Below are 288,358 nucleotides of genomic sequence, written 5' to 3' on the forward strand. Positions count from 1 at the left end.
CGCTTGCCCCCGCTCGCCCGAGCACTCGAGCGGCTGCATCCGGCCGAATCGGCCGGATCCACCCATCTGGCATCTAAGGGGGAATATTCCCCTCTGGGCCGCCCTATCCCACCTCTGCCCAGGAACCAAACACCCACAAAAAATAGGCCGCCATGTCCTATCCATCTAAATCCCTCCATCCAAAATACACCCATGTTAGCCCATAGATAAAAAATTTGATCCATTAATTCCGAATGGAAAAACGTAAATTAGAATTTTCATGCTCTATTCATATTTCTAAGTCTAATATTATGTGAGTGGTTCAGGAGCATAGATTGGGCTGCTAGACAAAGAAGAAACAGTGAAAATCGATTTTTTTTCTTCAGTAAGTTTTGTTTTCGATTTATGCATTTGAGGTTAATATTATAAAATAGACAATAAAATAATGAAATCAGAGCAGACAAAGAGAGAAAAAAAAGAAAAAAAAAGTAGAGCCATCATGAGATAAAAACGAAAGCAGAAGCGGTGAACATTTGTTCTTTTTTCTCTCACTCTGTGTGAGACTTGAGAGGGGGATAGGATAAGGGAGAGAAAAAAAAATAAAAGCAGCAGAGGGGATAATGCCTGTTTCGATCTCTCCATCTTCTCTCGTTTATTCCTCTCCACCAGTGCACTGGATCTGACCTCCTCTTCCAGTTTTCCCCTTTCCCCTTGCTGCTGCCCATGGAGGAGGTCAAGTTCTCCGCCTCCTCTATCCCCAATTCCCCATGGCTGTCAGGAAGATCCTTGTGCAAGCCGTGGAGGTTGGTCGTCTCCAGTGCTGGTGCTGCGTCGCAGTTCATCCTTTCGATGTGACTTTGCTTTGTTGAACATGCCGCACAGCTTCACTGCCTTCCTCCAACGCTGCTTAAGTTCTCAGCAGCGGTGTGGTGCGAGCCGTCGGCGGAGGACCCATGGCGATGCCGGGTTGGCCTCGGCCACGACGCATCTTGAGCTGTCGACGCTGTGCCTCTCCCCTCACCATCTTCCTCCACACCACCGCCCCTCCTTTCGTCGGACGACGAGCTCGATGGCAGCGACGCGAGAGCTCGCCGGGGTCCGTCCTCTCCTACTCCCCTGGCAGTGCCCACCACTCTCGCCAGACGATGAGCTCGATGGCGGTAGCACAAAACATGGCGAGAGTTCGCCGGGGCCCGTCGTGTCCTCCTTGGCCGGCGGCCCTCCTCTCCCAGCTGGCGATGAGGAGACGGATGTCGAGGTAGGGTGGCAGTTTGGCAGATCAGGGCGATGACATGGACGATGGCAACACGCTACGGTGGCGGCGCGGATCCGGAGTAGCCGAGGTATGTTCATCGTTGCCATCTTTCTCTTCCTTGCCAGCCGAAGCCCTCAATCATCCTGCCGTTTTCTGCTCTCTTCAGCCCTGGACCGCTGGTTCCCTATTCTTCTTCCTCCTCGCTGATCCAATGGAAGATTCTGCCGTCACAAGGAGCCACCACCGTCATGGCCTCATGGGCTCATGGGGGCAAGACGGAATCAAGGTTAGCCGCTACGTATTGTTTTGTGATTTGCTCGATTTTATTGGTTTCAAACTCTCAATCTTGTGGATCCCTCCCAGCTGATTTTATTGCGATTATTGCGTTTGATTCAGAGTCCTAACATGAAGAGCAACGGCAAATCCTGATCAGAATAGATGCGACGAAGCGGATAAGTGCGTGGACGGAAATTCTTTTACGGGCTTGTGGTTAATCGGAAATTGACGCACCAAATTGTGGTGACGATTGAAAAAATACCAATCATTTAATTAGTTAACATAAGATATCCTCACTACACATACAAATGCACTTATCCATAACCTTTTAATATACTACCTTCGTTTTTTAATATATAACGCTATTGTCGTTTTGATAAATATTTGATCATTTATATTATTCAAAAATTTTATGTAAATATAAAAATATTTAAGTCAGGCTTAAATAACATTCGATGATAAATTTATCCAAATGTTTTCAGCATAGTTGTAGAACCCGGTCCATATATTCTTGGGTGCATATAACTCCATCCATCATAATTCAAATCCTCACATCCAAAAAATATTACACACATGGAAGTGGGATTTCCACAAATATTACGCAAAAAATGTATCCCTGATTTGCGTCTGTTAAAGCGTATGTTATGGGACGCATTAGCGGGAGGTGTTAGCATGATATTTCGTGTTTAGTGATGTGTGCGTGTTTGCTGTATAATAAAAAATAAAAAATCTACGCAGTTAAAAAAAATCTTTGATAAGGAGCTACGGACATTTACTCCTCCATCCCAATAATAAGTTCTTTTTTGGCTCCTCACATTATCCCAACATAATTTTATTTTCAAGTAATCATTACATCGGAGTTTATGAAAAGTAGAGAATAGTTATATTGAGAGTAAACAAAGTTAAGAATAATTGCATTGTGATTTGATAAAATAAGGGTATTTTAATTTTTTTATTAGCATGTATGGGATGAGTGAAAATAAACTTATTTCGATATTCATGGAGCAATCCAGATTGCAGATCTCCCCGACTCACATTTACATTTTATATACCCACGCAGACTTGGTGTCAGCAGGATTTTACGAGGTGGTGTTGGGATAAGGAACTTAATCTCTGCATTTAGACACTAATTTAGAGTATTAAATATAGACTATTTATAAAACTAATTATAGAAATGAAAGCTAATTTGCGAGATAAATTTTTTAAGACTAATTAATCCATAATTAGAGATGTTTACTATAGCATCACATAGGCTAATCATGAATTAATTAGGCTCAATAGATTCGTCTCGTGAATTAGTCCAAGATTATGAATGGATTTTATTAATAGTCTACATTTAATATTTATAATTAGTGTCAAAACATCCGATGTGATAGGCACTTAAAAGTTTTAGTCACATCTAAACAGGGTCTGAATCTCACCAGTTTAGCTATCTGCATGTCTTTCACTAGCTCAAAGGGGCTAAGGCCTTGTTTACTTAGGGAAAATCTTTGGGTTTGGTTGTCACATTGGATATACGGACACATATTTGAAGTATTAAACGTAGTCTAATAACAAAAAATTACATATTTCGCTAGAAAACTGCGAGACGAATTTATTAAGCCTAATTAATCTGTCATTAGCAAATATTTACTGTAGCACCACATTGTCAAATTATGGCGCAATTTAGGCTTAAAAGATTCGTCTCGCAATTTACACGCAAACTGTGAATTGGGTTTTTTTGTCCACATTTAATACTCCATGCATATGTCCAAACATTGGATGGGATGGATGAAAGGTTTTTATTTTGAAAACTAAACAAGGCCCATGGAGAGAATGGTATACGTAGGGTCTGTTTGCATGAGCTTTAGAATTAAGAAACAACTACTCCCTTCGCTTCATATTATAATTAGTATAATTAGTTTGACTTTTTTCCTAATTGAATCTCTTTGAGTTTGACCAAATTTATAAAAAATATGGTAGTATCTTCAACACAAAACAAACATATTATAAAAATATATGTAATTTTTGATTTGACCAAACTAATTTGGTATTTTAGATGTTGCTAAATTTTTCTATAAATGTGGTAAAACTTAACGAGGTTTGACTAGCAAAAAAAAGTCAAACATCCAACCAAGTTGGTTTCTAGTTCAACTAAGTGGAAAAAAGTCAAACGTCCAACTAAATTCAGAAAATGTGTGTTTTCCAACTAAGTTGGTTTCTAGTTCATTTTCAGAATTACTACTATAGTTTCGCAAAATCTAAACGAAAAAATGAAAGCCTTCTAACTCTGAGAAAAGCGAGCAAAAGCTCTCCCAAACACACCTACGTCAATGGCATTTTAGGGATTTTCTCTTTTAATTTTATAAAATTTGAGTGGCACAACTACGAATTGACGAATTGTAATGGTCATTTATTTAAATAAATACATTTGCAATGGCATGGGTCAAATTAACCCTAAACTTTGACCATCAATAGAGATGGCCAAACGGGCCGCCCGGTCCAATCTACACTTCGGGTCGGGCCGGGCTCGCTCACTTGCTAAAACAATAGCCCAGGCACAACCCAATGTTGGCATTTCTTAACGACATTACTAGAACTATAATTTCCAGCTATGGCGCAGAAATACTCCTAGTATATTATGGTTACAGAGTTCATCCACAAGCGTACGGATATACCATTGTAGCATTTCACCCGAGAGTATTCTAAGGATATCATATTTATTTTATCCCGTGGAAAGATCATGTAGAGAGATATTGACTAATAATTTATATGTTACTTGTGATAATCATATCCTGAGTAGGGGTTAAGATAATCCAAGGGTAGAGTGATACACAAGCAGTAGCTACTCATTCTTATAATATATTATCTAAGCTAGGTGGAAAGAAAAGAGAAAGAAAATATATTCCTATACTTCTAGTATACATAGTATACATACATTCTAGTTATCTGATATCCTAGCTAATACCCTCTATCTGAAGCCCTCCTGGTACTTCGAGAAGCCACCCCTGATTGCCGAGTTCCTTACGACAGCCCGTCATGACCATACAACCAGGGCTAAATACGGAGGAGTACCCTCCCTAGGGAATTAACTTAGGATTATATACACGCGCGGAGGAATACCCGTACTGAGCTGTCACCATCAGTGGCCCACCTCTCATCCGCAGCATGCATATAACCCCAAATAATGATATCCCGTAATCTAGACACCACGTCTAAACTACCAGATACTACTCTAATATCATCGTCATGACATAGAGTAATTGCATAAGCAAACATTATACCCGCACCAAAGCATCTCCCAGATAAGTTAGCAGTATATTCAGTATAACATGAACATTGTTGTCGAAACGACAACCGCATACGTCGAAAGACGTGGTTACTCAACAGTGGTTGGGAAAAAAGTAAAGTGTATTGATTAGAGAATTTTTCTTGGATCCCCCTATTACATGGCCCTATGAGACTATTTATAGCCCCTATTACAGGTTCTTACTACTAGGGTTTTGGTTATACAGGGGAATTTACATGGTTACCCTTATGAAAGGGACATTTACATGGGTACATGGTGTAATTAAGGTTCATGGACCCCTGATGCCGTCCGACGATCGTCGGCCCAATAGCCCCTAGGCTTGATGGGCCGGAAAAGGTTTCCTCGGCCCTCGCGGGGACGAGCTTGCTTTGGCGAAGTCGTCTCCCTTCGACATATACTCTTCGCTATGCATCCTTCGCCCAAGAGGCCTCTGGCTTGGTAGAGTACCCGCGCGATCCCTCGCCTCTCGCCGTCCTTGTTACATAGTCTTCGCCATTGGGGGGGGGGGGGGGGACTTCGCCCCGACTAACCTTGACGTCTCGGGCTTGAATCCCCACTCTTCGCATAGCTTTCGGCAGATTCTGGTCGAAGGGCCTCATGCCATACCGCCAACAAACATAATGTAAAGTAGGCATTCGTATACTCGGAAACTATTTCAATACCATAAATGTATATATAATAGTATTCTAATAATATTACAAAGCTTACAAAAGAGGAAAGGAAAGCTACTAGAGCCCTACCCGAACACTTCCGAAGGCTTCCGGACTCCTGATTTCTACTCTATTCTTATTCCACTAGTTTGATACTACTAAACTAACTTGAGAGAATATGAGAGAGCTCTTACTTGAGGTGTGTGAGTGAAGTGAGAATGGCAACTCCTTTTATAGCCTCCCAATGACGGTTGTGACGGTTGGAATGGTCGGAAATACCCTCCAACCGTCATTGGGGGCTAATCCACACCGTCCAGGCGAAGCCCTGGATCGGATGGCGCTGAGGAGGGTTCGGCCGAACCTTGGGCCGGCCCAATCCAGCCCAATTTCGGCTGGCGGCCTCCTCCGTTGTTCTTCTCCGTAGACTTGTGAATTTTGGCCCAATTTGTTGTGTCAAATCTGAGTTCTTGGCCCATTCATACATAAGTCTGGTTCTTGACATCGTCCGATTGATTTACCGTCTGTGTTGATGTCGATTCTCCTCCACTTTATGGATATTCTCTGCAAAAGGTTAGTATACCTAATACTAGTGAAATATTATTATTCTAACATATATATGCATTGCAAGCATCACTAGTTTTCCTTTATTTCGGTAATATTGATGGTCAAAACTGATCGATAACGACCGTCAACACCCAATATGACTCTGGCCGTGCCAGACCGACCCGAAGGCAAGAAAGGTCATTGTGCTCCTCCTTGGACAACATCTATTTTGCCCCCCTCATCTCTTTGGGCCATCTCTTATATGACTGGAATAAGTCTATTTTGCGTCCCTCCTCTCTTTGGGTTGTTCCTTTATATGACTGGAAGGAAATAAGTCTTTTTGGTTCCCACACTTGGCCCAATGGTCGGGCCATGTCGTGCCTAGGCTGGGCCAAAACCTTGTGCCTTGGACTAGGCTACCGGGCTTCGGGCTTTTTGCCAACTATAACCATCAATATCTGCCCGAACGTTTTGGTTCATCTTTGGGAAATGAATATGACTAGTTATTTGTCTTCAAACATATCTTGAAAATAGTATGGCTTAGCTACATCTTCTTATAAATTTTATTATAGCAATTTATAATGTTGGTGACTATATCACTGTCATTACTGGAGAAGTGATCTTTGCTAGGTCGGCCAATTTCCACAATATTTTGTTCTTGACTAAAAACATTTTTAGTCCCGGTTCAAGAAGTTGTCGGGTCGAGGCAGACCCTAATTATTTTTAGTCCCGGTTGATATAAACAACCAGGACTAAAAATAGATCTTTAGTCCCGGGACCAAACTAAAAAAGGCACCCCGAGCCACACGCCATCTCGATCCTATCTAGTTATCCCTCCCCCTTCCTCTCTCTCCTCCCCTCTCATTAAACAGCCTCCATCCCTTCTCTCTCCCCTAGTCTCCAACTCTCCATCTCCCTTCTTCTCCATCCCTTCCCCTTTCTAGGTCGGCGGCGGCCGGCCGGGTGGGAGAGGCGGCGGCCGGGCGGGCGCGGCGGCCTACGTGCGCGGAGGCCGGGAGGCCGGCGGCGGCCCGCACACGCGGAGGCAGAGGCCGCCGGCGCCTCCCCTCTCTGGGTCGGCGCGCGGAGGCAGGAGCTAGTGGGCGGCGATGCCCTCCACTCTCTCAACAGCGATAGTGCTAGATTTGTTTTTTTTTTTTTGAATTTGTGATTCATTGGATCTGATATGTGATGTGATGTGTTTGATATTGGATTTGATCCATGATGTATTTGAGTTGTGATGTATTTCTTTTAGGATCAGTGATGTATTTTTTTTTTTGAGAATTTGTAATGTGAATATAAGATCTGTGATGCTATTTGATTTGTGGATCATTTGGGAATGTGATTGGGGATATGTAGGTTTGAGCAAAGGAACAATAATAAAAAAAAGTAGGGACCAATCGGGACTGCCCCCACCATTACACAACCGGGACTATATGGGTTACCAGCTGGGAGTGATGCCCCTTTCTCCAGCAGTGTGTTTAAAATGTCACTTTAATTAGTTTTGTGATTGGAGATAGTATATGAGCCAAAAGGCCGTTATTTAGGTTACCGGTGATTTGATAATGAACTTGTGATGAAACCTCCAAGATGTTGCATGCTAGACATATGTAATTAAAACTGAATTATCTTTTTTTTTCCAGCATTACACGGATGCTACTAAAATTAACATACGCATATCGTCCTTACATACCCGTCAATCTGCTCCGAACAAATAAACGCTTAAAAAAATTGGAGGTCAACAAAAAAAAATCTCTAGCTAGTCACTAAAATTCTATTGAAATTATGAAGGGAGCATAAACTCAACTAGTTAGGTTTTTTGTGGTGGAACTAACTCATCCGGGTTCAAATTCTAAATTTGACTAGTTAGGTTTCTTGTGGAACCAACTCATCCGGGTTCAAATTCTAAATCTGACACGGGTGCTTGTATTACCCGTTGACAATGATATACCGACCTAATCTTCTGGATGTCCTCATATGGGTAGGGTGTACGTGTGTGTTAATAGGGGGTGAGTTAATAGGGGGTGAGTGTGTACGTATTATGGGTGTCTATGTTCGCACTGTGTTTCTAAATAATATTCTATTGAAATTACACTTGTGCTTTAATTTTATACAGCAAATTTAATTACGTAGTTACCAGGTTTAAACTATTATGACAGGACACCTCATCAGTTATCCACTTTAATTGTGTTCTGTATATTTGGCTCTTTTTTTTTTATCTTAGCAACCAGTCCCTCCATTTTCAAATATATTAAACATTTGATTTATTTTATTAAGTTTTAACAACTATATTTATTCATATTCAATTACTTAGTTATTACTCTGTCATTGAAATACTTTACTTTAAACATACATAATATATTTAACTATTTACACGAATATTTGTAGAGAAAACGAGTAGTCAAACAAATTAAAAAAAATCAACTACGTTATAAATAAAAAAAAACTGGAGATAGTACGTAATTAACTCCCTGATTTGACACATATAAAACTTATATACTTGTGTATTATAAAAAAACACAGCTTCAGATCCCGATCCAAATGAAATTTTACTGTTAAATTGTTAAATTATAGTGGTTTAAAGTTTTATGTTTCCTCTAAAATAGTGACAAAGTTCCCTTTCAAAAAAAAGTTTGATAAAGTGTAGTGTTGCGTGTGTAGTGGTGTGTGTACGCACGCTTGTTTCGTATAATCATAAAAATTAATAACAAAATGATTTATCCAAATGTTCTCAACGTAATTGTAGACCCCTATCCACAGATTCGTAGGTGCATGACTCCATCTATCAGAATTCAAATTGTGGCATCCAAAAATATTACGCTCATGTAAATGAGATTTCCATAAGTAATAAGCAAAAATGTGCCCCTGATTTTCGTCTCTTAGAGCATAAATTATAAGTTATAGGACGTATTAGCGGGGATGTCAGAGCATGGTATTCCATCTGTAGTGATGTGCGTGCGTCTGCCGTGTAATAAAAAAAAAATCTTAGATCAGGAGCTATGGACATTTGTACTCCTCCATTCCAATAATAATTCATTTTTAGCTCCTCATATTTGTCCCAAAATAATTTTATTTTCAACTAATCATTGCATCGGAGTTTGTGAAAGTAGAGAATTATTATATTGGGAATAAATAAAATTAAGAATAATTTGATTTGATAAAATAAGGGTATTTTAGTTTTTTATTTTATTAGTATTTACGGGACAAGTGAAATTAAACTTATTTGATATGTAGTGAGCATCATCCAGATTCCAGATCTCACCGTTTCACATTTAGACCCCTTTGAATCAAAGAAAAAACCATAGGAACTCTAGAGGATTTTATCCTATGGGAAATAATTCTATAGAGTCCTTTGAAACAAAGGATTATTTCCTATCAATTCCTTTGAAATTCCTATGGAATGAAACTTACTAGAGCAATTTTGGAGGAAAATAAGCATGAGATCTCATCTCATGTTTTTCTCTTCGTGTGTCTAAGGTTCCTGCGTTTTTCCTGTGTGCTAATCAAACGATAGTTTGAAGATTTTCCTGTGTTTCAAAATCCCATAGGAATCCAATAAATATAGCATTCAATTCCTACGTTATTTATATTCCTCTGTTTTCTCAATCCTGCGATTCAAAGGGACCCTTACAGTTTATACCGCACGGACTTTATGAATCTCACCGGTTTACCTGTCTGCACGTCTTTCGCTAGTCCCAAAGGAGCTAAGGAGATGACGGTATGGTTGTCTGGATGAGGTTAAGATTAAACTATCTTCGTCCTAAAATATAAGTGTTTTTAGTTGAATGTGATACATCATAGTACAGCGAATTTGGACTGATTCTCCATTCAGATTCGTTGTCCTATGATGTATCTGGAAAGTCTCTCCGTTCAGATTCGTTATCCTATGATGTATCCGGAAAGTCCTTTAGGGCATGTTCAATGGTAGAGACAAGTATTAGTCTATTAAACAATAGTACAAGATTATTTAGAGACCGTGTCTTTACAATAGTTGGAACGACAAATAATACTCTAATCATTAACTCAGAAAATATTCCTTTTGTTAATATTCTTTCCAATTTTTTTACCCTCATGCAACCATATTTCTATATAATAGTGATTAAGAGTTAGCGATGTTTTATCGCTCCTCTTTCTCTTTCTTCCATGTTAACAAGTACTCCTAATTAGCAACGCTAAGAGACCACTATTAATAACCATTGTACATGCTCTTATATTTTGGGACAGAGGGAGTAGTTGATAAGCAGCTTGTGAGAACATGAAAAAAAACCCGAGTTTTTCAATTTTTAATTTCTAGTTTATTTTCTAAATTCTACCGCTATAGCTTCTTAGAATATGAACGAAAAAAACGTTCAAAAGAGCTTCTATCTAATTACGCGTGTTTAGTTCCAAAATAATTCTTCAAACTTTCAACTTTTTCATCACATCAAAACTTTTTTACACACAGACTTTCAACTTTTCCGTCACATCGTTTCAATTTAAACCAAACTTCCAATTTTGATATAAACTAAACACAGCCTTAGAAACAGAAGCTCTCCCAAAACAAAACGTGTAGTTCATCCATGGGGTGCGTGCCTATAGGCGCACTAGTACACGGCGTCACGCCGTCCCGCTTCCACCGTGGTACGTACCGCGCCTACTACGCTTGCATGCACGCGCACGCACGCACACGCATCGCGTCCGCATTCCACCATCTTCTTCTTCCCCCCCAACCCAACGGTTTTGGTGTTTCGCTCCGCCTTCCGCTTCCGCCGCTACGCGTTCGCCTCCCCTCCCCTCCCCTCCCCTGCTCATCCTCTCCACTCCACCACCACCGCCACCGCCGCCGCCGCCTCCGCAACGCGTTCTTGCTTTCCGATCTCGCGGTGCGGGCGCCCACATGAGGTTCAGGTTCCGCAACAAGGCGGCGGGAGACGGCAGCCGGCCGGCCTCTTCTCCTAACGCCGGCAAGTTCGCGGCGCCTGTTGCCGGCGGCGGAGGCGGGGCGGCGGACGTCGCCGACGAGAGCCCGGATCAGGACAGCACAAGGAATGGTGCGTCACGTAAAACACCCCCCCCCCCCCCCACCCCACCCTTCCATCTCTTCTCCCCTCTCCCCTCCCCCTGCACGATCTTGAGTTCTTGATGATTTCTTATGCTATTGTTGTTATTATCAATTAATTAATTAACCACGGCATCACGAAATTCACCGCGGAATTTCTTCTTTTTTAGTTATTGTTCTTGCAATCTCGCATCCCCGTGATAAAAGATAAACCCGGATTAGTTATTTTAGTTGAAAATTCTCATCTCATCCGCACCGACATGGCAAAACAATTCAGTTCCTTCACCACCACTAGTGGGGTTAGTTGAGTCGTCTCGAGGCAACGAATACTTTTATCCCCCCTCTTGCAATTTGATTAATCCCGTTTCGATTCATCATCAAATTGATTTTGTTTTGGTGCGATATCAATCAGGGGGCAGTGCTGTGCAGCTGCAAAATCTTCTTGCTAACTTTTCTTGTCAATTATTATCATCGTGGCATCCACCGCGTGCCTCTCTGCCTCTGTAGATTGGCAGCTTCGCCTCCGACACGACGAGCCGGGGGGGGGGGGGGGGGGGGGGGCGACCTGATTGCAAATGTGAAATGTCAATGTCCTTGTTGGGATTGTTCACCTTATTCCTTTGCTCCTTTTGGTCTTCATTGCTCTCTTGTTTTGGGATGAGGCAGTATGTATTAGTAGTAGTACTAGTCTTGATGTTAGTGTCAGGACAGTGATTTTCTAACCCCTTGGAATTGGATGTGCTTAATTTCTTGCGGATTTTAATGTGTCTTGTGTGGTGGGATTGGGTTTTCAAAGACGACGGCCTGGAAATTAGGACATGTGGAGTTAACAACAGGATCGTGTCATTTGGACATTATGGATTGTTGATACTAACAGGGGTGATTAAGAATGGATTTATTTTCTCTTTCGTACATGTTGGAAAACTTGTCTGTGTTCGTGGAATTTTGCATCACTCGTACAGATTCCTGACAAATAACTGGCAAGGACAGTATAGAAGAAAAGTGCTTTTTATCTGATTACATCTGATAGGCTCTGTTGTTCAATGTTTCTTCATTTTACTCTGTTTACGCGTTTCTTCTTCGAAGATTCTTTGCAATAAACTGAAGTCACAGTTCTTTGAAGACTATTAAAGTTAAGAGTTCAATTAATCTCTAGGGGAATGCAGGCAATATTTTGTGCCATATTCAATTGCAATGCTCTTTTGTTTGATAATGCATTTAGCTATGACATAAAACAAGACCATGCATTATGGTATTCTAATGCTGAAACATTTACCTCACTATTGAATTGATCGATTGTCCCAGGAAGCAAAGATGAATCGTTCTTCGAGGCAAGACCCTGGTTAGACTCCGACAGTGAAGATGATTTCCACAGTGTGAGAGGAGGTACCAAAAAAATTCCTCAAAAAAAAAGTGAACAAAATTATGCTGCTGTATCACTGGAGTTTGTTACCAAAGCATTAACATTACTGCCTTCTGTTTATCTGAACTCTACAGATTTCACTCCATCAAGAGGCACCACCCCAGATCATCAGAGACAGTCACCATTCGCGGGGCGAATATCGGTGGACAGATCGGAGCCTTCTCTGATCGAGAAGAAGCAGAGGCTCCTCGAACTTCTCCAGGAGAAGCAGCATTACGACGATGACAGCGTCGCTGATGTCGGTAGCGAGATCGAGAACGGCGCTGTCCATGCTGAAGAGTATCTGAAATCATCGAGGAAAGGCGCGAAGGCGAACAAGGCATCCAAGTCCAGGGGAGGCTGCTTCCCAAGCTCCTTTTGGAAGATCAAATTCAGGAGCTGCAGGAAGAAGAGAAAAGAGCAGAATGATTAGCTGAATTTAGCAGCATTGTGATGTTGATTTTTGTTTTTCTACTTCCTGTGAAAATTGCTTTTTACGAGAGCGAGGGGAATATATATACATTTTACCCCTGAAATGCTTCAGCTGGAAATGACGAAAAGAAGTTTTGAAGTGGCCACTTATTATGCTGTAAAAAAACAAGCAATGCAAATATAATGTAGGGTAAAAGTATATATGTTTACTTGTTAATTGTCATTGATGATTTTGTTGGCATGTGTTGATATATGACTATATTTGCTGGACCATCAACATATAACACTGTTGCCATGTCCAGTTGATTCTTTTTGTACAAGCAAGGAACCTTTCTTGGGCCCCTCTTTGCCTGTATTATTATTGTTGACAAGCCTAGTCACCTAAAGATAATCTGCTCAAGGTCCCAAATTTATTTACTTCTTGCAAATTTAGGATGGAATAAAAGTTGATATGAATGAGCTTCTGTAATGAGAAATTGGTGTATTTCCACCTTAAACAGCACAAAACATTCTTGAAATAGAAGTTCCATAATTACCACCAAATCCATACAGGATAGTCACTGAGATTTGACGGACATGTGAGTAAGAATATTCTTCATTCCGGCCAAACCACGAAGGAGTTGAAATTTCTTTTATCATAAAATAGAATGGAATGTTTTTTTTTTTAAAAAAAAATAGGTGTCCTTGCAACGTGCATTTGTTCATTCCCATTATTACATTACAATTCAGCACCAGAGTAGTACTCCTACTCCAGTAAGGTAGTTGATTATGCTCAATTAATTAAATCATTCTTAGAAGCCATGCATCATGGTCAATCTGGATGATGGTATACTAGTTTGTGGGGATCCATCACCAACTAGGCAAATTATTCTGCTCATGGCAGGCGTTGGCTGGCAATAATGCTGCTCCTATTGCTAATGCAGGAAACAGACAAATGCTGGAGCAGTATGTTAGTGCTGTACTTAGTACTAGCAGAGAAGCTCCATAATTATGCTCAGAAGTTTTGCTATTTGTTTCTTGGGTTTACTGTTTTTACATAAAAAAGGGAGCTGCTGTCAACTGTTCCACTCTTAAAAGCTCTTGATCAATTTGCAAAATAGCTGTTGTCAACTTTCAGTTAATGCGTCTATGGTCAATTTGATAATTGGTTATATTTGCTGTTTCTGAAGTCTGAACACAGCGTCCTTTTTTTTTTTTTTTTTTTTTTTGCGGGGGTCCTTTTAGGTTCTTAGATGTAGTATATTTTACTGTATCATTTACAGTAAAACTCAATGATAGCTAAGCTGGGGCTGGTAATTCCAAATCAAAACCCTTTTAGTTTGCTTCAAAGACATGCCTCTTTTACCTTTGAGAGCTTTGAAGCATTTGCCGGCAACTTTTTCCTGACAGCATTTGTTGATGTAGGCATTGTTTAGATCCCCTGGTAAAATTTTTCACACTATCACATTGAATGTTTGGACACATGCATGGAATATTAAATATAAACAAAAAAAAACTAATTACACAGATTGCGTGTAAATTGCGAGATGAATCTTTTTAGTCTAATTGCTCTATAATCTGACAATGCAGTGCTACAGTAAACATTTGCTAATGACGGATTAATTAGGTTTAATAAATTCGCCTCGCAGTTTACATGCAGATTCTGTAATTTGTAAATGTTAATGACAGATTAATTAGGCTTAATAAATTCGCCTCGCAGTTTACAGGTGGATTCTATAATTTGTTTTGTTAGTACTCTACGTTTAATACTTCATATGTGTGTCCGTATATCTGATGTGACACGCCAAAACTTACTTCCTCCGTCCCAAAAAAAGACGAACCCTGCATTTGAATCAGGGTTTGAATCTGGACATGCATCCATGTCCAGATTCAAACGCAGGGTTTGTCTTTTATTGGACGGAAGGAGTACACCCCTGCATCTAAACACAGCCGTAGGTCCTCTAGTGTAGAGTAGCACCGGGTAGCAGATGGAATCTTGTATCATCAGAACAGTTAGTGTGCAAGTACACCTACAAGTCAGTTCACTGCAAAGTGAAATAAAGGAGCAAGAGAAATCTGACATTATTCAGGAAGTGAAATGTCTGCATCTTTACACAATGTTTGGTCCAAACACACAAGCTAGCTGACGAATTGAGTGCATGCTTGTGGCTAGGAATAATCTGAACAGAGAATCACATATAAACAGAGTTCCAGAAGAACATATAGACACTAGAATGCAAGAAATATATACTCCCTCCGTCCCACAAAAAACAAACCTAAATTGGAGGTGACTATTCAGGTTCGTTGTACTAGAATATGTCACATCTAATCCTAGATTTGTTTTTTATGGGATGGAGGAAGCACAATCTATGCCTACTGATGACATCAACTTTCAATTGTCACACTGCATAAGCACAGCCCTGACGGCTTGAGCGTCGACGTGTGCCATTCATATCCCGCAGGCGCAGTCGGATCATACATCAGAGTCTGATACCCAGGCTCTTCCTCTTGGGAAAACAGCAGCAGCTTCCCATCAAGCACCCCGAGGCTGAACAGAGTGGTTGAGCTACCGGTAAGCGGCACCAGGATCTTCTGCCATGAACTGTCTGAAGGGTTGAAGATCGCGAGTGACCGCTGGTTCTTCCACTCGATGCAGAACAGCCTTTTGTCGATGACGGCATGAGAGGTGACCATGACACAACCCTTCTTGATCTCGGTCCAGGAATGGAGAATGGGATCATACACGTCGATGAAACGGGAATTGCCAATGGTGAAGCTTGACCGGCCATCCATGATGTAGAGCTTGCCATTGAAGCTGCAGGCGAAGGAGCCCCACCTTGGTCTGCGAAGGCTCTCTATTATTGTCCATTTGTTTCTTTGTGGATCATATACTTCAACACTTGACAAGCCATCGCCATCAGAACCAAATCCACCAGCAACATATACTGCACCATTGACCTCTGCACATGCGAAGTCACGACGGGCCACGTTCATCTTGGCCAGTGCAGCCCACCTGAGTATTTTAAGCAGAATGAATTAGTTTTGTTAATATTGTATTTTAACTTACAATGATCAAGTTCCTATTTAAATTTTTTTACTCTGTATTTAGAAAACTCATGGCACTAATGGATTACCTGTACAAGGTTTTTTGGGAAACTATTGCTACTATGAGAATTTGAAGTATTCATCTGATGTAAGAAAAGAAGACAAAGGAGCACTGTAATAAATGCCTGTAATGACTCGAGCATACCTGTTCAGACGAGCATCATACTGATAAACTTCATCAGAAACACATTCTTTTCCATAATCAACAACATAGCCAGCCATGACAAGCAGCTTTCCATCAAGAACAACCACACTAAATCCAGCTTTAGTCAGTCCAGGCATAGGAGGAAGCATCCTATTCTGCTGCTCCAGGCTCCCCAGCACCTCCCAATAGGGTCCCTTTCCTCCATCTCCAGTGATCAGGGCATAAATCCGCTCTTCAAGCCTCCCGACCTCCTTCCTAACAGCAATGAACTCCTTGCTCCCAATGAATGACATCCAACTCTTGGACACTGCACCCATGACAGGGAAGTAGCTCCGAGGGACAAGGGCAAGGCATACTTTCGCTAAGTCTTCTGGCAAACCAGGTATCAGTGCTCCGTATGAATCACCTTGGGTTCTAGTAGGAAACTTCAGCTGCATTGTAGCAGGGAGGTTGGTCTGTGCTTTAACAAATGGCTCTCTTGCTCCAACAAGTGTTAGCATTGCCATAAGCAGCAGCAGGGCACCTTTTAGGCTTTAGCACTTCGTTTTGTTAACACTAAACAGCTTAAATGATCCCTTTTATCACTTGCTTAGTTGCTATGTATCACGGCTGTCCTAGCAGGGGGATTCATGATATCCATCACCAACAGGGATCATCAGATAAAATGGTCTGAATGATGCGAAGATGAGGTTCTTCAGCTCAGATTTCTCTGTCTTAATCTTTTCTGTGTCAAATGCCATCCGATGGTGGAAGACCTTAAAATGGATTCTCCTGATCTCCTTATTAATGAAGTAAGAACATGTCCCTGTCTTGCACATTTGGCATTCAATATCTAAATAAAATAATGGATACAATTTATGCTGGATAGAAATAGGATGTTAGCATCCGTCATTTAGGTTATTATTAGTGTACCAATGGCTATACGATTTTGATAGCCATTAACCACCTGTGGTTTCCATTTTCATCACAGCCAGTTACCTACACGGACAAAATTAAAGAGATAATTTTTTAGAGTACGGTTTTTCTCAAATAAAATTATTAATTAAAAAAATCAAAATAACAGTACAAGTATTAAAAAACATCAGACAAATTGAAGATTAAATCATATATAAACCGGAGATCATACAAATATAGGGAGTCATCATACAATTACCACTGCTTTAAAATAAAAAAAATTGATCAGAGAATCAAAATTGACATATAGGAAACTAAAATACCGGAAATATTCAGGGGTTATATATGAAAGGTAAAAAAGGGTGAAACCAAGGTGTGTCCATCACCTTGATGATGCGCAATAAGGGAAAGTTTGACGTTTCTCCATGCTATATTTGCTTTAATGAATCACTAAGTCTAAAAGCTCATTTCAAAGAACTTAAACTAGATTTTACTTCCCCTACTCAACAAACAGGGTAAGTCCATAATAACCCTTATCCTCGCCAAAATAGATACTGCCCCTACTTAATAAACATGGATGAATCCATAATAATTCTTACCCTTGCCAAAATAGAGATATCGCATTCAAAGAAGTTCAATTGATAATAGTGTATGGGTTACAGGCCATGCTGCCAACTCTCACAAATGTAGCTGCTAGGCAGCAACATTGTGACTCTTCTAGACACCACCTTGTTATATGACACAAAGCATAATTGCCCCATACACGAACAAATGACTTGAAAAAATGGGTCGGGGATTTATTTTAGTATTATAAAATGGGTAGTTTAGAAAAAGTAAGCATAATATTGCTTACTTTTTCTATACTACCAGTTTTACAATAATATACAAAATAATCCCCAGAACATTTTTAACATACAACTTGTAGGTCATATTTTTTGTATCAGGACAACATGCTTCTCAACGTGTATCATGGTGGCGTCTAGCGGAATCACAATCTTGCTGAGAGTAGTGAGCAAAGCAACCCCATCATTTCAGATTGAACTTATTTGACCAAATATCTCTATTTGGTATGAGTTAAGGACTATTATAAATACACTCTGTTTATTACGTAGGGGCAGCAATAATTATTATAAGAGTCTAAATTAGATCTCAGAGCCGACAAGAGCTCACGTGTTGGATGTTCTATGCCAGGTGCTTTTAAATGAGCCTACAGATGCTTACAATTCATCAAGGCAAGAATGGAGAAACATTAATTTTCCTCTTATTGTGCATCATTAAGGCCGTAAAATACTCATTGATTTCGTCATATTTACCTTAACTTTCATATATAGCCTCCTGACACTTCAGATTGTTTAGCTTTCAGTATATCAATTCTGAGTCTGTGATCAAACTATGAATATGTATTAAAGCAAAGGTAAACAATACGATGACTCCTTATATTTGTATGCTGTCTAGTTGGTACATATATGAAATGTAAACCATCAATCTATCTGATGTTCAGTGATGCTTTTTTTGTTGACATGGACCTTTTTGAACATCTGACCACATTTCAGTAGTGAAATTCCTCGTGCACAAATATGTACGGTGTACTTCAAAGTTGAACCCGTCGCAGGCACTTGACTAGTTAAAAAAGAAAAAGCAGGGTTATACATCACAAAGTTTCATGCAATGAGCCATAAAGATTGTAACACCGATTGAGAAAAAAAGCAACAGTTCCAAGGACTAACAACACCGGATGGCACAACAACACACGAGACTGAAACCCAACAGAACCTTTCAAAAATTCCGAAGGCTGTGATCAAGATCAGTGCATGAATGGTAGGGATTACAATTTACAAGTACACTAAACTTGCTATACGAAGCGAAACCGTAGCTTCGTTGACTCAAGAAGCAACAACAAACGTAAGCAAGCGCGAAAGCACAACGCACCAAAGTTTACGTGAGCTACCGACATCGCGCAAGTCTTCGAACAGTGCCGGCACAGCTCTAAACAGAAGAACAGTCTTACATGGGATGGGTACCACCACACCACAGCAGCTTGCAGGCAAATCAATAATACTAACACACATTACTCAGAATAAGCTACTACTACATATACAATACAATTTATCATCAAGACACACAGAGTATGCCGCAGTTGGCACAGACAAAGTAGACAACATCTATCCAGTGTAGTTTCTTTGTAATTGGCAGCAAACTCTAGATCGAAAACCTAACAAACTTACCGTATGTGTGTGGTGGTGAGGGTGGGTTAGGGGTGTATGGCCCAGGGCTGCCCTCGAAAGGCAGCCTTGGGGGAGGGGGTCCGACGTCGCGAGGCGGACGCCGGCCGGGGACGGGCTTGGCCGGTGTGGTGGGCGGCATGGCGACGGCGCGAGGCGGCGGAAGTATGGTTTGCGGCGGCGGCGGGGGCGGATCGGAAGTAGGGTTTGCGGCAGTGGCGCCGGCGATTTCACGAGGCGTACGAGAGAAGTCCGGGCTCCGTAGGCCTTTTGGACTTGGGCCGTGCCAGGCTGGGACGGCACGGCCCATCTGCTTCGTGCCAAAACGGGCCTCGTGCAGGCCCAATGCACGTCGCAGCAGGGCTTTTTTTTTGGGTTGGGGGGGGGGGGGGGGGGGGGGAGGGGGGGGCAGACTAAAACATCTATCGGGCCACTTCTTCTATGATATTTAAACGATTTTGCTAAACATCGTGATTTCTTCTATGATATTTAACGTTTTGTTGGGCGTAGAATCGTGCGCCGAGATTAGTGGAGAAATAAGCACGGATGACGTTTTCTCGCTCTTGCTTTCTCCGCTTCCTTATCGCTCTCTCTCCCTTTCTTTTCTAAATAAAAATTATTTTCTTTAACGGTTGAAAAATTAAGATATTTGAAACTAAAAAAAAATATAAACTAAAATTACATTTGTAAATTCAGCTGATTTGACATGTAAGCGCATTGTAATTTTAATAAAAATGTTGTGTAAGTAAATATGTATTTGTTATTTTCTTTTATAGTCCGTTAAATGTAAATCTAAGAGTTGAAAAAATCTAGGTGATTTTTTATTAGAAATCACCCAACAAATAGATAGGTAGTTAAAGCTCATGAGCTGGAAGTTCTGGACATGATATACCGATATCATTTTCATAAAACTAATATAATAATGTTATTGTTTCAAAATTTCGTACTTTTAATTTTTTCAGCGTCACATTGAAGTTGACACTGGATAGTTAAATTAATAAATATATTTTTTTTACCATTTTTGATTGTTAGGATATCGTTAGCACAAACTCCCTTTGTTCCATAAAAAATCAACTTAGTATCGGATGTGACATATCTAGTACTATGAATCTAGGTATACATATGTCCAGATTCGTAGTATTAGAATGTCATATCTAGTTCTAGATTCGTTTTTTACGGGACGGAGGGAGTACGCTAGAAATTTCTTTGCTCACCATGATGCTTTACTGATTGTATATTCATGTCAAAGCCTTTAGGGACTAGGAGTAATTAACAATTTACACCATAAAACATACTACTAGAATGGTTTTCCTAGAATGCTAGTTCATGCTAATCTAATGAACATATTACGTTTTCTTCTAAGGATAACATTTCTCAAGCCATTCACTTAAAGAGGAGTAGAGAAAACACCACAGTTTGGTGGTTACATTACATAGATGTTAAATAATTTTGATACTTCAAAGCCTATACAATCAATCACAAATTAAAAAGGAAGCCTCGTAGCCTAAGACCTTGAGAATCAGATCGTCAGGGCATCTTCTCTCGCTGATAAAATCGAAAACATAACCAACAAAACCACAAATGTTTTTTGAACTAAACAAAATGATCAAAATTTAAGTTCCAGTTCGTTATGCCCTGCATCTCATATATGGTAAAAAACCATTCCCTCTTCCACATCCAAATAGCAGCGAAAACTAATAACTAATCGCCACAACGATTGACGAAACGAGAATTATTTTGCAGGGCTAAGAACCATCTGCAGAGAAGAGAAAAAGAAATGCATCTTTGGAAACCAAAAAACTCGATCCATTCAAAGGCTTCAAAATCAAACAAAATGGTGTGCTGAGCGAAACGATCAAACAAGAACTCACAGCAACAAGCCTGAAGAACACTAGAAAGCTTGTTTTTTTTTTCTCCTTATCCCCTAGGTCAGAGAACGGTCAATTCTACCCCGAAATTAGACAAGATTAAGCTAGCACGGGTATGGTAAACACAGGGATTAACATTTACCTGGAATAATATGGAAATTTTGGCTGGAGTCTGGAATGTTGAAAGCTTTGGAGCGTAACAAGCCAACGATAATGGAGAAACTCTTCAGAGTTTTGGAAGGTTAGGAAGAGCAAGTAGGGTGGTGAGCTCCTGGCTATCGTTTTTATAGCTCCAATTTGCTGGAGATATGTATTGAAATGAAATTTCGCCGTCTTTTCTCCTCTCCTAAATTGGTGGAACTGCGATGGTCATACGTTTGCCTGGTCCAGATTCAGTTTCAGTACAAAGCTGAAGGATATATATGACCAAAATGAGAAGTCACTGTTCCTCACTGACATTTTTTTTTCTTTTATAAATTGGATGTCCCTGTCAAACTCTTTGTGGTATGGATTCAAATGTTACGTACATGATATGCATTCAAATGCTTCAATGGAATTAAACTTATCACCAACCAAACCAAGCACACCAGGTTGGCTATGCTTGTGAATATATACAATATATATACATAGTTCAGTGAGTGCCAGGCTTGACCATCAGCAACTAGAGATATGTCATCACCTTCAGAGTTCAGTATTATGCATTTGATTGGTAGATATGCATTATGTAGCTAATGATAAATGGAAGGAATGGTTGGATTTACAAATTGGAGAACATATAGGAATGTTAGACATCAAGAAATAGAACCTTTGCACCCTCATATTGCTTAGCAACACATTTTGTCAGTTACCTTGCATGATCGGCATGTTTGTTTAAACACCTGAACCTCCCTGTACGTGGTTGGAGTGTTGCACGGCAGAGCAACTGCACTCAAATGATATGGTTCCGTAGTCAATGTATCAACCGATTTTTCTGGTTCTATATTTGGTTTTACTCAAATGTCATTGTCATGTCTTGTCTTGTGTCTCATGTTTCGAGTCTTACCTTGGGTACTATCGCAGCCTAAAAATCTACACAACCTCTGAATAAAGCCATGTTATGTTTGACATGAATAGTAGAGAAAAACAGGGGAAAACTACTTAAAAAGGTTAATTTTACCATCATTGAGAAAGTATCGGGATATACCACATTTTCTATTGTAAAATTTAGTATCTCTAGGTACTATGTATCTTGAGGTATCAAATTTTTTAGGTAAAATTTAGGTACCTCGAGATACTTTTTCAAGAACCGTAAAAATTATCACTGAAGAAAGGTTAATCTCAATATATGTCATGGAGGAAGGAAGAGACCTGGGGCACATATCTGATTTCTTCTTGGAAGAAGACCCTACATGAAACCAAAAGACAAAATTACAAAGGTCAACTTGATCTTTAGCTAATATTTGCCTTTTCCAAAAGGCAATCTAGTCCTTCCGGCCGGGAAGTGACAAGGCAGCATGTGCAAAGTCAAATACTACATGCTGTCATGCTGATCAGTGATAAGCATGATACGCAACTTATATTTTCAGATAATGGTCGGCTAGATATAGTCAGAGCCCCGTAGGATGATAACCATGGACTAGAATAATCTTATCTGGATGGAAGAGTACACTGCCAGTACGGCGTTTAATCCTTTTAGAAGTGAGCTGATAAGTATTGACAAATCACAAATATTCAAGTAGATGTTAATTAATTAGCAATTTGCAAACATATGGGAATTAATTTTTTTTGTCAAGTTGCAGTGTTTAAAATGAACAGAAGGTAGATGTCCTTCTAATCTAATACTTGAGATAGTAACAAATGCTACTCATTATGTGGATTTCGACAGCGACGAGGTGGGGTGGTGAGCTCTTGCCTCCTGTGGCTCATCTTTTTTGTAGCTCCAATTTGCTGGAGATATTGCGAGGAAAATTCATCGTCTCTTCTCCTATCCTCTCCTAAATTTGGTGGAACTGCGATGGTTGAAGCTGGTCCATATTCAGTTTCAGTTAAAAGTTAAAAGGATAAGACAAAATGAACAGTCACTGTCCTTCCATGTCATTTCTTTTAATGGATGTCTCTTTCAAACTCTGTGTGGTATGGATTTTCCATGAAACTCTGAAGAATTTCGTAGTGAACATAAATTATATATGTTATGGTGGTCAGTAGAAAATCATACAATTCCTGTTAGAGGCAAATGATGGTTGAAATAAAATTAGATGGCGTATTGAAAATGCAAACTCTTTTCTTTTAAGAATGAAGTTCATAAAAGTTCAGGTTTTGAGGTATCTATCTAACATTCTAACGTTAAACCCTTAAGTTTTGCATTTTCCGAGAAAAACATATGTTTTGAGAGAAAATGCTTAAAAAACACACCTTTATAACTAGATTGTCCATTTTGAATCAGAATCATGCAGGGTACTAGATATGGCTATCGAGTATATTTTCAAGTATGTGTGTAAGTACATACTACCTTCGTTTTCATATTATAAGTCGCTTTGACTTTTTTTTTCTAATTAAACTTTATTAGGTTTGACTAAGTTTATAAAAATTTTAGCAATATCTAAAACACCATGTTAGTTTTGTTAAATCTAACATTAAATATATTTTGCTAATATGTTTTTATGTTAAAAATGCTACTATGTTTTTTATAAATTTGATCAACTTAAAATAGTTTGACTAGAAAAAAAATTAAGGGAGCAGTTGGAAACGATGTTATCTCGGGCTTTCAGAACACTTTGCCTCAAAATGTGAGGCCTTGTTCAACAAAATTGGGAGATGGGATTTCACATTAATCTTATGCGCTAGGTCACTTGTGTTTTAACGAAATCTTACGTACATGACATATGTTTCAATGGAATTAATTAAAATCATCACTAACCAGTGCCTATCACCCTGTTTCTGTGTATATATAGTCCACTGAGCGTCAGTCTTGAGCAACACAGCTCGACAACTAGATATATCGCCGCCTTTGCTACTACTATGGATGCAAGCATTTTACAAAGCAACCAATAAAATGTAAGAAGATACCGAAACATGCATGCATTTTACTCCCTCCGTTTCACAATGTAAGTCATTCTAACATTTCCCACATTCATATTAATGTTAATGAATCTAGACATCCCACATTCATATTAATGTTAATGAATCTAGACATATCAATATGAATGTGGGAAATGCTAGAATGACTTACAGTGTGAAACGGAGGAAGTACAAAGCAACCAATAAAATGGAAGAAGATACCGTACATTTAGGAATATGAGGCATTAAGAAACAAACAATTTCGAAACAGAAACATGATGCATTTCCTTTCTAGCGATTGTTATCCGCATGTAAAAGGGTTAGCTCCAATGGACAGTAGAGGAACTCCGGGATCCATACTCAGTTTTACACTATCCTAATCTGTCTGTAATTGCTAGTCCAACAATTGGTAGCTTGTTAGTAATGATTTCTATCAATTCTGTACAAATTAATAAAAACATACTACTACTTTTACAATAGGATAATTTTGTTAGATACTATTGTCATATCTTACATGGTGAAAGCAACAAGCTTTTTTGCACAAGGATGCGCCACATTATCAAAAATATATTAGACGTTGGATAAAGAGTTTGAATAAAGAATGGCCATTGGATCGAAAGGGAGCATGCATTAAAAAAACCCACAAATAGGCTAAACATATGGAAATTTCCGATACAAAGAGAGAGGAACAAAAATAGGGAAGATGAGGCTTCTAGTGATTCCTTCTATAAATATATAGTACAACTTAGCTATATCTATAATTGGCTAAGGCAATCGATTGTAAACAAATTAATTTATGTCAAAACATTTAAAAGCTAAGCTAAACTAATAGATCATATACAAAAGTTCTTAAAGAGAATCAAAAGTCACGTAAAGCGTGACTATATGTGCTAGTTCTAATAGAAAAATAATGGTCAAAGTTGCACGACCGAATAAATCAATAGTGCCATATGTTCAAATATGGATGTAGTAGTACATATGCATTACACAGCTACTGATAAACAGAGGAAGATACATGGCTTGCAAATTGGAGAACGTTTAGGAATATGAGGCATTTGGAAAGAAATGTTTTCAGACTTGACTTAGCATACATTTCCTCTGAAATGCGTGATTATTATCCCCTAGTTTAAAGTTTAGCTCCAATGGACTGCAAAGGAAGTAAGTGTACCCGAATCATCTTAGTGGATCCATATTCACTTTTACTGAACTTCCTTCTCTCCTATTTAATCTCTTCAGCTGTGCAGGTCTTCAGAGGAGTTTGGAAGGTTAGGAATAGCCGGAGATATACTACCTCCGGTCAATTCTATTTGTCGTTTCGGAGAAAAGTTTTGGCTTATTTTCTTTGTAAATTGGTTTAAATTATGTCTGAGAGAGTTTTTTTTTTGACTGAACTGAGAGAGAGAGTATATTGTAATGAAAAATTCGTCATATTCTCTCTCCTAAACTGCCTTGTGAAGGTTCAGTTTCAGTAAAAGCTGAAAGATATGGCCAAATGAGAAGTTGCTGTTCTCCTCACTGACATTTTTTTTTCAAAACATGAATGTATCTTTCAATCACACCAATTGGAATTAAACTCATCACCAACCAATCACACCAGGTTGGCTACATTTGTGTATATATAGTTCAGTGAGTGCCAGATCTGAACAGCTTTTCAACACTTCAGCGACATGGATTAATGCACTCGAGTAGTACTTAGATATGCATTATGTAGCTAATGATAAATGGAGGGAGGGCTTGGGCTTGAAAATTGGAGATTATATAGGAATATGAGACATCAAGAAAGAAATTAAGAAAGTAATCAAGAGAGAAGTAGTTGTAGTCCTGCAGACTCGACTGAAGCATGAGCTTCGTTTTGGGCCAGTAGAGTCTTTTTCCCTATTGGTCTTGGGAGAATCTGATCTTTGATTTTCTTGCAATGCTACGACGCTCACGACAGACGGTGCCAATGTAGTTAACTTGGGTAACCAATAGAATGAAGTAGATATAAGATTTCCTCCCATCCTCTCTTGTGCGTGATCGATTTCTTATTGTCTAAAGATCATCACCTATATATGGATAGCAGAGGTGCTGAATTCAAATGATTTCTCTATTTCTATATTCAGTTTTACTTGAGGTGTCATGTCCTGTCTCATGTTTTAATTCTTATATTTTGTAAAAATTTATTGAAGTAGTTTCAGTAGAAAATTATATACTGTAACAACATAACAATTCACACATTCTGAATAAATCCATGTTACAGTTGGCATGAATAGTAGAGAAAACAGGGGAGAAACTAAAATGTAAGTTTCAATATATTTCATGGTGGAGGGAGAGACACATGAGGCAAATGTTTGATATCCTCTTAGAAGAAGACCCTAAATAAAATCAAAAGACAAAAAAAAAATGCAAAGGTCCAACTTGATCTTTAGCTAATATTTGTCATTTCCAAAAGGCAATCTAGTCCTTCAGGAAGTGACAGGGCAACATGTGCAAAGTCGAATACTACATGCTGATCATCAGCGATCAGAATGATATGCAACTTTTATTTTCAGATAACACGGCCAGCTCTTTTGTCAGAGCTCTGTAGGATGATATCCATGGGGCACAGAATAACCTTATACTCACGGAAGACGGGGAGAGTACACTGCTAGTACGGTGTTTACCCATTCAGAAGTGAGCTGATAAGTCATGACAAATATCCAAGTAGGAGTAGCTGTTAATTCACTGTATAGAGAGCATAAAAAACATCAAAGATCTAGACAATAACTAATAATACCAACACAAAATATAGAAACATTTATTCAAGTCTATTTGTAAATCTCCATTCGAAGTTGGCAAAAATTTGCATAATCATTGTCTCTAGCTTCTGATATGCAATATATATTAGTTTCTTGTTCTCATCACATGTTTGTAGTTGTCTCCAAAACCAGAGCCAGTATGTTGCCATGAATAGTACTTGCATATAAAATTTTATTAGTGATTTGTCAAAAACCATATCATTTCTATTAACCAAAGAGCCCAACATATATATAGCAGATTCTCCTACTAGGATATGTTTCTTTGTTTTTTAGTCACAACGTACAAGCTAGTTCCCAAAAATATGAGAAGTACTATTTGGAGGTCTCAAACCAAAAAGATATGTACCGATCTCCACATGAATCTAGCAAAATGGAACTAAAAAAATAGATAGTTTCATTCTTCATAAAAAACATCTCATAGTGTCATTCCAATTCCTTCTTGCTAAGTTGTCCTTAGTTAAAACTACTCCTTCGAACAGATACCACAAAAAAAATCTTTATTATAAGAGGCATTTTTATTTTCCATAAAACTTTGTTGCCAACAATATGACCGTTATTTATTAAAGCTAAATATATAGAACAAACTGGGAATTGACCATTTTGATGAAGATTCCATCTAAATGAGTCGCACTCATCATTCAACTGAATATTCACAATAGATGACACCAAATTATGCCAATTAGCTATGTTCTGACCTACCAAAGCTCTTCTAAAGCAAACATTGAGAAGAATAGAACTCATGACCACCGCTACCGAGACGTTTCTCTTACGAACAATATTATACAGAGATGGATACCTATCTATAAAGGAAATATTACCTACCCATTTGTCCTCCCAAAATCTTGTTTCTCATCATTTAGTATCCATGATCCCAAATTTAAAATGATGTTCTTGACCTACATAAGACTAGACCAAAAATGGGAATCCTCTTGTTTTCTCTCAATTTGAGTAATTGTACGGTTTCCCAAATACTTTATCTTTAGCAAATCCTGCCATACTCCTTGATTATTGATCAGTTTAAAGAGGCATTTACTTAATAAACATTAGTTCTGTATTTCTAAACTATGCACTCCCAGTCCAACTTGATATTTTGGTTGAGTAATAATATCCCCTTCCCAACAGAATCGTGATCTATAATAATCAATTTTTTGAAGAACCCCTTTTGGAATATCAACAAAGGAAATCATAAACATAGCTAGACTCGATAACTTTGAATTTATCAACACCAACCTCCCCACTACGGACATATGCTCACCTTTCCAACTACTCACCTTTTTTTCAATTCTTTCCTCAATTACTTTCTAATCTTTGTTATTTAGTTTTCTAAAATGTATAGGAATACCAAGATATCTAACCAGAAAAATTCCTATTCTACACCCAAAAATACGAGAATATTGTTCTTGATAGTCCTTTGCATGGCCAAAAGAGAAAATATCACTCTTATGGAAATTAATTTTTAGACCAGAAAGCATTTCAAACACAGATAATAATACTTTCATGTTCTTAGCAGTAGATGTTAATTACTCCCTACGTTCCAGTATAAGTGCAACGAGCGCAGAAAACGCTGCCACCTAGCTCGGCACCGGAGGGGAAGGCATTGGATGGAGGATTTGGCGTTGGATGGCGGTGGCTGAGATTACTATGCATGAGGCCTACTCCCTCTGTCTCATAAAAAACGAAGCTAGAACCGGATGTGACATATCATAGTATTACGAATCTGGACATATGTATATCCAGATTTATAGTATTTAGATGTGTCACATCCGATACTAGGTTGGTTTTTTATGGGACGGAGGGAGTAGAAGATAGCAGCGTCGACATGTGAGTAAATTGCGGCGTTGATAGTGCTCTCGCCCCTGCTCTGCTCACGTCGTTTCCAATCGTGCCTGTGGCAATTGAACGACTCGATTTCATTTGGTACCTCATATATAGTACCAGTGCCTACAGGCACCACCTGCTGGTCAGTAACAAACCTCTTTGCGGTATCTATCTTTGTTAATTTTACAATCATTTAGAATGTACCACATTTTTTATTGTAAAACTCGGTAATGTAAAATTTAGGTACCGTATTTTCTCAAAATCGTAAAATTTCTCATCTATTTAATTAACATTATTACCTTGAACACTTATTACTAGATTGTCCATATTTTGACTAAGAATAGTGTAAGATACTAGCTACCTCTATCGAGTATATTTTCAAGTAATGTGTGCAAGCACATAGATGGAAACAATGTCATCTGGAGCTCTTGAAATACTTCGCACTACTTATGCTCTCGATTACTTATAACTTTTAACGAATCTTCCGTACACAACATCTTTTAATGGTATTAAACTCATCACCAACCAGTGCCTTATCAGCTTGTGTCTGTGTATATATATTCCATTGAGCAACACAGCTTGGCAACTATGATATATATCACCGCCTTTGCTACTACCATGAATGCATGAATGCACTTGAGTAGTAGATATGCCTTACACAGCTGACAATAAAATGGAGGAAAATACCAAATGAACATATTCAGGAATATGAGGCATCCAGAAAGAAACAGTTTCCAAATCAAATATATGGTGCTTTTCTAAATCAAAAGACATCTTTATCTTTAGCGATTCCTGGGCAGCTCATCTCCAACATGTCCGCGCAGTCCTCAACGTCCTTCACTTGCACCGCCTCTTCGTCAAGCGATCCAAATGCGCGTTCGGAGTCTCCTCCATCGCCTACCTCAGCCACATCATCTCAGCCACCAGCGTGGCCATGGACCTGGCCAAGGTGCAGCCATCGTGGACTGGCCCTAACTGCGATTGGCGTGCGTGGTTCGCGGGTTCCTCGGCTTGGCTGGCTACTACCGTAAGTGTCAATTCTATTTGTCGTTTCAGACAAAGTTTTGGCTTATTTTCTTGGTATATTGGTTTTCTGAAACATCATCTAATTATGTCTGGAGAGAGTATATTGTAATGAAAAATTCGTCATATTCTCTCTCCTAAATTGGTGGAACTGGTATGGTCATGGATAGGATGCCTGGTCCAGGTTCAGTTTCAGTAAAAGCTGAAGGATATAGCCAAATGAGAAAAAGTTGCTGTTATCCTCCCTGACATTTTTTTTTTTCAAAACATGAATGTACATTCAATCAGTCTCAATGGAATTAAACTCACCAGCAAAAAATCACACCAGGTTGGATACATTTGTGTATATATAGTTCAGTGAGCGCCAGACCTGAACATCAGTTCAGCACTTCATCGACTAGATATGTCGCCGCCTTCGCTATTCTGGATTAATGCACTCGAGTGGTACTTAGATATGCATTATGTAGCTAATGATAAATGGAGGGATGGCCTGGGCTTGAGATTCTGTAGGAATATGAGACATCAAGAAAGAAATCAAGAAATAAGTCAAGAGAGAAGTAGTTGCAGTCCTGCAGACTCGACCGGGGCAGGAGTTTGGTTGATTCTGAAGGCGCTCAAGGCTTCAGCGTTTTGGGCCAGTAGAGTCTTTTTTCCTGTGGGTATCTGATCTTCGATTTCGTTTCGATGCTACAACACTCAACATGGATGGCACCGATGTAGTTAACTTGGGTAATAAACATAATGGAGTAGATATAACATTTCCTCTCATCCTCTCTCTATTTCTAGTTTTACTTGAGGTGTCATGTCATGTCTGATATTTTGATTCTTACATTTTGTAGAATTTGATTGAAGTAGTTTCAGTACAAAATTAATAAGTATATACTGTAACAGCATAACAATTCACACATTCTGAATAAATCCATGTTACAGTTGGCATGAATAGTAGAGAAAACAGGGGAGAAACTAAAAGATAAGTTTCAATGCATTTCATGGAGGGAGAGACACATGGGGCAAATGTTTGATATCCTTTAGCAAAGGATACTAATTGGCATGTTTGATATATTTGGATGATTTTTATAATAATTGGCTGTAACTCTTTGAGCAAAGGCTGGAATGTTATTCCATTATAAAAAAAAATGTTTGATATCCTCTTGAAAGAAGATCCTAAATAAAATTAAAAGAAAAAAAAGAAAAGGTCCAATTTGAACTTTAGCTAATATTTGTCATTTCCAAAAGGCAATCTAGTCTTTCCAGGAAGTGACAAGGCCACTTGTGCAAAGTCAAATACTACATGCTAATCATAAGTGATCAGAATGGTATTCAAGTTTTATTTTCAGATAACACGGTCAGCTAGCTTTTGTCAGAGCTCTGTAGGATGATAGCCATGGGGCACAGAATAACCTTATCCTCATGGAAGACGGGATAAGTACACCGCTAGTACGGCGTTTACCCTATCAGAAGTGAGCTGTTAAGTCATGACAAATATCCAAGTAGCTGTTAATTAATTACTATCTACATTTCAATATAAATGCAACTTAGTACAGGAAGTGATATATCCTCGGGGCTCGGGCTACGAATCTAGACACCAGATTCGTAATCCCAGGATATATCATATTATGTTCTACATGTACTTATATTGTGACGGAGAGCGTAGCAATTTGTAAACATATGGCGATTTGTTTTTTTTAATCAAGTTGTACTGTTTAATTGAACAGGAGATATAGATGTCCTTCTAATCCAATACTTGAGACAGCAAAAAATGCTATTCTCATTATACAGATTTCGAAGTGGGGTGCTGAGCTCTTGCCTCCTTGCTCATATTTTTTTTTCGCTACTATTTGCTGGAGAAATTGCGAGGACAATTTGTCGTATGTTACTCTGTGACTAAGCATAGTGCAGGATACTAGCTACCTCTATCGAGTATATTTTCAAGTATGTGCGCAAGTACATAGTTGCAAACAATGTCATCTGGAGCTCTTGAAAGTTGAAACACTTCGCACTGCTTATGCTCTCTTTTAACGAATCTTCCGTACACGACACCTTTCATTGTCATTAAACTCATCACCAACCAGGAGGATATATTCGTCAAAACGAGTTAACTGTTACAAACTTGTGAAAATCATACATAAAAATTTTATAAATTAATAAAAAAAATACTAGAGATAGATGTAGATATGAAATACATTCTCACTAAATCTCAACTTCGTTTAGGAGAAAAACAATTTCGGGTGAATAGTAACAAGACACTATTCACCGGTGCCTATATATATTCGACGGAATGTCAAACTTGAGCGACACATATTGGCAAATAGATATATCACCACCTTTGCTACTATTCCCTTCATCCCATAATAAAAGGGATTATTCCCTTTTGGGTAAGATTAAGAATAGCAAAAAATACTATAATACCCCTATTAAATGTTACTATTTGCTTGTGCGTGAGTGGGTAGTTGAGGGTTAAAGTAGGTAAAAATTTTTGAATTGGAGTCGATGGATGTGATAAGTAGTACACTAAAATCCCTTGCATTATGGGACAACTAGAAGGGACAAAATCCCTTATGTTATAGGACAACTAGAAGGAACAAGTAGTAACATAGATGCATGAATGAACTTGAGTAGTAGATATGGATTACACAGCTGCCAATAAAATGGAGGAAAATACCAAATGAATATTTAGGAATACGAGGCATCTTGAAAGAAACAGTTTCTAGTGCTTTTCCTTTCTAGTGCGCGATTGTTACCTCCTTGTAAAAAGATTAGCTCCAATGTCCAATAGAGGAAGTACTACTGTATCCATATTCAGTTTTACACATCCTCCTGATCCGACAATTTCTAGTTTTGTTAGCAATGCTTTTTACCATCTCTATCCTAAAATATTGCTATCTAGGACATGATATGATCTATCATAGAACAACGAATTTGGATAGATCTTCATATCACATCCTAAGTAGTGACATTTTAAAACGGAGAAAGTATTAATCTTGTACAAGTTAATAAAAACTAGGTAATGTCATACTTCGCATGAAAAGGGGGAAAAAGGAAATACTACTTGAGAAGTAGATCTGTCATGGAGTACGGAAAAGATGGGGAAAACGACTGATATCTTCTGGAAGGAAACCTAGAAGGCTAAAATGCATAAGTCAACCTCTTTTTGCTACTTTCTTTGTGACCTCCTTTGAATCGCAGGAATGGAAAAGTGAAGGAATAGAAAAAAAAACGCAGGTTCTAATAGGAATGCGCTAGAGCAAAACAGAGGATCGTAAAAATATATGAAGAATATAAGAATGACCGTTTGATTGGACCGTAGGAAAAATACAGGAAGAGTAAATTGCATCGTCGGTACATGAACTTGTTAGGTGGGTGCAATCTAGTGCACGAACTTGTAAAATACTCGTTTTGGTGCATGAACTTGTCTGGTGCGTGCGGAGGAAGGCGAAAAGGACCATACATAGCTAATCTTATTGATTTAGGGATTGATTATGATACTATGTAAACATATATATGAGAAGGTTGCTATTAGACATACACATCTTCAATATCAATAAAAAAAATAGAATAAGATATAGTGATGGTAGAAATTTTTTTTTAAAAAAGAGCAATGATATAAGGGTTAGAAATATACAAAATACATCTTTTCTTTGATGAATGATAAAGTAGAGACCAAATTATAAATATTGCATGTTTTATACATACTCACTACTGTGCACGTAATATCCTAATCAACATCAACTTCATAAATTAACATTGTCAAGTTATTTTTATCCTCGTTTGCACGAAATAGACAAGTTCGTGTACTGAAACGAGTATTTTACAAGTTTATGTACTAAATTGCACCCACCTAACAAGTTTACATACCACCTATGCAATTTACTTATACAGGAATTAGGTGAAAGAGTTAGACTTAAAGGAAAATTTTTAAGAGGTTGGAGCTCTTACTAAATTTCCTTCAAATCACTATAGGATTATCCATCCCATAAGAACTTCAAATGATAGGATAGGATTTAATCCTTTGTTTTAAGGGCCTTCGTATAAATTTTTCGGGTTGAAATCCTCTAAAGTTACTCTGTTTTTCCTTCAAACTATGGGGCCCTAAATTGATTTTGTTTTGCTACTATATACTCCACTCTCTAAAAGATGCCATTAAGCCTTAATTTTTTTTTGGAAATAATACTTTTTAATAGAGAATTGCAAAAATAGAGGTTAACAAAATTAGATTACAAGTTTAGCACCCCATCGAAAATGAAAGTTCAACATCGATACATATTAGGGATTAAAAAATAAAAAAAAAGAGAATAACTACTGTGCGATACTGTGCATGCGCTAAATCACTATGCATAAAGGACCTATCGAACTTCTAGAGTTCGATGTCCCCTTGCCATGCCCTTTCATGTACTTATTATTTTTTATGGACCAACAACCTTGTCAATCAACCGCAATTCGACATTCAACTTCTATTTTTGTAATTTTTTATTAAAATAATTTTATTTCTAAAGAAAATTCTTAAGCCTTCTAGGAAGTGAAAAGGCAGGGTGTGCAAAGTCAAATACTACATGCTGATCCAGAGATCCGTGATAAGTATGATAATTTAAAGATAATTGCTGGTCAGAGCTCCGTACGATGATAAGCTTGGCACATCATAAATTCAGAATCTTATCTGAATGGAATAGTACACTGCTACTACCAGCGTTTACCCATTCGAATGTGAGCGACAAAGTAATACTCCATCGGCGAAGTTTCTCACGGTGATAAAGAGAGGTAAAACTAAAGAACGGATAACTATGACTACACGGTTGGCATAAAAAATAGATGAATAAATTAAAATGAGTGGAAGAAATGAGTGAGTATGTGGAGAAGTAGCTGTATGTTAGGATAATATTCTATAGGTATAAATGTGGGGAATACTAGAAAGTCTTATAAGATAAAACGGATGAAATATCTTTCTAGATATGTCGCGATGAAATTTTGTTCTCCTCTCCTGAATTGGTGGAACTGCGATGCTTGGAGCTTGCTTACTCTATATTCAGTTTGAGTTAAAAGCTTGAAGGATATTGCCAAATGAGCCGTCCCTATTCTTCCATGTCATTTTATTTCATGGATGTCTCTACTGGAGATATAGCTCCAATTTGCTGGAGATATATATATTGCAATGAAAATTCGTTGCTTCTTCTCTCCTAAATTGGTGGAATTGCGAATGGTTATAGATTGCCTGGTCCATATTCAGTTTCATTAAAAGCTGAAGGATGTATATGACCAAGGAGAAGTCCTATATGTTCCTCGCTGACATTTTTTTTTTTCAGAAAAAGGGATAAGTTCATTTGACAATACTATTGCACTTGTCTAAATTCTAAAAATACACTCCTCAGCTAAATAACTGGGTATGCAACATCCCTCAACTCTTTAAACCATATAATTTAACCCCCTCACCCAAAGTCAAAACAAGAGTGTTTCGCCTATGTGGCGTCTACTTGGACCGGTATTCATCTACGTGGCACTCTAGTCAGCAAAACAAATAAAAAGAAAATATGGGTACACTTGTCAGCCCTCCTCCCTTCTTCCCTCTCCCTGTACTTTGGAGTTCTGATTCTTCTTTTTTGTGTAGGGATTCTAGACAAACGCAATAGTTGAGTGGTGTCAAATGAACTTATCCTTTTAAAAAATGGATATCTCTTTCATGCTCTGTGTAGTATGGATTGAAACTTCCGTGCATACATAATATTCATTTTAATATTTAAAAAGAATTGAACTCATCACCAACCACAGTCCAGGTTGGCTATGTCTGTGTATATATAGTTCAGTCAGTACCACACTTTGAACACCAATCAGTTCAGCACTTCAGCAACTAGATATGCATTATGTGCCTAATGATAAATGGAGGGAGGAATTGGGATTGGAAATTGGACAATATTGTAGGAATATGAGACATCAAGAAACAAATCAAGAAAGAAGTAGTTGCAATCATGTAGTCTCGACTAGACTAGGAGATTGGTTGATTCTCAGGGCGATCAAAGCTTCAGCGCATCGGGCCGGTTCAGTGTTATTTCTGTTTGAAGTTGGGGACATTTAGTCTTCGATTTTGTTAAAATGCAACAAAGATCATTAGGGGCAGCGCTCCCCACGGACGTCGCCAATGTCACTAGCTCCAGGAAAAAACAAAATTAATGGAGTAGACATAATTTTCCTTTCTGTAGTGTGTGGTTGATATCTTATTGTTTAAAAATCAGCACCTATATATGAACAGCAGAGGAACTTCACTCAAATAATTCTCACCTTTGGTAAAATTTTATTGATGTTTTAGTAGAAAATTAACAAAAAAGAAAAAGATATATATACTAGGATGAACAGAGCCATCTTGTGGTTGAGATGAATAGTATATGAAATATGAAGAAAAACTAATTCTTTAGCTAATTAAGATGCATAATTGTTATTTCCAAAAGGCAATCTAGTCCTTCCAGGAAACGGCGAGGCAACGTAGCAAGACCCTTATAAATCAGTGACTCATATCTTTCTCTATTTCTATATCTATAATTAATATAAATATTCATATTTTTCCTATCGTCACAAGTGGGACGAAAGGTGCCTTCGTCCCTCGCGGTGCACTTTCAAAACCCCCCTAATCCCTATTGCACTAAGAATCGAATACAGGGAAACATATCCCAAAATCGGCACAACCAAATCGGCTGAACAATTAATCGGAAAAAAAACAAAATTCAACCAATCTTTGCCCAAAAATCAACTACAATCATCACAAAATTACAAAAATAATCATCCAACATACATACATCACAAAACTTCACTCCCTACTGCCGGATCCACCCTCAGCTGTCGCTGCCGCCGCCGGATCTGGGGCGGGGGGGGGGGGGGGGGGGAGGCGAGAGGGGAGGAGGGAGCCGCCGCCGGCCTGCGGCCGCCGCCACCGCCGACGGACCCACCCGCCGACGCCGCCAACACCGCCATCACCGCCGGATCTAGGGCCGAAGGGAGGCGAGAGGGGAGGAGGGAGCCGCTGCCGCCACCACCGGCGGATCTGCCGCGGGAGGGAGGCTAGAGGGGGTGGAGGGAGCTGCCGACGCGCCACCGACGCCGCCCCCACCCTCAGATCCACCGTGGCTGCCGAGGCGAGAGGGAGAGGAGGAGGGGGGGCACCACCGCCGTCGCTTCGAGAGAGGGGATCAGGGGCGCCGCTCGCCGGTCGTTGCTCTGCACCGCCGCAGGCGCTCGGGGGAGGGGGGGGGGACGCCGCCACCATCGTTGCTCGGGGGAGATTGGGGGCGGGGTGGGGGGGGGGGGGAATGAACCCTAGGGTTAGGGTTAGGGTTAGGGTTTGGGTATATTTATTTAGGTTAGGATTAATCTGGACCGTCCATTCGATCGGACGGCTCCAGATGCTCCTGTGTCGGGCCGCCGGCCTATTGGGCCACCGAATGGAGGATGCAAAATGGACTTCAACGGAGAAAGGAAACAGGCCAGATACTTAGGATAGACCAAGAGAGGGAATATAAACATTTCTATATTCGGCCCAAACCTAGAAGGGAGGATTTTGATTCCTTTGTCCAATTAAATAATTATTAAATGATGGTTGTATTATTAAAAATTAGCAATTAAGCTTTGATAATTCTAATAAAATTCTAAAGAGCGTAACTAATCATGGAGAATTTAATAAAATTAAATTTAACCATGTCATTTTATTTCTCACAGTTGATTTACTTACAAATTGATTTAATTATACACCAACCTACATAAAAATACTAAATATTTCAGCAAATTTGTATTTTAATTAATTACATAATGTAAATTTTTCTTAACCACTTCCCGTTGCAACGCACGGGCACTTTTGTTAGTGTATGTGTGTGTGTGTGTATATATATATATGATAGGCTGTGTCATTTTGTAACATGTATATATCTGTAGCATGCTGACTTCATAATTCATCAGTAGTTTACCAGCAAGGTATACCATCACTATTTCACTTCCATGGCTTTATAAGAACAATCTCTCAAGAGCAGAAGAAAAACATTGAGACCGTGGATTACAGAAAGTTTATATAAGAATAGGAGATATCGAGAAAGATATGTTGCCTGTTTCTGACCACTTACCTTTTAGTGGACATGTAATTCCCTCCGTATGATATAATCATCCCTTCACACTCATGCCAGGTGCTGGGGTAGGATTAGGGCTCTCAACAAAACAAAACCAAGGGACTCACGAACTACTCGACCTTGGCCAGAAAGGGAATTGAACTGAGAGACTGTGGAAAAAGTTACGCGGGCGGGGTGCGAAGTGTGATGCGATTGAGGTTGCATGGTGCACGGCTCTGGTTGTGTGCTTGTGTAGACGGAGGGAGAAAGGATCAGAAAGATGGATGAAACGAGAGATGAATCAGATACTCAGATTGTTGTACGTTGGGGTGTCAATGATTAGTTAATTACGCTCTCCGTTCCATATTATAAATCGTTTTGACTTTTTGTCTAGTCAAATATTGTTAAGTTCGACCAAATTTATAAACATAGTTAGCAACATATAAAACACTAAATTAGTTTCATTAAATATAGCATTAAATATATTTTAATAATATTTTTATTTTGTGTTGAAAATACTACTATGTTTTTTATAAAGGTTAAACTAAAAAAAGTTTGACTAGTAAAAAACATTAAAACGACTTATAATATAAAACAGATGGAGTAGCAATCTTTCTTCCACAAATCAGTAAAATGTTGGGAGGTAATGGAAGAAACATGTTATGTTGGATATATATATATATATATATATATATATATATATATATATATATATATATCTTGATTTCTTGACGGATGGATTTGTATAGCGACACAGTACAATAGGGAGTTGAGAGATTTGTTATCTTACAATTCAGACCCTTTTTTCGTGTTTCTTCTTGTTTGCTCTGTCAGTTCAGAATCTGTAGTTGTCCAGGTAAATTTGTAGAGCATATGGTATTGCTTATGCTCGAATATATGATTATTTTTTTATGGCTGTGGTTCATATTACTTGGGCATAAAAGCTTAAAAGCTTGTTTATACGAAACCATCCAATACTCCCGAAACTTGCAATGTAAAACTATGATCACACACAAGCACTGAGACACTACTTAGAGTCCCTAATAGGGACACCTCTTTATGTGCTGGTTCAATATAAACCTTGCAATTTGAAACCATAATGCACATACAAGTACTGAGAAACACTACTATAGAATCCCTAATAGGGACACCTCTTCATGTGCTGGTTCACTATAAACCGGCACATATGGTCCTTTTCTCATGCCTCCAAGCTAACAAAGAACGCCAAATCCGAGAACTGCATATATGATAAGTGATACGTGATGATTTATAGACATAAACTGGCACCTATTAATCGAATAGCCGAGCCGAATAGGGTGGGACAAAAAAAGACTCTACTTCTCCCTATTTGCTCGCTTCTTCTCCTTGTCCTTAACCATTCGGCCTCCTCTCTCCCTCTCCTGTCTCCCCACTAAACCCTAGCCACCACCACTGCCGTCGCAGCCCCTCGTCCTCTCCGCCGAGGCGGCGTTGTGGACTCCGCCCTCTTGATGGTCCCTTGGCCTGCTCCCCATTGACGGCCCCTCGAGCTCGTCGTTGTACTGAATGGATCCACCAGTACGTGGAGGCAACAGGCAGATAGAGTGGCGGCAAGGCCTCTCGCGGGTGGCGGGTGCTCTCACGGGAGGATCCAGCAGCGATGGGGCCCTCCCTGGCAAGCTAGAGCAGCGGGCTGAATTCTCCACTGCTGTGCCAGCCAGGTGTTGTGATGATGATTGATTGCATGATTTGTTTTCTTAGACTGGTAGATTATAAGATGTTTGACGATCCTCGGATGTTTGTTTATGTGGTTGATTCTTTACTTGTTCTCCAGTTCATGGATGTTAAGTGATGAATGTTATATTTTGTGATGTTAATTTGTGACTCTTTTTAAGGATTTTTAGATTTATATTTGGTAGATTTGAAGTCGAGCCTGTTTTTTTCTTTTTTTTATGAACCGTACAACCTATAGCTGTTGGTTCTCCATCCTGCACCGATGAGTCTCCCTCATTAGTGCCACCTTTATGATGCCGATTGGAGAATCTACATACCTTTGCGTACAGGCAGACCGTCCGTCTGCCTGTAAAGATCTATTTTGATGGCCTAGGAAAATTCTTTTTCTAGTAATGCTGGCACCTATGTGGAATTTTCAACCAGCACCGAAGTGTGTTTCTATAGTAGTGAAATAGAAAAACTATGGTTTGATATGCCAGGAGAATTAATGGGCAAATTAATTGATCCAACTCAGAAACTGGTCTAGCTGCCCGATCAAATCACAGTGAAGGTCGATTAATTGTATGAACCATATATTTATTTCAATTGAATCCTCATACTGTTTCCATGCGTGATTGATTGATCGACAAGTTGCCACCAAGATATACCATCGCCTTTCTACAGTGTATATATTTCGTTCGGTCTGTAAGTAACTGAGCAATAGTCACAACCAATAAGAAACAGGAGGAAAAGATTAGTACTACTGTGAGTTGCAGAGCCCTTGCTTATATATGAATAGGAGACATCGAGGAAGAAATGGTGCCTTCTTTCGGAACACTGATATTTTAGCATACTCGATCATGTTCTTCCCTCCACAATGCTCGATGGTTCTTCTTTTGCACTGGATTGCATCCGATGAGGGGAATGATCACGTCGCAGTAGAGACACTTGACAACAGTTGATGTAGAGACTATATGGGATCGATCTCGGCCAAGCTTAGACCGGTCTTGTCTTGTCTGGGAATTGTAGATCGAATCACAATAACTAAGCCAACCAGAGGGGGGAGGGGTGAATGGTTGATGTACCCAAAAACCGAAAACTTTTAGCGGAAATAAAAGTTACCCTCGAAATCGACGGAAGTCGGTCTGACCGAGATTGATCTGCCGGTCTGACCGAGTGGATGCCGCCGGACTGACCGGTGTTGAATCTCCGGTCTGACCGCCGAGATCGCCTGCCGCGCCTGTCGTCGCCGCCGGTCTGACCGCCGTGCTCCCGCTGGTCTGACCGCCGCTTGCCGCCGGTCTGACCGCCGGTAGATCGCTGGTTAAACCGCTGAAACCCGGTAAAACAAAAATCGAAGAACTCTTAAAGTGGATGACGACTTTATTACTTCTCTCTGTGTTTACAAAGTGCACCAACAGCACTCCTTACAAAAATTTCGACTAAACTCGGAACTCTAACTCAAAACTCAACTCAATTGCTCTCTAAAGCGATACCGGGAAGCCTCACACTCCCCCTCTATTTATACATGAGGTAGGCAGTCTAAAGCCACGAACCAAACTCATACTAGGAGTCCTAAACACCTTAGAAAACTCTCTAGTACAAGAAAGAAACTTTACATAACCAATCGTACCAAATTTGGACTGCTTCCAAATTTGACTCCGCATCCCATACGCACACAATAACTCCATCGTATGCCATATAGAATCTTCATCAACCACGTGCATCAACTCTAGCCTAAGTATCCCGCATGATCTCTGACCACCACGGACGTCATCTTATCCCCAAGCCGACTCCCGGTCCATCACCACAAATACTCTCCCGAGACAACGAGTCACCTACACGTGGAACAAACAAAGAAACCATATTCCGAGACCAACCTATTTCCAACTTGACTCATTAGCAGCAAACAATAGTATTACATACGTATAGTATCCATCTAGAAGTCATAATCATGAAATAAACTCGGATATCCAAATAAACAACCCGAAACCGAAACCGACATAATGTCGGCCGGTCAGACCGCGGGCTAGCCGGTCCGACCGCTCGATCACTGCCGGTCTGACCGGCATACATAGCTCGGTCAAAACCACATCGTGAATAAATTCCAAATATCAAAACCAATAATCTCTAATACCCAATTGTTCATCACAGAATAATAATCAAAAACACCTTTGATTTTACAATCTCCCCCTTGATGAACACATTGGCAAACCCATCAAAAATGTTTTGGTGTTTGGAAAAATAAAAACAAAAGTAGTAAAAAGCACACTTCGTACAAAAGTACACATCATGCTCAAAAATCCAAACGAAAACTTCTCCCCCTTTTGAAAAGAAAGAAATTCCCAATTGAACCAAAAACATGCTAACATGCTCTTCTCAACAACTCACCAAAATTCACCTTGCTTCTCCCAAAAATCCAAAAATTTTCACATTCTTCTCCCCCTTTTGACAATGATTTCATCAAGCATAGAAATTATGTTCATGAATGTTCAAGAGCTTAGCATACATATAGCATATCAAGTCATGTGTTGCAATAAAAAGAAGATGAACTCATCTATAACAGAACAAGCATGCATTAAAGTATAACCATGAACCAAAGATTTTACAATTAAGCTTGAATCAACAATCAAAATTCATGATTTCAGACGATTTATAATGCAACATCTTAACAAGCACATAGGATGAAGAATAAACACTAAACACATATACCTATTGCATTTATCACTCTTTCTCAAATAACCTTTAGCACAAAATAACCAAGAGAATTGTTTGAACTTTTTCTTTTCTTGAGCCTTTTTGCTCATATTTTTCTCTTTTATTCTGGGTACGTCACTGTCGTCAAGACTGTTTCCAGGGATTCGACACCCATTATTTTGCTCACATCAAATACGTCCTTGTCGTCAAGACTGTTTCAAAGGATTCGGTATTCATTTTTTTCATATTTTTTTATTCTCTTTTTTACAATGAGCAATTAAAGCTATTTGAGGAATAACAAATCAATGAAGCATATATATAGAGCATTTAAAAATCAAACCATATGCTAGCATCAACATTGCATATTTACTTAATTCAAGTATAGAATTTAAATGTCATGCATCATCTCCCTTAAAAGCAAAATCTAAATCTCATGAAAAGACTAGAATACATACAAGCTATGCTAGAGACAAATAAACCTTCAAAGTATTGCTAGCATGCACAAGAAAATACCATATGTATAAACAAAGCTCTCTTTTCTCAATTTTTCTCATTGTCATATTATTGCTTGATAAAACCATGAGGTACAAACTCCTCCTCAAACCATGCCAAAAGGATGAATTATGCCCAATTCACCACGAAGAAAAGCAAAGCGATTAGAATCCAAAGGTTTAGTGAAAATATCAGCAATTTGCAACTTGGTGTCCAAAAACTGCAATTCAACATCTCCTTTCTCAACATGATCCCTCAAAAATTGAAAACGAATATCAATATGCTTTGTGCGTGAGTGTTGAACAAGATTCTTAGCAATGTTAATAGCACTAGTATTATCACAAAAGAGAGGTACTTTCTCAAAAGTAAGACCATAATCTTTCAAAGTAGATAAAAGCCAAATAATCTATGAACAACAACTAGCAGCAGCAACATATTCAGATTCAGCAGTTGATTGAGCAACACTAGATTGTTTCCTAGAAGACCATGCAATCAATGATGTACCAAGAAAATGACATGTTTCACTAGTACTTTTCCTATCAATTCTACAACAACCAAAATCAGCATCGGAATATCCACTTAAGCATATAGAAGATGAAGTAGAATACCAAATTCCAAACTCAAGTGTATGATTCAAATACCTCATTATTCGCTTGACCGCTTGACGATGTGAAGCACGTGGAGAAGCTTGAAAGCGTGCACACAAACACACAGCAAATTGTATGTCTGGCTTATAAGCAGTTAGATACAACAAAGATCCAATCATACTTCTATACTCTTTTTGATCAACAGCTTCACCATCTTCATCAGGAACCAACACAGCTGTAGAACCAATTGGTGTTGAAATTTGCTTGCAATTCTCCATTTTGAACCATCTCAAAAGATCCTTCGTATACTTCGTTTGATGCACAAAAGTACCTTGAGGTGTTTGCTTAATTTGCAATCCCAAAAAGTACGATAACTCACCCATCATGCTCATCTCAAATTCCCTGCGCATAGTCTCAGCAAAATCTACAACCAAAGCGTGAGTCGAACAACCAAAGATGATATCATCCACATAAATCTGAACGAACAATTGATTATCACCATGCTTAAGAACAAAAAGTGTTTTGTCAACCTTTCCCATTGTAAAACCTTTCGCAAGCAAAAAATTCTTAAGCCTATCATACCATGCCCTAGGAGCTTGTTTCAAACCATACAAAGCTTTAGACAATTTAAAAACATGGTTGGGAAAATCAGGATTTTCAAAACCTGGTGGTTGTTTGACATAAACTTCCTCCTGTATAAAACCATTTAGAAAAGCACTTTTCACATCCGTTTGATACAATTTAAAACCTTTTGAAGCAGCAAAAGCCAACAAAAGTCTAATTACCTCAATTCTAGCAACAGGAGCAAAAGTTTCATCAAAATCCAAACCCTCAACTTGAGTAAAACCTTGAGCAACAAGTCTAGCTTTATTTGTCACAATCAAACCATCCTCATTTTGTTTATATTTTAAAACTCACTTGGTTCTAATAATATTATGTCCAGAAGGTGGTTCAACTAAAGTCCAAACTTTGTTTCTCTCAAAATTTTCGAGTTCTTCATGCATGGCGTTAATCCACGATTCATCAGTTAATGCATGTGACACATCTTTGGGTTCAAAAGAAGCAACAAATGCAGAATTTGCACAAACATCATGAGTCGTTACCTTAGACCTTATAGTTCGCTCACCTATATTACCAATAATTTGTTCCGGTGGATGTCGTTGTTGAATATGCAAAGGAGCAGCAACTTCTAAAGTTGATCCACGTTCTGTATTAGTACTGGTTGAAGTAGTAATTTCCGGAGGACCATCTCGAACAGCATCAATAGAACCTTCAGCCGACGACCCTGGCCGGTCTGACCGCACCTCCTGTTCCGGTCTGACCGGAGGTGTGCCGGCGGTCTGACCAGCCTGGCGCCTGGTCTGACCGGCCAAGCCGACCTCGTCGTCGTCGTCGTCGTTGTCGCTCTCGTCCTCAAAAATACGACCATCCTCCCCCTGAACCTGTGACAGTGTACCTGCAATGTCGGGTCTAGTACCTGGACTAGCCTCATCAAAAGAAACTTCGCAAGTCTCCACTATTTTGTTAGTCCCCAAAATAAGTACACGATAGCCACGAGTATGTGCGGGGTAACCAAGAAACAATCCATCGGTAAAACGTGCCTCAAACTTATCCAAATTTCCAGATTTCAAGACAAAGCACTTGCAACCAAAAACACGAAAATGTGAAACTTTGGGTTGATGTCCAAATCGAAGTTCATAAGAAGTTTTTCCAAGTTTTGATCTCAAGAAAACTCGATTTGAAATATAATAAGCAGTGTTAATCGCCTCAGCCCAAAATTTTCTAGGAGTTTTATACTCATCCAACATCGTTCTAGCCATCTCAACCAAAACACGATTTTTTCTTTCAACAACACCGTTTTGTTGAGGAACACGAGGAGAAGAAAGTTCATGTTCAAGACCTCTTTCATTGCAAAACTGTTCAAATGAAGCATTTTTAAATTCACCACCATTATCACTTCCAATTCTTTTCAAAGAACCAGGAAATTCAAGCTCCAATCGAAGAAACAAACCACGAAAGTGTTGAAAAGCTTCGTCCTTAGTTGCCATAAAGAAAACCCAAGAATATCGAGAAAAATCGTCAACAATAACCAACACATACCACTTTCCTCCAACAGATTGCACTCTAGCCGGACCAACAGTGTCCATGTGTAATAGCTGTCCCGGTGCATCCGTCATAACAGGAACAATAGGAGCATGTGAAGTAGAAACCATCTTAGCATGACGACACGGTGTACAAACCAAATCAAGATCTTTCTTAAGTTTAGGCAAACCACGAACAAGATCCAAACCACTTAACCTAGTGAGATGATCAAAACCAACATGTCCAAGTCTACGATGCCAAAACATCACATATTTATCAAACTTAGCATCCAAACATGTTATCACAGGTGAAACAGGATTTTCAAAATCAGCTTTAAACACTCTTCCATAGCGAGAAATATTCAACACAGAATCACCACAAGAATCAAAAACTTTACTTCCAGTTTTCTTAAAGTGAACCTCAAAATTTTCATCAACAATTTGTGAAACTGAAAGCAAATTATACTTTAAGTCCTCAACCAAAGCTATATTCTTCAATTCAAATTTTTCATTTACCTTAACCATATCTGTAGCGAGAACGGCACTTGTAGCAGCATCACCAAAGATAATCGATTCAGTCTTAGATGCCTTCTTTAGAGAGGAGAACCAATTTTTATCACCGGTCATGTGCCGCGAACAACCGGAATCCACGATCCACACGTTGTCCTTCCTTGCCACCAAAGCCTACGCACAAGCAGAAGTCAAAGCCTCAGTACTGGGGTTAGATGATAATAAAAATTTAGGAATCCAGTACTGAGACACACGACCAGAAGATCCAATAGGCATATATCCACGTGCAAAATCAATTTTAGAATTTTCAGAAAAATTCCTCTGTGGCCGGTCTGACCGAGATAAAGTGGCCGGTTTGACCGGGGGCCGGTCTGACTGCTTCTGTACCACCGGTGTGACCGGTGCCCGGTCTGACCGACGCTCAGTAGCCGGTCTGACCGGTCGCCGGTCTGACCGTGGGACCCACTGCGGTCTGACTGGTTTCCTCGAGGGAAGACCAGATTTTTGCCACTTTGATTTTGCAAAAGGAATCTCTCTCTCCTTTTTCTGTTTATGAGCTAATCTGAAACAAAAACCAACAATATGTCCATCTTTGCCACAAAAAGAACAAGTATATTTCTCACGATGATTAGACACATTGGAAGCATTAGAAGATTTAGCAACACAAGCAACAACAGGAGATTTTGCATGCACAACATTGGATTTCGAAGAAGATGCATTCAAGGTAGAAATGATATCGGCAGATTTAAACACAGTTTTATTAGTATCAGGTTTAACCAAAATCTCACCACTTCTAGCACCAACACCTAACACAACAGGAAGATGTCTAGAATTATGAGCATAAGGATTAAAACCTAAACCACGGTTATGTGTGCTAACATTTGATTGATCCAAAATCATGTTGAGGTTCTTTTTACCATCAGAAAATCTTAGCAAAGAATTTTTCAAATAAGAAACCTCTTTTTCCAAATTAGCACAATTTTCACAATCTACCATGACACCTTTGCTTTTACGACATTTGGGGCAAGAAAGCACTTCATTGTTTTTCACAACATTTTCCATGTACTCAACACGACCTAAAGCATCTTTTAGTTTCATCTTATTCAAATTACATGTTGAGCAATCCAAAACATCATGAGGTTGTTTTAACTTTTTAGCAGAAATCATATTAAACATCAAACTAGCATGAAAAGCAATTTGATATTTTTGCAACAACTTTTTAGTTAAAAACAACTCATCCAAAGTGCGTGTGTGCAAAGCAAAACTACAAGCAAGAGAAAATCTATTTTTCAAATCATGTGCAGCATTAACATCTCTAATTTTTGAAATTTCATTTATTACAACCTCACAATTTGAACAACCATCATCATTAGGAATAAGAGATTTTAATCTATCAATTTCAGATTTAAGAGATTCAATGATAAATTCCTGTTTTCTATACATCTTCTCACACTTCTTATTTTTTGCACTCAAAATATTAATAGCTTCCTCAAAAGCACTCACCTCATTATCTTCATACTCTGTGTCAGATTCACCATGCGCCATGAAGCAAACATCGGAGATGTTCTTTCCCTTATCATCATCTCCACTTTCACCATCTACATCACTTAGTGGCTCGAAGGCGGCGCAAACTTGTTGAAAATCCTTCCTAAGATTCTCCATCTTCCTCCCTTGGTTTGAACCCTTCGACTTGTTGTTGTTGGGCTTGATGTTGTTGGTCTTCTCACCATCTTTGTCTTCTCTTTTGCCACTCCCAAACTTAGGACAATGCGAATGAAGATGATCAATTGAACCACATTCAAAGCAACGATTTAGACCACCTCTTTTCCTATTCCTGGCATTATTCATAGCTCGAGCAATTCTGTTAGCAACCAAAGCCAAATCCTCCTCCTTGATTTGTTCGAGTTGATCATCGGATGTGGCATTAAAAACAGCAAGAAAAGAAGGCTTAGATGAAGAAGCATCAACATCCGAAGAAGAAGAAGAAGAAACCAAAGCACTCGACTTAGAATCAACTTTTCGAGAAAGAACATTCATCTCATGTGTTTTCAATTTTGTATAAAGTGAATCCAAAGTCAAAGTTGCCATGTTAACAGACTCCTGAATAGATGTAACTTTCATCTCCCAAATAGACATGTCAAGACCATTCAAAAAGTGGCGAGAAATCTCAGATTGTAGATAATTAGCATCATAAGAAGAATCAACAGATCTAAGATCACTCAAAATCTTATTAAATCGAGAAAGATAGTCATCCAAAGCTTCTCCAGATTTCATCTCAAATTTAATATACTCCTTTTTGAAAAGATCACAATGAAGTTCTTTAATATTATTTGTTCCTTGATGAAAATTACTCAAAGCAGTCCAAATCTCATGAGCAGTTTGAAGATGAGCAACACGATCATAATCCAAACGAGAAATACCACTCAAAAGAATATTGCGAGCTTTGCAATTTTGTTCAAAAGCAGTTTTTTCAGCAGCGGTATTAATAGCTTCAGGAATCACATAAGGATGAGAAACTTTTCTCCAAATATCATAATCTTCAGCCATAATATAAGATTGCATCCTACTACACCAATGAGAAAAATCCGTTCCATCGAAAACATGAGGCTTAGTTGAAAACCTAGCGGGAGTAGCCATGGCAAAAACTCTAGATCGATAAAAATCCAAAGAAGAAAACAAGACTCTGATACCACTTGTAGGATCGAATCACAAGAACCAGAGGGGGGGGTGAATGGTTGATGCACCCAAAAACCGAAAACTTTTAGCGGAAATAAAAGTTACCCTCGAAATCGACGGAAGTCGGTCTGACCGAGATTGATCTGCGGTCTGACCGAGTGGATGCCGCCAGTCTGACCGGTGTTGAATCTCCGGTCTGACCGCCGAGATCGCCTGCCGCGCCTATCGCCGACGCCGGTCTGACCGCCGTGCTCCCGCCTGTCTGACCGCCGCTTGCCGCCGGTCTGACCGCCGGTAGATCGCCGGTTAAACCGCCGAAACCCGGTGGAACACAAATCGAAGAACTCTTAATAAAGTTGATGACGACTTTATTACTTCTCTCTGTGTTTACAAAGTGCACCAACAGCACTCCTTACAAAAATTTCGACTAAACTCGAAACCCTAACTCAAAACTCAACTCAATTGTTCTCTAAAGCGATACCGGGAAGTCTCACGCTCCTCCTCTATTTTGTACATGAGGTAGGCAGCCTAAAGCCATAAACCAAACTCATACTAGGAGTCCTAAACACCTTAGGAAACCCTCTAGTACAAGATAGAAACTTTAGATAACCAATCGTACCAAATTTGGACTGCTTCCAAATTTGACTCCGCATCCCATACGCACACAATAACTCCATCGTATGCCATATGGAATCTCCATCAACCACATGCATCAACTTTAGCCTAAGTATCCCGCATGATATCTGACCACCACGGATGTAGTCTTATCCCCAAGCCGACTCCCGGTCCATCACCGCAAATACTCTCCCGAAACATCGAGTCACCTACACATGGAACAAACAAAGAATCATATTCCGAGACCAAGCTATCTCCAACTTTCTAGCCCTAGCGACATCGAGGTTGTGCCACCATGTGACCACGCTAAAGGGGAGGGCGAGCACGTCGCCCAGGAGGATTTTCTCGGATGGTGCCTTCGGGAGCAGCACGGCGAAGGTGCCCTTACCTCTAAGGGCGTAAGCAATATTTCTGGAGTCAGAGGAGAAGGTGAGGGCCTCCAACGGCAAGGGAGAGCTTGGCAGCGCTGATGGAGGCGGCACGGAGCATGGGCAGCACGGATGGTAACCAATGGAAGTAGAAGCCTTTATCGCTGCTGTAGGACTTGGAGGGGCGCTTGTGACTCAGGTACATGATTGCCTCCGTCATCGTCGGATGAAGTAATGCGCACCATGATCGCTATTATATTGTCACTTTGTCTCTCTCCAATGTCTCACATAACAAAAACACAAAGTGAATGCGATTAATCACCACTCTCCACTAACTCTTGTGTACTCCACCATGTGGAGGAGTCTCACCTATATAAGGAGGTGATAGGGGATGCAACAGAATAAACTAATCTACTTAATTAAAATCATGAGCCATTCTTTCTTGTTCCTTTGATGTCATTCCATTTATGTGTCGTTGTGTCTAAACCAGCAACAGATACAGATGAAGAGATTGATGGTCATGTATGTATTATGCAATTTATTTATCTCCAAACAAACCAACCACTTATAGTCCCACATTGCGTGACATTGGATACCCACATAGAACACCCTATATATGAACGGTAATAATTTTTTTAGATAATGGAATGAACGGTAATAATTATAAGATTTCTCCTTACAGTTTAGAGCTTTTGTAAAAATAATAGGAGTTGATAAACAATTAGTTAGAACCATATATCCAAACAAACCTATGCTTCTAACTAAAGGTTCAAATAATGATCAAAACGTCTAGCACGACCATGAGTGTCAACTGATAAGCATTTACTTTTGTAACCGTACATGTTACATTATAATGTGTGTGCGGAGAATGATTTAAATCACGAAGTCACTGAAGCAACTATGATATTTATCAAACGGAAGATAAAGGGAGTAAACAACGGAAACTAAGTGAAACATGCTCATTCACTCTCCCATTGATTATCTATCTACGATTATATTATTAAGACAACTTTGAAGGAAAACACCACGTTCGCTGTGGGGGCTAGAAATTCCGACATTAATCAGAGAAAAAGAAAAATTAAGTCCAAGGAGAAATACAATTTAAAAATAACTGAAATTCAGAATTAGAAATAAACACTATTGAAAGAAGAATCCATATAAAAACCCAATATCAGATTAATTAATATTCAGAATGAAAATAAAATAAAATCCAAAATTAGCAAAACAAAAAGAAAATAAGAGTTCAAGTACAAACAAAATTAAAAACTAACTGAAACTCAAAATTAAAAATAAACTATATTGAAAGAAGAGTTCATATTATAAGAAACCAATACGAGATTAATTAATATTTTAAATTAAAAAAATAAAATCCAAAATTAGCAAAAAAAAATAATACAAGTAGGAATACAATTTAAAAATAATCTAAATTTGGAATAAAAAACAATATTGAAAGAACAGTCCATGTAAGAAACCAATACGAGATTAAATAAAATTCAGAATAAAAATAAAATAAAATCTAAAATTAAAAAAAATTAAAAAGAGAGCTCAAGTAGGAATACAATTTTGAAACAGCTGAAATTGAAAATAAAAAATAAATATCAAAAAACACAATACAATATTAATTAAAATTGAAATAAAAAATTAAAAATTAAAAAAAAAGAAAAATAAGATTTCAACGAGGAATATAATTTATAAATAACTAAAATTGGTGATAAAATATAAAGATATGAAAGAAAAGACCATCTAAAACACATGACGAGATTAATTAAATAACAAGCCTATAAAGAATTAGAGTGGTGGCAATTGATCGGAGATCTAAAAACTATTAATAAAACACCAAATAGAATCCTAATGATGATTAAAAGGAGGGACGACGGGCAGGCCGTGAAGTCATCGGTCAAGGCGGTCGGCGGGACTTCTAGAAAGTAAAAAAATAAACCCCAATGATAATCATATTCGATTTGTAAAATCTCAATGACTAAAAAGAATAGGCAGCGGGTGGATCATACAGAAGTACACTGACAAGCCACCAACGGTTGGACTTCTAGAAAGTAAAAAAAGAATTCCAACGATAGTTACGTTCAATTTTTAGAATCCTAATGAAAAAAAAAGGAGGCGGCGGACGGGGCATAAAGAAGTATAGTGGCAGCGTTTGACGGGACTTCTAAAAATTATAAAAAATGAAACCCAATGAGACAATAACCTCTAAAAACTACAAGTACCAAATTTTAAAGGTTCGGGATTTCTAAAAGTAAAAAAATAAACCCCAATGATAATTATGTTAGATTTTAAAATTTTAATGACAATAAAGTAGGGAGGCAGCGGGTGAGTCGTAGAGGAGTAAAGTGGCAAAGTCGCTGACGGTTTGGCGGGACTTCTAGAAAGTAAAAAAAATAAACCCAAACGATAATTATATTCGATTTTTAAAATCTGAATGACAATAAAGAGAAGAGGCAGTGGATGGGTCGTATAGGAGTACAATGGCAGTGTTTGGCGGGACTTTTAGAAATTATAAAAACGAAACCCAACGAATCAATAAACTCTAAAAACTATACAATCCAATTTGTAAAGGTTACAAGGAGAATGAATAGAAACAGTGGTAGATCGGGCAAGCAAAAAAAAAACGAGATGACAAAAGTAAGTGGTAGCAACTAGTGTGACTTTTAAAAACTATAAAATTGGAAAGACGGGGATGATAAAAGTATTAAGACAACGAGATAGTTATTTAATAAATTTTAAGTAAAAATAATATTAGTAATATATATAATTTTATTTGGGTGCTAGCCGCGCAATTGTACGGGCTACCCAGCTAGTTATATTATTAAAAATTTTTTTTTGAAAGGAAGCACCATGTTCGTTGTGGGGGGTAATACAGTCAATTTTAAAAACATTTAGCGGTCAACTCATGGTCAACTAATGGAATGGGCATAGAGCAGATCAAAATAAAAACTCAGAGGTATATAAGGGACGAGGCAAAATTTAGGGGTACACAAGGGATTAACCGAACTCTCTAAGGTACACGGGGGATTTTGCACACCAGGTAATAGGTGCGAGTATACATGCGGAAGCTAAAAAAAAAAAGAAGAAAACATCAGAGTTCAAGATAACAGCTCCTAGTCGTGAACGACGTAGCAAGAAGATTAAAGTTGATCCAATATCTCAATCGGAAGTACTGTTACATTGATGCTTGAGTGTGCACACATATGCAATTTAGTTCCAGCAAATGGTCATTAAAGTTGTGCAGAGCTTTCCTTTCTTCTATGTCATCCTATTTGTATACTCCAGAGTATATGTTTAAACCAATTTCACAGTCTACTGTCAATTCAAGTACGCTAGTTCTTGCTGTACTGGTTGTTTTGTGGGCTAGTAGCATTTCAGAATCAATAATGTAGCTTAAATTAATTTCGTACTGATTTCCATCATCAACTAGAGCTGCAGAACAAGTTTCATCCAACAGTAGAGGACAAGATACCACATTGATTTTTGCAGATGTACTACTAGTACAAGGAAATTTAGGAGTGTCGAATTCATAGCTTAGATTAGATTCTGGAAATTCTCACAAAGTTAAGATTTGAATTGAGAGTGTGTGTGCATTTCCCTTTCTCAACAACAATGAAAGCAGCGTGCATGATTAGATGAACAGCTCCTCCCTCTCCTTGTTCACATGATAGGATCAAAGTTGGGATCAAATTGGTGTGCCGCACCATGCGTGCATGGGTGGGATAAGTGTGGTGGATTCGTTCGCGGCGCCATATTCATGCATGCAGTTTAATTTGTTTGTTAGTTAGCACCTCGCGAGTCACAAGGCAACTGCATCGCGTTGATCGTGTGCGTGCATCTTGCTCACAATAACAACGACTTAACGCGCTAGCTGGTGACTTGAAAATATAGGACTCCCTCCGTATTTTAATTTTAATGTATGACGCCGTTAACTTTTTAACCAATGTTTGTCCATTCATTTTATTCAAAATTTTTGTCTAAATATAAAATATTTATGTCATGCTTAAAGAACATTTGATGATGAATCAAGTCACAATAAAATAAATGATAATTACATAAATTTTTTGAATAAGACGAATGGTCAAACGTCGAATAAAAAGTCAACGGCGTCATACATTAGAATATGGAGGTAGTACATGTGTGTGTCTATATATAAATGGGCACACACACAACACACTAACCGTTCTCACTTCCTTTTATTGTTTACCACACTTAGAATATCATCATTGTGTCAAAATTAGTAATGTGAAGGTGGATTTTATTTTTGAGGTCCATAAAATTAATGGACATCTTCATTACCTAGGGTGAAAAAACATGATTCATGAGGCATGAAGTCCAAACATTTAAATAGCAAGGATGAAGAAAAAAAAAGGTACAAAATTAGTTAGTCAAATCGTTTAATAATAATGACTAACCTTCCCAACCTACCCTCTATTGATCTATCGAGACATGTCAAATGATAACCGATGAACACATGATATTTGTATGTTAAGAGGTATAGCCAGGCTTAAGGTCTAAACTGCTAGGGCTTCACTCAAATGGTATTTATGCCCATATAAACTGAGTGATATTTAGCTGAATAACCTTTCAATTAATTGATATTTAACTACACAGGAATTAATATATGTGATGATGTTTCGGTAAAAAGTGATACTAAGCACATGTTGTCATCAATACCCACCCCACAAATTCATGTATACATAGAATATATGGAACACCAGACTCGTCTGTTTGTAGATGGAGTGTAGACAAATTTGACGACAATACCGAATCTGTGATATGTATTGTAGTAGTAGCTTGGCATCTTGGTATCCATTATCTTTCCACAAAAATGTACAAAGTGGACGTACATTAATTAGAAGCAAAGGAAATTAAAAAAAATGGCACCTTTTAGGGATAGGAGACATCAGGAAATAAATTACGATTTGCTCTCCTGCTTGATCGAAACTCTGAGGAGCATATCGGAGCAGCAGATTGAGCTCCCAGCCTGAGTTATATGCACATGAGATTTGTAACCCTTACAGGCAATGACAGTTTCTGACACTTGCATATCCTTAATATTGTGCAGAAGTACATGATTATACCTTCAAAGTACGCTTAATATCTTAGATGAGAAAAAACAAACAAGAGCAATGCTATCTTGCAAAATGGCCATTTATGTTGGATAAACAAGAAATGAAGGAAGATCCTACCACAGAAGACAAACTAACCAACCAATTGTTATCATGTCATGGTCTCGTAGATAATGGCATTATCAGTGGTCGATCTTTCTGTGTACCAGGGTACCAGCCCAGAAGACAGAGAAAATGATGCCCAATATTGTGGCAAATAATGGCGATAAATTTGCATTTTTGACCAATAGTAATACTCCTAAGAACAAGCTTGTAAGAGCTAGATATAAAGAAGCCAGAATTGTGGACAAAGATGTAAATTCATCATGTTCACAAAAATTCTATAGGTTCAATAGTTGCACTCCTGAAGTGCTCTCGTTGGCACTCTTATCCCTGAACTATTTTTCAGAGTATCAAGAGTCTTTGTGAAAAAACACAGAGGTTGGATGTGGCTTGCATGCAAGTTTTAACTGCTCACACGCGGTCACAGATACTGGACACTAGGCAAATCGCATGTGTCCTCAACGCTGCCCACACCCAGAAACCTCGCATCGCCGGTTTACCAAGCCCAACCTTAGGAGGCAGAAACGCATGCAATAGATGTGAAAAAAAAACACCTCAAGAGTAGGAGACATCAGGATACAAATGATGAGGCTTAATGATTTCAATCAAACCAAGGGCTTTCTCCAAGCCTTTTATCAGTAGATGACAACATTAGAATTCCTCAATCAATCATGAGATCATCCTACATACAGAAGTAGAGACAAGTCATCCTTATGGACATTGAACATGCACAGTGGGAAAGCACTGTTTCTAGATATGGAGATAGAATGTGTAAGTGAGATGAAGGAATTTTAGTTGCCATGCTGTTTTTGTGAGATTTTTACAAATAGTTCAAATTCATTCCGTCCACAATTCGTAGATAAAGTAAAAAAAAAAACTGTTATAAATGTTACTCAATTTGTGGAATAATAATGACTAACCTGCTCAATCTTTCGCTCTACTGATCTACCGAGACATGTCAAATACATATGAACAAATGATATTTGTACATTAAGAGGTTAAGCTGAACCCTAAATCTCTAAGGTTTTATTAGTTCATATTTATGCCCGTATAAAATGATTAATATTTTTCTGAATAACCTTTCAATTAATTGATACTCCATTTAACTACCCAGGAATTAATATATGTGATGATGTTTCCGTAAAACTGATAGTAAGCACATGTTTAGCATATTTAGTTTAGCGCAATCAATGTTATCTGACCGCATGTGTGTGGGCTGTCTGACCGGCGGGGCTTTGGCGGTCTGACCGGCAGTGAACAGGCGGTTCGACCGGCGGCAATAGTGCTTCATCATCTACTCCGTTGGTAAATCTTTTATTCCGTAAAAGATTTTGGGTTTTTGGTTTATCCTACCATTCACCCCCTCTCTAATAGGTTTGTTTGGTCTTGTGCGATCCTTCACCCTTTCCTTGGAGGACGTAGGCAACCATGGCGGAGTAGGAGTAGGAGTGGAGGGCGAGGCCTCCAGCGGCGAGGGAGAGCTTGGCCCAGATGACGATGCCGAGGGGAGGGCGAGCGCGTCGCCTTGGGAGGATCTTGTCGGATGGAGCCTCCGGGAATAGGATGGCGCAGGTGCCTTGCCTTGGAGGACGTAGGCAAACCTTGGCGGAGTCGGAGTAGAAGAAGAGGACAAGACCTCCTGCGGCGAAGGAGAGCTTGGCGTCGCCAATGGAGGCGGCGCGGAGCATGGGCAGCACAGATGGTAACTAGTCGAAGTAGAAGCGTCTGTCGCCGCCGTAAAACTTGGAGGGGCGCTTGCAACTCAGGTCCATGATTGCCTTCGTCGTCGTCGGATGAAGTAGAGCGCACCATGATCGGTACTATATTGTCACTTTGTCTCTCTCCAATATCACAAATAACAAAAACATAAAGTGAATGCTATTAATCACCACTCTCCACCAACTATGATGTATTCCATCATGTGGAAAGTCCCACCTATATATATATAGGTGATAGGGGTGCAACAAAATAAACTAATCTACTTAATTTATAAAAAGCATGCGCCATTCTTTCTTCTTCCTTCGATGTCATTCCATTTGTGTGTCGTTGTGTCTAAACCAGCAACAGATACAGATGAAGAGATTGATGGTCATGCATGTATTATGCACTTTATTTATCTCCAAACAAATTAACTAGCCACTTATAGTCATGCGTTGCGTGACTTTGGATGCCCATATAGAACACCCTATATATGAACTGTAATATATATTGTAAGATTTCTCCTTACAGTTTAGAGCTTTTGTAAAAATAATAGGAGTTGATAAACAATTAGTTAAACCATATATCCAAACAACCCAAGCACTTTCTCTAAGCTTTTTATCTTTTGTAAAAATAATAGGAGTTGATAAACAATTAGTTAGAACCAAATATCCAAACAACCCAAGCACTTTCTCCAACCTTTTTATCAGTAGATGACAACATTAGAATTCCTCAATCAATCATGAGATCATCCTACATAGAGAAGTACAGACAAGTTATCCTTATGGACGTTGAACATGCACTGTGGGAAAGCACTATTTCTAGATATAGAGATAGCATATGTAAGTGAGATGAAGGAATTTTAGTTGCCATGCAGTTTTTGTGAGATTTTTACAAATAAAATAAATGGCAGAAGTTCAAATTAATTCCATCCACAGTTCCTATATAAAGTAAAAAAAAACTGTTATAAATGTTACTCAATTTGTGGAGTAATAATGACTAACCAGCTCAATCTTTCGCTCTACTGATCTACCGAGACATGTCAAATACATATGAACAAATCATATTTGTACATTAAGTCTCTAGGGTTTTAATTAATTCATATTTATGCCCGTATAAAATGAATAATATTTTTTTGAATAACCTTTCAATTAATTGATACTCCATTTAACTACCCAGGAATTAATATATGTGATGATGTTTCCGTAAAAACTGATACTAAGCATGTGTTTAGCATAATTAGTTGCAACTATATAAACCATATAGAACATTAAACTCTATTTGTAGATGGAGTGTGGAACAATTTTGTCAAGGTTACGGATAAGGCATACCTTCTTTCCTACGATTCATGGAATATACCGATAAGGTATACCTTCGCGTACACGGATTGTTCCTGTATATATCGTTTGGAATCCGTCCCAAATTACGGAAAATATCTCTACGAATCAAGTGATTTCCAAAATCCTACTCGGAGGGGATAGAGTTTCTGTTATGCCATACCAGATCAAATATCCTTAGATCTTTCTTGGGGTCAAGATGATCCACGGCATAAAAGGACCCCCAGGGAAGGGTGAAGGACATCCAATTCAATCGCCAACACACCCACCATAGTTTACGAAGCCGGAGTACGCGGAGCCAAGTCGCCGGGAGATCTCGTCGAATCCCTCGACTACGATCTCGTCGGTATCATCTGTCTCGACTACTCTCTTTGTAATCTCTCCTCATCGTCATAAATCGCATATAAACTGGACTAGGGCTATTACCTGACAAGGGATCTGAACCAGTATAATCTTTGTCTTTTGTCTGTTTGATGTCGTACTACGTAGACCCTTATTCTAACGTACCTCAATACTCAACTCATCCGGTCCACGAGTATCACTCGTCGACAAATTTGACTACAATACCGAATGTACCATATATCCATTATAATAGTAGCTTGGTGCCTTGGTGTTTTTCATTCCACAAAAAACGAACGAAATGCACTGCAGAAGCAAAGGAAATATAAAAGCAATGGCACAAGATCCTTAACCTTTAGAGATAACAGACATCAGAAAATAAATTACGAGTTTGTCTCTGCAACCGCGACGTCCTTTGTAGAAATTTCGCGAAACCTGAGAAAGGAGCATATCAAACCCGCAGATTCAGCTTCCAGGCTGGGCGGCCACCAGCTTGTATCAACAATGCTGCTGCCCAGCCGCCTCCATGGCTCTCCTGCTCAGTAAATGTGTATTGTAAGAGAAATTTCTTTTACCGTATTTCTCACAAAACTGGAATTACACGTGTATGTAAATTATGCAGTAGATTTCTGTTATCTTAAAGAAGATGCGAAATTTCTGACATTCTTGCGTATTCTTAAAAATAAATTTAATAGCAAAAAGATATTATGCAAAAAAATATATGGCTACGGCTAATTCCTTACATGTGAAAAATGGTGGGACGAAAACAATGTGGAAATGCAAAATAACCTTTATGTTTGATAAAAAGAACAATTGAAGAAAGTCCCTAGCAGAAGATGGACTACTCAAACAATTGTTGTCATCATGTCATGTTCTCCTCGATAATGACGTTATTAGTGCTCGTTCTCCTTGTGTACTAGGTACCAGCCCAAAAAACAGAGAAAAAACCTCGATAGTTATTACTAGTAAGCACTCAGTTGTTCATCATGTTGACAAAAGTTCTATAGGCCCAATAGTTGTGCTCCTTAATTTAATGCTCTCATTGACAATCCTATCCCTCAACTATCTAATCAAAATGCAATGTAATCAAAGACCATATTAACTTTAATCCCTTCTCTCCACTTAGGAAAAAAATGATATATTAGCTTCTGAAACGGTCTCCAACGTTAAACTTTGACGACTACTTTTCTTTCACAACATATCATTAACAACTATGAAAATAACATATGAAACTGCCTTCTAGTACAGATCCAACAAAGTCTATTGTGTGGTACTAAATACAGATATATATGTTGTTAGCTTATTAGTAATAGCAACTCAACAAGTTTCAAAACAATGTTAACTTCTTAAAACATATGCTCGATTTATATTTTTTTCAAAGGAGAAGGAACACTGAGCACGAATTGTGTCAAGGCATATCAGCAGCAGGCCAAGCCGTGAGAAGAGATGCTACTGGAACAGGATAGCATGGAGAAGCTGGAGATGGTGCAGTGCTGTCCAGCAGGTGGGAGATCACCAACGTTCCGCTGCCCCGTCTAGTGGTGCCGGAAGCTGAAGAGTACCGGCAGGCACCAACAGTCCCCAAAAAGGTGACGGTTCTTATAATAAAATGGTACCTATGAATATCACATAGGTACCAATTATTATAATAAATTAGTGCATATGAATACAGCACAACAGGTGTTAGTTTTTATTGTGAGCTGGCACATATGAACACTACATATGTGCTGGTAGGTGCCTGTTGACAATAAAGACGGGAACCGATGATGACACCATTCATATGTTTGTATTAAGGTTTCATATAAAGTCAGATGAAGATAAATTTTATATTACGTTTGTAGAGCTCGACGAGATTGACAACTTTATAGTTAATGACCTTTTGATTTGACGTTGTTTGGATGTCAAAAAGGTATTATAAGTTCTCAGAACTATCTGGATAAGTAAATTTTTGAAATTTCTAAAGATCTCGGATTGAAACAAATTCTACAATTTTGTAGGTGACAAAATTTTTGTTTGAGCTCATCTATGGTGTTAAATATGGATTGTAAGTTTTAGATGAGAGTAGTCTAAAAAGAATAGTATTTGCTTCCAAGACAACAAATGTTTCTAGGTGAGATGGTTAGGATACAAATGTTCAAACCCTTCTAATAACCCCGTGCTCATGAAAATGGTGTGAAAATCTTGTAAGTTGTTGGAACCGAATTGTGATCATGTGTAGATGCTTAGTAAAATACAAAATATTTTTTTGGTCTTTTTCGTGCCCGCAAAAATAAAGAATAAAAAACGGGTGCACCTCTATAGGTGCCATTCTTAGAACCAGCACAAATAAGGTGTTATTAGTGCTAGATTTAGAACTGTCACTAACAAGGCGTCTCATCTATACTGTTGACGGGTGCCGGTTGCCAATCCAGCACCAAAGAATGGTTCCCAACCGACATCGATGTGTTGTTTTGTAGTAGTGGTTGGATGAACTCACTAGAGTATTAGAGAAGTTTAGTGTTAACTTTTCATGCATTCCAGTCCAATTCTAATGTTGAGGCATGGGATATCAGATATCAGATATACCAAGAATCGACATGAAGTGTGTAGTGTCACAGTACCTCCTTGAGTACAGCGTTTAATTTAGTCATAACTATTATATATGCTTCTAATGTACACAATCACAATTCACAAGTTATGCTGAAAGGACTGAGACTATAATGAAAGCTTTTTAAATATTGAACGATGCTCAAAGTGATGCATGGTGATCACATTGCATGTATACCTTTATAGCATATCAAATTTTGGATTATTTATATGTGCTCAAGGCCAGAAGTAAACCTACGTGCATCTCACCATATACACACCATCTGCTAGCAATTTGTATGCAGCTCTTTGCACACGGCATAATGATGGAATAAGAATGAAAATGGGAGGCCTATTAAAGATCTGAATAACCATATGGAATAGGAGACATGGGGATATCAATGGGGACCTGAGCCATGTTAAGAAGCACTGAACGCCTATGACAATGTTTTGGTTTACCACATTGTTCATTGCGCTGACAATGTTTCTCTATGAAAAAAAAAAATACTAACTTCGATCCCTATAAAAAATATATATACTAACTCTCCACCGCTATGGTAACAACTAACAAGGCTGATCATTTTGATCCTGCGTGGCTACGTTGTTCACATTGAAAAGCTCTACTCTACACTCAAGAGTTTCGAGGATTGTTGGTAATGACCTAATGTGCAGGACAGAATTGTGTTGCCTGTGTTGGAAACAACATGGATGAGCATATACTACCTCTGTTATTTTTAATAGATGATGTCGCTGACTTTTAAATGCATGTTTGAACATTCGTCTTATTCAATTCTTTTTTTATTGTTATTTATTTTGTTGTAAGTTGTTTTATCACTAAAAGTATTTGAATTATTATTTATATATTATGCATTTGCATAATTTTTTTAATAAAACAAATGGTTCAAATGCGTTTAAAATTCAACGGTATCATCTACTTAAAAACGGAAGGAGTATTAAGAACAACAACCATGCATGCGTGTCTAAGTTGTACCAAGTGTATAAAAGACTCATGGTTGAAGCTCCATGTTTCAGTGAGTCAAATGAACAAAGGAATTTGTTTGCACTAATTAAGTTATTTTTTCTCCGATTAAAGAACTGGTTGAATAGCTAGAGGATAAATGGTTAAATAGCTCCATGTTTCAGTGAGTCACATGAACAAAGGAATTTAAATGGTTGAAATTTCAGAGAGAAATCCTAGAAAACTCTGCCTTTTCTAGTGATTTCAATTATGTGTTACGTTGCATGCAAATTCTTGATTTCTCCATTTCGTTGTGCTGAATTTATAATATTTTCACCTTGTTAGAATAAATTTCCCACCAACCTTGGCCTATATATCTATTTCCTCCTGCATTGTTTCTTTTTAATTTGGTACAATGTGATATTGGTCTTCTTCAAAATTTAAGTAGCCATTTTTCCCACTACAATCCCCTGCTGGTGCCAATTCTCCATTCCAATTGGGTGAATTTCAACTAGTTTTGACAGGGAGTGAGCCGCTTCTGCTGCCCTTCTCGACACCTATCACTTAGGGTGGGAATATATTAACACAAATACAACACTTTGATGAAAAATGGAAACATTTTAAAGGTAAGTTTGCAGAACTAGATGCCACTTCTAGGATTAATACCACAAGTTTTTTTTTTAGAAAACATGTAACTTTTCTATTCCCGGCTTTTGGTCGAAAGCCAAAACAGAACAAAGTATTTTACAACTAAAACAGAAAAAACAAAACGAAACAGGTAAAGGTTGAGTTCTCTAGCTTACACAATTTAATCATATCCATGCAGAGAGATCAAAACATTCTCAGTACTTAAAACCCAACGTGACAAAAGCTTAGGCTGTGTTCGGTGGTGGGTGTTGGGAACCCATCACCCACGCACGGAAAACGGAGCGGTCCATTAGCGCTTGATTAATTAAGTATTAGCTTTTTTTTTCAAAAATGGATGAATATGAATTTTTTAAGCAACTTTCGTATATAAACTTTTTTGCAAAAAAACATACCGTTTAGTAGTTTGAAAAGCGTGCGCGCGAAAAACGAGAGGGGGAGTTGAGAACTCCTGGTATCAAACACAGCCTATATCCCCTACAGAACCATCTAACAAACATGACCCAAAAAAGGTAAACAAAAAAGAACAGCTAGCCAATGCCAGGTAAGCTATCCGCAATTGATCGTAGAAAAAGAAAAAAAATAGACGTGTGGTGCGTTCAAATCTCTATCAGTGAATGATGAATCTCAAAGCTCTACCCTATTGATTCACGTCAGCAAAAAATGTGTGCCATCTGATCATCAAAAAGCAGGGAGGATATCGTATGATCAGATCGGTGGAAAAAAAAAAAAGCAAAACTGGTTGGTCTGATCTTCTAGAGTTTTCTAGAGCCTCCCTAATGCCTAAATCTTGATTCCCTCATACGTGGGAGATAGCCAGAACATCTAAAGAAAAAGAACATGCAACGCTATGACCATCAACGATTTGATCCGGCCCACATTTAAATATTGCAAAACTGTGGGAAAAAAAAGTAACATCTCAAAACAGCTTATATTATAGCTATGATTATGATACCTAATTTTACTCAAACAAAAACCTATAATATTCATGAACAGATGATTAATAGTAGAATTCTATAACCATAATCAATGAAAACTACATGAAAATATTTATTTTTTCAGATCCATGATAAATTTATATGTGTATACTACCAAATGCATTTTGTGAACAAATATCCAAGTAAAAAAATTGCTAAAATGGGGAATGAATAGAATCGTATCTTACATAGTGAAAAGTGAATTCCAAAATGCTACTAGGATGAGCCACATCATCCGGTGAACTATAGCCATTAGATCAAGAAAAAAGACAAAATAGAGATAAAGGGAGTTGAGCCATTGGATTATAAGGAAAAAACAGGGATGATGAACTTCCATATCCTTCCAGCAATTCAGAGAGCATCCGAACAATTCAAAAATGAGAGAGAGGGAGATCTCTAGAGCAAAGAAAGAAAAGTAGCATTGAAAAGAGAGGGGGGGGGGGGGGGGGGCAGCGACGGCTGGCTTGTGGCATGTGATGCAATTTTGCACTACAGTAAAAATTGTTTTACAAATAAAACCTCATCTTTATTTACAAATGATCATCTGAAATTAAACGGATTCTCAGCTTATAGGCTTATATTTTATCTATAGATAATCCTTATAACCTACTATTCCAAAATTACTACTATAACTTTAATGTCAAAGAATTAGCCTAAGAACTAGAATTTGTTATGACATATGTAGGCATACTAAAATTTTCTATCACATAGGCATACTAATGAAATTTGCTATGATTTTAATGTTGTACTTTGGGTCACCTCTTAAGCATAAAAGCTAATAGCTTGGGCTTATAAGAATGAGTGTTTCATCTATCTATATGTTTTCAGGTCACAACTGATGAGCATATTTGACAAAGTTTAATTAATATTAAGAGATAAAGTGATCATAGGTAGCAAATATTTACTCATTTGATACAAAGTTAAGTTGACTGTGACTTATACTGGATGGTAGATACATGGCTAAATAAGAAATGAAGCTAATTTTGAAATTTGACCATTTAAAATTTGATTTGTAAAAACAATTAACTTTAGGTCATCCGAGCGAGCAAAGAAAAGAGAGACGGACAGAAAAGCCTAATACTTTTCCTACATTCAAATTTTAAAATGCAAGATCAACTACACTTTTCTTAAGACGATACTTAACATAATGAAATGTTCTTTACTGATGCCAATTTAAATTACATGCTAATATACACATATAACATAGCTGTTCAAGTCGCGCGAACGCGCGACATCATAGGCTAGTATAATTGGAAGATAAAGGGATCCTACAACAATGGACATAGCCATTAGTGATTTGGTGGAAAAGCGGCAGCTAAAGTGCAAACGAAAAATTAGAAGTTTTTTGTTGAGTGAATAAGTAGAGGGAAACTGTGACGGAAAAGATGAATACGAATCCTAACCATATCCGTTGCACTAACCATAACATTTTATTTACATATGAATCATTTGAAAATAATACAAATGAACCGTCAATATATGTTTAAAAACCCCAAATTATACAAACATTTAGTATAGAGGGAGGTTAAAGTTGCATGAATGCACGACTTTGTACGCTAGTTATAATGATCTAATTTAAAACAAATAGCTTGCCTCAAAATAGAGGTTAGTGTGGTGGCCCGGTGGGTCACACCCCCTCCCTTCCAACACACATACACACACTTTTTCCTGTGAATCTGCTGGCTCTATGAAAGTGGCAGAACAGTGTAGTAGTGGAAGTAAGAGGAGTGTGTCCAAGAAGAAATCATGGTTGCACAATGAGTTCGAGCTTGAGGAAAAGAGTAAAAGGGTGTCCATTGGGAAAGCTAGGGCTATAGTGCGTTTATTACGAAACTTTAGTAAATAAAAAGGGTTCAAACTGAAAGTCACTGTAATAGCTGTATATAAAGCAAAAAAATAAAAATACAATATCAAATATATAGACTAAATTTTACATGTAAAATACATTTCAAACGACAAATTGAATTTGTAATAAACTTTATCAAATATATAAAATAAAGTTTGATTTCTGCAGAAGAGTTGAGTTGTGTGTAATGAGTAATATTTAGAGTAAAAACTATAGTTTAGCCCCGTGCAATCTAGCAAGACATATTCAGCTAGTTTGCTCAAATATATCAAATAGTAGAAGTATGCATATAGTACATGCAAGTTAATGTATGCATCTCCGATAAAAAGAATAAAAGTACTGGTAATAGCCACTCATGCAATAAACTCGATATTACCCAACATAGTTGCAACCGACCAATGTGAAATTTGAACAGAAAAATGTAGCCAGAATATCAAGCTTAATGGTACAGAAATCAAGTCATAAGCAAACATCAAGGAAAAACAACGGATAATTGAGAAGCAATGTCAACTGTTTTGATGCAGTGTGCACTTATTAAGGTAACATGAACATGGTCTGTAGCCAAGTAATAGATTTATTTGTTGTTGCTTCCTCCCAATAATTCACATATGTAGTTCAAGAAGAAACTACACAAAACCGTGAGGCAGTGTGAGCTTCAAAGGTTCATTTCCAATACTCAAGGGCTTCTTTTTCTCAGTACTGGAATTAATCTTCTTTCGCTTGGTAGATTTACTTCCACCTGATTTCAAAATGTTGGATAAAATGAATACACTAGCTTCAGTACTCCATTGAAAACAAATATTCAAATGCAATTACACAAACAATAGAGAGTGACATAATGTTTTGTAAACCAAATTACAAACCATATAACAGCATAGATATAATTGTTAATTAGTTTGTGAAGTAAGCTTCCAAAATTATATATTTCAAATTCTTACCAGTACTGCCTTCAGCACAGGAATCCATTCTCCACTAAAAAGAAAAATAAAAGATATATCAAGATTAGAGTTTGTACAAATAAAGTTAGTACATAATGTATAAAAAGCAAAAAAAAAAAAGTGGGCTAGATTTTTTTTTTCAAATACCTAATTATACATCAATAAGTGGATGATTGGATTTGGTACTTACTTTTAAATTTAAGCACATCTTTTCTGGCAGCATGTAATTAAATAATACACTAAAATATGACACATGTATAATTAGAGTTAGCATAAAATAAATTCCCGCCTACCTTCTTCTGTAGTTTTCGTCCTTTGAATATATTCGTCCCGTTTTGTAGGGTTGTTTCCATAAATAGCTCAACTTCAGGCTTGGAGCGGATTGTTGCTTGGTATTCCCGATGATGGTAGGACTACAATAAAATATATCATGGAATCACAGTTCATATCTTATGAGGGAGACTTCAAGGTATAGTAAATTGACATGAAAATTAAAAAAAAAATGCATGAGACAATCTTGTACACGGTCAACATTCATCTACAGCTGTGAGAAGAGAGGCAGGCATAGAGAGAAAAGCAAAGACAGACAAACAAGTGCACATCCATCATGAAATTATGTGTAGCACACTGTACTTGTTTATAGTGGCTTCTAAAAAAATAGAAAAAGCATGTTTTCAAATTAGAACTCTTCTCATAATGTGGATACCATATGAACTACACTAGGATCATACAAATATCTGAAAAATAAACTATAAGCACTTGAATTGATACATCTGAAATTAGAAGAATGTGTGTTATCGAGTTTATACTCCATCTAGGTTTTTCAATACACATTACCACTCAGATGAGTTTATGTAAGTAAAGTGAGCAAATGGCCTGAATTCAAATAGGGCCAATAAAGATGCATAAAGCATATAAAGCGTTTAAAATTAAGATAGTTGATCCACCCAGTGAACAAGTATGCTCAATTTTTGGACGACTATATCATCGATCCAACTTCATATCTTAACTATAGATTCTTTCCCAATTTATCAAGTTTGAAGCTTCAAATCCCCTCAACTTCAACACTGCTTGGTTCGATCATATTCATGTTGGCTGTCAACAATCTGCAAGCATAAACGACCTATATGAATCTAGACTAAGCTCAACGCTAGTTCCTCCTTTTTTTTTTAATAAGTTGATTGCCCAACCTTGCAACTATGGGATAGGAAGGTTGCATTAGGACTTGCCTTTTAAGGAGTAGAACCAATGAACGGCCTGAGAGTGGACCATGTAAGTTCATTGCAATAGGTCAAGTGGTTGAGGAATTTTGGCACAAAAAAAATTGCATCTGGAAAAGAAAAGTTGGTATTCTTGCCAAAATAAACTGGTTGAAAACTACTCCCTCCGTTTCACAATGTAAGTCATTTTAGTATTTCCCATATTCATATTGATGCTAATGAATCTAGACATATATATCTATCTAGATTCATTAGCATCAATATGAATGTGAAAAATGCTAGAATGACTTACATTGTGAAACGGAGGAAGTAGCAAACACACCAAATATAGTTTTTATTGTGGTTTCCTTAACATAGCGGCCTTTTGAAAAATTGGATCCTAGTTGAAACAACTATCATATATCGGATTAACACCAAAGACCTAGGAAAGCTAGAGAGATTTCAAAGGTTTCTAAAATCCTCCAGAGGATTACAATATGAATTGATGTCTCACACATCACAACCTTGGCTTGTCAACACTAGAAAAGAAATGCTTCACAACACATAGTTTCCTTATGAGGCAAGTGTCTTTGCATTGTCATGCCAGTTGACATGCATTGGAGGATGTACGTAGGGTTAACCTTGCTTTTGATCTTGCTTGGGATCTTTACACGCTTGCTATCCTCAAGAAATAAAGCACTTAAGTTCCTCAAGAAATAAAGCACTTAAGTTTGTGTTCCTCACACTTGATGTTTGTGCAATTAAAGATGCAATTAGATGACAAGGCTTATAAATTGTGGATATTACGAGGAGGTCGCCTTCATTGCTAATGGAAACTTTGTAGTTCCACAATAGCTAGGATTGATGTCAACTTTATATGTAAAAAACATCAAAAGGGATTAACCTCTTCAAGAATTATAAGTTATATGTGTGTTTTTGTGTGTGTGTGTGTGTGTGTCTGTGTGTCTCTGTGTGTGTGTGTGTGTGTGTATTTTTTTCCAAAACCAAATAAACTAACCATAAGAAGAGGCTTTGTACCATGTACAAGGCTCCTAAACCCAAATATTTTGTAATACCTAGCTCCAAAATCATGGCCCAACCTTTCCCGCAAACAATATTATAGCCGTGGGCTATAAAGGACTTAACAATCCAATTGGCATCAGACTGAACAACTGCAATTGTCCATAAACGGCTCCGGACAATCCAAGCGATGATCAACCGTCTGGCAATGCGCATTAGCTTGTCTACCTTATTGTTTCAACCACCATTGTTATACCATGTCTAATTTGAGACCTCAGATATAAGACGTAATGACTAATTAATGGTGATAACAAGTTGTGAATTAACAAGATCTAGATTTCGGAACTCTGGTATAATTTGGACATGCTATTTATTGCTAGGGTTTATAACAATCTCTCTCTATCTATCTATCTTTGGGCAAGTGTTAATTACACTTATCTCTCTTTCTCCATACCTAGGACTCCTCTCAAAATATAGCAACGGCATGGATTAGACATACAATAAATCTAAATAAACCACATGTCCCAATTTGTAGTAGTAGGAAGAGTCTAATATTGGACCAAAATCGTTGATCTTATTTCTAAGAGGAGAATGGATTAGTCATTTCACCATGTCATTTGTGTATTTCTATTAACTCTTTCTTGAGTGCCATGAACATAAATGCACATATTAAAAACAATGTATTTATTATGCAATTATTATAATAGCATTGTTCTTATCAAGTACCTTGCAAATACTTTAAAATTTCAATAATCATGTATGAATGGAAGCTCCTAAATAGATTACAAGATTATATTAATAGTATAAACGATTACATTGTTAGAGGTGTAAATTTTTCTTGCAAAATTCAAATGATAATAAAAGTAGCTTTAATTTCCTCCAAGCCTGTTTTGTTTGATATTGCTAATGCAATAATATGACAAGATCAAATTAGATGCAGCACATATTCATTGGTAGAATGAAAAGGCAAAGGAAGTTATGTACAAGTCCATATAGAAAACTAAATAAAAAAGTATTTATTAATTGCTAGTACGTCTTAAATTCTGGTAGAAAATCAAGAAGCATAAACTCAAAAAACAAATCTGCTAGAGATCTTAGGATAAGTTGCAAACACTTTTTTTTCAAAAGTATATCAACACTTACTTTAGACAGGAAGTGAAGCCTGTGTAACAAATTTGATAAAGAAAAGTAAGATTGAATCACTTACCCAATCTTTTTGTCCAGTGGCCCTAACAGAGATTGAAACCTCCCAGTCTCCATCTTTGTAGAGCTTGTGTTCCTTCAACCATTGAGGAATCGAAACTACTTCTTTACTTGAAACCTCTTTCCGATTTGAACCTTGCACTTCACTAAATGGAATGGCATTCAAAGGTGCAACATACAATGGTTGTTTGCCAAGCGGGAAGGTCACAGCAGATGTATTTCCTTCATCCTTTGAATCTGCATCACTCCCTATGAAAGGGACGTCTGACAGAGTTTCATCATAGTCATATTCAGATCCACTCATGGGGGCTACGCCCTTCGGGGCCTCACTACTCATGGATCTACGAACGAATAGTACAATAGAATGGGATAGGATGAGACTATATGCTACTCTCAAACTGTTCTGCAGAGAAATATTATTCTGACATAAATAGTGTAAACATGATAAGCTTCAAAATAACTGTTGTGAAGACATCTCAGGTAGTCTAAACCTTGGCAGCTAACCTTGTCAGCTAGTGCCGTGCTATGATAATGATATATTAAAGTTTTTACATTTAATTGAGATATGCATATCATCCTCCACCCTCCATACAAGGAAACACCATTTAATGCCACATATTATATTCCTTACATCATCCTAGCATTTAATATGACACATAATTTCTTCCTTATAGAGATATGCTATTTAATGAGATAGTTATTATGTTCCTTGTATGGAGATATCATTTAATGTGATATACCTTTTCGAATAAAATTTGAAAATATACCTATTTTTTTCATAATTTGTATTTATATACATGTGTGGGGAAATTTGGCGAAAATATACCACCTCCGCACGTTGGGAACGCGGGAACGGGATGAAAGCATGGTGTGGCAGTGCGGGAACATGGTGCCACATACTGGATGTGCAGGACCGGCTCGGTCGCGCGGGCTGAAGGTGTGGAACCGAGTCGGTCCCGCGCGGTGGCTGTGCGCGTGCGCTATGCACCGCGGGACCGGGCCAGCGCACCCTCGATCGCGCAGAATAGAGGCGCCGCTTCGGTCCCGCATGCCCAAACTGCGGTACCGATTCAGTTCTGCGTAACAGTTCTGTGTGACCAAGGCCGGTGTCATGCGCCTACTTTCCAGGATCGGGCTGATGACGATCGGTCCAGCCAACCACCGCACTACCACAGACCCGTCCTGCGATACCGCCACGGTACCGCATTTCCAAGATGCATGATCGTTCCGACCATCGGTCCCGCGCATCCGGCATGCGCTTAATCCTCGTTCTCGCATTCCCAGCAAGCGGGTTAGGCATATTTTTGCAAATTAATTCACACCTTATAAACACAAATTATGGAAAAAGGATATTTTTAAAAAAAATCATACCTTTTCTTCCTTATATGGATGTATGTACCTTCAAGCAATACATGGTTGATTTTCATAGTTTGATGCAACACATTTTCTAACAAATGCTAGTATTTAGAGAGAAGATATAATAGATGGATCACCAGTCACCATTATATTTTTTTTCATCCATAATTTTTCCTTGCTTTGTATATATCAGTTAATACACTCAATGTTTAGCTTATACAGATGCCCAATATTATGCACTAAATAGCTTATTAGAAATAATTATGTTTAGACAAAATACATAAACAATATATGCCCATATATTATCTTATATTTATGCAGTGTTAAAATCTTATTGTATATTTATGTTGTGTATGGAACTAGTTGTAATACATCTTTAGAACCCAATAAATAGCTAGCCGCTAGGCATAACCTACAAAGCAATTTGTCCCAACAGCTAGAGCGAAATTTAGCATAACTCATTATGCATGTAGAATACACTTACATTAGGAAGTGTCCGTGCCATACATTTATTTCGTTATATTTTTCCAACCTTCTTTTTTTCTTGGTTTGAATGTACCTCTACATGGAGAAAGGATAGCATGAATAATCTATAGTAAGCTTCTAATGCTTTTTTTAGCCCTGTAGCACGCGCGTGGTACCTAGCGATGTGTTGCACAACGGAATAATTCTTGAATAAATGAACACTAGAGGCAATAGCAAAAACCAAAAAGTGAGACAACTGGCTTTTCTTATCTTTTTTCAAGAGGAGTAACTGACTTTTCTAAGATGGAACAAATAAAAGGTTTGCCCCCACTAAGCCTGGTCCACCTCATCACCCAGCTGGACGATGGCTACCGCAAGGCCCATAATGAGCCCATCCACAACAGAGACATCCATGTATATAGGCCTTGTAAATGGCACCCCATCTAGTAATCTACAGCCACCTGAAAAGTCTCAAAAGAATTGCTGAATTTGTGGAGCTAAACAACCTTATGAGCCTCTGGAAATACCTTAAAAAGAGCTAGCGAGAGTAATTGCATGTATAGTAAATTTCCAGAAAGGACTACAAAATTGCCAAGCTGAAGGGATTCTATTCATTGTAGGCAAACGATTCACTTAAAGGTTTTTGTAACCTTTCATAGTTTACATTGTTCATTTTGGTGTCTAATTTACAAGACTAGATCCTGATCTAGCAACGATATCCCAGGTTAACCCATTTACATAAAACAAAGACTTCGTATATGATGACACGCAGCGCCTGAACATAAAGGAAGACGAGCCATGGTGAATAAATATGAGCAATTAAATGCAAAGCTTCGCAAAAACTTTATTCATCCTCTCCTTCTGCAGGACATTGAAACCGAAGGTGTTGGAGACCTGCTCTTCCTATCCTCAGGTGCATACCAGAGAGCAGGATGGAATAGTCAATGTGCGAGACCACAGCACAATGGAAATGGCAAAACCCTAGATTGTTTGTCGCTTCTAACACGTCAAGATGATCTCTCGGTATTTATAGATATATCGGGATACATGACCAAGATGCCTACATGATATCCATAACTTGGAACCAAACCAGAAAGGTCACGCATAACCGATTCGGATTTTCTACCACTCTTTGCAACAGAACAAAACTAAAAAAAAAAGTCTATGCATGCAACTGAAGCCACATGGCCCTGGCCCGAGCTTTTTTTTTTCATTTTCTTTCAGATCTAGAGCTAAAAACTAGCCAAACACTTTTCAATAGGTCTCCAACTCCAACAGGAGCTAGCTCCCACTAGAGTAGGAGTTTGGAGCTAGGAATTGGGGTTTGGAGCCCTACCGAATGGGGCCGCACTCTTACAACTGTCAATGCAGGTGGAATTGAAAAGGAAAAAATTAAGCATTAACATACACCAAATAGAGCATCCACCATTCTTATCAAAAGATAAATAAATAAGCAAGCATTAATATCTCCTTACACCTTCATGCTATTGATGGTGAAATGTTACTGATCCACAACCAACACCAATGAATGCCATTATCAAATTTTCATTCAAAAATTCAACATATTTAATTGAGAAAATTCCTTAAATGGCATCCAAAGTTACTGACTTCCTTTTATTTGCCTGTCAAAATTGGCTATACCTTATTTGCCACTAGACGAATTTTTTCTAGTGTATTCCACAGTTGCTACCCCAGTCACATCCATTCATTATTACCTATTAAGATCATGCTAGTTTTCTTAGCAAATGCTGATGTTATACCCTTCATCTTCAATGATGATTCGAGCAAAAATGATGGCTCAAGTGGTTCAGTGCCCCTGTGGCAGCAGATTCCAATGGTGGCTCAAATGAGGCTTAAATTCCTATGGATAAACCATATGTGATCAAGCTGCTTAATTATAGGGGAAACCAGACAGAGAACACTTGCAACGGGATGGTATGGTTTTCACTGGTTGCCAACAAGATTAGCCATCGGTGGCTATGGATTTGGTAGCAATGTGGATAGAGAGATGATGACCTTCAGTCAGAGGAGGAAGAAGACTTTTTTTTTTTTTGCAAGCTTATCAGTAAAGAGGAATAAGACGATTGAAGTATTTTTTTTTTGCAACTTATCAATAAGATAGACACAAGCAATGCTTCTGCCCCATTTGAAACAGATCTATCACTGGATTATTGTCGCATATTATCCACTTCATCTTAGAGATTAATTAAATATTTTAAAAATAATCTTAAGATATAGATTTGAATAAATGATATAAGCTATGTAGCAGAAGAAAAATTTTCGGGAAAACATATTTTTGGATATGTGGAGCAAATAATCTAGTGAATTGGTGCTTTAAAAGTTTCCATGAATATAGCCAATCAGTGGCAGGGGCAATTTGGTCTTTTCTTGCACTGTTTTGCTATGAACTAACGAGTGGCTAACGAGACTGATCATGACAGGCAACACAAGGAAGCAAAATGGTGAAAAAGGAGGGCAGAGACGAAAATAGAGAAAATACAGGTTGAACACCCCTCTCCCTGCTGCCATGTTACCTTTGTGTTTCACTTTGGACCCCCTTTTCCCGCAAAGCTGACAGTAGTGAGAGTAAGAGGAGTATGTTTAAGAAAAGATCATGGTTGCCCCGTGAGTTTGATCTTGAGAAAAATGGTATAAAAAAGGGTTCAAAGTGAAAAAAAATATAAGGAAAGTGGTCCATAGTGAAAGTTGTATGGTGTATAGGGGGTTCAACATGAATCTTTTGTTTAAAAAAAAAGGAGAGGGGGGTTCGAATGGGAGTGCACGGTAACAACAGTATATAAAATGAGTCTATAAACTGAAGTGCACTCTAATAATAGTATATAGATAAAGGTTTCAAAATTTGGATGTATCAAATGTATAGAATGAGTCTATGTAAAAATACAATACATATGACTAATTGAATTTATAACAAATAAAACAAAAAAAAAAGTTTTCTTTCTACCAAAGAGTTGTTTGCAAGAAGTAAAATTTACTTTCAAATAAATTATAATTTAGCACCTTGCAATTAAACAACACATATCTAGCAAAGAAGTATGGATATAGTACATGCGACCACATGTATGCAAAGTGATGTATGCATCTCCAATAAAAAAACAGCATTATTGGTAATAGCTTCTCATGCATAAATACTAACCCACATGATTGCTACCAACAAATAAACTTGAACAGAACAATGTAGCCAATATATCAAGCTTAAAGGTACAGAACTGAAATCATAAGCAAACATCAAGTAAAAAACATCCAATAACTAGGCAGCATCATCAATAGTTTGATGCAATGTGCACTTATTCTTAAAGGCAACATGAAAATGGTATGTAGCAAAGTATTAGGTTTATTTTCTGTTGCTCTCCCTCTCACCAGTTCACATATGCAGTTCCAACTGAAACTAAACAAAACCGTGAGGCAGAGTTGGCTTCAGCATCATAGGGTCATCTCCAATACTCGAGGGCTTCTGTCTTTTAGTATTGGTATTCTTTTTCTCTCCCATGGAAGATGTACTTCCACCTGATTGCAAAATATTAGGTAAAAACAAAACACTAGCTTCAGTGCTATGTTGAAAATAGAACATTTCAAATGCAATTACACAAGTAATACAGAGTGAGGTAAATTCTCCAAAACCATGTTACAAAACCAAATGACAACATGTATATAATGTTAATTAGTTTATGAAGTAAGCTTCTGAAATAGTATATTTCAAATCCATACCACTGCCTTCACCATAGGATCCCATTGCCTTCTGTAAAGAAAAGTAAATATATATCAACATTAGGGTTTCTACAAAAAAATTTAGTACAATATGTATACAAGCATGTAAAGTGGCCAAGATTTTTTTTTTTTTTTGGAAATACCTAATTATACTATAATAGGTGGATGTTTGGACTTAGTACTTATATTTTTATCTGGCAACATGTAAATCAAACAATGTACTAAAACATGTCTTATATATTATTAGTATGAGCATAAAATAAGTGTTCGCCTACCTTCTTATGTAGTTTACGTCCGTTGAATATATCTGTCCCGTGCAGCAGGGTTCTTTCCATAAATAGTTCAACTTCAGGCTTGGAGCGGAATGTTTTTTTGTATTCCCGATGATTGTAGAACTACAATAAAAGGTATTATGAAATCGCAATTCATGTATTATAAGGGAGACTTCAAGGACCAATAAATTGGCGTAAAAAAGAAAAATAATGCATGAGATAATCATGTATGTGTTCAACATTATAAAGCTCTGAGAAGAGAAGCGGAGATAAATGGAAAAGGCAAAACCAAACAAACAAAAGCACATCGATCATGAAATTATGTGCAACATACTCTACTTGTTTACCATGGCATCAGAGAAAATGTAGAACAAGCTTGTCTTTAAAACAAAACTTTTCTCATAATATGTGGATACCATATGAACTTCATTAGGATGATGCAGGTGTCCGAAGAATGAACTATCCGAAATTAGAAGCCAATGTGCTATACAGTTTATACTCCATCTAGGTTTTTTAATACTTAACTTTCCAATGACTAGGTTAAATCAGACCGATGCATATAATTTCATATTTTTCTAGAATATGTATTTTTCATGTGAGAAGCACAAAACTTGTTTATTCCAATAGGGTAGTCATTTCGGTAGTCTTGGCACCTGCACCAGGACTAGTAGAGAAAAATATGCATGCTATCAAGGAGATATTTTTAAGCAATCCGAATAATTTAATGGATACAATTTTAGATGATATACTTGTAGACAACTCAACCCAGTAATGTTCATCGTCATCTAAAATTGTATCCATTATGCTACAGTACTTTTTTCAATATGTGATGCGGGATGAAATGGCATGTTGCAACTCTATCTGTAGCAGCATCACACTTTTCCATGGGCCTAGCTAGGTCAATTCCTCAGCCACTTGACCTAATGCAATGAAATCACAAGACCCACTGTAAGGCCATACATTAGATTTGTTCCTTATATTGCAAGTCCAGAGGCAACCTTCCTAACACACAGTTGATCAAAGGCTAAGCAATCAGCAGATTAACCATAAAAAAACAAAGAACCAGTGTTAACCATGGTTTACATTCATAATAGAGGTTGCTTATGCTTGTATATTGTTGACAACACAAATATGGTCGAACTAAACCATGTTGAACTTGAATGAAAAAATATTGCACTTGAGGGTATTATATTTGAAGCTTTGAACTTGATACATTAGGCAGCGTAAGTGGGTGTTCCTGTGGACAATGTCATCAATTGCAAAAGAATCTAGTTAAGCTTTGCAATTGGATCCGTGGTCTAGACTGCAAGCATTGACCATACTTGTTCATTGGGTGGATTAATTATCTGATTTTTGAACGCTATGTTTTAGGCATCTTTATTGCCCCAATTTGAATTAGGGGCTATTTCTCACTTTAGTTTGGGGGGAGCCTTCATCTATGTGTTCTGGTTTCTCTGTGGATTTAGTTGATAAAGTATATGTCAAATGTTAACAAGAACATTTTCTTTGGAACATTCATAATGATGTCAAATGTTTGTTGCACGTGATGATTTTAGTAACATAGAAAATTTTGGAATTCGGGAACAACAAATAAAACCTTGCATCTGGAAAATGAAGTTTGCAATTCTAACCAACAAAAAAAACAGGATGAAAACTACCAGCACTCCAAATATAGTTTTGGTTGTGGTTTCCAAACATAGATGCCTTTTAAAAATTTTGGACCCAAGTTGCAACAACTGTCACATATTATATCAACACAAAATACCCAAAAAGCTTGAGAGATTATTCAAAGATTTTTAAAAACACTAAGAGGAGAACAACATGAATTGATGTATCACATCACCGTCTTTGATTTACAACACGAGCAAGAAATGCTTCACAAGATATTGTTTCACTAGGAAGTGTGTCATAGTTGACTTTTCTCGGACGTTATATATAGGGTTAATCTTTGCCCTTTGATCTTCCTTGGGAGCTTTAAAAATTGAGAAGCTTAGGAATTAAAGCGCTTAACTTTGGGTTCCTCACACTGATACTAGTGCAATTAAAGAGGGAGTTAGAGGACAAGACTCGTAAATTCAGGATTGTAAGAGGAACTAACCTTCTTTGCTAGTGGAAGCTTCGTAGTTCCACAATAGCATTGGTGTCAAATATATGGTAAAAAAATACCAAAAGGGAGGAACCTCTTTGAGAAGTATAAGTAACTGTCTAGGGCTTTCTCTTTTTCTTTTTTTCTTTTTTTTGCCAATAGTAAACACACTAACCAAAAGAGCAAGCTTTATAGCTATTAGCTTAATTATAAAAAGCTCCTAAAACCTGATAGCACTTAGCTTCAAAATCGTAGCCCAACTTTTCCGAGGAACAATACAACATACACATAGCACCCCGCTTACACTTTTTTCCTCGATTCATGTACAAGGATTAACCGGGAGATATTATGGTTGGAGCGTGTGGGTTTTATGATGGCCCTAACCTAATTTTCATATGGGAATAATCCCACCAACACCACATGATGGGCCACCAAGTGCCTATATAACTGTGGGTCTATGCCAGATTATACATTTGAATACCAAATACTAGCAGGGATGACAATTGGGTGTGGCAGGCATGGCAAAGCAGTAGCCATGCATACCATAGCCCTACAGGCAAGCCCATTTGCCAATGAGAAATCAATAGTTTCTAGACTAGTAAGAAATTGGAGAACAATTAATGTGTATGCTCTTATAGTAGCATGCGTTAGTGTGTAACCTCAACAAGGCTGACCATGTCAGCTTTTACATCCCTACATTCTAGATGTATAAGAGATCCATTTTATGGAAAGAAGATCCATTTTATGGAAAGATCATTGCCACCACTAGCTACCATCCACTAGGCACTTCAAGTCCATGACGACGATGGAGCCTCACAAGGCCATGTAGTTTTGGCTATCAGCACACAAGCCAGCTTGTGACACTACTTCTGGCATCTAGGTTGATGGTAGACCAAAGGTATGTTTTTCAACCAGATATCACCACTAGTTGGATCATCTAGGGTTCAGTAAGGATTTTGAGTTCTCTTGTCTAGTCTGCAGCGTGTCAGTTCTCTGGTGATTTTTGTTGCAAGCGATCTTTCCTTATCCTGATAAATACTGTAGCAAACAGTTACATGGAATTCTAGTGGCAGTATTATCATGGGACTATTCTTTAGGGTGAAATAATATAGTTCATTGGCTCAGCCCAGAAATGTCAGCATTATCTGAGTTATTGTCGAGGGTCTTCAATCAACAGTCAAATGGCATATCAGACAACAAACAACTCCATGGTAGAGAAGGCTAGAGGTCATTGTGATTTTCTACCATAAATAGGAAAAGAGTGATTGCATACATCACAAATAGGGAGGTTCTGATGTGGTGTTAATGGGAAAGAGAATGTGTGCAGGTTCTATAGAAAAGTTGCTGTTAAAAAATCATATTAATTCATTTTTTGAGTGTTTTTAGCTAATATTTAATTAGACGTGTGTTAATCCATCGCTCTGTTTTGCGTGCAGAGGAGGGTTCCCAACCCCTCCAAAAGAACACAGCCTAAATAAAGCAACTATCTATGAATAATTTCTACGACCTTATATAATTCTTTGATCTAATTCTACAACTAGTTAGTCGATACTAAAGCATATAATACATTGGGAAGTTTCCATTTGAAAAATGGAGATGTATAGTTTACACTGGCCCACTTTTCAATGGGAATAAAAAGTGAAATTGTATTAAAAAATGACTTTTGCTGCATAAATAGGTATTAGTTAATGACCAATCCTCCACCCCTCGTATGCTTATCTATCCGCAGCTAGTAGTTTCTATACATAGATGCCCATATTAGATACAGTCAAACATAGCACACAGATGTTATTATCAAAACATCCTAATATATATTTCCCATAGACATGGATACCAGTAACAGATGATTTCTCCCACATATATTGCTATATGTACCTGGTTAACATGCTACTTGATTCATACAAAACAAATCAAGAACCTTTTAATGGTTTGTCAATAATATTATACCCAAAGTGTTGGTCCTATTTCTCAGCCTAGACTGGATTAGTCATTCCACTATATCACTTGGTGTATTTCTATTAACTTGCTCTAGATTGACATGACAATAAATGCATATATATTTAAAAAGGTTGTCTTTGTCATGTAAGTATTATAATCGCATTGTACTTATTCAAATACCAACAAAGCTTTCAAAATTTGAATAATCATGTATCAATTGTATTGTTCAATTTTATAGTAAATGCAAGCATCTTACAAGTGTGCAACTACTAACTAGATGACAAAAAATCTATTAATAGTAGAAATGATTGCACTGCAATGAGGTGCAAATTTCTCCAGGAAAATTTTCACATGGTACTACAAGAATAGATTTAGTTTCTTCCGACCTTGCTTTGTTAGATATTACAAATGTGATGATTCAGCAAGGTTAGATCAAATATACATCATAATCATCAATGGATTCAGGAGAAAAGGAAGTTCTGTACAAGTCAATATAAAAAATAAAATAAAATATAAGATTTATTAAATTTTTAGTATGCCATATATTTTGAAAGAAAATTAAGAAGCACAAACACAATTGATTGAACCAAATCTACCGCAGATCTTGAGATATCCAAACAGTTATTTTTCAAGAGCATATAAACATTCTCTCTAGACATATCAAAAGCAGAAAGAAAGTGAACCATACATAGCGAATTTCATAAAGAAAAGTAAGATTGACTCTCTTACCCAATCTTTGTGTCCATTAGCCCTAATAGAAATCGAAACCTTCCAGTCTCCATCTTTGTAGAGCTTTTGTACCTTCAACCAATGAGGAACAGAAACCTCTTCTTTACCCGAAACCACTTTCCGATTTAAAGCCTGCACTTGACTGAATGGAATGGCATTCAAAGGCACAACATCTAGTGGTTGATTGCCAAGCGGAAGGGTCATAGCAGATGTATTTTCTTCATCCTCTGAATCTGCATCAATCCCTACGAAAGGATTGTCTGTCAGAGTCGCATCAGAGTCATATTCAGAATCACTCATCGGGGCTATGCTCTTTAGGGCCTCACTACTCATAGATCTATTGTCCCAAAGGAATAGCAGAATGAAAGGGATATAGCAAGAGTCTATCTCCTAGCCTTGAATATATCTTCTGAACGAGGAATTTCATTATGAGATAAATAGTGTGAACCTATAAGGCTCCAAAATAGTATGTGTCCTATGTGAACGCGTCTCATTTACATCAAACCTTTACAGCTCACCTCGCCAGCTGGTGGCGTATTGTAATAATGATATTTTTTTTACCTTTAATTGATATACATGTATTCCTCCATAAGTGGATACACAATTAATTTAATGTGACAGATATTTTATTCATTTTATGGACATAGCATTTAATTTGAGAAATATTTCTTCCTTATCAGGATGGCCTATTTAATACGTTGGAAATTTTGTTTCTCATATCGATTGGACATACCATTTAATGCAATATACATTTCTTCCTTACATGGATTGAATATAAAATTTAATGCGATATATATGTTCTTCCTTAAATGGATGTACCTTTATGCAATACACGACCTCTTTCCAATATGGTTCCGTCATTTGATGCAATACACGTCTTAAAAATAGATGGCTCACCATTGTATTTCTTTCATCCATAATTTCTCCATAGATGTATATACCAATTAATACATTTGAAGTCTTGCTTACATAATGTGCAATATTGTGCACTAAACTTCTTCTCATAAATAATTATATTTAGACAAAATGAATAAACAATATATCCCCATTTATTATTTTATATTTATGGCATGTACAAAACTTCCCGCTATACAACTTTACTACACAATACATAGCTGGCCGCTAAGCCTAACGTATCCTAGGTACACAGCCATCTGTCCCAGCAACTAGAGCAAAACTTTGCTTAACACATGACAAGCATGCATACATATCTGGTCCCCACACAATTAGAATATTGGAATACATGTGAATTGTCTGTACACTACCTTTATTTCTTTATATCTTTCTCCTTTTTTTTTGTGAACGATCTTCCGTTTTCTTATTTTGAGTCTACACGGAGGAAGGATATATAGTGTGAATAATCTAGAGTAGTAACTTGCCTCTAATGCTTGATTAGCTGTGTAGCAGATGTGTGGTACCTAGTGAGCTGTATGATTCTTCCATGAATGTACACCACAGGAAGTAGCAAAACTAGTAACTGAAACAGCTTTCTTTTCTTGTCTTTTTCGAGAAAAACAACTGGCTTTTCTAAGATGCAACAAATAAATGATTAATACATCAAACCATGGGCAGATATAATAGGATTCCACTGTCATGGTGCAGATATTATTGCAATTTGCACAAGTTACTTTAAAACAACTATTTTGAGGGCTAAGAGGGTGCAAATAAATGGTTAACCTATCAAATAGTGTTATGCTGGTACAGTAGTTCCCAGCGATGAGCGGGGGTGAACGAGGCAGAGATCATGATGGTGGCAGCCAGACTTGAGGTGGCTGGGCCAACGGCAAAGGAAAGCAGGGCAGGGCAGCGGCCAGGATTTCTCTCTGGAGAGGTTCCAGTGACGGAACACTTTGGGAAAGAGAGGGTGATTGAAGGGTATAGCATGGAGACCACAGCTGCAGCTTCAATTTTAGACGAGGGGTGGTGATAGCGACAAAGTTTGAAGGTGGTACCGGAGGGCAGACTAGGATTTCACCCTTCTTGTTTCAAGTGGCAAAGATCAAGGTGATGGAAGTTGGGGCAGACTAGGGGAGGTGGTATAAGAGATAATGATGGGATGATGTCACTTTAATAGCGCCGGACTTGTTCGCTAGGGTTTGGATAGAGGATTTGCACTTATGGGTAAAATTAAAGAAGAAATAAAAGAAAGGCAAAGAACGACGGACTACTTTTAAAACAAAACAAAACGATAAACTCGTCATGAGTTTTTGAAGTTGTTTTCAAACTTAGTCATTTTTAGGACTATTACATAGTGCACATTAAAGCAAGCAACCAAAACCAAGCCAAGCCCCTAATTATGTTGTGATATTTCACATGAAAGGTGGCCTATCAAGACTTTTCAAGGATGCAGTGGTAGCTCTCCTCCTCTCCTCTCCTCTTCTCTCCTCTCCTTCACAGGGATGTGCTCTGCTTGGCAAACCACAGTCAACCCATTAATTTGTAGCTAGAAAAAATGGACAAAGAGTAAACAAGAAATGATAAAAATAAAATAAAATCTGCAGGACACATAGCACTATGTAGGATGTAAGAATAGGAGGCGTATGGAAAAGGAAAAGTCTAGTTTGATTGCCAAGATGGTGCGAATGTTGACTATCATGCGGTGTAAACCGTCGATAACAGATAAGGTTATTCTCAAGCTTACAGTCCATAATGATCCAATAATGGTGAAGTGTGCTATACAAGTTGCATTCATCGTTGTTGCAATACAAGAGATACGTGCTATTATTAACACGAGAATTAAAAAGGTAGTAACAGTTCAACCTATATTCAGTAGACAAAATGTATTAAATGTTCGATGGTTGAATAAACATAGGTTGCTTAACTTCGGGATAATAACTGCACTGATTAACTTGCGGAATATTCCGTATTCAGATGCAGAAATTAAAAATAATGCATGCTGCTAGTTACATGTGGTTCTACACAAGTACATAAGAAACTTCAGTTTTGAATAGGGCAAAAAAAAATTTGAAAACCCCATCTAGTTAGAACCTTTAATGTTACGGTCCTTGAAGAAATACCAGTGGTATGGCAGTCTCCAATCTTCTAGTATTAACATGATACCGCCTAAATATTCCTGGTGTTGAGGTACTAGAAAACAAATATCAACACTAGTGAGCTTACTACCTCATAGTAACTTTTCAAGGAGAGTAATAGAACTTACTTCTTTTAATCTAGTCATGATATCCTATAAACCTATACGATTCATTCCCACTTAGTGTTGTTAATATCAATTTTGAGCATTGAGGTGAAGCCATGTCACCCAAAACAAGGAGATCCATTGGATCATATCCCAACGACCTGATGCAGTTCCTCCGTATTCTCTGGTGAGCCCAGCCCAATTCGGAAGGCCAAACTCATAACCTAGCCCATACCTCATTCGCAAAATTAGGAAACCAGCGCTCCTCGATGGATGCCATGATGAAACCTTTAAATACCAATGTTTGTGCCCATCGTGTGTGAGAACTTATAACTGGTCTCCATCATGCTCGGTGATTACTCTGTATCAGATTGGTGGCTTCCATCTGCACACAAGAAAAAAAAAAAGATCATGTCCAACTCTTCTGATGGCTTTGTTTTGATGCATCTTCAATCATTAGTAGGCATCGATTGGTCTCCCTCTTTTGCTAATTGTTGCAGTACACTAGCCTCATTTTCTTTTGATAAAAAAAAGATAGCTGGATTGGTTGATCTTCATCTTGGTTAGGGATTATCAGGCACAAACAGCAATAGCTAATTCTTCATCTGGCGACGCGCGCATGCCGGCCAATTTAATTTGTTTTTCTTTTTCTGATATGCAACCTTCTGTTCTCATCAATCTTTGACATGGATCAAGTACATTCTTCTCTTCCCTCATCCTCCCATGTTCAATTCATTGGCTCACCAAATTGAAACAGGTGGCCTTTGGATGAGCTCATTGGTTGTACTCATTTTTCCCTTTACCAGAAAATAGCAATGCTCCAGGTGTTTCCCTTTAGTATGCCTGGCCATTGGTGAGATCATACTTATTTACTGATGAATTTTGTGCTACACACTCTTACCTAATTTGGAAATTTTTGGTTGGTAATTCTAAATTAATTCATATACCAGCTATTTGATGATTCAGAAGAGAACTCTGTTTTCTTCAGTGAGTGATTTTTGGAAATCTCATGCTGTACTCGTTAAATTGGCTTATTTCTCACTATAATTTATTTATTTCAAGCAAATAATGTAAGGACATCTCAATCAAATTATCATATATATTGAGCTAAAAATAATAATGCAACTTATCCTCACTTAGTTTGTACCAGAGTGCTATTGGGAAAATTAATCTCTCGACATGGAAATCGAGAGGAAATCTTGCCCGGCCGTTTTCCACCCATTGCCTATGGGATTAACGTGTTTTAATTCACAGCTATTTTCATAATTATGTGATTACGCGCATTGATCGGTAGCAGCAAAACCTTCCAGATTTTGGATCGCCCCCAGTGCCATATTAATAGGGGAGACCGGTGTCGTGGAATGATGACGATATCTCCACGATCATCTTCTCCCAGAAAACCCTAAAACCCTATCTGATCAGTTAAGCGCTAGAGGAGAACGTGCAGCTGTCCCAGGGCAGTGTATGTGCCGACTGGAAGGCCATCGCTACCACAATGCTAATCACCGGCAAATCCTTCGGGATCAAGCCGGCAACCTCACCTTCACGACTACTTTGCCTACACCGAATACCGGAGCGGTTCAAGGCACTACAACCTCTACTTCCACTTCAGTCATCGACATCGACAAGGCTAATACGGCGTCCTTGGCTGCAACCAATGGTAAGTGACCCTAAGATTTCCACATTTGGGTGATTATGTTAGGATAAGCGCTTATGAATTAGCAGATCACATAATCTACAAGTGCAATGAACAAGATGAATGTTAAACCTTTTCGGTCTCTTATCACATATTACTCGATTTTCATTATCTCTCATGTGGTGAGTTTTTACTTATTTCTAAAATTTGTAGTCAAGAGAATTCATTTTTTTAGTCCATCTATTAAGATTAAACTCTGTTGGGAAATACTTGGATCTATCCGACCAATGAAGTATGTTAAATGTGATGGATCAAATATTCTCAATACAGTTTCACCTTCTTTAGTACTATGTCTACATGGTACAATTCTCAGTATGCACTGGCTTTATCCATGTGTTAGTGAGTTTTTTTTTTTTAAGAAGAAGAAGAAGAAATGTGTTAGTGAGTTTTGATGTAGCGGGCGTTCCATTTAGAAATATAAGCTTTTTCCTGCTTGCTTGCGATCATTGGAATGGTGTGAAAGGACCAAACGTTCTCATAGAATTTTACTTTCTTTTAATCGTATGCACTATGTCCCGTTGCAAATGTGCGGGGTATTATATATTGATACCTAATTTTTGTGTACATCAACAAATCCTCACAAGTGCTAAATGTACTGGACTATAATACAAAATTTTTATGCAAGTATATTTATATTCAATTCAAAACATAATAAAGACATTTATTATAGTGTATCAATTTGTAGAGCATGTAGTCCCTGCCCCAAGAGTAACCGTAACCGTTTGCATTTTACCATATATAAATACAGTTCACCAAGAGACAATGCTCTTCCTATTTTACACACCACAATATTTGGCTTTGGATGATAGGGATTTGGGGCCTAAAGGTCCTAATAGCCACATTGGAATAGGAGACATGGGGATATCGAATGGGTGGTAAAGTATATATGCAAAGAAGCACAGGTGTATCTTTCATCTGTCTTGGGACACAGATGGTCCAACATGTTACCATTTCTTCTCTACAAAAAAATAATAATACTCTATAGTTGTAGTGATGAAGCAGAGAGCAATATCAAATGGAGCAACATACCTATTCTTCGTATTCCAAACCACCCACCTTGCACTCAGCTCAAATAAAATTTTCCACGGTTGGTTGAGTGTGATGATAAAAATTGCCAGAGAAAGATGAGTACTACCTCCGTCCTAAAATATAGCAATTTTTAAGTATGAATCTAAACTTGCACTTATCTATTCGTACTAAAAGTTGTTTTATTTTGGGATGAAGGACATATGACCCGAAAACAGAACGAAGAGAAACAGTGTGTCTGTATTTGTATGTTTGGATCATGAACCATGAGGGTTTACATCGTACGGAGCCAAACTACCAAACGCTTAGTATCTCATTAGTCACTGGCTGGGGATTGGAATGCCAGAAATTAAACGCATGTCATGACCCGAGGACATAACAGGATAAACACCATCGGGAAGATAGCCGGGCGGCGTCGGCTTCTTGAGAAGGGATGTAGATTTAGACTAGGGAGAAGAACATTGTTGGGAGGGAGAGATTATACTAATTGATATTCATTGCTTAATTCATAATAGACACAATCACATCCTTATATAGATGGTACCAACTTGACCCCTAAGTAAGAACTTAAATCTTATCTTATCTCTAACTAACTAATAATCCTATATCTAACTTACATTGGTATGGGCTACCTATAGCCCTTGGCCCACGGCCCAATGCGCATGACATTACACTCCTCTTTTTGAGCAGCTCGTCCTCAAGCTGCAACACAAACTTATGGCCTGAGACGATTTTTTAAATAAACCGCCTATGCATCACTCGGGTGATTTTTTCTTTCCTTGGATTTGCATCCAACGGACTACAAAATATTTTATATACGACTATAATTTTATATTTGAAATAAAATAACTAATGCAAATATTTACATATGTAATTTTAGTTATATACGACTGTAATTTTATATTTGAAATAAAATAACTAATGCAAATTTACTTACACAATATTTTTATCAAAATTACAGTGCACTTACATGTCATATCAACTAAATTTAATATGTAATTTTAGTTATATAAGACTGTAATTTTATATTTTAAAGAAAATAATAAGTACTATTTTTATCAAAATTACAGTGCACTTACATGTCAAATCAACTAAATTTATAAATGTAATTTTAGTTATATAGGACTGTAATTTTATATTTTAAAGAAAATAATAAGTACATATTTATTTACACATTATTTTTATCAAAATTACAGTGCACTTACATGTCAAATCAACTGAATTTACAAATGTAAATTTAATTATATATGACTGTAATTTTATATTTCACGACAACGACGAGACGGACGGTGTCTCTCGCCGATCAGTGTTGGCAGTGCTACCGGTGGCTGGCTCGCCGGTCAGAGGCCACCGTGTTATCGTGCTTCTCCGACACGGTGGCCGACGTGCTGGTGTCCGACGCGCCGGCTGACGAGCCTGAAAAAAACGTGAAATGTCGGGAAAAAAATCACGCGAGTGATCGTTAGCAAAATCGTTGCTGCTATGAATCTCCACGTTGTGCTATCGGATGTCGCCATCACGCGGGGGTGGACCCCATCCAAAAGCTTTGAGAGAAAGGATGATTTTGTGCCGTAGGCCAAGCCCGTAAGCACTGATCTGGTGGCTGGAGTACACAATAGCGGGAGCATCTATCTGTGTCGGGTGATTTCTAATAAAAAATCATCCAAATTTTTTTTACCCTTGTATTTACATCCAAAGAACTACAAAAGAAAAATAACAAATACATATTAACTTACACATTATTTTTACCAAAATTACAGTGCACTTACATGTCAAATCAACTAAATTTACAAATATAATTTTAGTTATATAAGACTGTAATTTTATATTTTAAAGAAAATAATAAGTACATATTTACTTACATATTATTTTTAACAAAATTACAGTACACTTACATGTCAAATCAACTAAATTTACAAATGTAATTTTAGTTATATAAGACTGTAATTTTATATTTTAAAGAAAATAATAAGTACATATTTACTTACATATTATTTTTATCAAGATTACAGTGCACTTGCATGTCAAATCAACTAAATTAACAAATGTAATTTTAGTTATATAAGACTGTAATTTTATATTTTAAAGAATTTAATAAGTACATATTTACTTACATATTATTTTTATCAAGATTACAGTGCACTTACATGTCAAATCAACTAAATTTACAAATGTAATTTTAGTTATATAAGACTATAATTTTATATTTTAAAGAATTTAATAAGTACATATTTACTTACATATTAATTTTAACAAAATTACAGGACACTTACATGTCAAATCAACTAAATTTACAAATGTAATTTTAGTTATATAAGAGTGTAATTTTATATTTTAAAGAAAATAATAAGTACATATCTACTTACATATTATTTTTATCAAGATTACAGTGCACTTACATGTCAAATCAACTAAATTTACAAATGTAATTTTAGTTATATAAGACTATAATTTTATATTTTAAAGAATTTAATAAGTACATATTTACTTACCCATTATTTTTATCAAAATTATAGTGCACTTACATGTCAAATCAACTAAATTTACAAATATAATTTTAGTTATATAGGACTGTAATTTTAGTTTTTTTTATTTTTTATTTTAGTTTCAAATATCTTAATTTTTCAATGGTTAAAGAAATCAATTTTTATTTAGATGTTTAAGATATGTTAAATTTGTTGTATCGATTAGTACTTAATTTGACATGTAAATTAATATAGAGATATTTCTTAATTTGACATATGAAAATTACATACTTCACGTATTTTATTCACACGGCAAGACCAACACACCTTGACTCCCTGTCGACCTCATCCACGGCAATTGCTGCACAAATCTTGGCGCAAAGATCATGTGGCCAAAAAAACGTCAAATGCCAGGGAAAAAATCACGCGGGAGATGTTTAGCAAAATCGCACAATAGCAGTATAAGACTTGGCACGTTCCAGCCAGCTCCTCCTGGCCGGCAGCCCAACAACCAATACATGGTATATATTGACATATGCAGCCCACTATGATTGCTACTAGCCGAAAACATTTTGGAACTAGGCCACAGGCCCACAAGCCCACTATGATTGGGTGAGACCATCCTACAAGTGTCTCATATGTCTGCTCTGTTGTTGTCGCCGTTTTCCTGTGTTCTGCTGCGGTACTCCCCCTACGGAGCGTACTCCCGAATGCGACATCGAATGAGATGCTGCATGCAGCTGCTGATTGCAACAGACTTTGATCCGCAACACAATGCGCCGCTTGCGCCTCCTAATGATGTGCCGGCGCGGACGCAGTACCGATAATTGACGCCGCTTGATGGTGATCATCGTCGGTGGTGATCGATGCCTCCTGTTCCTGCGAGGAACTGGCTTCTGATGGAGAAAACTGAGGCAACAGTGATACAAGCAGCGGTGTCCCCGTTGTCACCGACAGATTCGCCGCAACCGCCTCCCCGGTGCGCCTCTCCTCCTCCTTCACCAAATTTTCCTGCAACATGGCCATCAATTCTTTCAAGTCAGCCCTTAACTCTTTGATGATCTGGCATGGGCGGATCCAACGTAGTCCCCCCTACACCCACAAGACCCATAGATACCCCCGGAGCACTCTCTTCGATTTTTTTTACCATGAATGATAAACTAAAGGCTCCTAAATGGCTGGAGGTTGAACAAACTGCGTAATTGAGCCCCCCCCAAAAAAAAAAATTGTTCCTGGATCCGCCCCTCTCTGGCAGAAAGGTGTTGTCGGTGCTGAATTGCTGCTGGTTGCAGCCGGCGATGGCAACTCAAGATGTATATCCATCCGACAGCAACCATCGTAGATGTCGCGGCCATGGAAGGTTTTCGGTGCATATTTCGCATCCTCGCAAGATTGGAATTGAACTGAAGCTTCCACACGTGTTTTCATCTGGTGCATGTAAATCTTCTTTGCTCCATAAGCATAGAACACCCAATGAAGTATATCCTCTGTTACCGGACAGAGCAGATTGCTCACAGTGACATGGAGAACTCACTTGACATCGGAAGCCATGGTGAGTGGCTTTGATGCCAAGTTATCATGACCTGAGAACATGACGGGATAAGCACCGCCGGGAAAATAACCAGGCGGTGTCAGCTCCTAGAAAAGGGATGTAGATTTAGGCTAGGGAGAAGAACATTATTGGGAGGGAGAGATTAGACTAATTGATATTCATTACTTAATTCATAATAGATGGTACCTAAGTAAATCTTATCTCTAACTAACTAATAATCTTATCTCTAACTTAATTGGTATGGGCTATCTGTAGGCCTTGGCCTACGGCCCAATGCCCATGACAACACATCGAAGACATTTATAAGAGGGTAGTACTTCAGGATGTTCCTACGTATTTGAATTCTTTTTCTTAGATGTGACTGCTAGATTTCCTCATTTTTCTTCTGTGTTGAATTCATAACTTTCTACATATGTGTTAGAATCAATATCGTTACCAACCTTGATCAATAAATATATTTTTCATGGATCCACTCATATCTTTTAGACAAAACAAATGTATATTTGCCATTAGTATATATTTCAATTTCCAAAATGCTACTGGATTTTGCCTAAGTGCTCTTATTCCACTAGATATACAAGAGTGAGTTGCAAAAATGCTAGTACACTCTTAAAGAGTAATTTTCAGAAACTGCAACTACTTTATCAAAACTGTCATATTGTCGGAATTTTAGCTAGATATTCTCGAGGGAATCAACAACAGTATATGATTTTATCAGAAAGTTGTACATTTATTTATTAAATACATTTAGAACCACATGTCATTCATATATAATTAAGAGATAATCCATGAAATGCCATTGATAAGCATCTAAGTCCCAGAAATACCATCGACAAGTGTGAGTTCCAAGAAATACCATTGTACAAGCGATTTTATCCCAAAATGCCATTGCTGTTAGGGTTCCGTCCATTCCGCGCAGTTAAATACACTGTTCATCCTATAGAACTTAACGGCATGGAATGGACGGAACCCTAAATGCGATGGCATTTTTAGAACAAAATCATTTGTACGATGTCATTTCTTGGAACTCACACTTGTCGATGGCATTTCTGAGACTTGGACGCTTGTCAATGGCATTTTATGGATTATCTCTATAATTAATGGCCCGGTCCCTAGAGGCTAAAAATTGTCCAAAAGGCATCTATCTCTATTTTTTTCACTAGATTTTATTTTTACTATGCTATAAGTGTGAACAAGTCACTTACGATTGTGCATGAAAGAAGAGAGAAGTTGAATTTTTTTTAAAAAAATGATATTCTATTGAGATGGCATTTTGGGCATAGAGACAGTCAAATAACCGTTGACTGGACAGCATTAGTGCAAAGTAACGACGTACCCATATTTTAACAACTCGACAAAGAAACTAGTGGCGTATGAGCAAATGAAGAGAAAGCGATTATGCGCAGAATGGAGTACAGCGACTCCAACGTTCTTCAAAGTTGAACTTCATTTTGGCCATGAGCTAACTACTACTCAGATTTTTTATGGGTTACACTCTTCACCCACAAATATAAGGACTACTGTCATCTGAAATTTATCCACAAATATAAAGACTTAAGTATTGTTTCTCCCATCTAGCCACTTATCATTCATTTTTTACACAATCTTACCCTCGACCATCCTCATATTGTCCTTTTAATTTCATAGTTATTTTCTCTTCATCCTTAATCTCATAAAAGAAAAATCTAGAAGTCCTCGTATTTATTTATGGACGGAGGGAGTAAGGTCCATCCTAGTTAAAATGACTTTCAGTTAGTTCAAGTGGCGACAGGCATGCATCACGACCATCGCAGCCAAGCAATCGTCTTGCAGACATTGTGTACAGTACTCATGAAGCACTACCTCAAAATTCTCTTTTGGTTTAAGAACGGGTTTGATGGGATCTTGTCCTAATTAAATACTCTATCCGTCCTCTTTTTTATAATTTTTTTAAATAAGATAGAAAGTGTCAAATTTTAGACACGTAAACCCGAGCTACACTTAAAATGGCATGGAGGGAGTATTTATGAGTAGATGATTGTTATTTATTCCCACTCTTTTATGTAGATCGGAATTCGGTATGTTTCAAGAAGAATTAATGTTGCCATACCGATTGAGATTATAAGAAGAATTGGGGCCCTATTCTTTTCTGATTAAGATTCAGATTTTAAAATCTCGGCTTCCGTTAGCATGCTTTTCAAACTATTAAACGGTGTGTTTTGTGTGAAAACTTTCTATAAAAAAATTGTTTTAAAATAAAAATATATCCATTTATCAAGTTTATAATAATTAAAACTTAATTAATCATGTGCTAATAGATTTCTCATTTTACATGCGCGAACTTAATTTTCATCTTCATCAGTTTTAAAAAGCAACATATTTGATTATTTTGATCATGAAGATTATGTTCTTAGGGAAAAGTGACGAGAAAAAGCAAAACTTCTGCAAGGAAAGAGGGACATCAAGAAAGAAATAGCGAGGGACGATCAGGCTGTCGCCATCAGCAAACAAGAATGTGAAGAAGGTGGAGCACCAATACAGTCAGATAAACGCTACATGCAAAGTTCAGACAACACAAACGTGCAAAGTTCAGACACAGCTCGAGTAATTTTTGACAAACCACGAGAGACATGTGTCCAACCTGTTCAATTCACCACAGAATCTGCTCGTGACCCCAAACATCTGAAATTTCCATTCCCATGTTCCATGCCAGCAATTAGCCGAAATAATCACAGAGGAGGAGCAGCGGTCAAGTGAAAAAGAAAACAAGAGGGAAACCAAGAGAGCTAAGGGGGATGATATGCAAGTGGATGGGAAGGATTTAGGTGCTGCAGGGAAAGATGCAGCAGCCATGGATGATTCTGGAAACATGTCTGTGGCGAAGAATAATTTCAAGGATGTGGCGGAGGAGATAATTGGAGTGGCAATGAAAGCAGTGTAAATGAGGTATGTGACGAGGTACTGGGAAAGGCTGATGGTGAGCAAGTGAAGGACATGGGGGAAATAGACCGCGAAGCTGCAAACGATGTTTTAGGGGAGGGAAAGGAGCAGGAGGAAATCATGATGGCAGCAAATGTCAAGGAAGTGATGCTTACACCAAAGCGGGCTAGCTCTAGACTGGCCAGCATGGAGGATGAGCATTCCTTGGAGAAGGCCAGGAAAAGGAAGGCATGGAAGAATCTGGAGTCATGTAACAATTTAAATAATCCGTTCCTTTCATTTTCAAATGATTCTATTGATTCATATTTGCTTAACCTAGGCATAGATCTTGGGGGTTCTTGTAGCAAAATTTCAGAATCTGTGTTGAACCTTAGAAAAATAGAAGAGGAAAGGTCGTCCGAGAGTTTAAAAGGTTCTTCGACTTTTAATTGCAATAACTTAAATAACGAGGGGTATGGTTCGGAGGAAGAAGAGGAGCTAGACAACCTTGTTCTTGGCCACTAATGTGGTGGCTTAGTGGAGGAGGTTATGGATGGGGAGAATGGTCACCTAAGCTGTGATTTTAATAATCTCCCCATTAAGGGCATTGGAAAAAAGATTGAGAGTAGGAGAAAAAGAAAGAAGGTTAAAATTGCTGTTTTTAAAAAGGGGTCATCATGAGAGGAATGTTTTGGAATAGCAGAGGTCTTGGTGACTTGGCTAAATTTAGATTTCTGTCGGATACCTCAAAAGAGCAAAAGCTAGACTTTATTGCTCTTTTGGAGACGGGTAAAAATAATTTTTCAAACTCTTGCCTTAAGAATTTTTGTGGAGGTAGATATTTTTTTTGGCATTGGACAAGGCCAAAAGAGAGATCAGGGGGTATCTTGCTAGGGATTAATGAGGAGGTTCTTGACATTTCTAGTGTTGATGAAGGTGATTTTTATGTTAAATTTCATGTTAAGAATAAGGATGATGGCTTTCAATGGATCCTCGTGGCAATATATGGGGCTGCACAGGAGGATTATAAAGAAGCTTTCCTTGTTGAGTTGGTCGATTCTTGTAATAAGGAGGCGCTACCAATTCTGCTCGGTGGCGATTTCAACATTATAAGGAATCCCACTGAAAAGAATAATGATAATTATAGTGAGAAGTGGCCATTCCTTTTTAATGCCGTCATAGATAGTTTGGACTTAAGAGAGTTGGAGCTCACAGGACGTAAGTTTACGTGGGCTAATTCGTCATCAAAACCGACATTTGAGAAGCTAGATAGAATTTTGATGAGTACAGAATGGGAACAGAAATACCCGTTGTCTACTGCTCGAGCTTTGAGTAGGGAGCTTTCCGATCATACGCCATTATTGTTGGATACTGGTGTTAATTCTCTCAAACAACCACTATTCAAGTTTGAGCCTAGACGGTTGTTAAGCTTGGACGGTTGTTAAGAGATGGATTCTATGATATGGTAGCGGATGTTTGGAAAAAGGAGGTTAGGGGGGTTACAAGGTTGGAAAAGTGGCAAAATAGGTTACGAAGGCTGCGTCAATTTTTGAGAGGTTGGGCAAAAGATACAAGTGGGGCCTAGAAGAAAGAAAAGGCTAGCCTGCTAGCAAAGGCGGATGAATTAGATAAGAAGGCTGAGGTGCAATGTTTGTCTGAACAAGAATTAAATCTCAAGAACTTTGTTAAAGATAGATTAGCGCTTTTGCTAAGAGAAGAAGAAATAAAATGGTACCAAAGGGCAAAAACAAAGAAAATTGTGGAGGGCGATAGAAATACAAGATATTATCATATGATAGCTAATGGAAAGCATAGGAAATCCCGAATTTTTCAGTTGGAACAAGAAGAGGGTATAATCAAAGGTGATGTACAACTAAGGAAGTACATTACAAGGTATTATAAAAACCTTTTTGGACCCCCAGAGGAAAATAATTTTTCCATAATGGAGTCTAGAAAAGAGGACATTCCTCAAGTCTTGAGTGAGGAAAATGAAATCCTAACAAAGGAATTCTCAGAACAAGAAGTAAAACAGGCTATTTTCCAAATGGAACACAATAAGGCTCCGGGTCCTGATGGATTTCCTGTGGAGTTCTTTCAAGTGTTTTGGGAGGTCATTAAAGATGACTTAATGGCCATGTTTAATGACTTTTACAAAGAAGAGTTGCCGCTGCATAGTTTGAATTTTGGTACAATAACTTTATTACCCAAACAAAAGGATGCTAAGCAAATTCAGCAGTACAGACCTATATGTCTGTTGAACGTGAGTTTCAAAATTTTCACGAAGGTAATGGCTGATAGAATAGCTCTAGTAGCTCAAAAAGTCATTAGACCTTCTCAGACAGCCTTTTTACCAGGAAGAAACATTATGGAAGGTGTGGTTATTTTACATGAAACAATTCATGAAATGCATAAGAAGAAGAATGATGGGGTAATTTTTAAACTCGACTTTGAAAAAGCTTACGATAAAGTAGACTGGAGATTTCTCCAACAGACGTTGAGAATGAAAGGATTCTCACCACTTTGGTGTCGGTGGATAGATAAGATTGTCAGAGGGGGTAGTGTAGCAATTAAGGTGAACGATGAAGCTGGAAACTTCTTTCAAACAAAAAAAGGCTTAAGACAAAGGGATCAGTTATCACCGATCCTCTTTAATTTGGTGGCTGACATGTTAGCAATCTTGATTAAAAGGGCAAATGAACGAGGGAGCTTTCATGGGGTGATACCGCATCTGGTAGATAATGGGCTATCTATCTTGCAATATGCATATGATACAATCATCTTTATGGAACATGATTTAGAAGAAGCCAAAAACCTCAAACTTATACTAAGTACATTCGAGAGGTTAGCGGGTCTAAAGATCAACTTCTACAAGATTGAATTGTTCTATTTTGGTAGGGCTAAGGAAGTGGAGAGAGAGTATGTCACGTTGTTTGGCTGCGGTTCCGGTAGGTATCCCTTTAGATATCTAGGGATCCCAATGCATCACAAAAAATTGTCAAACAAAGACTGGCTTACAATCGAAGAGAGAATTCAAAAAAAATTGAGTAGTTGGAAAGGAAAGCATCTATCGGTAGGTGGTAGATTAGTGTTGATAAACTCGGTGCTTAGCAGCTTGGCTATGTTCATACTCTCTTTTTTTGAGGTACCTAAAGGTATTCTCGAGAAGCTGGACTATTATATGTCACGTTTCTTTTGGCAATTTGAAGAACATAAGAAGAAGTATAGGTTGGCTAAGTGGAGCATTTTATGCAAGCCAAAGGAATGTGGGGGTCTTGGGATACAGAACCTAGATCTACAAAACAAATGCATGCTAAGCAAATGGTTATATAAACTTTGGAATGAAGAGGGAGTTTGGCAAAACTTGTTAAGAAGGAAATATCTATCTAAGAAAACTTTGACTCATGTAGAGAAAAAACCAGGGGATTCTCATTTCTGGTCAGGACTCATGATGGTTAAGAACATCCTCCTTTCTTGTGGATCGTTAAAAGTGCACAATGGGACTCAGGTCAGATTCTGGGAGGATAAATGGAACGGGAATACTCCCTTTGCTGCTCGTTACCCGGCCTTATACAACCTTGTGATAAACAAAAATGAATCAGTTGCAGTGGTTATGAGTAAAAGACTTCTAAAAGTGTCCTTTAGGAGGGCTATTGTGGGTCATAATTTAAAAGCTTGGTTGGAAGTGGTCTCAAAGGTTATATCAATAAAATTGACCGAGCATAATGATACCTTTTTGTGGGAGACACAAAAGAATGGGCGTTTCTCAGTTAACTCAATGTATAAAGCAATCATGTACAGGGAAGTCGTTCCTAAAAAGGACATGATTTGGAAACTCAGAATACCACTAAAAATTAAAATTTTCTTGTGGTACTTAAAGAATGGAGTAATTTTGACAAAGGATAATTTAGCTAAAAGGAAGTGGAAGGGTAATGTAATGTGTTGTTTTTGTGATTCTAACGAATCAATTCAACACCTTTTCTTGATTGTATTTTGGCAAGATTCATGTGGAATGCAGTCTATATATCTTTTGGAATTCACCCGCCTAGGAATGTTGCTAGTATGTTCGGCAATTGGCTAAAGGGGGTTCAACCCAAGCTAAGAGCTCAAATCCTTGTGGGGATTTCAGCTTTGTGTTGGGCGGTTTGGTTATGCCGAAATGATGTAGTCTTTAATGGCTCCAATACTAATTTTCTGTTGCAGGTGATTTTCAGGGGGACTTTTTGGGCAAGACAATGGTCTTTGCTACTTAAGGAGGAAGATGGCCAAAAAGTGAGAGAATGTTGCTTGATTCTAGAGAAGAGAGTTTCTGGCTTTTTCACAATGAAGGGATGGAACTTAAGGAAAAGATTGGGAAATTAATGCTCTCTTGTTTTCTTGTGTGGTTTGGTTGAAACTTTGTATTAACTTTTTAAGAATTACTGTTGCTAGAGCCTAAGTGCTCGGGTCTAGTTGCTTGTGATGGTGTTAAACCTTGTGTAAGGGTGTGAGTCTTTGTACTCTTGTAAGTTTCGTTGAGGCTGTGTACATCCTTTTTGGGGTGTAAAAGGCCGATTTAATCCATTATCTAAAAAAAATCACAAGAATGCTGAATGCGAAGACAGAAGTCGGACCAGTTCAAATAACCGGTGGACAAACAATATAGTACATGATTCTTGCTCAACGTAAATTCCAATCTCACAAACTGCACGTTGGAAATTGGAAGACTGTCTAGAGAGTTCCATTATGGTGCAGTAAAGTAGCTTTGTGATTGCAAGTTATTCGTAATATGCCGTTCCCGTTCTGGCTTCTCAGAAGTACAAAAAAGGCAAAATGATATAAGGGGCTAGTTACATTGTTAATCTACACAGCCACCATTCCATTGCCCCTGTTGGCTATGAATGTACTTGGGCTCCTGTAGTCCTGCTATTTCAGTGCAACTGCTAGATTACAAGATCAAGGTGCGGCACCAGAAATAGCTGCCAGTTGCAGAAAAAAATAGCCCACTAACAAAAAATTGAATTTACAGGACAAAACTGAAGCACGTCACTTGAAAATGATAGGAGAAATTGATCAAGATCAAGTGGAAAGAAGCCCACCATTAGCATCTGGATAGGAAGTCGAACTATATGACGCTACCGACCCATGTTGATCTTCGTGAGATGCTTTCTTTCGATTGTGGTTAGGCGAGGATGCGTAAATGATGCTGGGGTCGCCATTGCTGAGACCATGGATTTTTGGCAGGCCAGTAGCATATTCAGCAGGGCTGTATCCCTTCTCAACCTTTTCAGCTTCAAGGGGAAATTCCTCGAGCGTCTGAAAAATAAATAGATATCAAAAGATTGCCGAACAAATAGATGAGGACATCTAGGAGACTGAAGATACCCTATGAGCCTGTTCAAGAACTTGGAGTGTTTCTTGTATATGCTGCCTTCTGATAATTACTTCATCAGTTTCCCTCAGCATTTCATCCAGCAGGTTTTCTCTGCATAGCATAACATCATTCAGAACAACCCTTTCTGTAAAAGTAATCTCAAAATTAACAGTTTGATTGAACTGCTTGTCACAAAAGTAAAACAAAGAACAACGCATGCACCTGTACAGTTTCCGGATTAAAACATTATGCAGCTCACGCTTTGTGTGGTTCACCTGAGGTAAAATATCAGTAAAAAACCAGTGTTACAGCAACCGAAGATTATATACATAAGTTAGATCACAATTGACCAGTTAGAAAGCTATATTAACAAATAATAATAGTCTGTGTGGACAATGACCAAAGTCCAGAGTTCATGGAAGTTAGTGACTTACAGCATTAACTCCTTAAGTGGCACGAGATTATTGTTGAACATAATGAGTTTCACAAGCTTTTGATTCAATACGTGCCATGATTATTTTGATTCAATACAGGTAAACCTAAAGTAGGGTTTAGTATCATAACAACCAACAATAATTACTGCAGACCTGATGTTTACGATGACTTCTATAAGTCTCAGTCACCGTCAAAGCTTTCATTTACTAATAACAAGATGTAAAAAGCTAAACTTACCAGAAAATGCATTATAGCCTTTGGAACAGCATCTTCAATACTCTTTCTGACAATGTCATAGTACGATTTGATCAATAGTTTCACAATGGCTACCCCTGTTGCATCCTGTGCAGGCTGGTTTTCTGATGGCTTCAAAGTGATGGGGGGCTGGTAAGAAATATAGAGAATAATCAGAAATGGAATATTAAAATATTTTGAATTCCATCTTCGAAAACTGACTTGCGATAGTGAAATCACCTCTCTTAACTGGATGATAGAGATAAGGTTATCTAGGCTGTGAACTCGTGCAACTGACTTGCTTGATGAACTCCCAGCAACCAGTGAGTGACCCCTCTGATTTCTGCCTGCCACACTTGTTCCTGTATTTTCCGAGTCATATGTCAGATCATAGCCAAAAAAGTTATCACCTATCTAAAGCTGCCACAATCGCATGAACAGTTTAATGTATGGTTTGTTGCAGGAGTCAAAGAAAAGCAGGTCGATACTTTCTGGTAGAATACTATGCATATGAAGCTTATGGTTACAGCTAGGTACTCTGTTTTTCAAAGAAAAAAATATAGGTGCATGAAACATGTATTATTTCCTTCAGAAGTATTATGAGTTAGAATGCCTTCCTAGTTAATTATGTCACGAAAAAGTAAGTACATGTGCAATCTAATTACATCAATCATTAAAAAAGGACAGGTAATATCAACTAAATGGTATTCACAACATGTAGATTTCAAGTTAGCACTCCTAAGAATCATGATACATAAAAAGTGGATCCAAGACTCCCATTCGAAGGAGAATAGGAGACAAAATTAAATATCAACTGCTGCAGCATAGACTGCAAATTAGCACATAAGCATGTTTCAGTGTTTTGTCAAATCAATACAACAGTTTGGACAGGCAAGATTATTTTTCCATCAAAACTACTGTTTCTTTTGAAAAAATGAATTTCGAGTTTCGAAGAAGACAGGCCTCCAAGAAAGCCACTCCGCCTAAAGAGTCCTAATTCCTATTGTTCCTCCACTAAATACTCCTTCAGTATAAACATATAAGTCAGTATTTTGTATAAATTACAGTACGCTATATCCACAATGTGTTGGCTAATTTTTTTTTTACTATAATCATATGATATCTTGTAAAAAAAATAATAATATGCATATATATGTTGTGGAAGTATTCTGAAAGACAAATCCAATAAAAGTACTCTTATGTACTAAGAGTAGAAGTTTAAAATTGTGAAACACTATCACAGACCCAACAGGACATATTTAGGAACAGAAAGAGTACGTATCAGCGCCAAGCAGCATTAAGATGCCAATGGCAACCTGATGCCACTGCTAACAGGTTCAACTTGTGTAAAGCCATGCTGGGTTTAAGTCTATGACTTGTATAATTATAGGTACACCAGTTTACCTGTATCAGCATCAGGCTGCACTCCCTGTCCAGCAGAAACAGAAGCAGATAATGAAGTGAAGTAAAGAAAGGTTAATATCTTCATTTCATTGTCTGAAAATTACGATCTAAAACAAAGAAATACTAGTATTTGAAACCTGATCAGAGGTGGCTCCTCTAGTAGCATCTCTTGCAAAAATAGCACGTGACTTTTGACTTCTGTCAGATGTTAATTGTATCTCAGGACTAATAGCAGTACCATCCTACGGTAAGGGTAACAGAAGAGTAAGCAGTAAAATTTTTAATGCAAGAGTGCAAAGACAGTCAATAGAAAATTCTGGCGTATGTTAATATGTTATGTACTATCTTACATGCAAATGGTGAAATGAATTAGCTGGTTTAATTGAGGTAACTTATGTATGGCTTCAATTTCACATTGATCTCAGATTAATAATGAAACATACAAATTGACCTTTTCTACACTTACCATTAGTTGATTTCTTGTAAAGGAACTTGAGGATGACAGCAACTACTCCCCCCGTCCCAAAATATAAGGGATTTCGGTTGGATGGGATATATCCTAATACTACAAATCTGGATAGTCTAGATTCGTAGTACTAGGACTCCCATCCAACCGAAATCCCTTATACTTTTGGGACGGAGGGAGTACTAAATTATTAATTACAGATAAACTATGATGTATTATACTAAAGAGAATATAAACAATTTGCAGGATAACAAAAGTAGAATTTATTGAGATGCAGATTAAATGAACAAGCCAAATCCTCATTATTTGGCTGCAAAGGTACAACCACAGGATTCCAAAACTAAATCATTTATTTTCTTTTCTTTTAAGAATAGAAGAAGCAACCCAAATCTAAGATGCAAAAGGAAGTACCTTAGGAATCGTTACAGAGGTTGGTGCTTTGGGAGGTAAAATTTCTTGCCTAGCAAGCTCAACAACCTTGTTGCCTCCAACAAAGTTTGGATGTGAAGTATTTATGTAATCCATCTGTAACAAGATATGTGGTATTACTCATTACCCATAAGAAAATCAACAAAACACAGATACTTTACTATGCACAATCAATGAACAAACCAACAGGTACTTCACTAGAATGTAGCTCACTACATGTTATTCCATTAGCATGTAGCAATACCCAAAATTCAAAACAAACAAAAGCTCATGGTTAAAATAGGCTGCTAGTAAACAATCTAAAACACCCTATTAGCATCAGTAGGTGTAAGACTTGGCAATGAAATTAGATTGTTCCTTAAATTTAAAAAGAATAAGAAATGTGAGATAATTGTGAACATGACATATTCTGAGAGCATAATAAAATAAAAATGAAGATATCCTTCCGAACTCAATCCTCTATAGTACAACAGGTTAAAGGTTTAAAACAAAACCGTTCATAGAAGCATCTACAGCCAACTTCTTTGCAATGGATATCCAATAGTGTATCATAGGATATATCCAGTGTTTGATGAAACTAAATTTCCAGTATAAACAAATCCTTGTTTAATGATTATCTTGTATCAAAATAATATAAATATAATTAAACACTCATAACAACAAATTTTGTTTCAGAAACAATCCAATAACCTTCAATTGAACAATAAGAATTCAGGAAAGTAAACACTTGCCTCCATCTCAATAATATGGGTTATCATTGTCTCTGCAGGTCGAAGACCATCTCTCAAGAAATTGCTAACTGCTTCACCCATCCGCTTTTTAAGAATCGGGTATTTCTGCAGCTCGCTGGTTAAGCAACCACGGCTAATCTGCATGATTTAGGGATTCTTAAACAGGTTGATTAAAGGTTCGTATGATACAACAGAGGTACAAAGACATACTTTGACTAGCTCGTCATAGATAAAATTTGCGCATTGAAGGCTTGGATCAAGCAAACGACTTATTTGCCTTCGCACAAGAATCTCAAACGGCAACTACAATTCCACAGAACATTTATGAGCAAGCAGCAAGTTAGCTAAAAAAAGCATGAATCAGATATACCATAATTGTTCTAACAGTAGACATTTCAGAAAAACACTAACCTCTGGCAGAAACATAGGACCCTTTGGACCGTCAGAATTCTGTATGGCTGTACGGATATCTTCATCAGTTATGCTCTTACAGGGGTCCACTTCCTGTGGATTAAGACAACTGAAATATAAACTAGCAGATGAAATAAGTAAAGAATGGAAACAAAAGAAATACAAGTAAGTGTGTGATGTATGCAGTTTACCAATGTCACAGTTGAACAGAAATATAATTGTTTCTACCTAGAAACTGTGCTTTGCTGCAAGAGGGTAATGTTTTATGGCAGAGTGCACGGTTTCTTTTTAGACAATTATGTTTAGATAGGTAATATAGAAAGTTTTAGCACTAAAAAGGTCAAATTATGCAAAGCACAAATTTATTTTCTGGATGAGAAACTGCCCACAACCGCAGATGGGTAATCACAAGAAAATCCCCAAAAAGTATTAAAAAAAAAACTTGGCCGGTAGGGGAAAGACTGCCCCCACAGTATTTTCACTAAGAAGAGCTCAACCGGAGCCCGGCCAATAAAGGTCACGAAAGCTGGTCCCCCTCATACATGGGGATGCTGCCCCCTGTGATTTGGGCCTTAACCCATGCTTTGAGGCCCAGCCCCATACACGAGGGCCCGCTACGCCACCACAGGTCGGTTCACACATGCCGACCAGGGAAACCAGCGAGTGACCTATGACTTGATCTGGTTTCTTTTTTCTTTAAACTATTTAAACCATATGACTTGATCTGGTGTTCACTTCCAAAGTTCTTTTAGAAAAATCACTCACAATCATACATATATAAATTTTATTACACTAAGTCACTAACACGTCTCTGATGTCTAAATAATGTAAAGCTGTTGCTTTTGCTTACCTCCAAGCTCTTGACGAAAATTGACTGAAAAATGTAGTGGATTCTTGCTCCACCAGATAGTTCATCTGTTGACACTTTATTTTTCCCTTCCACCATGGAAGAAAAGGCTGGAAACAGAGAAAACATAATCACATTAGAAGAATATAGCTTAGGGAATCATCAAAGTGGCAGATTGAAGAGGACGAAAAACTATGCACATGAGCAACAATCTTATGAAAGAATCGATTACTCTCAAATCTCAGTATTTTGTGATCTAAATGTTTGCACAACTATCCTAGAAAATTTACACAAATCAAGGATAATTTTCTAGCTATCGTTTTTATTGTTGAGCTGTCAAGTTATTGCTACAAGCAGGAAGCAGCAAAGGATTATATAAGAAAAACTGCACAAGAGCCATCTGTAATTCTAGATAAACTGGTAGCAAAGCACAGTTGGTAAGTCAAGTCTTACAGTAAATATGGTAAATTTATTCTCTCCTTTTTTTTTGTACCTTCACAATATTTTCTGAGTATATTCAACAGTTTGACCCCCTGACCAGCCTGCATGCATTGGGATGAAAAAATCAACACTAAAAGTAGAAATGCTCAAAAGCCATTAAAACTTAAACTACAAAATAAAATAGGACACACATAAGAAAGCTGCTTCTAAGAAGCTTGGCAGCCAGGCATGTGATATTCACACAACAAGCAGTTCTCTTGCAAGGATGATAAACTGCAAATACACACTCCCTCTAGTCATAAAAAATTTGATACTTCCTCCGTTTCATATTATAAGACTTTCTAGCATTGCACATATTCATATATATGTTAATGAATCTAGACATACGTATGTGTTTAGATTCATTAACATCTATATGAATGTGGGCAATGCTAAAAAGTCTTATAATATGAAACGGAGGGAGTACTCATGAACAGATGCAGCCAAAATGATATTTTAGCCAAAGATACCACCTAGAGTGTATAATTTGGATAACATAAAAATGGTAGGAGTAAAGTTATGATTAAAAATACTTCTATAAAATCAATATTTTTCAAATACACAACAATAAAATTTAGTGATAGAAATGGCATTTTGTTTACTTTGAAAAGTCATAAACATCACCCTTTTGTGACTAGAGGTATAGTTTTCGTAGTTAGTTGATGAGGGACATGTTACAACTTTACAATTATGAGCTGAGAATGTTATTACCGTTGATTCTGCAGTATCACCATATGCAGCATGCTCTTTTGCAACTGCTACCAACTGAGAATTGATGCGAGATTTCAAGCCTGGAAGCATATATGTAATGTGCTTTAGTAGAATCTGCAAAAGGAGCCAAGAGCTGCCGTAGTCAATTGCAGATATACGATGCATTAGCAAATCACATGCAGATAAAGTTACAATACAGTACCAAATTTTCGCATTTTCAATTAAAAGATAAAGCATTGCAATAAGTTCGGTTTATAAGAGAATAAATTCATCATTTACTATTTTAAAACCAATGCTCATCTGGGTGTTGAGAGTATTATTAAGCATGCCCCTTTAGTGTAAGTGATTTTCTGACCTCCTCAATACTTCTTTGGAGGTTTTAATTTAATCATGAAGCATCTTACGTTGGCTCATAATCTTGCACTAAATGACTGCTAATTCATTCTGAGTCAGTTTGTCTTAGCGAACAATTTCCAATGAAGCCCATGTTGCCAATGTTTGTTTATGATATTGACAGGAGGAATCTAATGAGGCTGAGAAAATGAATAAAGGAAAAAAAAACTAGATAGCAATAATTAACAGATATACCGTATTTAGCTTCTTGGCCAGTTGAGGAACACCACAGCAATGTGTAAGACCATGATAAGCCTGTTAATAGCACAAAAAATATTAATCAAGAATTTAGCAAAATATGTCATTTCACAATGGGTAGTACTGCTTGAACAAAATATCAAGGCCCTAACATACAGGTAAAGTTGAGAAAAACTTCTCCTCGAAGGCAAGTGCATCTTTGACGCTCCGCTTAAAGTTGATATCCTGTTAGAATCATCCAGATGTTAGATATTAGAAATGTATATCATTTGAGTGCAAATATTTCAACTTAGCAATGCATCAACAGTTTTAAGATCATGATCATAACCTGAACCAGAATTGCAACTGTCTGAAAAGGACATCATGAACTTCTTAATAAAAAGATAAGCGCCCAAATTTGGTACCAATACAAAACTATCAAGTTTCAAAAGAGTAATTGTTATTTTCATGTGTACAATTTGTTCATTCGTATGTCAAGCTCAATTCAATGTTATGACATCTTGTACACGTGTTTGCCTAGACCATAGTCTAGACAGTCTAGACCATGTCTAGACGCTAGACGATGGGTTATCGTCTAGTTTAGAGTCTAAACTGTGAATTAGACCGTTTGACCGTCTAGTCGGTCAAAGATGGTTCTAGACTGCCTAGACCACACAATTAAACAACATTTAGACGAGTGTAGACCGTAAACCTGTCGTTTAGACTATGGTCTAGGCAATAGGCCAATGCATTTTTTGTGTTGCTAGAGCTGAAACTTCGAGCCTAGACCAAAGCCCTTATGGTTTATGGTTTTGACCCCATTTCCATACCGTTCTCTTCTACTCTAGCCCAGTCACTGCAACAAAATCATGTCGTCTCTCCTCTACTAGTCGTCACAGAGGACCTTGCTCCCACCTCTCTCCAACCCACAACTTTACTCGAGTGGCTACACCTATCATAGCACCGCTAGTTCTCTAATATTCTATGAAAAATGTTAAGCATATTTACATGTGTGCCAAAAAAATATGCCGATAATATAGTGTACGGTATATCGTCTAGACCGTCTAGACTTGCGTTTAGACTGGCTAGACTCTAGACCATGGGTCATCGTCCGTCTAGCATCTAGCGTCTAGGTGAACACTGCTTGTACTTAACTATGTATCAAGCCATCATTTGGTACCAATACAAAACTATCAAGGCATATAAGGCTTAGCTATCTGACAAGATTCAAGTTTAAATGAATAGCTCAATCTATTAACACCACATATTAAAAAATTAACTTTGAAACTAAATTCATTTCAATTGAAGATGCATGAGCAAACCATATAATTTTCTAAATTGCAGAAAAAACATTGTCATATCATGTGAGACTATGGAACTCGAAGAAGAAATTCAAGATGATAGTCAATCTAATGAAGGTTCATGGTATTGTCTTAGAAGGTACCTCTTGGCTACGATTTACAACACCTACATAACCAAGCTTGAGGGGGATCACATTTCCCAGTAAAAAGTTACGAGCATCAGTGCCCCTGTCCATGATGTCCAACTAGGCCATTGAAGCAAGGTTAACATAGTGATCACAAAGTAAGTAAAGGGTATGCACTATTGTTTATATATTACAAAAGTACCTTGGTGATAACACCAATTGTTCGAGAACCTGCCAGAACAACAATAAATTTGCATTCATAAATCATTCCACGGTAAAGAAACTTATAACTACAACCAGAGTTATTTAAGTACCATCAGGATCAGCAAGCTTTGCCAGTTGGAGAGCATCCGAATTAGCTAAATCTGCATTAGCCGGAGTGACAGCCAAGATAATACAACTTGGATGCTTAATGTATTGCATGATCATTGACCTTATTCTTGACTCAATATCACTAGGCTGGTCTCCTACTGGCACCCTTGTTATTCCAGGGAGGTCAACCAAGGTGATGTCTAGGACATTTGGTGAAAATATTTTCAGACGAATCTGTTTCTCAGAAACCCCTTTGTTGCCCCCAGCTTCTTTATCCGTTTCCAACTGAAAAACAGTCAACATAATTCATCTCGTAAGAATCACGAAAGCATAAAACAAGACCCACCCCCCCCCCCAACCAAAAAAAAGAAGGATTATTATAAGTACGAGAAAGTATCAGTGCCCACTGCCCAGTACAATACAGTGAACAAAGCAAAGGTACCAAACGATCTCCATCCACTAAATTTAGCCCAAATGCCTTTTTTACCATAATACTCCCTCCGTTTCAAAATGTTTGACACCGTTGACTTTTTAGTACTTGTTTGACCATTCGTCTTATTCAAAAAATTTAAGTAATTATTTATTATTTTCATATCATTTGATTAATTGTTAAATATACTTTCATGTACACATATAGTTTTACATATTTCACAATTTTTTTTTGAATAAGACGAACGGTCAAACATATGCTAAAAAGTCAACGGTGTCAAACATTTTGAAACGGAGGGAGTATCTTTTTTTTCTGGACTAATGCTGGTAATGTATCAAGTCAACAAAGTGAACAGACCCTTTTTCTAAAACTGCAAACTACAACCTACATTTTTTTTCTTCTGGATTGCAAGCTAATCCACCTTGCAATCATCATTTCACAGATTAAAGATCTCTCAAAGTCTCAAGCATTGCGCCAAAAGTAGCACTATACGCAAGCAAACAAGCGAAGCTGCAGGGCTGACCTGGATCTCGCGCTTGATCTGGTCGAAGTCGTGGAAGCGGCGGGCGGGTGCGTGCAGGAACTCCCCCCACTCCTCGGGGGCGGGGTGGCGCACGAGCTGGAGCACGAGGGGGCGGCGCGTGCAGATGTCGGGGCCCCGGGGGAGGAAGTCGCGGCCGACGAGCGCCTCCAGCACGCTCGACTTCCCGCTGCTCTGCCCGCCGATCGCCGCCACCTGCGGCAGCTCCAGTCCGCCGCCGCCGCCGCCGCCGTCCAGCCGCGCGACGATGTCCTGCAGCCTGTTGACGAGCGGGATCACCGCCTGCCCCACCGTCGCCGGGGCCTCAGCCGCCGCCGCCGCAGCCGCTGGCTCCGCCATCGCCGCCGATGGAGTAGGGTTTTTTTGTGGGGGGGGGGGGGGGGAGCGGAGCAAAATGTGGGGTTTTCCTCTCTCTTTTTTTTTTTTGGGTGATTTTTGCACGGTTATGTTTGGTGTGACGTAACTATACGATGGAAGATTTTGGCCGTTTAGTGCAAGTTTTGAATTGAGAGGAGTATTTTATGGGCTGGTTTGGTTTGAGGCCTAAATTAGGCTTACTAATATTTGGTAATTTTAACAGTGTTTAGTGTCTATTTGGTTTAAAGCCAAATTTTGACATGCCTAAGAAAATAGGTCATTTCAATATTGAACTTAGGCTATTTTGGTTTCAATCCAAACACAACTTTGGGTTGGTTTGGTTTGTGGCCTAAATATGCCTTACCAAATTTTGTCAATGCCAAATTTTAGCAAGTTTTGGTATGACTAATTTTGGTAAGGCAAAGTTGTGTTTGGATTGAAGCCAAAATAGCCTAAGTTCACTATTGAAATGATCTATTTTCTTAGGCATGCCAAAATTTGGCTTCAAACCAAATAGACACTAAACATTATTGAAATTGTCAAATATTGGTAAGCCTAATTTAGGCCTCAAACCAAACCAGCCCTTTGCCTTACCAAAATTAGTCATACCAAAACTTGCTAAAATTTGGCATTGACAAAATTTGGTAAGGCATATTTAGGCCACAAACCAAACCAACCCTATAACTTCTGTCATTTTGTCTCTACGGTTTTGATGCTAAATTTTGTCAATATTTAACTTCTACAGGAAGTGCCAGTTTTTTAGCGTTGATAAATATTGGTTTTTTTGGATGTTTGGGCCTGTTTATATCCCCTGGCAAGTTTTTTCATCCTATCACATCACATGCATAAAGTATTAAATATAGAAAAAAAATTAATTACACAGATTGCGTGTAAATTGTGAGACGAATCTTTTAAACATAATTGTTCCATGATTTGACAATATGGTGCTGCCGTAAACATTTACTAATGACGGATTAATTAAGCTTAATAAATTCGTATCGCAGCGGGAGCAGCCCTGGCTGAGTATTTTATGTACCGCGAACGGCATGCGAAATCCATAATTTGTTTTATTATTAGACTGCGTTTAATACTTCAAATATGTGTCCGTATATTCGATGTGACATGACAAAGATTTTCATACCTGGATCTAAAACACAACCTTTGTTTTACTAAGTTTTGGTTTGTTGCCTTATTTACCTTTTGTGATAGGTTGTTTTTTGAACTTATACATTATTACAGGATATTACAATACAATTTTAGATAATGTTTGGATTATTGTCTTGTCGAGTTCCAGTTCAAACTTATGGTTTATTTATGTAGAAAACTAAACACCTACTTTATTTGTTTATCTTTAGAGTTATGTTATGGGAGTACGATTATGGTGGTGTTTGGATCCAGGGACTTAACTTTAGTCCCTGTGTTTAGACACTAATTTAGAGTATTAAATATAGACTTCTTACAAAACTAATTATATAAATGAAAGCTAATTCGCGAGACAAACTTTTTAAGCCTAACTAATCCATAATTAGAAAATGTTTACTGTAGCATCACATAGGCTAATTATGGATTAATTAGCCTCAATAGATTAGTCTCGCGAATTAGTCCAAGATTATAAATAGGTTTTATTAATAGTCTACGTTTAATATTTATTATTAGTGTCCAAACATCCGATGTGATAGGGACTTAAAAGTTGTAGTCCCATCTAAACACGGCCTATGTATAATGTTTGACTCACCATTTTATGAACGTACACACACATCATCCTACTCTTATAAACACCTCCAGACTAGTATATCTTGAGATTGATTAAGTTATCACTGGTACCTCGATGTCAACGTAAGTAACCTACTACTAAAAGAATTGTCGATTATAGAAATCGCCAATAAGAAAAAGAGTAGCGCATGAGTTCTATAAAAGAGGATGAGTAAAGGGAACGAGGTTTAGACAGGTTTAAGCTTTCTCGATGAGAAGTAATGCCCTACTCCTGCTTGAGGATTGAATCCGTTAGGTGTTGTATTGATCTGACAATCTAGTCGTGCTTCTTGTTCATCTTATATAGGTTGGGGGCAAAGTTACAAAGGGGAAGAGTTAGACAGACATGGCATCTGTTTCTTTTTATGTTTACATAATTGTATCTAATAAGAACTATGGCCATGCATTAAGAAACAAGGCAATATAATTCCCAAGTCCTAACCTATTAAATAATACATAGATCCGGCCCACCTCCTATCTCTAGTCGGATAAGCAGACCGAGTGGGTATGGGGTACCCATAATCTCCACAACAGCCCCGAGACCTTTACAATCGAAAAAAAAAATATTATCCCAAGCTTGTTCAATAAAAAGCCAAGTGCTCCAATATTCTCATTGTAATCTTCCGAGTGCTTTTTCTCCTATCCCGTCATTATGATGCTCGCAAGAGGATGTGGAGCTCTTATCTGAAAAAAATGAAAATAATGAAAACTAAGTAATAGATACACCTAATTAGGTGTAGCCCTGAATACGTGATTAGTTGAAAGCATCAAAACGTAAAGTCAAGAATAAGAAATTAAACATCCGAGTGATTTCATATATTACAAAAATACGGCATATGTGGTGTTACCAAGTACCAACCGCCAATTAAATAACCAAAATGCCATATATGGCATTAAGCCAATGATACTAGTCCAAGAAAAACAAAACATGTATACGTGACTTTATAAAATCAAGTGCATAGCACTAAACCAACTGCATTGCAAATAAAATGCGTAACAGCGCCTTTGTTCACCACCTGTCGTCTTCTCCACTGCTTTGTCTTCCTTGAAAACTTTTGCGCTTTTGTTCACCACCTGTCGCCGTCGAAGCTAGGTTTGACCTTTTCCACTCAATCCAATACCAAATCTCTCCCAAATCTTGCTACGCACAAGCGCCCTCCATCCGTCCTAGCATTCCGCATCCAAAGCTCCAACAAGAAACCCTAATCCGAGCTCCCTCTTTTCCGCCCATGGTGGAAGAGAGAAAAATCCCCTTTGATCAGCGAGCCACCTCAGATGTGGAGGAGAAGCACCTGCGCGATATGGTAGAAGATGGCGTGCACCCAGTGAAGGAACTCATCAAGTGGCAGTCGGTGCACAGTGAAGAATACCCAACACCTAACACCACAGAAATAGTGGTATTTACACCTTTATTCTAAAGCGGGCATTTGTCTTCATACTTCCAAATTCTTCCGGAGTCTTCCTGATTTGTATGGGATAAAAATTTATTATCTAAATCCCAATTCAATTCTCCATATTGCCATTTTTATTCATTTGTGCGAGATATTTCTTAGAATCGTGACGCATTTTAACATCTTAGGGCCTCTGGGCTACGGCAAGAAGTGCGATGGCCTAGGGCCTAGGAAAGTAGGGGTCCAGACCTAGGTATGTATTAGGTATACCATATGCACGTATACAAGTTTCTGGTCGAATCGTTGCCCGCATAAGCGCCGGGCATACGCGACCGTCCGAGTTCCAAACTTTTGTCTTCTCATCTCCTCTCCTCTACCGGCGGCAGTCTTCGCCAATCCGCCTCTAGCGCTCTCCATGGCGCCTCCACAAGTTCGTCCTACGCCGGACCGTTGGCGATCCCTTCAGCATTTAGCCCTTCACAGCTTTATGCCTTTGTCTGTTGACTCTGTTCGCCCTCAACATCGGCCGACACAACATGAATCTGCCTCAACTTCCAGAGTGTCTGCAGGTTTCAATTTACAGGTACTTGCGCACTGCTGTGCTGCAACCATAGCGTACCTGAGATTCTTGAATTCATTACAGCTGCATATTGCTATCCAAATGTTTCAGTTGCCTATCGAATCCTCTTAACCGTGCCTGTGACAGTAGCCTCAGCTGAAAAAAAGCTTCTCAAAATTAAAGTTATTGAAAAACTATTTGAGATCAACCATGTCACAAGAAAGATTAAATGGCTCGGCTATGTGCTGCATTGAGAAGAATGTCTTGGACAATATTGGTCTCGATACCGTCATTAATGATTTTGCATCAAGAAATGCTCGAAGAAGTATTTTTTTATGAGAAGCAAATGGATGTCTGTCATCTTATCTTTTGTCAAGTATTATTAATGAAGTCCCTGGAGCTTGATCCTTAGTCAAGAATTCAAGGTAACCATAGTAATTCCATTTTAATGCTCTTTTTGTATTTTTAGCAACATATATAGAGGATATTATCGATATTTATTTTCAGCGTGATTAGCGGATGAATGCTTTAAAAGTATACTTTAAAAATCCAAAGTGCATATGTGTATATAGAGAGAGAGTGTTTCAAAACAAATATGTGTATATATAGTGAGAGTGTATGCCTGAGGGCCCATGTCATGGAGTTGGCCTAGGGCCCTAAAATATGTAGAGCCGGCCCTGCCTCTTCCGGTACATGTTCTATCTGAAAACCCGACCCACTAAAGAAAATCCTTGTGTACTAGGCAGCTCCAAATTCTAGTTGTATGGTGACCTCCGGAAATTTTTATCTCGTTCTTCCGTTGAAGTCCACCAACAATGGTTGGCACAAAATTGGTTCTACATCTCCAACCCTCTTCTTGCTTGCCTTGATTTCATCGGTCTTCCTCCAATCTACAACTTCGATTGGAATTCCATGCCTCAAGGCCAGGATAAAGCCGAAGCAGAAAGGAATCCTCTCCAAAATAAATGCCATAAATGAGAAAAGGTATACTAGAAGAACAAGTCACTTGACACTTCATCAAGTGTCGACTGGCTCTAATCAAAGACAGAGCCAAGTCAACATTTGAATACCAGGGTCAAAAGGATCCAAACCAAGAAGATCCAGAATCACTAGGCTATGAACTCGTATGCAAGAGGATGTAAGGTGTTCTCCTCTGGGATCACCGTAGATGTTTCTCACAAACTCCTAGTGGTGCCCTTTCACTTATTTAACCCTCCTCCTCCGGTATGCAGCTTTGAACCCTGTCTATAATCCAATTGTTTCAACGGTTTTATCGATATGAACCATCAAAATTCACTTGTGCAGGAAAACAAACTTATAATCTTTGACCCTCCTGCGCCTACTCATCACTCGCTAAGGAGAACCATTAGCGGTGCCGGATAGGCTGCTAGAGGACCTTCAGTAGGCAACCCCCCCCCCCCAAGAGAACAATAGGTTGGCCTCCGAACAAAGCATGAAGAAGGCCGAGATAAAGAAACAGAAACTGGTTGTGCAATCATCTGATGACAAAGATGAAGAGCAAGCTCCTAGCATTGACCAAATTCCTACGTCTCCTCCTCCAATAAGAACAAGACTCTGAAACAGGACGTCTATTTAGGTTCTCTTTGTTTAGGTTTAGACTTATTGGCTTAAACCTTTATGTTAGTTTTTTTGACTTATATGATTTATAAGCTGGTGGATTTAAAATCCCAAATTTAAGGGTGGTGTCATACTTCTATCTCAAATAAGCTAAAAAAGCTTCTCCAACCTAGTTTTTAGCTTCATAGTGTAAGAGTGACGACTTTTAAAAAACCAAACGAAAAAACTGCTTATTTGTTTAGACTTGAACTTTTTAACTCATAAGCCGACTTATAAACGTAAACAAAGAGGGCTTAACCTATTCCTTCATGATGTTCCATGAACATGATACAGGGTAAATGAAGTCAGCAACGTGAAAATGAAGTATATATATTTCATATGTACATGTAAACATATCCTATGTATATAAGCTTCCAGTGTACATTAACTAGCAAATGTCGCAGAAAATTGGACACATATTTTCAATAGTATTACACCTACGTGTAAAATCTTATATTCAAATTTATTATATTTTAGCAGTAACAAAAAAGATATAATTCTGACAAATTTTTACACCTTAAACTATCAAATTTTCAATTTTTTATTACGGCTAAAATATAATGAATTTGAATACGAGACTTTGCAGATATGTGTATACTATTAGGAGTAAATGTTTTTTTTTAGAATTTTTTGTGATATTTGCTAATTGGTGTGCATGTGGTGTGCACATTGTATACATAGGATATGTTATATCCTGATATGTTCCAATATACTCCATTCTTATAAATATACTATTAGTAGGAGTATATGCTTTAAAAAAATATCCATTCTCATAAATAAGCCCAATTAGGGAAAGAAAAAAAAGAAAGCCCAAAAATAGAATTTGCTCCCAACTCCTCCCCATTCCCAGATCCCCGGTCGCTCACTCGCTCTCCAGTCTCCACCTCCTCTCGACGCTCGACAGGAAGACGCGCCGCCGCCGCCGCCCATCCGACGCCGCGACGCCGACGTGCCGTGCGCCCGTGACGCCGCCGCCGCCAATCCCGCCCGCCTTCGCGTCGTGCCGCCGCGCCGTCGGTGGTCGCCCGTCACCCGTCGCCGGCTCGCCGCGTCTTTTGGGTGGCGCCGTCGCGCCTCGTATCCAATCCGCCCCGCGCCGCGCCGCGCCGTGCCGCCGCCCCCAAGAGGCCGAGACGCCCAAGTCCCAACTCCCAACGGCCAAAGGTAACTAGTACTAACTATTGTCTTGCTAGACTGCTACTGACCTACTGTATGTAGTGCTGTGATTTTGGATTAGGAGCATTTTTTTTACCATTTGAATCCAGGGATTGAGGGATGGTTGGTTGATTGCATATGTTTGAACATTGGATTTGAACCATGCTATATGTGACGGGACGAGCAAATGAGCATGTAGACTACTTATGCATTGCATTTGTGGCTATGAGAATGCTTAACCTGAACATGGACTATTTTCTCTAAGATGTTCACTATTTATATCATATACTTTGCTGAATCTTGGACTCACATTTGTTTCCAGTAATCGTTGAAGGTGACAGGTCAACATCCCACGTCATGCCTCTCCTCCGCCGGCCACCGGCTGCTCCCCACCGCACCCCGATCCACCATGACAAGCGCCTTCACCTCTTCAGTACACACAACACCCGTCATAGAGCTACCGTCTCATCCCTCCCTGTCACCTGCCTTCGCATCCGATACAGCAGCAGCAACCCGGTTCGACACCTTTGTGGCATTCCGTCGAGCAGGTGCCATGCGGCTGCTGATCCGGCGCCCTCCAAGATACCAGGAGGTGGCAGCGGTGCATTGGAGGCTGGAGTTGTAGGTTGGCGGGATCTGCTTTTGCAGGTTGGCGAGGTGCTGTCGCTTGGGTTCCCAGTGTGGGTGGCGTCCGCTTGCGCCGTTGCGCTTTGGCGGCCACCGGCCTTCCTCTGGGTCAGTCCCATGGCCCAGATTGTCGGCATTTCCTTTACCATGCTGGGTCTGTACTATTCATCCCCTCTACTACTTAGTAGTATCTACTTTCCTTCTGTGTTGTTGTATCACCATGCCTGCACTCAAAAAATCAATTTTGTTTGTGATGGTTCTAACATTGAAGATGGAAGTGTTAGCTTTACTACATATGCATAAAAGGTTTCTTCAATATACTCCCTCCGTTCCAAATTGATCTACATATTTCATAGGTACACCAAGATCAAGAAAAGCTAATAACTCTCTCATACTATATTTATTCTAGCAACAAACTCGATGCATGCACCATCCCCAATATTTCCTAGCCAATAGCAAATCAAGATATTGCATGTGGGTTATAAGTACTTGTGTACATGGATGCATGCATCAATGTCCATTTACTCCAATGCACAAATAACGAATAGACTTAATAAATGAACAAAAATATGTAGATCATTTAGGAATAACCTCAAAAAAACTATATGTAGATCAATTTGGAATGGAGGGGAGTAATTTTTAGCACATGTCACCTGAAACATCAAATATCAGAGATGGCTGGTTATACATAGATTGGTCATTGACAGACATGAAATTCTTTTCCTTATATTGTTGTCAATTTTATTCTTGAAGAGAGAAGGGTGCTGTGAACTGAATTTTCTTGTGCATGGCGGTTTAAGTTAGTTGAATTTTGTGACTGATATATAGTTGAATTTATTTTGTTCAGGAATGGGAATGACATTGACATTAGATGACCTGAAAACTGCACTATTGATGCCCAAGGAGTTAGCATCTGGGTTTTTACTTCAATACTCGGTCAGTTCCCAAACTTGCTGGCCACTTCATTTCATAACCTTACAGGCCATGAGATCATCATTTCAATTAAAAAACAAAATAGCTGCAGTTTTGGACTTGCCTATTACTAGAGGTGTAGGAACCTTTGTTGAATCATTTTCGTCAAAAAAAAGATCCTTTGTTGAATCAATGGACAGATGTTCTATACATTCATCAAGATTATCATGTGCAGCTGACATGCTATGCATTTAGAAAAAAACATATCGAATTCTTATTTGTTTGTACACTACCAGTGCAGAGGATCGTACATTTAAACTTCATTGTGATTATGCATGTTTTTGTGGTTTGCTGTTTCCATGTTATATCCAAAAGTCTAGAGCTAATGATTTATGTACAGGTGATGCCACTGTCAGGATTTCTCATCAGCAAGCTATTAAACTTACCATCCTATTATGCTGCTGGATTGATATTGGTGTCCTGTTGCCCTGGAGGTGTGCACACACTTTAGTCTTTTTGTTTATATTGGTGCCAGATTTTAAACTGAGAAAGGCAAATACTCTTTGCAGGCACAGCAAGCAACATTGTTACATATTTAGCAAGGTAATGAGAAAAAATATTAATGTACTCTCTCCATCCCACAATAAGGGCACTTCTAGTATTTGAATTTTGTCCCAAAAAGAGTGTACTTCTAGAGTACTACTTTTCCTTCCAATCATCCATCATTCAAATTTCTCCCCATCTTACCCCCAAGCACCCTTGGCTCCCAATCACCTCATTTAATGAGGGGCATCTAGGTCATTTCCCACCCCTGATAATGTTTTTTGAATCCTAGAAGTGCACTTATTGTGGGACAGAGGGAGTAGCAATCTTCATTTAGTCATGGCCTTGTTACAAAATGTTGGAAAATGTGTCAATCTGTTGATAATTTTTCACGCTGACTATGACACAAGCCTATGAAATAGGGAAAATTGCCAGAATTCGACAAAGTTGAGGTGCTTTGCAGATTTGCCACATGGTTGAGGGTAACTAGGGGGATATATCCTCTCATTTGCCACATTATCACTTGAATTACCCAAAGTATCCCTGTCTTCTTCCTCTCTTACTGTCAAGTGGACCCCAGCAGCCAGTATCCTAACTATATGGTTGAATTAGTGGATCCCCGTGATGCATAAAACAGAAATGTAAACAAAATAACCTGTTCTCTAGCTGAGTAATAAATTTCAGGTGTATCTTGAATTAGACTGGAGTTCATTCTCTCCTTTGACTTTTGACGCAAATGTATTTTCTATGAAATTGAGCATTTGCATCAAATTTCTATAGCAAAAATATTAGAAGATGCATTATTAACTGCACAATATGTGGACAAATTTGTGGCACTATGAGAGGACATCTTTCTGTTCTTTTTAGTATCATGAAAATGCACACAATTAACACAAATTAGCATCACTGTGTGGCAGGGGAAATGTTGCTCTTTCGGTACTGATGACAGCAGCAAGCACTTTTGCTGCAGCGGTAATGAACCACTCTCAGATCTGTTTTTATCTTTAAACTGAACTCCAAAAGCTCTTTTTTATGCTTTTGTAACTTCCTAATGCAGTTCTTAACTCCTCTTCTGACATCCAAACTGGCGGGACAATATGTTGCAGTAGATCCAATGGGATTGTTTGTGTCAACATCTCAGGTGCTGGAAATCAATCTGATGTTATACTGCTGAATTTCCTTACTCCTAGCTAAGTTGGATATACATGAACGCAGGTTGTCCTAGCACCTGTGCTACTTGGTGCTCTACTTAATCAGTACTGCAACGGTTTAGTTCAGTTAGTTTCTCCCTTGATGCCATTCATTGCTGTGGCAACTGTAGCTGTTCTTTGTGGCAATGCTATCGCACAGAATGCTTCAGCCATTCTATCATCCGGTCTACAAGTGGTTATGTCTGTTTGTTGGTTGCATGCATCTGGCTTTTTCTTTGGTTATGTTCTTTCTAGAACGATTGGCATCGATATCTCTTCATCACGAACAATCTCTATTGAGGTTGGCATGCAGGTAATTTCTTCCTTTTGTTTGCAACTTACAAGCAAATTTACAGTTCCTTCTCTTCCTAATTAAAAAAAGTGGCTTGTTGCTAAACCATGCCATGGTTTTCTAACTTAGATATTAATTTTGTCCTGTTGTCATGCCATGCCTTTGGAATAAACATGTCCAGATTGTTTTAACATTGCAACTAATTCATGTCCATATTCGTAGTACTAGGATGTGTCACGTCCCTCTAAAATCCCTTATGTTATGGGACGGATGGAGTATTTCTATAACGGAAGTCTCATTATTTGTACTCCTTTAAAAGGACTCCAATGGTGGTGGCTTTCTATAACGGAAGTCTCATTATTTGTACTCCTTTAAAAGGACTCCAATGGTGGTGGCAGTGAATCTGCCACTTCATCTACTCCTGCTGCAATTTTTACATGTTACCCCTTGAACTTCTTAATATTACATAACAACTAAATCTAAATAGATGGCCACATATAAAATTAATGTGGATAGGGTGAATGTGGGTAACATATTTCATGGAAAATATGATTTATTTATTTTAGAAAATATTGTGATATTTTTCCTTTTATCCGCAGCAAAGCACAGACATTTAGCTTACCATGTTACAATTGAGATTGCAACTCATGCTTGTATTAGGATATTATTAAAATGAACTATTGCTAGAAAGCCATACGCGCATACATATACGTCCTATCATTTTCCCATTGCAACCTATGGAACAAATGTCATACTCTTACCATCATTCATGTATCAGTTCATTTTCTTTGCATGATTTTCCTGCCTGCAGAATTCGGTGCTGGGTGTAGTTCTTGCGAGCAAGCATTTTGGAAATCCTCTCACAGCAGTTCCCTGTGCTGTTTCTAGCGTCTGCCATTCGGTGTATGGTAGCCTTTTAGCTGGAATCTGGAGGTCTTTGCCCCCAAATGACAAGGGCCAGTAATGCGTCCTTGACCATGAGATGTCAAGCTGTTATGCCACCAGCAGAAGCCCTCTTAGTCTGCCATCTGCTGCAATAAACACCATGTTTTCATGATTAGCGTCCAGCTTGAACCAGATAGGTGTTGTATTTATTTTTCAATCTGCTTCAGTAAGCACCATGTCTTCATGTTTAGCGTCCAGCTTGAACCAGATAGGTCTTCATTTATCTCGATCATTTTGCATTCAAATCTTGAACTTGGGCATATTCCTGCGCATGGTTGCCTTAAACAGAACTAGCAATAAACGCGCGCTATACTGTGCGCAGACCATGAATGCATGAAATGAAAAGAAAAAGAAGAGATTTCCGAACAGAGAATCTACTCCACGGCTTTCCGTTGTAACGGGAGAACTTAAACTTGCAATTACCGATAGCGACGCGATTAATTAGTGTATAAACCGTTTTTCTGAACAGAAGCGTTTAGTGCCTGCTTCATTTTCCTCCACCCACCCGTGACTCTTGGAAAAATGGTGGCGTTCTAGGTGACTTCATCAGCGTCGTTGCCATTCACGGCGGGGAATCTCCAGCGGCTTCCGCCGTCCTCGCCGTCGCTTACGCGCGGCGGTGCTTCGCCGGCGTCTTGCTCTCCCTCCTCCACCGGCGACAGGGAAGACGGCGTCGCGTGGAGCTGCTCCCGCCGGCTCAAGAACGTGCGGCACAGCGGCAAAGCAGCGTGCGAGCTCTCGCGTCGTCGCGCCCCTGCCGACGAGGACCGCGAGCTCCTCCGTCCCTCTACCTTCCATCGTCGCTCCCCTCCGTCCATCCGCCTCCTCACGCCACCAGTGCTACGCCGCTACTTTGCTTCCCTTCCTTCGATACCTGCAGGTACCCCTCACACTCCATTCCACTCCGACTGATTTCTCCACCCCCACGTTGGCAGTACTTCACAACCGCTTTGCATCCCTTCCTCATGTGTGTTTTTCTCATTTTTTTGCTTGATGATTTTCTTGCTGATTTTTTCTCCAGCTTATATGGATAGTATCGATTCCCCTGTCCTATCATCTTGAATCCCCCAATTCTATAGGTACCAGGTACCACACACCATGCAGCTAGTACCATATTGATACCAGGTATCAGGTACTAGGTACCAGGTATCAGGTATCAGGTATCAGTACCAGGTATCTGGTAGCTAGTATCAGGTACCAGGTACCAGCCTGTGCTGTGCTGCTCCGGCTGCAAAGGAGCGACACCGGCGATAAGGTATCATGCGCGCGATACCGAGTAGGAACCGGATAGGTATCGTGCCTCTGGTACGTGGTACCAGGTACCAGGGGAGCACACGTGGAATCTCACCTATACAAAAGAAAGGAAAGGAATAAGTCACTTAAAGTATCCCGTAGCAACGGAATCCTGTTGTGTAGCTGCCCTCATTTCCGAAACATTGAAGAAGCGATCTTTCATGAGGCCGTTTGGCATGCTCATATTGTAACATCAAGCTCTGTAGGCTATTCATTTGATTTACACGTGATATAGGAGATGTAACATTAATTTACATTAGTTTTGCAATCACATCTACCTAAGTGAAAAGTAAAACTCAAAAGCAACCAGGACGAGCCACGTAGGAACAATTCTAGCCATTGAAATGAGGAAGTAAAATACAATGACAGAGAAGGAACAGTCAGGGTTAAACTTTTCGATTTCAAACTTTTTGATTTCAAGCTACTCATTGCCTCATGGTTAAACTTTTCGATTTCAAAGAAAAACCGCTCCTCAGCGGTTTACCGAAATCCAACCAAAAACCAGTAAAAATTGATGACTTTTTGTCGATACCGTATGAAAACCGGCTAATACCGATCGATTTTCACAAACCGAGACCTAGCGGTTTTACGAAAACCCCACGAAATTCCATCGGTTTTGTGAACCGGTCTCATTGCCCTAGCTGATCGACCCAAACAGTCCTTTGCACCAGATTACCAATCAAATAATTTATAATTCTAAAAGAGGGAAAAAATTATTCTACATATGATAATTTAAATCAGTTAGCAACAACCAAAACTACGTATATATACACCCATATGTATGAAGTTGTTTTAAGTATCAGATAAATTTACTTTTTAAGTTTATTATAATTAAAACTTAGACAAAATTTGCTATAGGACACTCAAAAAATGTGTAATTAGCCGTAGGACACCGTAAAAACATGAATTGGCTGTAGGACACTGCAAAAAAGTGGTAATTAGCTACTAGACACCGGTGACATTATTTTATTATTTTCGATGGAAACGGGAAGTTAAAGAACGGTAAGAGTACCGAAATGCCCCCGCGTCGTTTTGCTCCAGTTTCTTGTCCTTGACGTCGAGCTGCTGCGCAGCGTGGGTGTCCGCGGCGGCGATGGCGAGGGAGCAGGCGGAGAGTGCGGCACAGCACAACGAGAAGGTGGAGCTGGAGCGACGCTGCGTGACGGCGCGACGGAGAAGGACAGTGCGCGCGAGAAAAGAGCACCGCGGCCGGGCGGCACGACGCGGGTGCGCGGAGGCCATGCCTGGGTGAGGAGGGGGTTGCCGGCGCTGGATTCGGGTGCAGGCACGGCCGACTGCGGGCCCGAGCGCGGCGTGGTGCGGAAGCGGCGCGATTGCGGTGTGGCTGGCGACGACGGCCGTGCTGCGGCGCAGGCACGGTGGTCGGCGTCATGTGGAGCTGCTCGGCTAGGTAGTGCACTGGCCGTGCGAGATGGCGCCGCGCCGAGTGTGCAGCAGCTTGCGGCAACTCGTGGCAGCGATGGGGCGCGTGGGTGCAGGCAGCGGCTAGCGGCCAGCAGCTCGTGGTGCAGTGCCGTGCAAGGCATAGCCGATGGGCAGCAGTTCTTCGTCGTCATGTGGCCCGCCCAAAGTTGTGTCTGCTCTGTTCATGCAACGGAGACGAACCGCGTGACGGCGAGTCGTGCGTCGGTGCGGCGGAGAAGGACGACGTTGGCGGCGCTGCAGCACGGTGTGTCTCGTCGGGAGGAAGAGAACAAAAAAATAGAAGAGAGGTTGACATCCTTGACCCACATAATCATTGACCTGGCTAGACCCATAGGGTAATTTGGTCTTTTACGATTGTTTCTCTCTCCCTGTTGTTTGGAAATAATAAAATAATGCATTCGGTGTCTAGTAGCTAATTACTACTTTTTGCGATATCCTGTAGTCAATTTACGTTTTTACGGTGTTCCACAGCTAATTATACATCTTTTGACTGTTTTGAAGCAAATTTTGCCAAAAACGTAATTAATCATATGTTAATTTTTTAATAATTAAAGTATTTATGTTTGGGTCGTCAACCCCGCGAGCAGAGCAGCCGTCATCCGCATCGGCACATCCTCCTCACCAAAAATGCCACCACCCATGGCCATGGCGACCCCCGCCGCCTCCGCCACCCTCACCCTCCTCCTCCCCGCCTCGCCGCCAATGCGGCTGCGCGCGCGGCGGCCGCCGGCAAGGACGAGCAGGAGCAGGCCCCTCCTCCTCCGCGCGTCGTGCGCCTACGCCCTCCGGGAGGGGCAGTCGCAGCGGTTCCACCGCCTGCCCTGCGGCCTCGACCTCGAGGTTATCGCCCAGCAGCCGCCTGCCCCGGCCACGGGCGGTGGCGGCGCCGCCGCGAGGCCGCCGCTGGTGTTCGTGCACGGGAGCTTCCACGCGGCGTGGTGCTGGGCGGAGCACTGGCTCCCCTTCTTCTCCCGCGCCGGGTTCCCCTGCTACGCGCTCAGCCTCCGCGCCCAGGTCAGGTGGAGTCACTTGTGTACACCCCGCGAAGTGTTTGTTGAAATGTCTTAATGGGGAGGAGGATCATTGCTTCATGGCCCTCATGGCTGTGGTGTTGGACTATTTTACTTCTAGCCATTCTAGGCGCTGGCAGAAACACGCGTATCTCCGTCTCCTAAACCGAAAGTTAAAAACATTTGACAAAAAAATAATAATCCTATTGATTGATCGTTTTACGGTTTGAGAACAGAAAACCTGGACAATAGTATCCCGTTGGAATAGGATACCCTTATATGAGAGAGTAACTAATACATTATACCTATTGCGGTACCAGCTGCATGGTACCCGATACCTGTTACCCGGTACCTATGATACCTAGGACCTGATACCTGTGATACTCGTGCAAGAGAATAGTTAATATGTCTATCCCGTTGCAACGGGATCCCGTTTTGTAGCAGCGCTCTTTTAGAATGCCTATATATTAGCCAAGCCAAGTAAAACAGCGTGGCATTACTCACATTTCAGTTAAAAAAATGCAGTTTATGCAACTATGGGGTCTATGTGTGTGCACTTTAATCTTAGGGATATGAATCATAGCGTGTCTGTTGCTGCCCAGTCTTGATACTGCTCTCTGCTCTGTCGAGCCTAGAGCATTCGACACTTTCAGTTTTTGAGTAATGACTGATCGCATGTCTTGATTTTTGATTGTCCGACTGTTTTTCCTTGGTATGTAATGCTTCATTGACTTGGTTGTGCTGTTGCAGGGTGAAAGTAGCGTTCCGCCAGAAAAAGTGGCTGGCACACTTGAGGTAATTCTGAGAAACATAATCGGACTGAATTCTCCAACTCTGAAATATTGCTATGTGTTATGTACTAGATGGTTAATGTTGATGCATGCCATTTGAGGATTTTTCTACTCCTCTGTGGTGGCAATTGGGGATTTGCCACTCATGTGTCTATTGACTTGTGGGACCAGGACACACTTGTCAATGAGATAGGGTGGCAAACTGGCAAATCCTCGTTTTCCACCACCTTTGGAGTAACTTTGATATATCTAAGATATATGATTAATTTCAGCTGACCTTTCATTAGATGTTTTTTGTTAATTATAAATATCATATGAAATAAATATATTAGGAGATATCAAGCTAGTACATTCAGCAGAGTTGCATAGATGTGTCACTTGAGAAAATTAGTATGTTGTAACAAATATTTTTTTATTAGGGTATTCCATTTCACCATCTCAATATAGTTGGTCCAATATTAAATTAACTTGCAGTAGACGCATACTGGCGATATTGCTGATTTCATCCGGAAGGAGGTTTCCCTGCCACCTGTATTGATTGGACATTCATTTGGAGGCTTGATTGTGCAGCAATATATATCTTGTTTGGGAGGTATGCCCTCTCAATGATCGAAAAAATTCCTGTAACCTATGTATTAAACCTGGTGATTCTTTGTGTTCTTAATATTTTTCAGTTCTTCTTAACTGAATTTTCATCATCAAGAGCCTTAAAAGTTCCAATCACATAGATATGCCAAACTGCCAATTACTATAAGGTTTCTCAATGGATTCTTGATTACTTAAATTAGTAATAAAAAATGTGAGTTAATCTGTGAACTGAAGGGAATGAGTGGTAGTGGTACTGGTACCTATGTTCTGATGTAGCAGCTTATGGTCTGAGCTTGTGGCAGTAATAGTCGTTTTATTTCATGCAAAAGTTAATCATTATTAACTTTTTTATTCCAAGGTTCAGAACTTCTGCATCCAAAGCTTGCTGGTGCTGTTCTTGTATGCTCTGTGCCTCCCTCAGGAAATAGGTATTTCTCATCTAACTCACTGCAATGTTACATCTTTGTCTTACATAACTGGGTTTAACTCCTTTGTGTTATCTATCTACAGTGGGTTGGTGTGGCGTTACCTTTTGACCAAACCAGTTGCTGCCATCAAGGTAAATTAACCTGATCTTTATCACTTGGCTCTCTTGAAATTCCATTCATTTTATCCTCTCGTGGAATTATGCTGAAACATTTATCCATTCCTGCCAATCACCTTTTTTTTATATATTTAAACTTCCTGCCAGTCACTTAACTACTTATACTACTATGCAACATGTGTCCTCCTTGTTGTTCAAGGAAATATAAGCAACCTATAATTAGATAAACTTTGTCATATTAATGTGATTGGTTTGGCTATGTAGTACCATGCTTACGTCTTGCTGGTAATCTGTTCACCTTGTTTCATAGCTTTGAACCCCTGATTCATCATTCCATTTTACAAATTATTATGTTAATAAGCAGTCGACTGCTATTGATATCACAATTATGGTCATCCACACCCAGAAGTGTATATGCCTCCTCATGCTGTTTGCAATTCCTTTATGCATTTTTGATGATATGTGAAATCTTAAGCATCTTTGAATCAGGTGACACTCAGCTTGGCTGCAAAACGATTTGCAAATTCGTTGTCCCTCTGTAAGGAAACATTTTTCTCGCCAGAGATGGATGATGACCTGGTCCAAAGGTATTCTTCATAGTAAATGACTTCATCTTTGTAAATTTAGGCCATATACCTGGAGGGAATCTTTTATATGGGTGGTAATGTACCAGTGAATTGGTCATTGGTCATTACTTGGTACTATCTCCGTTTCAGGTTATAAGACTTTCTAGCATTGCACATATTTATATAGATGTTAATGAATCTAGACATACATATATGTCTAGATTCATTAACATATATATGAATGTGGGCAATGCTAGAAAGTCTTATAATATGAAACAGAGGAAGTAGTTGTTATTACTGTCACCTGAACTGGTTAACCTGGTATTTTATTATAATGACTTTTAGATGGATTAAAAAAGAATCAATAAATTAGAATCTGAACTAGGTGATCTTTTAGTTTGGTCCATTCTATAACATGCAAACATTGTTTTGGTGTATTGGCAGCGTTAAGCAACCATCAATCCCCTGCCATCTGCTTAGTTACACACCAAAGATCCAGTTAATAATGACATCTATGGAAGAGCTTCTACATTTGAAATGTGTTTTTTTTTCAATAATGACATATTATCTATGTCAATATCTTGAAGGTACCAAGGGCTAATGAAGGACAGCTCAAAGTTACCACTATTTGACCTAAGGAAGCTCAATGCATCATTGCCTGTAGCTTCTGTGCCAAATAATACAGTAAACATCCTCGTTGTGGGCGCAAGCAGTGACTTCATTGTTGTAAGGGACACACGCACCCCCCCCCCCCCCAAAAAAAAAAAAAAACTCTCTCTCTGTAGATACCGTATTTATTTCTTTACAGTTGTATGGTGTAAACTTGTTTGCATTCCACCTTGACTGTTTCATTTTCCTTGATTTAGGATGCTGAAGGGCTTTCAGAAACTGCAAGATTTTATAATGTGCAACCAGTCTGCATCGAAGGGATAGCCCATGATATGATGCTTGATTGCTCGTGGGATAAAGGAGCTGGGATTATCTTGTCATGGCTGGAGAAACTTACACCAAGATAAATCTTTTGTATTTTTTAAGACCTGTTTCTACATTTTGTAGCCCTTGTTCATTTTCAAATGTAGAATCTTTGGTTGATAGGCAGTTTAGTTAGTGCTCTTCAGTTTTTTTTTGTATTATTATTTGATTGAATAAATTTAAGCATGCTTAGTGAACAATACTGCATGAATTGCTAGACTGATTTATCCCGTCACTGTTAGTTATTTTTATTTTTAATGCTAAAATGCTTCATGAACACTGTGGCTATTATTTGCAAGAGTTATGTGTTGCGATACAACAAAGATGTATGGATGTGAATTGGTAAGAAACACTTTTGTTCAAACATGTACTCCGTAACATATGTTTCCTTGAAAGTACTCTCAGCCATGAAAAGACGGAAATCAAAGACACTCTTTCATGTTTATAGCTATTATCTTTCTTCTTTGTGCTACGGTGTTCTCCTGTTTTGGTGATTCTGGATCACACCATTCACACAGCTAGTGCCATTTATGATCCAGAATGTACAAATGGAATTTCCTCTCTTTTGCATGTCATATTAGTAGTATGAAGTTGATTAAACCCATGGTCTTACCATACTCATTTAAGTCGTACTCTCTCCGTCCCTCTGATTAAGGCCCGCTTAAACTTAGCTTGGTCTTTAAAATTAATCTTTAACTTTAAAATTCTCAAATAAAAGTATAAAATAAATTCATATTATATAAAAGTAAATTCTAATATCATTGCAATGATATTATTTTTATCAAATAAAATTTAATTTATAATAAAAATACTATTGATCAAATATGAATTTTTATATTATCGAGTGGGACGGAGGAGTAGCTGTCAGCATGCATAATTTTCTGTGGCCCTGTGGTAGACAGAGTTTTTCTTACCCTTTTTTATTTCAATTATAAAATCAAAACCCCAGTCACTAAATATTTAAAACAATTTCTTGACAACGGTGAACAGTGGGTATTGCCACACCATGAACAGTGGCGCGTCGAGCAACTATAGCAACTTGAACAGTGGGGGCCTCCAAATTTTTACCATAGCAACATGCGTTTCTACTGCAACAGGAAGTCCTTGGTTTTTAGTATAGTAGAACCCTAATATAAATGATATGATACCACTTAGCCAGTGAATCAACTGCACATACTCGAACAATTAATTTCTTTGGAAGATTTGCTTGAAACCACAGGTATATTTTCCCATTTAGTAGTCCTTTTAAATGCCTTGGCAATCCAAAACTCCTCTTCTCTTGTATTAATGTGCACCTACTTTTTTTTTCATTTTTTTTTTGCTAGGAGCATATGAATATATCCATTCTTGCAACATCATCATCCAAATCTCCTATAAATCCCGGACCATTGCCCCCCTAGAACACTACCCTTCACCTTCATCACTAATATACAGTGCCAAAAAAAAAAATGGCTCCAAGAAACGCCGCCGTGTCGATCATTCTCCTCGCCGTCGCCGTCGCCGTGGTTCCTCTCGCCGCCGCCGTCGCAGGTAATAACAACATGCAAATCGTACCAACTACCAGTGACCAGCCGGCCGGCGGCGAGAGCACCGCCGTCGTCGCCGACGTCGCCGTGGCGTTGATCATCAGTCGGCCACCATGGGAAGGCGGCGGGGTGGCCGGCGGCGCCGGCGGCGCGCAGGCGATGAGCGAGTGCATGGAGAAGACGCTGTACACGGGGCCGTGCCTGGAGGCGCTGTGCACGGCGGCGTGCATCCTGGAGCTCAACAACGGCGGCCACTGCCGAGGCGGCTTCTTGTTTTTCAAGAAATGCAGCTGCTTCTTGTGCTTCTAGTTGTATTGTACCTGTACCGCGCGCGCGCGCGTGGGGAGTAATTAGTTAAATCCGTGTGGTCTAAGTTTGTGGATTCAATTTTTATTAGTAACAGAAAGAGGGCGAATGAAATGATGAATAAGATTTTGTTTTTTGTTAGTATAACATGTTTTTGTTTTGGTTGATGGCTAAAATTTGCCGGATATATACATATATATATATATATATATATATATATATATATATATATATATATATATATACATATACATATATATATATATATATATTAAATTTGTTTGGTGCTCCATGGTGCCCGGGCACCATTGTTGAAATTGAGTATATACCCAATTCAAATGAGTACGAAACTTTTTCAATTACTTAAGTATTAACATTAACTACTTTACTAACTAGTTCAAAGCATGTTTGTACTGAATTTAAACTTGTTTATGTTAGATTTTGATTCTAGGTATATAACATCCATACATATAATTAGTTAGGTATGTAATCATGGATTGTGAAATAAAGTTAAATTTGAGTTGTTTTGTTGATAGGTATAGGTATGAATCGAATTATTATAACTAGGTATATACTCACAATTTGAAAATTTTGAAAAATTTGAGTGATTTTGTGCATTAGATACCATGGTGCCCCATATGAGTGTCCTATATATATATATATATGTATATATATATATATATATATATATATATATATATATATATATATATATATATATATATATATATATATAGATATATATATATATATATATATATATATATATATATATATATATATATATATATATATATATATATATATATTGATTGGACAATGTGTTTGTGGATGGTGGAATGGTCAATCAAGTTAAATGCAAATGAATAATGAATGATTAAGGACCTAAGTTGGGGCAACATCCATGTATATTATCAACATGGGTATCTAAATATATGAAAGCAACATGCTTTCTGAATGTAGGATGAGCCACATCATCTACAATGATATGGACCGTTGGATGAACTGGTAAATGAAAATGCACAGTTGGATCATCATGCTCATTTATGACAGTGGAAACACATTGGACCAATCTGGATGCTTCCAGACTAAAGACCTCAAAAAGCAGAGAACTCATGTGCTTAATCTATTTAACACTACCATTCAAAAAAGTATTTTTAACACTATAGATATGTTTGCTTAATTAATCTCCTGACTAAATAAAGGGAAACAAATGAGGCCTTAGTCGTAAATTTGTGTTGAATTTATATGCAAGTTATAATGTATGAGAGTGTACATGTAAATGCTCTGTTATACTACTTTTGCTTGGTATTGGAGCAACACACAGCAACTGAGTAGTACGCACTGCGTACCAACTTTATTTTAAAACAGTCCCTACGAATGCACATATGCACACCCTACACTTGCGAGCACTTAGTGTTATTGCTGTCTCTGTTCTAAAATATAATATAGAGGTACCTTTAACATTCAAATTTAGCGTAAAATATAGCTATTTCTACATCTACTCCCCCATCTTAACCAACATAGTCATATCCTATTTAATTTCTTTGCCTACTTTTTAATGCCAATCAATTACAGCATTCCTCCATTTACATCTCTAGCTACTGCATCAATCTCAAAATAAGTATTTCTATGATTCAAATTTTATATAGAAATCTAAGCATTTCTAGGACACCAATTTCAATGCATATCTAAGCATTTTTAACCAAATCATGTGTTTAGAAAGAGCCAATCGTAGTTCAAAATTTAATAGTAAGTGACTGAAAGAGATCATTCCTCCTTAATCTTACTATTTACTAAACAAACTACAAATACTTATATATAGGAATTAATGGAGTATATTTGAGAACAAATAAATTATCGTACTTATGAAACTGGTACCTTCAATTAATGTCAGGATCAATGATCTAATTATATATGTAGGTTAGGTTAACGCTCAGTGTCGCGCAAAGCGCGACTAAGTGGCTAGATAGTGTGGAACAAAGTGACAGGCGGTAGTAGGAGGAGACCCCCTCCACAATACTTATTTTGGCGAGATGGAAGTAAGGTGGGGTCCATAGGGTAAAAAAAATTGGCACTCCTCAATTCCTTCACGCGAGTTCTGGATCGATCCCCAATTCCTCTCGTTGTTTCCACCGACACCGCCAACCCCTCCATCCCCACCTATCCATGTGGCAATCCACTCCCCTCACCCAAAAATTGACGTCGCAAACCCCTCCGCCCCTCTACTAACACCGGATTCCTCTCCCGCCACCCAATGCCGCAATCCCCTCTATATCTGCCACTCGATGCCGCATCCGCTCCACCCCCACCATCGACGCTGCAAACCCTTCCTTCTCTGCAACCAGGCGATGCTATCCCTTCATCCGACGCCACTATCTCCGTCACCCGACTATGGGTAAACTGTGGGGATTGGGGAAATTATGATTGGGAGAAAGCTTGGGGAGCCTTGGTTTAACAAGTTCATGAAACCTCTCTTGGAGGGATCCATCCCAGCTAGCAAAGATTCACAAAAATGTGTTTGTGTTGAAAAGAAATCTTGAGCCATCCCTGTTTTTTTTTTGTTAAGGATGAAGATGGCAAGAAGCACATACCATGCAACGGTTGGCCGGGGGAAGAGCAACGACAACTTGCAGTTTTAAATTTGTTGTCAAAAAACACTGTGCACATGTCATTTTTTTTCCTTTGCTACTGGTAGTAGTGCTACTACCTGGTTGTAACTATGTACCACTCTCATAATGGTTAATACCAGGTAGTAAGTAGTCATTTACTACCAGGTAATAACATTATGGGTAGGGTTTCCCAAACCGCCGGGGCTGGAGTTACTGCACCCCGACGATAAGCACGGTTACCGCGGTAACCGTGGCAAACAGTATGAAACCGTGTAAAATTTATCAAAATTTTAAATTATTTTTAAATTTATTTGAATTTAAGGAGGTTACAACTGTTTTCTTCTTACCGTACCCTCGCAATAACCGCGTGGTTACCGGCGGTTTTGCAAACCATAATTGTGGGTGCCCTTATGAGTAAAGTTTGATATCATGTCAATCATATCAAATGAAACATATCGATTTGGCTTTGTTGAGCAGAAACAGATAGCACATAAATAAGGAGAAGAAGCTTCTTTGACTTACTGTCCTATGACATGGGTTAATGATATATGACCCCAGAATCGTGAGATTCATATGTCAGCTACTTAAAATCAAAGTCAGGAGCTGATTCCAAATAAAGTGGTACCTATATGAAACAGTAATGGAATCCATAGTGGATTAAGGGCTTGCTTGGGGGGAGATTCTAGCTGTTGTAGCTTCTCGCAGAATCAGAAGCTCCTCCAAACAGTCCAACTTTTAATCTAGATACTGAGAAGCTATAGTTGTAGAATCCAAAAAATAAACTTGAAGTCATAAGCTGAGAAACCCACATTTTCCAGATTCTTATCAACCAACTGCTTCTCAGAATCTTAAGCGAACAGAGCAGCTTAATTTGGGTTGAATGGCCTCAATCCAATCAGCCAACCGATGGGCTTGGCTCAAAAGCCACAACCCATGCAGCCATCCACCCACCAGATAACGGCCATGGTAAACCTCAAGCTACGAGAGGTGACAATACTAGCGAGGGTTCACAATCCGAACAAAAACCAAACTTCTAGATAACACAAACCACTCAGTTTCCCCATCAAATTCAATAAGGTTCACAATCCCAAATTTTCTCCCTTTATTTTTGCTTGTTTACCCATAACTTTTTGCCTGTTTACCCATGACTTTCGGTCTTTTAGATAATGGAAGCTTTATTTAGACTCAGTTAATTACATCAAGATGATACAATCAAACTGAGTCACCCCGGCCTCTGCATAAAATGCACACAGCCAAAAAAGAAGAAAGAAATAACTAGTACATCTCCCAAGCACAAAAGTTTAACGGAAACATATATCTTAGTGGCTATCAATCCGTAGGCTAGACCGCCACCCATGCTCCTGGGTAAAAAAAACTCCTGTGCCACCTGGTCCAACTGTCGAGATACCACCGTATATCTTAGTGGCTATCAATCCGTAGACTAGACCGCCACCCATGCTCTTGGGTAAAAAACTCCTGTGCCACCTGGTCCAAATGTCGAGATACCACTATAATAGTATCCCGTAGTCCCGGTTGGTGGAGGATAGCCCAGGTATGTAGCCACCGGGTAACTAAGGTGATAACCTGCAAAGGAGAAGACACCATCTTGTTATCAAAAATTACTCCATTCCTGCTTAGCCAAATGGACCAACACAGAGCTGTTGCACCCATCAAAAGCAGATTCCTCATTTCTTTAGGGACACATGATAGCCAACTCCCAAACATATGACCAACATTGCGAGGAGGTTTTAGATTAGAAGCCAAATGAATTACAGACCACACCAAGCGAGATAAGCGGCACTGAAAGAATAAATGTTGGATAGTTTCATCCTTGTGACAGAAACAACATGTCTTGCTGCCTTTCCAATTTCCCTTAGCAAGGTTGTCCTTGGTGAGAATTATGCCCCGACGTAAATACCAAAGGAAGATTTTAACTTTTAGGGGTACTTTCACCTTCCAAATCCGTCTATTGATATTCAGAACCCTGGTATGTGTTAGAGCTAGATAATGAGATTTGACCGAGAAGACCCCATTCGGGGTGAGGTTCCAGTGAAACTCATCTTGCTCCTGTACCAGAACCAAATCAGCTATGCGAGGCAATAGGTTATGCCAAGCAGATAGTTTTGCACCAATTAAATCCCGTCGCCGTGAAAAGCATGGGGGATTGGTTTGGAAAATCTGTGTGATAGTCGACAGTTTATGCCTAACTATGTTATAGAGACAAGGATACTGTTCTCTTAACGAGGCATTACCCAACCATTTGTCTTCTCAGAACCTAACTTGGGAGCCATCCCTAATCTTGAAGAATCCAAAACGGAAAAAATCATGTTTGACCTTCATAAGACTAGCCCAAAAATATGAATCCCCCGCTTTCCAATAGGCTTGAGATAAAGGTTGTGATCCCAAATATTTATTGCGTAGCAGTTGTTGCCATATTCCATCGGTGGCAAGTAGTTTGTATAACCACTTACTAATCAACGCTTTATTCTTTATCTCGAGGTCATGAATTCCTAGCCCCCCTGTTCTTTGAGACGACAAATAATGTCCCACTTAGCAAGCCGGTATTTCTTCTTATGTCCATCCCCTTGCCAATAAAACCTAGATTGAAGGTAATCAAGTTTTTTAAGTACCCCACTAGGAATTGCAAGGAATGACATCATATACATTGGGAGACTGCTAAGTATTGAGTTAATCAAAGTAAGTCGTCCTCCCAACGAAAGAAGTTTTCCTTTCCAGCTACTCCATTTCTTCTCAAATCTCTCGACCACTTCTTTCCATTCTGCATTTCTCAACTTCCTATAATGGATCGGAATGCCCAGATAACGGAATGGGAAGTTGCCAACCTGGCAGCCAAAGAGCTGGTTGTATTGATCACTATAATCAAGTGCTTCACCAAAACAATACAGTTCACTTTTATGAAAATTGATCTTAAGACCCGACAACTGCTCGAAAGCTAGAAGCACTGACTTCATGTTCTGAGCTTTTTCAAGGTCATGATTCATAAACAGCACCGTATCATCGGCATATTGTAGAATGGAGAGCCCCCCATCAATCAAATGTGGTATGACTCCATCAATTTGCTGTTTTGGCTTTGTTTATCAATGTGGCTAGCATATCAGCGATAAAGTTGAATAGGATTGGGGAGAGAGGGTCTCCTTGCCGAAGGCCCTTTTTAGTCTGAAAAAAGGCCCGACGTCATCATTGACTTTGACTACCACGCTTCCCCCGGAAATGAAAGACTCAATCCAAGATATCCACTTGGGCGAAAAACCTTTCATACGCAGAGTTTGTAGCAAAAAAGGCCATTTAACCTTGTCATATGCCTTTTCGAAGTCAATTTTGAATATCACCCCACTCAACTTCTTCCTATGTAGTTCATGAACTGTTTCATGTATGATGACGACTCCATCTAAAATATTTCGTCCACACATGAAAGCTGTTTGGGTCGGGTTCACTAAATGGTTAGCAACCGAGCTAATTCGGTTTGTAGCCACCTTAGTGAATATTTTATAGCTGACATTTAACACGCATATGGGTATGTATTGTTGGATTTGATTTGCTTCTTTTAACTTTTGGAACTAGAGTAAGTATCCCAAAATTTAGTCCGAAAATTGGGAGGCTACCAGTATGGAATACATTAAAAAGGTTCATCAGGTCATGCTTAATAACATCCCAAAATTTTTGGTAAAATTCAGCTGGAAAACCATCTGGTTTAGGAGCTTTATTATGCTCCATCGCAAAGATAGCTTTCGGTCCAGTAACGTTACTGTAAATCCTGCTAGTTGTAGCTCCGCCCCATCAATGATACACCCTGCACCCCGATATCGTGGTCCGTATCAGCCAGGGTTTATAAAATATACTGTAATATTTTCAGTTTTTGAAACTACGGTATAACTTACGGTAATAGCGTGGTTATTACGATAACCGTCGAACCGCTGGGCGACGGTAACCTACTTCGAAATGTTTGGTAAACCACGGTTGTCAGCCAGCCTACCCCACGGCATCCGCACACCGCACACCGCGAGAATTCCACGCGAAAATCCTCGACCCCCCGCGAAACCCCCCGCGTCACCAGAAAAATCCGCCCCCCGGCGTCGCGTGCGTGCGGTGCGCGCCGCGCCTCACCCAAAAACCCCCCGCCGCGCCGCCGCGAAATGCCGCTCCTCCCCTCCCCCTCCCCCGCCACCGCCGCCGCCGCGGCCACGCTGCCCCACCTCCCCCTCCTCCTCCCGCGCGTCCTCCTGCCACGCCGCGCTTCCTCCCACCACGGCCCCCTCCACCTGCGGCTGCTCCCCGCGGCGGCGGCGGCGCCCCTCCCCCCGCCGCCGTCATCCCCGGACGAGCTGCTCCCGGACCAGGCGACGGGGCTGGTGGCGGCGTCGCAGGCCAACTTCATGCGGGTGATCGTCGGCGCCGCGCCGCGTGGGGTGGAGGGGGCGCGCCCGGGCGGGGACCTGCTGTGCGTGGTGCGCGCCCTCCTCAAGAAGATCCGCCGCCGCGTCCTCGTCGGGGACAGGGTGCTCATCGGGGCCGTCGACTGGGCCGGCGGCCGCGGGGTGATCGAGGGCGTCTTCGAGCGCCGCGCCGAGGTGGCCGACCCGCCCGTCGCCAACGTCGACCGCCTCGTCCTCCTCTTCGCCCTCGACCAGCCCCAGCCCGAGCCCGCTACGCTCACCAGGTTCCTCGTCGACGCCGAGTCCACCGGGATACCCTTCGTGCTCGTCTTCAACAAGGTCGAGCTTGTGGACGACAAGGTAGCCAACAATTGCTTCTTCGATTTCAATTGCTTACTAAATTGTTACCTCTTTGTTGCGCTGTATAGTTCATTCTTCATTGCATTGGTGATTGAACTACGGATTATGATGTACTGATGCTCATTTCGTAATTTGCCATGACATCGTCAATATATAAGAGATAAATGAAATGTTTTCCCCCTGAACAGTGGGGAACGTAGGACTAAATTTTAGGGGGTTGCCAATGGAACGAGGTAAACTAATATAAGTGGATTAAATACGACACAAATCCAAAAAAGTATACATGGGAATATATAGTACTTCCTCCGTTTCATATTATAAGACTTTCTAGCATTGTCCACATTTATATATATGTTAATGAATCTTATAACCTGAAACGGAGGTAGTAGTTGTTAAAATAATTAGAGAACCAAATTATGTTTTCATTGTTTACCTTTCCTTCTCTCTAGCAAGCATAAACATGTCTACAATTGAAATATATATTATATGCTCGATTGACCAACTGTAGGAGGGGCTTGAGCCCACCGTGCCCCGTTTTGGGATCACCGCTGCCCTTGAAAATGTAGAGGAAGAACTTATTTTCAATAGGGCATTAGGTGTCTTGAAAATGTAGAGGAAGAACTTATTTCAGTTTCAATAGGACATTGGGTGTTGTCCCTGGCGCCTGGTGCGTTTACTTCTTAGGAAGATTGAAGATGGTTGCACTGACTCACTGAGCCAGTGGGACTAATATGCTCAGCACAATAGCATACATATCACTGGTTCAACTTCCTTTTTATCAGAATTGGACATTCATTTCTCTAAGAAAAATTGAAGGGACAAAAGTATATCAGGAAGAGCAACCACCTTTTTCTGTTGCTCTGGTGTTCTCATGTTGAATGAAAGAAATGTTATTTTAGCTGTATCAGATGGATGTCGTGTGACTTTCAACTAAATACTTTGTTATGCAAATGTGCCACTACGGGAACCTTTTTGAGTAAAAGACCAAACAGGCCAATAGTAAGCATGGTTGGGACATAATATTGATTCCCTGATTCATCCAACATGTACACATTAATCTAGACATCCTGGGGACCATTTTCCTTTCGATTCACCAAACAATAGTGTTTATGTTCTTTGTGTTTAGCTGATAATGGTAAATGCTAACAATGGGCGCTAAGTTTGATGCTGGTATGTTTACTAAAACACTCAGATGCCTGTACATGAGTACATCTTTTTTACTTAAACATTATATAATTTTCTCCATTATTTTTTAAATCATCATGATGGAATCATAGTTCCACTTGTTTTTTACAGGATAGTCCATTTATTGTGTGCTGTCTCATGTTTTTCCTCACTTCATATTTACATAGTTCAGATCATTACTTATATTAATCTGTATGCAGACCATATCATACTGGAGAGATAGGATGAAGAGTTGGGGATACGATCCACTATTTTTAAGTGTTGATCAGAAATCAGGATTATCCGCTCTTGAAGAAACATTGGAAGGACAGACAACTGTAATTGTTGGTCCAAGCGGTGTTGGAAAGTCCAGTCTGATCAATGCTTTGAGAAGCAACCAGAACATCTCAGAAGAAGATCCCATACATAAACTAGTTGAGCAGGTAGCTATTATGTCATTCATTTCCTTTACCTGCTTCAATTATTTCAAAAATTACCCTTCCACTCTGACCTTTTACATTTTTAGTGATTGTTTCTTTGCTCTTTGTTGGGTCACGAATTAGTGATGAGCTCCTCGGACTGCATTTAATGGATTTTAGCTACCCACAAGATCCTGCCTATTGGATTATGAATTTTATTAAACTTTGCATCTTATTAAGAATTGAGGGCTAATTTTGACTTGCAAATGTAGTGTCATCATAGGTTATCTATGGTGCACATGTGTCGCAGAGAAAACGAGTATGCACTTTCTGTTAATAGAATTGCAAGCTGTAGCCTTCTTTTAGTGCAAAAACGAAAGCAACTTGCTGCATATTTCATCAATTAAAATTTCGTGTTATTTCTTATGAGCTTCCTTTTGCACATGCTTTCAGTAATAGGTTTCTTATGGGCGAATAACTGCTACAAGTTTTCAACATTTTCTGATGGGCCTAACATTGATATTTCTGCCTCCGCTATTATGATGGATTTTTTTTGGTGGGCCTGGCATGTTTACATATGATTTTTTTTTCATGTTATCACAGAGAAGGTTCCCCTTATCTTTCTACTCCTTTTTATGTGCCATACAAGTAAACCAAATATGCAATTGTGACAAATATATGTAGGGACAATGATAACAACAAATCATATAGGCTAAGAAAATAAGGAAATTGCTTCCACAACAAATAGCATATTAGTTGCAATAAGAAAAAAAAAAGGGCTCTCCCACATAAAGAGGTGAATATGCTATTGCAACAAAACATAGTTCCAGCAATAAAAGAAGTTATGATATGCACTAAAGAAAATTCCTACTGCAACAGTCGGAACCGATTTATATATATATGCCCAGTACTGTCATTCCCATATAGCCATGTTTCATGAAGCAAAGCTAAAACTTCATTGCAACAAAAACGAAGATGGTTTGCAGCAAACTGAAAGACTGAGTGCAACAAATGGACAAGCTGTTGACAAATATAACCAGTTAATATTTGCTATCGATTTACCTTCTTAGTCTTGTTGTAATGAAGATGATTCTTGAAAGAAATTCTGAATCTTGGATTGGAGTAAAACACATAAATTTAGAACTAAAAGTAATAGATAGTATATTGCATTTTGGGACATGCACTTTACCATCCATGTTGCATGGCTAATAAAAAAAAACCACGTGCTCCCTACTACAGAGTGATCGATTAGTCATTCTTAATAGTTAAATGCTGACAATAATGTTAGGGATTCACACATTATTTGTTAAGTTTGGCTTGGAGAGGCACTAATCGTGCAAAGAATCAGAATGATGTAACGTAACCCACACTTGATATGAACATCCTAGAAATTCTCGACACCTTAGAAATCATACGTCAGTTAGATTTGGCATCTTCTTCTCCTATCATTGTTATAAAATGACGCAAGTTTGTTCCTGTAAAATCTAACAGTGTCAAATCCTTTCTTGATGTGGACACTGAAGTCTCTTTCTTGCGCACATCGCTTTCAGAATAGTAAATGGTTTGGTGAACAACGGGTCGGTACCGTGTCGAAGAAAAGCGGCAAAGGAAAGCACACAACACGTCATGTTTCATTGCTTCCTATAGCCGGTGGAGGTTTTCTTGCTGATACTCCAGGATTTAACCAGCCTAGCCTGATGAAAGTGACCAAGAAGGGTCTTGCAGAAACATTTCCAGAGGTATGTTATTCTATTTATGTGTCGTGATATATGCTTTACAGAATGCTTTCCTTTTTAGATGATCTTCATTTTAGCTTCTGTGCTTGCACAATGTGCTTTTAAGGCCATATCTTTTGTTTGTTATGTCATTTGATTGCTTATTATGTTCATTTGGCTATCCAGATAAGAAAGATGCTTGCTGAGAATGAGCCCTCAAAATGTTTATTTAATGACTGTGTTCACCTTGGTGAGCGTGGATGTGTTGTGAAAGGTGACTGGGAAAGGTATCCATACTATCTACAGTTGCTTGATGAAATCAAAATCAGAGAATCATTCCAGTTAAGAACATTTGGAACAAAAAGAGAGGGTGATGTCAGGTATGCTATCAAGATGTATTTATTTCTTAATTATTTTTCGTGATGGATGTTTCATGCCTTCTCTTGCACTAGTACGGTGTTAGGTTTGATGACTTATGAAGCTAAATTTACTTTTTACACCAATGACAATGTTTATGTTCTTTAAGCCATGGTTTTCAAATTCTATGTCCACCAAGAGTGGCGTAGCTTGGATTTAGAGCAAAGGTGGTCCATCTAGATGTAATGAGCCAGATCAAATGGTGGTCCATATGTAAATTTTTATGATGTTAGGCAATATAAATACTATAGTTGTAACCTTGAGTCAAATCATAATATGTTTCATGGACCACAGTGCCACCTAGCTAGCTCCACCTATGCAAGAGTGACAGTGCTCCACAAATCCACAATCTATACTTTGTGAGAAAATATATTGATCTGTACTGGCCTTAACTGAGAAAGAAAAAAAATCACATAACTCGCATACGATTTTTCACCTTGATATTGATCTTGTGTCACAGTTTCTATTTAAGATGGGATATTGATATGCTAAATCTTGCTATCCTAAGTTCCTAAGAATGAAAACATATACGTCTTGCTTCAGATACAAAACAGGTGTCATGGGTGTAAAGCAAGCAGAGCCTCGTCTTCAACTCAAAAAGCACAGAAGGGTATCAAGAAAGAAGATTAACCAGTCAATTCTTGATGATATTGATGATGAGCTCGACGAAGACAACTGGTTTGATGTCAAGCAGCGGTCTAGGAAACGATGACCTAATTACTTTCTGATCTAACGGCTACAAACATTGGGAACCTATGTATGTGTTGTACATAGCTGGCGTAATCTGTAGATCCACCATGCCCTTTAACTTGTATGCTGAACAGTGAACACTTGCAAATAGAAATCTGTAGGCAAAGGAAACTGTAGAAATATTTTCCTGTTAATGGCGATGAGTATTTTGTTTCCTGTGATTTGTGACAGAGCAGTGAAATGAAAGGAAGCTAGGAGTAAACAAAGAACTAGAATTTCTGAATCTTTAGGAAATGTTCGTTTCAGACTTGAGTGGTCTGTTTATCTGTTTTAGTACGGATAGACTGTTTTTTTTTTGTCTGATATGCGTATGTGTCTTGGTTATCATACTGCCGCTGTGTTGAGCGGGCATGTGCACAAACAAGTGCCAAGGATACGAATTTTAGAAAAGAATCACATTTACATGACTATGCAGATTAATCTTATAGATGTGATGGAAGTAGAGAAAACCAATTATTTTCAGCTGGAAAACCTAGAAATCGATTTGGTTTCCATAATGGTCCCTTTAATTTGCAGGAAAGGCATAGGGGGTTTGGATGATTTTAATCCTATAGAAAAAATCATATATAAATATTTGAAACAAAAGATTGAATTCTATCATTTTGTTTGAAATTCCTATGAAATAGACAATTATATAGAGATTTTGGAGAAAAATAATAAGAGCTCAAATCTCTGGGACAATCTCCTTAGAGTATCTCTCATATAATTCCTGTATTTTTCCCTGGTCTAATCGAATGATCATTTCTGTGGTATAATTTTGTGTTCTTTCCTCTATTTTTTTAATCATGTATTTTGAAGGTGCGACTCGAGCACATGCATTAAGAGCTGAACTTAATTTGAGAGCACATCCATATTTCATCCCTAGACTGTTAAGGATTAAACTTTTCTTTATTTTCTAATGACTCTAAGCAAATGCTACATTCTACCCGGCAATATCCTGGAGAGAAACCTTTCCATGCCTTTCATCAGAAAAAGAAATAAAGGGCATCATGTGTGTGCATGTCTGGCCAGGCCGGAACTGATCACACGTCGGACCATTACCTGAACACATTGGTGGCATGGTTTGAGCCTGTCAAATACTTAAATGTTCAGTTAATCATACGCATGCAGAGCTGCAGCCTGCAGACACATCCAAAACCTTTAACTCGCCATCACTGATGTGAACATCTGATGCGACGACGAGTATACTGTATTCGATGGTTCTCTTGTCAGATCAAGCTCAGCATGAATCTGCATGCACAAAACATGCCTTACTATCTTGCTGATGATCGAGAGAGAGAGAGAGAAAGTAAATTTCGTAAAATTAACGGATACTTGAATTAAATTATCACAAAAATAAGTTTAAAGTGTTGTAACACAGAACTAAACATTTAGTAGTAATTTACCACGGAAATACATATTTAATTAAGATGAGGTATTATAAAACTACAAATTTAATATTAAAGTTATAATAAAACTACAGGTTTAGTTTGTAAAGTTACACCGTTTATAGCTCCAACATAGAAGTAGTAATAGAGTTTTATACTCTAGGGTCAGTAGTTTTCTGATACTTAGCTTTAAAATAATATAATTTTTTTTATAAAGTTAATGCTTAATCTGTAGTTCTCTGGCACTGTCATGGTTACGGATAAGGCATATCTCCTATCATATGACTTATGGAATATACGGATACGGTATACCTTCGTGCGTATGATATGATTTTCATATATGATAAGGAAATTAACAAGATATTGTGGAAATTATATTCACAGACAAGTGAATATCATAGTCCTTCTCGGAGAGGATTAGGTTTAGGTTTATATTATATCGTACGGGTCCATAGTTTCCGAGTTCTACTTGGAAACGAGGTGATTCACGGTATAAAAGACACACCTCCTAAGTGGTTGGGGGATCAAATCATAGTGCCAACACAACCACCATAGCCTACAAGAGGACGTGAAACCTACCCGTTGGGAGATCTCGTCGAAACCATCTCGACAAGGGATCTCGCCGGTAATCTCGGAATCACCAGTTCTCTATTGTAATCTATGGTCTTTCCATATTAATCTCATATAAACTGGATTAGGGCTATTACCTTACGAGGGGCTTAAACCAGTATAATCCTTGTCTTCTTGTTTGCTTAAGGTCGTATCGTGTAGATCCTCGTACCAACGTACCCCAATACCCTATTCATTTGGTCTAGGGTATTCCCCGTCGACAGAGACACCTTAAATACGTAGTTTTCTAATAAATTTAATACCAACTCTATAGTTTTATGATACGATATCTTCGATCTTTCTCTCTATATATATTTGTGATAGTTTGGTTAAAGAATCTACAATTTTGTGAAATTTACTTGAAAAGACCCGTACAAAAGGAGAAACCTAATGATAATTTTATTGAGAGTAAGAGTGTTATGGAGATTTGAGTATGGGCTGCAGGCAGCACACTTACTACATCTTGCCATATGGTGTATGCACAATTTTAAAATTTGCTAGAGAAATAAACTTGACCAACGGAGAAATGACCACCCCATGGCTTTTTGTTAAGAAGAATAAACTTTTAACCAAACCGGTTGAGTAAAGCCACAAACCTAGGCCCCTGCTCCTACACGAGGGCCCATCCTCTATAGGTCAAATTTTGACACGTATTTTTAAAAGGATCGGTAAGTGAATTTTTTTTCTAGTGATGCTACTTGAGCACGGTAACCAATGGATGCCATTTCACAGATATTAGATGAAGAGCCATGGGGAAAACCCCAGTGTGAATTTTATTAAGGGGGTGTTTAGATCCCACACTAAAATTTTACACCATGTCGCATCGAACGTTTGAACACCTACATGAAGTATTAAATATATGCTAACTAATTGCATATAGTGCGACTAATTTGCGAGACGAATCTTTTAAGCCTAATTGCTCTATGATTTGACAATGTGGTGCTACAGTAAATATTTGCTAATGACGGATTAATTAGGCTTAATAAATTCGTCTCGCGGTTTACCGACGGATTCCGTAATTAGTTTTTTTATTAGCGCCCGAACACCCCATGCAACACCCTATATAATACCCAATGTGACACGCCAAAACTTTACACCCCTAGATAACACTCGCTAAGTTGGGTGAACGCAGTCGAGAATAGAGTTGAACGAAGGCCGCGGTCAGCACAACGGCTGCAACTTTGCCATTTGCTGAGTGCTGACGATTTACTTATATGTTATCTTCCTGATGAAATCTCCTTCCCTGATGCAATGCAACAGCAGCCACCGTAACGCATACATTCTGGCAGTAAATTAAAACAAACTGGCCGGTGAAGTGACGTACTCTCTCCATTAAAAAAAAACAAACCCTGATTTTCGTGTTCAACGTTTGACCGTCTATCTTATTTAAAAAAAATAAAATAACAAATCACACAAAATATTAATCATATTTTATTATCTAACAACTATGAAAATACTAGCCAATCTCGGCGGCGAGCTTGGACAGCACAGCTGCGTGGCAGCGCTCGCGCCGCCGCGTGAGGTGCCCGTGCCAGCACGCGCCGGAACGTGACCACCACCAGCTGCTCGATCAGCGCCCCTAGCTTGGAGCTGACCTGCCCTATGGCTGTTTAACTATTCTCTCCTTAATTTGCTAGCTGCTGAGGTAGCATATGCAGGATTATATATAGTCAGCTATACGATAACTATAAACTTATGTGAAAGAGAGATAAAGAAAAGTGACGAGAGTTGGCTTTCATGACAGAACTAACTATACACATGTTTTAAGATATTTACGCTAAATTCGTAGTGAGAAAGAAAGATAAGAGAAAAATGAAATTGAGCCAACCTTATAAGTTAATTAACCTACTGTATATGTTAGCTATAACATGAGATAATAGCTAATAGTTAGCTATACTATTAAACTTGCTCTGACGCTTCACAAGATGAGGAATAAAAACCATGGCATCCAATCATGTGATGCCATATATTAGCCAAAGCCTGAAGTAGTCTCTCCTCCTCCTCCCAACTTGCCCTAGCTTAGCTAGTCCTTTTCAATTCCTCTGTCCTCTTTCTTTTATGTTGTTGAGTGGTGTTAGCTGTGGCAGGGGAGGAGGAGGGGATATTTTTTATTTTTTGCTACCTGGAGTTCATCTTTCTCTTTATTTAATTTTTTCAAGTTGGTATGTATGCATTGCTTCCGGTGGAGGTTCATCTGTCTGTCTCTTTTCTATGATGAGAGCTTTAATATGAAGAGATGTCATGCAACCTGTTCTCCTTTTTTTTTTCAGGTTCAACCGTCGATAGTGTGTCATGCATCGGGAGTATGGTTCAAGAACTTTCTATTCAGAAGATGCTTATATCGGCCATGTTAAATTATTGTTACAATTAATAATGCTCAATCTCATGCTTTTGATTCATAATGTGTGAGTTTAAATAGGGAATGTAGCAAATTGAACTGGTAACCAGTTCTAACATGAATCTTGCATCCCTGCATTACAAATTAAAGGAGCTCAGGATCGACCTTGATAAGTCAGTATGTAAGACCAATTATGTACAAATGCAAAGTCAGAGAATAATTGAATGTCTATACAATTCAGTTGATTTTGTATATTTGTAGTATTTTTATGTTTTTAATATGAAACATAATGAACCATGATAGTATATGAATGACTTGCTTGAGGAACATATAACTAGAAAATATTAGTTCAAAGAAGTTTCCAGTTTATTCAACATCATGTAGAATAATTATCATATATATTGTAATGTCGAATTCAAATGGAGATTGACAGCAACTTAGATGAAAAAAACTCAACATGTATTTTTCATGCCAATCTCAGATGCAAAATCAAATAGTGTGGAAACTAAATTTCACAAACACAGAAAACAAATCCTAAAATCCAAGCCGACATGCATGACTTCATCGTTTATGCTGCTATTCTTATCACTAAATAGCACCATCTCTGATAAATCTTAAGGTATAGTAAATTGTCAGATATATTACTTCATTTCTCTTAAACGATTGATAATATTCTGTGTTTTTGTGGATATTAGGCTTTCCTTTCTGATCTGTTCCTATCCTTTCATCTGCTTTTTCATAGTAGTAGGGCACATTTGTCCCTAGAATTTTCTTCTTAACTTCTGATGTTTGTTCCTGGCTAGAACTTTTCAGCTTGCCTCTGACAAAATGAAAAAGAAAGTCATACAAATATGCATCATTTTGTGCTTTTTTTTTTATGTATACGCTTCACCAACTAACTTGTACAAAATAATTCTAGAAGTTTCCATTGCAAAGCTTCTTCATCGACCATGTCACGACAGGATTGTTAAACAATAATTGAGCTTTGGAGTATTGTTTTTTAGCTTGGTTTGGAGAAGAGTTGAACATGTGACAGGATGATGACTCAGCACAACAACTAAAAACATTTGTTGTTTTGTTGCAGATGCCACAAAAACTCAAATTCCATTACCTAAAAGTTCCGTCACAATTTTCAATAATCACCATGTCGTATAAGGGAAATTTTCACTGCATGGCTCAGAATACTTACAAAAGATTAATGTAATTAAGTAAACTGTTAATGTATTCTACGTTGATTTTGAATGCAAAAATTAATTATATGACATAGACTCTTATATAAAAATGAGACGTGGCATTAATATTTCTGTGCTTCTGGGTGTGTAACAAATTTTTAGCTAGTGAAAATCTAGTTTCTAGTTTATTTATTAGATTCTATAACTACAAATTCTGAAATCTGGACTGTTTGGAGAGCTGGAGATTTTGGGAGAAACTTTAACTGTTAGGAGCTGCTCCAACAGAGCCTAATGTCTTAGGATGAAGAGGTAGTCACATTTTTTTTTCTTTTGAAACCTTTATTGGTATGTAAGATCGACCAAGTATTTATATGTCGCACAGCGAAACATAATAATTCAAGGGATTAATCTTAAAGAACATAAAAAGACAATAAATCAAAAGAAAAACTTCCAGTTAATTATCGTTAAGAAAGTCATCATCATGCAAAAAATATATATGCACTGTTCTATCAAATTCATATGGGTATTGTACTACGATTTAGATGAAAAGAAACTCAACTCATATGATGACATACTCAAATACAGAACTCAACTGTACAGAAACTAAAGTTCACCAAAAAAAAATCTAAACCCCAAGCAGTATGCATAATTGCCATATGCATCTATTCTTACCTAGCAATATCTCCAATAAATATCAAGATATAGTAACACTATTAGATATTTTACTGAAGTCATTATCAATGCATAATGCGTTGCACGGCTAGTATGAACAGCTTAAGTTACATAGTTGGTTTTGAAGTAAACGACGATGGGGTTTACATTGCAAACTATTGTTGATATAAACGAAGTGACCATTGCCCTTCGCCTTCGGTTGTTACTCAATTAGAGTAGGAGAGAAATGGATGTCTGTTACACAAGTAATCAATTGTCCATTGCTTTCCCTCTCTTTGACTATTCCTCATATTCTTGAGTAATCCTATAAAATGGACTGATTTCTCATCATGTTTACTCACCGCGAGGGATACGCAAAAACCTTTGAATCAAACTAATGCCGTTGCTAGGTTTTCCTATCCCCATGAGTGTATGCACAGCACTAGGAAAGCAGGCCTTCGAAACCCCTGTCTCCTTGATATTGCATTGAGAGGAGGCGGCGAAATTAGGTTTTTGGAGTGCATCATGCGACTGCTCGCTGGTTCCAGTGAACGACTGCACCGACTACTTTCTCTTCACGAGAACTACTGATGGCGAGAACAGGAGTGCAATGGTAGCGGTTCTGATGGCGGGAACGACAACGGAAAAATTCTCCTTCCACTACCATTGCAAATAATGTTACAACACTGCATATTATTCTTCTCTTCTGTTGCTTTTGGTTGATTCAGTTTTTATGCGCAAATGAGTTAGATATTTTTGTTTCTTTGGTTTACACATATACCATGTCTATTTTGCATATCCTTATTATTGAGAGTAATCCGTCTATGGTTCACATTATCTTGATTTACATTTACGCTATCATGGTTTAGTTTGTTTATCTCAAAATTAAATATTGTGGTGAAATGCTTATATTTCCAATAATCTCTATTAAATATGAAGTTATATATAGTAACATGATCAAATATATTACTTATTACAACGTTTGTCTTTAAAACTAACAATACTGTTGGTTTTGGGTTAATTTCATACTTTTCTTTCTTTGTGTCCCACACTAGCTAAACCCTATAACAGGAGTAATGCATTTTGTTCCCTGCTGCAGTTTAGGGTGAGTAAATATGTCTGTGTTTGAGGAGAAGGAGATAGAGAAGATTGGAAAGATACGCAAGATGAGGTGAGCCATAGTGCATGATTAATTGAGTATTAACTATTTTAAACTTCAAAAATGGATTAACATAATTTTTTAAAGCAACTTTCCTATAGAAATTTTTTTTAAAACACACACCGTTTAGTATTTCAGGAAACGTGCGCGCGGAAAATGAAACAAACTCACTCACAATCACCCAAAGAACACAGCCACTCTGAAAATGATTTATCAGGAACACAATAGTATTTCTGTTCAGCACTAAATTGAAAAAGGTGGCCACCAAATAATATTTCTCTCTCTTTCATTTAACATAAAACATGTCATGTTTCGAAAGAAAAAAAAACAAAAACACAAAAAATAAGCAGAGTATAAAGAAGTCTAAGAGGGAGCATTAAGAAAGCACAAGATTCTCTTAATTGGTTGCTGCATATGCATGTACTTCTATATTCCTCATAACTAACTCCTGACCAGAGCGTCGATTGATTGTGATCTCTGTGATTAGTTTAAAGGTTCTATCTCATCGTGATTGCCAGTAGGGATAGTGCCTTCCATCAAATGCTAATTAAATTGTAAAAATAAGAGCTTAGATAACTAAGTAGTCATCTTTTCGTACCAACTGGTGTTCACTTGCTGTACTTCCTGCCGGAGCCACATGGATCATGGATGCTATGACAAAGAGGTCAAACTAAGTGAACCTTAACTAAACCTAGTTACTGCCACGTTACATCCCAATTGAACCAATGATCTTTAACAGGCAGAAGAAGTGACGTTGATCTATTTGGCCATGTTAATTTGTCATTTGACAATGACCTACTGCTTGGTTTCTGTGTAAACATAATTAACTTAACTAGGCTTAGCCTTTCAGGGTTTCTGGATCTGGTTACTGATTAAGGGCCTGTTCATATTAAGAGCATTTTTAACCATACTATTATTTAATAAAATTGATAATTATGTGGCTACGTTAGTTTGTTACCAAATATTAGCAATGTGTATAGAATTTGACAACATTATTAAGCCAATCCTACTAAAATTTTAGCAATGTTGTCAATTTCCTAAAATTTTAGCATTGCTAAATTTTGGTAAGGTTTATTTTGGTACTAATCTGAACAAACCTTTTAGTTTGGTTGCTCATTGATGGCTATATATCCCAGCTTATTCTCAAACCTGGTGGCTCGCTAGATTGGCAGTCCTATAAGCTCATCTTGCATACAAATTTTGGGGTACTAAGGCTGCTTGCATGCACCAAGAACATTTCTTCCCTTATGTGTAAGCGTAAAACTGAAGATTATGAGGTGTTCTACTACATAATAAGAAATTTTGAGTCAAAAAAACATAATAAAAAACTAGAATTAGATCTTGAAAACGATCGACTCCAATAGATGCTCATCATGAGCTTTTTTTTTCCCCTCTATTCCTATTGATTGGAAGTATCTGGCAGCGCTACGCCAGAGTGACTTCCGAAGCGCTACGGACGGGACAGCTAACGTCAACTACATACTATGTCCCAAAAATAAAGGACTTTACCAATACATATACATTCTCAACATCTTTTATAGTATTTAAAAACAACCGTTTAAATTTCCAACGACACACTACATATTGCTTGCACCAGTCTACCAGTTGAGCATGACCAGAGGGAAAATGCACAATATTACTCCTCGAGTGACAGTCGTTCTGGGTTGGTAAATTACTGCATCCATTCTTAATAACTGACTGTAGTATTATTTATTTTGAAACTTTAACCACTTCTTTTTTAAAAAAAATCATAAATACTTCAAATGTATATATTACCAAAGTGTGTAGTGCTCACAAATATAACCAAACAACTTTCGTTCATCATGATATCATATTCGAATCATTTAAAACTAATTTTTGTTCAAAATAAGATGGCAATAGTCAACAAAGAGTGTTTTCAGGCTTTGTATTTATTATCTAAAAAGAGTATTTTTCGTATTTATCATCTTATTTGAAGCATGTTTTACATAAGAACCAATACACGATTCTATAGAGCTGCGATACCTCATTTCACTATACATATAAGCAAAGTTGAGATATTAGTCACTAGTGAAAAAATTGAATATTATCTTCGCCTCATGCATACCAAATACTCTCTCTATTCAAAAATATAAAGATTACTCGCATTCAAAATTTATGCCACAATATAAGCATTTCTTAGTCACTTCATATGCACAGAAATTCATACATTTTCAGCCCAACCATAATATACTTGGGAGGGGAATCTAAATAATTCAAAACTCATAATTTAATCACTGATATGTCTGAAAGAAAATATTTTGACTTGTCCTTGTTATTTGCTAAATAATCTAGAAATGGTTATATATATCTTAGAACCGAGGAAGTAGAAAGTTAAATTATAACCTAATTGTATAATTCTTATCATGTACTACTCCATCCAAAAAAAAAAATGACAAGATTGGGTTTTTTTTGGAATGGAGGGGTACGGCTTAGTCCCTAGCCATGTTACTATGTTAGTTCCTTTAACTATGAATTGATATATGTGCACGCAAAGCCAACTTTTTAATGCAACTCTATCGTTGTAATAAACTAAGTACCTTCCGTCCTATCGTTAGTGGACATTAAGCAACCATGCCGACATATCAAGCTGTGAAGCTTAATTAATTAAATAATCAAATGTTGAATCAGATCCTTCAAGAAAAAAAAAGGAGAAGTAAGACAATAAGACCGTTAAGTAAAGTGAGAATCAGGATGGTTTGAGTGCTATTTGACTGGGCACTTTTGCTCTTCTAGCATTCAAAGTACTCCCTTTGTTTAAAAATATAAGTTTTTTTTATTTTATTTCATTATCACATAAGGCTTTGGCCAACAATTATATCATTTATGTGATATATATAGAAGCATAATTAACCATATAATTAAGTAGTACTTTTGAATACAAATTTAATAAATTCAATTTCGTGTCATAGAAATTATACCCAAACAAAGTAATGGTCGATCAAAATCTCACTCTAACAAAACAAAACTATATCTTATATTTTGAAACGGTGGAGATGAATAAAAAAAATTGAGTTCCACGAAGAGAAAAAAAAACAACTCTTCAAACTACACACTATTTTCCTTAAGCAACATCTAATTAATTGCTCTTTCCCAACATGAAAAATATGTCAACACCATCTCTTAATTAAAGTCAAATCCGCCATATATATATTTATGACCGGAAGCGGTAACCTGTTTAGATCCCACTGCAAAATTTTACACCCTATCACATCGAACGTTTGAACACCTGCATAAAGTATTAAATATAGGCTAAAAAATAACTAATTGCACAGATTGCGACCACTTTACGAGACGAATCTTTTAAGCCTAATTATATTGCTACATGATTTGACAATATGTTGCTACAGTAAATATATATGTGCTAATGATGGATTAAATAGGCTTAATAAATTTGTCTCATGGTTTACTGACGGATACTGTAATTAGTTTTCTTATTAGTGTCCGATCACCCCATGCGACACCCTATATAATACCCGATGTGACACGCCAAAACTTTACACCCCTAGATTTAAACACACCTACGTGTGTTGACTGGCATCTTGCTTCTGACAGAACAGTATTCAAATTTCAATTAATTTTTTTAAACCAAATTTCAATTAAATTGGCTAGGGGGTGGCAGAGGCTCAATGTACCTTGCTTCCTTGCCACACGCATTTCAAGTTCCGTAACAACACAGAAAAAGTCCTTAATCCCTTCATCCCAATATAAATGGACCCTAGTATAGATACGAGATCACAATTCTAAATTCAGATTAGTAGTGTCCTAAGATATGTTACATTTGTGCTAGGTTATATTTATATTGAAAAGGAGGAGTAACTTAAACTCCTAGGTAACCAATCAATCAGATGTGAGAGATCAATTTGTGGATGGAGGATCTACAGACTTGGGGGCAGTTTGGTTTGAGAAACCAGACCCTCTATATGATGGGTTCCTCACGGGATCTTTGCTCAAATTTGGTAGGATGAGCCCATTCCTCATCTATGAGGTGATCAGTGATGATGGACAAATTTATTGCATTTCTAAAACCAAATATATTTAATATCAAGTAGTATTAGTCAATTGATCATCACATTTCGTTTATTAATCCAAAGTCCATACCCATCTTTTTGAAAAATAATATTAATTTTATGAAAAATAGCAAGAATATGATTCGGTAATCAATTATGCATTGAGCTTCTGACCCTATCTAACGAATTCTTTGTGCGGCAACGTATATTTACTAGTCTGAAGCTAAGCACAGTACAGATACCTCGGTTTCATTTGAAGTTCGGTATGTAAAGTTGTAAACTTTAATTTTCTTATGCTGAGTGTACATGTCTCGGTTGGGAACTTCTTTTCCCTGTGTATACAAAACGAAACGATTCAGTCGTACATAATTAATTAAGTATGAACTAAATAGATTTAAAAATTAGATCAATGAGATTTTTTTAGCAACTTTTCTATAGATTTTCTTTTAAAAAGAGAAAAAACATACATCATTTACATGTTAGAAAATGTGCGCACGAAAAACGAGAGAAGTTATGATACGTTATATATTTGAACTCATCCTAAAAATGTTTATTACCGAGTACAATAAATTGTTACTTCGTCCGTTTCACAATATAAGTCATTCTAGCATTTTCCATATTTATATTGATGTTAATAAATCTAGATAGATATATATCTAGATTCATTAACATCGATATGAATATGGGAAATGCTAAAATGACTTACATTCTGAAACAGATGGAGTAGTAATTTAAGACAGCACAAACAGGTTACAGATTCCTTTCACACACACTTGCAAGCCACTCTATATAAAAAGCCCTCCACTTTGAGGCTAGATAAGCTTAATTAGCTCTCTCTTAAGCCTAAAGCGAGACAATTAATTTAACAAGCACCCCCCACCACCAGCCATGGAGCACCACCACCTCCTGCTGCAACTCTCGCCGCCACCGCCGCCGCCGCCGCTGCCGGCGGTGCACCTCATGATGAGCCCGAGCTTCTTCGACGCCGGCGTGTTCGCCGATGTCGGCGGCGACTGGATGGAGGACCTCATGCATCTCGGCGAGCTGTTCGGCGTCGGCGTCGGCGGCGACGATGATGATAATGGCGGTGTCGACGGCCGCGTGGGCGGCGGTGATGATCGGATGCAAGAGTGGCAGAATAATTGCGAGGGCGGCGGCTCGCCGGACCACCAGCCTAGCTGCGGTGATGGGGATGGCGATGGCGATGGCGACGTGAGCCCTCGTGATGGGGAGCTCGGCGACGGCGACGGCGACAACTCGGCGACGAGGAAGAGGCGGGACCGGTCGAAGACGATCGTGTCGGAGCGGAAGCGGAGGGTCCGGATGAAGGAGAAGCTCTACGAGCTCCGAGCTCTCGTCCCCAACATCACTAAGGTACGTACTCAGTGCTTGATTGCTCGCGTCGGCGTCGCCATGGCGGCGCCGCCATGCGCCATTGCCAACACAAGCTTAATGATTGCTTGGCAGATGGACAAGGCGTCGATCATCGCCGACGCGGTGGTGTACGTCAAGGACCTGCAGGCGCACGCCAGGAAGCTCAAGGAGGAGGTCGCCGCGCTCGAGGAGGCGCGCCCGATCAGGCCGCCTCCGCCGTCCGCCGCCGCGCAACGGCCGCAGAGACAGCCACGCCGCGTGGCGGCGGCGGCTGCCCAGCTGGCGAGGGCCGCGGACGCCGCCGCCGTGACGACAGCGGCGGCGGCGCCGCACGGCGCGAGGGTGGCGCACGTCGGCGCGGCGCAGGTCGGGGAGGGGCGGTTCTTCGTGACGGTGGAGTGCGAGCCGGCGGCGGCCGCGGCGAGAGGAGGAGGAGGAGGCGTGGCGGCGCCGGTCTGCGCCGCCGTGGAGTCGCTGTCGTGCTTCACCGTGGAGAGCTCCACCGTCGGGTGCTCGCCGGACCGCGTCGTGGCAACTCTCACCCTCAAGGTGCGTCACACCCAATGCACCTAACTGTGTAATTATACTCTTGATCACATCTGCCACGTCACTTAACTACAATTAACTACTGATGAGTTACAAGCGATTTTACGGTCCTCAGAGTAGGCATTGAAGGTGGCTTATTATCTAACATAAAATTTGATATCTCTTGGTATCTTCAACGTGAGAAGAAAAAAAAATAGAAGTTACACTAAAAATTACGGTCTTTTAATACTTCTCGGTCACTGTAAAATTGCTCTTAAGTTAATTGGGTATTTTATTTTGGAAGGGGAAATATTAGCACCATTCACCTGAAAATTATTTTTCGTAAGAAAAAAGAAGTTTAGTTTTGGATTAGAGATTTAGTGGTAATGCAATTCATGCCTATATATACTATCTCCGTTTTTCTTTTATGAACCTAGAAGTTTCCTAGGTCCGATTTTCAATATTTTTACTTGTTTGATGTGGTTTTTCACTGGATATTTCTCTATTATGTACTCCCTCCGTCTTTAAAAAAAAAAAGACAAACCCTAGGTTTCCGTGTCCAATTTTGACTGTCCGTCTTATATGAAATTCTTTTATAATTCGTATTTTCATTGTTGTTAGATGATAAAATATGATTAATATTTTATTCGTGACTTGTCTTTTTATTTTTTTTTCATATTTTTTTCAAATAAGACGAATGGTTAAACGTTGGGCATGGAAACCAGGGTTTGTCTTTTTTTTATGGAGGGAGTAACTATTATTCCATTAGGATATGTGGATTAACCGCTAATTACCTTGTGGTGTGTGTAGGTTAGTGAAGCAGAGGAGGATGTGTCGGCGATCAGCGAGTGCACGGTGAAGCTCTGGGTGATGGCGGCTCTTCTCAAGGAGGGGTTCCGACCGCAACCGACGGTCCAGATCTCCTGATCCACCCAACAGCGGCCGATATCCACCCTTGGATTTCATCGCCCCATCCCTATGTATACAACTACTGCTCTTTCATGTGTAACATCCTAACAAATGGTGTGAAGAGTATATTGGGAGGTTAATTGAGTGGTTAATCTTGGCCATCCACGGCCGATCGAACGGCTAGCGTACCACCTAATGCTTCTTCTTTTTAATAAAGAGTGGTGCATGATGTATACATATACTGTATTTCGGATAATTAGATCAGGAATGAATACTTGTTGTATATTTTTCACGGTTAAGATTATGATTAGGAAGAGTGAGATTGTTTCTGCAGCCAAAAGCTCTCTTGGGGACTGACGTGTATGCACTAGTTAAAAAAAAAAACTGATTCGGTGCAACTTTTGACAAGAATTTAGGAAGAAAGTAACATATGGCAAGATGTCACACCTGAACCAAACTTGTATGTGAGTAATAATGGTACTCACAGTAGGACAGGTTTAGAAGCAACCATATATGATTGGAAGTGAGCTGGTAGGCGAACCGTAACTGGTTGCACCTACAAAAATCGATATTTATTTTTGCATATGGCTCTTTATAGGTTCACATGTCAAAATCTATTTTCGCATACGAACATCTTACCAGTATGAAAAAAAACAAGTATAATTTCGCAGACGGACCACTGTTAACAGTGAAATTTGGTAATCGGCAAAGATGTCATCGGCTTAGAATCGTTATCGGCTGCAGCATCTCGGAATCAGCCGATGTGAGTTATCAAGTCGCCAATAGTCGGATTCCTGCTATATTCGGTTAAGGAAATCAATCTACTAAAGGAAACTTATCCCTAAGTGACCGAGTTTAAAGAGGATGCGGCATGGCAGTTTAACTATTAATTAGGAATAGTTTGTTAGTTTCCTTTTATCTTTAGGAAACAGTGTTTAGTGTCCGATAAGGACTTTATATTTTCCTTTTATCTTTAAGTTAGTTTCTTTCTTGTCCGACAAGGACTTGTATCAACCCATGGGTATAAATATGTACACCCGGGGTCTATGTAATCTATCCTCATAATCAATACAATTCAGCGCATCGCCACCTTTTACCTTTTCTACTTTATTTTATCGTCCGGCGGGACTTGGCACCTGACGCGGGGCTGCATCGGTGTTCGATCTCCGGCTAAGGGGTAAGTCCAATGTTCCGCCGGCCCAGGCAATTGTATCGTCTACGTCAGCGCCGTTCAAGGCTGCATCAGTACATTCGACCTCTTGGATTACTCTGGTTTGGATGATATATTTGCCTACCTATTTATCATATGTCTCTGTTAATCTAGTCTTAGCATATCAATCTAGCTCTATCGGTTGTTTCTCGTTTTAGGGTTTCTGCTGGTATCGGCTAAATCGTGTTGCTAGATTAGATTAGCTTAGACATCTACCACCCTGAAAACTCAGTCAACGGCTTGATTGTCTAGATATTATGTTTCTTTTCATACTTAGTGCTGCATAAGTTAAGTTTGATCTACTAAGTCGTTCTTAGAACCATAATCTCTAGCTTGCTTCTTGATTGCCAATAAGGGTTTCATCGGGGTTTTAGCCGGTGAGTTATCTGGACGTTGCATCGGCTCATAAGGATTGCATATACATATAAGTTGGATTTAGCCGATGACAACAAAGGCTTCACTGTTTAATCTAATCTTGTGGATTTCATGACATCGGACCTCCAGCCGATGTATGCTCTAACCTTCAGATCGGTGCTTATTCTATCATATCAATGCTAGCCGATTGGTTTATACTGGACTATATTATTGTTATATTTTATTATCAGTAGCCAATTGCCTATATATCATTATTTACTAAAGTGTTAGAATCTACATTGGACGTATAGCCGATTGCTTCAACCCTATCGCTATCGGCTGGTATCGGCATCGGCTATTATCGGCTATCGGCTGGAACTACTCCATCGCCTTGTCAGCCGATCGACTGTTTTGATCTACTATTTGCATATCTTGTCAGTTGCAGGATCAAACTGACTGGCACGCCCGCATCTCATCAACCTTTGAACCTGCACAGGAGCTAAGCAGATATCCCGGGCCAGTGTGTTCGATTTTTTCGTCAACAACCACTTAAACGGTTGGATGGGAAAATGCATTTTTAAGTCTCATCCTTATCTCCTCACCTCTCATTTTTCCACAACCCTGTTTCCTATCTCTCTCCCCCACTCATTTTTCTCTCCCAACTCTCCCTTCCTCTCCCACTTCTCCCCTCCTCACATTCTGAAGGTGGGCTTGGGTTGGCGATGGCAGGAGTGCGGTGGCGAGCACAGGAGCTAAGCAGGACGCTGGAGTGCAGGAGCGGCGTGACGCGATGGGCTCGAGTAGACGCGGCGGATCCTGCGGGAGTGCGGCAACGGCAAAGGGGAGGGTTGGCGACGGTGTAGGATCAAGGAGGCCGACTAGAAGGGGGGTGAATAGGCGGTTTTAAAACTTAATGGCACTTAAACAAAACTAACCTAAGTTGCTAGGCAAGGTAAGGTGCAAGGTTAACTAAGCAACTAAGTTAAGTTTTACAAACCTAGGTGATATGGGCTCAAATATGTCTCTATGAATGTAAATAGCACAAATGTAAATGCAACAAATAAATGAGACAAGAGGCAAGGAATTTTTCACCGAGGTTCGGAAACTCACCGGTTTCCTAATCCCCGTTGAGGCGAGCCCAACTCCACCGCTCAACCACGAAGCCACGGCACGCTCCCTTCGTCAAGGGGTGGGCAAGGCGGGAGCCGGCCCATGGAGAGGACTACCTAAGCCTCGATCACTCGGGGTAGTTCTTCCTTCACTCCGAAGGTGGTGAACTCCAAACCACTCACAAACGGCGCCGGGCCTCCTCCACAATCTCCTCGGAGAAGTCACCGGGCAATACCTACACAAGCCGTCTAGGAGGCGGCAATCTCCAAGAGTAACAAGTCTAGGATGCTTGCCGAGGATGATCAAGTGCCACACTAGCTATAACAATGAAGCAATGCACTTGGATTGGCTTAACTCACTCTTTAACACCTCACTAGATAAACTAAGTGCACAAGGGTGTGAGAGCTCTTGCAAGGGTTCAAGATAATGCAATAGAGTGCCAAAACCTTACCCTTGCTGCAGGGGAGTGGGTATATATATACCCCCAACCACCAAAACTAGCCGTTGGAACCGAAATCCCTAACTCTGTGCTCTGCCGGTCAGATCGCTGTTGTGAGGCCGGTCAGGCCGGACTACTTTGTAACAGCTAGAAAACTAGCCGTTACAGGGCAATCATTGAGCCCACTCAACCTGGTCGGTCTGACCGCAGTGTAGTGGCCGGTCAGACCGTCCACGGCTCGGTCAGACCGCTGCCGGCTCGGTCTGACCGGTTGCGGCTCTGGCGGTTCTGTATCGCCATCAAAAACCAGACCAGTACAACAGACGAGTGGGCCGGTCAGACCGGCCTTACCACGCCGGTCAGACCGGCTAACAGGCCCGGTCAGACCGGCCTAAGGCCCACGGTCAGACCGCAGGTCACTTTTCAGCTCAACCAACCGTTAGTAAAACGGCGATATCTCTTGACTCGGGTCTCGGAATTTGGTGTTCTTGGACTCTATGGAAAGCTTATTCAAAGGGCTATCCAACCCATAAACAATCCATCCAAGAAACACAACTTTTCTCTGGGAGAAAGGGCTCACACTCCAAAGGATACTCCACCGGATATAACCACATGAGGCTACCCAAACCTATAGGATTTGCCCACATCTCTCTTTGTTTAGGACTTGAGAAAACTCACCACACTTGGCTAGACAAGCCCACCAAATACACCTACATGCATATGAACTAATATGGCACAAGATCATCCACAAGCTCGCTTCATAGACCCCTCTTGATAGTACGGCGCCTATCTAGCAAATCCGGTCTACACCAAACACCAAGACCAGGAAAAGACTAAGAAAACATTCTTAGCTCCATTATACCTTTGCCTTGCGCATCCAACTTGGGGTCAAGCTTGAGTCGAGATCAACACTTGTGACCATTTGATTCAACCATGTTTATACCAAGGTATTTACCATCATTTGTCAAGACTTTCTTCTTATCACAAGCTTGATTTCATTCTTGCCAACATGGCGATGCCCTTGGCTTGGTGACCATTAACCCATCGTGTCATCCATTAGCCTCATCATAGTGGGACCTATTCCTTTTCACATTTCAAAGGAGAACATTAGTCTCAACAAATCGGTTGTCATCCTTCACTTGATGACCAACCGGTTGCATATGAAAGATATGGATATGTTTGTTGAGTTTTCATTAACATCACAAGTGTCATATACTCGTATGCAAGCTCAAGTGCAAAGATTCGATATAAATAATAGGTGAACAATATGGATCTAGAACATGCACAATAAATGTATAGGATTTGCTCCCCCTAAATATATGCATACAAATAAATATACAAGAGATGCAAGTGTATGCATAATTAGAGAATGACCAATGGGGGTTTATCCTATACACATAGAGAAGGCATATGTAGTAATGATGTAGACCAACATAAAACATATACTTTCATGATCTCCATGTTCTCAATGTAAATGAGACTAAATAAGACAAGACTCAAGTAAACATTAGTCTCACACTTATATATCAATAACATGGAAATCATATATATGAACCTATCAAAAAGTAGGAGATAAGAAGTGGTACATATCATTTTATCTCCATGCATTTCATCCTTGTTATGATTAAGGTCCATCACAAAAGAATGCAAGTCTTCCACATCTCATTATCGGAAATAACCTAGTAGACAACTTATGCAAAAGAGAGGTTAATCCCATAAACATCGGTTTATCATCTATCACCAAAGTAACAATTACACAAATTGTTTAATCCAAGATCTTTCAATCTTTTCTCTCTTTGGTGATGGATAATAACCCGATATAAACAATATAGAGAGATGAGATGAAAGATGATTTCAAATCAAGATAGAAATCTTATAATAAACAAAATATAGAATAAGCTCCCCCTCAAGTGTACATACATATGGATATAAAGGAACACATATGCACATAATCAATCAAGATCAACGAGAGAGCTCACACTATATTTTGGATCCACAAGAGAGACCAAGTTAGAATATGTGATGTTTAATACATACCTCTCATCATTTTTATTTTCATATCCAAATGAGACTAGTCAAAGAAAGGCTCATAAAAACGTTAGTCTTATATAGTTAGATTTGTCATTAATCACCAAAACCAAATTAAGGCACTTGAACTTACAATCTCCCCCTTTTTGGTGATTGATGACAAATCCATTGATAATAACTACATTTGGATATGAAGGATATAAATCAACATTATATTGATATGCCAATGACATGCTTATGCATATGATGCATATGTAATGCTATGATGTGGGATCCTAGAATATTTCCCCCTTTTATAGCTATGATCATAAGGAGATCACAAATAGATCACAAATATTCTCTCCCTTTAAGATCAAATGTGGGATCCTCAAATATTCTCCCCCTTTTGGCATTAATCACCAAAAAATGAAAAAGGGCTAGAAAATAGGCAATTACAAAATCCCAAAAAGGAATAAAGACTCACAAGGCCAAAAAAAAATATTTTTGTGGAAGCACAAAGCTACATATTTAGAAATAGCCCATTTAGAAAAACTCCCCCTTACTCATAGAGTCTTTTCTTTGGATAGAAAATTTGGAATATGTTTCATATGTAGAAGGGGTGAGTTTGAGCACTTGAACTTTCACTTGAGATATACTCATCAAAGGTTTTTTTCAAGAATGTCAAAAATTGAGAAGAGCTTGGTCAAGGCTATTTGGAAGAATTTTACTCAAGTGCATGATATTGGCAAGTAATGAAAATGATGAGCTAGTGTTGGGTTCAAGATGATCAAGGGATACTACCATTTGTTGAGAGACCACTTGTGTATAGGAATTCGAATTTGGGATCAAGAAATGGTAGTCGGCTTTGGTAGCAAGGATCAACTTGTATTTGGTGGCAAAGATTGGAATTTGGAGTCTATCCATGAAGGCTTGGTTTTGAGAAGTCCAAAAAAAAAACTTTTGAGTTTAGGTGGTTTCATGTATCATGGGCATTTCAAAAACCAAAAGAGTTCAAATAAGGAACATATCCAAAAGAGCTCAAGGATTCATAAAGTTTTCAAAACAACAAAGATCTCATTATTTGAAACATCTTATATTTCACCACCATGCTCAAATAATCAACAAGAAGTGACATGAACTTTGAAATCCATGTTTAGCTGAAAAAGCACATAGCAATGGCGACGTCTTTTAGCAATAGAAACCTGTGAAACTAAGCTCGGAAAAATATGCCATAAATCCTGGAGATAGTTCATGTAAAAATACAAAAATTTCATTTTGGGGTCCTTTCCCAGATCTCAACCGAATTGAAGAAACAAATCTCACAAGCTTTCAGCCAACTGAAAATTTCAGACTTTTTCAGATTTTTGGAGACTGAAAATGAGGTTGAAAAGGCATTCAAATGACCAGCTAAAATTCTGAGTAAATTTGGAAGTAAACTTCAACTATTGAGGATCAAAAGCCATATTGTGATCTTCTTCAAATTTGCAACCCATTTGGAGATACAAAAATCACAAATCAGCCCAAAAACATGGTTGTTCTGAAAATTTCAGCAAGCTGAGCAAAACGAGAAAAAGTCAAAATCTTTGCAAATCAAATCGAAATGAGTTGAAACCTTGCAGATTTGATCTTTATACTTGTGAGGAACTTTTCCAAAAAGAATTTCTTAAAAATCATTTTTCTATCAAAAGATAAGACAAAAAGAGCATTGTAGACCTTTAGGGTGAGTAAATTTGAGTTGAGAGCTCAAATCATATTCAAATTTGAAATCGATGGAGTTTGACATTTGTAAAGCCTTAGGAGGGTTATAGATACACTTCCAAGCCAAGATTCACAAAGAACTTTGGCTCTAAAGACTTAACACACCATAAGCAAGTTTAGGCCGAAAATGGTCAAGTCAAGATTTTTGCTGAAATTCAAATGGTTTTAGAGTTTGAATGGTTGGTATTTTGGAAAAACTTTGAACTAGAGAAATGTTTCAAATGACCAACTCTAAATGTTTTGTATAGAAAGCTTTTCCAAAAACTCAATAGATTTTGATTTAGAGAAATAAAACATTTTCAACCAAAACAAGATCCTAAAAGATCCTATTGAGACCAATTTTGCTATTTTGTTTGACAAATGGAAATTTTGACTCCAAAAGCCTTGAAAAACATTTGAAATACAAATTGGGATACATTTGAAAGGATTTTCACAAATATGGGCCATTGAAATAAGATTTTTGACTTTTGTCTAAAATAGGCTCTTTTGAAAGGGTATGGATGCAACCTTTTGGAAAATTCATGTTTGGGAGCAAAGGGAATATGGGTTTGATTCAGATTGCTCCCCCTTGATGCAACTCTCCTTTTTTGCTTCATGAATTCAAGATTTGATACTAAAGGCCAAGTTTGAGAAAAAGGCTACACAAGCTCTCTTTTCAAATACATTCCTCCAAAAGTGCAAAAAGAAACAAATGAGATGATATTTGAGAGAAACTAATATGCATGAAGTTCAAATATGATTTTGAGCCAAAAAGATACAATTATTCAGATTTAAGAAATAAACTCACCAAAGTGATAGAAAGTGACCATATATGCTCTAGTTAAAATTTTTGGTGAGTTTTGACATCAAATTTCTTTTAATATGTTGGTCTTTTGGATAAGGTTCAAAAACCAAAAACATTTGAAATGACCAACTCTATCTAACTTGTTTTGGGCTCCATTTCAAATTCTCTTTAGATATCCTTGTAGAGCGAAAAATAGTTTTGCTCCAAAACAAGATCCTAGAAACTAGAATTTTAGTCAAAAATGCATTTTTACTTTACAAATACTTTTTCTTGCAAACTAAAGTTTGGAAAACATGTTAGAGGCCTTTTGAAACATTTTCCAAGTAATAGTTTTCAAGAATTATAATTTTTCTCAAAAAATTGACTTTTGGTTAAATTGGCCTTTTGAAAACATTTCTACCACTTGGATTACTTTGTTCACATTCTAAGGGTTGTAGTGCATATGTAAGAAATGCAATACTTTCCCTTAATGTGATATTCCCTTCAACCCAACAAAGATAAGCAAATAACACAAGATCCAATAAAGATCAAATAAGATTGACAATAAGCACAAGATGATAAATATGTTGCATTAATATGATCAAGCCTATAGCTTCATATGCCACTACTCATTATGCTCAACATGCATTTATGATGATGTTCATAAGAAGAGGAAATTTAATTTTGGAACTATGAAAATGCAATGCAACATACACAAGGCTATATAAAAAAATTACAAACCAAAAGCATGTTACCGAGATGGCATTGGTCTTTGATGTGAATTCTCCATCCTCATTATTGGCTCCAATTCTTGAACTTGGTGAGAATCACATTTTCTCGCATAGGCCAAAACTCCAATGCCTCTCATGTACCTATATTCTCATTTTGGCACATTTTGGTCCCCAACAAAATTGGGTCCATCAATGTTAGTTACCAAAATACGAGGCACCCAAATGGTCCTCCTTCTAGGTGCAAGTCTAGGTAAACCAACATATCTAGCAAACACATTGCCTTGCCTATTTTTCCTAAGCACATAATCATCAAAAATAATATTAGGCTTAGGAGTATTACCTATGGGACAATTTTTACCAATATGTCCCTTTTTGCGGCAATTGTAGCAAGTTAGGTTTTGGCCTCTATGACTTGTCATTTTGTCTTGCTTCTTGCCGGTTTGCCTCAATTTGAAGTTGCACTTCTCATCCTTCATGTTTGCGCACACGGAGGCAAAGTGTCCCTTCTCATGACAACCAAAACATGTAATGTGAGGATGGTTCTTACTCACATTTTTCTTTCCATCATTTCTTAAGTATGCATACTTCCTTGCATATCTAGGCATGTGTCTTGTCTTCTTAGCATTCTCCTTGCGATGAAAGCCAAGTCCACACTTATCATTTGAGCTCTTTTGCTTGCTTAGGATTTCGTCAAGTGTGTTCTTCCCTTTGTAGCTTCTATCCAAGTCTTCTTTTAAATCTTTGACTTGGGCTTGTAATTGCTTGTTTTCCTCTACAAGGTTAGCAACAACATACATAGAGGAGGAAGAACAAGAATTTTCATCTATGTTTGAGCTACAAGGTACATCTAACAAGTCATCACAAGAGGTGGACACACTAGCCTTAGATGTACTACATGAGCTAGCTACACATGGCATATCATCATCAATTAAATTACATGTGATGCCTATGTCCACCTTTGGCTTACTAAATGCATTGCCAATGAGAAGAGACTCATAAGTTTCTTTTATCTTCTTATAAGAATCACAAAGTTCCTTATAAGAATTTATTAGCTCCACATTTGAGTCTTTCAAAAAGAGAAGAGTTTTCTCTAAAATTTGATTTTTCTTCTTCTCTTTGGCAATGTAATTACTAGCCTCCCTAAGCATGTCAAAAAGATCATCATATGAAGGTTCATCATCATCACCATCATCATCAACAACACAAGTATTTTCAATAATACTATCGAGAGAATAATTCTTTACCTCATTCTTATCATTTGTCATTAAGCAATGAGGTGATGTGGATGGTGTTGGGAGCTCCTCATCATCACTTGAGGAGGTGGAGTCTTCACCCGACATCCATTCTTGTGTGCAACCATTCTCAACAAGTGTGGGCACTTCATATTTTTCTTTAAGCTTTACCCACATAGCATATGCACTCTTGAGATTGCATACTTCATTAAACATGTCATCACTCAAAGCACAAAATAAAGCATTAGTAGCTTGAGCATCGAGATGTAGGCATTTCTCTTGCCCACTTGTTGGAGCATGGTCATCCAAAGCATGAGAAAAGCCCACATCTACAATCCACCATATTTTTGGGCTCATGGCCGTAAAATAAGAAATCATGTGGATTTTCCATTGTGCATAATTTGTGCCATCAAACATAGGAGGGTCACCACCCGTGTGTACTATATCTCTAGAAGCCATCCTTTTCTCTCGGAACGGTTAAGTCCACAAAATGAGAGACCAAGCTCTGATACCACTTGTAGGATCAAGGAGGCCGACTAGAGGGGGGTGAATAGGCGGTTTTAAAACTTAATGGCACTTAAACAAAACTAACCTAAGTTGCTAGGCAAGGTAAGGTGCAAGGTTAACTAAGCAACTAAGTTAAGTTTTGCAAATCTAGGTGATATGGGCTCAAATATGTCTCTATGAATGTAAATAGCACAAATGTAAATGCAACAAATAAATGAGACAAGAGGCAAGGAATTTTTCACCGAGGTTCGAAAACTCGCCGGTTTCCTAATCCCCGTTGAGGCGAGCCCAACTCCACCGCTCAACCACAAAGCCACCGCACGCCCCCTTCGTCAAGGGGTGGGCAAGGCGGGAGCCGGCCCACGGAGAGGACTACCCAAGCCTCGATCACTCGGGGTAGTTCTTCCTTCACTCCGAAGGTGGTGAACTCCAAACCACTCACAAACGGCGCCGGGCCTCCTCCACAATCTCCTCGGAGAGGTCACCGGGCAACACCTACACAAGCCGTCTAGGAGGCGGCAACCTCCAAGAGTAACAAGTCTAGGATGCTTGCCGAGGATGATCAAGTGCCACACTAGCTATAACAATGAAGCAATGCACTTGGATTGGCTTAACTCACTCTTTAACACCTCACTAGATAAACTAAGTGCACAAGGGTGTGAGAGCTCTTGCAAGGGTTCAAGATAATGCAATGGAGTGCCAAAACCTTACCCTTACTGCTGGGGAGTGGGTATATATATACTCCCAACCACCAAAACTAGCCATTGGAACCGAAATCCCCAACTCTGTGCTCTGCCGGTCAGACCGCCGTTGTGAGGCCGGTCAGACCGGACTACTTTGTAACGGCTAGAAAACTAGCCGTTACAGGGCAATCATTGAGCCCACTCAACCTGGTCGGTCTGACCGCAGTGTAGTGGCCGGTCAGACCGTCCACGGCTCGGTCAGACCGCTGCCGGCTCAGTCTGACCGGTTGCGGCTCTGGCGGCTCTATATCGCCACCAAAAACCAGACCAGTACAACAGACCAGTGGGCCGGTCAGACCGGCCTTACCACGCCGGTCAGACCGGCTAACAGGCCCGGTCAGACCGGCCTAAGGCCCACGGTCAGACCGCAGGTCACTTTTCAGTTCAACCAACCGTTAGTAAAACGGCGATATCTCTTGACTCGGGTCTCGGAATTTGGTGTTCTTGGACTCTATGGAAAGCTTATTCAAAGGGCTATCCAACCCATAAACAATCCATCCAAGAAACACAACTTTTCTCTGGGAGAAAGGGCTCACACTCCAAAGGATACTCCACCGGACATAACCACATGAGGCTACCCAAACCTATAGGATTTGCCCACATCTCTCTTTGTTTAGGACTTGAGAAAACTCACCACACTTGGCTAGACAAGCCCACCAAATACACCTACATGCATATGAACTAATATGGCACAAGATCATCCACAAGCTTGCTTCATAGACCCCTCTTGATAGTACGGCGTCTATCTAGCAAATCCGGTCTACACCAAACACCAAGACCAGGAAAAGACTAAGAAAACATTCTTAGCTCCATTATACCTTTGCCTTGCGCATCCAACTTGGGGTCAAGCTTGAGTCGAGATCAACACTTGTGACCATTTGATTCAACCATGTTTATACCAAGGTATTTACCATCATTTGTCAAGACTTTCTTCTTATCACAAGCTTGATTTCATTCTTGCCAACATGGCGATGTCCTTGGCTTGGTGACCATTAACCCATCGTGTCATCCATTAGCCTCATCATAGTGGGACCTGTTCCTTTTCACATTTCAAAGGAGAACATTAGTCTCAACAAATCGGTTGTCATCCTTCACTTGATGACCAACCGGTTGCATATGAAAGATATGGATATGTTTGTTGAGTTTTCATTAACATCACAAGTGTCATATACTCGTATGCAAGCTCAAGTGCAAAGATTCGATATAAATAATAGGTGAACAACATGGATCTAGAACATGCACAATAAATGTATAGGATTTGCTCCCCCTAAATATATGCATACAAATAAATATACAAGAGATGCAAGTGTATGCATAGTTAGAGAATGACCAATGGGGGTTTATCCTATACACATAGAGAAGGCATATGTAGTAATGATGTAGACCAACATAAAACATATACCTTCATGATCTCCATGTTCTCAATGTAAATGAGACTAAATAAGATAAGACTCAAGTAAATATTAGTCTCACACTTATATATCAATAACATGGAAATCATATATATGAACCTATCAAAAAGTAGGAGATAAGAAGTGGTACATATCATTTTATCTCCATGCATTTCATCCTTGTCATGATTAAGGTCCATCACAAAAGAATGCAAGTCTTCCATATCTCATTATCGGGAAATAACCTAGTAGACAACTTATGCAAAAGAGAGGTTAATCCCATAAACATCGGTTTATCATCTATCACCAAAGTAACAATTACACAAATTGTTCAATCCAAGATCTTTCAATCTTTTCTCTCTTTGGTGATGGATAATAACCCGATATAAACAATCTAGAGAGATGAGATGAAAGATGATTTCAAATCAAGATAGAAATCTTATAATAAACAAAATATAGAATAAGCTCCCCCTCAAGTGTACATACATATGGATATAAAGGAACACATATGCACATAATCAATCAAGATCAATGAGGGAGCTCACACTATATTTTGGATCCACAAGAGAGACCAAGTTAGAATATATGAAGTTTAATACATACCTCTCATCATTTTTATTTTCATATCCAAATGAGACTAGTCAAAGAAAGGCTCATAAAAACGTTAGTCTCATATAGTTAGATTTGTCATTAATCACCAAAACCAAATTAAGGCACTTGAACTTACAGACGGTATTAGCACGGTGGCGGGCTCGAGCAGGCTTAGGCAGGCAAGGCGGGAGTGCGGTGACGACGAGCACGACAGCGGTGGTATGGAGGCGTGGTGGCAACGGATATGGCGGTGTAGAGGGCAGTGGCGGCGGATTTGAAGATGGGGAGGGTGACAGAAGCGGATTTGGTGGTAGGGTGGGCGGCGACAGTGACGACGATGAGCAGCGACGATGACGAGAGGTGGCCGAGCGATGGCGATGAAGAACGGGATTGTTGGAGTTTTATTTTTTCTTCATGATCTTTATTTTTGTGTGCAATCAACATAAGCACCTGCACGCAAAATTCCTATTTTCACATGCGAATGCGCCACCCACATGAAAAATTAGCGATTTTCACATACACTTTCGGGGCATACGGGTGGTCCAACCACACGGAAAAATGGGTTTTGACCACATGAAAAATTCTTTTTTTTAAGTAGTGGTTAGTGTCTTAGGGGCACAACCAATCATTAAATTATGAGTAATTTGTATATGTAGCCTAATTTAGGGTAACAACTTAGAAGCTGTTCTTTATTAATATTTGGATAGATTACAGACAATTGCTTATAGGGATGAAATAAATATTACATAGTGCAAAGTTACAAACGAAATAGATACTTAAGACAAGTTATGCAAGCAATGCTAGTGCAGAAAGCTTTTCGAAGAAATCGTAGTAGTTCGAGAACTATGGTATGTATGATAAATCAATATGGTGAAAAGAACGAAGGTTGTATTCGGGAGGAGAGGTTAGGGAGAACAAACGAAATAGATACTTAAAAACGAAGGTTGTATTCGGCGGCGGGGGAAGAAGCAGGGTCCGGGCGAGAGAAGAAGTGGCGGCCAGGCGGGAGAAGCGGTGGCCAGGTTGGAGAGGCGGCGGCCTCGCCCTCCCCTCCGTTAGATCCGGTGGGAGGGGAGGCGGCGATGGTGGAGCGACGGCGGCCGGACCGGAGGAAGAATTTGTGATAAATTTGTTTGAGAATTTGAGATGTATTTGATCTGTGATGTGAACATGTTGATGTATTTGTGATTTTTTTTTTTAGAACTTGTGATGTAATTTTTTCAGAATTTACGATGTATTTGATCTGTGATTTGGAGATGATTTGGTGATTTCACGATTTGGGATTATTTGGGGATGTAGTGAAATCAATATGCAAGGAGTTAAAAACAATGAAAAAAAACCCTACCAACCAGGACCTGGCTCTACCATCTTTAGTCTCAGTTGGTAGCAATCTTTAATCCCAGATTCATACCCCCGGTTTGCTACTCGGGACTAAAGGGGGTTGCAAATCGGGACTACAAAGGGTTTGTGCAGCAGATGAGATTATCAGAATTGTTGGAGTGGAACTAGGAGGGGCAATAGACTTGAAAATTATGTAGGGTGGCTAAATTGAGTTCTTGTGCCTCCAAACTATTTTCTTTTAAAAAAAACTGAAAAATAACATTTGGCTTTCTTCGAAAGTGCCCGTTCCTAAGTTTTCTCATGTGAATTGCTGCGAGGAATAAGTTCAATTTGGCTTCTTTAACTAGTGATTGAATCTGATTCGTATCTGTTGGAGGTATGTCATGAGGGCCTTCGCCCGACCTGCCAAAACCATCTAAACCATCAAACATCGGCTAAGTCCCAGATGGACACCAAAGGCGAAACCAAGGGGTGCAGCCCTTGGGTGAAGCCGGATGACGAAGACTAAGGGGTTCGCCATCAGGCCTAAGCGAAGCCAGGCAATAAAAACCGAAGGTACGCCACCAAGCCCATCAATCGACCGAAGATCCACCAAGGGCGAAAGCCGTAAGGCGAAGCATAATGCCATCGCCCGAAGTAGAAGATACTTTCGGCTAAGGGCTTGGGAGGCCCTACGGACCATGGAGGCCTTTCGCCAATAATGGGCCGGCCCAGGAAGATTGCCTTAGGGCCCAGGAATACAAAAGACACTGTGGGCTGGTTTGGTTTGAGACCTAAATTAAGCTTACCAATATTTGGCAATTTCAATAGTGTTTAGTGCCTATTTGGTTTGAAGCCAAATTTTGGCATGCTTAAGAAAATAGGCCATTTCAATAGTGAACTTAGGCTATTTTGGCTTCAATCCAAACACAACTTTGCCTTACCAAAATTAGTCATGCCAAAACTTGCCAAAATTTGGCATTGACATTTTTCATTATAGAATCGGCCCTATCGCTTAAGGTTCCTTTTGAGTACGATCTTTTTTTGAACTTACAGGGGCGCTGCGACAGCTAAATAAAGCGAGCACTCGGCAACTTCAATCTCACCTCTACCCCACACTGAGGTCAAAACCATCTCTCGATCGGGGCTATACTACTGAGTCGAGTTTGAGGTAGTCCCTTTATGTTTGTACCTTAAAATGGAAAAGGGGCGTGGTGCCTTCTAGCGGGAGCTGTAACACCACTTGGTCCACAAACCAAACCAACCCTGTATACCCATTTTAATGTCCCTATCATATGGGTAATCATATAAATTCCCCTATAACTAAACCCTAGAGGGTATGAGCCTATACTAGGACTATAAATAGCCCCTAGAGCCATGTAATAGGGTGATCCTAAAATATTTTTACCAATCAATATATTGTTTTACTATTCCAACAACTCATCGAGTTTACCACGTCCTTCGACGTGAAGCAGTTGTCATTCGACAATAGTATCCTTGAACCACAACACCAAATATCTTGACCCTTCAACTATTAAAACCGTTCCAATTTGACTTCCTTTGGTTTTAGAGGGCGGTTTCGCTGACGTTGCGTCTACATGGCAGTATTGACTTGGTCTATGACGTTGACGTGTCGCTTAGATGGTATTAGAGTTAAAAACATATATGTGGGATCCATTTGTCATTCACACACTAAGAAAAAATTATGAGCCAACATATAGGACTCACATGTCATCCTCTCCTCACTCCTTGCATTCTCTCCCTTCTCACTCCTTGCACTCTCTCCCTTCTCTCTGTCTCTCTCTCTCCCCTTCGGCCGCATCGCCGCCTGGCGCCGAGCGGCACCATACTGCCACCCGCATCGCCGCCTGCCGCCCGTCAGTGCCTCTCCTTCACCTCCCACCGCATCGCCGCCTGCCGCCGAGAGGCGCCCCTCATGAAGGGAGAGAGCGAGGAGGAAGAAACGGTGTGAAGGTTTATCTTTCTTCACTACTTGCACGATGATGACGATGTGGAGCTAAAATTAGAAGCCCATGAAGGCTCAACTGTTACAGCCCAGCCCATAAGAAACGGTAGCCCAACACCCAACTCAACCCCCTCTCTTCCATTCTCTCTCCTCCCGAAAGTCCGAAACCTCCCTTCCTCGCTCGCTTCACACCCCCCCTCTCTCTCTCCCCCAAACCCTAGCTCCCGATTCAGATCTCGCCTCTCCCTCGCCGCCGCCGCCATGGCCACCGGCGGCAACCCCAACCCGAACTCCACGCCGACCCCTCAGCCGCGCCCGCCCCAGCCGCAGCAGCAGGGCGGCTCCCCGGCGACCCCGCTCGGCCACCTCCGCCCGCCTTCCCTCGCGGGCTCCCCCTTCCAGGGCCTCTTCCACACCCCGCCCCAGCACAACCCGGCCTTCCAGATCCACATGGGCGCCGCCGCCTCGCCGCAGAACCCGCTTATGGCCGCCGCCGCCGCCGCCGCCGCCGCGGCCTCCGCCAAGCGCCCTCCCCAGAAGCCCCCCGCGCGGCCCCCCGCCCCGGGATCCTCCTCCTCCGGGGGCGGCGCCGCCGCCGCCGCCGCGGCGGCCGCGTCCGCGGCCGCGGCGTACAAGGCCGCTGCCGCCGCGGCTGCCGTGGGGGCGAACTCCGCCGGCGGCGTCGACCTCACCCCGGCCGCCGCGCGGCGCAACAAGAAGCGGAAGCTCCCCGAGAAGCAGCTCCCCGACCGCGTCGCCGCGCTGCTCCCGGAGTCGGCGCTGTACACGCAGCTGCTCGAGTTCGAGTCCCGCGTCGACGCCGCGCTGCACCGCAAGAAGGTGGACATCCAGGAGGCGCTCAAGTCACCCCCCGCGCTGCAGCGCACGCTCCGCATCTACGTGTTCAACACCTTCGCCAACCAGGCGCCGCGCACCATCCCGCCGCCCAAGAACGCCGAGCCGCCCACCTGGTCGCTCAAGATCATCGGCCGCGTGCTCGAGGACGGCGCCGAGCTGGACCCCGCCAGCGTCGTGCCCAAGCACAACCCTGTGTACCCCAAGTTCTCGTCCTTCTTCAAGAGGGTGACGATCGCCCTCGACCCGTCGCTGTACCCGGAGAACCCGCTGATCATTTGGGAGAATGCGCGGTCGGCCGCCCCACAGGAAGGGTTCGAGGTGAAGAGGAAAGGGGATAAGGAGTTCTCCGCGAATATCCGGCTGGAGATGAACTATAACCCTGAGAAGTTCAAGCTCTCGCAGCCTCTGATGGAGGTGCTCGGGGTTGAGGTGGACACTCGTTCGAGGGTGATTGCTGCCCTCTGGCAGTACATCAAAGCGAAGAAGCTGCAGAATCCAACCGATCCTTCGTTCTTTATGTGTGATCCACAGTTGAAGAAGGTCTTTGGGGAGGATAAGCTGAGGTTTGCGATGCTATCGCAGAAGATATCACAGCATCTCTCTCCTCCGCCGCCCATCAACTTGGAGCATAAGATTAAGCTCTCTGGGAATGGCGCGCATGCGAGTGCTTGCTATGATGTGATTGTGGATGTTCCTTTCCCTCTGCAGAAGGAGATGTCTGCATTTCTCGCCAACACTGAGAAGCACAAGGACATTGAGGCATGTGATGAGGTGATATCTGCTTCGATCAAGAAGATCCATGAGCACCGCAGGAGGAGGGCATTCTTCCTTGGTTTCAGCCAGTCCCCAGTGGAGTTCATCAATGCACTGATAGCGTCTCAGAGTAAAGATTTGAAGCTGATCGCAGGAGAAGCAAATAGGAATATTGAAAGAGAAAGACGTGCAGACTTCTATAATCAACCATGGTAAGCTCAAGCAAATCTTAAGGCTTTACTCATTGTACTTCCTGCTTGAAACCATATATCAATGTGCTGACTAATAAATTGTTTTCCATTCCACAACGAAACAGGGTTGAGGATGCTGTCATAAGATACCTGAACCGCAAACCGGCTAGCGGTAACGAGGGCCCAGGCGGTGGTGCTGGTGGTTCATGAGGAAAGGGGTTGGTATTACTGTAGTGCCATTTTGGTGTAGAAACAAGCTATCTGTTATGTACTAGTAAAAATTCAGATATGTTAGCGACAACCGATTTGTTTGCTGCTGTGAATGATCTTGGCAGGTGTACCTCCGTTGTCTGTCCAAACGAGTTATCTACTTGTATGATTATGTGATAAGTGATCCCTAACTACGGTGGCAGTATGAATTGTCATGCTAATTGCTAAATGCTGAAGGGAAAATGCTCTGTTCTAGTTACCTAACATATAGGTATCATATGTGGGCACAAGTTTTCTCTGTATGATGCTGTGTGTGGCTTATCATTTGTCCCACTGGGGAGGTTGTGGAGGGGGACCTGAGACTCCGAGAAAGCTGTATCTTTTGTATTTGAACATGCTTATTGGAGGGAAAAGGAAATGGAAAGAGTCCCTATCTTTAAGTGCCTGGAGGATCAAGTCTCTTTTGGGCCAGCAGCATATGTTCTCTCTTTTGCTGGATCATCGTGCCTGTCCACTGTTGGCTAACATGTGTGCATATACTTGTGGCGTGGACATTTATGCTGAAAACTGAAAAGGCAGTATTGGGCTGTGGTGCATTTGTTCCCTGCTGGTTCTATGCCTGATGAAGTGATGATTGGTTGCCCCATTTGATACTTTGGTCTGTCATATCTTCATCCATGCTTGGTTGTCCTATGTTTGGCCACTGCTTCCTGGATCTGTCAGGTGTTGTGATTCCAGTTGAGTTGAGTTTAGAGGGCACTAATCATTTCACTGTAAACACTGCAGGCCTGCAATTTCAGAGCTGATTGCAAGGATTCATGTGCCATATCTATCTCCCCTCTTCTGTACTGTAGTAGTGTGTAATTTGAGCTATGGATTCAGAATCATCAAACAGTCGGCAATGGTTGTTGAGCAATCGCGACTACAGGCCGTTATTTTATCCCCATATTAGAACTATAGAATAGAATAAACACGCACGTACTTTTCATTGTAAACTGTAGCATCACGGTCCTACCAATATTCTACTCCTAATCACGAAATCTACCAATATTCTAACTCCTAATCACGAAATCCAGGATCTGAAACCCTGAATCCAGCAACAATAATGAAATCTCAAGCTCTGAACTCTGAAGCAGATGTGGAGAAAAGCCAGCTCGATGTGCGTACGTACTCCTATGTAGGAGTATCAAATGTATGATTGATTGAAGCCGTGTTCTTTGTTCTTATCCTCTTCTTTCGATGGAGTGCAGATTCGGACATTCAGTTTGATGTCACGGGTGGGCCTCTTTTTCGCTTTGGAATTGCATCAACCAGCTCAGAATCAGAACGAAACATGCCAACAAGAAGCAGGCGCATATTACAAATGGATGGCGATTTTCTCTGAATCTGCCGCAACTTTTGAGGCCGGTTTAGTTACCAACTTTTTCTTTAAACTTTCAACTTTTCTATCACATTGAAATTTTCCTACACACAAACTTCTAATTTTTCCATCACATCGTTTTAATTTCAATCAAACTTCCAATTTGTGCGTGAACTAAACACACCCTGAACAGTTGAACTGAATTCGCGCTCGTAGAGAGAGAGAGGGGCACATGGAAGCAACATGTGCCAACCATCGCATCCTATGGTGAGTTAGGTTTAGATTGTTACTAATGTAAGACTCGGTTGATTTTATTACCGTTTTCAAACTAGAGTTGGACAACCGGGCGAATCTTTTTTGTAGTTGTATGCAGCAATTCTTGGAGAGATATACAAATATTTGTGTTGAACTTTGTTTGTTTATAGCGTTGTGCTTTGGGTACTACATTTTCCTCTTGTTTCATCCTAACACACTTATGATAAGATCCTTTATAATGTAGTAAGATTTTTTAAAGCAATTTTAACGGGAACTGAATCAGTATTGTGAATTTTTTTGCCATACCACTCCTGTGTTTCAAGGGAAAATTAAGATCTATACTATATTTAAATGCATCCCCTTGCAGAGTCAAGGTGTCCCTAAAGTCCATTTTCAGCACTTGAAGTTTTTAATAGCAGATCAGATGTAGCTTCTGTTGGTGATTACTCCCTCAGTCCCATAAAAAACAAATCTAGAGCTGGATGTGATATATTCTAATACGATGAATCTGGACATATGTATGTCCAGATTAGTAGTACTAGGATGTGTCACATCCCGTAATAGGTTGGTTTTTTATAGGACGGAGGGAGTACGCATTGTGTGTTTTTTTCTACCCTGTAATTTCAATTCATAAGCTGCAAATTGACCTAAACATATGCTTTCTTCTGTTATAAATATTTAACGTTCAAGATAAGAATTATTCAAAATATTAACATTTCAACCATAAAAAATATCTCACATGTTTAGCTTAAAAAAAATAAACTGCATATAATTACCTCGAAAAATGCTATCATAACAGTATCATGAACTTTACTATACTCCCTCTGTTTCAGGTTATAAAATATTTTGATTTTGGTCAAAATCAAACTGTTTCAAATTTATCTAAGTTTATAGACAAATATAGTAATATTTATAATACTAAATTAGTTTCACCAAATCAATAATTGAATATATTTTCATAACAAATTTTTGCTATGAAAATATATTCAATTATTCTACTTTTTCTACGTGTTGAAAATGTTACTACTTTTTTTCTACAAACATTTTTTGACGTGCTTTTTTCTACAAACTTGGTAGAATTTAAAGCGGCTTGACTTTGACTAAACTCAAAACGTCTTATAACCTGAAATGGAGGGATTATAAGATTAATGGTAAAAATAATCTTAAAGATTTGAACCAATCTTGTTCCAAGATGTCACGGTAGGAAATCATCAAAAATCATAAGATTGGATCAGAAATCGCATGCTTTCCTTTCTTCTAGTATCATTTTTCCTCCCTTTTTATTTATTTTTTCGAACAATCCGAAATCCGATCATCATTAGCTGGTTCCCTTCCCCATATCGAGCGGCTTCCTTCTTCTTCGCTTCCTCTCCTCTCTCCGCCATTTTTCTACTGCTTTTACTGCGCCCCAAATCAACCCACCCTCCGCGGCGGCGGCGCGATTACTCCCGTGCTCGCTCACTTAACCCTAGCTCCCTCGCCGCCGCCGGCGATGTCGGCGCCGCCCGCGCCGCCCCATCCCCAGCCGGAGGAGCTGGAGGTGGCGGAGGAACCCCCCGCCGCGGCGGGAGGAGTGGGGAACGACAAGGTGCTCGCGGCGGCGCAGCACATCGTGAAGTCGCTGGCCACGTCGAAGAACGCCGCGGACGACATGATCCGCATCCTCTCCGGCTTCGACCACCGCTTCTCCTCCATCACCGCCGACCTCTTCCCCTCGCCCTCGCCGTCGTCGGGCGCCGGGCCCACCCCGCCTCCGCCTCCGCCGCCGCGGGGGGCGTTCGAGGCCGCGGAGAGGCTCATCCGGCAGTGGGACGCGACCCCGGAGCTGCTGGTGTTCGAGGGCCCCGAGGGGGACGTCGCCGACTACCTCGAGGCGGTCGACGTCGCCGTCGACCAGCTGCTCTCCGGGGTGGGGGCCGCCGCCGCCGACGCCGACGCCGAGGCGGCGGGCGTCGTGGTGCAGCTCGCGATGGCGCGGATGGAGGAGGAGCTCCGCCACCTCATGGTCCGCCACGCGGTGCCGCTGGACGCGAGCGGGCTCTTCTGCTCGCTGCGCCGCCTCTCCCTCGAGTCCATGGACGACCTCGACACCTCCTCCGAGTTCGATCCCATCACCCCGCACAGCCTGGAGGGCGGCCCGGACACCGCTCGCAGCGCCAGCCTCGTGGGGAACCCCTTCGACGACCAGGTGTTCGACCTGGTGCGCCCTGAGGCCATTGACGATCTGCGCTCCATCGCTCAAAGGATGGACCGCGCGGGGTATGCCAGTGAGCTCGAGCAGGTCTACTGTGGCGTCCGACGTGACCTGCTCGACGAGTGCCTCGCGGTGCTCGGGGTCGAACGCCTCAGCATCGATGAAGTGCAGCGCATGGAGTGGAAGCTTCTGAATGACAAGATGAAGAAATGGGTGCATGGGGTCAAGACGGTCGTGCGTTCCCTGCTGACCGGTGAGCGCCGGATCTGTGATCAGGTGCTCGCCGTGTCTGATGAGCTGCGTGATGAGTGTTTTGTTGAATCTACCAAGGGTTGCATAATGCAGATTCTTAACTTTGGTGATGCTGTGGCGGTGTGCTCTCGCTCGCCGGAGAAGCTCTCCCGGATTCTTGACATGTATGAGGCACTTGCTGAGGTGATCCCTGAACTGAAGGAGCTGTTCTTTGGGAATTCTGGGAATGATGTAATCTGTGATTTGGAGGGGGTTCTTGAAAGGCTTGGGGACGCAGTGAAGGGCACACTTCTCGAGTTTGGGAAAGTTCTTCAGCAGGAGTCATCACGGCGGCCTATGATGGCTGGTGAGATCCACCCAATGACGCGTTACGTGATGAACTATCTTCGGTTGTTGGTTGTTTACAGTGATACGCTTGACAAACTCTTGGGTGACGATTCTGCTGGAGATGTTGATCATAGTGATACGCATAGAGGTGGTGATGATGAGGAGGAGTATTTGGAGAGCTTGTCCCCACTTGGACGACATTTAGTGAAGCTGATATCTTATCTGGAGGCAAATTTGGAGGAAAAATCAAAACTGTACGAGGATGGTGCACTGCAATGCATATTTTCCATGAATAATATACTCTATATTGTCCAAAAGGTGAAGGACTCTGAACTTGGGAGGATTTTAGGTGATCACTGGATACGGAGGCGCCGTGGGAAGATTCGGCAAAATTCAAAGAACTACCTTAGGATATCATGGACTAAGGTTTTGTCTTTTCTCAAGGATGATGCACACGGCGGCAGAAGCGGAAGTGGAAGTGGTAGTGGGAATAGCTCTAGGATCAAGGAGAAATTCAAGAACTTCAACTTGGCCTTTGATGAGATATACAGGAGTCAAACGCTCTGGAAGGTACCAGATCCTCAGCTTCGTGAAGAGCTCAAGATATCTATATCTGAAAATGTGATACCAGCATACCGTGCTTTTCTGGGAAGATATGGTAGTCTAGTGGATAGCGGAAGGAATTCAGGTAGATACATCAAATACACCCCAGAGGACTTGGAGAATCAGCTGTCTGATCTATTTGAAGGTTCACTAGGGCCTGCCAACCATTCTAGGAGAAGATAGTAGCTCCCATTTGACTAAATTTGGTGACAGGTATGCTTTTGCTACAAGGGATGCTATGTGTCCGAACTGCTGAGTCATCACATGGACTGATTGGTGCCTTTTGAGTTTAGATTGTCCCCTTGGTTATTACAATATTGTAATACTATACAAGGATCCCTTCGTTTTTCCCCATCAGATTATATGTACCAAGAAGTGATGTACATACATTGCTTTTTCAGTGTGTTCATATCCTTGCACACTTCATTTCCATGATCCAGTAGCTTTGCACTTTGTAGGGTGGCTAGTTCTTGGAATAGATCAGACAAGTAATAGGCATTTGTTGCTGGAGCAATCTTATCTGGCAAGATACTGATATGAATTAAATACATTTATTGTCGATTCTGAAATAAACGTAATTTTAGTCCATCTGTAGGCTATTGCTAGGAGGTAATGATGGTCTTTCGATAATATTCTTTGAGTGTGATTCATACATCTGCATTTTGGAAAAGCTATCTCATTTTTTTAGTTATATTATAAGAAATAGCATTTTGCTATGTTTACGGGATCTGTACTCAGGGTGTTGCACATTTTAAGTTCCTTTTCTTTTTCTGATCATCTTACACAGTGTTCTTGTTCTAGCCCTCTTATTCTTATTTAAAATGAAAACTTGTTATTACCACTGTCCAGACTGGTCAACATCTAATTTCATACTACTATGTCCTTTCACGTTATCATTTGAAAAGGCTATCTAATTAATACTTGCCTTATCCCAATACTGTTCATAATTTACATTTTGCGAGTATTATTGAAGTTTCTTTGGAATGTACAGGGGAAACAAAAAGAGGAATACACATCCCTGGTCCTCATTAGTTGGATGTCAATTAGTCAGCAAAATTTACACGCGTGACAACTAAAGAATGAAATATGACCTTCTATCTAAACAGTTGCATGCTAAGTGGATTAAATTCCATGCATTTTCCAGCTCCAGAATTATGAAATGTACCACTATTAGTTGCTTATATCAAGTGGCTTTCACATCTGTGCCAAATTCAGCAGAACACTAAAAATATCCTAGTACTGATCTTCTGGTTTGAAAACGTAGTTTCTGATCTCATAAAGTTCAATAAAGTTTCTTTTTCTGTATAATCTTATATTTTTCCACTATTAATTATTATAAAACCTAATTTTTGTGCATGGAATGTCAATCCATCTTCTTCACTTTCTTGACATTGTGAAATTTTCTGCAATTTTGCGATGTTGTGAAAAGCGTAAGACTTATAACGTTGCTTATGTATTGCAACCATAACGTGTGGCATTTCGAGTTAAGGCAAGAAGGCATGTATTGCTAGAAAATTCTCCAGGTTTAATAATAGTTGCTGTCTCTTGTATTAATGTCTACCAGAGCAAGTGTTCTAATTGATTCATTCATTTTTTTTGGGTATTTGTACCTAGTTGGAGCAACTTCTTGAACTACCTGAGTCTGAGACCATATTTGACATGGACAGTAGGGATGTGCTTCATCTGTTAGTTACATAGCTTCATTCACTTGATGGACAATGGTATCTTTGTCTAGATCCATCATTGTATTGGTTTTTTTATACCTATACATAAACATTTGAGCATGGTTTTTGCAAGTTTCCTCTCTATTGTTGTAGACAAATGAACATGATGTGATTTACAATAAAGCGTGTGTGTAAGATTTACTATATTATGAAGCAGTTTGGAGAATAATAAATTATTAGTTGCAGTTGATTGGTAAGATAACTAAATATCTTCTCCATTGCGGGTTAGCTTTTCCACCTACTGTTTTATCAGTAGTACGTATGGCTAGCGGTACTCTGGTGTTGATTTTCATTGTCGTGCTGCTTGTTGCCTGCATAATTGGCAGTAATATTTGCTGAATTCTAGTGTAGCTCCCTTTTGTTTTCATGCCAATTCGCAAATCTATTTCCTTTATTCTAATATTCTGGGCAGTGTGAGTAACTTTGCAGATGACCTGCTGGCAGTTTCATTTAAGTTGTTTCACAATAATTTCATTGATGGTTGGTTGGGTAGCTTCAGAGATACTTCTTCAGATATTCCTTTTTTCCTTAGTTTGTATCTATTGTCATCTCTGCTCCTAGATAGCTAGACCTCTCTGCTGTGACTGGATCTGGACTTCGTCTGCATGCAAGAGAAAAGTAAGTACATTTACTCTTGGTTTAGAGTAAATTTCATAAAACTGCATATACTTTGCACATTCTATCACAAAACTACAGATTTAAGAACTTATTTCACAAAACTACAGATTTAGTGTCTACGTTTATCACAAAACTACAGGTACTTTGCACAATACATCACAAAACTACAGATTTAAGAACTTGTTTCACAAAACTACATATTTAATATATTCATTTATCACAAAACTACAAGTTTAGTGTCTTCATTATCACAAAACTACATGTTTTAGCATTGTTAAAACCTGTAGTTTTGGAATAATGGAGACACTAAACCTGTAGGTTTGTGATAAAAGAAGACACTAAATGTGTAGTTCTGGGATAAACGAATACACTAAATCTATAGTTTTATAAAACAAATTCTTAAATATGTAGTTTTGTGATAGATTATACAAAATACCTGTAGTTTTGTGATAAAAGTAGACACTAAATCTGTAGTTTTGTGAAATAAGCTCTTAAATCTGTAGTTTTGTGATAAATTGTGCAAAATAACTGCAGTTTTGTGAAATTTACTCATTGGTTTATTTTTGGGCTTTTAATTTATGGTACTCCTACCATTCAGTCGAGCAAGTTATTGCTTCAATAATGTACCAGTAGGCATGCCACTGTGTCGCACCTATTTTTGTAGCGTTGTTTTAGTATGATGATAACAATGGCGATTTTGTAAATTTTATCAAGTGCCAGTAAGAGTTTATTAAAATCATAGCTGTTTCGTTGTTTCTGTTTTCCAGATCCATGCCATCAAGATTTGACTTTTTTTGCCATTCTTGTCAGGTCCATCATGTCTCCAAGAGTACGTTCACACAATTTTGCAGATTAGCAATGTGATACAGCTATGATGGTCCAGATCCAACTCCGCTGTACTTCAGCACGTCTTCCACAGAAGCGAGTATGTCATAGACTTCATACTCTCTGCATTAGCTACTAACGTTTTTCAAAATTTCAAATTAAGCACAATTTCTGCAAAATATCCATGTCTTGGAGACAGAAAATTGGTTAGAGCAAAACCCGGGAGTTCGCTGACAAAATGATGACACAGTCAGCGATTATATGCTGTACACAGATATATCACGTTGATACCACAATTCTACAGCAGTTAGGATGCTAACTTTTAGCATCTCGGTTCTGGCTCAGACAAAACAACAAATACTTAATCAAGCAGTGCAGATCCATTAATTTCAGTAATGTCATGGCGTTGACAGATGTAGTGGAAGGCAACATGGAATGCTGGAATGATCCTTGGTACTGTCAGGCACTAGAGACCGGCTCTCAATTGTGGTTGCCCATGTCTTGAGAGTGTGGGGCTAAAGAGATGTCTTAAAGAGGGAGTATTTTGTAAAGAACAAGCTTGTAAGTAATTTAAATGCTTTTTTTTTTTTTGCAGAAGAGACCACAAACTTGTAACTTGCTATGCTACTGGCAAAAATTTAGTTGTTCCCATGCGTACCAAAGAAAAAAAAAGCAGGTACAGCAACTTTCTCAGGAGGGGAGCAGAATTTCACTTGATACTGGATTTGTTATTTGGTAGTAGTAGCATGTTATTTCTCGCTTTTCATGTCCTTTTGTTATTTTGATGTTTGACTCACCGTTTGTTTTTGTTTTTCTCTGGTCACAGTTTCAAGACATTTAAGTAGATGAACACACTTCGGCATCCGAACTATAATGCTTCCAATAGGCTGTAGAAACAAGGAGCCGCTTCTGTACTCCTTAACTGTTTTTTGACACTGCCAGAGATAACAGTGACTCCAGAATTCCACAGCAATTAGGATGCTGAGTTTTAGCATTTCGGTTCTGAGTTCAGGCAGCAAAAAAACTCAAATTTTGATTATGGCTGATAAGCTGAAGATGAAACCATGGAACCAATATTCTTTAAAAGAAAAAGAGAGAAAAAAAGAAGGGAGCAATTGAACACAAGAAAGAGACGTCATTCTCATCATAAAAACATACAGAAGGGAGCTCAGATATTATTTCAAGTTATTGAATGTACACCCGTGCCATCCATTAGTCCATTAGTTGTTCCACTGCCAAAGAACTACACAAGGCAAACTGTACACTATTCCCATCCATTTGGAACCATTGTCGTAAAGGGACATAATGTACAATTTACAAGAGCACACCAGCGTGATGAAATCTCAAGGCCCCGTTTGTCATACAGTGCTGTTTGGAGGCAGGGGAACAACACCATCGAAGAAATCCCCAAAGTAATGGCGTGGCTCGTGCACCAGCTTGGAGATTATGTCCCTCAGCGTGATGACCCCCTCGGTGTTCCCCTTGTCATCGATCACATAGATCCTGTGGATCTTCTCCGAGTCCAGCTTCAGTATGATGTCCTTGACTTCGTCATCCCTTCTGCATGTGATGACGGAGCCGAGCAACGGCGAGGCCTCGTGTTGCTCCTGAAGGTGTTGCCGGACTGCGGTAAGGAAATCCTTGGCCGTGATTGTCCTGTGGTTGGATCAAAAAGGTTAAAGATGCAATTGGTTTTCCTAGCAACTTCCTACAATGCATTTGAAGTGTGTCTTTATGCATGTGGTGTGAGTGCAAGTTGAAGCACCAAGTTTTTTTTTTTGCATTGGTGAACAAACATTGGAAAAGCATAGGAGCAAGTGTGGTAAGAACTTCAAACCTGTAATCTTTGTATATGTTGGGGGCAGTTAGAAGATATTGGACATCTCTGATGCTGATATTGCCAATTGCTTTTGTGCCACTTGTGTCCATAACCGGGAGGCCACCGACGCCTTTTTCCCTCATCAGTTGGAAGGCTTTTAACACGGGTTGGTCTTCATTTACCTGGTTGACAACAGAGAGCAGTTATAGATCTCATGTGGAAGGGAGCAGAAAATTAAGGAAAAATTGTAGATGGCGCTGTATAAGGTTTAATCTTCCCCTTCTAAACCCCCAGCCCCTGTATTATACAGGTGTGTCAAAACAGTTTATTGTCGAACCTATGTAACTAGTGCCCCGAACCTGAAGATCAAATATAACATGCTTGCACAGGGAGGTTAGTTACAGGCAATTGCTTCTTGTTATTAAAGCAGCATGCTTCTAGTAAATTTATCTTGCTTAAACCTTGTTGACACAAACAGTCAGATGGCTGTTTATACTCACCGTCAGCACAAACACATAAGAACTGTTGTGCAAGCAATGCTAATAATGGAATTCAACATTTGCAATGTGCTTTTAGATACTTTTTGAACAGGAGTTTAAATTTCTTATTGTATTTACTAATTGAAATAAATATATGCGTATGAAGGTGCCTAACATATATTTACGAGTGAAGCCCATTGAAGTTTTGGAGGTACCTTAACGAGTTTGCATGGCTTCATCAGAGGAAGCCCCAGCTCGGAGAGTTTCTTAGTACCCCAGCTCTCAAACCAAGGAAGTCCAACACACTCTGCAAGCATGTGCACAACGGAAGATTGCGTAATGATGTTCTCAATCTTATCTCCCCCAATGTCTACTACTGGGAGGCTCTTCATCCTGTACTTGGACAGAAGCAGCAACATGGTGAGGAATGTGTCAGATGTCTGCAGAGCCAGAAACGGCGCCCATCTGAAGCTTCCTGAGATATCGCCAACCTATGGTGGCACAGGTTGTGTCAAGAATGGATCATGGTGAATACAACTGCTTTCAACTGAGAGGAAAAAGAAAATCACCTTTGTGTTCTTGTAGAATTCAGAGGAAGTGAGTGTTTCGAAAAAGCTCCCACCAACTGATGCGGTTTCATCTGATTCTGGGTCAGTAGTGGTTTCTACCCTGCCAGATGATGTCCTTCTGAATGTGAAAGAGCCTAGCCTAGATACTAGATTGGCTACTGGTGACCCTACTGCAGAACCAGCCATGCCATTAGCTGCAGCCTCAGACTATTGTAGGAACAGAAAAAAGCAACCCATGTCAGAAAGATGGGATGTTCATGAAATTCCTATAATTGTATCACCAAATATAAAATTACCTTCCCTATATCAGAGTATTTTTCTTTTAAACGAACTATTTTTGTGTTTCAATCAGATTCAAGTGTTATTTTGCAAAGAACAAGCATGTAAGTAATATCTGAAAAATGTGTTTTCATGGTTTAGTAGTTGTGTATGAATTGATGAGCAGTCCAACAAATACTAAGCCTAGATCGAGGTGCTTCCATGCATGGATATTTGAATTCCAAAAAAATTGAAAATGCTGTCAATACTTGAGAAAAGAAACTGAGAAGCTCATCGTGAACACCATAATTAGGTTTGAATTTAATGATACTTATTGAGCATGTCAAGAATCTACCATATCATTAAAGCTGCACTAGATATGATGCATCAAATTCAACTAGCGTGGTATGGTACTAAAATTCAACAGTGTGCACAAAGATAGCATGATATGATACAAAATTATATAGATAATTATTTTTCTGAAAAAGAAACAGATATGAACTAAGTAGTGCTCTAGTATTAAGGTGGCTAACCTGATAGAGCAACCACATAGCAATACCAGCAAATTCCACAATGCCAATGTATTTGTCAATCCAACTAGCATCTTCTGGAGCATCAACATTTCTTATGGGTGCACTCAAAATTTTGTTTTTGGATAATATTTCAACAGTATCAGCCAGACTAGCATTTGAAGGTATCTCGATTACTGCAGAAAAAGAACATAAAAGTTGTAGCTTAAATTGATAAGTAGATAATATTAAATCATAGATTACAGGTTCTCCTTGGGAAAAAATATGTTTATCTTTGTTAAAACTGTAGCTGTAAAAGCATTCTACAGGAAACTATATGATTCAATGCACGAAAAAAAGTGTTCTACAGGAAACTATTTTGAGTCTATGGTATATGGAAAGTACTCAATTTATATTACTTGAATAATATTCCAGTTATCAATTTTGCATAATTAAACCTGACAACTTTTTGAGCCTATGATATACATGTAGTATTAAGAGCATTTCAGAATAATCTCTTGGTGCATATAAATATACTAGCCTCTTGGTGCATAAGATGATGTCACAGGTCAACATGTTTCAGAATCAATTGAGTTTCACACTCACTTGAGTATAATGATTAAAAAAATGATTTTGTGAAAACATGTGTGACCGAAAGATGCTGAAAGACTATACTTTTTCCAAAACTCAAGCAAAGTACGTCTAAAATATCTGTATGGATAACAGGTTTATCGATCCTGAGATGCATGGAGATGAAATACCAAAGAGGTTGGTCTGTGAAGCCAAGAACATACGTTCTGAAAGAAGCAAAGTGGATATGAACTGCTTATCAGACATGGTATGCTCAAATTATTCTTTAGATCAACTGACGTTGTAACAAAGATAATGACCTTTTGTGGAAATTAATGAGTTCATGTCAATGTATATTAATGGTTGGAAATCCATTTTGTACAAGTCAAGGTGCATTCTCCCTCATGACAAATTTCTGTAGTGAAGTCAATTTTCAGGTATAAAACTTCAGAACCGTGTAGTGTAAATGAGTTTAATAAAAGCACACTCAATGTGGCATTGGTACAACAAAGCAGTTCAGTTAACAATTTTGGAGATATAATTTTTGTTATTACCAGATGTCCAACTTAGGATTTTGAAGTTGAGGTTGCCATGTTAACATCATGTTGCCATAGAAAAATAGGTGTGAGCCGAGATACACAAAATGCTAACTATTGGTAAAAGCTACACCTATCTGCACAATCTGTATCGACCACCAGGAACCACCAACGAAAAAAGCACATTATTTAACACAGGTATTAACAAGATGAAAGCCAAGGACAAGTTTAAACAGGTTCTATTTTCCCAAATAACTTGCTGCTTAGTCCTATAGCAAAGATCACAATTAAGAAATCAGACGGTAATATGGACCCTCACCATTCTAGAGCATATCTTGGAATCATGAGAGCGAAGTCATTTGTCAGTAAGCAGATATCTATATTAATAACATACGACATATTGGCATAAAGAAAAAGGAAGTCCAGAAAGGTTCTTCTTTAGCGTGTCTAAGAAATGAAAAGGACCCTTCAACAAGAGCAATCACCATGCTCCCCCTGACTCGATTATACAGGTCTCTGTCTAAAACAAAACTTCATCATACAGATAAGACTGAAGTCCTACAATCCCCTATTGCATTGTCACTGATTGCATAAAACAGTGCCACCCTTTCGTCAAAGAACAAAAATTGGCCAGACTGGAGGTAGGATGTAGGCCATCGGCACTAACACGCATGAAGTGGCAATGCGCATTTGCTTCAGAAAAGAATGCAAATATGGCCCCAGCAACCGCACAAAGGAAATGAAATGACTATATATGTAGTGGTATATATAGTAGAACAGGACACGAAAGAGACATGTCTGATGGCTCAACCCACAATAGTGACAAGGTAGGTGCTAATTCTACCAGTTTAATGACTTCAATCCAATCAGGAGAAACAGCAAACGCATTCCTCAATCAGTGAACTAACTGGCTGCTGGCCGTATCAATTCCAACAAGAATTCTGAATGGCCTAAATTTGTTCACCCCAACTGCAGAGGAACAACTCACAGTTCGCTCCAAATCCACACAGAAATGCTCATGTCAGCTCAGTTCGCATCAAGAACTGATCAATCATCCGATCGATCAGAGAGTAGCACTGCAGCAGCAGCAGAGGCCATGGCAAGGTCAGCGAGGAGCAAAGTAGGAAGAGGCGTTAGTTAAGTTACCTACCTTGCGAGCCAAGGGGGCGTGGGAAGGAGGCGACGGCGATGTCCTCGAAGCAGGAGTTGAGCTTCTCGGACGGCGACAGCTGCGGCTCCGCCACCTCCCACAGGTCCTCCACCCTGTGCCCGATCTCCGCCTCCGGGCTCCGCGGGCTCTCCATCTCCATTGATCCCCCCACGCCAACCTCCTCCTCTTCTTGGCCTTTCTCCCTCCCAACAACAAATTGCCACCGCTCCTTGGCCTCGATTATTGATTAATACTGCTCCTGCGCTTTGCTGCGCGTCTTGTTCTTGTCTGCGCGTGGATGCAAATGCAGAGCGGGGTGGAAGTGGAAGTGGATGATGACGACGACGACGAAAGGCGAAATGCTGATCCGACCGCGAGGAGGTGGGGCCCGCATGTCAGCCGACGAGGCGCGCGTCGGCTGGGACACTGATGTCCTGGGACGGTTTTGGTGTGGGGCCCACTCGTCATTGATGGTGGGTAGAAGTGGGGTGGGTGTGGCAGTTGTGTTCTGGGCTTAATTAAAGAAAACCGCAGCCGGGGCATGACGTGGCGGCGGTGGCGGCGGCTTCGGTGGTTTTTCCAGCGAAGTCCACGGTAGGTGCACACATGTCGTCGTACGGTGGTCCTATGACGGGTGGGCCCAGTACTTTGGTGGGACCCACGTCGTCTAGACGTCTATACGTCGTGTGATCTGATCGATCTCGTGTGATTTAATTCCCGGGGATCCGGTGAACTGAGCTGGCGGGCGGCGTGTAGAAGCTGCAAAATGCTAGAGGCACAAGAAAACTGGAGTTTTTTTTTTTTGGAGCTACAAGAAAAATGCTTGCTGCAAGGTTAGAGACACATTTCCGTTTGTTGCAAGGGTAGCAAATAAAATTATCAAAAAAAATAAACAACTCTATGAATACCTTAACATAATATATTAAGAAATGTTATAGAGGTGATACCTAGCATGAGCGAGACAACGGAACATATTAGCATGATACATTAGCAATGTATAAATTGTAGTGGCATGCCACATTAGAAAACTACTCGGCCTATCACTCTGATCCGGTTACACTATTGCAATCAAGTCTACTTGAAACGTCACTTGATTGGTGCACCTAAGTCAAAAACCCATTCCCGGATAGGATAAATGGCCTTCTCATCTTGCCTTTTTGCCCTTTTTAAGCTTGATGCATTTTGATCCAGCTACACCGACCATACAAGTGAAGTTACAGCCGGATTAAAGTAGGTGGCTTAGTTGTCTGCTAAGGTGACATAGTGCTCCAATGCACATGTTGATGTGTCATGCTAACATATCCCGTAGTCGTCTCGTCATGCCGGATATCACCTCTATATCATGTTGGCTCCAGGGATTAGTAATGTTAAGGTGTCCATAAAGTTATAATTTTGGGATAATCTTCTTTGCTGTTTTTATAGCAAATTGAAATAGGCCACAAATATTACAGCTACTCGATAGGTCAAAATTTTTTGGGAAAATTCTTATCACAACATCAATTTTGATAAGGATTTGCTGGACTTTAGTCACGTGGAAATTCATACAATTTTCTAGTCACCTAAAATTGCACGTAGCAATTATACCCCTATATAATGTGCATTTTTAGTTTATTTTATATGGTTTCAAAGTGGTGTTCTATGCAAGTCTGGGTACTTGTATAGTTTGTGATTTTTTTTACTAGTTATATAATTTTGTTGGATGTTTTAGTTACAGTAATCATTGTTCAACCTTTAATTTCCGTCCAAGGATGAGAAAAATGACTAGATCTTTTTTTAAAAGAGAAAAATAGTTGCTCAAAATCCTGTTGTCATATGATTAAACGTAAGGAACTTAATTAACGTATAAACATATCTATGTTACACAATTTTTTCGTCGAATACCGGTTATTATTCTATGGAGTAATAAACTTTACAGAGTTTCATATTGATCACAAAATACTGTTTTAACTGTTTCAGTAGTAGGCCGGGCATATGCTTGATTTACTTGTTATTATAATCAAAAGCATGCTTGATTTACTTGTTATTATAATCAAAAGCCCGTGTGTAAACAACCTTGGTAGTATAACTTTTTCAAGGGACGAATGATATGTGCACGAGATAATTTATGTTAAGAAAGACAAATATCTCATATCTGCATCCTCATCTCGGCAGATTAGAGCAAATGGGCCCACCTGCATCGTCATCGGCAGTGCCTAATGCTTATCCGTTTGTCCCCCCAATCTTCCAGAGACAAAAGAGATGTTTGTTTAACTCTTCTTATCTCTCTGTTATATATAAAAAAAAAACCCTTCTTATCTCTCGCGCTCATTAATTCAAGATCGGACGGCCAGTATGATTTCCCATAGCTGTGGATGTTTACTCTTTTTTTTTTTCGAAACAGTTGTACTCTTTTTGTTCGCGAAACAGTTGTTGATGTTACGTTGACTTGTACGGCTTCCGTTTGGGAATTGATCGATCTCAGCCACACGATTTCGAACCGACAGTGCAGATGTTACTACCTCCGTTCTAAAATAGTGGTCGCTTTGACTTTTTTCTTGTAACGTTTGACTATTCATCTTACTTGAAAAATTAGTGTAAATATAAAAAATGACAAATCATACTTAAAGTGCTTTTGATAATAAAGCAAGTCACAAACAAAATAAATAACAATTCTATAATTTTTTTAGTAAGACAAATAATCAAAAGTTACAAACAAAAACTGAAAGCGACAAGTATTTTGGGACGGAGGTAGTACTGCTCTGCGTAGGTTACTGTAGCCCTGTGCGTTACCAACTTCCATCGTTAGCTTTTTTTAAAAAAAATATTCTAGAAATGCTCACAACGCGTGCATTCTCATCCCTATGAAGATACACAAAACTATAACTTAACCTCAGACAGGTTAGTTATACCATAAAGAAAGGGCCCTTTGATTCATATGACTGAGAAATGATTTGTATAGGATTCAAATTCCTATGGATTTTTTCCTACATGTTCCTTTGATTCATAGGAAAGAAAGGAAACTTTTCATAGGATTGTATTCCTATGCTTTGCATTTCATAGGAAATATAGTAAGAGGTGTGACCTTTTTGTGAATCTTCCTTTATTTTTCCCATAGCATGTTTGCTCATTCTAGGATTTGAGAAACCTGCTACTTCAATTCCTGTGTTTTTCATATCCTGTGAATCAAAGGGGTCCTTAACCAGTTAAGCTATGCTCCATTTCGCAGCTCCATCGTTAGCCTATTAGCCACGATCAAAATTTCAATTTTAGAACTTAGTTTTAGAATTAAGAGTAAGTTTCACAAAACTACAGGTATTTTGCACAAATTATCACAAAACTACAGATTTAAGAGCTTGTTTCACAAAACTACAGATACCTTGCACAATCTATCGCAAAACTATATATTTAAGAACTTGTTTCACAAAACTATAGATTTAGTGTATTCGTTTATCACATAACTACAATTTTAGTGTCTTCATTTATCACAAAACTACAGGTTTAGTGTCTCTATTATCACAAAACTACGATGATAATAGACACTAAACCTGTAATTTTCTGATAAATGAAGACACTAAATCTGTAGTTTTGTGAAACAAGTTATTAAATATGTAATTTGTGATATATTGTGCAAAGTACATGTAGTTTTGTGATAAACAAAGACACTAAATATGTAGTCTTGTGAAACAAGTTCTTAAATCTATAGTTTTGTGATAGATCGTGCAGAGTATATGTAGTTTTACGATATTTACACTAGAATTAATTTTGTTGTTTTTTTTTGTTTTTCAGGATTGACGTTTAAGTCGCTAAGAACACATATATAAAAGTTTTTCACATAAATTTTTCCTATCGCTAATAAATGTTGCGGTTTATAATCAGCTACAGCGGAATGATGGGGGTTGAGTTTTCCATCTTAAAATAAAGCTATCTTTAGGTATGAATACAGGAAATATTCCAATCTGTATAATTTTCCTTATGCTCCGCCTTAATAGAATAGGCATGTAATCCTGCCAAGGTTTTTTTACATGTTCCATTAATCTAGTTTAGAATCGTATATGTAAATATTTTTCTTTCAATAGGAGTTTGCTGTTATAAGCTGTCCTCACCCCTGAAGCCTTGAATTGTTTGGCAGGCCGGTATTCCGGCCCATTAGATATGGATGGGTTGAGATATGAATTAAAATGGGCCTACCCACAAATGTGCCGGGATTAAGGCCCACCAGTAGAATTGGAAGTAGTAAACTTTCTCAAAACCTGATTGAGCCACATAAGCTACAAATTAAACACCGTCCAATGCATGCAGCAAGTGATATAAACCGTTGGATTATATTCCTGTACTGCTGTACAAGCCAAAGATCAAGCAATACGGCTTCGGGAGCTGGCCTTCAAGAAGCTTCCAACAGAAAGCTCGCGAGCCGGGAAGCTCCACGAGACCACCACTGAACGCGCATAAATAAACTATCAAAGTGATCTCTAAAAAAAATTAAATATTACAAAACAATGGAAAGGAAAAAAAAAGCCTAACATCTCAAAACAGTTTATATTATGGTTGTGACTATGATACATAATTTTATTCAAAATTAAACCTATAATATTTATGAACAGAGGAGTAACAGTAAAATTATACAACAGTTATTTCACAAATTTAGTATAATCATTGTAAACTATTAATTTGCATGAAAAAAATATTTATTACATATCAAGATAAATTTAGCTATGTTATGCTTTCTTGCTAAATACGTTTTTTTAGCAAGTATCCAAGTATGTAAATTTTTTTTTGCTGAAATGAACAATGGATAGAATATAATAGGAAAATAAAGGGCTCCTACTACAACAATGTAGGTGGCAATTGGTGATTTGCGGAGCCATCGTTTCACTTATTCGCGGAATAAGTGAACCGATATATTTGCAAACGAAAAGGGTTTGTGAATAAAACTTTTATATACGTGTTTTTAGTGATATAAAAGCAAAGGCTGAAAAATAAACTTCGATGAAAAAACCTTAAAATCAACTCAAAATTTAAGGTTGAAAATTCAAATTTTAACTGATAAACATAAGCATAAGTGAAAAGATGAGCCCCTTTGGTGGCAAAACAGCAGCTAAGGCGGAAAAGTGGCAAAGCAGCAGCTAAGGCACAAACAAAAAAAATAGACAGTTATGGTTGAGTAAATAAGTAGAGGAAAACTGTGACAGAGAAGATGAATATGAACCCTAACCATATCTATTACACTAACTGAAACATTTAATTGTTATGTATGAATTATTTAAAAAGTAATAAATAAACTGTCAATGTATGTTTCAAAACCACGAAATGCAGACACATTTTGTATAGAGGGGGTTAAAGTCGTGCAAATGCATGACTATATATGCTAGTTAATAGTATGAGAGAAATTGATCAAAACAAATATAGTTTAGACTAGGGGTGAATACGGTATAGAAATTTCCCGACCGTGCTTATACCGTTTCCGTAAAACTAATATAATAATAATATTTTTACCGATGGTTACCTTTTTAAATTTTAGTTTTTTTTAATTTCTGTCAACGTGGCATTGAAGTTGACACTAAATAGATAAATATTGAAGATGACACTAAATAGATGAATTCATAAATATAGAAATTTTCCTACTGTTACCATTCGTTTTCGAAAAAATAATAAAATAGTGATACCGTTTCCGACCATTTCCGACCGTTTACATCCCTAGTTTATATTACATGAAACAGAAGTGAGATATAGACCCAACTGAATGTCAGGAATCTACAACTTTTTTATTTGTTTATTACTAATAATTTCTTGGAAGCTTAACAATATACCTCCCCCTGATCAAAAGAACTAAAGAACAAGACAAGTAAATTATAAAGTACATGAGCAGCTGCTCCCTAATTAAGTAGAGTAGTGAACCCCTTCTACAAGAGAAGTATATATCTTTGTCACTTTATTCTCTCTACTTACATGCGTGCATGGATCAAAAGTCACCAAGTTGTGTGTGTAATTAATCAATTAATTAACCTTGGCTTAACGGTAAAAAAAAGGTTTTTTTTTCTTCACCATGCACAGTGAGCCAAAAAGTTTGGCGATCTGGGTATGAACTTAGGCGCTCCTCTCGAGCATCTCGCAGAACCTCTTGAAGGAGTCGAGCTTCTGGAGCTTGAGCTGCTTGTGGATGCGGCGGATGAACACGTCGGCGACGTGGTCGATCTCGTCCTCCAGCCGGAACTCGCCGCCTTCCCCTTCCTTGGCGTCGCGCACCAGGTCGATCACCGACCCCGGCGCGTTCACCAGCTCGTCGTCCTCGTCGTCTTCCTCCTGGAACAACGAGTGCGTCAGGTACTCGTCGCTGTCCTCCTCCTCCTCTTCCTCCTCGCCGGCGTGATCGTAGTAGCCGCGCTCCGTGAGGAAGCTCGGCGCGGTGTTGTACAACACCACGGCCTTCTTGCTGCCGCCGCCGTCGTCGTCCTCCACTCCGGCGACGCCACCGTCGTTGGTGGTGTCCTGGGCGGCGGCGCCGCCCATGATGGCGTGGATCTTGTGGTTGATGGCGGTGGCGAGGAGCTTCCGGTTGCGGAGGACGCCGAAGATGAGCAGCCGCGTCTTCATGGCGCTCGTCTTGGCCCTCACCGCCGTCGACTTCGCCTTCACCACCGCCACGATCGTCGACACCATCTGCTTCAAGAACATGGACGCCTTGCTCTTCATCTTAGCTTGTTTTCAACTAACTAACTAATTATAAGCTCACACTCTAGCTAATTATAAGCTAGGTATAGCTAGCTTGTTAATTAACTAGAAAACCACAATGCAACTAGCAATGAACACACACAATTAGTGAAATAGAAAGGCTTTTGAGCTAGGTGTATGCAATTGTGTGTGAGCTAGTGATGAGTAGTAGTGCTTGGAATTGGATGGTTGGACATGGAGTTTGGAATGTGGGATAGCAAGGGTATTTATAGAGATGCAATAAGTGGGTGAGTGGTGACCAAGTGGGGTCTAGAAGTTTCAAGTTTCAAACATCACATGAAAGCTGGTTTACAATGCTAAGGAAACATCACATAAAAGGAGAGAGAGTGTGTGCATGTGGTAATATAACAAAGGCAGTGTGTAGCTAGCTGTCAGCAAGAAAGCAAAAGGTAACTCACTAAAGATGATTAATTGATGGGCATGCATGCAAAGTTGTAGAGACACACAGAGAGAGAGATTATTGAGATTTTAAGGCAGAAAGAGAGTAAAAGTGATGGTGTATGTGTTGTGCTCTAACATTGTGTGTGTGGTGCGAATTAAGCCCCCAATTATGGGATTGATGTAAACAAGGCATTAAGCGTGCGTGCGTGTGCGCAATATTTGTCGATGTGGTTATTGATGATTTTGGTCATGTGTTGGGATCGCTTTAGTTCCCATGTTTGTGCTTTCGATTTTTTTCGGTGATGTGCATGTTAGCCTGTCCTTTTTTTGATATCGTACTCTGGTACTGTATATGTACAGCATGATGTTAATAATCTGTGTGTGGGTTTGTGCGCTTATTTCCATATCTATAAGCAGTTGTGCACTCGTTATCAATTAAGGTGCTTTGTACAATTGTGTGCTGGCTAGCTAGCTGCTGCTACTTTATCATGCATTTTCATAGAGATATCTCTTGTACTTCTTTTTGCTTTTAGAAATTCTAACATTTACCATCAATATCTAGAAATTTAATTATATAGTTTAACAAATTATGAAAGTAAAATATTTACGATGAATCTAAAACATAAACTTATGATGTTAAACTATATAAAATTTATAGGAAATGTTGTTTATAGTTAAAAATATTTGATTTATTACAAAGCTGAAACGATGAGTAATTTAAAAAGAGGGAGTACTTTTCCTTTTTTCTTTGATGTTTTAAACATCTAACTGCACCAAGGCTAAAGATATTTTACTCTAATACCATATTGTTGAGTTATGTACGCAGCCAATTCGCCGAAAACCTTAAATATGGTGAAGGAGAAAGCTAAGGGCAGCAGTACAGTTGGAACAGATGGTTTTTAATTATGAGAATTTTATATGATTGAAACAAATTCCCTAAAGATCCTGTAAAATTTATGAGCAGTTATAATCCTACAGATAATCGTTAATATCTCCAGTCATTCAGAGGTATTTATAAGGATATGGTGTGATGATGTACGTGTGTGCATTCATAGAGACGAGTATGCGTGCATTGTAATCAAGCGTTTGCGTGTGTTCGTACGATTTTTTTTTTCAGAAAAAAAAACCCTGAGCTGCGCAAATTTCATCGTACGTGCTCTTGCTCGTACTGTTCATGGCTACAGAGGATTGCGATTTGCAAGGGCAAGAAGTGACATGATTCGGACTCCCTAACTGCCTGGGACGCACTGTTTATGAGAAAAGCTAAGCTTAGCCTTCGTCGCTAAGCTTCCCTGTTGCTACGACCATGCACAATGCAAGCAGCTGGCTGGCCGGCCCGGCCGGCCGTAAAGTTCACCGATCGAGAGTGCGTGCGCGCGAGCGTATAGGCGCGTGGTTGGCTGGAAAGTTTGCATGCAGGCCGGCGACGATCTGAGGAGCACTTAAGGTATGCATATACCACAACCTACTATAATAGCCACCCGGCTGCAGGAACGAATAATTTTGGACTCTTGTGTTGTGCGTGTAGTTGCGTGCTGTCCACCGACTATTTTATATTATTAGGCTTAATCGAATTCATGTCAGTGTAGATGTGCTGATTTATGAAACTACTATTATATTATTCACGATATCAGTTAGCTGACGCTGATTTTGTAAAATTAGAACCTTGCTAGCAATGTCATGTTTTCTATCTTCTTCCTTCTTTTCTTTTCTTCTTCTCCCTATCAACGAACTCCGGAACGGCCGGCCAATGACCTCCAGGGTGGCAGGCCAACGTTGGATACAGGGACGTAGCAGACCTATCAGCTCCCGCTCTGTCGCCACCCACCACTCAAGCTCACTGCTCCACCGCCACCCACCACTCAAGCTTACTGCTCCACCGCCACCCACCCAAAGCTTCTCCTGATGGCCCCACCAACTCCCAACACCAAAGAGGACGGGGCTCGCCAGATCAGGTCACGCCCTCCCTATTGTCATAACCTCCGCTCATCCTCATCACATTATAGTTTTCACAACTGCCGCGGTGTCGAGGCGAGAGGATGAGGAGCCTCGAGCCCATAGCTTGTGCCGCCGTCGTCCGACCCTCTTACGAGGTATGGCCCCTGAACTCGCAAACGTCGACATTAAGGGGTCAGTTCCTTATAGTCAGCTTGCACCCACTCGTTATCTTGGTTTCAACCCCACCGTTACCGATCTCCTCTTCTTCGGCACATCCTAAATCCGCATCCCCGACTGCTCTGATGCCTTCCAGGCAGCGGCGATCAACGCGGTGATGGATGTTCGCTGGCTGCCTCCTTTGTATCGACAGGAATGGAGGGATGCGGCTTTTTCGGGAGCTCATCAACTGGCCTCCTCGCAGCCCTTGCAACGTCTGTAACAACCAGCAAAACAGGGGCTGCAGCTATTAAAAAGCAGTTACGTGTAATATATAGCATTTGCTCAGACCGCTGCAGTATGCAGACTAAATTATTTTAGTACTATAAATCTAGATAAAAACGTATTAGAATATATTATACCTTATACGTATTAGAATATATCATACCTTATACAAGATTAATTTATTCTGAGGGCCGTTTATGGCCGCTTTCCGTGACAGCCGCAATCGCAAGAGGCGCATCGATCTCCTGTGCTTCCGTACCATTGTCCCAGTCTGTACCCTGTAGCTACAGGCACTGCAACTCAGCCAAGGGAACAAAGGCAATTGAGTTGGTCAGGTGTACCGGTCAGTAGTACGCACCACACGCACGTACCAGCTTTAGCAAAAATAAAGGAGATCACCGAAGGATCGAGCTAACAGATCATCGCCTAACCTTTAGCCAGTCCAGCCCATGGTATTCATTCGTTCGATTTATTCCTTGCTTAATTGGCTATCCATACTGACCATACATGTGTTTGTAGAGTATATATAGCAGCCAGCTTATGGCCGGCGTCGCTTGATGACACGCTTAATTGTTACTCCCTCCGTCCCTAAATAACGCCGTTGACTTTTTTAAACATATTTGACCGTTCGTCTTATTCAAATAATTTAAGTAATTATTAATTATTTTCTTATCATTTGATTCATTGTTAAATATACTTTTATGTAAACATATAGTTTTACATATTTCACAAAAGTTTTTGAATAAGATGAACGATCAAACATGTTTAAAAAAGTCAACGGTGTTAAATATCTAGGGACGGAGGGAGTGGTATATATGTATATCAAAGAAAGCTTAAGAGTATGTTCAATGGTAGAGACGACTATGGTCTCTTAAACAATGCTATAAGATTATTTAGAGACCATGTCTTTGCAATAGTTAAGACGATAAAAACTCTAATCATTATCTCAAAAAATATTCCTTTTCTTAATATTCTTTCCATTTTTTTACCCTCATGCAACCATATTTCTATATTATAGTGATCAAGAGCGGGTGAGGCTAATGGGTGGGTGATCGCTGGGAGCGATCAACCCGCCCCTCCCCCTATACTCCTTTCCCTTCTTTCCTTTCATCATAAAATTCAAAAAAAACACAAAGTTAGTAAATAAAATTAGAAAAAAAAATCTAATACTCTCATTTATGTGCATAGACTTTATACCGTAAACTTTGCACACATAAACTTTATGTATAGAAATTATTTTTATATAAAATATTTGAATCCAAATTTGAATTTGAATCGGGTATATAAACTTTTGACTTATAAACATTCGCTCTACAAACTTTAGGTGGGTAAACTTTAGATGTGTAAACTTTAGGTGTATAAACTTACTAAAAGAGGAAAATATAAAATATTTGAATTCAAATTTGAATTTGAATCGGGTATATAAACTTTTGACTTATAAACATTCGCTTTACAAACTTTAGGTGGATAAATTTTAGATGTGTAAACTTTAGGCGTATAAACTTACTTTGAGAGAAAAAGAAAAAAAAACCAATCGCCTAAAACGATCGTTTGCCCATTAGAAATCTCGATTAAGAGCCGTTGTTATGTATAACAACGATGTTTGTCTCTTCCTCTTTCTCTTTCTTCCATGTCAACAGACAACATGTATTCCTAATTAGCAACGCAAAGAATTAAACCACTGTTAATAACCATTGTACATACCCTAATAAAGGTGGTCTCCTGTCTACACGTGCGTGCAAGCGGCTTTAGCCTTTAGCTTGGTTCTTTTGGAAGTTTTCAGCGGCCAAACCAGCGTACGAATAGGTGCGGCCGGGCGGGGCCGGTCAAGCAAAACCAAAAGCTTGTGCGATCGACCGCCGTCGCCCGTCGCGCCAACTCGCATCACTTGCGTGCGTGCTTTCGTACGTACGGCTCAAACTTTGTTGTTACAGACGGCTCAATAAATAAATAAATTCTCCAGCTATGTGTCCCACAATTACTCGAAAACTACATGCTCGTTTCGTCTTGAAAATATAAGTAATCTAATACTTTCAAATATAATTTGTATATAATTATACTGTAATTGCTATGTAACTAACTTAGGTGTAATTTTAGTTTTAAGAGTAAATTTCATATCGGACCACTATTTTTTACCTAAGTTGCAACTTGGACTAGGGATAGGACTAAGTTTTCACTTTGGACCAGGGAAGTCTATATTAATGTTTCACTTTGGGCCAGTTCTTCCACTGCCGCTGTTCTCAACAACTCCTGCCGACGCACGCTTGATCTATCCTGCCTCATCTCCATTTATTCTAGATTCTCATGCCATATGCATGCATTGATTCAATTATTCAATCTCGTTGTTCTTCGTCTTGTGCGCTCCCTGGCACTTTGCAGGCTGCAGCCGGCCGTGTAACAGGAGTTGGAGTGGGCCTGAGAGGGCTAGCTGGCCGGCTGCTATTTGCTTCTACTGGCTGAAGAGACAAGCTCACCGGTATGGATAGAGTTGGGCTCAGGGAGTTTTGAGGAGGAAGAAGGAGAAAGATCTACTGGAATGTGGGCCACCGGTACAAGGTGCAAAATTGGTAACAATACCTAGTTCTAGTTAAAAAGGCTTACTTATGCCTGGTATACTTTATAACATAGGTAACTAAACCTAGTCCAAAGTGGAATTCACTCTAGTTTTAATTCTATAAACTGTCTGATTGCTCACTTTGTTAAGAAGTGATGTGTGTGATCATGGTCTTGGGATCGAATCCCCACACTTGTGGTTGCCGTGTTTCTATTTCTCCATACAACTAGCACGGATCTTAACACAAGATCAATGGACTAGAAATCAAAATAAATTTAGAGAAAAAACTGTCGATAGATTTGTAGCTTTTCCGGTAAATTAATACTCTTGTTATTGACGACAGAGATAGGAGAGAGACGAGTTGGCATTGATTACTACTGAGCATAGTGGGAAAAAACCGGCCAGCACGGCGGTTGGACCAGAAAAAAACAGAACCAGAGAACAACATGTAGTTGACCCGCTTTAGACACCTCGAACTGGCCACTTTTAAAGTGAACCGTGATAAATTGGTCTTGGTCGGACTGGCCTAGACATCTGAATTGTTTAAATAAGCCGGAAGAAGGCCCATTTAACTCGAAGGCTCAAAATAACTAGATATTTAGGCAAAAATCACCAACAAAAGGGGGAATGGTGGGGAGTAGAACTCAAGTGGGTGGGTTGGAAGTTGGCTCCTGTAGCGATCCAAGCATTGGGTTGTTAGTGCTGATATAAAAATATAAAGCATTTGTAATCCCTCCGACTCATAATATAATGTATTTTGGAGAGATGTGACATTACCCAGTACTACAAATCTAGACAGTCTCTTTGTCCAGATTCGTAATACTAGGAAGTATCATATCCCTTCAAAATCTCTTATATTTTGGTACGGATGGAGTATCAATTAGCCATCGATCTAACCATCGGACCGGTGAACAGGAGGTTGACTGGGTCACTCACTGGTCCGGTCTTTTCAACTATGCTACTGAGTGGCAGACTCAGGTCCCAGGCCACTCATGTTATTTAACCTTTTGTGTATATATGGTGATCCTACTCATCATAGTTCTAGCAGAATTTGGCAGGAGATTAGTAGTTTTGTTAATCAAAGTAATCACCGTGCTACTAATTGTATGGGTGACCTGAATGACATTATGAACCCTTGGGAGAAGTATGGTAATGCTCTCCTGATCTTAATCGTATCTCCATGTTTTGTAATCATCTGAGAAATGTGGGCTTGATGGATATGGGTTATAATGGCCCTGCTTACACTTGAACTAATAAAAGGTCAGGTAGAGATCTTATTTATGAAAGACTAGATAGATGCCTGGCTAATGTTGAATGGTGTGCTAATTTTCCTAATACTACTATTTATCATCTCCCTTTCATTTATGGTGATCATGCTCCTATTTTGATTTTACTTAATCCTTCTCACAGAAAACCAAAAAAATCATTTAAGTTTGAGAATTGGTGGCTAACTGAGAATGACTTTCATGACTTTGCCAAAAATAGCTGGGACAAAATTAATGGTTCTTTTGTTTTAAAAGCATGGAAATTAGGTCTCAATCTCTTATCTTGGAGCAAAAAGAAGAAACCTCTTCAACAGCAAATTGCTACTTCCTCCATTTCATATTATAAGATTTTCTAGCATTGCCCACATTCATATATATGTTAATGAATCTAAGCACACATACGTCTAGATTCATTAATATCTATATGAATATGAGCAATGCTAGAAAGTCTTATAACCTGAAATAGAGGTAGTAACACTGAACAAGAAATCCTAGACATTTAGTCTTCCAATGACAGACATCAGCAGGTGGAGAAGGAGAAAGAGCTAGTTGCCAAACACGACTCTCTCCTACAGAAGCTCTCGGATCATCATAGGCAAAGAGCCAAGAAGCATTGGGTCAAGGATGGAGACAGAAACACCTCATTTTTTCATCAAGCTGCCATCAAGAGAAGAAGGAAAAATAGAATCACTTCTATCATGTCTAATAATCATTTGGTTACTAACCCTGACGACATTGCTAATGTTTTCATTGATTATTTCACTGATCTCTTTTGTTCAGACAGAACTAACAGGCCGAGTACATATTCCTCGGGTAATGATGACCCAGCCCAAATGGACTGGCAATGCCCAGACTAACAGGAAGTTTGGCAAATCATCAGAAACATGAAGAGCAATGCCTCTCCTGAGCCTGATGGGATGAATGTAGCCTTCTTCAAGGCGGCCTGGGGATGGATAAAAGATGACATCATGAAGCTCGTTGAAGACTTTTATAACACAGGTAATCTTCCCAAAGAACTGAACAAAACCAATATTGTCCTCATTCCTAAGAAAAACAGGCCAGCTAACCCTGCAGATTTCAAGTCCATTAGTCTTTGTAATGTGATGTACAAAATCATTGCCAAATCCATTGCAAACATAATCAAAGGTAAACTTCCTGACCTAATCTTTAACTCTTAGCATGCCTACATTCCTGGGAGAAGAATTGCAAATAACATTATTATTGCCCAGGAAATTGTTCATTCGTTTGGTCTTAACTCTTTCAAAAACAAAGGTTTTCTGCTGAAAATTGATCTCTCCAAAGCTTTTGATAGATTGGAATGGGATTTCATTGCTTCTGCTATGAAAAAGATGGGCTTTCACTCTAATTTCATCAATTTGGTTCAGGGTTGCATCAGCTCCGCTTCCTTTTATGTGACCTTTAATGGTCAATCTTATGATGCTTTCAATGCTAATAGAGGTGTTAGACAGGGTTGTCCTCTTTCTCCTTATCTGTTCGTGTTGGCTCTTAATGAGCTTTCTAATCAGCTTAATGAGGATCTCCTTAATAATCAGATGAAAGGCATTAAACTTAGCCCTCAGGGGCCGGCCATTCACTCTCTCCTTTATGCAGATGATTTAATCATTACAGGTGAAGCTACTGAGATCGAAGCAAGAAAAATCAAAGAAATCATTGAGAATTTTTGCAACAAATCAGGCCAAACTCCCAACTGGAGTAAATCTGCCATCCTTTTCAGCAAATCCACTCCTCTTTACATCCAGAATTCCATCAAAACCATCTTCCATGTTGCTTCTGTTGATTCCAATACCAAACATTTGGGCCATCCCCTCTTTGTCACTAATAGAACAAAAATTTTTGTCTACCAATTCATTGTGGATAAATTCAAAGCCAAGCCTACTAATCTAAAGGCTAACAAACTTTCCCATGCTGGTAGGCTTACCTTAATCAAAACTGTTTTTGCCTCCCTTCCTGTTTATTACATGGCTACCACCCTCCTTCCCAAAAAGATCATTGCCAAACTCACTTCTATCATCAGAATCTTCTGGTGGACAGGAGTGAGGGAGGGTCAGGACAAGAAGCCTCTCTGCCTTAAATCCTGGTCTGACATTTGCAAACTTGTTCAGGATGGTGGTTTAGGTATAAGAGATATTCAGATGGCGAACAGGAGCCTGATTCTAAATGCTGCCTGGAGACTAGTCAGTAAGCTTGATGAGCAGGTATCTCAAATCCTGAAAGGTAAATATTTCCCAAATACTTCCTTCTGGAGAGCCTCTAAGAATTCTCCCAAATCTGTCTTTTGGAGCTCGATTCTGAATCTCAGGAAAACTCTCAAGGATTCTGTGTCTTGGCAGTTAGCTGATGGAAGTGTGTCTGTTTGGAGCTAACCTTGGTGTGATCTAAATGCTGATATCCATGATTTCTTAAAACTAGACTCTATGCAAGTTCAATTGCCTAATAATGTTGCAGATCTCTGGACATAAGACAAATGCTAGGATATACAGAAGTTGAACTCCATCTTTGAGCAACAGGTGGTCAACAAAATTTTGCAGGTACCAATTATCCAAGATAATATAGCAGACAGGCTTTGCTGGAAATTCACATCTAACGGAGAATGTAATTCAAAAGGTGCATATAAAGAAATCTGGAAGAGAGAAGCTCCTCAAGATGCCTAGGTAAGTGAACAAGTTAAAAACGATTATGAAACAGGTAAGAAAAGATAAATGTATGGCTCCAAAAATCAAAATCTTTGCCTGGAGACTGCTGATGGGAGCCTTGCCTACTGCAACCAGGCTAAATTTCAGGGTTAGTGAAATCTCTCCGAATTGCTTCCGTTGTGGTATGCCTGAAAATGATTTTCATCTTTTCTTCGGCTGCCCTTTTAGCAAGATCACTTGGATGATTTCTGACATTAATCTCCGCACTGATATTTTCTCTGATAATGTTTCTATGGCTCACATAATTGCTTACATTTCCAATAACTGTTCTAACAAAGCCACTTTAAATAGAATCTTCACAATCATGTGGCAGATTTGGAAGGCTAGAAATGATCTCAAGTTTTAGGGTAAAATTCAGGAGCCATCTCAAGTTTATTTTGCAGCAAAGGCAATGATCAGCTTCCTACATTGAGCAACCTCATTTGCAGGATGATGATATGGAGCAATCTTCATCGGAGAGAGGAATGGAAAAGTTGCCGGAAGGAAATAGATGTTATATAGATGCTTCTTGGGATGATAACAAAATAGGCATTGGAATCTTCTTCCATTTGCCTAACACTCACAATGCTCTTTTTATCAAAGCTTATAGTCATTTGGCAGAATCCCCTTTGCAAGCTGAACTGCTAGCCTTGCAGCTAGCCATGGAAATTGCCTTGATTCTGAACTTTGCAGATACAGTCTTCCTTACTAATTGCTCAACGCTGACGGACACGGCTAGGAAAAAGAACTTTCAAGAGGATCCAGGACATTGGATTCTACTGCCCATTTGGAGTCAAATCCAAGCTTTCTTGCCGGATCATTAAGAGTCCATTGGATTCCAAGACAACTTAATAAGCTAGCTGATAAACTTGCTAAAGATGCTAGGGGATGTTCTTCCTCCTCTCCTGCTTTTAATTGTCAAAATATTTCCCACATCGCTTAGAGCAAGTTTAATAGTACCACCCACTACTGGCTCCAATTGATCTATAGCCAATCTAATAGCCAATTCATACAATAGTTGCTTACTATACTATTAATATATGGTCCCACCTGTCATACACACAGTGTGTATTGAAGTCCGTGCTGCAGCTGGCTATAGATTTGTAGCCTGCTGCTCTTCTCTCTTATCGTTTATCTTATTAAAATATATTTATACCTGGCTAATAGCATGCTATTGTACCTGCTCTTATCCTTCGCATCGATGTTTTGCTTCTATGCTGCGATCCAGCCTAAGGGCAAGAAATTGTACAATCAACCATGTACTCTGCTTTTGCTGCCATTCATCGCTGAGAATGGCCTAACATTTTTACTTACTAGGCCCATCCATCCATATACCACGCCCGGATAGACAAAATTTTTAGCCCACCCAACTAGGCCCAACTATATGGACCATATATTTGGGCCGGTTTGGGCCCAGTCTGCGAACAGGTGGAGTTCACTTCGAGGATTTCGCGTCCGATCCGAATCCAGTCCGATCCAATCCAATCCGACCCAGCGATCGAGCCGCACCCCCCTCCTCCGCCGGTCGCCGCCGCCGCCGGAGAAAGGCCTTCCGCCCTCCCTCCGGCGGGCTCCCCCTCTCTCTCTCTGCTCGGGCAGCGGGGATGTACCAGTGGCGCAAGTTCGAGTTCTTCGAGGAGAAGGCGGCCGGGCGGGGCGTGCCCGGCGAGATCGCCTCCCGCGTCAGCTGCTGCTCCGGCGGCCGCGGCCGCGTCGCCGTCGGCTGCGACGACGGCACGGTTGGGCTCCTCGACCGCGGGTTCCGCCTCTCCTACGGCTTCCAGGCCTACGCCTCCTCCGTCCTCTTCCTCCAGCAGCTCAAGGTACTGGGATAGTAGGATCCCTTTCAGGATTCAATTCTCCAGTAGATTTGCTTCCGGTGTTGTCTATCGTGCTGGATCCTGTATAGTTAGGGGGTAAAAGAAGCCATTGATATGTAATCGATCACTAATTTTGACTTGTGAGTAGCGGGCGCACTCTCCTACGACCCTGAACAATGCGAGACATTTTTGTATACAATTTGCAAGTAACTTGTTGAATCATTTGGTTCTCTGAGGCTTAGGGTCAGGGTTTGAAGAATAAAATTTCGGTTGCTGATAGTTTTGCAAGTACCATTAGTTGTTTCTTTTAGTCTTAATGTCTTATAGACAAAATGGCTTTCTTTTCTTTTCTCACTAATATGCCTGCTAAATATGTACTGGTTGTTAGTATTATTTTTAATGCCTTCTTGTGTATTGCATTTACTAATTGCATTGTTTTATCATGATAATAGAAGCTAACTGTGGTATTTAACAACTGAGCAGCAAAGGAATGTTCTTATCACGGTTGGCGATGATGATCAGCCATCTTCACTATCGTCAGCAATCTGTCTAAAAGTTTTCGATCTTGATAAAGTACAAGAAGAAGGTTCAAGTACAACAAGTCCTTTCTGTGTTCAAATTTTGCGCATCTTCACTAAGCAATTTCCTCAGGCAAAGGTAAATTCTCCTGCGAAATTTTGTGTCTATGTTATGTACTTAACATCCTTTTTCTAGCTCTAATCTAATTATCATGTATTGCGGACCATTTCAGATTACATCTTTTGTGGTTCTAGAAGAAGCACCTCCTATACTGCTAATTGCGATTGGACTGGACAATGGTTCCATTTATTGCATCAAAGGTGACATCGCACGTGAGCGTATCACGCGATTCATGTTGCAAGTCGAGGATGGCACCAGTTTACCTATTACTGGTCTTGGTTTCCGAGTTGAGGGGCAAGCACACCAGTTATTTGCTGTAACTCCTAGTTCAATAACCTTGTTTAGCTTGCATGATCATCCACCGAGGAGGCAAACGCTTGATCAGATTGGTTGTGAGACCAATGCTGTGGCGATGAGTGACCGCATGGTAAGGATGTCATCTTCTGTTTTTGTTCATGTTTGTCTGTCGTTCCCCTCTAATCATATAGTTATACACATGTTGTTCAAAATCTGCTTGCAACTCTCTCTGATTTAGGGCTTGTTTGGTAATCTGACCCAACTTACCCATGATATTTGTGTAGTTTTCTGATAAGCTAATGTGTTCCTGGAAAAATATGGGATCCTCAGCCTCACATTTGCTGCAAAAAATTGCATGCGAATTGTGGTGACTGACTAACCATACACTTGCCACCATCCCCTATGTTATATGGAAGTTATGTATGTATCTCTTCTCATCACAGACTGACAGCCTTAAGTAAAGTCAAGGCAAAGGCACATACACTAATCATACTAAAGTAAAATTAGTCTGACCAAGTTTAACTAAGGGATAGATGCAGCTAACTTAGCTCTGCGGCTAACCAAAATCAATATGTAGCTTGACTCTTGTGACGCAAAGTCTAGACCCCTTTGTGACTGCCTGTTTTCCCTGCCTTGTGGCTGCTCGAAACCACCTCAGTGTACAATTGTGAAATAATGCATAGGAAAATTGGCACTAACCATGTAGACCCATAATAGATTATAGTTTATTGCAAGCTAGCTACAAGACATGGGTCTCTCCACATGCATTTGATTATTGCATTCATGCCTGTGCTGTTCCCAGTACATTTTTCACTAGGATCTTGGTGAAATGCAATCCTTATGTCCATCTATCGTCTATACAGGATCTGATTATTGGTAGACCTGAAGCTGTGTATTTCTATGAAATTGATGGTAGAGGTCCTTGCTGGGCCTTTGATGGTGAGAAAAAGTTTGTTGGATGGTTTCGGGGCTATTTACTATGCATTATTGAAGATCAGAGGAGCCGGAAGAATACTCTTAATGTATATGATCTTAAGAATCGGTTGATTGCACATAGCATGCCAGTGGGGGATGTTTCACACTTGGTCTCTGAGTGGGGATATATTATTCTGATAATGAGCGATAAAAAGATTCTTTGCATTGGAGAGAAAGATATGGAGAGTAAGCTTGATATGTTGTTTAAGAAAAATCTGTATACAGTCGCAATCAATCTTGTACAAAGTCAACAGGCCGATCCTGCTTCAACTGCTGAGGTTCTAAGGAAGTATGGTGACCATCTCTATGGAAAACAGGAATATGATGAGGCCATGTCCCAATATATCCACACCATTGGCCATCTTGAACCATCATATGTTATACAGAAGTTCCTTGATGCAAAACGCATCTACAATCTCACAAACTATTTAGAGAAGTTACATGATCGTGGGTTAGCATCCAAAGACCACACCACCCTTCTGTTGAATTGCTATACTAAACTGAAAGATGTGGAGAAGCTTAACCATTTCATCAAAGATGAAGATGGGGTAGGTGAAATCAAGTTTGATGTGGAAACTGCCATAAGAGTATGTCGTGCAGCTGGATATCATGAGCATGCTATGTTTGTTGCCAAAAAGGCTGGGAGGCATGAGTTGTATTTGAAAATTTTACTGGAGGATCTTGGTAGATATGATGAGGCACTGCAGTATATATCTAGCCTTGAGGCGAATCAAGCAGGTCTTACTGTAAAAGAGTATGGGAAAATTCTTGTGGAGCATAGACCTGCTGAAACAGTTGAAATACTGTTGAGACTCTGTACAGATGGTGGAGATCCTATGACAAGAAGAGGTTCAAATAGCATGCATTTGCTTATGATACCTTCTCCAATGGACTTTGTAAACATATTTGTACACAGCCCGAAACATCTCATGGAATTTCTAGAGAATTATACCAAAGCAGTAAAGGACTCACCTGCTCAAACAGAAATTCATAACACCCTTCTGGAGTTATATATATCAAAAGATTTAAGTTTCCCTTCTATGTCACAAGAAAATGGCTTTGAAGAGCAGAATAGTAAGGAAAGAAAAGGTAAAGAAGTTGCAAATGGCTATAAATCTGGCCCAAGGGAGAAAGGAAATCTGGGAAAGGAAGATATGAATGTCGCAAAGGATATTGTTGATAGGCAAAGGAAAGGGCTTGCATTGCTCAAGTCTGCATGGACATCTGAGATGGATGATCCTCTGTATGATGTTGATCTTGCTCTTATCATCTGTAATGCAAATGCATTCAAAGATGGGCTATTGTTTCTGTATGAGAAACTAAAACTATTCAAAGAAGTTATTAGTTGCTACAAGCAAGCTCATGATCACGAGGGTCTAATTGCCTGCTGTAAGAAGCTAGGAGATTCATCTCAAGGTGGGGATCCATCTCTTTGGGGTGATCTGTTGAAATATTTTAGTGAGCTTGGGGAAGATTGCTCTAAAGAGGTCAAGGAGGTATTGACCTATATTGAAAAGGAGGATGTTTTGCCTCCTATTGTTGTGCTAGAGACATTGTCGAAAAACCCATGCTTGACACTGTCAGTTGTCAAGGATTACATTGCCCGCAAACTTGAGCAAGAATCAAAGCTAATCGAAGAAGATAGGAAATCTATTGACAAGTACCAGGTTGGCAATTTAACTGCGCTACCTTTTTCCTTGCAGCTTTTACAATAGTTGGGAGAAGGAATTGGTATCCATTAATAGTTTAGTTTGCTGCAACATAAGATTGAAAAGCCTTCCTCTATTGCTGCTAGATACAATACAAAACATGTTCAAGCCAAAAAAAACAAATATTAGAGGATTTTTTGTTCATATATTTCACTAAAATATGTTTGAGCTGTCATACTTGATATAGTCATTAAATTATTTTCATACAGTTTTGTACTCTGTATAGTCAATGTCCTAAACTTTGTAGTTAGATGTGGCTGTTGCACAGCTATTGGCATGTGGTCTCACAAGGTGCCTTTCCATGTGATGAACCTTTGTATGGATATACTTAAACACTAGATTTCAGTTGAAATGTGTTTCAGGACAAATTTGTTTTAATTTACTGAGTTCAGCAATTTGTTTTGCATCACACATTCCATGTGTATGTTTTCTCTCAGTTAGTCAGTTTGATGACCTTAGAATTTATTTAATCATGCAGTGTAGCATGATTAACCAGCTGTTGGAGTGTTGATACACACTTTGCACCACGGGTTACTTTTTGTGTGTAATATATATTTGAGTTGACATAATTACCATGATAAATAATTTGTTAGCGCTTAACAATGATGAGTGCCATCCTTTATTTGGAAAGATGACAGAAAACGTTACTAAATCCCAGCAACAACCTACATAGAAACGATAACAAATAGATAACGATTGATAACATCTTTTTTGTTTATACAGGATGAGACAGAACTGATGAAAAGGGAGATAGAAGACCTCAAGACAAACGCAAAGGTCTTTCAGCTTAGCAAGTGTACGGCGTGCACCTTTACGCTTGACCTTCCTGCGGTCCACTTCATGTGCATGCACTCCTTCCACCTTCGCTGCCTTGGGGACAATGAGAAAGAATGCCCAGAATGTGCTCCCGAATATAGATCTGTCATGGAGGCAAAGCAGAAGCTAGAACATAACGCTAGAGACCATGATCTCTTCTTCAGGCAGCTGAGGGGTTCAAAGGATGGCTTCTCTGTCGTCGCAGACTATTTTAGCAAGGGCATTGTGAGTAAAACAGCCATTCCTCCTGAAAATGGCCGATAAGGAGTGGAAGAAAACCAGCTCTATTACTCCCCATGTACAGGATTTGACGATGTTTTATCTCCTTTCCCATGGTGTTTTGTCATCATGTGAGTTTCAGGGTCCATCACACAGCATGTGCAGGCCTTTAATAGCGAGTTCCTCTAGTGTACCAACTTATGTATGCTTTCTGGCCTATTTTTTGTGGCCGTGCTATGGAGTTCTGTTGTGCTTGACATTGTAAATCCTTCTGTTGGCAAACGCTGCCTAGTTTTTGGCATTTAGTTTTGATGTAAGAAGATTCACGGCCATCATGTTTGAGTTCGACACTTTGATTACTCTCGACACAGTAATTTCTTTTTCCTGTAATTGTTTTCATTGTCAGGTTACCATGGTAATGGTATTTCTCCTTGCTGTTCTTGCAATAATACGCAATTGAGAGTACTTATCTTGTAGAAGTACGTACTATCTCATATCATTGTCTTTTTGAAACCGTTGGTGTTGTCCACTAGCAAAACTGATGTAGAATACGGCATGAAAGTATAGTATGTATGATTGGAAGTACGCCTGTCGAAGAGTCTTGTCTGTGGGCGTTATTTGTCCAAACCAGCAACAGGGGAATTCGTTGTTTTTCTCGCGTGCATGATTCATCTGAACCTCCAGCAAAAAAAGAAGGCCTCAACTACTGCTGGTCCCATAGAACATGGAGATGTCCCCGTTGGAATGAATGAGAAATAGAGGCATATTATATAAAATAGTTCGAAGAACCTGACAGAGAAGAACGGTACATATAGTGTAGAATAGTGGCACATTCTGACATATTGTAACTGAACCCCAAAAAGGAAAAAAAAGTGACATTATCATACGTGCAACGCATGCGATCACCATTCGTCGCGTCGTGGGCACATGAGGTTCACAATTATCAATCTTCCCAATTAAGTAGAGCATGAGAGAAAGACGGCAAGATGCGGCCAAAGAGTGTAGGATTCAAGCTAAACTATACGTTATTCACGTATACACCGGAAATGGATGGTTAAGGGTCTGTTTGGGGAACTTCTAGCTTCTTCTACAATCAGAAGCTCCCCCAAATAATTCAATCTTTGTTCCAGATTCTAAAAAGATGTAGCTGTAGAATCCAGAAAATAAACTAAAAGCTGGCCTGGAAAACCCAGCTTTTACAGATTCTCAGAAGCTAGCTACCAACCAGCTATTTCTTAGAATCTTAAGCTCCCCTAAACAGCCCCTAGATATGTAAGATAAGACTTAAGCTAGTATGCACCATCTTCATCCATGCCCATATATATGTGCAAGAAGTTCAGTCCACTATCCTTCGATTCACAACCACATTGATTTCGTGCATTTTGCAAGTTGGTGACTTGGTGGGACAATGCTTTGCGCCATTATACCTAGAGAGATAAAAGGAAATTCAACATATCTGCTAGAATGTTTGTAAAGGAGAGAAACATAAGAGTAGTGTGTGCCACACTAGAGTATGTCCTTGGAAGTTATGTTTAAACTAAACAACTAATTGCGTATATGCCACTAGTGCAACCTTCCGTTGTCCATTTGCTATTAATGTGTACTTTTATAGGCCAGGAGTAGTTAGGGCTATAATACACATAGGGGTAGTAAAGGTAGTTCAGCGATAAAACTTAGTATTTGATAGCCGTTTAAATAAAAACTTATTTTGTTCCTGTGTTTTTACTTTTCTTATCTGCTAGCTAGTCATGTTTTATACTATATCCGTCCTAAAATATAAAAGGATTTAGAGTTAACACGAATATTAAGAAAATAGGTAAAATAAAATAATATAATGTTGTAATTGGTTGAGAAAAAGAAACAAAAGGAGAAATTAAACAAGAAAGGTTATGAATTTATGATTCGTCTAGAAGAGTTAAGAGAATGTAGATAAAGAAATTAGTATATTTTTTTAACAAATTTTGAATATTTATTTCTTGGGAAGGACTAGGTAGAATCATGCATGGCAGTTTTCTTTTTTAAAAATGAAGCCGCGCTAATATTTTCTTCGTCCCAAAATATAAGATCCTAAAATTGAATGAGATATTTCCTACTACTACGAATCTAGACGGGTTACCTATCTAGACTGTTAGTACTAATAAATGTCTCATCCGATTCTAGATTATTATATTTTGAGCCGGAGGGGGGAGGAGTTGTTATGAGAGTACGTAGTAGTAATCTATTTCTTTTCTTATTTGTCAGTCCTTTAAAGCTGCATTGCACACAACCTACAGTCTTATCTTTTTCTTATGCATATACTTTTATGTCAACCAAAATTTGAATTTTCAACCTTAAATTTAAAATTGATTTTGAGGTGTTTTCATCGAAGTTTAGTTTTCAGTCTTTGCTTTTAGATCGCTAATAACACGTATATAAAAGTTTTATTCACAAATTATTTTTATTTTTAAATATGTTGTTTGGCTTATTTCACGAATAAACCCAAACGATGGGACCGATAGACCTGAACAGAATATTACACTAAGCTAACATAGCTCTAAATACTCAGTATCGATATATCTGAAAAATTTATCCCTAAAAGTGACTATTTATTTTTTTTTTTACAAAGGGTGCAAGACAGCTCAGTTCCTGAAACGTTTTTTAGAGCCTGTTCACTTTGATGCCAAATAAAACCTTACCAAATTTTTGTAATGCCAAAATTTTGGTAACTTGCCAAAATTTTAGCAGGATTTCTTATATAGTTACCAAAATTTGAAAACAAACTAAATGTAGCCACTTTTTTTTGACAATTTTACTAAAATTTGGTAAGATGAAAAATGGCATCAAAGTGAACAGGCTCTGAGATTCGTAGGGGCAAGAACTGTGGACCCTATGGTGCGGATTTGTACCAACCAGTTACCACAGTACAGACCCGGTCGAAAATGATCGGAATTGATAGCCGTTTTTTCCTCATAAACAACGCTCAATCGATTGGTAATTAACCATATTTATCATTTGAACTTTTAAGTATCGATATTAATACAATCTAACAGAAACACAAAATTTATATATAGAAAAAAACAATAATGATCTGAAACGGTACCCTTCGTACGAAAATAACGCTCGGTCGACCGGGAATTTCTGCGACTACTTTCACCCCTCCCCTCACGCCCCCGTACCGTACGCACACTGCACCAGCAGTAGTACAACACGCCGGTTTGTCACGTACTCTCCCCCGCCCATGCATCCATCAGCCGTACGTCGTAGCCTAGGGGCGTGTCCACTACTGTACACTACAGCTCACCCCGAACCGAGCCGAGGACGCGAAGCCCCGCACGCGCGTCCATCCACGACCGCAACGATCTGCGCGCATCATCCCTGTCCACTTCTCCACCCACCCGTGTGCGCTGCTGCTGCTGCCATCACAGGCATTCCCAGCAGCCGCAGCAGCCTGCTCCTCATCCTCATCATGGCGCCAGCCAGCAGCAGCAGCTGCTGCTGACACAGCTCAGGCAAGCATCCATCCACGGACGCCTCTCCCATTGATGGGTAGGAGGAGCTAGTACCCCCGCTTACACTAACCCTCTCCTCTTCCTCCTCCTCTTCCATTCCATATGTAACTGTAGTAATTCTTGGCTGCACACACACAACACATTTCTCGGTTCTTGAGTTTCTTGGAACCGTATGTAACTGTATTCTACTCCTCGGTCCTCGCGAAAGCTGCTGCTGCTGCTAGCAAGCAACCTCCTCCTCCTCTTTTCAGTTTTGTCGTTTCTCTTGGTTCTTTCTTTCTGCGAGCAAATTTTTACTCTGGAAAAAAAATTAATCCGGATTGGGTTGTGTTGTGTTGTGTGGCATTTTGATGTGAGTGTGTGTGTGATCATGGTCATAATGTCACATCCCCTTTTGCTGCTCTTGCTTCTGCTGCTGCTGCTGCTGCTGCTGCTTCTTATTCCTTCCTTTAAAGCTGTGGTTGGTTCCAGCATCCATCAATCTCATCTTTTTTTCTCTTTTCTTTTCTTTCGCTTTTGCTCTTTCCCCTTTGATCAGCTTGATTGTGACATTCTTCACTTCACTTCACTTGAGCTGCATCTCAGCTCAGTTCTTGACCACTCGCTTTGCTTTGCTGACGACGTTGCTGACTGTGCTCTTGTTTACCGTTGCTTATTCTTGGCGAGAGAAGAAGCCAGCGCGGATCTTGCGGCGTGGCGGCGGCGGCGGCAATGCGGAGGCGCGGCGGCGGGGAGGAGGGCGGCGGCGTGGTGGGTGCGGGGGCGGTGGTGAGGCGGCTGGACAGGATCCGGAAGCGGGGCGCGCTGTCGTCGTCGGGCGGGTCGGGCGCGGCGAGGAAGCTCAGGTTCAGGGCGCCGGCGGTGCTGCTGCGGCGGCGGAGCGGGGCGGCGGTCATGTCGGAGGCGTCGTCGCGGACCCGGGGCCGGCATTGCCGCGCCCAAGCCGCGGCCGCGGCGGACGGGGCGCGGCCGGCGAGGAGGCTCGTGGGCGCGTTCTGGCAGATGGACAAGGAGAGGCTATTCGGCGAGGACGCCGCGGCGGCGGCGCCACCGCCGCGCCGGAGCGGCCTGCTTCCTCGCAGCCGCGCGCCGACGGAGGCGAGTGAAGGCCACGCTGCTGCATTTTCCCAAATCTATCGATTAATTTGGTTTTGGTGGCTGTTCGATTCATCGAATCTTGTTTCGATTTTCAGGTGTCCAAGGGGTCAAGAAGGAGCAGGAGCAAGATCTTGGAGGCCGACGTGAAGGGGAGCTGGCACGGCGGCGGCCATGGCCACTGGCTCTCCTCTGCAGATGTGATGAGCAACGCCACAGCAATGGAGGTAAACTTTTTCTTTTTTTGCAGAGCTTCAATTTTGATGAGACTTTCAGTAGTTTCAGTTGTGACATTGGACATATGTTGATTTGCATTTGCACTCATGTTTGGGTTCTGATTGAAAATCTCACTTGGGATTACAGTTCAGTTAGATGGAAATCTGCGAGTACAAAATGTAGGCCAAGGGTGGGTCATTATAGTTCAGTTGAATTGAGACCAGCAATGTAGGCCACCATGTTTGCATCTGAGTTCCAAATCTACCTAATTTCTTGGTTCAGTCACATTGATGTGACCAGCTGCAAATGTTTAGTTCTATGCTGATAGAGTGTCCGAATAGGCTTTTGTGTCTCGAGCCACCGATGATTTTTTTTTTTAAATGAAACCTAGCTAATCACAACTAGAAGGAATAATCTCTCATTTCGGAAAGGCGAAAGCTTTTGACACTTTTGTTTCAGTGTAGCACATCCTTATATGTTTAATGGTTTCCATAATATGCAACGCAAACATAAACAAATCCGATATGCTTTGCTTCTCCAAGTGAGTTCAGTGAACACCTGATAAGCTGCATAGGTGCTGACTGCTGAGTTCTGAAGATACTTAAGGATTTACAAACAAAACCCGACCTAGTTGCATGTAAAAGGAGCATCTACTTCAGAAAAGGGTAAAACTTTTGACAATTAATTCCACACAGTACACTTTTTCAAAATGTGACCTGGATTTGTGAACATGGAAGCAGAAGGTAAAGTGAGAAGCATCTCCAAGAAGGCATTTTGATATGCACATGCACCTCGTCCACTTCTGCAACTGGCTATCAGCTAGGCTTGTACCAACTTGATTAGTTTATTCGCCAGCCAAAATGGCTCGAAAACACTTTCCCAATGTCTAGGCTGTTAGGCAGGATTAGTTATTTAGCAGTTGCTGCCTTTTAGGTAATGTGGCACATGCTTATATTGATCAAAAGTTGAACAATCTTGAAGCCTTTGAGAAGGCAAATCGGATGGTTGTCAGGTTGGTTGAAGCTAGTTTCTAATTAGAAAACCAATAGGAATTTAGGACAGTACATCCTAAGAGCTGTTTGATTATGTGGTCTGCATGTGCCTAGTTTGACATCAGTCATGAACTCATGATGCTTCTGGCTTTCAAAATGGACAACCCGTGTGCTATTATTTTTTTCCCCACGGAGATTGTGATCTTTCTCAGTTACAATAAGAAATAGTAATCCAGGTATTTTAGTCATTTTGCAGCATCACTCAGTTTGTGTTCTACAAGTGTCTTTCTGAGTCTTCATAGAGCTAACAAAACAAAAACTGACACAACATGTTTCCTATATTTTCTGCAAAATACAAACTTGAGTAATTTTTTTTCCTGAAAGCTGTCAATTTTGCAAGCATCGATGAGAAAAGGTAGTTAGTAATACTGGGTTCATTATCTGAAAAAAAAAGTATTATTGGGTTAGGTAATGCTTCAATTTTGCTTGTTTCATATGAGCACTTCACTTATCCTAAGAATTCACACTATGGCAATACTTGAAGTTACTAAAACTTGGTTAATCCATTTCAGATCGTCACATGCTCCCAAGATGATGTTTCAAGATGTCCTCAAGAGAAAACAGTCAACCTTCATGACCTGCATAACAGCCTGATTGCTTCTAAAGAACTTGTCAGAGTACTAGCACACATTTGGGGGCCTGGAGAACTGAATCCATCAACCACTTCACTGATTTCAGCCCTACGCTCCGAGATTGATCTTGCCCGCTCTCATGTGCGAAAGCTTATCAAGGAACAAAAATCAGAGGGCATCGAGAGCTTAAAGAAGCAGCTTGTGCAAGAGATGGAATCCTGGAAGAGCAAGCAGAAGGAGAAGGTGGCAAATGCTCTCCAATATATAGTTTCAGAGCTGGACAGTGAGAAGAAGTCCAGGAGAAGAGCAGAGAGGATAAACAAGAAGCTGGGGATGGCATTAGCCAACACCGAGGCCTCGTTGCAGGCGGCGACGAAGGAGCTTGAGAGGGAGAGAAAATCCAAAGGCAGAGTGGAGAAGATCTGCACCGAGCTCATCAGAGGCATCGGCGAAGACAAGGCTGAGGTGGAGGCACTGAAGAAGGAAACCGAGAAGGCTCAAGAAGAGCTTCAGAAAGAGCGGGAGATGCTCCAGCTCGCAGACGAGTGGCGCGAGCAGCGGGTTCAGATGAAGCTCTTGGAAGCACGGCTTCAGTTCGAGGAGAAAAACGCAGCCATCAACCAGCTGCACGACGAGCTTCAGGCATATTTGGACACCAAGAAGGAGCATGGACAGTCAAATGATCAAATGACACTGCTCCGCGCATCCGAAAACGGTAGGGAAATTGCTGATAACATTCAGAAGAACAGCGGAGAGTGCGATGATGAGGATGAAGACGATGACGTTGACGACTCGGCATCTGAAGGAAGTGACATGCACTCGATTGAGCTGAACGTCGATGGCAACAGCAAGAGCTACACCTGGAGTTACACTCCAACCTCAAAGGACAGGAAGAGGAATGCATCATTTTCACAGAGAGGGATGGATAGTGGTAGCTCCTGCGGCTTTGACAGAAAGTTTCAGGAAACGGGTGAAGAACTACTGGAAGGAGACTGGGCAGAAGGATGCAGCAATGGGATGCTGAACTTTGAACACGATGAGGAGAGGTACCTGGCAATCAAGAATCTCAGGGAGCAGATGCTAGCTGGGTCTGGGTTCATCGTGTCACAAGGTAGAGAACATGCTGAAAGTGAGTTTTGTGGATTGTAAGGTAAATTAAACTGATAAAAAAACAAGCTGAAATTTGAATGATAGCGGTAATCTGTAATACCAACTTTGGTGATAGATCGAATGGTTTACTCCAACTGGGTATATATAGCCAAGATTCTTCTGTGCTTGAAACAAAGTTGGTATTCATTAAATTTAAGACAAACTAACTGCAAAACTCAGATCGAGGAGAACTCAAACTGGGATGGTATGATTAGGGTGTTAATTTTGCTGACACATCTCGCCGTCACGAGCTATTCACCTGAAATTTCTCTCTCCTAACAAATAAATTGAGTTTGGACTTCTCATTAGGTGGTAATATAACTCCATGCTTATATCTGTCTCTAGAAAACTTTTAGTGAATTTAGAAAACCGTTATGTTTGATTTTTAGAGTATTTGATGGTTTTGAAATTTTTATCGGATATTTCCCCAAATAGACTTGCAATAAATTTGTCCATATACTATATGGACTTCTGTCTAGGCACTATTGTAAAGCCCATGGTAAGGTCGAATATATGGCCCATTTACAAAGATTAACAAGAATTTCGTTCAATTTCCAGGCATAACTCTTGAAAAGTTGAAATAGGCCGTGATTTGTAGGAACAAGTTTAATAATATAGTCAACTTCTAACTCCAAAAATTAAAATATCATCTAGACAACATAATAACCTACTCATACAAGTTGTAGACATATAATGCATTATTAATATCTAATCCGTACTAATCTCTCGCATAGTTTTTTAAGATCCTGTGTTGTTGCTGGCTATAAAACTGTAGCTCACTTCTCTCTTCTCTCATCTTTCCTTCACATAAGCATAAATGTGATGCGACAACTTGTACAACCCGTTTATGTCACTTTATTGTACTCATTCTAAGGGTGCAAGCAGACAACCTTTTCTAATTCATTTTGGAAATGAATGTACAGACATATTAATTAGTCAGTCCACAAACAGTCTTTGTACAATGATTTACAAAGTCATTAAGACCCTGATTTACAGAGCTCTGGATCTAAATGTTTAAACCTGGGTATTTCTAACTACACAAATCCATAGATCTGGATATATGTTACATTTATAATATCAAATGAATAATTTTCATTTTCATTTTAGATGAAGTATATAATTTTAGACCACTATAATTTGACTTACAAATACTACTACAAAAAGTCTTACAGATACCGGTTCAGAAGGTCTAATAGGTGCCGATTTTGGTGCTGGCACCAATTGATCAGCACTAATTATTAAAGTCATTGATGCCGGGTTTTAATGAATGGTCGACACCTGTTCAATTATCGGACCGTTGACGGAAGGGTCATTGGTGCCGGTTTTATCTAAAAACCTGCACCTACATGACCGGTCCCTATGAACATTTTTATAGCAGTGAAACTTCAAATCCATAATGAATATGAGATCTTAAGCCATGACAAACAAGGCCTAACTACTCTTTTGCTCCACGTCATACACTTTCTTACCTTCTTACCATATGTTGCCATAAATTGAGGGCCTAGCTCAATAATTTTGTTATAACCATTCGAGGTACATTAACGTTTACAAAATTTTAAAATAGATTTAAAGCAGTTTTCTAGAAAATTCGTATGTATAATGTTTTTTTTAAATCGTGTTGTTTTCTCGCCGGGTGTTGAGGATCACCTCGTCTGGTGTTTGACGGGTGACCAGTGCTACTCAGCGCGATCGGCGTATCGGGCGTTCTTCCTTGGCCAGCACTCTTTTGCCTGTGCTGACTTACTCTGGCCGCGAAGGGCCCTGCTAAATGCAAGTTCTTCCTTTGGTTTGCATTTCAGCAGCGCTGCTGGACTGCCGATCTTCTCCAAAAGCGTGGTATCGATAGCCACTCTGCTTGCCCCTTTTGCGCTTAGGAGCTTGAGACAGCGAACCACATCCTCATCGATTGCGTGTTCGCTCGGCAGGTCTGGCTCCGTGTGTTGTCCCCTCCTGGCTGGGCTGCCCTCTCTCCCCCTCGTGGCAGCTGGCTCCAGGATTGGTGGTCATCCTCCAGGGTATGTTTACCTGAGTACCTCCGCAGCGGCTTCGACTCCTTGGTACTCCTAGTCTCCTGGCAGCTGTGGAAGGAACGAAACCCCAGGATTTTCGACTCTGCGCTCGCTTCGGTCGCAGTGGTTCTGGAGTACATCCGCTCGGAGGGCCAGCTGTGGTCTTTAGCCGGCGTTGCTTTTTTTTGGGATTTCTTGGGAGTGTAGCGTGGCTTTACCCCCTCCCGCTGTTTGGAGTTGCGTTTTTAACCGTCGTAGTAGTTCCTAGCTTCAAGTTCCCCCCCTTTTTAGGCATAAGCCAGTTTGGCTGATTGCTTTGTGTAACAAAAACTCTTTTCCTGCTAATATATTAACGTGCAATCCTTTTGCGCGTTTGAAAAAAAAATCGTGTTGTTTAGGAGTCCGGAAATCGTCCCTCTGAATGAAATATGGTTTGCATAAAGTTTGCCATCCACGATATCCGTCGATTCGCGTCACGTCAGTAGGTGGACCTAATTTGTTGTAACCATTGGCACGAACTAGGATTTGACAAATGCATATATATCGGTCCATTGGCGCCTCCTTCCCCTTGATACTTACTTAATCATCTACTAATTGTGATGCACACAGCATGACAACGGTAGCTAGGAGCCAGCCGCCATGCACGTCCTCCGATCAAACAAAAACAACATATATTACGGGTAAACGGAAACTCGTATATGTATAATGCATGGTCTCTTATTTATGCTACATTAATGGTGACTATAGCCGGTTGGCCGTACGTCGAGCTCACATGCATGTCACGACGGCGCCAACCACCGGCGCTGATTGGAGAGAGATCGGCGATTACTCCATCGCGTACATTATACATTGGAGATTTGCTTCGGTCCTCGAGATACTGGTATCTCACGGTACTAAATTATTTTCGATCATTGGATCTAATAATGTCTATCCTGTCCACCTAGACCCAATGATTAAAAACGATTTAGTATTGTGAGCTATCAGCATCTTGAGATATTTTTTTTCTGGACGGAGGAAATCTCTATATATTGGCTTCAGCCGTGTTGCGTGTGCCGTCACTACTGCGTGCGTACGTGAAGGAAAATGGCGAGAAACGCCGCAACAGCATGTAGTACTCTTCTTCTCCTAATTGCAGCTGCAACGACGCTACTAGTACCAGCAGCCAGTGCGGCCAAGCTAGTGGCTGGCAAGGACGCTGCGACGGCGACGGCGGCGGAGGCGGCGCTTGGTAGCACCGTGGCGCCGTGGGTGGAGGCCGACGCCGGCGGCGTCGTCGGCGGGATGATGATGGTGGCGGCGGCGGCAGGCAGCGTGGAGTACGGGCATGGAGGAGTACACCACCGGCGCGTCCTGCAGGCGCGGGGTGGTGGCAACGTCAACCCGTCGCTGGTGGCCGACCGGCAGAGGTGCATCGGCAGCTGCCCGGCGCGAGGGGGATCGTACACCGGGAGGGGCAACCAGTGCATCTACCACAACCGATCGTGTTAAGTACGTACGTACCTCGCGACCGATTTTGTTGGGCGCGTTGCCGTTGGATAATAATCTTGGTGCATGATGAGAGACGTTGAGGAAATGTTGACGTTGGATGTTATGAACTTTCGGTCTATACAGTATATATATGCTACCTTCTTCCTTTCTTCTTCTTTTTTTGTGTGTGTGTGTGTGTGGTGGGGGTTACGAATTGATTGCCGTGATAATGAATATGTTACCAATCTTGGTGAGTGGTCTACGGTAAATAAAAAGATTTCCGGTAGAAATACAATTTAGAAAGGGATTATACCTATTAATTTTTCTATATATAGATTTAGAAAGGGACAACCCGTTTTAAATGAAATAAAAAGTCAAAATTCACAATCATTTTGGCACATTATAACTGAATGTAAGTTCTCTGAAACTAAGTGTATGTTCTGTAACTAAGTGCAAAAGTTTTCTATAACTAAGTATAAGTGCTATGTACCTGAGTGTAGAGATGAAAACGGTCGGAAACAATCAGAAAACGGCCTCAACCATTTCTGTAACCATATTTTTCTCGGAAACGAAATCGGAAATGGTAAAGTCGGAAATGAAAATGATATCGGAAATATCAAAAAACCGGAAATGGAACAATACGGACGGAAACATGTCGGTACATATCGAAAACCGGTAAAAACTACGGAAACATTAAACTATAAAAACATATATTTAACTTTACATAAGTATGTTATATGTATACATAAGTTCAAACTTATACTATATAAATTATAAATTAACTTCATTTTAGTCATGCACAAAAGTTAGATATTTGATTGAAGAGTCAGTCAATCTATAAGATGTGGGTCAAGTATAGACATGCCCTATATATATGTATAAATATTGACATATTTAAAATACGGTAATTACCATATTATAAGAAACAATAATTTCCACAAGAATACGGTAAATACGGAAACGATCGGTATAACAACAAAACCATTTCCGTTTTCATTTCCATATTTTTTACCTTTTCATTTTTGTTTCGGTCGATTACCATTTTCATATGGCTCGGCCGGTAGAAAGTCGAAAACGAACGCCGGTCGGCCAGTAATTACCGTTACCGTTTTCACCCCTACCTGAGTGTAAGTTGGGTCTACAGTAACAGAATCTTAATGCAAGGTCATACTGATGAAAAATCGAAAGATAGGAGCCAAAAATCTATCGCGAGTGAAATACAAAACCGATTTAGAAATATTTCAACTATAAATATTGAAAAAAGAGTCAATCGAAAATACAGTCATTACTACATAACCTCACATTTCTAACATGCCATCTGGAATGACTCAAAGAGGCCCGTTATAGCTTACTATAATAGCTGTTTTTATTTATCGTTAAAGATGTACGTAGAAGTCAACTGTCAGTGATGATCATAAACGGCGCCTCTAGAGAGGAGATAAGCCATTATAGATATGGCCGGTGTTGGTCATCTACAACGACTTCTATTGAAGAGCTAGCCGTTACATATATATATATATACATATACATATATATATATATATATATATATGTATGTATATGTATGTATATGTATATGTATATGTATATGTAATGTATATTATATTGTTATACTAGGTATAGTTATATGTTATGTATATGTATATTTAAGTATATGTTTATGTCTATATATATATGTCTATATCTATATATCTATATATAGCTATATATCTTTCTATCTCTATCGATAATATATTATATTGTCCTATCTATATGTATCTCTCTATACTATATATATATATCTCATATACTATATCTATATCTATATATATATACTATATTATATATATATGACCTAAGAGCATTTACAATGTAGGATCGAATCACAAGAATTAAGCCAACCAGAGAGGGGTGAATAGTTGGTATGCCCCAAAACCGAAAACTTTTAGCGGAAATAAAAGTTACCCTCGCAATCGACGGAGATCGGTCTGATCGAAGTTGCGCTGCCGGTCTGACCGCTCGGATGCCGTCGGTCTGACTGGTATAGATCAACCGGTCTGACCGCCGAAGCTGCTTGCCGCGCCTGTCGCCGCCGCTGGTCTGACCGCTGTGCTCCTGCCGGTCTGACCGCCGCTATGCCGCCGGTCTGACCGCCGGTGAGTTGCCGGTTAAACCGTCGAAACCCGGTGAAACACAAATCGAAGAACTCTTAAAGTGGATGACGACTTTATTGATTCTCTCTGTGTTTACAAAGTGCACCAACAGCACTCCTTACAAAAATTTCGACTAAACTCGAAACCCTAACTCAAAACTCAACTCAATTGCTCTCTAAAGCGATACCGGGAAGCCTCACGCTCCCCCTCTATTTATACATGAGATAGGCAGCCTAAAGCCACGAACCAAACTCATACTAAGAGTCCTAAACACCTTAGGAAACCCTCTAGTACAAGAAAGAAACTTTACATAACCAATCGTACCAAATTTGGACTCCTTTCAAATTCGACTCCGCATCCCATACGCACACAATAACTCCATCGTATGCCATATAGAATCTTCATCAACCACGTGCATCAACTCTAGCCCTCTAGCCTAAGTATCCCGCATGATATCTGACCACCACGGACGTTGTCTTATCCCCAAGCCGACTCCCGGTCCATCACCGCAAATACTCTTCCGAGACATCGAGTCACCTACACATGGAATAAACAAAGAAACCATATTCCGAGACCAAGCTATCTCCAACTTGACTCATTAGCAGCAAACAATAGTATTACATACATATAGTATCCATCTAGAAGTCATAATCATGAAATAAACTCGGATATCCAAACAAACAACCCGAAATCGAAACTGACACAGTGCCAGCCGGTCAGACCGCGGGCTGCGCCGGTCTGACCGCGCGACACACGCCGGTCTGATCGGCTACCAGAGCCCGGTCTGTCCGTTCACATAAAATGACGAATCCTGCGATCACCTGAAAATCCAATCATCTCCAAAACCACTTCGTGAATAAATTCCAAATATCAAAACAAATAATCTCCGATGCCAATTGTTCATCACAGAATAATAATCAAAAACACCTTTGATTTTACAATCTCCCCTTTGATGAACACATTGGCAAACTCATAAAAATGTTTTGGTGTTTGGAAAAATAAAAACAAAAGTGGTAAAAAGCACACTTCGTACAAATGTACACATCATGCTCGAAAATCCAAAAGAAAACTTCTCCCCCTTTATAAAAGAAAGAAATTCCCAATTGAACCAAAAACATGCCTCTTCTCAACAACTCTCCAAAAATTTACCATGCTTCTCCAAAAATAATCCAAAAATTTTCACATTACTTCTCCCCCTTTTGACAATGATTTCATCAGGCATAGGAATTATGTTCATTAATGTTTAAGAGCTTAGCATACATATAGCATATCAAGTCATGTGTTGCAATAAAAAGAAGATGAACCCATCCATAATATAACAAGCATGCATTAAAGTATAACCATGAACCAAAGATTTTACAATTAAGCTTGAATCAACAATCAAAATTCATGATTTCATACGATTTATAATGCAACATCTTAACAAGCACATAGGTTGAAGAATAAACACTAAACACATATACCTATTGCATTTATCACTCTTTCTCAAATAACCTTTAGCACAAAATAACCAAGAGAATTTTTCTTTTTGCTCATATTTTTCTCTTTTATTTCGGGTACGTCCCTGTCGTCAAGACTGTTTCCAGGGATTGGGCACCCATTATTTTGCTCACATAGAATACGTACTTGTCGCCAAGACTATTTCCAAGGATTCGGTATTCATTTTTTTTCATACTTTTTATTCTCTTTTTCACAATTAGCAATTAAAGCTATTTGAGGAATAACAAGTCAATAAAGCATATATATAAAGCATTTATAAATCAAACCATATGCTAGCATCAATATTGCATATTTTCTTAATTCAAGTATAGAATTTAAGTGTCATGCATCATCTCCCTTAAAAGCAAAATCTAAATCTCATGAAAAAACTAGAATATATACAAGCTATGCTAGAGACAAATAAACCTTCAAAGTATCGCTAGCATTCACAAGAAAATACCATATGCATAAACAAAGCTCTCTTTTATTAATTTTTCTCATTGTCATATTATTGCTTGATAAAACCATGAGGTACAAACTCCCCCTCAAACCATGCCAAAAGGATGAATTAGACCCAATTCACCACGAAGAAAAGCAAAACGATTAGAATCCAAAGGTTTAGTGAAAATATCAGCAATTTGTAACTTTGTGTCCAAAAACTGTAATTCAACATCTCCCTTCTCAACATGATCCCTCAAAAAGTGAAATCGAATATCAATGTGCTTTGTGCATGAGTGTTGAACAGGTTTCTTAGCAATATTAATAGCATTAGTATTATCACAAAAGAGAGGTACTTTCTCAAAAGTAAGACCATAATCTTTCAAAGTAGATAAAAGCTAAAGAATCTGTGAACAACAACTAGCAGGAGCAACATATTCAGATTCAGCAGTTGATTGAGCAACACTAGATTGTTTCCTAGAAGACCATGCAATTAATGATGTACCAAGAAAATGACATGTTCCACTAGTACTTTTTCTATCAATTTTACAACCCCCAAAATCAGCATCCAAATATCCACTTAAGCATATAGAAGATGAAGCAGAATACCAAATTCCAAACTCAAGTGTATGATTCAAATACCTCATTATTCACTTGACCGCTTGACGATGTGAAGCACGAGGAGAAGCTTGAAAACGTGCACACAAACACACAGCAAATTGTATGTCTGGCCTAGAAGCAGTTAGATACAACAAAGATCCAATCATACTTCTATATTCCTTTTGATCAACAGCTTCACCATCTTCATCAGGATCCAACATAGCTGTAGAACCAATTGGTGTTGAAATTGGCTTGCAATTTTCCATCTTGAACCGTCTCAAAAGATTCGTATACTTCGTTTGATGCACAAAAGTACCTTGAGGTGTTTGCTTAATTTGCAATCCCAAAAAGTACGATAACTCACCCATCATGCTCATCTCAAATTCCCTGCGCATAGTCTCAGCAAAATCTACAACCAAAGCGTGAGTCGAACAACCAAAGATGATATCCTCCACATAAATCTGAACGAAAAGTTGATTATCACCATGCTTAAGAACAAAAAGCGTTTTGTCAACCTTTCCCATTGTAAAACCTTTCGCAAGCAAAAAGTTCTTAAGCCTATCATACCATGCTCTAGGAGCTTGTTTCAAACCATACAAAGCTTTAGACAATTTAAAAACATGGTTGGGAAAATCAGGATTTTCAAAACCTGGTGGTTGTTTGACATAAACTTTCTCCTGTATAAAACCATTTAGAAAAACACTTTTCACATCCATTTGATACAATTTAAAACCTTTTGAAGCAGCAAAAGCCAACAAAAGTCTAATTGTTTCAATTCTAGCAACAGGTGCAAAAGTTTCATCAAAATCCAAACCCTCAACTTGAGTAAAACCTTGCGCAACAAGTCTAGCTTTATTTCTCACAATCAAACCATCCTCATTTTGTTTATTTTTGAAAACCCACTTGGTTCCAATAATATTATGTCCAGAAGGTGGTTCAACTAAAGTCCAAACTTTGTTTCTCTCAAAATTTTCAAGTTCTTCATGCATGGCGTTAATCCACGATTCATCAGTTAATGCATGTGACACATCTTTGGGTTCAAAAGAAGCAACAAATGCAGAATTTGCACAAACATCATGAGTCGTTACCTTAGACCTTGTAGTCCGCTCACCTATATTACCAATGATTTGTTCCGGCGGATGTCGTCGTTGAATGTGCAAAGGAGCAGCAACTTCTGAAGTTGATCCACGTTCTGTATTAGTACTGGTCGAAGTAGTAATTTCCGGAGGACCATCTCGAACAGCATCAATAGAACCCTCAGCCGATGACCCTGGCCGGTCTGACCGCACCTCCTGTGCCAGTCTGACCGGAGGTGTGCCGGCGGTCTGACCGGCCTGGCGCCTGGTCTGACCGGTCGAGCCGACCTCGTCGTCGTCGTTGTCGTTGTCGCTCTCGTCCTCAAAAATACGACCATCCTCTCCCTGAACCTGTGATAGTGTACCTGCAATGTCAGGTCTAGTACCTGGACTAGCCTCATCAAAAGAAACTTCGCAAGTCTCAACTATTTTGTTAGTCCCCAAAATAAGTACACGATAGCCACGAGTATATGCGGGGTAACCAAGAAACAATCCATCGGTAGAACGTGCCTTAAACTTATCCAAATTTCCAGATTTCAAGACAAAGCACTTGCAACCAAAAACACGCAAATGTGAAACTTTGGGTTGATGTCCAAATCGAAGTTCATAAGAAGTTTTTCCAAGTTTTGATCTCAAGAAAACTCGATTTGAAATATAACAAGCAGTGTTAATCGCCTCAGCCCAAAATTTTCTAGGAGTTTTATACTCATCCAACATTGTTCTAGCCATCTCAACCAAAACACGATTTTTCCTTTCAACAACACCGTTTTGTTAAGGAACACGAGGAGAAGAAAATTCATGTTCAAGACCTCTTTCATTGCAAAACTGTTCAAATGAAACATTTTAAAATTCACCACCATTATCACTTCGAATTCTTTTCAAAGAAGCAGGAAATGCAAGCTCCAATCGAAGAAACAAACCATGAAAGTGTTGAAAAGCTTCGTCCTTATTTACCATAAAGAAAACCCAAGAATATCGAGAAAAATCGTCAACAATATCCAACACATACCACTTTCCTCCAACAGATTGCACTCTAGCTGGACCAACAGTGTCCATGTGTAATAGCTGTCCCGGTGCATCCGTCATCACAGAAACAATAGGAGTATGCGAAGAAGCAACCATCTTAGCATAACGACATGGTGTACAAACCAAATCAAGATCTTTCTTAAGTTTAGGCAAACCACGAACAAGATCCAAACCACTTAACCTAGTGAGATGATCAAAACCAACATGTCCAAGTCTACGATGCCAAAACATCACATCTTTATCGAATTTAGCAACCAAACATGTTATCACAGGTGAAACAGGATTTCTTAAAATCAGCTTTAAACACTCTTCCATAGCGAGAAATATTCAACACAGAATTACCACAAGAATCAAAAACTTTACTTCCAGTTTTCTTAAAGTGAACCTCAAAATTTTCATCAACAATTTGTGAAACTGAAAGCAAATTGTACTTTAAGTACTCAACTAAAGCTACATTCTTCAATTCAAAATTTTCATTTACCTTAACCATACCTGTAGCGAGAACGGCACTTGTTTTATCACCTGCGCCAAAGATAATCGATTCAGTCTTAGATGCCTTCTTTAGGGAGGAGAACCAATTTTTATCACCGGTCATGTGCCGCGAACAACCGGAATCCACGATCCACACGTTCTTCTTCCTTGCCACCAAAGCCTACACACAAGCAGAAGTCGAAGCCTCAGTACTGGGGTTAGATGATAATAAAAATTTAGGAATCCAGTACTGAGACACACGACCAGAAGATCCAATAGGCATATATCCACGTGCAAAATCAATTTTAGAATTTTCAGAAAAATTCCTCCGAGGCCGGTTTGACCGCTTCTGTACCGCCGGTCTGACTGACGCTCAGTAGCCGGTCTGACCGCGGGACCCACTGCGGTCTGACTGGTTCCCTCAAGGGAAATCCCGATTTTTGCCACTTTGATTTTGCAAAAGCAATTTCTCTCTCTTTTTTCTGTTTATGAGCTAATCTGAAACAAAAACCAACAATATGTCCATCTTTGCCACAAAAAGAACAAGTATGTTTTTCACGATGATTAGACACATTGGTAGTATTAGAAGATTTAGCAACACAAGCAACAACAGGAGGTTTTGTATGCACAACATTGATTTCGAAGAAGATGCACTCATAGTAGACATGATACCAGCAGATTTGAACAATGTTTTGTTAGTATCAGGTTTAATCAAAACCTCACCACCTCTAGCATCAACACCTAACACTACAGGAGGATGTCTAGAATTATGAGCATAAGGAGTAAAACCTAAACCACGGTTATGTGTGCTAACCTTTGATTGATCCAAAATCATGTTGATGTTCTTTTTACCATCAAAAAATCTTAGCAAAGAATTTTTCAAATAAGAAACCTCTTTTTCCAAATTAGCACAATTTTCACAATCTACCATGTTGAGGTTCTTTTTACCATCAGAAAATCTTAGCAAAGAATTTTGCAAATAAGAAATCTCTTTTTCCAAATTAGCACAATTTTCACAATCTACCATGACACCTTTGCTTTTACGACATTTGGGGCAAGAAAGCACTTCATTGTTTTTCACAACATCTTCCATGTACTCAACACGACCTAAAGCATCTTTTAGTTTCATCTTATTCAAATTACATGTTGAGCAATGCAAAACATCATGAGGTTATTTTAACTTTTTAGCAGAAATCATGTTAAACATCAAACTAGCATGAAAAGTAATTTGATATTTTTGCAACAACCTTTTAGTTAAAAACAACTCATCCAAAGTGCGTGTGTGCAAAGCAAAACTACAAGCAAGAGAAGATCTATTTTTCAAATCATGTGCATCATTAACATCTCTATTTTTTGAAATCTCATTCATTAAAACCTCACAATTTTCACAATCATCATCATTAGGAATAAGAGATTTTAATCTAGCAATTTCAAATTTAAGAGATTCAATGATAAATTCCTGTTTTCTATATATCTTCTCACGCTTCTTATTTTTTGCACAAATATTAATAGCTTCCTCAAAAGCACTCACCTTATTATCTTCATACTCTGTGTCAGATTCACCATGCGCCATGAAGCAAACATCGGAGATGTTCTTTCCCTTGTCATCATCTCCACTCTCACCATCTACATCACTTAGTGGTTCGAAGGCGGTGCAAACTTGTTGAAAAGCCTTCCTAAGATTCTCCATCTTCCTCCCTTGGTATGAACCCTTCGACTTGTTGTTGTTGGGCTTGTTGTTGTTGGTTTTCTCACCATCTTTGTCTTTTCTTTTGCCTCTCCCAAGCTTAGGATAATGCGAACGAAGATGATCAATTGAACCACATTCAAAGCAACGATTTGGACAACCTCTTTTCCTGTTCCTGGCATTATTCATAACTCGAGCAATTCTGTTAGCAACCAAAGCCAAATCCTCCTCCTCGATTTGTTCGAGTTGATCATCGGATGTGGCATTAAAAACAGCAAGAAAAGATGACTTAGATGAAGAAGCATCAACATCCAAAGAGGAAGAAGAAGAAACCAAAGCATTCGACTTAGAATCAACTTTTCGAGAAAGAACATTCATCTCATGTGTTTTCAATTTTGTATAAAATGAATCTAAAGTCAAAGTAGACATGTTAACAGACTCCTGAATAGATGTATCCTTCATCTCCTAAATAGAAATGTCAAGACCATTCAAAAAGTGGCGAGAAATCTCAGATTGTGGATAATTAGCATCATAAGAAGAATCAATAGATCTAAGATCACTCAAAATTTTATTAAACCGAGAAAGATAGTCATCCAAAGCTTCTCCAGGTTTCATCTTAAATTTAATATACTCCTTTTTAAAAAGATCACGACGAAGTTCTTTAATATTATTTGTTTCTTGATGAAAATTACTCAAAGCAGTCCAAATCTCATGAGCAGTTTGAAGATGAGCAACACGATCATAATCCGAACGAGAAATACCACTCAAAAGAATATTGCGAGCTTTGCAATTTTGTTCAAAAGTAGTTTTTTCAGCAGCAGTATTAATAGCTTCAGGAATCACATAAGGATGAGAAACTTTTCTCCAAATATCATAATCTTCAGCCATAATATAAGATTGCATCCTACTACACCAATGAGAAAAATCCGTTCCATCGAAAACATGAGGCTTAGTTGAAAACCTAGCGGGAGTAGCTATGGCAAAAACTCTAGATTGATAAAAATCCAAAGAAGAAAACAAGGCTCTGATACCACTTGTAGGATCGAATCACAAGAACTAAGCCAACCAGAGGGGGGGGGGTGAATGGTTGGTATACCCAAAAACCGAAAACTTTTAGCGGAAATAAAAGTTACCCTCGAAATCGACAGAGATCGGGCTGACCGAAGTTGCCCTGCCGGTCTGACCGCTCGGATGCCGTCGGTCTGACCGGTATAGATTAACCGGTTTGACCGCCGAAGCTGCTCGCCGCGCCTGTCTCCGCCGCCGGTCTGACTGCCGTGCTCCTGCCGGTCTGACCGCCGCTATGCCGCCGGTCTAACCTCGGTGAGTTGCCGGTTAAACCGTCGAAACCCGGTGAAACACAAATCGAAGAACTCTTAAAGTGGATGACGACTTTATTGATTCTCTCTGTGTTTACAGAGTGCACCAACAGCACTCCTTACAAAAATTTCGACTAAATTCGAAACCCTAACTCAAAACTCAACTCAATTGCTCTCTAAAGCGATACCGGAAAGCCTCACGCTCCCCCTCTATTTATACATGAGGTAGGCAGCCTAAAGCCACGAACCAAACTCATACTAAGAGTCCTAAACACCTTAGAAAACCCTCTAGTACAAGAAAGAAACTTTACATAACCAATCGTACCAAATTTTGACTCCTTCCAAATTCGACTCCGCATCCCATACGCACACAATAACTCCATCGTATGCCATATGGAATCTCCATCAACCACGTGCATCAACTCTAGCCTAAGTATCCCGCATGATATCTGACCACCACGGACGTTGTCTTATCCCCAAGCCGACTCCCGGTCCATCACCGCAAATACTCTCCCGAGACATCGAGTCACCTACACATGGAATAAACAAAGAAACCATATTCCGAGACCAAGCTATCTCCAACTTGACTCATTAGCAGTAAACAATAGTATTACATACGTATAGTATCCATCTAGAAGTCATAATCATGAAATAAACTCGGATATCCAAACAAACAACCCGAAACCGAAACCGACACAGTGTCAGCCGGTCAGACCGCGGGCTGCGCCGGTCTGACCGCGCGACACACGCCGGTCTGACCGGCTACCAGAGCCCGGTCTGTCCGGTCACATAAAATGACGAATCCTGCGATCACCTGAAAATCCAATCATCTCCAAAACCACTTCGTGAATAAATTCCAAATATCAAAACCAATAATCTCCTATGCCAATTGTTCATCACAGAATAATAATCAAAAACACCTTTGATTTTACATACAACAGATCATTTTCTTTTGGAACCATTACATATGGTGATATTATTCATATGTATATCTATTAGTAAATACTCCCTCCGTTTCTAAATATTTACACCGTTGACTTTTTTAAACATGTTTGACCATTCGTTTTATTCAAAAAAAATTAAGTAATTATTAATTCTTTTCCTATCATTTGATTCAGTGTTAAATATACTTTCATGTATATATATAGTTTTACATATTTTATAAATTTTTTTAATAAGACGAACGGTCAAACATATGCTAAAACGTTAATGGTGATAAACATTTAGAAACGGAGGGAGTACTATTACTACCCTTATCTGCTGGACGAACCACCGGACACCAGACTAGGCCACCCGAGCCTCAGCCTACTCCCTTATCTTCTCTGCCGCCACCTGACCTCCTCCACCACTCGAACCACGAGGAACATCACTGACAAACATTTTCATTGCACTGGGGCCCTCTACACGTGTATAATTTACTCCCTCCGTTTCATCTAGCATTGCTCATATTTATATAGATGATAATAAATCTAGACACACATATATGTCTAGATTCATTGCTAGAAAGACTTACATATGAAACGGAGGAAGTACTATATACTCCCTCCGTCCCAAAATATAAACATTTTTAGCAATGAATTTAGACAACTGTGTGTCCAAATTCATAGCCAAAAGTTGTTATATTTTGGGACGGATGTAGTATTTGCTAAAACTCTAGTCTCACTAAAATGTTTCATACACTCGGGAATCTGCGTGTACCCGCTAAACCCTAGTTTCAATTACTATTAAAAACGTTTCAAACTCTTTTATATATGTGGAATCAAAAGCACCTACAATTCTCCATTGCCAGGTAGTCACCTCAACACTCCCAAGTACAACTCAGTTTGACCAAACATAAACCAGGTGTAGGGTTCAAAATTGCGGAAAGCCGGAAAGCAAAAGGAATTCGGCGAGGGACCAAAATTTCCGAAATATTGAAATATTTTGGCTCTAGTTTACTTAAATTCAGAAAAAAAAACTTTTTGGGTGAAGTTAGGAATGTACTACCGATGGACTGAAAAATCTGAGACTGATTTTCGATCTATCCGAAATATTGAACCTTGACCATGAGTCGTGGAAAGTTGATCAAAATTACGGGCTCAGCATTCTTAAACTGATGTCATGCCTAAATCATCATGACTCGTATATATATGGTCGAATAGTTGATCCGTTTCCTTAACAAAACAAGCTGCAAGTCAGTAGTGGCAGCCGGATGAAACAATCATGCGTGCACCAAATTGTATATAAAGCTATATATACATGCCATCCACTTTGTTTTGTGGTGATCAGGCGAAGTTCATGGTTACTACATCCATATAGTATCGCACCCAATGATATTAGCTTACCAAGAATAAAACATTGTGTTTGGTGCACTCGGTTGTTGGCCCGAGCTACCAGCTAGCTAGGACTAGCCATTGCAGGACCACTAGAGGTTCTTTGCCAAAAATGACATGAAAAATCGCCAAAAATTACAGTGAACAAAGATGTCACTCCCTATGAAGGGACCTAAACAACAGATACATCCTTAATTAATTGCTCGATCCCTCCGTTTGGAGTTCTTAATTTCTAGTTTTATCTTAAGTCAATTATTATTTTAAGCTTGCATGTTGTATATATGATTTTCTCCAATGTTTCGCACGAAATAATATATGTGCCTGCAGTATATATGATTCAAAGTTTCAAACACAAACCCTCTAATTCGATGCGTAGCCTCCTTACCATCTTACATACAAATCACTTAGGCTGAGTTCTTATCTCTACTTTCCCAATTCATATTCCTCATTTTTCGCGCGCACGCTTTTTAAACTGCTAAAAAGTTTTTTGCAAAGTTTTTCTATATGAAAGTTACTTAAAAAATCATATTAATCAATTTTTAAATTTATTTTAGCTAATATTGAATCATGCACTAAATATTGTTCCGTTTTACGTGCTAGCTAGGGAGTGAGGTTTCCAACCCTCACTCCCGAACACAGCCTTAGTGACTATGGGACAGACGATACAATTATTTCACATCACATCTCTAAAAATTGTAACACATATTTGACACTAAATAATATCAAATGAAAAGGACATCAGCTATAGGGTTGTATATCTCGTCGATAGCTATAATTTTCATATAAAACGTCTTATCATTCGATTTCATATAAATTAGTTATGGTTTTATCGAAATAGTATTGCTTTTATATTTTCAAGTGCGGGCTCTTATAATCAATTTTTAAAGCTTTGACCTTAAGATAACTATAAAAATGAACCTATTTTTACAAACGATTTTCTGAAAAAGCTCTCTCAAAATTATGATTTGATATCTATTTTCCCTGGCGGTTTTTTATAAAAGCCCACATATAGAAATAGGTTTTCGCATGCGGTTTTTAAGCCTATGGCAGCCTAGCCATCTCCATATGCGGTTAAAAATTTCAGTCATCTGTGAAAAGATAAACCTATAGCTTGTAAAATTCGTTTTAGTTGTGATTAGTGATAATAATTAAAGTAAAAATTTGACCAAACAGTATCATATATTTAAAAAACGAGTACTCCTAGTCAATCAATCGATTTCTCTCTATGGCGAAAGCTTGTCAATTAATGTGTGTGGATGTACATCATCAACTAAATAATCTCTCTTGCTCCCGTCAGGGTTCAAAATTTCGAACTAAAATTTCCGAAATTTTGGTTCTATCGGATGGTTGTATCGGACGCCCTGATATAAAATTATTTCAGGTGAAACTTTTGATTTTTTTTCTAAATTTGAGAAAATATGCGCTAAAATTAGACCAAATTTTGTTAGAAATTGAAATTATTTCAGAACAAAATTTCTATCAGTCGCCCCCGATAGAAATATAGCCAAAATAAAAATTTGAACGCTGGCTCCCAGTGCCCGTGCAAGCGCGTATGGTGCTTTCCTCGAAACCAGATTTATAATATTACGATGTGTTTTTTCCGGTCAAAATAAATTATATTTTAAGACAAAGAAAGTAGTTGAGTACATGAAAATGTAAATGTACAAGATTAAAGAAACATAGCTATGTTGATATATATTTGCAAGCACGAAATACACAATGCTAGCTAGTGTAGACGACATAAGCAATAGGCGCCCTTGCGAGCACGTAATCCCCGGTCACCCAAGCCGGCTAGTAGCTAGCTGCCTCCCGGAGAACTCTATATAAAAGCCGTGCGCACCTTCGGCCGGCTGGTCGATCACGCCCACCACTCCATGATCGCGCGGCCGCGTGCGGGCATGAGAAAGGCAGCTGCTGCTGCTGCTGCACCGACGTCGGCATGGCCGCTCTTGCTGCTGCTCCTGATCCTCCCCCTCGACGCCGCTGCCGCCATGGCGGCGCCGGCCGGGGGCACGGTGGCGTCGACGTCGTCGGTAGCGGCGGCGGTGTAGAGCAGGACGACGACGGTGGAGGACACGGTGGTGGAGCTGGAGCCGCTGCTGCCGGCGGATCAGCTCGACATGCTGATCCAGAGCCGGCGCGTCTGGTCGACGACCAAACATGATACCGGTGCACTAGAAAAGTACAAACCAGTGTGCCTCCCGGACCATAGCTGCACGGAGCCTCCGCCAGGCGTGTCCTACACCGGGAGGGGAGACAAATGCGTCTACCATAACCCAGGGTGTTGATCTTGGAGAGTGGTAATTAACATATGCATCTAGCCGTCTACCGTAACCAACGACCGTGTGTTGAGTACCTCGGTTATATATATATATTTGTTGAGTACGTCCTCTCGTACGTTTGGATGAGGGGCTGAATAATCTTGGTGCATATGATGAGACGGTGATGAAATGTGTATGGTCGTGTCAATATATTATAGGATCCCTATATTATATATCTTGATGGTTTTCATACTATTCTTGATGGTTTTTTAATCGTCAAAAAAATTACAGATTCTTGTCACTAGTACAAGTCCTCTCATCTCAAATAATTTGTAGCATAACTGGATTTTGTAGACCGTCACAACGAATACATCTCAAACGGGCCTAAAAAGAGTTCGATTGAGATATGGTCTCGCAAACATGCTATGTGCATAAAACTTGTGTCCGTCACGGATGACACCTATCTGTGACGGGCCCTAGTTTAGGCCTGATTGAGATAGCCTTCAATATCTCAATCGGACCCTAACAGAAGCTCGGGCGCCAACTTGAGACCCGATTAAGATAACTTTAATGCCCGTCACAGATGACACTCATCGGTGACGGGTTTTTATTAAGGCCTGATAAAGATTACTTGTATGCCCATCACGGTTGATAATTTTAGGGCCGTTACAGATATTTGTTGCACAATATAAATACCTCCAACCACCTAGTGTAACTGTATCTCACTGTTCACTATTTTGGTGGGAGGCTGAAGGGGGCGATTTTTTTTATCAGTTTTCCAAGGAAAACAGATAATTCAAAAAAGTAAGTGAGAAATACTAATCATTAATTCAGAAAATTCATCAATTCTCATTACTTTAACAATATTGATCTTATAATATGTGCCTCTAATTTATTTTTTTTATCTATTCAGCTATGGATTGAGATAGGTCATCTGGGTCAAAACTATCGGTGACGTGTTTTACTTGGTGCCCGATTGAGATAGCTTCATCCGTAACGGGAGTATAACCGATTGAGTTAACTTCTCACTTCAGTGACTTCTACGTTTATGACGGGCTCGATGCCCGATACAGATGGTGGTTGCCGTCCGATTGAGATGTGGGTGCCCGTTGTAGTGATCGAGTGCTGTTCCGACTTCTGATCAATGATCTTTAATTGCCGTGGTCGATCGCTTCTTTGTTATACGCAAGTATACTCTCTCTACTTCAAAATAAATTAACTTAAGATTGAGTACGATGTAATCTAGTACAATGAATTTACACTACACATCCGATCCTCGATTATATTTCTAATTGTAAGTTGATTTATTTTGGGACGGATTAGAGGGAGTAGTCATGTACGCAGTACTACAATTAGTTGACTAGATATAACAATCTAATGCTAAATTAGACAGAATGTACTACGAATCTTCATTGTGTCCATAGCAAATCATCGGGTTCGATTTGAAACAGCAGCTACTAGCACCTCCTCAATAGATAAATTAATGGGCCGCAACAGTGCAAAAGCCCTAGTAATATTTGCTATGTTAGAGCCTTAGAGCTAGCCACATTATTGGGCTTAAGCCACTAAGGGCTCGTTCGGTGGATTATATTATATAGGGTTTTCATAGGAAAAAAAAACAGGATTGCAATCCCTATAAAATTTCTTTACTCATTTCATTTGGAAAAAGAATTTAAACTCACCAAATTCCTATTAATTGGGTTTCTATATACTCACCGAATGAAACGGGGAAAGAGCGAAAGGGCTTGTAACCTACTGGTTACAAGAATCTCAATATCACCTTAGGTCCTGGGTTCGATTCCCTAGGGGAGCAAATTTTCTAGGATTTAACGACATTATGCTTTCAGTGGTAGGTGACGTACCCCTCGACAACGAGGTGCCTGTGGTGACTTCATTAATCTCCAGGATTTGCCGACCCAGTTTTCGAAGATGCACATAGGGGTAGCGCTGCCGTCTATCGCCAGCCGCCGTCACTGTCACCCGCCATCGCACCCACCCTTGTGGCCACCGGCCGACTGAAGAGGAGAAGATAAGGCTGAGTTTGAAAATTTTTTAAGTGTTGAGAGGGAAATAGGAGGCAAGCTAAACTTCCGCCATCGCACCCACCCTTGTGGCCACCGGCCGACCGAAGAGGAGAAGATAAGGCTGAGTTTGAAATTTTTTTAAGTGTTGAGAGGGAAATAGACGGCTTCTTAAGAGGCCCGTTTAGGAAAATCGATTTTTGTATGGACCTCTTTGGGACCGCAGGTAAAAATGAGCTTACATACGGTCCCTTAAGAGATCTGCATGCAAAAATCAATTTTAGCAAGAGGGCATCTGTGACATCCCAGCTCAGGGCTTAATATGATTAATAGAATACTCATATCAAGTTGCAACTTCTTTTCCGGAAGCCAATCTTCAAAGAACTCCAGGGTTAAGTGTGCTTGGCCTGGAGCAATTTGGGATGGGTGACCGATACGAGTAAGGACAAAGTGTGCAGAAAAGACTTGTGTTGGTCTGTGAGGGCAGTCCGGCCTAGGAGAGGCGGGACGTTACATTATCTTATGGAGCCGTATTCGAAAAAAGACTTGTGTTGGTCTGTGAGGGTAGTCCGGCCTAGGAGAGGTGGGACGTTACATCATCTTATGGAGCCGTATTCGAAAATGGACCGTCTGTAATCTAACGAGGGTCTCTTCTAGAAAAAAATCATTTCTGTAGTAGTGCTCGAGGTACTTTTTTTGACAACCATAAAATTTCTCATATGTTTGTGATTCAGAAACAGGCCGGCGCAGCAGACATCAACAAGAGATTCAGACATACGTTAGGTGGGTTTGTTTTTGTCGTACGTGAAATATAATGAGCATATATTGATCGATCGGGAGGGCCAGCATGTCGCGCGCCGACGGAGATGTGGCCGCCGGCCGGCCGCCGTACGTCTCGATCGATCCCTGCTCACTCACGGGTCGCTTCGAACAAAAACGACGGTGGCACGTCGGCGTCGCTCTCCGAAAGCGGCCCAACCGCCCAAGTCCCTTATAAAATCCGCCGGTGCGCGCGCTAGCTAGCTAGCTTTGTTACTACCACCCCATCCTCCAATCTTTGTTCGTGCGTGCGGTGCGTGCGTCCGGCCATGGCGGCCATCATCATGATCAGCAAGGCGTCGGTGTTGGCCGCCGTCTTTTCGGCGTGGCTCCTCCTCCTCGTCCTCCTTGCCGACGATGCTGCGGCGGAGCCGGCCGGCGAGGCGGTGGTGGCGGCGGCGGCGTGGATGATCAGGAGGCTGGATGACACGGTGGAGCCGGAGCCGCTGCCGGCGGAGCTGGACAGGGTGCAGAGGCGCGTCTTGCAGGCGACCAGCCACTACGTAGCTCCGAGCGCACTGAATCCGGATCACCAGGGTTGCATCCAGTCCTGCCTTCCGGGCAGCCAGTACACTGTTCCACCGCCCGGATCGCACTGTGATCGTAAATTCTACAACCAGGGCTGTTGACTGCAACTTAACTGGTGATGATCATTACAAGTTGAATGCTGTAGTACTACATATCCTTGTGGATCCCGTACGTACTGCTTATACTTTCATGCATGGATGGATGATGGATTTAGTAAATAAAACCTCAAAGCCACGATGTATATATTTGCTTCTTCAATGGACGTTGTCGAACCTCTGTAATTTTATCATCTCGGCCGATCGATTTGCTATTCGTCCACGATCCCCGTCTCTGTAATTTTAACAGTTTGTGCCGTCATCAGCAACTTTCCCTTTCTTTATTTCGACGAGATTCATCTACTTAATGCAGTTTTGGTTGTGCAGCTTTCTACCGTATATGGCATATGTTACCTCAATTTCACATTGTATGACATGTTTCATTGCATGTACAAATATACTTGTTCATTCCTCAATGGACCAGAAAATACTACTGTTTTGGTCGGTGGTTGTTTGCCACCTATCTGTCGCAGTCACGCTGATAAATTAAAATAGGCCAGAATACACGTCCGGTGACAAGCATGCAGCAGCTAGCAATCGGCCAACGGTACCCGGGCCACGCAGGCAGTTCACGAGCAGCTAGGAACCAAGATTGATGAATGATGACACACTTTCCCCATCACGTAGGCCGCCGTCCTGCCCTGGGATTCTGGGATAGATGCAGCCGCCTCAAATAATCGATATCCTTAATCAATCGAGCCGCATTAGTTGTTCCAGGCTTGCAGAGCCACACTGCTGCAAGCCTGCGAAGCACCAAATGGACATGTAGGGATCAGCATCATCATAAGTAGTATCGGTTTATCTAAATCGGCACATATGTACTCCCTCTGTTTCAGAATAGAAAAAAGTAATAATTACTCTCCGAACTATCGTGGTCGACCGAATTACCCCCTAACCATAAAACCGGACATTCTTCACCCCCAACTACGTAAACCGGACGAATTACCCCCGTCGACCCAATCCGCGGTGGTTTTGGTCTACATGGCGTACGCGTGGCAGTCCACTCAGCATTCTATTTATAAAAAATATGGGACCCACATGTCATAATCCTCTTCCACTCTTCCTCTCTCTTACTCTTCCTCTCTCTCTTCTCTCTTCTCTTTCTCACTCTCTGTCTCACTCTTCCTCTCTCTCACAGGTCGGCGGCGGTGGGGGATGAGTAGGACGACAACGAGGATGGCGACGGAGGAGTGGAGGACGACGACGAGGATGATGCTCGGGCGCTGGCGGCGGTGGCCATGGCGGAGAGGTGGAAGCATCGGCGTGCATGGCGGCGGCCATGGCAGAGAGGCGGTCATACCACCTGTCACACGTCCTCCTCCCCTCCTCCCCCCTCTCTCTCTCTCATGCACAAAGCACGCACGGCGGTTGGCGTGCGGGCGGCGGCGGCTGGCGCGCGTGGAACGAACGGGTAGTCGGCATGCGGGCGGTGGCAGAGCGCGAGGAGGACGCGGCAGCGGCGGGCGGCGCCAAGGAGGGCGTTGGAGGACCGAGGGCGGCGGGGGTGGACGGAGCTTGGGGCTGCGGGTGGTGGTAGTGGTCGTTCGGGGCGTCGAGGACAGCAGCGGGTGGTGGTTGAGGCAGCTTAGGGATGGGCAGCGGACCACGGACTCGTCGCCGGAGCCCGATGCCATGTTCCTTCTGGCATCCTCCACCTGTCCCATGAAGCAGAAGGGGACGACGCTGTAGGCGGTGGCGGTGGCGGTGGCGGTGGAGTGGGGGCGGTGGCGAGGGGAGGAGGAGCTCGTCCTCGGCCACCGCCAGGGTGCGCCGTGTCACGCCCAGAAATTCCCGAATAGAATTCCAAGTAGAATGTGCATTAAAATCCCTGTCCAGGACCGGCCGGGGTACACAAACGACAATGTTGACATTCAGATCCACGTCTTACAAACATCATAAAAGTCTTACATAAATGCAGCGGAAAAACGAAAGACAACAGGAGCTAAGCCTTGACTAGAACTGCAGCGGGAACACCACTCCACAGGCATCCTCGACGGCACGGACGAAGCCTACTCCTCGGAGAAACCTCCATCTGACACATACTCGTACTCTGGGGTTGGAAAAAATAGAGCAAGACTGAGTACTACCCACTGTACTCAGCAAGTCATACCGGAATAGGGGTATGATGCAGGGAATTATCAAAGGAGAGCTAGAGTGGTTCGTTTGCATAAAGCGAGCATTTATAAACAGAAGTTTAAAGAAGAAAACAGTCGTAATAATTAACCAATATTAATCATCCACCGTCCAACGCTATACCACGTTGCGACAGGCCCAACCATCCACCTATACTATCCAATTTCAAAAGAATAAACTAAGGTGAGACTAATCACGGTGAATCTGGTTGACCGCCCATAACCGCGGGCACGGCTATTCGAATAGTTTTACTCTGATCAGAGGTGTACAACTGTACCCACAAGACACAGCCCCACGACACGTTACCGTGCGCCGACATGCCACCACGACATACCGGAAAGAGGCCGTGACAGGACCCTTCGCATAACCCCCTCTAACCAAGCACACCACACCTCAGGTTTCACCCCCACTCCTCGCAAGGCAGTGGGCAGTCCCCTCTCGTGCCTAGGTGAATCCGGAAGCGACAGAGGCCATCGCAGGGCCCGCCCCGCTCCATCACGCCCACCCTTGCCTGGATGCGTCAGCTAGAGGAAAGCTACACTACAAGCCCAGCCGTTGCCCACGCTGGCTTGTGGTAAGTACGATAAGTTCTTCCAGGGCATCCCGCGAACCGGTCCTTAACTGCCATGGGTGCGACTAGCAAAACCATGCACCAATAGCCCACCATGTGATTCATTTTAATTAACCAACACCAAAGCGGTGGTACTAAACCAACATTATCAATTGAACCTAAAGTCTATATTTTAGTGAGCTTTCCCCATTGTGTGCTAGTGGAACTAAGCATGGCTAAGCAATTCCTAATCCAAAATCTATTCATGTTATAACCCGAGCTAACAAAGGAGCAGGGTACCAAAATAGCATGGCTGTAACAATAGGTAAACATCCCATAGTGATATTGCAAAACAAATGCAGTATTTGAAAGAAAACATTAGAACATTTGCAATATAGGATCAACATGATCAAGTGACAAGCATGACTTGCCTTGTTCTGCAGTTGGAGGAACCTCGGCGACTATCTCGAAGTACACCGAAGCGTCGGAAGAACCGGAATCTAGGCGACAACAAAGCAAACAATACAAACAGGCTATAAGACTACTGAAATAGAGAACAAAACCATTTTTAATGGATTCTACATATTTTTCTTGATTTACTGAGACTTGAATGGGCTTAAACGGAGCTCGGATGGGCTTAAACGGAGCTCGGATGAATTAGTTATGAATTTTAGAAGATTAACTGTGTTTATTACTATACCAAAAAGTCCTTAAATAATTTATTGCGCAATAATTCCCAGGGTTGACGTCATCAAGGAGGGGCGCGGCACCGACATGCGGGGCCCACCGGTCAGCGGCTTGGGAGAGAGGGAAAAGGGGCGCCGGCACGCGGGCCCCACTCGGCAGCGGCTCAAGAGGGGGCAGTCCACCGTGGACCGGGACCACGCGGGTGGTCCACCGCCGGTCCACGGGACCGACGGCCCAGATCGCCCCCGGGGCTGATCGGACGGGCGGCGGTGACCTGGCTCGGCTCGGCTCAAGGCCGGCCGACCGGCCACGGTGATGGCGACGATGCGCGCGCACGCGTTGCCGGCGACGGCAACCGGCGGCGGGGGCGACGGCGCAAAGGCGACGTGAAGGCGGCGGCGCTAAGCGGCGGCTAGGAAGGAGAGGGAGGGGAGTAGAGGGGAGAGGACGCCTCACCGAGGGTGGCCGGCGTGGAGGAAGTCGACGGTGAACAGCGACGGCAAGCCACGGGAGGACGACGGCAACCGGCGGACGGGCTTCGGGGTGCCCTAAGGAAGGAGGAGAGAGAGATTAGAGAGAGGGAGATGAACCACGGTGGCCGGCATCCATGGCCGAAGGCGGCGGTAGAGGTAGAACTCACCGGAGCGCGAGGGGATGCGAATTCCGGCGATGAATCCCGACGGAGGAAGGGCGGACGGGGTGGAGTTCGTCCTTGCGAACCCGATGGCGGCGACGGCGCGGTGCGGCGGCGAGCCTAGTGGCGGCTAGCGACGGCCGGAGCGGCGGGAAAGGCGGCGGCGGGTGGGTGCACGGTGCGGGAGCGATGGGGAGCACGAGGGAGTTTGGCGAAATGGGGAAAAAGAGAGAGGGGGCGATGGCGTAGCTTAAATAGGGGAGGGGAGTCCCGGACGTGGCCGGTAGGGGCGAGATTCCGCCGGCCAACGTGGGGGAGTGGGAGAGGAGAGAGAGAGGCGGGATTCGAAAATCGAATCCCGGCCATCTCGGGCGCGGGCGCGGGCGGGAGAGAGAGGGGAGTGGGCGCGGGAGTTGCGGCGCATGCGCGGGCGTGACCGACGTGGCCCGGAGGAGGCGGAGGCGTGGGCGCGGCGGCCCGGGCGCGAGGTAGGAGACGGGCCCTACAGGTGGGGCCCACCTGTCGGCGTCCCGGGTGGGAGGAGGGAGGCAGCCGGCCTAGCTGGGTCTTGGCCTTCAGCTGGCCCAACGGAGGGGAGAGGAGGAAGGAGAATGGGCTGGCGGCCCACTCGAAAAGAAAAGGGGGAAAAAGAAAAAGAAAAAGGAAGAAAAGGATTTTCCCTGGAATTAAAATATTGCTTGCTCAATTTTAATTGGTTAAAATTATTTCTAGGGCTCTAAAAATTCCACTAAAAATCCTGTTAGTGAATTTCGACATGTAGAACTCAAGAAAAATTCCACATGCCAGATTCGATTATTATTTGTATTACTTTCTTAGGGTTTTCTCTTGATTTGCACCGGCATTTTCTTAGGGTCATTTATAAATTAAATTTTAGGCTTGGGAGGAGAACTTCAGGGTGTGACACGTCGCGAGCTCTGTCACCGTCTCGCTGTACCCGCTCTCCTGACGGCGCCACAGAGAGAGAGAGAGAGAATGAGGGGGGAAGTCGTGCCGAGTGGCCACCTCCTCATCCCCCACGGCCGGCCGCCGCCGCTCCATGTCCCCCGCCACCGCCGACCCATGAAAGAGAGAGGAAGAGTGAGAGAGAGAGAAGTGAGAGAGGAAGAGTGAAAGAGAGAGGAAGAGTATGACATGTGGGTCCTATATTTTTTTATAAATAGAATGCTGAGTCGACTGCCACGCGTACGCCACGTAGACCAAAACTACCGCGGATTGGGTCGAGGGGAGTAATTCGTCTGGTTTGCATAGTTGGGGGGTGAAGAATATCCGGTTTTGTGGTTTAGGGGGTAATTCGGTCGACCGCGATAGTTCGGGGGGTAATTCGTACTTTTTCCTTCAAAATATAAGCATGTTTAGCTATAAATCTAAATAATTGTGTATCCAGATTCATATCTCGAAGTTATTATATTTTAGGACAAATGTAGTATTTACTTTGTTCGATTAAATTTATAGAGAAAACTTAGCAATATTTAAAACACTAAATAAATTTTATTAAAATTACCTTTCAATATATTTAAATAATATATTTATTTTGCATTGAAAATATTACTATATTTTTTTTATAAATTTAGTCAAACCTAAAGAAACTTTGATTAGAAAAAAAATCAAAACAACTTATAATATAAAATGGACTAACCGATCAAAACAACTTATAATATAAAATGGACTAACTGAGGAAGTATAAGTATGCTAGTACATGACAGGACATGGTGTACACTATAATATACTTTATCGGTCCTAAAATATAAAAACTTAATAAGACTAAATGTGGCACATCCATACTATGAATCAGTCTTGTCAAGATTTGATGTAATAGAAAATATTCTATCTAGTTATATATTCTTATATTGGAGTTAGCGTGTGTATATAGCGTCGCGTGCAGGCATCGAAGGACTCGACTCCAACCGAAGCTCCGAGAGAAATGGAGAGCAAGGCTGCAACAGCCTGGCTTCTTCTCCTCGCAGTCGTGGTTGCACCAGGAGCAGCGCTACCACCAGCCAGTAGTGCCGCCAAGGTGGCTAGCTACAACTACAACGACGACGCGGCGGCGGCGGCGGCGCTTAGCACCGCCGCGTGGGTGGAGATCTTCCCGGCGGAGGCGCGGCCAGAGATGGCGATGTTATTGTTAGCTGGGGCGGCAGGTGGTGGCGGCGGCGGCGGCGCCGGCGTCGTCGTCCACCGGCGTGTCCTGGCAGGAGGCGGCTACATCAACCCGTCGGTGGTGCGAGACCAGGTGAGGTGCTTCCGCAGCAACTGCCAGGGGAGAGGCGGATCCTACACCGGGAGGGGCAACAAGTGCTACTTCCAGAACCAATCGTGTCAGAAGTAAGAACCCTTTTAATTTCTAGATGAACATGTTGGGTGTGGTTTGGACTGTGCTCGATCTGTCTGTTTTACTCTACTTCTCTACATGCATATGTGAAAGTTTATTATCCTGGTTGATGTTATATATGGCTGTGTTTGGATCCAAACTTCAGTCCTTTTTCATCACATCAACCTGTCATACACACATAACTTTTCAGTCACATCATCTCAATTTCAACCAAAATCCAAACTTTGCGCTGAACTAAACACAGCCTATGTACCATATTCTTTCATCTTCACTGTCAAGATCTTAAACTAATTAAGGGTGTGTTTGATTGAGCTGTGGTTTTTGAAAAAGTAGCTGTGGAATATGAACTGTAGCTTTTGAAAAAGCTCGTTTGGTTCAATAGCTGTGGCTTTTGAAATAACTAGTCCCGCTGATAACGGGTCCCACATGTCATACATGTTGAAAGAAAAGAAGAGGGAGGCCGATGGCGTCGGCCGGGACTAGCAGGGGTCGGCGACGGCCGAGCGAGCAGGGGTCGGCGTCGGGCGGCGGCGGCGGCGGCGGTGTCGGCTGGGTACGAGCAGGGGTCGTGGTGGGCGGCGGCGGCGGCGTCGGCGTCGGCTGGGGACGAGCAGGGGTCAGCGACAGTCGGAACGAGCAGGGGTTGGCAGCGGCGACATCGGTCGGTGTCGGGCGGCGGCGGTGTCGGGTGGGGTGGTGCTGGGCGGGGATGAGCAGCGCGACGTCGAGCGGGGACTAGTAGGGGCGGCGGCGAGCGGGGCTGGACGGGCTGTGACAGGCCGGTCGGACGGGAGCCAGCGGCGATTCACGCGATGAAGCAGAATCCCCACTGCTGTGATTCACGCAGGAGGAGACGGCGAATAGATTAGCGAACCGTTTTTTTTTCCATAATGGCAGAGGTGGGTATTTTTTTCCCTCAAAAGCAGGTGAAAGCAGGGGGTAGAGGTTCTTTTAATTTGTACTACACCAAAAGCTAGCTTTGGGCAAAAGCAGCTGTGGCTTTTGGGCCCTTTGGTTAGCTTTTGGCTTTTGCAAAAGCAAAAGCAGTTTGAAAAGCCCAACCAAACACACCCTAAGCTAAGCCGCTCTAGAATATGCTCTTTCATAGGCTGTCGGTTGCTACCTGTAAAAATATGTTTTGATCGTTTGCATAATAATTGAGAAACAAAAGAACAAATTGATCTATCGTTTTTTAGTTGATATATTTATATATCGAACTTAAAGATGGAGTGTTAAATTTAATAACATAATTATCTCAGTCGCTTCAAATTCTAGAGGTGCGTATAGAAATAGGGTGTACGTGTGTGCTCATATGGGGAAGTGTGCGTGTGTTATAAGCGACTGCATTTCTACTGTGTTTCTTGAAAAACAATTCCCTCCATTTTAAAAAGGGAAAAGTCTATTCTAAAGTCTTTGCCTTGTCTAAAATAAAACCCCAAACTCTAAAACCGGATATTTGACACCTCAAACTTTCAATACCATTCACTTTACCCTCTCGGTGGTTTTTACTCTGGTATTGGTACCTTAGGATGCCACGTCAGCATGGCATGAGAGGGGGTCCCACCTATCAGCGCGCTATCTTCTTCTTTCTCCTCTCTCCCCTCCCTCCCTCTATAGGCTCTCGAGGCAGCCATGACAGATGAAAGCCCACCCACTCGCGGAACTCGGAGAAGATGGAATCGGTGATGAGCTTGATAGGGAGCCAACCCTTTTGCTTGAGCTAGTGAGCTTAGGAGAAGAGGGGATCGGCGGCGATCTCGAAATGAAGCCTGCCCTGTTGGACGAGGTTAGAGAAGACAAGGATGACGGTTCTTCAATTCTCTCATCCATGAGGCCTTAGCCATCCCCTCCTACCCAAGTTCCACCATCGCCGTGAGCCTAGAGCTCCCTTTGTCACCACACTTGTCAACGATCAAGTGGGAGAGGTTGCTCTCCAGATCCTCCTCAACCGGTGAGCTAGCTCCACCCAAACGAATGCAATGGCTTTGGCATGGAGACAGCGACAAGGTGGCTGTAGATGTAGAGCTCACGCTGCCGGTGTCGTCCACAACCTCGTCGGCTGCTGTAACGCCCCGACATTCATGAGCCATTAACACAGCTAACTCACACCGGGGTGTTATGCATTACCTGTGATATAGTACCAGTCCCAGGATATACTAGCTGGTACACACAAAATAAATGTGGAATCAAAGTAAACTGCTTTATTACATCACTGGGTAGTGGTCCTTACAAACGTTGCTATCATGGACAGGCCCATAGATGAGCAACAGAAAAACATAAAAGCGACGGCGCAGAAGCAAACAGCGTGGAGAACCAAGCGACTAAGCGACTCGCACTAGGCAAAGAACCTAGGCAACTAATTTATTCCACAGGCGAGGTTGGGGCTAGGCACGAAACATCTAGAAGTCTTCATACTCGGCTTGCTCCTGGAGATACTCCTCGGCGGTCGGGTCGATGTCTTCATCTTCATATTCTATAGATTATTATAAGGGGCAAGTGTGAGTACTTAACGTACTCAGCAAGCCAGGGGAAAGAATGACATGTTTGGCTTAAACAAGGAGGCTAAGGTTTTATTTGCGAAAGCTGCCTTTTTGGCAAAGTGATTTATTTCACAAATCTCCTAGTGAGTGAGTCAAGTTTTAGTTGTCGGGAGGAGGCTCACGCCTCGACCCATTCCACAAGTTGCTTTGCAACAACTTGTCACGATTAACGAACAACAATTAATTTGTTTCCTCTAATAGCTTGTTCTCACTTTCACAACAACACATGGTCCACACAGATATCTTAGCACAACAACGCCATCATCATGGCCCTAACAACACCTCGGTGTCGGACGACACCCCAGGTCACACAGACCCGTTCCTAACCACCCAGGTTAGCCGTCTGCCACACAGGCGGACTCTGGAAACGTTACCCTTCCCAGTAATCACTTCTTCACAAACATTTGTCAAACAAATCTACGCTATGACAAACACCTTATAGTCGCCCTTGATCGTGGGCACGGCTGTTCGAATAGTTCATTAATCTCTGCAGAGGTTGCACGCTTTACTCACACGACATGAAACTGACATCGTTTACCCATCGGCAACGAAAGTTCGTGATAAGGCCTTTCCAAAGCTAACCCATGAAAATCGCATGCCACCTAGTTGGGCTAAGATCCATAGCTGAGTATCAGGCAATGACAGCTGTCATTCACTCAGGAAATACCGAGGATGCCTCCTACTCCTACTGGTACCACGCCACAATAGAGGCAAAAAGACACCCATGATGGGCAAAAATGTGTAACACTTCATCTCCTCATCCTCGGCATTCCACAACCATTGGCACACCAACTCCTATGTGAAAACAATTTAATTAACCAGAGGCATCCCATAAATACCCGTGTGGTCGCACTATAACGTGTTTGGATTGATTTCCCAAAGGAATTGGTCATTAACGATAATACGTAGCCAAACGACAAAGGCATGACTCCGCATCGTCACCACTTTCACAACACATTTTATTTCACAACTCCTCGGTACAATGTACCGGATTTTTAAACATGTAATTTGGAATAACCCAAGTTTCCCACACGGCAACAACGTAAAGCATTACTAAGCGAAACTACCTCGGTAATCGTATAACGATACCGTCGCAAATGTTTCCGGAGCTATCAAAGCTATGGAAACATCAACCTATGTAATATAAGTGCAACTACTAGGTTGGTCCATCGGTTGTATAAACAATCCGAGGCCTAAACATGTTAATCGTGTATACTAAGCAATGCACTTTTCAAACAACATATATTTGCAAATATAGGGGCAATGTGATCAAAGAGGCTTGCCTTGCACAGGATGCGGGTCTTCTCCCTCGAAAGCGGCGTCCGGAGCTTCCTCGTACTCGGGCTCTTAACGCGAAAACAAAGCTAATAAACAAAAGGCAATAAAACAAGCTCAAATTAGAGAATCAATAGTGCCACTGTGTAGATCTCAATTTTAGAAAAAATTAGGAACTTGAACGGGGTCAATCGGAGTTACGATTGATTTTCTACGGATTTTCAAATGATAAAAGATTTTCTGGGATTTTATTCATTGGATGGCAAGGGAATATTCTGTTGGAATATTCCGCTAGACTAACAGCAAAGTGAGGGGGCCCACCTGTCAGCGACTGAAAGAGAGAAAAGGGCGTGGGGCCCAGCTGTCTGTGGCTGGGGAGGAAGTCTTCTTCCTCCTCTCGATGCTTGCCTGGCTCGGCGCAGCACGACGATGCGCCACGGCAGCGGGACACGGCGAGGCGCTGGTCGGCGTCCGGCGGCCGAGGAGAGCAGCGACGAACTCCGACGACACCGGCGATGGCGGCGCTTGAAGGCGAGACAGAAACTAGAGTGGCGGCACAGAGAGAGCAAACAAGAGAAAGAGAGAGGAGAGAAAGATGGGTTGGGATGGTGTGGCAAAGGGAGCTTGTGTTCTCCTTTTATAGGCGAGCAACGCAGTGGCGAGCTGGCGGTCTAGACGCGGGGAACCAGGTGTTAGGCGGCTAGCTGCTCGGCCGAATTCCTGGGAGGATAGGACGGCGACGCGACGGACTGGCGTCACGCACCGGTGGCGACTCGACAGCGAAACGACACAAAGGGACATGCAGAGAGCGGGAACGGCGGCGGAACATGGGTGACGCGCGCCGACGACGGCTACGGCCGGGATTTGGGCGGTAGAGTTCTCAGAGCGAGGTGACGCGGGCGACGTCACGCGCGGTGGCGATGGAACGCGAGAGAGAGGGAGGCGCGAGCTCGGCGGCTTCCCGGAAGGAGACGGCGACAAGACGAGGTGAGGCGATGGCGAGAAGACGCACGTCCGCGGAAGTGAGGCGGCGACGCGATGGCCAAGGTGACGGCGCGAAGCGACGGGAACGGCGTCATACGGCGGTGGCGACAAGACGCGAGAGAAAGAGAGAGAGAGAGAGAAAGAGTCGCAGCTCGGAGGCTAAGCTCCTTCCTCACGAAGCAACGAGAATGGATAAGAGAGATGATCGGATAAGAGAATGACTCAGCCTAGGGTTAGGGATGACGACGAGTGAGTGTGGAGATTATGGATACCCCATACCTACACGACATGTATAGTCCGACTGGGTATGGGGTGCCATGTATAGATAGAATATCTTTAAAAGTACTCGGGTTAAATTCTGAACTTAAATGTCAAGGAAATACCCGTGATCCTAATCGGTTACGATTGTATTTTATCTGTAACTACCTATTCCGTTAGGGATATGGGCTATATTTTGTAATACGGACCCCTTCCCCTATATAAGGAGGGGTCCGGGTGCCTCTAGGGGCACGGTTTTCTCCCAGATCATACGATCAATAATACACTCAGCGGATCAATCCCCGGACAGGAGTAGGGTATTACTTCTTGATTAAGAAGACCTGAACATGTATAAATTTCCTTGTCTCTAAACCCATCCACTTTTCCAGCTTGATAGCCACCCCCTTTTAGTATTGCCGAAATCTTGTTTTGACAGTTGGCGTGCCAGGTAGGGGTAGCGTCAAGTTCTTCGCCGACTAGTGCGATGGGTTTCACCTCCGGCATCGATGACTTTGTCTTCCCTCCCAGGCAGGCATTCCGGTTCGGCAGCCTCGACTTCATCACCAACGACTTCGGCAAGATTTCTCTCCTCGGCTCAGATTCGAACCAGTCAGGAAGAAGCCAGGTCTCCGCCCCGTTCGGTATCCCGAACTCGGCCGAGATCTACTCCAAGATCATCTCCCCCGAGTTGGCTTCAAACCACTCAGACGAGATCCAATCTACTCCAACACGACCCGATCAAGACGATGGAGCTTATCCACCAATCCTGCTGAAACTCCTCAACGATTTGGCTGCCGTCTTCACCAGAAGGGCGTCCTCTCCCCGTAGGTTTAGGCGGGATCCGGCCCTGGCCCCGATCCAGTCTAGCTCCAGGGAAGTCGGCGTCATAGTCTAGCCTCTCGGCACGGTTTCGACGGAACAGTTGGACGGCTACCTCTGCTCCCCCGGTGTCGACTCACGACCAATGGAGATCGTAGAGTACGACGACTTCGGCTACCGCTACGACTACCGCAACCTCGACGACTTCGACGAAGGCTATGAAGATAACTACACGCCCCTCTACTTCAGTGTTTTCATGGCTGACAACGAGACGGAAGAACAGCGTCAAGCCCGAGAAGCAGAGGAACAGCGCGTGCGACAGGAAGCCGAACGTCGCCGACTGGAGGAGGAGCGCCAAGCACAAGAGCGAGAACGGCTGCAGCGTGAGCAACAGGAGCGCGAGCGGACTGCAAAGGAGGCTGAGGACCGGCGACAGCGCGCCCTGGAGGCCGGGCGACGAGCACGAGAACTCATCGGGCAGCAAGACGTTGAGGGGATGGCGGTTTTTCGCACCCCCCAACAGAACGCGGTTGCAGCGATCACCCTCCTCAAGGAAGACGCGCTCAATCAGGCCAATCACGTTGTCAATATCCTGAACCAGACCAAGACCATGATCGCCGCCTTAGTCCTGGTTAACTCTGCAAGCGGCCGCATGCCGACTGGCAGCCGAGTTCCCCCTCTTTGATCTCAAGACTATCACCAACCAAGCCTCAGCGTCGTCGGCGCGGGATCCAGTCGCAGGAGCAGGGGTCACGATGAGCGATCTGTCCACTCGCCTCCTGAACAACACAGGGAGCGTTGAGTTGAACGACCTCGCTCCCCACATCGCAGGCGCCCCGTCGATCTTCGCGATACTATCAACCAGCGCCGCGTGGCAAGAGGATACGTCCCCCACCATTCACCAGATCGCTACGACGACGACGTGGATGGAGTTGCTGCCTTCACAAGCGAACTGCGTCGAGTGGATTGGCCAGCCGGCTTCAGACCGACTGGAATCGAGAAGTATGACGGCACCACTAACCCGGAGTCTTGGCTCACCGTCTACGGTCTCGCAATTCGCGCAGCAGGAGGAGACAGCAAAGCCATGGCAAACTATTTGCCTGTGACCCTAGCGGATTCTGCCCGGTCCTGGCTTCATGGGTTACCCTGTGGCACAATCGGATCCTGGGCGGAACTTCACGACCACTTCATCGCCAACTTCCAGGGTACCTTTGAACGCCTTGGTACACAGTTTGATCTCTCAGAACGTTGTTCAGAAGTCTGGAGAATCCCTTCGAGATTACATCCGACGCTTTTCTGAGCAACGCAATAAGATCTCCGACATCACCGACGACGTCATCATCGCCGCCTTCACCAAGGGCATTCACCACGATGACCTAGTTGGCAAGTTCGGGCGCAAGCCTCCCAGAACGGTCAAGCAGATGTTCGAAAAAACTAATGAGTATGCCAATGCCGAAGATGCCATTACCGTGTCCAAGCAGTCGAGCACCACTTGGAAGCCGAAGAAAGATACGCCGACTACAGGGGGGAGTGGAAGTACCAATCACAAGGATCGCAAGCGTAAGCCCGAGGAACTTGTGGCGACTACAACACCATCCTCCCGACAACGTTCGCGCGTCAACACTTTTGACAAGATCATGAACTCCCAATGTCCGCATCATCCAAATTCCAATCACGCGGCCAAAGATTGCTTCGTCTACAAACAGTTTGCAGAACAATATGCCAAGAATGCACGCAAGGCCTCTAACGGAGATCAAGGCACGTCAAAGAAGAAGGATGATGAAGACGACGCCTCGACTGGTTTTCAAGACCATCGCAAGGAACTCAACCACATCTTTGGCAGACCCCTGGCTTATGAATTCAAGAGAAAGCAAAAGCTAACCGAACGGGAGATCAACGTTGTTCAGCGCGACACGCCCCAATATCTTTGGTGGTCAGAGACAACAATTAAGTTTGACCGCTCGGATCATCCTGACCGAGTGGTCCACCCGGGGTGGTACCCCCTGGTACTAGACCCAGTGGTTTGCAACGTCAAGCTTCGCAGATCCCTCATCGATGGTGGCAGTGCTCTCAACATCCTTTTCGCCAAGACTCTGGATGACATGCAGATCCCTCGCACGAAATTAAAGCCGAGTAATGCGCCCTTTCATGGAGTCATCCTGGGGCTATCCGCTACACCACTCGGCCGGAACACTCTTCCGGTTACTTTCGGCACTCGGGAGAACTTCCGCACAGAAAACGTTTGTTTCGAAGTTGCTGATTTCAACACAGCGTATCATGCCATACTCGGACGCCCAGCGTTAGCCAAGTTCATGGCTGTCCCGCACTATACCTACATGATGATGAAGATGCCGGGTCCTCGAGGAGTATCCCTGCGGAGCGACATCAAGCAAGCTGTCACGTGTGACAAGGAAAGCTGCGAAATGGCCCAAACCCATAAAATCACGCTCACCCAAGAAGAAATCCGACTGGCTGCGTCCACAGCAAGCGAAGGAGAAGTGCCTGCAACCAAGATGCCAAAGAGCGGAGAAAGCGATGCCAAGATCAAGAAGATTCCTCTAGATCCCTCTGATCCTACTAAGACCGCTGTAATAGGCGCTGAGTTAGATTGTAAATAGGAAAGCACGCTCATCACCTTTCTTCAAAATAATAAAGATATCTTTGCGTGGAAACCATCTGATATGCCTGGTATTCCTAAAGAGGTGATTGAGCACACTTTACATGTTAAGGAAGACGCTAAACAATCAAGCAACGACTCCGCCGTTTCGCACAGGATAGGAAGGATGCGATCAAGGAGGAATTGACCAAGTTGTTAGCAGCAGGCTTCATCAAGGAAGTCCTTCATCCCGACTGGCTGGCCAACCCTGTCCTGGTTCGGAAGAAGACGGGACAATGGCGCATGTGTGTTGATTACACCGACCTCAACAAGTCTTGTCCCAAGGATCCCTTTGGGTTACCTCGCATTGACCAGGTAGTTGACTCAACAGCCGGCTGCGAGCTACTCAGTTTCTTGGATTGCTACTCAGGATATCATCAGATCCGACTAAAGGAATCCGACTGCTTGAAGACTTCATTCATCACGCCCTTCGGGGCCTACTGCTACATCACCATGCCTTTTGGATTAAAGAATGCAGGAGCAACTTATGAACGTGCGATCCAGAGATGTTTTTCAACTCAGATTGGCTGTAACGTTGAAGCTTATGTGGATGACGTAGTTGTTGACAATGAAATTTGGTAAGCCCAAAGTCATCATCGGCTTAAAGTCACTATCGGCTACGACATCTCCAAATCAGCCGATGGGAGTTATCAAGTCGCCAATAGTCGGATTCCTGCTATATTCGGTTAAGGAAATCAATCTACTAAAGGAAGATTATCCATAAACGACCCAGTTCAAAGAGAATGCGGCATGGCAAGTTATCTATTAATTAGGAATAGTTTGTTAGTTTCCTTTCATCTTTAGGAAAGTATGTTTAGTGTCCTATAAGGACTTTATCTTTTCCTTTTATCTTTAGGAAAGTTTATTTCTTGTCCGACAAGGACTTGTATCAACCCATGGGTATAAATATGTACACCTGGGGTCTATGTAATCTATCCTCACGATCAATACAATTCGGCGCATCGCCACCCTTTTTACCTTTTCTACTTTATTTTATCGTCCGGCGGGACTTGGCACCTGACGTGGGGCTGCATCGGTGTTCGATCTCCGGCGAAGGGGTAAGTCCAATGTTCCATCGGCTCAGGCAATTGTATCGTCTACGTCGGCGTCGTTTAAGGCTGCATCAGTACATTCGACCTCTTGGATTGCTCTGGTTTGGATGATATATTTGCCTACCCATTTATCATATGTCTCTGTTAATCTAGTCTTAGCATATCAATTTAGTTCTATTGGCTGCTTCCCATTTTAGGGTTTCTGCCGGTATCGGCTAAATCGTGTTGCTAGATTAGATTAGCTTAGACATCTACCACCCTGAAAATCAGTCAATGGCTTGGTTGTCTAGATATTGTGTTTCTTTTCATACTTAGTGCTGCATCAGTTAAGTTTGATCTAGTAAATCGTGCTTAGAACCATAATCTCTAGCCTGCTTTTTGACTGCCAATAAGGGTTTCATCGGGGTTTCAGCCGATGAGTTATCTGGATGTTGCATCGGCTTGTAAGGATTGCATATACATACATATTGGATTTAGCCGATCGCAACAAAGGTTTCACTGTTTAATCTAATCTTGTGGATTTCATGACATCGGACCTCCAGCCGATGTGTGCTTTAACCTTCGAATTGATGCTTATTTATCATATTATTGCTAGCCGATCTGTTTATACTGGATTATATTGTTATTTTATAATATCATCATCAGTCAATTGACTTTATATCATTATCTACATTGGACATATAGCCGATTGCTTAAACCCTATCGCTATCGGCTGGTATCGGCATCGGCTATTATCGGCATCGGCTGGGATTGCTCCATCGTCCGTTTAGCCGATCGGCTGTTTTGATCTACTATTTGCATATCTTGTTAGTTGCAGGATCAAACTGACTGGCACGCCCGCATCTCATCAACCTTTGGACCTTCACAAGAGCTAAGCAGATCTCCTAGGCCAGTGTGTTCGATTTTTTATTCAACAGTAGTCGTCAAGACCAAGTAGAAGGATGATTTGATTACGGATCTAGAAGAGACCTTTGCAAGTATCCGCGCTTTCAGGATGAAGTTAAACCCTGAAAAGTGCATCTTCGGAGTACCGTCAGGGAAGCTGCTTGGATTTATGGTATCCCATAGAGGCATACAAGCCAACCCGGAGAAAATCAACGCCATCCTCAACATGAAACCGCCGAGCTCCTAGAAAGATGTTCAAAAGTTAACTGGCTGCATGGCGGCGCTCAGCCGATTAGTCTCACGACTCGGCGAGTGAGGGATGCCTTTTTTCAAGCTGCTAAAGAAAACCGATAATTTCCAGTGGGGACCTGAAGCACAAAAAGCCTTTGAAGACTTCAAAAAACTTCTCACTACTCTACCAGTCTTAGCTTCACCACATCCGCAAGAGCCGCTGTTGTTATACGTGTCAGCAACTTCCCAGGTTGTAAGCACAGTCCTGGTTGTTGAGCGTGAAGAAGAAGGCCATGTTCAAAAAGTCCAACTACCAATCTACTTCGTTAGCGAGGTTTTGGCCGACTCCAAGACAAGATATCCTCAGGTTCAGAAACTGTTATACGGTGTTCTAATTACCGTTAGGAAATTATCCCACTATTTTCAAGGTCACTCGGTCACGGTGGTCACATCGTTTCCACTCGGGGACATACTTCACAATCGTGAAGCAAATGGGCGGATCGCAAAGTGGGCCTTAGAATTGATGTCTTTGGATATATCCTTCAAGTCACGAACTTCGATCAAGTCCCAAGCTTTAGCTGACTTCGTCGCCGAGTGGACCGAGTGCCAAGAAGACACGCTTGCAGAGAAGATGGAGTATTGGACTATGCATTTTGACGGGTCGAAGAGGCTTTCAGGCACTGGAGCGGGAGTTGTTCTAATTTTCCCGACTGGAGAGAGGCTGAGCTACGTATTGTGGATACATTTTTCTACGTCTCACAACATGGCGGAATATGAGGCGCTTCTTCACGGACTAAGGATTGCGATCTCCTTGGGAATTCGGCGTCTGATAGTTCGTGGAGGTTCTCAGTTGGTTGTCAATCAAGTCATGAAAGAGTGGTCCTGCCTCGATGATAACATGACCGCCGAGGAGGTACGCAAGCTAGAAGATAGATTCGATGGACTTGAGCTAACCCATGTTCTTCGACATAATAATGAGGCAGCCAACAGTCTGGCTAATTTTGGTTCAAAGCGAGAAGCAGCTCCTTCCGACGTGTTTGTTGAACGTCTCTACGAACCAACCGTACCAAGGAAAGAAACAACTGAGGCCACAGATACTCAAGACATAAGCATGATTGAAGCCGACTAGAGAGAGCCCCTCATAAGATTTTTGACCAAACAAGAACTCCCTCAAGATAAAGACGAAGCCGAGCGGATCTCCAGGCGCAGCAGACTTTATGTCATACATGAGACCGAGCTGTTCAAGAAAAGTCCATCAGGAATCCTGCAACGCTGTGTCTTTGGAGGAGGGAAGACAATTGCTAAAGGATATACATTCAGGCATCTGTGGCAATCACGCTGCCGCACGAACCATCGTTGGCAAGGCTTATCGGCAGGGTTTTTCCTGGCCCACAGCTGTATCTGACGCCGAAAAAATTGTGCGGACATGCGAGGGTTGCCAATTTTTTGCCCAACAAACCCATCTACCGGCTCAGGAGTTGCAAACCATCCCGTTATCTTGGCCGTTCGCGGTTTGGGGGCTCGACATGGTCGGCCCGTTTAAAAAGACTGTCGGTGGTTATACTTATCTCTTTGTAGCTGTTGACAAGTTTTCCAAGTGGATTGAAGCCAAACTGGTTATCACAATCACGGCAGACAAGGCTAGAGATTTCTTCATTAACATTGTGCACCGATTTGGGGTACCCAATCGGATCATCACTGATAACGGCACTCAATTCACGGGCGGAGTATTTAAAGATTTCTGTGAGGACATCGGCATCAAAATTTGTTATGCCTTCATAGCGCACCCCATGAGCAATGGACAAGTCGAACGTGCCAATGGTATGGTACTTCAAGAAATAAAAGCACAAGTTTTCGACCGACTGCATCTCTATGCCGGCAAGTGGGTAGAACAGCTGCTGTCCGTACTTTGGTCCCTACGCACGACTCCCAGTTGGGCTACGGGCCAGTCGCCGTTTTTCCTAGTCTATGGAGCGGAAGCAATGTTGCCAAGTGAGGTGGAATTTGAATCTCTGCGATCTCGTAACTTCAGCGAGGAGCGCTACGGAGAAGACCGAGTAGATGATATCAACCGACTGGAAGAAGCCCGTGAAGCAGCCTTAATTCAGTTGGCTCGGTACTTGCAAGGGATGCGCCGTTATCACAATCGCAATGTTCGATCACGAGCTTTTTTAGTCAGCGACCTGGTTCTGAGAAAAATTCAAACTACACGGGATCGGCACAAGTTATCTCCCTTGTGGGAACGACCGTTCATAATTTCTGAAGTCACTCGGCCAGGTTCTTACCGACTCAAGCGTGAAGACGGTACTCATATCGACAACTCTTGGAATATTGAACATCTTCGTCGTTTTTATGCTTAGGCATTACTTTTGTATCTTGCTCTTTGACTGCTAACATCAAGTTTTTCCTTGAGTTATCAGTCGGGTGCTACTATAATAATAATGGAGTATGATTTTTATCAATTCAATTTGCTTACTTGATTTATCATTTCCTTGTTTGATTTTTTGGCTCAGTCAATGAGGACTAAAAGTTTTTAACAACTTTTGCGGGTTCTAGGCTCAATAAGGTTTGACAAAAACTTTTAAGAAATCAAGAGCTGAGTTTAAATCATCAAGCACAACATAAATTCATCAGTATTATACAAATTATGCCTCCATCATCATCATCATTATCATCAAAATATAACATCAATCAGTTTTAGTTTTTTCATCATCAAAATTGTCAGACCCAGTTGGCCTGAGGTCGTTTTCCCGGAACCTCTCAACTACATCAGTGGCTATCTTGTCAGCAGCTTTTTGCGCATCATTGATGAGGTCAAGGGCGGCTTCTTTGCTTGTCCCGTCTGCAAAGCCATCGACAGCATCGATGTCAATCTTCGGGTACAAGGACTTGGTCATTGCCAACGCCAAGCTCGCCCCCATGCATCCAGCTTCTTTGATATTCTTAAAATAGGTGTCCAGAGCAGTTCTCAGTTTGTCGAAGATTTCGACAGCATCAATTGAACTCGGACTGTTGTTATTGAAAAACATGGCCTGGACGAGTGGCGTAGCGGCATTGGCGACTTCATCTCTGGCTCCTTCAAGCTTCTTGATTTTGTTAACTAAGACGTCGAATTGAGCCTGGGATTTGATTTTGCGATCTGTACAAAAAGGTTTACATCAATGACTAGGCATGAAGATGAGAGTGGTTTTTGAAGTGTCAGCTACCAGTACCTTCGACATCTTTCAGAGCCGAGTCCCTCTGTTTTGCCAATTCGGCCTTGTCTTTCTCCAGAGCTTGGATTCGCTTCTCCAGCTCGGATATCTTAGAAGCTTGCACTGTATTGTTTTTCATTGGTCAGTCGCACATGGACAGCAACACGAAACAAGTCAGACAAAGATGATATTTACCTTTTCATGAACCGCTCAGCTCAAAGCTGGAGTCTTGGAGCTTGGCGATCCAGTCTCTCAGATCATGCTCAGTCTTCCTGGCAAGCTCTTTAGCTTCGTGCAGCTGGTTTCTGGTGGCTTCAGGGGTTCCAAGGTGGGGAACTAACTTTTCAAGGGTTGCAGTCTTCGCCTCATTCCTAAGATGGATTCTCTGCACCGCAAATTTATCTTTGTTCAAGTAAGGTGATCGACAGGATGGTTGAGGCTATATATATATGGAGACTTACATTTACAAGACGAGTGGCTTGGCCGAGTGTCTTTTTCAGCAGGCATACTTCCTCATCTTCCTTTTGCTTATTTATTACAATTCCCTGTGGTTGCATGTCGTCATCCCACCACTTGATTAATATGGGTGGGCGAGAATCTTTAGTCGATTGTATCTGGAGAACGTCTTCTTCATCACCGATCATCGGACCTTAGATAGTCATGAATAATAAGTGAAGTAATTGAAGAAAGTTTGTCGGATCAAAGTAGGTTTGGATGACGTGTTTACCTGTGATAATTTCCGGTCGAGGACGAGCAGGTCCTTGCACCCTAACAGGAGAAGTAGTTCCAGGACTAGCACCAGTGTCTGTCTTGGGACGGCTGTTAGCTTGAGCTTCTACTTCTGGGATATCTCTATTTTGTTCTGTACCCGACTGGTTTCCAGTCGGGGGCTCCTGATCAGCACTGACTTCAGTCTCGGCCGACTGGTTTCTAGTCGGAGACTCGTTGCTGGTATCTACATTGTCGGTTGCCGGTTGATTATTACCCAGGCGGTCTTCGGCAGTCGGCCCAGTTTCTGCTGAAGGACCAGTCTCCGTGTCAGTTGATGTGGGGTCTTTTCCAGAGGGATCTATGTCAGATGGTTTTCTACAGATTTGAGACATGCTATCAGCTTTGCTTCAATAGTGAGTGACTAGCGAAACAGAAGAAATTGCTAGATGACACATACCTGGATGACTTCCTTTTTTTTGGCATGGGACGACTGGACGTTTTCTTCTTCGGATTGGTTTGCTTTGACTGTTTTCCAGTCACCCCTTTGTTACCCGTCTTTTCCGCATCATCACCTTCATCGTCACTTGAAATCAATTTCCTCTTCCGAGAGTCAGACTAATTAGTCAACTTCGAAGTGTCAGGTTGATCAGCAGGCTTGATTTTTGGCCCTCCACTGGCCTGGCTTGTCTTCCAACGGGGTGAGCGGCGTTGAGCAATTAGAGGGTCAGATTTCATCAAAGCGAATTCCTGTGCATGATATTCCGAATTTTCAGTTGACCTTACAAAAGATAAAAGTATGTTTTGAGAAAAGCTGAGTTGCATAAGACATACCAATGGAGGAGGGTTGAAGGCGTTGTATGGCACCACTGGCAGCAAGTGCGAATAACTGACCACGATAGCATTCGAGAAGATTTTGTACATTCTCTCCTTCATGACTTTAAATTCAAGAGAATCTGGATCTTCACGGTTGGGGTCATGCTTGCCGTCAAATTCAAAGGTTGTGCGGTATCTCTCTTTAATTGGTGCTAGTCGGTTTTTTATAAAATGTCGGGTGATCTGTTCTCCTTGCAGACCTTGCTCTTTGAGCCTCAGCATGCGATCCATCAGTGCAAGTGCTTGGGTTGCCTCATCCCCCATGGGAAGCGAATTCCAGGTATCTTGATATACCGGAGGCAGACAAGAGTACTCGGGAAGCGCTGGCTCGAGGTTTTGTACATAGAACCAGTTCGCGTGCCAACCTTTGTTCGAGGTCTTGAATGGCATGGAGAAGTATTTTTGGCTCAAGGTCCCCCTCAGTTGAAAACCGGCTCCCCCAACAACACATGGTTTGCTCTTGTTTGGCTGGGGCTTGAGAAAGAAGATGCGGCGGAATAGAGCGAAATGCGGCCTAATCCCCAGAAAAGCTTCGCAAGCGTGGATGAAGTTGGCAATGTGGCTATGGAATTGGGGTTTAGGTGATGCAGGCTAATACCATAGAAATCCAAAATTCCCGGAAGAAGCTTGATGTTGGAAGAGAAAACCCGCCGTAAAAGAAATTGGAGAATACAACCACCTCGTGTGTGTCGGGGGTTGGAAACATTTCGCCGTATGCTGGACGCCACCCGATGATCTCCTTGGCCAAAAGAACACCGTGCGCCACCATCTCCTTCAGGTTTTCCTCCGTTACGTCGGAGGGCGCCCAATGACTCTCAAAGCTTTCTCTCTCCTCCGCCATGGATGCGAATTGGATGATGTGATTTAGTTCGAAATGTGGCTGGGAATGAATGGGAGATTGATGCGGTGGTTGCGTGGGAGATTTTCGTGGAGCTTTGAAGGCTGGATTGGAGCGAATTTGTGAACCCTAGCTCCGCCTGTGTGGTTTTGCACTGTAGCAGAGAATGGGGAAAGTGGCGAGAGTTTCGGCGGGGAAGACGAACCGACGCTTTGCTTCCGGTGTTATTTCCTTAGGGTATCGGGAGTACTAATGGGCCTGGGCCTAAACAGTACTTCAGCCCAGTTTTGCTATCAGCGTGGTTAAGTTGTGATCCTTAGGGACTTAGGCATTTGTTTTTGCTTCGGCAACACTTGCTCACGACGGTATAGCCCAATGCTGTTAAAATCCTTTTTGACGCAGTTAGATAATTCTTTGGAATTACTACGATGCAAATAAAAAGGTGCCCAACAGAAAAGTGTTATACTAATTTTGTAGGCCTTTTTTAGGCTGCAAAGGCTGTTTGGGTTTTATTGAGATGACTGGTTTTAATACAGTCATTTACTCGGCATGTTACATGCTTATTTTGATTCTGGCGTGAGTCATAGCCTAGGCTATTTAAACTCATCACTTGTTATGTTATCACATTTATACCACGTTTGATGGATCTTTTTGAGAGTTTTTACTCGGATTTCTATCATATGTGTTGATTTATAGACCTTTAGAGTGTTTTTCACTCGGGACTCTTTATATATCCTTTTTTGGTGTCTCAAAGCTAAAGCAGTCGGCTGGAAGTTTTATTAAACATAGCATATGCTTAGCTCTGTGATACCATGGATGATATGGTTGTAAAACCACTCGGTTGGATTTTTGCACCTTGACTATATGTTTAGTTTTTAACTAATCACATAGTCGGGGGCTACACCTAATTAGGTGCATCTAGTCGATGCACCCGATTTTTTCTATTTTCAGCCCTTCACAGTTTTTCATTTTGATACTCGGAGATCAATGCAGAAGAAATTGAAGCACTCGGATTATCATTTTGGATTACGAGAGAAGACTATTTCGTCGACTGTAAAGGTCTCAGGGGCTACTGTGGAGATTATGGATACCCCATACCTACACGAGGCATGTATAGTCCGACTGGGTATGGGTGCCATGTATAGATAGAATATCTTTAAAAGGACTCGGGTTAAATTCTAAACTTAAATGTCAAGGAAATACCCGTGATCCTAATCGGTTACGATTGTATTTTATCTGCAATTACCTATTCCGTTAGGGATATGGGCTGTATTTTGTAATACGGACCCCTTCCCCTATATAAGGAGGGGTCTAGGTGCCTCTAGGGGCAAGGTTTTCTCCCAGATCATACGATTAATAATACACTCGGCAGATCAATCCCCGGACAGGAGTAGGGTATTACTTCTTGATTAAGAAGGCATGAACCTGTATAAATGTCCTTGTCTCTAAACCCATCCACTTTTCTAGCTTGATAGCCACCCCTTTTTAGTATTGCAGAAATCTTGTTTCGACAGTGAGGTGGCGGCCGTTATCCGTCGGGGTCGATGCGACGGGCGACGGGATAGATGGAGTGGACAGCGACGGGACGGGGGTGACGCGAGGCGACGTGGCTCCGTGTCTCCCAGAAAGAAAGCGGAGCGAGGTCGGGCTTGGCACGACGCGGCTTTGGAGCGGTGCGGGCGTCGGTTTGGTGCGGGGGAGGTGCGGCGCGGGTGTTGGTGCGACGCGCGGCTCACGGGAGGGTGTTTTGGTGCAACACACGGCTCGGCACGACTCGGCGTCCAGGTGAAACATTCCATCGAACACCTTGTGTGCGTGCACGTAGCTGGCTCAAGGTAGGAGAAGAACAGTACTGGGCCGAGTTGGGCCGGCCTGTTTGGGGGGGACAAGGGGGAATAAGTTCATCTAAGGTCCCTTAACTTTACACGGAATCCGATTTTCGTCCTTGAACCCCAAAACCAGATACAACTGGTCCCTTAACTGTCAAAACCGGTGCAAACAAGGTCCCTCGGCGGTTCGGAAGGTGGTTTTGGCTTACGTGGCGCCTACGTAGCTGGTTTGACTAGGTCTTCGTCCCACGTGGCATTGACGTGGCGCTTACGTGGCAATTCTATCCCAGAAAAATAATAAAAATCGTGGGCCCACATGTCAGTTACACAAAAAATAATAATTTTAAAATGGTGGGGCCCACGTGGGCCCCACATGTCAGCCTCACTCCTCTCTTCATCCCTCTCTTCTCTCTCTGTTCTTCCTCATCCTCACTCCCCTCTTCTTCCCTCTCCCCTCTCTCTTCTTCTTCTTCTTCTTCTTCTTCTTCTTCTTCCCAGGGAGTGCCGGAGCGGACGGGGCGGGTGGGCGGTGGAGCAGGCGAGCGAGGCGGGCTGTCCGAGCTCCGGCGGTGCGCAACGGCGCCGGCGACGGGAGCCTCGACCGGGAAAGAGGAGGCGCCACGGTAGCCAGAGCCAGGGTGGTCGGCGCGGCGGCGGGTGAGGTGGTGGTAGGCGTGGCAGCGGTGAGAAGCTGCTGCTGCATCTCCAGCATGATGCAGACTCTGCTTTACGGATTGCTTGCTATTGGAAGAATTGAGGAGTCGATCACTGCTATTGGAAGAGTTGAGCTAGATAACATATCACTGAAAGTTAAGCTATAGCTATTTTTTTCTCCATATCTGCATTTTCTTTTGTTGACAAAACCATTGCTATGCGGCCAGTTCATAGATCATCAGGCACACGTTCAATTCACAAGTACTTTTCTTTGCGAATCCACAATCCCCGCTATGCCGGCCGCCTCGCGATGCCAGTATATGCCTTGGCGACCCCTTCCCGTGCTGGTCGGGAGACCGGCGGCGTGGTGGTCGGCGCCGCCACGGGGTCTTGCGCCGGCCACATCCCCGTCCTCAGTACCGCTGCCGCCGCTGTCGAACTCCATATCCTTCTCGAGCGTGACGGTGATGGTGCCAGAGTGGTCATCCTCGTCGTCGGAGCCCGCGGTCAAGCGCTCCGACTCCTGCGGCTAATGGTCCAGCTGTCGCGTGAACAGCCACGGTCACCACCACGAGGCCGCGGAGGCGCGGAAGACGACGACCCGTCGGAGAGGGAAGGTGGCGGCACTGAGGGCGCCGGCTGCAGTCAGTGTCCGAAGAAGAGAGAGGATAATGGGAAGAAGAGGAGGGTAGTGAGGATGACATGTGGGGCCTATGTAGGTCCCACCATTTTTTATTTTGTATGTGAAACTAACATGTGGGTCCCACGGGTTTCATTATTTTTTGGATCGAATTGACACGTAAGTGCTACGTCGGTGCCACGTCAGTTGAAGACAGAGTCAAATTAGCCACGTAGACGCCACATCAGCCAAAACCGCCATGTAAACTACCGAGGGATCTCATATGCACTGATTTTGATAGTTGAGGGACTCGTTGTATCTGGTTTTGCGGTTCAAGGATGAAAATCGGATTCATTGACAAGTTAAGGGACCTCGGATGAACTTATTCCGGAGAAGGGAGGAAGGGGTGGAGGGGAGTTGGACCTGGGAGAGAAAAGAGAGGAAGAGGCCTAATTCAAACAGTAACATTTCACATTTTTCCAGAGATTTGTAGAGTTTGAATTTTGAGAAGATTTTTGAAGGGATTTGAATTTGGATTTGAATTTGACCTAGAGTTTCATGGAAGTTGAAGAGAATTCTAGGAAAGGATTTTGAGAACTAAATTGGCACAGAAACAAATAAGAACCAAATTAAACTCCAAATTTTAAATGACAAGATTTTTCAATAAAAGCACATAAAATATATGGGTGCTACAGCTGCCACCCTCGGCCAGAGCTTGTGCCTCCTTCAACCAAATCTGGTACGGACGGCAATAGGGGGATGAGGCGCGTGGCCACAATGATAGTGAAGGAGGTTGGAGGTGGAGCTCGCTCGGGGAGGACGCTGGAGGTGGTTGTCGGCATGGAGCTTGAGCTCAGTCGAGTAGAAACTCCACTGAGCTCAGTCGGGGAGGTGGTTGTTGCCATGAGATCGGCGTTAGCGAGCTCAAACTCTGCCTCCCAGCCCACATTGCCTTCTGTCCCTCGCCGATGGCGGTGGTGTCTCTGTGTTTTTTTTTTTTGGGGGGGGGAGCGGAGGGGGTTGGTGTGCTTGGCTACTGCGCTCCACGGAGAGGATTCTGACAGAGGTGGCCCTCGACAACGGTGCTCCACATCACAGGGGGAATTTGGTGGCGGTGGTCCTTTGCATCGCTATCTCGGGGAGAGGAGAGATTGAGAGGAAGAGAGAGAGGAGAAAGGCAGAAGCTTGACTAACAAAAGGACCCCATGTGTTTTAGATATATTTTTTCGCTGAGTAGAATGTCATGTTAGTTGCCACATAGATGAAAACCGACTAGTCTTGAAGAGGGGGTTAGATTAAACGGTTTTAATAGCTCAGGGGTGTTTGATACCTGATTTCAAAGTTTGGGGTGAATTTTAGATAAAGGTAAGAGTTAAGGGGTGCAAAATAGACTTAGTCATTTAAAATATAAGACTCAACTACCACTAATGTAAAAGATAACAAAAATAATACTTGTACCTAATAAAATTAGAGATTTTGTGAGTGAATTTTTTTTTTAAAAAAAGATGAACAATGGGGACGTATGTAGCCGAGAAACACTGCATATGTGGTGATATGCATGTAGTAGCACTGTAGCAACCGGCCAACGGCGCGTAACTAGTACGGAGTTCGTTAGTTCGTTGCGCGCCGCAGACGATGGACTTATTCAAGGACACTTCTCGATCGATTGATCATCGGGCGACGTACGTATTACGTCGCTCAATCGAGTACAATGCTGCTGTAGTTAAGACGGCAACCCTAGCAGAGGGACCCCACTGTCGGATCAGAAATCAATGGCTCATACAGTTTCGAAAACACTGCTAAAAAATGAATTTTTCTATAGGATGACCCCTTAGATTACAAGCGGGCCTTAACTGGTCGTGTCGGTAAAAATCGAGCTCTATTTCCATATACAGCATATTAAGAAACCCGGCAACATACAGAAATCTATTTTCCCATGAATTTAACTTAAAGAGTTGCATGTAAAAATGAGCATATGAGCATATTTTTCCTTACAGTCCTCTTAAAATGTTGCATGCAAAAATAAATTTTCACATACGGACCTCAATGGTCCGCAAACAAAAGTACCACTCCTCTTTTACATAGATATTTTCTCCCTCCTTTCTCTTTTCCCTCTGAATACTTCAAATTTTTCCACTTTACCTCTCTCCTCTCTCTATTTCTCTTATTCTCCTGTCCTCTCTCTCACCGAGTGCACTCTCTCATTCTCTCCTCTCCGTCTCTTTATCTTTCTCTCTCTCTTTCTCTGAGCGGGAGCGGGTGACGGGCGGCACGACAGACGAGGAGGCACCGGGCGCGCGGGCGGTGGCCGACGAGGAGGCACTGGGAGCGGCAGGCGGCCAGGAGTGGCACCGCCAGCGTCGCTCGATGGGCGCGGACTCCAGCGGCAGTGGCCCTCCCCCGCCCCTGATCCGCCGGCCGCCGCCCTCCCCCGTCCCGAATCCGCTAGCCGCCGCCCTCCCCTGCCCCGATCCACTGGCAAGAAAGACGAGGACGAGGGTGGCAGCGAGGGTAGGAGGCCGACGTTGACGGCTGCAGCGATAAGAGGATGAGGACTACGGCGGCGGCGGCTGCGGTTGGAGGAAAAGGACAATGGCGGCGGCGACTGGAGGACGAGGACGGTGGCTGGGCGCTAGCATCAGTGGTGTTTTTTTTTGGGATTTTTATTTTTTTTCACGTTTTTTTCCTTTTCGCATGTGGTTGCCTTAAGCGTCCGCATGGGAAAATCACGATTTTCACATACCTTCTCTTCCATGAGGCCCACCCAACCATATACGAAAATACATTTTGACCGTTTGTTTGTAGTAGTGAAATACTCCCTTCATCATCATTGACTCATATCATTGGTTCTAAAATAGATTCTTGTAAGTAATAGTTACATTGAAGATTATGAAAGTAGAAAATAATTACATTGTACGACTCCGCAATGGCGTTGCCGGTGACGACGCCGTATATTGAGATTTTGATAAAACATAGAATGATATATCGAGTAGTATTACAGTCTTCTTTTTTCTGCAAAAAAGTATTATAATTTTTTTTGGTTTTTATTGGTATGTGTGGGATGAGTGAAAAATATACTTAATTTAGAACGGAGAGAGATTACTTCGTAAACCACTGTATCGATCTGTCACTGTATGTTCTGGTGGTGACGCCATTGATCACCCTTCTCGTCGCATGGCCGGTAAGCACCCGCATGCCAGCCGGAATGATGACCACTTGCAGGATGGCATGGCCGGTCGCGAGCTGAGAAGAACATAATTCAACAAGTATCTAGAGGTGAGTGGTCAATGTGATATTCCAGTATTATGTCATTTTATAACCCTTTCATATCATATACTCTTACACACTACTGCACAGAAAATAATTTTCCTGTATACGGGGCCATCGTTTCCAGACGGGCCATAAGTGGCTGCGTCATGAAAAACCGGTCCCCGGAGGCCGGTAGACGGACCGCACGCGTGGATGCATTATCGTGTGCGGTCCACTTAAACGACCGCACGAGAAAATGTATTTTCCCGTGCAGTCGCTTAAGCAAAGCTCACGCGATGACGGTATTATCGTGTGCGGTTCCCTATATAAACCGCACGCGATGATGGGTCTATATAGTCTTCCCCAACCCGACATCTGTCATTTGAACTTCGACGTTTTTCTCTCCTACACAAGCCAAATAATAAGGGGTAGGTTTTCAACTCGAAATTTTGATTGCCATCCATATAAAAAGTAATATGCTTGTTCTCCTCCTTCATTTGCCTCTTTTTTTTTTCAATTTTCATTGGTTGAACGGAAAGATATTTGTACATTTTCAAAAATTGTCTTTTTAGATTCTTTTTTAATTTCTAGATCAAATATAATGTTTATATTATCAAATTTGGTTTGATAATCACTAGTGCATGAAGGTCCAATGTAATGTAGGTTTAGTTTTTAATTAGGATTTGTTTTCCGGTTTATTTAGGAAACACCTGCAATATACCATTTCTATATAATACATGAAACATCGAGTTGTAACTAGTGGAACATCACAAAATACTTACTAAAACATATATGATGAACAATATATGCAACATTTATAAATAAACTAGTGAAACATCAGGAAATACTTGTTGAAGAATCCAAATAACAGCATGTGTAACATAGTCCAATTTCGATTGAAACGTTCACTTCTCATATGTGAAACCTTTAGGGCCCCTTTGATTTGGAGGAAAAACATAGAAATTTTAGAGGATTTCAATCCTATAGGAAAATTTCCTATGAAGCCCTTTGAAATAAAGGATTCAATCATATCTAATCGATTGAAATTCCTATGGAATGGGCAATCCTATAGAGATTTTGGAGGAAATTTATCAAGAGCTTCAGCCTCTTGCTAACTTTCCTTTAAGTCTATATCTCTCATACAATTCCTGTGTTTTTCCTGTGGTTCAATCAAACGGTAATTCCTGTGTTTTTCTTGCGTTTTGCAATCCTCTGTTTTACACTTACATTCCTATCAAAATCCTACGTTTTTCCTATTCCTACGTTTTCTCAATCCTGCGATTCAAAGAGGCCCTTAATGGTTGAAATATATTTTTTTACGATAACCTTTTTTTTTCTATATTTATACATACAAAATAAGACTATTTAATCCTACATATATTACCATGCTTACATAAGATTGCCATTTTCTTTCATATTTCGTTTCCTAATCATTGCTTGATAATACAGTTAAGAAATCTTCTTGCTTTTCAACACAGAAGAGTTATCCTTTTCAGCAATCTATGACTCTCCGCCTCTCTCAATCAACGTATGTACGTAGATGCTCCAATTCAGGCTTCTCTCTGTTTCCTCCGTTTCCTATCATAAGTCATTTATTTTTTTTAGTTAAACTTTTTTTAAGTTTGATCAAGTTTACTGCAAAATACAGTAATATCTTCAATATAAAGCAAGCACTTCATTTAAATATATTCACTGTTATAAAACTAATAAAACTAATTTGGTGCTGTGGATATTTTTATAATCTTTAACTAAGAAAAAATCAAATGGCTTATAATATCAAATCAATTTTATTAAATTTAACATTGAATATATTTTGATAATATGTTTGTTTCATGTTGAAAAATCCAAATATAGTTTTATATAAACTTAATCAAATTTAGAAAAGTTTGACTAGGAAAAAATCAAATGATTTATAATATGAAATAGAGGGAGTAGTGTATATATATACCCATATACATATAATAGAAAAAATGCTCATGTGTTGCAAAGGGTAAAGGCTATTTTAGTCTCATTATTGTTGTTATACGGTTTAGCTAGGGTGAAAATCATTGTGGCAACTCGCTTGTATATATATATATTTTAGAAAATTATGAGTTGTAATTAGGAGTCCGACTCACATATCAAGTTAGCATGTGTTGACAAAAAAATCGAACACGCTGGCCTGGGAGATCTGCTTAGCTCCTGTGCAGGTCCAAAGATTGGTGAGATGCGGGCGTGCTAGTCAGTTTGATCCTGCATAGGAGCTAAGCAGATCTCCCAGACCGACGTGTTCGATTTTTTTCGTCAACACAAATTGGCACGCCAGGTGGGACCACAAATTTTATATCCACATGTCTGAAGAAGAAGTCAATGCCAAGATCATTCAATCTCGGCTCGGGGGGCAAGCACATCAGTATCAGCTCATGAAAGCCGATTACAAGATCAGACAGAAGAGAATTTTGGAGCATTAGTCCCCATACTCTAAAACTGGGGGGCATGTGTTAACAGTGAAATTTGGTAATCGGCAAAGACGTTATTGGCTTAGAATCATTATCGGCTGCAGCATCTCGGAATCAGCCGATGGAAGTTATCAAGTCGCCAATAGTTGGATTCCTGCTATATTCGGTTAAGGAAATCAATTTACTAAAGGAAGCTTATCCCTAAGTGACCGAGTTTAAAGAGGATGCGGCATGGCAGTTTATCTATTAATTAGGAATAGTTTGTTAGTTTCCTTTTATCTTTAGGAAAGTGTGTTTAGTGTCCGATAAGGACTTTATATTTTCCTTTTATCTTTAGGTTAGTTTCTTTCTTGTCTGATAAGGACTTGTATCAACCCATGGGTATAAATATGTACACCCGGTGGTCTATGTAATCTATCCTCACGATCAATACAATTCCGCGCATCGCCACCTTTTACCTTTTCTACTTTATTTTATCGTCCGGCGGGACTTGGCACCTGACGCGGGGCTGCATCGGTGTTCGATCTCCGGCGAAGGGGTAAGTCCAATGTTCCGTCGGTCCAGGCAATTGTATCGTCTACGTCGGCGTCGTTCAAGGCTACATCAGTACATTCGACCTCTTGGATTGCTCTGGTTTGGATGATATATTTGCCTACCTATTTATCATATGATAGATCTGCTCAGCTCCTGTGCAGGTCCAAAGATTGGTGAGATGCGGGCGTGCCAGTCAGTTTGATCCTGCAACTGACAAGATATGCAAATAGTAGATCAAAACAGCCGATCGGCTGACAAGCTGATGGAGTAGTTCCAGCCGATAGCCGATAATAGCCAACATATGATAAACAGAGACATATGATAAATAGGTAGGCAAATATATCATCCAAACCAGAGCAATCCAAGAGGTCAAATGTACTGATGCAGCCTTGAACGACGCCGACGTAGACGATACAATTGCCTCGACCGACAAAACATTGAACTTACCCCTTCGCCGGAGATCGAACACCGATGCAGCCCCGCGTCAGGTGCCAAGTCCCGCCGGACGATAAAATAAAGTAAGAAAAGGTAAAAGGTGGCGATGCGCGGAATTGTATTGATCGTGAGGATAGATTACATAGACCCCCGGGTGTACATATTTATACCCATGGGTTGATACAAGTCCTTGTCGGACAAGAAAGAAACTAACCTAAAGATAAAAGGAAAATATAAAGTACTTATCGGACACTAAACACACTTTCCTGAAGATAAAAGGAAACTAACAAACTATTCCTAATTAATAGATAAACTGCCATGCCGCATCCTCTTTAAACTCGGTCACTTGGGATAAGCTTCCTTAGTAGATTGATTTCCTTAACCGAATATAGCAGGAATCCGACTATTGGCGACTTGATAACTCCCATCGGCTGATTCCGAGATGCTGCAGCCGATAATGATTCTAAGCCGATAACGTCTTTACCGATTACCAAATTTCACTGTTAACAGCATGTGAGTTTTTTTTAAAATGATTTCTTATACGACTCCTTTTATATTTCCAAAAGCGTCCCAAGTTAGCACGCGAGTTTTTTTTAAAGAGATTTCTTGTAGAGACGTATTTTGTATTTCCAAAAACGAACGAACTTAAAAACGGACTTAAACACATATATGTATTTTCAAAAGTGAATAAACTTAAAAACCGACTCAAACACCAGTGACCTACCAAAGTATTAGTAAAAATATCTTTAATTTTTATAATAGTAGAGTAGAGATAGAGATGACTCACTACTACCAGAGCTATTTTTCCATGCAGTCAAATTGATTTTTCCATGCGGAGGTTTCCCCCGTCTAGAGCCATGAGTTTGGAAAAATGAATATTTTTACGTGCGGGCAGCCCAACCGCACAGTCAAGTTAAGTGGACCGCACGGGATAATCGATTATCATGTGCGGTCAAATGATTATCCCGTGCGGTCAAATAATACCGCCCGCACGGAAAAAAAAAACAAAACAAAAATGCAAAAATCGCTTCCTGCCTGCATCCGGCCGTCTCCACCGCGAGCTGACGAGCCCGCCCGCCTCCCTGAGCTCTCAAGCGACGGATCCGCCTCCCCAGAGCTCGCCGACGACGGATCCGCTTCCACTAAGTCCACCAACGACGGATCTATCTCCCCCGAGCCCGTCATCGTTGTCGCGAGCTCGCTGAGGTCAGCCGTCGTCGTCGTCGAGGCGGGCCTCCCAAGGCAGCGGCGACGAACGCCGGGGATGGCTTGCGGTGGTGGTGGACGGCGTCGTCGAGGCCGACAACGCTACGGATCCGCTTCCTCGACGGCGACGGCAAGACCGAGCCGCCCTCCGACGTTGACGACTGGTGGTTCCCGGCGTTGGCCGCCGCCATCATGTCGTTGACCTGGCCCCTGCAGCTCGGTGTACTTGGCCACCACCGCCCGAAGCAAGTCGCTTGTTCTCCTCGCTTGCTTGCTTGCTGCTGCTCGCTTGTTCTCCTCGCTTGCTTGCGTTGCTGCTGGTGAGATGTGGAGGAAAGAGTCAAAGAGAGGAGAGAGATGGCAGGGAGGAAAGAGGGAGAGAGAGCGGAGGGGATGAGAGGAATATAAAAGGGAGAAAAGGAAGAGAGGGGGTGTGATAAAATTGAAGTTGGTGGGAGGGAAAGGAGGGAGGCATTTTCCTTTGCGGTCCACTTAAAATGCCCACACACAAAAATCGATTTTCCCGTGTGGTCAGATTAAGACGCCTGCACGGGATAATCCTCATTATCCGGTGCGGTCGGATTAAGACGCCCGCACGGAAAAATGCATTTTCCTGTGCGGGCAGCAACCCGGCGCCGGTCCCTTTATTTTCCTTGCGGTTTAACTTATGGACCGCATGTAAATAAAAGGAGGTGGCGATCAGGAAAATCTATTGTGTAGTAGTGACTCAAACACAAGTGACCTATCAAAGTAATAGCAAAAATATCTTTAATTTTTATAATAAGTAGAGAAGAGATAAGAGATATATAGTTCCATGACTGTTGACGTGTTCAGTAGTTAGGTGCTCTAATGGAGACGAGGCTCTCCACGTAACGGATGACATGGTGTATAGTCGGAGTCGGCTCACAGCTGTACCGGCTCCCTAACACGTTCACGTCTTTTACCACCGGTTTGCTCCGCTCCCTGTGCCACCACAGCTCCTTGTAGAACATGGCCACCAACATCGCCTCCTCCTCCTCCACTCCGTCGTCGCCGGCCACCGTGGCGCCGAAGCTTTGGAACTAGCGTTCGCCGGCGTCCAAGCTCCACGCATACCCCCACACGTTCATTCGGTATCGCAGCGACCACTCCGGGCTTGCCGCGGCAGCCGGGTCGTCGTCATCGACCGCCGCCGCCATCCAAACTTCGTGGGTGGCCACCACACTCGTGCGGACGCGGTGCACGAAGCACAGCTCGCCGGCGAGGTCCGCCAGGCGATCGTACGTGCAGGCCGTGCAGCCCGGAGGGGACGGGACCGCGTCGAACGCCTCGTCCCGCAGGCTGAACCGCAGCAGTGCGCACGGCTCAGGCTCGTCGATGAACCAGTAGAAGGAGCCCCCGCCGCCGCGCGTGCAGTCGGCGGCGGGTCTCCCGTCGGGGCTGATGGCGCGCGGTGGGTCCTGCGTGCGCCGCCATCCGTTGCCGGCGCCGCCGCCGAGCGTGAAGATCTCATGCCCGATGCCGTAGACCGGCGGATAGTGGTTGCCGGACTTGCGGTAGTAGAAGCACCTGGCGACGACGTACCTGTTCCGCCACGGATCGAAGCCGATCGCCGCCGTTAATTCGGTAGACCCTGGGGACCGGCCGCGGCGGCTGCGGCCGCCGGTGCCGGGCGGCAGCACGACGAGCTCCTGGGTAGCCGGGTTGTACACGAACGTGGCCCCGCCATTGGTGGCGACGGCGACAAGGCCGTCGCAGTGGGTAGGGATGATACGGCGGGCGATTCGGTTGCCATTAGGGATAGACTTGTGGAACATCGGATCAGTCTCGGCGGTGATGTGTGGTGGCGCCGCCGCCGCCACCGCCGCTCTTGCTCTTGCTCTCGGTCTGGCGACTCCGGCCGCCGCTCGCAGGGTAAGCGTTAGGTGGTGGAAGCTGACAACCTCGGACTCGGAGTCGGAGAGCGCTTCGTCCCATACATCCTCCGAGCTCGCGACGGCGAGCAAGGACGACGTTGGCAGCTGCCTCGCGCGCGACAGCTCGAGGTGGCGGCGGACTAGGACGGGGTCGTCGACGGCGGCGTGCCACGAGCGGCAGACCGCCCTGAAACGCGTGAGGGATCTCACGGGGAGGTTCACGAAGATGTGGGAGAAGAACACGTCGTCGGGGATGGCTGCGGCGGCCGCAGGACCTAATTCTGGGATCGCGGCGGCGACGGCGGCCGGCGGATGCGGTGGATTGATGATCTGCCGGTGTTTGTGCCGCTGGCGGGTCGTCGGACGGTGCTTGCGGCGCGTGGGATTCGCCATTATTTGCAAATCGATATGTATGTTTTTGCCTCAATTTGACAGCAGATTAGTTGCGCACCTGTTCGACATACCGATAATATTACTATATTAATTAGTATGAGTTAACATGCATTACGTTGTAGGGACCTGAATATTCTTTGTAGACGCAAACTTGTTTTGACATATCGTACTTGCCGCTGGTTTTAATTGATGAGATTATGTCTCATTACAAAACCTTGTACAAATACGTGAAAAATATAAATCATGGATAAAATATTTCTTAAGAATAAATTAAATTGCAACAAAATAAATAACTATATGATATTTTTAAATAAGACGAATGCAACAGCCAGCGAAGAGGATTTTCGCTGGCGGTTTCCTTAAGTCGGCCGCTAGCGAAAATCAATCTTCGGCATCTCCACTAGCCCTCATAATGCAACAGCAGCCTCTTCACTGGCCTTTGGTCTCCGGCGGCGCCATGTGGCAACCAGCTAAAACATGTTTCGGCCCTAAAAAAACGAAAAGAAAATCGTTTTTTATAGTGCATCTTCCATGTATTCAGTATAGTGGATGATTAAAAGTACATGATGATACGGTCATATGGGTAAAAATCAATCATGGAAAGCTAGCTATCTCATTTGGCGTGCCAATGTCGAGTCGAAATCAACTTCTGACTCTACAAATCCTACATACATGCGGCAAACTCTTCTGATATGTTCTCCTATATATATGCAACCAATGCTGTATACTAACATACACCGAACATGGGGATCTACTACCGACGGCGCAAGGAGAAGCGCCGCCGGATCACACAATATCCGGCGCCCGCAGCCGCCGCCGCCGCCGCCCCCGTTCCGGACGATCTACTCGTCTCCGAGATCCTGACGCGCCTCCCTGTCAAGACCCTCACGCGCTGCAAGAGCGTGTGCAGGTCGTGGCGCGCCGCCCTCGAGGATCCTTCCTTCGTCCGCCGCCACCTCGAGCTGTCTCGCACGAGGACGCCACCTTCGGCTCTAGTCATCCCGCACGATGGCGGCAACTTCTTGTCCAGGTATATCAGCTTTCACCGCCTCCGGTCACCGGAGCACACAGCCACGGACGCCGCGGCGGCGGCGGCGACGGCTGAGCTGATGCTCGAGGCGACGTGCCCGGAGGAGATCGGCTGCGGGTTCGTCCCTTCGCACTGCGACGGCCTCGTCGCCGTCGCGGGCACCAGAGGCCACATATTCGTGTGCAACCCGGCGACCAGGAAGCTCGTGCAGCTGCCGCTCGGCACCAATGCCGGGCTCTCCGAGTGCTTCTGGCCGGCCGCGGCGATCGGCTACGACCCGTGGCGCGACCGGTACGTCGTCTGCAGGTACTTCGACCTGAGCACCGAGCCCTTCTTCGACGAGGCGACCGGCTGGGAGACGTCGTATTGGCGCCTCGGTCACGAGATCTTCACCCTCGGCGGCGGTGGCGGCGACTCCTGGGTGGAGACCGACCCCCCGCCGCCGCCCGGCAGGCATTGGCCGATCGGTGAATTGGGCGCGATCTGCGTGCGAGGGGACTTCTACTGGCTGAGTTACACCGCCGCCGGCGCCGCCGGCGACGGCGAGGCGGAGATGGCGCTGCTCCGGTTCGGCCTGCGCGACGCCAAGTTCGACGTGGTCCGCCGCCCTCGGGGCTGCACCTGCCGCCGCCGCACGCCCTCCTCCTCCGATGACGGCTACTTCTACTTCACGGACCGCGTCGTCGACCTGTCCGGCAAGGTGTGCTACGTCCACGCGCCATTGGCGGCCGACTTCCTGGAGCTCTGGCAGCTAGCGGGGGATCATGATCAGGAGTGGTCGCCACGCTGCCGCATCAACCTGCTCGAGAGGGGGATCGTCATACGGAAGGAGGGCTTCGTTCCCGTGTACCACCATGGGGAGGACATGCTGCTTGTTCTGGATGACGAGCAGCTGTATCGATACAACGAGCGGACTAGAGCGATCGAGGAGGTTGCCAACTTGGAGCGGGAGCTAGAAGAGTATGAGCGGCAGGACGGCACCTTGGGGTATAAGCATTACGTTGTCCCGTACGTGGAGAGCCTGGTCTCCATTTGTTCGAGTAACTATATAATTAAAGAACCGATAGAGACTTTGCTTATGTATAGTAATTAATTAAGTAATGGACAAAACGTACGTGCATGATGACATTTTTTTTTTTTTTGGTTTTGCTATATATAACTATCGGCGAATTTTTCTCTCTCTCTCTCTCCAAACTTTCGATTTGATTGCACGACACACGCTATGTGGGATTCGAACGTTCTGGCAGCTGAAGCTTTATAAAAGGGTGATTTTACCATCCTAAGAATGTACCATATTTTCTAAGAGGTTCGTTCTGGTCCAGCAATTTATATCGGGAGATACTGAACAAAATCTGGCCGTTCAATCGTTAGGGGTGCGATGGACTACGAAGAAAAACAGCCAACGCTAGCTCCTCGTCCTCACGCGGCTGCACCATGGCCTCTGGCAGCGTCATCTGCTTGCTGCCATAGCAAGCCGTACCCGTACTTGGATGTGTCAAAGCTCGCGCCGGTGAAGGGCGCTTGAAGCACGATGGCGGGAAGGACGATGAGGACGGCCAGTTATTTAGCAACGATACGCCGGCGCTGCCACCAAAGCCAAAGCACAGGGAGCTGCCGAGCGCGACCGATGACGAGATGGTAGCAGCGAGACGGTAGTGGTGGCGGCGTCCCTGGCGAGGAGCTTGGAGCTCTTGCAGGAGCGGCGGGCATGGACGATGTGTTAGCCAGAGATATCAATTTTTTTCTACGGCTGCGGCAGTGTGGCGTGCGACGACGTTTGCATCCGTACAGCGTGGCCACCCTAACCGCGGTGGCACAATTATGTCGACCTTGCTCGTCTACAGCAGTAGAAGAGGCGCCGGAGAACGGAAAAGGGGAAGAAAAACAAAATGTGCATGAAAAATTAAAAAGGGAAGGTTCACATCAAAGTGCCTTCTGGCTCGCCGGCTCTCTCTGCCTCCACTCTGGTTGGCCACTCCACCGGCGAGAGCCCTTTGATGAGCCACTACTGCTCGGCATCTTCAGGAGAGAGAGGATAAGATGAAGAAGATACAATTGGAACAAAAATATCCTGACTACCCTTCTGTCCTTAGTACCTCTTCATCTTCTATACAATCACGTGCTCAATACCATTGGTACTGCTTCTTCTCACCCGTTGGATTGAAGACAATTGATGGTTTGGATTATATGTACCGGCAGCTACCAAGGTACCTGCAAAACCATAAAAACTCTCATTTTCTAACGTAAAATTTGGTATCTCTAAATACCAAGTATCTCATGGTACTAAAAATTTTAGTCTAAAATTTTGGTAACTCAAGGTATTTTTTTTAAGGATTGTAAAATTTCTCTTATACAAAATCTTCAGCTTTTGCAAACAGTACAGATTATCACACATATTCTTAGAATATGTAATTGCAAAATTTATGTAATTATAGAATTTTGAAAATGAACAAGAAGAAAAGCTGAAAACCCCAGCATCTGTAGATTAAGGTGGCTATCAACCATTAGAATATTCTTAGAATATCTCCAGCAATAGCTCCTATTTTAGAGCCCCTAATGGCTAAATGGGAGCTGCCTTCATTTCTTGAGGACCCAAAAAATGTCTACAGCTCCAACAATGGTCCCTATTTCTATTTCTTTTCTATTTCAATATGTTACAGCGGCAAGTTTGACGTGGTTGTAAGGTTGTCAGACTGTCAGTATCTCGATTTATATCCTAGTATATTAGGGCAGTAGCAGTGCGTCGTGGGATTTCACCGAACCTCGCATGCCAACTAGGTGAAGAACCCTATTAGCCACACACTCCACAATGCAAGTTACCTATAAAGTGGGTCCCACTAGCACATCTTTTTCACTTTTTATATCTCTCTCTCCTCTTCCTCTTTTTCCCATCGGTAGAGAAAAAGCAGAGAACAGAGGCGTCGGGAGGCACCAGCTGGGGTGGCGAGGGCGGTGGGCCGGGCGTCGGCCGTCTCCTGCGAGCTCCCCGAAGTAGCGCCGGCGTCCGCGATGCGGGAGTGGCGGATGGGCTGATGAGGACATCCTCCACTATTACCCGCTAGCAAAGACGCAAAAGTCGGACGGCGACTGTGTGATCCTCTGAATAATCCCACCTTGCTTAGCTTGGGAGGAGGAAGCCACCTTAAAAAGGAGAGTCACCCTTCCCCTATCGGACTAGTCTTTTAGGAAGATTGGGCCTTTCCCCGAGTGGGTGTGCCTAAGAACTGTTGGGGTCCGAGCTACCTTAATTTGTTGGGCCTCGGCCAACACCACCTGGGCCGGATTGTTATATTTGATATCAGAGCTAGGCCCTTGTTAAGGGGTAGGAATGATGAGGACATCCTCCACTATTACCCGCAGGCAAAGACGCAAAAGTCGGGCGGCGACCGTGTGAGCCTTTGAATAATCCCACCTTGCTTAGCTTAAGAGGAGGAAACCACCTTAAAAGGGAGAGTCACCCTTCCTCTATCGGACTAGTCTTTTAGGGAGATTGGGCCTTTCTCCGAGTGGGTGTGCCTAAGAACTGTTGGGCTTCGGGCTACCTTAATTTGTTGGGCCTCGGCCAACCCCACCTGGGCTGGATTGTTATCATTAATGATGAGGACATCCTTCACTATTACCCGCTGGCAGAGACGCTAAAGTCGGGCGGCGACCGTGTGAGCATCTGAATATTCCCACCTTACTTAGCTTGGGAGGAGGAAGCCACCTTAAAAGGGAGAGCCACCCTTCCCCTATTGGACTAGTCTATTAGTGAGATTGGGCATTTCCCTGAGTAGGTGTGCCAAAGAACTGTTGGGGTCCGGGCAACCTTAAGTTATTGGGCCTCGGCCAACCCCACCTGGACCGGATTGTTATCATTTGATATCAGAGTTGGGCCCTTGTTTAACGGGGTGGGAATGATGAGGACATCCTCCACTATTACCCGCTGGCAGAGATGCTAAAGTCGGGCGGCCGAGCAACCTTAAGTTATTGGGCCTCGGCCAACCCTACCTGGGCCGGATTGTTATCACGGGCGGCGAGGGCGGTGGGACGGCCAGATCCACCCCTCTCCTTCGAGCATCTCCGAAGCAACGCTACCGTCGGCGGTACGGCTCAAGCAGCGCTGGAGTCGGTGGTACGGGAGTGGCGGATGGGGGGCGATGGGGGTAGGACGGTCGGATCCACCCCTCTCCTTCGAGCTCCCCCAAAGCAACGTCGATGTCGGTGGTGTGGGAGCGGCGGACGGGCGACATGGGTGGTGGAACGGCCATATCCACCCCTCCCCTCCTCTCCTCCTCCGAAGCAGCGGCGGCGTCGGCGGTGAAGCTCGGCGGTGCAAATTGGAGGGACAGTCGACGAGCTCCCCGGCGATGGCAGGTTTTGAGCTCCTCCGGTCAGATCTGGCTCCCTTCCCATTCCCCTCTTCCTCGTCGTCTCTCTTCCGGTCCTCTCTCTCCCCCTTCTTGGTGGCGCATGCAGAACACAAAAGTGTGGGCCCAAACTTACAATCTTTGATGAGGAACCTGTGGCAACATTTAGCTCCGTGTTCTTTATTGAGCACCGAAATACTCTGACGTGGAGGAGAATCTCTGCCCTGGCCTCCCCAAGTTGAATGCCACATCACTGTACTGTGAATGGCCTTACGACGACCTTACCAACTGTGTCGATGGTCTTAGAGCTTTGGCAAATGGAGGACGACGACGGGGCACGGCCGCCGGAGTGGTGATCATTGTGCTGCCGCATCAACCTCCCTGACAGGGGGACGCAGTGGCGGGTGTTGATATCAAAAATTGACAGCCGATGATTTTTAACGGTTATTTTATTTGGACGAGGTCTGGCCGAATGTTTTTATTCTTCTACTTAATTGAATTCGGTTGTTCAATGGTTAATCAGGTTATTAGCAGAGAATATATGGGCAAGTGCTTCTCCTGAATGTGATGCATGCATATATGGTTTAATTCCAGTTTTACTTTGCCTCCTGGCTCCTGGCGTAGCAGCAGAACATGCAAATATTGATTTCTTCAGGATTTTCTATGGAAGATAAAAGCTTGAGAACAAAATTAATATGCTGTGATGCTGGATAAAAGATCACATGATCAAGTTGGCAGCATAGAGGTGACGTACAGAGGCAAGGAAGTCGGAGGCGCTGTGCATATGCAACGTTTCCATTTCTATGTTAATTTTCATTGTTTTGGTTAATACCATGTGATCTCTAATCTAATTAGTGTGGGACCAAGCCAAAGACCAGGCACACTATATATGGGTCTAGGCCGATTGGAAACATACATACACAATCAATCGATACAAAATTTCTGTCATATTTCCTTTTACTCGTTTTGCTTTCCTTTGTGTTGTTTTGTTCGATCCTCAATACAGCCGCTGGCGGCTGCCGTCGTCGCAGTACCTCCAGCCTGCTGGTGGCGACGCCGCAGCAGAGCATGCTGCTGCTGCGTGCGCAGCGTTGCTCGTATCGCAGCCGCGTGAAGCACGTCGGCTGGTAGCAGCAGCAGGGGAGACGTGTTGCTCCTGGCTTGCTGTGCGACAGGCTTGTTGTGCATCTGTGCCACAGCAAGGAAGCCATCTCCTGCATTCCGTTACACGCACACACAATCGTACCAGGTGAAACTTCAGTGTTGCTTTTTCAGGACAGATCAAGTGTTGCATTCCTAGGGCAAATCTTGGTGGCAACAGCGGGGAGTCTTTGTCTCCAGTGATGGCCAACGAGGAGCCGAAGAGGGAGATCTTGCTAGCTTTGTACTGCAAGAAGCTGTATCGATTAGTGATTGTAATTTTGATTCGAAATTTTAGAAATTTCTGAAATTTCTGTATTTTAGACCTCACCGGCGAATCAATATATCGACCTAAATTTTCAGGTTTTCTTAAATTTTTATATAAGTTGGTCAAAGTTTATTTAAATTTAGTCAAAATTTCAGAAAATTTTGGTCCAAAAAGTGCCAAAAGATCCTAAAATTTCGTAAATTTTGGATTTTTGGTCCTACCATAATCACCGAAATTTTCATCAAAATCGAAAGTGTAAACCCTGTATCGATACGATCAGTGGAGCGGAGCCATGAAGGAGGCCCTGGACGTACGGTGGACCTGCAAGGACGTGGTGTACAGCGACAGGCAGTAGCAACACGGCAGCTACCTAACCCGGAATGATCAGTTTGATACATACGGCCCAGTCGTTCGAAACCAAATCAATTGTAGTGCTGTGAAACATGCTGGAAGACTAGCTATTAATTCCGTCGTCGTTGACACGCATTAGATGTATATATCTGTAGGTCCGTCGTCACGTAATTGAACCGTGTTAAAGAAAAAAAAAGAGATATGAAGAGAGAGACGTCTCTCTAAATATTTTTCTAAAAAAATTATGAGCACGTGAAGGATTAAAGAAGGGATCTCGGGGTTGAAACCACGCACCCCTTACTGCTGAGCTATCGATTCAAATGGACCTCAATTGAACCATGTTTAACGATCTCTCCCTATTGAAACTATCTCTGAAGCATCGGTAATAGAGGACTAACGTCAAATCGTCAATGGCGTAAGAGGGAAAATTTTCTGTTCGTTTTGGGTTCCACCGTGTTCAGTCCTGTACTGGCCGGTGTACCACAAACGGTACTGTAACCACCACGTTACGACGACACGATCACCGAATACCGACGAACACACACACGCACAGCTAGCGAAACGTACTACCTTGGCAGCCTGTGGCACGGGCGCCGCCGGATCAAAAGGGACAGCCTGGGCTGTAGTGCAAAAAGAGAAAAAAAAGAGAAAAAAAAAAGCACAACTAAGAAGTAATTAAGTAATGAGATGAAATGGAAGTGGATTTTTTCCCTCGAGTGGAAATCCCTACGCATATATATAGTTCAAAAAGTTATATTTTTTTATAAAAAAAATCAAGATAGATCAATATATTATAAAATTAAAATTCGACTTGTACAATTCATAGCAAAAATAACAAATTTGACCGTGAATTACGCATTATATTCATAGTCAAATTTTTTTTCTACTTGTATAAGTTAAATTTGAATTTGCATGTTTGTGAAGTGACATATCACATATTAATCTATTCTACCAATTTTTTAAATTTTTTTATGTCTTTTTAAGTGACACGTAAAAATGAGAGGATATCTACTTAAGAAATGATTTGAGTTTTCCAGATGAAATTGTAAGCACGCAAGCAATTGAACGCGAGATTTTAGGGCGGTATGTGCAAACAATATTACGCGGTAACAAAACCGTCGGTGCTCGATCGATCGCGCAGTTCTCTCCTTATATATAAGTATATATGAACTGAGCACGTTCGCGAGTATCACTGCAAAATCAGTTCATTGCAGGAGAAGAGAGAACACCACCATGGTGAGCAGAAGCAAGCAGGCGCTGGCGACGCCGCTGTCTCTCTTCCTCCTCCACCTGCTGCTTGCTGCTCTCGCCCTTCGTCTCGTCGCCGTAGCATCAGCCAGCGTCGTCATCAGCGTGGCGGAGGAGGCCGAGAACAACGCGACGGCGCCGTGGACGACAGAAGAAAGGTTAGTGGTGGTGGTCGAGCTCGGGTCGGCGGCGGCACGTCAGCTGCAGCTGGGCGGAGGAGTGGAGCTTCATCACCGGCGGCGCGAGCTGGCCGGGAAGATCCCATTTGGTCCGTTGCGTCCTGACGGGAGCGCCTGCAGGCCGCACTGCCCCGCGAAGTCAGGCCTGCCGTACACCAGGGACTGCAAGGTGATCTACCTGTGTGGCAGGGGTCGCTAAGCTAGCTAGCTAACGACCCCGGCCGCTTCTCTTGCTGTACTCCACGTCGTATACACTATCAATTTGGCAGATGCATGTTTGCTGCTGCTTTCGGTGTACGGGTATATATGCCTCGAGCAATTTCTGCATTCCCGTGTGACCTCGGAAATGTCTGGTTTTTTTTTTCTTCTCTCTTTTGGTGTTTTTCATTATATTCTGGGAAAGTATCAAATGTCTGTTCAGTTTCAATGGGCCATCTCTACACCCCGACATCAATCATGGCATTTTCTTGGAAGCATAGTGACATTTATTTTCCTCTTATCTACTACTCCTACCTCCGTCTTAAAATGTTGCAGGATAGGATACCCATCCTAAAATAATGAATCAGGTAAAATATGCATACGCCTTCACGGTAGGAAAACGTATTATTCAAAGTACGCTTTAGTTGGAGAAGCACTAGTGGTGTGGTGATAAAGTCGTGGGTGTATGACTCCACTCGCTAGTGTTCAAATCTCGGTGCCCACGAATATTATGCACATGCAGGTAGACTTTCAACGGGACTTTAGGGAAACAAGGGATATGCCGCTGGTTTCCACGTTTAGAGCATGTGTTAGGAGACGCATTCATGTGAGTGTGGTGCTGTGTGTGTAGTGGTATGTGTGCGTCTGTGTCTGCGTGTAATTAAAAAAAGTATGCTTTAGTTCTTTAATAAAGATATTAATAAATATGAACAAAAGTATTTTGTTAATTACTTTATGCACTATAATTAAAATGCTGAAATTTTGGAAAATCATTAAAAAGTATTTTTTTTAACTCCGATTGAGGGGAACCAAAATTTGTTAGATTTTTAATAGTTTTATCTTTAATACTGCACACTCATACTTAGCATCACTTTTATGTAAAATTTCACTAATTTGAATTTAAATAATAACCTTTTGTATTTGTCGTACTTAAATCTTTAAATTGCAATACCTTGTACGTATGACATCGGATTTAGACGATTCCTTTTATAAGTTCATCTAAAATCACACTGTACATACTATGCATCATGAATCATATTTTTATCTTGAAATTTTATTGGATGTTCATTTGAATATAAAAAAAAGAATATACATTCAAATTTAAATAGAGGAGGAATCATTTGATGCTGTTGACGAGAGTGTGGAGGGCCAAGAGATACTTGAGGAACCAGCTCGTCAAGGCAAGTTCTATTTAATTCCTTCTTGGATCATGTTACATCCTATATTTTCATCCTCGCAAAAAAAATTCTATATTTTCACAAATATTTTACTATTTACAAATTGCAAGTGATGGTTTATAAATTGTAGGATTTTTTATAACAACTCCTATTTGCTGCATTATTCACCCTGATTATTTATCACCCTATTGTTGATAGACCTAGAATGGGTTGTGCTACTATCCAAGTACCAATGTGGGTATATTCGAGCTACTAATATAGGTATTGCTTAATCATGCCTAAAGACTTTGATGGTACCTATCACATGATATTTACTCTTTACAAATGGGTTATTTGAAAATATTTGTATGGAACGGTTGTCTCTGTTATTTGTGAAAATGAAAATCTAAAAATGATGGTTTAGACTTGAGCAGCAAGTGGTGTACATACGGTGGTAGTTGCACATCGATAGGGAAAGTGTTCGTCCGGATCGATTAAGTACCAAATTATGTATCACCAACTAAGTATAATATACAACCACATATTTTGTTTATGGGACGGCCCTAGATATTTAAGTTGTTTATTTTGGTAGACTGAAATAATATGAGTTATTCTGTGTGTATGTATGATGATTCTATTGTGTTGAGTTACTCCCTCCGACAAAAAAGCAATCTCTTATTAGGATATCATACATCTTCAAATTTATTGTACTAGGTTGTTTTTTTATTAAGAGAGTAACTCAGAAGAGTTATCAATGTGTCACGATCCGATATGTACCCAATAGAATAGATGATAAAATGGATGGATGGACGGTAGGAAAGGAAGACCGATAACCGGCGCCCAGTCATCCTATCTTACAGGTCACGAGCCGTGTGCTTTGGTGTCACATCATGTCACAATTACTGCACCCACCTAGAGTTCGCAGGTAAATGCATGTGTGGCAGAGAGACTCAGGTAAATCAATTTCCTCACAAAAAACGGATAAGGTTGGCCTGATCGATCGATTGACCAATCTCTGTAAAATCTCTCCTGATTCAGATGCAATCCATGCAACCCGCCTCAGCTGGCGGCCTCCGTGTCGGTGCCCGGCCTCCAATGTTAGATCTAACTAGGAAGCAATATACGCGGACATCTTATTTAATGTTGTTTGAAAAATATGAGTCATTTTTTCTTAAAATATTTGTATTCCATTAGCAACCTTTTTTCCCAATAAATCATTTGTGACTATTTTGTATTTTGAATGTTGGTTATGATTTTCTTTTAATTACCCTCGCAACATATAAATTCTAAACTAAAATTACTTAAAACCGTGAAATATTGAATTATAAGAAAATATTGTGCCACAACAACAGAGTTGACTCATATGAACTAATATTTTACTATATGTGTTTTTATTGGAATACTTAGCAAATCTTCGTTTTGGACCTCTATACTTTAAGAAATCAACATAGTTTTTTTTAAGAAGAGTTGTTGAAATTTAACTAAAAAATTGAATTATAATATTTTGTATGATTTTCTTTATAAAAATCACATATTCCAATTATATTGGTCCCGCAGAAGTGTTTTTTTTATTTTCTGCAATTTATATTGGGCTTTGGATTAAAAAAAATATGTTTAAGTTTAGCCCAATTTTTATTCAAATTCCAGTTTTCCTTTCCATTTTGTATGGAATATTGGAGATTTATGTTATATCAATCATCCTTAAAATGCTTTTGATCTCTAAAATTTGAGAAGAAAACAAAATTGTGTCGAGTGTACAACTCAGTATAGGGTAAAGACGTCCTAACCCTACCACCAAAATTGAGCTAAAAATATTATATGGATTGTGTTTTACTTCCTATGTTCTCTGCTACTATGGACATCGACACAGTCTCCAATATACACGTTCCATCATTAATTTTTTTAGCTATATATTTCAAAAATAATAAAAATATAACTGTATAATAGCATTTTTCATAAAAAATTATCAATATTATTTTTCATATAAGCATAATTTTTTTATTAATTAAGATTTTGAGATTTGACTGCACGCTTTCTAGGATGACACATTCTATTAATATCATTTTTTCCATATTAAACCCTATTTTTTATTTACTAATGATTTAATATTATGAGGTTTAGCTGCATCTGTTTGAGAACTGAGGTAGTAATAAATTAAAACCAAACCGGAATCTCCTATCACAAATTCATATTTCTGAAGTGTCGCATGGTATATGCCATAAATTTAAGTGATCGCAACTGGCACCACATAGCTGTTTCACTACCATAATCCCTTCCTGAAACACACATGCTTCCTACGACCCATCATGATGCCGAATGTCCATAATTTTATTTTAAATTTGTTGGCTATGAAAATTAGACACCTGATAAGTTGATAAGTGTAACATCCCGGCCTAGGACTTAATAGGATTAATAGAATACTCATATCAACAAGTTGCAACTTCTTTTCCAGAAGCCAATCTCCAAAGAACTCCAGGGTTAAGCGTGCTTGGTCTGGAGCAATCGACATGTGTTGGGTCTGTGAGGGCAGTCTATGACCTATGAAAGCTATCAGATGTAAGTGGGCCCGGCCTGGGGGAAGGCGGGACGTTACAACATGGTATCAGAGCCGACTCTCGTGGTTTCACGGGAGCGTGTGTCGCAGTTGCGCAGGCATGGTGCGCATGGCTGGTGTAAACCGGGAGTGGTTACACAGCATGGCACATGCGCTGGCACTAGACACATGGACGTGGCCAAGAGAGGACGTTCCTGGCATGGGGTTGATCGACGGGGGCGTCGATCTCTCTTAAGGGCTCTCGCGGTTTCACGGGCGCGTGTGTCGCAGTTGCGCAGGCATGGTGCGCATGGCTGGTGTAGACCGGGAGTGGTTACACAGCATGGCACATGCGTTGGCACTGGACACATGGACGTGGCCAAGAGAGGACGTTCCTGGCCTGGGGTTGATCGACGGGGGCGTTGATCTCTCTTAAGGGGGTGAGGGTGTAACATCCCGGCCTAGGACTTAATAGGATTAATAGAATACTCATATCAACAAGTTGCAACTTCTTTTCCAGAAGCCAATCTCCAAAGAATTCCAGTGTTAAGCGTGCTTGGCCTGGAGCAATTTGGGATGGGTGACCGACATGTGTTGGTCTGTGAGGCCTGGAGCAATTTGGGATGGGTGACCGACATGTGTTGGTCTGTGAGGGTAGTCTATGACCTATGAAAGCTATCAGATGTAAGTGGGCCTGGCCTGGGGGAAGGCGGGACGTTACAATAAGGAACACGTTATGATGTAAAAAAAAGAGATTATTCTAAGATTTTTCCCTCTAATTATTAGAGACTTCAAAGAGATTATTCTAAGATTTTTCCCTCTAATTATTAGAGACTTCACGTATTGTATTAGATGCTATAATCATTTTATGATTGCTTAAGCATGATGATCCATGCGCGCATATAGGTTATAGTTTGCCCCCACACATTTAGAGATAAAATAATTAAGTTCATAAAAAACCTATTAGATGTCTAACCGTAAGTGACAAAAATCAGGTTTGGCATTTGATTTCAATTAAGATTTTTTAGATTTCCTTCAACTCGGTTGACGCCTCAAGATGATAGTAGGTAGGTCCAACATGTAATAACTTTTTTAGCATTGAAAATAGTCAATATGAATGAATCATAAATTATTAATTTGCTTAAAATATACAATGGTTTAAGCCGATCATATATTGGGTATATAATTTATAATCATTTAAACGTTGCTTATTTGTTTATAAAACCCACGAAGACCAATTTGTGTGTGAGACATCAATATGGAACATGCAGAAATTTTATTGCCATAAATAAAAGTGCAGTAAATATCTTTTAACTGCAATAGAAAAAGAAAACAGGGAAGAAAAGGAGCATGTAATGCGTACATGCATGCGGGAGCCCATGGAAAGAATTTCGGATTTTTTTTGTTAGATCAATCCATCTATTAGAAACTTGGTTACCAAATTAATATCTTTTAATTACCGTAGGAAAAAAAAACTGGAGAATAAAAGCGGCACCCGTATGTCGCATGTGTATGTGGGGGGGGGGGGGGGGGGTCTCAGAGGGGATTTCGGAATTTCTTTTGTTTTGGGAAATTTTTTAATCTAATGGTAGAGATCGATCTGTTTTGTCCTCAAATACATGCGTTGCAAATGTGGGTCCTCACCTTTTCTTTTTACGCCACGTGACAGCTTAAGAGCAATTATAGGAATCCCACGTGACGGTTTAAGAGCGTTTATAGGAAGATTAATAGACTTTTAGTATATAATAGAAGATAGATTGGTCTATATCTGAGAACCCCATTGCCACATGGCAGGATTCGGTGACCACAACCCGCATAGGCGCATGGTGCTATCAGGGGGTGGAAGAGGAGAGAAGGAGCTCCGCCGCAGTCGTTCTTGCTGCTGCCCGCCTTTCCGGCGAGCTGCTCAAGCGGGGGTGAGCGCGGACGAAGAGGGCCGGAGGGGGATGGAGCAGCGGCGGCGGTTTTTGAGCCTGTGGATCAGACCCCTAATGATTCATAAATCCATCACATTGACTTGATTGTCTTAATAATTACGAAATCTAATTGAGACTAGACTCTCCACATATGGAACATAGTAATGCTGACTATACAAATCATAGCCTAGCTTATATTTGCTCCCATCCGACCGCGCGTATTCC

The 288,358-nt window shown here is 40.9% G+C and overlaps 21 protein-coding genes, 1 long non-coding RNA gene and 2 pseudogenes across 29 annotated transcripts; 16 read left to right on the plus strand and 8 right to left on the minus strand.

Moving 5' to 3' along the window:
- The first annotated feature begins 573 nt into the window (after positions 1-573).
- Positions 574-8,084, plus strand: LOC127770680 (uncharacterized). Its single transcript, XR_008017038.1, has 3 exons — positions 574-1,322; positions 1,401-1,520; positions 1,631-8,084. It is a non-coding gene; the product is annotated as an uncharacterized LOC127770680 (long non-coding RNA).
- Positions 8,085-10,651: 2,567 nt separating this feature from the next.
- Positions 10,652-13,206, plus strand: LOC127771334 (uncharacterized protein At3g27210-like). The gene is made up of 3 exons (XM_052297226.1): positions 10,652-11,022; positions 12,336-12,416; positions 12,528-13,206. Exons 1-3 carry the CDS (start codon positions 10,869-10,871, stop codon positions 12,863-12,865), a joined length of 573 nt encoding a protein of 190 aa, XP_052153186.1. The 5' UTR covers positions 10,652-10,868; the 3' UTR covers positions 12,866-13,206.
- Positions 13,207-14,901: 1,695 nt separating this feature from the next.
- LOC127770994 (F-box/kelch-repeat protein At1g67480-like) lies at positions 14,902-21,450 on the minus strand. 4 transcript variants are annotated; one of them, XM_052296771.1, is made up of 4 exons: positions 21,220-21,450; positions 18,514-18,602; positions 16,094-17,071; positions 14,902-15,856 (listed from the first exon to the last, which is right to left on the minus strand). In XM_052296771.1, the coding sequence occupies exons 3-4, from the start codon at positions 16,597-16,599 to the stop codon at positions 15,229-15,231; spliced, it is 1,134 nt and encodes a 377-aa protein (XP_052152731.1). In that variant the 5' UTR covers positions 16,600-17,071; positions 18,514-18,602; positions 21,220-21,450; the 3' UTR covers positions 14,902-15,228. The 4 variants fall into 4 exon arrangements, with proteins under 4 accessions (XP_052152731.1, XP_052152729.1, XP_052152730.1 ...); XM_052296769.1 differs by having other exon boundaries at positions 18,514-18,607; XM_052296770.1 differs by lacking the exon at positions 21,220-21,450 and adding an exon at positions 19,213-19,548 and having other exon boundaries at positions 18,514-18,607.
- Positions 21,451-65,689: 44,239 nt separating this feature from the next.
- LOC127770814 (uncharacterized) lies at positions 65,690-69,760 on the minus strand. The gene is made up of 4 exons (XM_052296605.1): positions 69,428-69,760; positions 66,295-66,414; positions 66,002-66,035; positions 65,690-65,802 (listed from the first exon to the last, which is right to left on the minus strand). Exons 1-4 carry the CDS (start codon positions 69,758-69,760, stop codon positions 65,690-65,692), a joined length of 600 nt encoding a protein of 199 aa, XP_052152565.1.
- Positions 69,761-74,650: 4,890 nt separating this feature from the next.
- LOC127769769 (uncharacterized) lies at positions 74,651-80,328 on the minus strand. The gene is made up of 4 exons (XM_052295396.1): positions 79,996-80,328; positions 75,246-75,365; positions 74,971-75,001; positions 74,651-74,769 (listed from the first exon to the last, which is right to left on the minus strand). Exons 1-4 carry the CDS (start codon positions 80,326-80,328, stop codon positions 74,651-74,653), a joined length of 603 nt encoding a protein of 200 aa, XP_052151356.1.
- A 17,166-nt stretch (positions 80,329-97,494) lies between these two features.
- On the minus strand, positions 97,495-107,920 carry LOC127770729 (dynamin-related protein 3B-like). Its single transcript, XM_052296542.1, has 20 exons — positions 107,528-107,920; positions 106,577-106,859; positions 106,465-106,493; positions 106,281-106,382; positions 105,014-105,082; positions 104,855-104,914; positions 104,267-104,380; positions 103,569-103,617; positions 103,079-103,185; positions 102,229-102,321; positions 102,028-102,120; positions 101,818-101,955; positions 101,069-101,182; positions 100,329-100,433; positions 100,192-100,216; positions 99,028-99,149; positions 98,791-98,937; positions 98,341-98,393; positions 98,130-98,229; positions 97,495-98,060 (listed from the first exon to the last, which is right to left on the minus strand). Exons 1-20 carry the CDS (start codon positions 107,882-107,884, stop codon positions 97,824-97,826), a joined length of 2,397 nt encoding a protein of 798 aa, XP_052152502.1. The 5' UTR covers positions 107,885-107,920; the 3' UTR covers positions 97,495-97,823.
- A 6,146-nt stretch (positions 107,921-114,066) lies between these two features.
- LOC127771132 (probable sodium/metabolite cotransporter BASS1, chloroplastic) lies at positions 114,067-119,145 on the plus strand. Of its 2 annotated transcripts, none has more exons than XM_052296963.1 (9): positions 114,067-114,385; positions 114,711-115,157; positions 115,851-115,939; positions 116,316-116,409; positions 116,485-116,518; positions 117,376-117,430; positions 117,516-117,599; positions 117,674-117,961; positions 118,752-119,145. In XM_052296963.1, exons 2-9 carry the CDS (start codon positions 114,734-114,736, stop codon positions 118,902-118,904), a joined length of 1,221 nt encoding a protein of 406 aa, XP_052152923.1. In that variant the 5' UTR covers positions 114,067-114,385; positions 114,711-114,733; the 3' UTR covers positions 118,905-119,145. The 2 variants fall into 2 exon arrangements, with proteins under 2 accessions (XP_052152923.1, XP_052152922.1); XM_052296962.1 differs by having other exon boundaries at positions 114,068-114,385; positions 114,699-115,157.
- A 1,966-nt stretch (positions 119,146-121,111) lies between these two features.
- Positions 121,112-121,755, minus strand: LOC127771133 (vegetative cell wall protein gp1-like). The gene has a single exon (XM_052296964.1). It carries the CDS (start codon positions 121,753-121,755, stop codon positions 121,171-121,173), a length of 585 nt encoding a protein of 194 aa, XP_052152924.1. The 3' UTR covers positions 121,112-121,170.
- Positions 121,756-122,277: 522 nt separating this feature from the next.
- LOC127771134 (uncharacterized) lies at positions 122,278-126,372 on the plus strand. The gene is made up of 8 exons (XM_052296966.1): positions 122,278-122,638; positions 123,385-123,429; positions 123,903-124,017; positions 124,372-124,441; positions 124,524-124,572; positions 125,047-125,144; positions 125,711-125,849; positions 125,990-126,372. The coding sequence occupies exons 1-8, from the start codon at positions 122,327-122,329 to the stop codon at positions 126,137-126,139; spliced, it is 978 nt and encodes a 325-aa protein (XP_052152926.1). The 5' UTR covers positions 122,278-122,326; the 3' UTR covers positions 126,140-126,372.
- Positions 126,373-127,524: 1,152 nt separating this feature from the next.
- On the plus strand, positions 127,525-128,027 carry LOC127769320 (uncharacterized). The gene has a single exon (XM_052294863.1). The coding sequence runs from the start codon at positions 127,544-127,546 to the stop codon at positions 127,928-127,930; it is 387 nt and encodes a 128-aa protein (XP_052150823.1). The 5' UTR covers positions 127,525-127,543; the 3' UTR covers positions 127,931-128,027.
- Positions 128,028-134,635: 6,608 nt separating this feature from the next.
- Positions 134,636-139,914, plus strand: LOC127772350 (small ribosomal subunit biogenesis GTPase RsgA 1, mitochondrial). 2 transcript variants are annotated; one of them, XM_052298381.1, is made up of 5 exons: positions 134,636-135,293; positions 136,679-136,900; positions 138,400-138,615; positions 138,778-138,971; positions 139,552-139,914. In XM_052298381.1, exons 1-5 carry the CDS (start codon positions 134,694-134,696, stop codon positions 139,718-139,720), a joined length of 1,401 nt encoding a protein of 466 aa, XP_052154341.1. In that variant the 5' UTR covers positions 134,636-134,693; the 3' UTR covers positions 139,721-139,914. The 2 variants fall into 2 exon arrangements, with proteins under 2 accessions (XP_052154341.1, XP_052154342.1); XM_052298382.1 differs by having other exon boundaries at positions 134,645-135,293; positions 138,427-138,615.
- An 11,865-nt stretch (positions 139,915-151,779) lies between these two features.
- LOC127771404 (transcription factor BHLH156) lies at positions 151,780-154,427 on the plus strand. Its single transcript, XM_052297315.1, has 3 exons — positions 151,780-152,456; positions 152,550-153,005; positions 153,792-154,427. Exons 1-3 carry the CDS (start codon positions 151,971-151,973, stop codon positions 153,906-153,908), a joined length of 1,059 nt encoding a protein of 352 aa, XP_052153275.1. The 5' UTR covers positions 151,780-151,970; the 3' UTR covers positions 153,909-154,427.
- A 7,984-nt stretch (positions 154,428-162,411) lies between these two features.
- Positions 162,412-163,851, minus strand: LOC127770815 (uncharacterized; annotated as a pseudogene).
- A 6,312-nt stretch (positions 163,852-170,163) lies between these two features.
- LOC127772118 (SWI/SNF complex component SNF12 homolog) lies at positions 170,164-172,501 on the plus strand. Its single transcript, XM_052298104.1, has 2 exons — positions 170,164-171,835; positions 171,940-172,501. Exons 1-2 carry the CDS (start codon positions 170,274-170,276, stop codon positions 172,022-172,024), a joined length of 1,647 nt encoding a protein of 548 aa, XP_052154064.1. The 5' UTR covers positions 170,164-170,273; the 3' UTR covers positions 172,025-172,501.
- Positions 172,502-174,962: 2,461 nt separating this feature from the next.
- LOC127769675 (exocyst complex component EXO70A1-like) lies at positions 174,963-181,609 on the plus strand. Of its 3 annotated transcripts, XM_052295290.1 has the most exons (3): positions 174,963-180,282; positions 180,778-180,858; positions 181,009-181,609. In XM_052295290.1, the coding sequence occupies exon 1, from the start codon at positions 175,132-175,134 to the stop codon at positions 177,196-177,198; it is 2,067 nt and encodes a 688-aa protein (XP_052151250.1). In that variant the 5' UTR covers positions 174,963-175,131; the 3' UTR covers positions 177,199-180,282; positions 180,778-180,858; positions 181,009-181,609. The 3 variants fall into 3 exon arrangements, with proteins under 3 accessions (XP_052151250.1, XP_052151248.1, XP_052151249.1); XM_052295288.1 differs by having other exon boundaries at positions 174,963-180,858; XM_052295289.1 differs by having other exon boundaries at positions 180,778-181,609.
- Positions 181,321-186,385, minus strand: LOC127769677 (SNF1-related protein kinase regulatory subunit gamma-1). Its single transcript, XM_052295291.1, has 6 exons — positions 186,073-186,385; positions 183,841-184,013; positions 183,050-183,256; positions 182,696-182,971; positions 182,020-182,183; positions 181,321-181,838 (listed from the first exon to the last, which is right to left on the minus strand). Exons 1-6 carry the CDS (start codon positions 186,230-186,232, stop codon positions 181,541-181,543), a joined length of 1,278 nt encoding a protein of 425 aa, XP_052151251.1. The 5' UTR covers positions 186,233-186,385; the 3' UTR covers positions 181,321-181,540.
- A 5,297-nt stretch (positions 186,386-191,682) lies between these two features.
- Positions 191,683-192,964, minus strand: LOC127769985 (uncharacterized). The gene has a single exon (XM_052295647.1). It carries the CDS (start codon positions 192,739-192,741, stop codon positions 192,136-192,138), a length of 606 nt encoding a protein of 201 aa, XP_052151607.1. The 5' UTR covers positions 192,742-192,964; the 3' UTR covers positions 191,683-192,135.
- Positions 192,965-200,243: 7,279 nt separating this feature from the next.
- LOC127770816 (uncharacterized) lies at positions 200,244-203,516 on the plus strand (annotated as a pseudogene).
- A 24-nt stretch (positions 203,517-203,540) lies between these two features.
- On the plus strand, positions 203,541-208,992 carry LOC127771047 (vacuolar protein-sorting-associated protein 11 homolog). Its single transcript, XM_052296849.1, has 5 exons — positions 203,541-203,875; positions 204,356-204,529; positions 204,624-204,938; positions 205,672-207,450; positions 208,216-208,992. Exons 1-5 carry the CDS (start codon positions 203,657-203,659, stop codon positions 208,570-208,572), a joined length of 2,844 nt encoding a protein of 947 aa, XP_052152809.1. The 5' UTR covers positions 203,541-203,656; the 3' UTR covers positions 208,573-208,992.
- A 2,905-nt stretch (positions 208,993-211,897) lies between these two features.
- On the plus strand, positions 211,898-216,436 carry LOC127769538 (uncharacterized). The gene is made up of 4 exons (XM_052295134.1): positions 211,898-212,052; positions 212,687-213,113; positions 213,209-213,337; positions 214,891-216,436. Exons 2-4 carry the CDS (start codon positions 212,727-212,729, stop codon positions 216,097-216,099), a joined length of 1,725 nt encoding a protein of 574 aa, XP_052151094.1. The 5' UTR covers positions 211,898-212,052; positions 212,687-212,726; the 3' UTR covers positions 216,100-216,436.
- A 2,735-nt stretch (positions 216,437-219,171) lies between these two features.
- On the plus strand, positions 219,172-219,855 carry LOC127772065 (uncharacterized). The gene has a single exon (XM_052298046.1). The coding sequence runs from the start codon at positions 219,192-219,194 to the stop codon at positions 219,594-219,596; it is 405 nt and encodes a 134-aa protein (XP_052154006.1). The 5' UTR covers positions 219,172-219,191; the 3' UTR covers positions 219,597-219,855.
- Positions 219,856-237,402: 17,547 nt separating this feature from the next.
- Positions 237,403-238,123, plus strand: LOC127771429 (uncharacterized). The gene has a single exon (XM_052297342.1). The coding sequence runs from the start codon at positions 237,486-237,488 to the stop codon at positions 237,843-237,845; it is 360 nt and encodes a 119-aa protein (XP_052153302.1). The 5' UTR covers positions 237,403-237,485; the 3' UTR covers positions 237,846-238,123.
- Positions 238,124-274,507: 36,384 nt separating this feature from the next.
- Positions 274,508-275,114, plus strand: LOC127769272 (putative F-box protein At1g33530). Its single transcript, XM_052294806.1, has 2 exons — positions 274,508-274,925; positions 274,975-275,114. Exons 1-2 carry the CDS (start codon positions 274,508-274,510, stop codon positions 275,112-275,114), a joined length of 558 nt encoding a protein of 185 aa, XP_052150766.1.
- Positions 275,115-282,061: 6,947 nt separating this feature from the next.
- On the plus strand, positions 282,062-282,800 carry LOC127771824 (uncharacterized). Its single transcript, XM_052297763.1, has one exon. The coding sequence runs from the start codon at positions 282,136-282,138 to the stop codon at positions 282,526-282,528; it is 393 nt and encodes a 130-aa protein (XP_052153723.1). The 5' UTR covers positions 282,062-282,135; the 3' UTR covers positions 282,529-282,800.
- The last annotated feature ends 5,558 nt before the right edge of the window (positions 282,801-288,358 follow it).

The sequence above is a fragment of the Oryza glaberrima genome, chromosome 4 (assembly GCF_000147395.1).
Source record: "Oryza glaberrima chromosome 4, OglaRS2, whole genome shotgun sequence".
Lineage (NCBI taxonomy): Eukaryota > Viridiplantae > Streptophyta > Magnoliopsida > Poales > Poaceae > Oryza > Oryza glaberrima.

What these genes read in the sequence shown, in the direction of transcription:
- LOC127771334 (XM_052297226.1), top strand. Translation starts at nt 10,869, where the DNA reads ATGAGGTTCAGGTTCCGCAACAAGGCGGCGGGAGACGGCAGCCGGCCG. An exon ending in TCAGGACAGCACAAGGAATG is followed by an intron (nt 11,023 to 12,335) that starts GTGCGTCACGTA and finishes CGATTGTCCCAG; the next exon opens with GAAGCAAAGATGAATCGTTC. An exon ending in TTTCCACAGTGTGAGAGGAG is followed by an intron (nt 12,417 to 12,527) that starts GTACCAAAAAAA and finishes TGAACTCTACAG; the next exon opens with ATTTCACTCCATCAAGAGGC.
- LOC127770994 (XM_052296772.1), bottom strand. Translation starts at nt 16,599, where the DNA reads ATGGCAATGCTAACACTTGTTGGAGCAAGAGAGCCATTTGTTAAAGCA. An exon ending in TATGATGCTCGTCTGAACAG is followed by an intron (nt 15,857 to 16,093) that starts GTATGCTCGAGT and finishes TAAAATACTCAG; the next exon opens with GTGGGCTGCACTGGCCAAGA.
- LOC127770814 (XM_052296605.1), bottom strand. Translation starts at nt 69,760, where the DNA reads ATGAGTAGTGAGGCCCCGAAGGGCGTAGCCCCCATGAGTGGATCTGAA. An exon ending in CCACTGGACAAAAAGATTGG is followed by an intron (nt 66,415 to 69,427) that starts GTAAGTGATTCA and finishes ATTTTATTGTAG; the next exon opens with TCCTACCATCATCGGGAATA. An exon ending in CTGTGCTGAAGGCAGTACTG is followed by an intron (nt 65,803 to 66,001) that starts GTAAGAATTTGA and finishes TTTTGAAATCAG; the next exon opens with GTGGAAGTAAATCTACCAAG.
- LOC127769769 (XM_052295396.1), bottom strand. Translation starts at nt 80,328, where the DNA reads ATGAGTAGTGAGGCCCTAAAGAGCATAGCCCCGATGAGTGATTCTGAA. An exon ending in GACGTAAACTACATAAGAAG is followed by an intron (nt 75,002 to 75,245) that starts GTAGGCGAACAC and finishes TTTTCTTTACAG; the next exon opens with AAGGCAATGGGATCCTATGG. An exon ending in ATCCTATGGTGAAGGCAGTG is followed by an intron (nt 74,770 to 74,970) that starts GTATGGATTTGA and finishes TTTTGCAATCAG; the next exon opens with GTGGAAGTACATCTTCCATG.
- LOC127770729 (XM_052296542.1), bottom strand. Translation starts at nt 107,884, where the DNA reads ATGGCGGAGCCAGCGGCTGCGGCGGCGGCGGCTGAGGCCCCGGCGACG. An exon ending in TTGTAAATCGTAGCCAAGAG is followed by an intron (nt 105,083 to 106,280) that starts GTACCTTCTAAG and finishes TGATTCTAACAG; the next exon opens with GATATCAACTTTAAGCGGAG. An exon ending in GAGGAGCCACCTCTGATCAG is followed by an intron (nt 100,217 to 100,328) that starts GTTTCAAATACT and finishes TCTGCTGGACAG; the next exon opens with GGAGTGCAGCCTGATGCTGA.
- LOC127771132 (XM_052296963.1), top strand. Translation starts at nt 114,734, where the DNA reads ATGCCTCTCCTCCGCCGGCCACCGGCTGCTCCCCACCGCACCCCGATC. An exon ending in GGTGTCCTGTTGCCCTGGAG is followed by an intron (nt 116,410 to 116,484) that starts GTGTGCACACAC and finishes TACTCTTTGCAG; the next exon opens with GCACAGCAAGCAACATTGTT. An exon ending in TGTTTGTGTCAACATCTCAG is followed by an intron (nt 117,600 to 117,673) that starts GTGCTGGAAATC and finishes ACATGAACGCAG; the next exon opens with GTTGTCCTAGCACCTGTGCT.
- LOC127771133 (XM_052296964.1), bottom strand. Translation starts at nt 121,755, where the DNA reads ATGACGACGAAGAACTGCTGCCCATCGGCTATGCCTTGCACGGCACTG.
- LOC127771134 (XM_052296966.1), top strand. Translation starts at nt 122,327, where the DNA reads ATGCGGCTGCGCGCGCGGCGGCCGCCGGCAAGGACGAGCAGGAGCAGG. An exon ending in GATGATGACCTGGTCCAAAG is followed by an intron (nt 125,145 to 125,710) that starts GTATTCTTCATA and finishes AATATCTTGAAG; the next exon opens with GTACCAAGGGCTAATGAAGG. An exon ending in CAAGCAGTGACTTCATTGTT is followed by an intron (nt 125,850 to 125,989) that starts GTAAGGGACACA and finishes TCCTTGATTTAG; the next exon opens with GATGCTGAAGGGCTTTCAGA.
- LOC127769320 (XM_052294863.1), top strand. Translation starts at nt 127,544, where the DNA reads ATGGCTCCAAGAAACGCCGCCGTGTCGATCATTCTCCTCGCCGTCGCC.
- LOC127772350 (XM_052298381.1), top strand. Translation starts at nt 134,694, where the DNA reads ATGCCGCTCCTCCCCTCCCCCTCCCCCGCCACCGCCGCCGCCGCGGCC. An exon ending in TCGAGCTTGTGGACGACAAG is followed by an intron (nt 135,294 to 136,678) that starts GTAGCCAACAAT and finishes ATCTGTATGCAG; the next exon opens with ACCATATCATACTGGAGAGA. An exon ending in TACATAAACTAGTTGAGCAG is followed by an intron (nt 136,901 to 138,399) that starts GTAGCTATTATG and finishes TGGACACTGAAG; the next exon opens with TCTCTTTCTTGCGCACATCG.
- LOC127771404 (XM_052297315.1), top strand. Translation starts at nt 151,971, where the DNA reads ATGGAGCACCACCACCTCCTGCTGCAACTCTCGCCGCCACCGCCGCCG. An exon ending in TCGTCCCCAACATCACTAAG is followed by an intron (nt 152,457 to 152,549) that starts GTACGTACTCAG and finishes ATTGCTTGGCAG; the next exon opens with ATGGACAAGGCGTCGATCAT. An exon ending in TGGCAACTCTCACCCTCAAG is followed by an intron (nt 153,006 to 153,791) that starts GTGCGTCACACC and finishes TGGTGTGTGTAG; the next exon opens with GTTAGTGAAGCAGAGGAGGA.
- LOC127772118 (XM_052298104.1), top strand. Translation starts at nt 170,274, where the DNA reads ATGGCCACCGGCGGCAACCCCAACCCGAACTCCACGCCGACCCCTCAG. An exon ending in GACTTCTATAATCAACCATG is followed by an intron (nt 171,836 to 171,939) that starts GTAAGCTCAAGC and finishes ACAACGAAACAG; the next exon opens with GGTTGAGGATGCTGTCATAA.
- LOC127769675 (XM_052295288.1), top strand. Translation starts at nt 175,132, where the DNA reads ATGTCGGCGCCGCCCGCGCCGCCCCATCCCCAGCCGGAGGAGCTGGAG.
- LOC127769677 (XM_052295291.1), bottom strand. Translation starts at nt 186,232, where the DNA reads ATGGAGATGGAGAGCCCGCGGAGCCCGGAGGCGGAGATCGGGCACAGG. An exon ending in ACGCCCCCTTGGCTCGCAAG is followed by an intron (nt 184,014 to 186,072) that starts GTAGGTAACTTA and finishes CTTTTTCTGCAG; the next exon opens with TAATCGAGATACCTTCAAAT. An exon ending in AATTCTACAAGAACACAAAG is followed by an intron (nt 182,972 to 183,049) that starts GTGATTTTCTTT and finishes GTGCCACCATAG; the next exon opens with GTTGGCGATATCTCAGGAAG.
- LOC127769985 (XM_052295647.1), bottom strand. Translation starts at nt 192,741, where the DNA reads ATGAAGAGCAAGGCGTCCATGTTCTTGAAGCAGATGGTGTCGACGATC.
- LOC127771047 (XM_052296849.1), top strand. Translation starts at nt 203,657, where the DNA reads ATGTACCAGTGGCGCAAGTTCGAGTTCTTCGAGGAGAAGGCGGCCGGG. An exon ending in TCTTCCTCCAGCAGCTCAAG is followed by an intron (nt 203,876 to 204,355) that starts GTACTGGGATAG and finishes ACAACTGAGCAG; the next exon opens with CAAAGGAATGTTCTTATCAC. An exon ending in AATCTATTGACAAGTACCAG is followed by an intron (nt 207,451 to 208,215) that starts GTTGGCAATTTA and finishes TTGTTTATACAG; the next exon opens with GATGAGACAGAACTGATGAA.
- LOC127769538 (XM_052295134.1), top strand. Translation starts at nt 212,727, where the DNA reads ATGCGGAGGCGCGGCGGCGGGGAGGAGGGCGGCGGCGTGGTGGGTGCG. An exon ending in GCAGCCGCGCGCCGACGGAG is followed by an intron (nt 213,114 to 213,208) that starts GCGAGTGAAGGC and finishes TTCGATTTTCAG; the next exon opens with GTGTCCAAGGGGTCAAGAAG. An exon ending in GCAACGCCACAGCAATGGAG is followed by an intron (nt 213,338 to 214,890) that starts GTAAACTTTTTC and finishes AATCCATTTCAG; the next exon opens with ATCGTCACATGCTCCCAAGA.
- LOC127772065 (XM_052298046.1), top strand. Translation starts at nt 219,192, where the DNA reads ATGGCGAGAAACGCCGCAACAGCATGTAGTACTCTTCTTCTCCTAATT.
- LOC127771429 (XM_052297342.1), top strand. Translation starts at nt 237,486, where the DNA reads ATGGCGGCCATCATCATGATCAGCAAGGCGTCGGTGTTGGCCGCCGTC.
- LOC127769272 (XM_052294806.1), top strand. Translation starts at nt 274,508, where the DNA reads ATGGGGATCTACTACCGACGGCGCAAGGAGAAGCGCCGCCGGATCACA. An exon ending in CTGCGGGTTCGTCCCTTCGC is followed by an intron (nt 274,926 to 274,974) that starts ACTGCGACGGCC and finishes CCACATATTCGT; the next exon opens with GTGCAACCCGGCGACCAGGA.
- LOC127771824 (XM_052297763.1), top strand. Translation starts at nt 282,136, where the DNA reads ATGGTGAGCAGAAGCAAGCAGGCGCTGGCGACGCCGCTGTCTCTCTTC.